A 241,868-nucleotide genomic window follows, 5' to 3' on the forward strand; every position below is an offset into this window, starting at 1 on the left:
CACTTGCGACTTTGTTGTGATTTTAAAGGATCTTTGATTGTCAGTTTGAGTACAGTCAGCTCATATAAAGAGTTATCTGCCGTGTACATTTTACTTTCACTTAGCATGCATGCTATGTCTGTGGACAGAGGGGTCAAGGACCGAGCAACTCTCATAAAAGAGAAAGAGAAAGGAAATCTATTAGAAACGCTCCCTCCCTCCAAACCTGTTCCCTCTCTTCTGTCTCTTTTCTCTCTCTGACTTTAAGGCATGTTTACATTTCGCACAGGAGAAAACAGACAGAGAGACAATAAAGCTCAGTTTATTAGGAAATAGTTCTTGTGTGCCTAACCCCCTCCGTCGTTGCTATGGAAACATGCCATAAGAGGCAATGCTTAAAGCTCTCTGAGTGGAATGAGTCACTAAGAAAACCTGTGGATTCAGGCCAATCAGAGGCTGCCAGGGGGACCGAAGGCCAATTCAGAGAGCCAATCGTGTGGCAAGAACAGGAAGACAGAGATTAACACGTCGCAACTTTTGCTTTCCATTTGACTAATGATTTGTAGGAATGTGTAGCCAGTTTCACTTTTCTCAATTTTCTCAATCATTGTTTTTCTTGAGTTTCTCAAGCCATTCCGGCTCAGCGTCGGCATGACTCGAAACGGTCCTGGCAGCAGGTTATTACAGCTCAGAGGTCACTGCCACCTCTAACTCCCTGCAATGAGGAAGTGATACAAAAATAAATAGCACTCAGTCACACATTGCCTGGGACACATGAAATGTCACACCAGTAAGACAAGTGTTTACACATTAACCATTTTTACATGTTTGACTTTTAGCTGAAATTCTAAAAGTCAGTACACGTAATTCATCCTGAGCTAAACTCTGAGATGCCGTGGTGTTGAATGATACAGGCCTGAATTCAGTCCTTTTCTTCATGTTTGAGCCTGTTAACAACAAATCATTATTGCAGACCATTTTCCAAAGCATACCAAGTTTTTCGATTAGATTAGTAATGCAGTTACTGTCCAAGCAAACTCTCTGTGTCAACAAGTCACCCGAAGGGCCATTCCAAAAACTACTCATGGTTAAAGTTTGCTTAAGTTTAGGCAACTAACATTATTTAATTAGTAATTAGTAAGAAAACAAGTAAAGAAGAACTATGAAGTCAGTTAAGTGACTCAGTAATGTCAGTTACACAGCAACATCTACTTCCTAAGTTTGCTGACATTAGCCACTATGAGCTACTGGTCATGCCAGACCAAGTAAGGCTGTAGCTGCAGTGTATTGACTTGAGCACGGGTGTGTCTTAGTGCTTATGAATTAAAGTTTTTATTTGTAAGAGGAAGAATATCATTTCTACTGCCCTGCGCTTCACTGAAACCTGGCTTGGTGAGCACATCCCGGACGCTTCACTGCATCTGCTGGGATTCCAACTCCTCCGAGCGGGTCCGCGTACAGGAGCTATCGGGGGAAACGACGGGAATCTGCTTTTATATAAACGAAGGTTGGTGTACAGATGTCACAGTTTTAAGCAAATCATGCAGTCCTCATTTAGAGACTATTTTCATAAACCGTGTCATTCACCACACTCCTTGTTTATTCTGGTCGATGTTTATCCCACCTCAGGCGTTAGTGAGGCATTACAGCACCTGGCTGAGCAGATAACTAACGTGGAGAAACGTGACTCCCTGCTCATGGTTCTTGAGGATTTTAACAGGGCAAACCTCAGCCACGAACTGCCAAAATACAGACAGCACATTAAGTGTCCCACCACGGATGCAAACTGTCTGGTTCATCTTCTCCCAACATACAGGAAGAAACTAAAATCTGCTAAGCCTGTGTGGACCAACGAGGCAAAGCTGGAATTACAGGTTTGCTTTGACTGCACCGACTGAAGTGTTTTTGAGGCTGCAGCCACAGACCTGGGTGAACTCTCTGACACTGTGACATCTTACATCAGTTTTTATGAGGACATTTGTGGGTGCCGACTAAAGCTTTCGGCACATACAACAATAAACCCTGGCTTACAGCAAAGCTCAGGCAGCTTCGTCAGGCCGAGGAGGAGGCCTACAGAAGCGGGGACGGAATCCTGTGCAACCAGGCCAGAAACGCGCTGACGAGGGAGATCGGGGTAGCAATGAGGAGCTACACTGAGAGGGTGGAAAACATGTTTTCAGTGTGGAGAGGCCTGAAGGAAATAACCAGCTACAGGGAACCGCGCCCCCACACTGTGGAGAATCACCAACTGTTTTACTGTAGGTTTATCATGCCCACATTCACACCCCTCACCCGCTCCAACATCAAACAACCACCTACACCCCCTGCCCCCCCCCCCTCCCCACTGACCCCACATTTGCACTCTCCGAATCTGCGAAGAGGATGTGTGTCGGCTCTTTCAGAAACAAAAGATCAGGAAGGCACCGAGTCCAGACGGTGGGTCACCCTTCACACAAATCTTCAACAGATCGCTGGAGCTGTGTGAAGTTGTCTCTGTTTTTAGCCATATTTCTGTCTATTTCTGTTTATGAACATAGAGAGCAACGAATCAAAATCCTTGTATGTGTACACATTTCTGGCCAATAAAGCTGATTCTGATTCTGATATTATATACCCTGCTCCTCCTGTGGGGCTCTGAGGGCCCTCGCTTACCGCAGGTGCTGCACACACACACACACACACACACACACACAAGCATCATCCACTTATACAAATACACTCCCAGCCTTTCCTGAGTAAACACTGCTGCAGCACAAGCGAAAATCTAATTTCTCATCTTCTTCCTCCTTTTCCCATGAGCAAGCACATGCAAACATACACTTTTTACTCACATATCCAAACACAGACCTAACCATTATACGAATCACATACATTTTAACCGTCTTAAGTGAACACCCCGGAGCAGCAGAGTGTATTGCTTGCATTTCTCCCTCATAAATATGAAATTAGCTCAATTAGGTTCGAGTGCGCTGCGTGGGATCGTTCCTTGACATGGCTCTAATTGAAATAAACAGCAGCTTGGCCTCCCCTGCCGAGGCCTGCCTAATGCCATTAGAGGGGATCTGAAGGCATGGCGCGTGTGTGTGTGTGCGGTTCATTTGACACTCCCACACACATCCACCTCACTATTTAATCATACACTAATCCCCATTCATACCTCCAACAACAGCAAGGACACTTATTGAATGAAACAGCACACATACAGAGGCTGCACATACACTCATCCTGTGTAGGAGAGGAGGAAGAGGAAGAAAAGAGCGGGCTGCGTGCCATCAGCACCTAGGACAACACCCTATCAGTCATCCATCACTCATCTAACACATCATATGACGGACTAAAGTCATAATGAGCACACGTTTTGTTGCTTGCATACTGTTCCCATCTAGTGGAACTAACACAGACTGCAGCAAGGTAAATTGAGAGCACACACACATGCACACAATATGTATTCATGTAATTGTATGTAATAATACAATTAACACTAAAAGTAATGCACTCACATGTGAGTAAGACCTGAAAGCTGCATGTTTGACTTCCCAAGCTCAGGGGCAGCCACAGAGACACACACATACACATGCACACACATGCTGCGAGTGCTGCTGTTATGTAACCAATAGCCACGTGTTGCCGTGGGAACGGGGAAGGGGGTGGGGAGACAGACATCAGACAGAAAGAGAGAGACAGAAAGAGAGATAGAGAAATAGAGAGAGAGAGAGAGAGAGAGAGAGAGGCTAAGAGGAGAAGTATCAAATCAATAAGATGACACTGAGATTTTGGTGAGTCCGCCCATTCTTCCCAGCACCTTCTAAACACACACACACACACACACACACACACACACAGGCATGTGCACACACACAAAAACACACCTCATGACTTGGTTGAGGTGGTACAGTCAAGGCTAGAGGGGCATGATAACGACAGCAAGGCTAGTAATTTCCTTCTGCCGCATAGAAACAAACATAAGAAACATTGGCTGACTAATACCGGATAAGCCAAGATTTTGTAACGTAAACAAACACTTATGAGAAGATCCTTAAAAGCTGCATTAATCTATAGTTTTACATCCACAAGGTATTAAATGTGTAATGAGAAAGTTATCGCTTGTAGTAACAAACCCACAGAGAATTATCACTCAGCTCTATGGTGCATAGTGTCTTTCAGCCCACAACTTTAATGCTGGGGTTCACTCTCACAGCTCTCGTCAACTTTCTTTCCAGCAGCAGCAGGCAGCTGTTTTCAGTGAAAAAGCTCTGATAAACCGACTGCACACTGCCTGTCCAGCACCAAACGGCAGACTGACAAAGTTAGCAACCTGATGGTGAAGCTAGTGGAGCATTTAGCAGCTAAAGAGCCAGATATGTTTCCCATGGGTTGGAGGAGACCAAAACAGAGCTAAAAGAAGAGTGAATATTGGACTGAAAATGTATCAGGTGGCCAAAATCAGGACTTCAAATGAATATTAATGTCTGCTAGATGGATAAATATGCAGCTGTTTGCTAAAACATTAGCTATAACAATTTCATAAGATGATAATATGTCAGTGTTGTGCTTGCAGATTTTTGCCCTGCCCCCATTGGGCCAAAAAAAAAAAAAAATCAATGAATGCAGGTCTAAAGGATTAGATAAGAACCTAGATATGTTCTGAGCTCTATATTTTTCATATTTAGGATACAGACATGACATTTCATAGAGGAGATGAGCGGATATAACGTGGATCTGTCTGTTTACTGTTAACAGAGACTCCAGTCTGCAGTGTAGTTCATACACTTCACTAAAGAGTAGCGTTAGGCTTCACGATCAAAGAAAGTTTTTATATCACGTCGACACTTCTGTCCATATTTGCACTCTCTCTCTCTCTCTCTCTCTCTCATCACACTTTTTTATCAGTTGATGGTTTTCATAATGCCTGGTCCCGCGTCCGTGTACTGCAGTTTCTTGTTACTAATTGGCTGACATATACACATATACCAATTCATCTGCGATAAGCTAAGCTTTGCCCGCTGTATGCACGCACAAGGGCATACTTTTTTACTTTTAAGTCTTATGTTTGAACTTGTGTTTTGATATTTGTTTTTTTTTCACACTATTTTTGTGTGGTTCATTCTGTGTTGCTGCTGTGACATGTGAACTTCCCCCTGGGGATTAATAAAGTATCTATCTAAAACTGGCTGATAATATCGGCCGTGTCGATGTATCAATCTAATAAAAACCGCTTATCATTTAGTTAGCATGTTTACGTGTGTGTGCTGCATAATTTAGTGAGTGTGTGCGTTTACTGTGAACAACAGTATGGGAGTTTGTGCAAAGTTGGTCACTGTTCCTGTGTGTCTGCTTCTTTGGCAGAAGGGTGCTTGAGTTGGTGTTACAGAGGCAAGGACAGTCTGTAGAGATGAAAGTGAAAAAAGAAAGTGCATCATTGCAAAAATGCTTTGTTGTTCCAGAATGGTCCACAGATGGCAGTATTCTCAAAGTCATTTTACATCAGGACAAAACGCAAAAAACAACACAACAATAATACCCAGCATGATGGAAAAGAACTGCTCTGGGCAGTAAAAGAAGCAGCCCTGTCTCCTTTCTGTTGTTCTGCATTTAGGAAAGGGCAGCAGAACTTTTTCTGGGAAAATCGTGCTCTGCCGTTACATCAGGGAGAGGCAGAGGAAAGGCTATAAACGGCAAGTGTTCCAGGTCCATTTTCAACAATCTAGGCCAGTCACTGACGTAAAAGCCAGCGAGGAAGAGGGGAGCTGTTGCATCGCTCAACAATGTGTAGAAGTGGATGTGGTTGACAAGGGATGAACAAGTGTGTGTGTGTGTGTGCGTGTTTGTGTGTAAAAAAAAACACCACAATGTCAGCAGCATCACCAAACCCGTATCATGAGGCTTTCTGAGAAGTCAAAACCTTCTGTGTGCTGTTTTTATAAATTCACAGGAACCCGAGATCTTGTACTAGCCCCATGTAACCCTGGCACTTCCTCCTGCAGAGTGAACTGGTATGGCCGGTCTATTCGGTTCCAGTCGCTGGGGAAACTGGTGCCATGGAGAGAGCCTGCCCCTCCTGATTGTGCTGGACAAAGACAGATGACAGGCCAAAGAAACTCTCCCAGAATCACTGTACAAACAGACAGGAATAAATCCACAAGCAAATACAGCAGTGTCGGTAGCAGGGCTAGCATCGATTGGTTTGTCTGTTTTTTTAGTTCTCTGTCGTCTTTCCTATTCATCGCTCTGACCTCATAACTGTTTCTCTAACCCTCCCCGCCTCTTTGCATTTTTTCCCCCCCATCCCTCTCACTCCCTTCAGGGACAGTGTCGCCATCCCTTCTGTTGCCTTGGGGATGTATCTCACTTTAGTGGGCTTGCAGGATGATGGGTGTGAGAGAGTGTCAATAGAACAGGAGGAGGAGGTGGTGATAGCATGCCAGGTGGTAAACAGACGACGAGAGACTGGTCAGAGTTTTGTTGCCATGGGGCGCCGCGACACTGAGGACCAGGTTGAACTTCCTGTGGCCCTCGTGACCTCAGATAAGAGCTGGACGCCGGCCCTCAGCACAGAGAAAGTCCCAGACTTTGCTGACCTTCAGCGCTGGTTAAAGTGGTCAAGGAAAAGGTCAGTGTGGTCTCCGGGCCGGTGGAAATGAGTACTTCCCCTTTTCAGCAGCGTGGTTTTGGGTGTCATGCACAGACGTCAAGCAGCATGGGATAAATGACGCACGCTAAGAGCTCTGTCTCTCGCTCCCTCGCTCTGTCTCTCCTCCCATCTGTGGCTGAACAAGACACTGGAGAATGGCTAACATAGCAGCGTTGGTTCATGTAACACTCCCCTGTGCCTTTGGCCTACTTAGCGGAGCTGTAGCAGGCTGCACTTCCCCTAAAACTATCTCCTGTTTAACCAACTCCTCTCCAACTACCTTCCTGACAAAAATCTCTCCAATTATCTTTCCTCTTAATTTTTAATATCCACTGGCTCCTCATTGAAATTTCTCTTTAACCTCTGAAGTACCCAACTTTGGCTCCATCTTTGTCATGTCTTGAGTGACCCAGCATTCTTCAAACCCACAGAATTATCTAATTCATTTTTCATTCAATTCCCAAGATTGTCTTGAGTCAGCTGCTTTAAAGACATCATCATTAGGCGAGCTCACTGAGTGGAATGGAACAACAAGCAGGACACAACAAACATGTCTCTGGTGTTTATTTCCTGAGCTTAGTGATCTCATAAAAATCCCACTGCTGATCTGCTCCTATGAGCTCTCCTATACTGGCAGAGGGTGTCTGGGGGGCAGTACCAGGATCAGTCCAGGAGTTGACAGAGTAATGAGCTGCTGTCGTAGTAAATCAGGTGCTGAACACACACACGGATCGTGGCTGCGAACCATTGCTGTTTCTTAGTAAATCTGGAGTGTTAAAAATGGTTAAACTAACGCCTCTCCAATTATCTCTCTGTCAGATATCTCCTCTCCAACTAACATGCCTCTGTTTACAGTTCTGCTGAACTATATTTTCCTGAAAAGTATCACTCCTCCACCTTTCTGTACTTAAACTCACTACCCATCAAAATATGTCCCCTTAAACTAACTCCCCTCCACTTCATCTTTTCTCCAACTACTTACCGTCCATCTTTACATTTACTGTAAACAATCCCTAAACATCTATCATCTTTGAAGTGATCTTCACCAAATTACTACTGCCTAACTACACTAACTCCAAGGAGCTCCTCTCAGACTTTCCAAAGCATCTTTCCTCCAATTATCTCCAACATCTTTTCCCCTCCCCCTTCTTCTTCTGGAAACTTTCTTCCATCTGACTCTCTTCTCCAACTATCTCCTCTCAAACTGTGTCTTCAAAACTATGGAGAAAATCAGGGATACTGTTACCTCCCCTACTACCCCCTCCTCAAAATAACTCTTATCCAATTATATCAGCTCCATCAGTAGGCCATCTTTTCAAACTAACTCCTCTCAAACGTTTGTCTTCTTCAAATCCCCTCAAACTATCACTTCAGTGAGTACTGTATCTACTTTTTAACTGTGCCTTCTCTAACTCCCTGTTCAGATACTTTCATGACGACTGACCCTCCTTTCAAGCTGTCACCTACTATAGTATGTCCTTTTAACTATCTCTTATACGAATGTATCTCCTCAAACAAACACCTGCAGCTACATCCTCTAAATCATCTAGATGTAAACCCCCCACACCCACCCCAACCGGTAACAATCTCCTTTTCAGCTCTCTCCATTCTGCTCCTGTGAATACTTCCTGGTGGCAGAGCTCTCTCGCTCATGCTCTGCAATGCGAACGCCTCGTTCTGAACGCGAATCAAAGCAAACAACGACAGCATGTGTGGTTGTGATTTATGTGTGCGTCAAGTGGGGAGGGGGGAGGGCGATGAGGGAGAAAATACACAACTATCAAGAGCTTGTGGTCTCTTCACGCTAAACCACATCTACGACAGTTTACCAACCATCACTTTCTCTTCGCTCCCTCTCTACATTTCTGTGTTTATATCTTGCCCCCGCAGCCCATTTTTACTCCCCATCTTATGGTTTAATTGCCGTGACCAGCAGACATATGGACAGTGGGCTGTTGCCAGAAAATGTTACATCTTTGTTAAAGCCAGACTTGATAGTACAGCAGCTCTGCCAAATTAGAGGAAATAGAGGAAAATAATAACCATACAAGAAAGTAAGTACAGAGCAACAGAACAAATACTGAAATGCTAACTTATTTTCTCCTAAATCTCATTATATCGACGCCCTCTGTCTCTCTGTTGCTCTGTCATTCCTCCCTCATCTCCTCTTTAATAAAGACGTGGGACGTTTTCTCCTCCATTACCCGTGACCTGCTGAGGTTTCATTTCACGTCCTCCCCAGGCCGTTTGTATGCCAAGCAGCTCAGTGCCAGGCCAGACTCTCCCTGCCAACTCACCCTCCATCCTGCAGGCTGCTTAACAATGCAATCTGCTGCTCACCTCTGACCAGACCAGCTCCATTCACAGTCTTATCACAATGCCTCAAAGAAGGCATGCAATGCAGTTAAATACTTTAGAAGTGTATATTCCAAAGGAAGTAAAATACGGTAATGTAGTGGTTAATAAAAAGGTGATAGTCCATGATCTACAGTCATTACACAGTATGTTAGCGGCGGGATCTATGGATGGAACTTTCAGACAGTCAGTACATCCGTTCATCGCTTTAGTCGAGGGCAGGAAACAACTGGCCAAACTGACGTGAAATTTGGTATCAATATTCATAATCCCCAGAAGATGACTCTTTATCGTTTTAGTGATCCCCTAAAGTTTTGTCTATCGCCACAGACAGGTCAAAGATTCCCCCTGACCCCTCGACCAGCATTTTGTTCTTCTAGCACCACCATCAGGCCAGAACTGTCTAATTAAATTCAAACATTTACTGGGCATTTACCATAACATTTAATTGGCACATTCTTGCTCCCCAGAAGATAACCCCTTACCATTTCGGACAGTCAGTGAGCTTTACCATAGTATTACGGGCCAAAATATCAACTTTGGACACAAGATATCTCACTTACTTACTAAACGCATTCATGCTCCCCAGTTTTGAGCACTTAATGAGCTGAGCTCTCTAGCTACCTTCAGCTAAAATGTCAACTTTGTACACAAGATATCTAATAATCTAACGGGGAAATTACCATGAATTTTACTAAGCATATTCACGCTCACGCTTTAAGCAGTGGTGGCCTAGAGGTAAGAGATATAGGCTTGTGTGACCGTAATAAATCTGCATGGGGTTGACATAGCAGTGCTTGCCCCTCTCTCATTACCACCACTGAGGTGCCCTTGTACAAGGCACTTAACCCCCAACTGTGATCAATTCAATTTCAGTATCTCATAATCTAAGAGGCTGACTGTTATTGCTATCAAATTTACTTGGGACATTCATGCTTCCCAGGGGATGAACCCCTTTGCCTTTTGGGCACTAAGTAAGTTGTTTTCTCTTGCCAACCTCAGGCAGTTCCTCAACAGTTCAACTTAGGACACAAAATAGCTCATCTAACAAGTGGACTGCCATATAATTTACTGAGCACATTCATGCTCCCCAGAGGATGAACACTTTCCATTTAAGACTCTTAATGAGTCTTTACGCTTAACTGAAGTGCCACAGGCCGAAATGTCAACTTTAGACACCATATATCGCATACTCTGACAGGGCAGATTTCCATGAAATTTACTGAGCACATTCATGCTCCAAAGAGGATAAACCCTTTTGATTTTGATAACCCTGTAGCCTTTGTTTTAGCTACACCCTTGAGACAAAGGTTGACATTTTTGCCTCAATACTGGTAAGGCTCTAAGAATGGCCAAATAGTAATTATGTTGTTCGTTTGGCTCTTTCGGGTGTAATGGACATTGCAGTCTCTTGGAAAACTAGCAGGGCTTTACAGTATGATGCTAAGAAGCCATAGAAGAGTCCTCTTTTAATAATATTAATGTCAGCCAGAGAAGGTGAGTACACTCTAAACCTAATCGTTAAGTAAACTGATTTCGGCAGATTTTTCCCTTCACCACTTCCCTGAATAATACATTCTGTCAGACGGCTCATTGGGCCTTTCATGAGCTGCTTTGAGAACCATCTTCCCATGTCCATTTTCCATCCCTTAGGAAGCCCAGCATTTGCTGAGGAAATATTTGAGGAGTGTCCATTACCGAAGCTGTTATGAAAGTTAGAGTCCGCTCTAGTCTGAGAGGGCAGCTGGCCAGAGAGATGACTGTGGATAGCAACCAGGGAGGTTGGCTCAGAGCTGGAACAGGCAAAGCTCTGGACAAACAAAACCCTGTGTCACTACTTTTATAGTGAACGGAGGGTAAACACATTTCATAATCAAATGCGCACTTGCCCAACCTATGCGGACACTGACTAATTTTTATTGCATGTTTGCATTTGTTTGGCTCCGGCAGCAGAGGCAAGGCGACGATTTTGCAGTCGACAGCAGTAACGAAGAAAGCGAATGCTCATTAGTTTCTTTGTTCCTGTCCCACTCTTTTATCTGTCTGTGGTTTTCCTGCCCCGTCCCCTCTTCTCTCTCTCTCTCTCTCTCTCTCTCTCTCTCTGCAGCGGTGTAATGTCTACAGCCCTCGCCCCTCCGCTGCCTCCTGCGTCACTTCCCTTTCTGGTCGGCTGTCATGTAAACACAAGCACATTCGTGCTCACAGGCAAGCTCAAACACACTCACACGAACACACACACATACACCCAGTCACATGGGAGCTGCTAATTATGACAGCGGAAATACAACTTTCACAGCTGGCTGTTTGAGCTACGCTCACATAGAGGCACATAATTCACAGACACAAAAAAAAAAAAAACACACCGTTTACTTCAATTATTCAGCAAACGCACACCAGAGGAAAAAAAAAGTAATGGGCTCATTCCTCAGATTAGCCTCTGATGCTGGGGCTACAAATAGCAAAGATTTTTCTGTAGCAGTGCTGGTGAGGAGAAAGGACTGAGAGCCATAGACAGCGATTTAGTGAGTAGGATGGAGGGAGGAAGGTTTAGCTGCATACATTGCGAAGAAGAAGGGAAAAATTGGTTTCAGCGCTGGCCATTTAAACGAGGTAGCGGAGAAAATGATGAAAACAACACATGCTCATTTATATTCGAATGAATCAGATCTATTTGTTGAGACAAGGCGAGCATAAACATCTGACAGACGTCATGCATAGACTGTGACGCAGATGGGAAGGTCTGTCTTCAGTAAGCACATGCATACACCCACAAAAACAGACTCAGATCAACAGGAACACACACAAACAGGCAGCCCATGTTATCACCGCTAGAGTCCTCTGACACACTCCAGCCATTTCAAGCATGTCACTAATCTGAGGTTCAGGCTCATTGGTGGAATTCTGTCCATATGGGTTTGCCAAGGAATGCTCTCAAGGACGGAAATAACAGCTTAGAGCTCTAAAAGTTCACATCAAAAGGCTGATGGATTTGCTCTTGGCTAATAAGGCCAAACACAGCAAGATTAATGCTGGTTAATGGTTAATGCTGCAGGATTATTGCAAATTTCATTATCATGCAAGTGCTGGAGGACAGCAAATCTCCTGTTCTACCCTGCTTGTTCTTGTCAGGGCCCAGCTGTTGATTTGTTTACCAGGGAATGCATATTTCCTCTATTCAGAGAAAACACATTTGGTTGTTTGGTTAAAAACAAAAACAAGGATGCAGGGGCAGAAGTGTGAATTCACAGGTGAAACCTGCGAGTTTCTACTGACGACGGAACATGAACCATTCACGTACTGACACAGTGTTATTAGTTCCCTGAACTTCAACTCATTCTTGGTAAATGGCTACATTTATATAGCGCTTTTATCCAAAGCCACTCATGGTATAATTCATACTGAGAAATACTGGTGTCAGAGGTTTGTTATTGGTTCATAATGCATTACAGAGTCCCTCTTCGGCTGTTACATAATGTCTGTCCTGGATTCTAAAGTTCACATATTTCACAGTACAGAAATGCATTAAATGCATACATTTCCCTCAATCCTATGCAAGCAATAGCAGTGAGTGGGGAAACTGCTGACCAATCACGAGGGGCCCACAGCTTTACAATCACTGGTTTTATATGATAACAGCAAGTAATTCAATATAGAATATATATTGACAAATGTGAGCCTTGACAGAAACAACTGTGTGTTCATTGTGTTTCTGTTAGGGCTACATCAAATCATCACTTCATTATCTATTCATCTTTTGATTATTTTACAATAAATTAAAGCTGCTCTAATGAATCTTTTTATATTAACAATGGATGAAATAACTACATGTAATGTGAAATGCTCGTAGTGACAAACCCAGAGTATCACCCGACTCTGGAGTTCCCCTATGCTGCACGGAGCATTTTAGCTTCTTTGAGCTCATTGTTTTGGTTGGTTTTTGTTTTGAGTCACCGCTCTCATCAACCTGGTTTCCAGCCGCAGCAGGCAGCTGTTTTCAGCATAAAAGGCTCTATAAAACCCGCTGTGCACAGCCTGCTCAGCAGCAAGTTAGCAACCAGCTTGTGAACAGAGCTTTTAGCAGCTAAAGAAGCAAATATTCCCCTCAGTTTGGAGGGACCAAAACAGAGCTAACAGGAAAGTGAATACTGGAATTACACATCAGGTCGCCAGAAACACGACTACAAATGTTACTCTGTGTCTGCTGGATAAAGTATGTAAATAGGCAACTTTTTTTCCTAACACATAGCTATTGGCTATAAGACAGAGCAAAGAAACAAATGCTGCCATTTTAGACACAAAAACTAGACAATGTTTGGTATTTTTGTGTGAATAAATGAATAATTATCAAAATTGCTGTCAGTTAATTTTCTGTCAGTTGATTAATTGGCTAACCTAAGTGTTTCAGCCCTACTTCAGTGATTCAATATGAAATGGTGAGTGTTTTTGTGTGGCTGGTAGGTTAAAATACTGCTAAAAGCTTCACTACTGCATCAGCTGAGGAAGGACGAAGAAGAGCAGCTGGATTCTTACAGGACGGTGTATCAGGGACTGAAGACGATTCAGCGGGGCACCGAAAGCAAAACATGACTGATTTGAAGTTGAATGTTGATATAACCGTGAATGACAGGCTGTGTAAAAGCAAAAGAGTTTTCTTGTATAATCAGATTACTTTTAATACCATATGCTGTAAATGTCATAAAGAAACTCTTTTCTAAAGAGCTGAATGGGTGTCCTCTGCCTTTTACATCAACTGGTGCTTCCTCCAGTCGGCCCAGTCTGACAGTCAGCCTCTGCTGCTGCTGCTGTGAGTCTCCGGAAGAGCCACTTGCATTAACACAGACAATTATTTCCCTTCATTGCTTGAGACTGAAACTGCAGCCAAAATGAGGCTGTTTGAACTCTCTGTGTCATGTACACACAGCCTGCCCTGTTATGAATCAGCAAAATGTTGACCGGTGTGTGTGTGAGACAGAGAGTTTGTGTGTGTGTGTGTGTGTGTGTGTGTGTGTGTGTGTGTGCGTGTGTTTGCGCAGGCAGGTGGTTTTCTTGTTTTCCTCACTGGCGACTATTGAAATATTGAAGCCCTGACTGCACCTCACAGGCTCGTTTTCAAACATCCCGCACGAAACCTGGACAGCCGGGAAACTGCCATACTGGCGTTTAACACGCAGTCATAGTTTATCAACATTTAATCGGCATCACTGCCCAATAAAGTAGGGAACATTAAAATCCCAGGCTACTTTATTATTAAACTTGTTTTAGAGACAGTGATTTTTCTCGTGAACTTGCTGTAAAAGTCATTCAAAAGCATCAACCCCTTCTCTTGTTGTCGGCTTGTGGACGCAGAGCGTCAGGGCCGGGCTTGTTAAAGAGGGGCGGGATGCGTCCAGTCGAGCCTGGAGCGCCGCGCTGCGCCCCGAAACGCTCAAAAACGCTCCAGAGCCAGGCCTTATCCATACTTGTTTACTTCAACTTCAGTTTCTATGTGCGCAACAACACCTGGAATGCGGACACTGGCGGACACGGAGTTCGAGAAAACGCACATGGCACATGATCAAGGATCTGTCCTGCAGGAATGTTGCGCTTTCTCCAACAAACACACACTTCTTGTGCGGGGCGGGTCCTCACACTAGAATACAGCACACTACACGGGCACAGCACAAGCGCGCATACGCACCTGCGGGCCGGCAGCAGCACAGAGCCGACCCCGCGTCACGGAGCCATTAGAAACAGACTGCACTCACGCTGCAGGGCGCTCCTCCTCTGCTCCGGGACCAACGCGTATTTTCCTCCTCTTTTAAAGTAACGTGTCACAGCTGGCAGGTGCAACTGCGAATAGAGAGGTCCCGTCTGATGAGGCGCCCCCCGTCCAGGATCGGCTCGGCTCGGCTCGGCTCGGCCCCGCCGTCCCTTTCCCCCCGCAGGCTGCTGGCTGTCGGCAGATGACTGCGTACATTTCGGCCTCTTCTCCATCAGCCGAGAGCTCAGCGCACTCTGCCTCTCTGCTCCTGCATTTCATTATATCATGTCCATGTGACACGCTCGGGCCTCTGTCAATGGAAACTTAAAGGGACCTCCCACGTGACGGCGCTTCGTGCGCGCTCACGGCGGGCAGTGCGCGTCCCGGGGAAATAAGATGCTGCGGCCTCAGTAAAAGTAAACCGGCAGGCCGTAAACCACTCAGACTGCTCAAACCGTGTTTTTACCGGAATGATGATGATGACGGTGAGGATGAGGATGGTGGTTGTGATGATGATGAAGATAACTGTTAGTGGTTGGGATGTTTTGTCCCCTCTGCCATAGCAGTGCTGAATTCCATGGCTCGCTAATCACAAGAACACACTATGTTGTTCTGTACTAATGTATTAATGCTCATGTGTGTCATGCTGTGTGGAAATGTGTCTTTGTTCTGGAGGCTCACACAATGCACTCTGGGTACAAATCCCCCCTTTGGGGACAATAAAGTCTATCTACATATGATGATGATGATGATGAAGATAAGTGTTAGTGGTGTGATGATGATGAAGATGATGATAATAAAGATAACGGTCAGTGGTTGTTGTGATGATGAAGATTATGAAGTTAAGATATAAGTAATGGGGTGGTAATGACGGCTATAGTGATGGTGATGAGGATGATGTTAGTGGTGGTACTAGTGTTGATGATAGTGATGAAGATGAGGCTGATGATGCTATTTCCTTCTTTCAAAATGAGGTCATGCTGTGTGTGACATCATCATAGGGTGACTAACACTGTGGGGAAACACAGCTGACTTCATATCAGAGACAGGCCGGCACACAGGCAGGTGGTGCGTGTGCTACATACAGTATGTGCGGCTCTATGCTGCAGGCATGGCTACGTTAACCTGGCGTAAATTAACAAAACACTGCGGCTAAATCTCTTGTGAGTCTATAGGAGTCAGTCTCCTGTGTATCACTACACTTTGTGCATTTGTGCTCTGTATTTAAGAGTTTTAAGAGTAGAGTTTCCCTTGTTGATAACTTCCTCTTGTTGACATTTACGCCTTCTCCCCCAGAGGATGCCCTGTGTGTCCTTGAGGCCTAATAGGTATGCATATTACATTTCCCGCCTCATAAAAATATTGCTTATCACTTTAGAAACTATTTGATACTTTGGAAAACATCCAGGAGTGATACTAAATGAACAAGACTAAAGGTCGCGCTGGAGGCCGTGTGAGCCTAAATAAACATCGCCACACCCCAGGATGTTAAAGCCCCTATAGGTAGCTGCGTGTGTGCTGTCTGCCACCCTGTCCTTTTCCTGTTACCATCAGGAAACACCAAAGTCTGAAATGTTCAGTTCTTTAACCTGCTGATGTTTATCATGTGACATTTAGCATGTTAGCACGCTATGTTTGGCGAAATTTCAAAGTACAGCTGAGGCAGACTGAAATTTGGCCATTAGTTTTAAATGTGTTCTGTCATGAACTTAACAGTTAAACCTAATCAATATTTTTATTTTATTTGAACTGCATTAACAGAAAATGATCACCAGACTCTGCAGTTCCTCTCAGCTCAACATAAATGGTGAAATGGTAAATGGCTCCATTCAGCAGCAGGCAGCACGTTTTGTACACCACCTGCCCTGCACCAAGCAGCAGACAAAGCTAGCGAGTGCTGGACTGAAAGACGGACTGGCCAACCAGACCGGCCCTGCCATCCCACCGAGCTGCTACTAGCATGGGCTGCCCAGCTGTAGGGCTCTATAAAGAGCAGTACAGTGTGACATAACCTAAACTAAAATTGAATCTACACTCAATAAAACCACAGTCAGATTTACATTATAGGATGGAGCCACGCTTGCCAGTGTTACTCAATCAGAAAACCATTCTTTTGTATTCTCAGCGTCTGTGTTTACATCCATACAAATGAAACTTGACCAGTGCCCTTCCATTTGCAGTAAGTGGGAACAAGGCTCTGCCAAGCGTTGGACGTGCACTTAGAAGTAACGCCATTATCATTCCTTTCAAGTCAACAAGCCTGGAAGAGGTCCACTTGCAGATGATTCATCAAAAACTAACACTTTCACCAGAATTTTACAAAAGCATCAAATCCAACGGGCAGCGACAGGCTGTTACTGTGCCTCTTTCCACACTCTGTCTACTGGGTGCCTTCACTGCTAATCTGGATTTTAGTCATTTGATGTATTGCTGTGTCCCCAAACCAGCATTTTCACATTTTTCTTTAATCCTGTTGCTTCCAATACAAATCATTTAGTGTTATTTTCTTCATACTAGTATAGTGACTTGCCCAACTATCTGAAGTGCAATTATCTCAGCCCAGTTTGGATTTTATTTCAAAGAAAAATCCTGTTTGAAAGCTGAATGTTAGACCAAAATTACTTCACGTGTCAAAAATAAGGAAAAAGAGCCCATTTATGATACAAATTATTAATTTAAGCTGTAAGGATAAAAACACATACATACAGAAAATAACGTAGTCAGCGAAACCCATAAACTCTTTGACGAATACTACTTGACTTGATTCTCTTCTCTTCAGGGTGACAGAGGGTCTCGCTGGCAGTCAGGACCGTGTGAACATACCAGAGGTCCAGGAGTCTCGGAGGCTCGACCCCCTGTGGTTTAATTAGAGCGGATTACAACTCTCAACAACAAAAGACACCTCTCCGCTTCCCCCGCCTACTTTTTTGTGCTATCTGCTTGCGTGTGACACTGCCAACTAAAAGCGGCTCCTTTTGTGCTGCCAACCCATTGAAAAGGCATAAAACAGACACCCACTGCATGCTTGTATATTATACAAACAGGCTATTGATTATTATTATTGATTACATCCATTTTCATTATCGGTTCATTTCTTCTAATGAATTCATCTTGTCTACAAAATGTCAGATGTGACAGATGCCCGTCACATGTTGTCAGGTGGTTACCATAGTTATCATAGCCCAAAGTGATGCATACAAGCTGACCAGACCACAACTTCATTTGCAATTGACAAAACAGTCTTACCACAAGGTGCGTTTAGTAGCTGTTTTGAAGCTTTCGATCATATCACACAGTCTTCCTCAACCGATGGAGATCATGTGATACAGTCGAAAGCTCTAGAACGACGACTAAACAGACCTTGTGATGAGATTATTGTGTCAACTGCTGTTTCCAAGGTTTCGTTCTCAACTTAATTTCTGACATTAAGTAAAGGAAAGCAAGCCAGCAAATGTTTTCTGACTGATAATGACTGTTTAATGATGATCATCCTTATCGATAATTTTCTTTTCTTGACTAATCAGTTGTTGGACAGATTAGTAATTGTTGAGTACTAACCACTGTATCTATCAGGGATTGTAACAACCGTCCTACCTTATCTGGCTGTCATTGTTAATAATGATTAATATCATTGTTAATAATAATTAATAATTAAATAATAATTTGTATTGCTGTATTATCTTCCCTTGCTGTCATTTCCCCAACAAAATGCATTCTGCCTCTTGCCAGACCGTCATTATACATAAGAATTTCATTTACTAAGTTAAATAAATAAGCACATGACATTATACAACAAAAATTACAGTGGTTAAAAAAAGAAGATAAAACAAGAAAGATTTTTACTTTGTTACTTTTGCTCTTAAATATAAAAGTAAATATACTCCATCAAGAATTAAGCCGAATCAAATAACAAAATAATTGTTTTTGAATAAATTATTTGGCTTTAAAATATTTTTGATTACATTTTCTATTTTGGCCTTGACCACCTTTTTTAGCCACGCCAGGCGTGGCTCTATGGATGGCAATGTCTGTCTGTCAGTCCACCGCTTTGGGCCAGACTGAAATATCTCAACAATTTCTAGATGAGTTGCCATGAAATTTTGTACAGCTATTCATGGTCCCCAGAGGATGAATCCTAATAACTTTGGTGATCACCTGACTTTTCATGTAGCGCTATCATCAGGTCAAAATTTTTATTTGACCAAATACTAATAATGATGTTCCCTCAGCTGTAGTTTGTATTTGGTGCTAATTAGCAAATGTTAGCATGCTAACATGCTAAGACGGTGAGCATGGCAAACATGATAACTGCTTAGCATCAGGATGTTAGCAGTGTCATTGCGAGCATGTTAGCATGCTGATGTTAGCATTTAACTCAAAGCACTGCTGTGACTTTTGAGCATCCCTTCAAGCAGAGGGTAGGGTGAAGGAGGTGGGGGTTTGAGGGATGGAGGAAGAGGAAGAGTCATGTTTAGCACTACAGTACGTTTCGGTAAGAGAGGTCCAGTCAACTGGAATAAAGCTACATTCACATTACTCACCGGATGATTCATCCACCCTGTAAGCTGCCAATGACTGGACATGGAGTGAAACACTGAGATCACCACCAGGAGAGGTGTTTTTAAAAGAAGGGCCACAGCAGTTGTGCTGTCTTTGTTTCAGAAAGGAACCGTCCAATAATGACTATACAGTACATATGATCTATTAATCAACTTTATGATAGGACAAGAGAAAACACAACAAGACAGGGCTTGATAGGACATGATAGCACACTTGATTTATCCCTGAGGTGTCACAGGGGCATAGCTGTGCACAGACTGAAAGAGCACAGCATACACATCGTTAATAGTACAGTTAGGAGTGAGCAAACAGTAGTACACCCTATGTACCCAGATATTGATGCCTGTGTAAAATGTACAAATGTAAGTATGTACATGCAGTTTGTTTAAAGATACAGAGCACAGACGTGGTATCTACATACACTGACTTAAGGATTGTTGCAGACTCAGTTCACAAAATATAAAAACATATTTCTCACTTTCTGAGATAGCTATCCCTAAAAGTTATTGCTGTGGACACTTTTCAGTATTTTCTCCCTTCAGTAATAAAGAGCTCTCAATAGCTGTCCACCAACCAGGCTGGGCGCACAAGTACTGTGGAGCCCTCAAAACCCCCAGGTTCACTGACTGGCAATTTGTGGTAATGGGAATATGCACCATTAAAGCTAATACCAACTGACATGATCGGGGCCTTAAGGGGGCTCCTGCTTTATTAATTGACCTGTCTTGAAGAGTGGCCCTGTGTCAAAATTTGATTTTAAGACCTTTACCTTTATTTTTTCACCATATTTTTAGCTTTCAAGGGGCCCAGCAGCTCATTTTTGCCCTGGGGCCTCCAAGCAGGTTAACCTGGCCATGGTCCTAAATCTCTGGACATTGTTTCTGGAAAGGGACATTACATTTAGTTGGACATTATGTTTAGTTTTTCAAAAGTAATTTCAATGTTATTTTTCAAAGCTGAAAGCACCACAAAATTCCCAAATTCCCAAAGTATCGTGGTAAATAGTAGCCTAAGTAATAAGGTTTTATTATTTTTATTATTTGGCTGAACTGCAGTTTTGAAATACTAGCAGATTGGTTATAGCTTAATGATATGAAAAAATATGATAATGTGAACACCTGATGGCTTATTATGATGGATGTGGAAAATGTGGCTTTTGGTAATTGTATTACGTTGCATACTTTATGCTTCTTTGTACAAACAAAACAACACAGGCTGTACTGTCTCTTTAAGGGCTGTCACGGCTCACTCCTTGCTAGCCTCCCGCTGCTTGTTATTTTCTGCAACAAGATGGCTGTCGTTCCTGAGAGCAGAGTCCTCACTTTCAGCGTTTTTAAATGGAGCTCTTACTCGTCTACATATTTACCTGAGTGAGTAATGCTCACGTTAGTTTGCACGGCGTATGCATTAGGTTTTGTGGTTACAGGTGGTCTTTATGGCCTCATTGCACCAGTGTTTCCTCTAGCCGGCCTGACTGGCCTAGCTCGTCTGCGATCCGAGCTAGCGTTAGCTTTGTCAGCGGCGATAGGGGCGTTTGATTTTAATACGTAGCTGCCCGATAGGGAAGTTGCTGATGATCCAACGAAGCGTTTTATCGCAAACAGTAGTGTGCGAAACATTGTATGTTCGATAAGACAACAATTTAGATATTTATTTGGAACTTGAAGTTATTCAGCAGTGTTATTTAGATAATTCAATAGATAAGAGTTTGTCTCTTGTGCACTGCCCCTTCGTTTTAGGTGCTTTGTGTACATTACCTTGCATTTTCTTCTCTTGGGAAGAGCTTGTTTTGGTTCAAAAGCCTTCAATACTTCGTATTGACACTAGGTCAGGAAATTCTTTGCAACCACACACTAACGTTAATGAGTTGTTTAAACAGTATTTCAGAATTTGATTCAGCAATGCGTAGTACGGTACCCTTGTACGTAAAGAAGAAAAAAAAAAACGAACGTCCACGTTAGCTTACTGGACTCCAGCGCTCAAGTAGGCAACTATAGTTAGCTGCTGTTAACTGACGTTAACCAAAGCGTTAGCAACAATAGCTAATCACCTTTTTTACCGGCTACTTGAAACTGATGTCATGAAACGAACGGTCACACTTAATGGTTGGCATACACAAATTAACTCTCATAAATGTTATAATTTTATTAGTGAAGTCACGCATAGTTTTAAAGCATTCGCCTGTTGCTGCTTCAGCACTCAAGATGTTCTATGTTACATGATTCCTTAACCGTTACAGCTAGTTTATACACACGAACACACACTTCCTTGTTTATTCTGCTCTGTAGTGAGTTGTGATTCCTGTGTCATAACTTTGATGGAATCATTACAAACAGACAACGCTGTGTCTCCTGTACCTTTTATTTGTGTGTGTTCTTTAGGAATATCTTGGTGGACAAACCTAATGATCAGTCTTCCAGATGGTCTTCTGAGAGCAACTACCCTCCACAGGTAGGTCTGCTGCTGTTTACACAAACTGTGTCTACACTTGACTTTACTGTTCCAGATGGAGCTTGTCACGAGAATTGACAAGCAACAACAAATTGTTCTTAATGCACACACAGTTAAGGGAGGTCTGTGGTTTGTTTGTTAATAATATAGGTGTATAATATACTGTATTATCAACATCCTTTAGTCACTGCCAGTTCCCACATCTTTCTGGCTTCTTTACGAGCTCATTTTGGCTCTTTTTTCCCTCTTGAACTCATTGACTGACTACAGGCTGGCAGAGTTTGAGGATGAATCTAAAAGTTTGTGTTGTGTGGCGAGGGGAAAGTTTTAAAAACCATTATTGATATGAGAGCTGAAATGATTAGTTGATAAATTGACTAGTTGATCTACAGAAAATTAATCAGCAGCTAATAATGCCAAACATTCCCTAATTCCAGTTTCCTTGTCTTCTGTGATAGTTAGCTGACCATTGGCCAAAATAAGCAATTAGAAGATGTCATTTTGGGGTTTAGGAAATTTTTATGAACATTTTTCATATTTTTCTGACATTTTATAGACCAAATGATTAATTAAAAAAACAACCCCCACACACACACACACACACACACACAAATGAATTAATACTTAGTTGCAGCCCTAATCAATCTTGAGTCATTTAGGTAATTTTTTATGCTAATATGTGGCCTTGCCATTTTTTGTGTGTCGCTTAATACCACTGGAGCAGAATAAAAACAGAAAAAACCCCAACACAATTATCTTAGTATACACATCATTGATATGAACTGACATGCTTAAACAAACTATGTATTGCAGCTGATATGGTTGGGAAAGATGTTGCATATTGGTTTTGGCTTCAGAATACCACATCACCTTGAACCAGGCCCAAAGATACTGTAGAATTTACTAAGAGAGGGGACTTGGCTGAAGTTCACTTTAAATCAATGTCCAAAGTGGAAGAGTGCTGAGGTTGGGCATCTAGGAAAGAACTAGTTATAATTGATCTCTGCAAAAAAGTTAATGGAAGTAAATACAGTCATGAACTATGTAAACAGCTCATAGTTCTTGTTGTTCATTGGGAAACTACTAATACAGTAATACGGTCTGTGCTAAACTATAGCATAGTAGCGTATTTCACATTGTCACTGCCTGAGCCATGGCAATTCAAATGGCTGGAGTAGTTTGTTCCTTCTCCATCAATGAATTACAACAAAGTGTGGGCCAAATTTCAGGAAAAGATCTGCAAATTATGAACATATGTGTCATCGCAGGAGCTCGATGGGAGGATCAGGCTAAATTAACAAATGTTGGCTCATGACAAACTGGGGCGAAGAACAAAATCAGTGCCTGACAGGAGAGTCAAAAGTCAGTAGAACTGCCTTTATTTGTTTTTGATTATAAAGGCTGAAAGTGAAATTCATGTGGAAAGACTCATGAATGACATCAGTGTTTATTAAAGTTTCATCCCAGATTAATATTGATATAGGCTGAGGTCCTGGATTGATAGAATATCTGTCTTTTATGAGTGGATGTGAAAACATTAGTCCCTGGGGTTTGTTAAATACCTGCTTTCCAGTGGCACATTTAATCAGTGTTCCGGCCTGTGGTCTCCACTTGATCTGACCTAATGGCCGCTGTTGATTTGTCATTAGATGTCCTGGCTTGTTAGAGCACCAGTGACATGTGGATGCGGCTCATAGATTGTATGTAATGCCACTTACCTGATGCAGTAGATTGACCCTGCTGTAGTCATTTAGATAATTAGCAACTCTTTTCACAGTGGCTGGCCTGCCATAAGCACAGGCAATTTCCTGCAGTCCTCCACACACACTAAAAGCATCATAACTCTGCTCTTTTTCTTCAGTCTATTTCATGTCTCCTCTCTCTTTTTCACTCTTTTTCTTTAGTTTTTAATCTTGAAATTGGAAAGGCCAGCAATTGTTCAGAGCATCACCTTTGGGAAGTATGAGAAGACTCACGTCTGCAACTTGAAGAAGTTTAAAGTGTTTGGTGGGATGAGTGAAGAGAACATGACAGAGCTTTTGTCCAGGTGAGATGTCACGGCTAATGCAAGTCCAAATGTTTATTTTTTTGTGATTACTGCAGTCTGAAAATACAGAATTTTCAGCAGCTGAAACTGCAATGTCATTTGCAGCATATTTTGTTATCTTGTGAGAGAAACTGGGATTTTTTGTAGCTTGTTGGGGGCGATACACAGCCTTGGGAGAAAGTCGGCCTCACACCGTGTCCTAACTGAATGCGACTTGAGCGAATGTCAGCGACAAAATCTGAAATCTACCATGATATAGAGCGAACAACGACACAGTAAGTAATTTAACATGTTAGCTAGGTTGTGGGTTAGCAAACTGTCCCTACAGTTGCTGCTGCGAACATGCAGCCAGCACACCAGCTATAGACAGCAATACTCACAACTCTCCTGCCACTATAGCTAACATCACAACAACAGCATATCTTTGCAAACTAGAAAGTAAGCGGAATATCCGTGGGCAAGTCATTTAACGTTACCTGACACGCAAATCATGGCTGGAATGGCTGGAGTAGTGTTGTGTGGCTCGGTCCGAGCCACTTTGTTTATTTCCCATTTGCAGAGCCAGGGCTGTGTACAAACACCAGATTTTTTTTTTCAGCGCTACAGCTAGCAGACCGTGAGAAGATATTCGCTGAATTTGACAAAAAGACATGTATTGGATTAGAATCGCATACCCCACCTTTAAGGTATCTGTAGGAGCTATTGCATTAGTTTGATTACTTTTGCATTTGTAGACACTAGGGGCACTAAGCACCAGACCAAGATCTTGTTAGGTGAATGGCAGGATTAAGGATAAAGGTAAAGGTGTGCCAATGTCAGGTGAGTTCCCAGGAAGGGACATGGTTTTTTACCAGATCGAGAGAGAGGTGGCATGATGAACAGCAATGTCTCTCTCCAGAAATCATGACCCGGTTACTCAAAATATTCCACAGATTTGTTGTGAGCAGTTTCACATAGGAACTATTTTCTTTCTACTGTTTCTACGTGAAACTGCTCACAACAAGGTCTGTGGAATATCTTGATGAACCGAGTCATGATTTCTGAAAAGAGACATTGCTGTTGATTTTTAAATTATTATTATTTATTTATTATTTGGTTCTTTGAGCACCACAAGCCGAGTAGGGTTGGGTACCCTTCACATTTGAACCGATACCAGTACCTAGAATTCAGTACTGGTATCCAACATCGATTTGTTTCTATAACTAAAATGTAATTTCAGTTGTAAAAAATAAGTCCAAACATTTTGCCTCACTTAGTCGTCCATGGAGGGTAAGTTAACTTCTTCGACACTGGCTGCGGGCGTACTAACATTAGCTGCTTCTTCTGTGGGGGACGTCATTACGCCTGCTTTGCCTTTTTACACTGAACCAAACAACGGCGGCATAATGCTGCCCCAGTGTGATTTAGATAGCTGAAAGTGCCCCCTCAACGTAGGCAGAGTTGATCGTCATAGCGACCCTATTCCAGCAGTTGGGAAACAGCACATGGGAGCTTTACTTTGGTCTTGAGAAGCTGCATCCTTTATTCACTGACAAACTGTAACCTACATGGTACATTTACTGCCAGATTGACAACTTCACTGCTCACCTTTTCCACTGCACCACTCGCATTCACAGTCACTTTCTGCCGCTCTCTAGTTCAACCACATACTCACTATGCACACACGTGTCGCTGTGACTTGAACAAGCAGCAGGGGTAGTCTCTCTCTATCCATCCATCCATCCATCCATCCATCCATCCTGTGCTCTCTCACCCAGATGTGCTCTCAGGTACTGAAATCTAGCACTGATCTATTTAACATGAATCGGAACTCGGTAGTACCGACGTAATTCGGTTGGTACCCTTAAAAAGTTTGGTACCCAACCCTAAAGCCGAGTGACATATAGTTCGATTATATTAAAAAAAAATGCAACTCAAAATGACTAATACCAACTTTGAAAATACTCAACTACAAGTTCTGCAATCTAAACCTTACTAAGGTAAAAGTGTATAAGTATAGCAACATTTACTTACTCATTGTGCAGTAAAATGACCCCTGTCAGTGTTTTACTGTTATATATGATGTTTTTGGATTAATATTACAGCTGAACTGCTGTCGATGTTTATGGTTGTGCTAATTTTAACTACTTTATTTACTGTTTACAGTTTAATCTACAACAGTACATCATATTGTACAAGATCATCATATGTTAGCACTATTTGAGAATGTATTCTCCAATTTGATATGCTTTTTTTCTTGCTTATCAAAACATGTCATCTGTAGAAATATTTCGCTGTTAATGTGAACGGTTGCAAACATTAACTCTTGGTTCGCTGCTGCCAAGTCAAGAGATAAACAGTGCCTCTGCTATAAACGTTCAGGGGAAACGTTCCACGTATCTGGTGGAAAAACAGGCTCCTGTTATTTATTTACTTTCCAGCATCTCACCAACAGGTAACAATGTAGCGTGAAGTCAACACTCAACAGACTCAAACCACCACCCCACTGTTGTTTGCTGAGCTGCAGAATGATAAAGAGATGCTCTGATGCTTACCTTTCAATTTGCTACTGACTGACAAACTATAGCTGGCTAGCTTGAGTGACGTGATGGTTGTCAGGGACAGAGTCATATTGAAAGGGGAAAATGATGGGTTCATTGCTTGACTTTCCAGTAATGTGGTAATAACTAGTTAGAAGCTTACCGTGGACACACTGCTTTGACTCCATTACGTCTGCTCAGCTGTGCACATGGCACTCTACTACATGTGCTGTGCGGTGCTGAGAGTATCGTAGCGATAGTGACGGCCCACATTTCCCAGCATGCACTGCCTAGTGCTGAAAGCAGTTAGTTTAAGTAAGCTGCCTTATGTTCCAAAATGCAAATGTTACTTTTTGTTAGTGAAGAAGGGAAGGAAGCTCCTCCTCCTCTACTTTCCAAGGCTGTTTATTCTGCAAAAAAGGTGGTCAGTCATTGGACAAGTGCTCACAGTTTTTAAAGAGTTGCCTAATGTTTTCAACCAAAACTGAATGCCTGTGACCAAGCTGAATATTCCCAAGCAAGAAGATGTTGATCAATGGCCGTACTATTGAACTCCATGAAATTGACTCTGACATTGACTTTCTTATTGGAGCAAACGCATCAAAGGTGATGGAACCGTGGGAGCTGGTTAATTGCCACGAAGGCGGACCCTATGTGATGAGAACCAAAGTGGGATGGGTTCTTAATAGTCCACTTCGCGAAATGTCAAGAGAAGTCATTAAGTTTATGAATATTGCTGACAGCTCAGCAGTGCTGGAAAATGGCCATTACTCCCTTGACCTACCCTTCAGACATTAAAATTCCATCTTACCAAACATCCGCTGGATGGCAGAACAGCGCCTGATGAGCCTGAAGAAGAACTTTGGAAAGAATGAAAGATTTCAAGAGAAATCTATCTTTTCTCAGTGATGTAATTGATCAAGGCTACACTGAGGTTGTTCCAGCAGATGAAGTGAATCAGAGTGATGGAAAGGTCTGGTATATTCCACACCACGGGGTATACCACCCCAGGAAAGGAAAGTTGAGTGGTGTTTGACTGTGGAGCAGTGTCCAAGGGATCACTAAATTGCCAACTGTTACCAGATCCCTGTCTTACAAATTTTCTCATCTGCGTCCTTATCAGATTCTGACAGGAGCCTGTTGCAGTGATGGCTGATATCCAGGCAATGTTCGATCAGGTCAGAGTCTCAGAAAAGGACATCAACTTTCTCTGCTTTCTGTGGTGGCCTCAGGGCAATTCCAAGCAAGCTCCAGTGGAATATCGCATGACCGTTCACCTGTTTGGAGCTGTGTCGTCACAGAGTTGTGCGAATTATGCACTAAGGAAGACTGCAGATGATAACCAGTTCTCTACAGAAGTGGTCAGTACCATCAACTGCAATTTTTATGTGGATGACTGCTTAAAGTCTTCAGAGGAGGAAGCAGTACAGATGCTGAAAGACCTGACTGACTTCTGATGTAAAGGGGGGTTTAACTTCTCAAAGTGGATAAGCAACAGCCGCACAGTTCTGACATCAATTCCGGAGGAAAGCACTCCAGTGGTGTGTGGATACAGACAAGTTCAAGTTCAGAACTACAGTGCAAGAACGACCACAGACAAGAAGAGGCATTCTGTCAGTGGTCAGTTCCCTATATGATGCAGAAAAGACGTGCTCCAGAGAGAGTTGCAATTTCAAATGCAAAGATCAACTTTTTGGACAGACAGTACAACAGTCCTAAAATACATCAGCAATGAAACTAAGCGTTTTCACACCTGTTGTTTGTTGTTGCAAACAGAACAGCTGTCATAAGAGAAGTAACTGATGTTGAACAATGGAGATATTTTGCTTCTAAGGAGAATCCAGCTGATGAAGCATCCAGAGGAATAAAAGTGGAAGACTTCCTGATAAGCAAAAGGTGAATTCAAGGACCAGAGTTTCTCTCAAAGCCAGAAGAGGTATGGCCTAAATCTGATCTCAATATGAGTTCTGATGACCCGGAGGTCAAGATAGATCTAGCAATCAACTTCATTGCCCCATTGAGTTCTTGATGAAGGCTCTTAGTGTCTTGTTGATCTTGTACATTTCCAAGCATTCCAGTATCCATGTATGTGGCATTGAGTCGTAGGCTTTCTTCTAGTCAATCCAGGCGGTACACAGGTTGGTCTGCCTTGTCTTGCAGTCTCAAGTGACTGCTCTATCGACCAGTAGCTGGTGCTTGGCTCCCCCTGGTATTCCTACTAATTCCCTTCTGGGCCCTGTCCATGTATTGAGCCATGTGCCTACTCATCTTAGCCGCTATGATGCCTGACAGGAGCGTCCATGTTGTGCAGAGGCAGGTTATTGGCTGGTAATTGGATGGAAACATTCCCTTCTGGGGATCCTTCATGATCAGGACTATCCGTCCTTGGGTTAACCATTCTGGGTGGGTCCCATCCATCAGCAGTTGGTTCATTTGTGCTGCCAGGCTTTCATGGAGTGCAGTTAGTTTCTTCAGGTGTGGATCATGTCAGGGCTTGGTGCTGTCCAGCTCTTCATACCTGACACTCTTTCTTGGATTAGATTGCTGTGGTCTGTTCTTAGATCCACTAGCCACTGAGCATCAGTATGTGATGCCTTCTCCCATATGTTCTTCCAGTACTGTTCAGTCTCAGCCCTGGGTGGATCTGTTCTTGTGTTAATACCCTGCCACTGAGAGTACACTTTGGATGGTTCAGTGGAGGACATCCGGTTTATTCTCCTGGCTTCTGCTTCTCCCGTGCATCTCTTCAGGCGGGTAGCCAGAGCTGTGAGTCTTTGTTTGGCAGTCTCCAGTGCCTCAGGTAGACAGCTTGTTGTATTTCTTAGGTAACCCTTTCTTCCTTGCACCTTTCTGTAACTCTGAGAGCTGACTAACTTCTCTCCTCTGCAGCGTAAAAAACCATGCCTACAATCGCCCCTCGCTCTACCCCTCCCTACAGTCTCACATGCTTTGCAGAGAAACACAGAGAGAGAGAGAGAGAGAGAGAGTCTCCTGTGTAATGTAGACCTACTTATGTCATTGTTTTGTAAAAGCTTGTAAGTGCACCTGTTGGTGCCGGTTTCATTCAGTGCTGCGTTGGTTTAGATCGTTTCAATAGGCGACGTCATTAACAACAAGCCTCCTGCACACACGGCACACCTGCTGTTGTGAAAACGGAATCGCAGGGGGAAAAAATCCAAAATGGGAGTTGTCTTTTTTGGGCGACTATGTGCAGACACATAGCCTAGTGTGCGATTATGTTGTTAAAACCAGAGGAGGACTATGGAAGTGGAAGATCCTAGTATCTAGACACTAGGCATGGGCCTGAGAATTTTGATAAAGCTTTTTAAAACATGAAACATTGAAACAGATTTTTTAGAAAATTTGACACATAGGGGGTGGCTGGCTAGAAAGAGCACATATTGTTACAATGGGACTGGCATCCTGGCTCTGGCTAAATCTACACCTGTCCACTGCAGATGCACTATTCACAACCTGGATGAGTAACTAGTATAAATTAGTGTATTAGTATAATATTAATATATGAATTATATGACAGTATATACATTATAATTTCATATGATAGTAAACTATATAGCCTACCACTAGTATAATATTAATTCCAGTTGGACAATACTGCTATTTAGGAAATACACAACCAACATTTGTAATTTTTCTAGGTTTTGTTTCTTCATTAAATCCTTGTGCAAGAAAAATGGTCTCCATTGGAGGTTAGTCTCTAATTTGGTAATGCTTCGTTAACTTTTCAATATTTTTACGGATTACGGTAGGTTGTAATCTTTACTCACACACTGTGCACGTAAATTATTTTTCCCTGTCCCACATATATATGTTTAGGGGCAAATGTGAGTGAAAATCTCGTACTGTAGAGCCCTGCTAGGGGCACTAAGCACTAAACCAAGCACGTGTTAGGAGAATGGCAGGATTAAGGATAAAGGTAGCATGTGTGTCTGGTGAGGCACCAGGAAGGGACATGTTTTTTTACCAGAGCAAGAGAGGTGGTATGATGAACGTGTATGTTTGCTTTTGAACTGGAAAATAAATCAACTCAAAAGGTGAATCCTGCCTAGACAATGGACTTCTTAATTGCCTGAGTACAACCCAACTGAAATGGCGCATCATTGACTTTTTTGACAAATAGCCACAATAACATCGGTATCATTCTTGTGATTAGAAGATCACACATTCCTGGAAGAACTGTATTGTGGAAAAGCAGAAGAAACAATTCCTTATGCTTTTGTATTAGCAAATTTCAATTAATTTGACTAAATCATGTTTTTTTACTCATGCTGCTTTTGTATTTTTCTGCCAGCTCTGGTGATAACTGATAATTGTAAAATGCTGCCATATATAGAATATATTTTGCTCATACACATGTAGATGTAGTAAGTGTTGATACTGGGTTTATTTTTTCTATATGTGCAAATACAATTAGTAATTGTTGGATATCACCATCCAATTAATCCTCCAGTTTCGCTACATTACCAGACTGACTGATTGTTAAAGAAGAGGACAAATCATAGCTGCCAAACTGACAAATGAAGTTTGGTGAACTGCCAGATTTGGACGACTATCCTAAATTTACCAGCATATGGATGCAGTTGGTATCTCAACTCAGTAATGTAATTTGTGAAACAGCTGCATCATCTCCATTCTCTATTTCCTTCATTTTCAGTGGCCTTAAGAATGACTACAACAAGGAAACGTTCACCTTAAAGCACAAGATTGACGAGCAGATGTTTCCCTGCAGATTTGTCAAAATAGGTGAGAACTGATGTGGTTTGTCAAATGTCTGTGGTTTCTGTTGGTCTTAGAAAAAAGATACATGGTGAACATTTTATGTCTTTTTACACTATATTCTTTTTTCTCCATCTTTGCTCTGTGTCTCAGTGCCTCTGATGTCTTGGGGTCCTAGTTTTAATTTCAGCATCTGGTACATTGAGCTGCATGGTATCGAAGATCCTGATGTGGTGCAGCCCTGCCTTAATTGGTACAGCAAGGTAAGCACCCGATGGTAGCCAGCATGTAATTTATTTAATTTATTTTATTGAAATTACAGTTTGACCCCAGTACTTGTTGTGCTACTACACCTTCCAGGCATTAGGTAACTTTAGGTAAGATGATGGCAAACATCCACCTTGTTATGTCCATAAAACTTAACCTTTTGGGTCAGTTTTTTGTAGTGGGAATCGACAGTCCCACACCTAACAGCTTCGTGGCTCTAATGAAAGAGGTTTTAGTAGGGCTGGGTTTTGATTTGTTTTTTTGTTTTTTATACTGATGCAAGTGCAATTCCTTTTTTAGCAACACCAAAAAGATGTTTGTTTTCATACCTTATTTGCTGAGTGTAAAAGTTGTTCTTTTTCATTTTAACAAAATAAGCCAAACTTCTTAAATTCGTCAGTGCTGTCTTAAAGGATAAATCCAGTTTATTACAACTCAGGTCTTATTTTCATGGAACATTATTGGCAATAATTACATTGTACTTACCAAGTTAATAGCTGAGATCTAAGAGCATGGTGACATTGCTAAAAAAGTCTGATGGTGCAAGAAATTCAAGCTGTCCCAACAGTAGTTTATTGTGTTTGTGGACTGATTTGAGCCTATATCTGTTTCCTCTATATCTTGTCCTTGCAGTACAGAGAACAGGAAGCCATCCGCCTTTGCCTCAAGCACTTCCGACAGCATAACTACACAGAGGCCTTCGAGTCACTGCAGAAGAAGACTCGGATTGCACTGGAGCACCCAATGCTCACCCACCTGCATGACCGGCTGGTGCTGCAAGGAGACTTTGACGCCTGTGAGGAGCTCATAGACAAAGCTGTGAGAGGTATCGTACTTGGCCTGATTAATCTAAAGTAAAACACTGCAAGTTACTGTTGAGTTAAAGATTACTTCAGTGTTTTTTTTGTTTTTTTAAAATTTTTAATGATCAAATCCTATATGCCTGGTTTTTGCTTGCGTTAATGGTGATTTTTGCCATATTTGATCCTCTTCTCTCTTTGCTAGACGGCTTGTTTAACCAGTATATCAGCCAGCAGGAGTACAAGCCCAGGTGGAGTCAGATCATCCCGAAATGCAACAAAGGTCCAAGCACCCAAGAAATCAACCGAGACGACATGAACAGTGAGATCTATTCAAGCGGGAAATATTCCCGATCCGTCAAACATTTCAGCACACTGTGAAAGTTTTGTGGCCTAGTAACTAAAGTGATGCCGCCTTCCCTTTTTTGTTTGTTGCCTCCCTCTCGCCCTCTGCTCCTCCCATCGTTCCACCCTGTCTACATTATCCTCTCTCTCAATTTCCTCTGCGTCATCTTCCATCTCCCATGCTCATACACCATCCTTGTCTGCTCCTTCCTCTCCTCTTTGCAGGTGATGGTGACGACAACAGGCCAGGGATGAGGGGAGGACATCAAATGGTCATTGACGTCCAGACTGGTGAGACCCACGCAGCCAGTGTTATGAGTTGGCTGTTTAACTGACGCTATGACTCATATCCTCCTACACAAACTCCAAACACAAAGCTCTATTACTGTTTAATCAAATTAACCCTCCCTTCCCGTCCCCTGCACCTCCAGCCCTTCTCCTCCAAAAGAAAACAGTCCTGAGGGCATTTCTCTTCTAAGAGCACATAAATCCCAACTTTTGTTTTGACAGACACACACCTATTGTTTTTTTTTTTTTTCTGTATCTGGCGACATTGTTGCCGGTGTAATTCCTCAGTGGCCATCTGAAAAAAACAAAGACCTGCATTGTGTGTGTGAGAGTGATGCAGTGTCTGCAACTTGTGTCAGAACTGAGAGAAGGCATTGCATCCCTCTGGTCTGTGTCTCAGGCCACACACACTGACTTCTCTGTTTTGGTAGCAGTAGTTGATAGTAGACGTTGATACAGGAGATCCCAAATGATTTCTTTACCAGTCCTGCCTTGTCCCATTCCCATCCTGATCCTGTTTTGATTCTCACAAATTATTTTCCGTTTTGATTATTATGGAGCCTTTAGCCAAAGAATCTGTGTCTCAACACAAGGCATTGCTTTTAATGTTAAAATGTTTAGGCTTTTGAAAATGTCTTCTTAGTCACCAGACCTGTCCCGATCCTGTCACTTTTCCTTACACTGAGCTAATAATCGTACATCATGATCTCTTGCTGAAATGTTACATCATAGACAGTCGGATAATACATTCCTGTCTACTCCCAAGACATTTCCTGTCCCATCCCAATCCTGACAATACAATAGCACTCCTGGCCCATGCGAGTCATTTTAATCCAGTGGTTAGTTCATACAAGCTAAAGGTTTACCTCTACCTCCCAGGCCCAGTAGCCAGTATCCTTAACATTAGAAAGAGCATGATCCAGGCACCTTTCAAACACTACAGCACACATTCAGAGCCATACAAAAACTTTAATCTTAAACTGATTTAAAAAGTGCAATGAATATTTTTTTTTTTTTACTGATCCTCAGCTCAAAACAAAGCTATTGTTTATCACTACCAGTGACTCATTAAATATTTTTTGGCTTTCACAACTTTCTGGCTTGTACTCTGTTTTGGAATTGCAGCAGTAATGGCACAACTTATTTCCTCCTACACAAGTCTCTGATACAATCACAACTTCCCACAACTCCCATCTGCCTGAGCTACAGTGGCTTATATTTGACCCAAACAATGATGTTTTCACAGCAGAGACTAGCAAGCTTATTAATTAGATACAACACAAATGTGTTGTCAAGAGGTAGTATATCACAATACATCATGTGTTGTGTTCTTGTAACACCATTTCCTCTTTTGCAATCTTGTAACGGACTAGTTCCCAAATATCAGATTATATTCTGAATTTCTTTACTAATTTTAATGTAGGCTTAAGCTAACCTAAGTGTGCACTGTGCAGCTGTATGATGTATAGGGCTGCACAATTAATCAAAATATTATTGAAATCACAATATGGCCAAGTGCAAATCACAGAAGCTGCCATTTTTGATAAAGGTAAAATGTGGGACAAAACAGCTTTATAATGAAGTGCTGTAGCGCTGCAGAGACGCCCTGGACTTCACATCTTGTTCTCCAGATGTAAGAAAACATGTTTGTTTGGTACAGACCTCAACAAATGTCCCATCATCATGATTTTTTTTTTTGTGAAAATGAAAATTGTGATGCAAAAATGACCATTCACACTAATCATATCGCAATCGTCATATCTGTCAAAATAATCGCAATATGATTTTTACACTTACAGTTGTCAGTGTTAGTGATCACTGTCAGCCCTTTGCAGTTGTATTATGGTCACTGGGTGATTGCAGTTTTGTAACATTTTGGACAATAAATATGATAATTAGTGCCTTACTAAAATACCCCAAATCCCCTATTCTCTTTAGAAACACCTCACCTCTGTTTTCATTCAGCTTTTGAAATGTGCATATGTGTCTAAATGGTCAAATGAAAGGGATGCAGCGAACAAATGAAAACGCTGCAGGCTGGATCTTACTATGTCATCTATCTGTGTCTCTGTTTTGATTAACTTATCTACAAAAACTGACTCCATGTCAGTTCTGCTTACCTTCAGGAATTTTAAATGCTTTGTTAAAGCGTAACCTTAATCTGATTATTAACAGTAACTGCTCAAGTGTGTGGCAGAGTTTCTACTGAGTGGATGGATAGTAGAGTGCTTGAGTTTAGCAGGCTGATGGCTGTGCTTTCCAAAACCGAATGCACAAGAAGAGAAGATGTCTAATGTTGTGTAACTGCTATTTGTTGTTGTTGTTGAGCATTTTCTGTTCCTTGCAGAGACAGTGTACTTGTTTGGGGGCTGGGACGGCACACAGGACCTGGCTGACTTCTGGGCCTACAGCGTTCAGGAGAACCAGTGGGCCTGCATCTCCAGAGACACTGAGAAAGAGGTGAGTGGGGGTAGAAAACATTTTGTCAAAACACAGATGGTTGGTGAGAAAAGACACCAATGCATACAAAATATCATACATCTATGTAGGATTGAAAAGTTGCGGGAATGTTTGTTTCTTAAATACCTCAGACTTTCACCATGTTCCAGTGTTTTGAGCATGAAATTGGTTTTATATTTTTATGGTTATATTTTAAGGGTTAGTTTGGATTTTTTTTTTTCCGGAAGTGGGGTTCTATGAGGTACTTAACCATAGTCAGTGTATTACCTACAGTAGATGGCGGGCGGTACGCCCCCAGTTTGGAGAAGCAGTCAGGAGTACCGGCACGGAAGCTAAGCAATGTAAACAGTAAAAACCCCAGTAATTTTACCTCGCAGAACATGGGAGTTGCAGTTCTACCACTACCTCGACTGTTTAGTTTTAACATGTTAGTTCAGATCTAACCTTACCCTTTAAAACACCAAAGTCACACAATAACACATACAAGCTAACCAATGTTAGCGGTAGACCAGCAACTCCTGTGTTCTGCGAGGTAAAACGTTTTTGTCAAAGGAGTCTGGTGGTTTATACATAGATGGAGATACGGCTTCAGTTCTCTGTCGGAAAGGGCTGTCTGATGGCAAGGTAAAGTGGTGAAAATATTGTCAATATAGCATACACTTAAACTGATTGGATATTTTTTTTAGGTGGGCCTTTTTTTAGGTGGCTAAAATACGTTATGTTGCTGCCCCCGTCCACAGTAGTACATTGCTTAGCTTCCGTGCTGGTACTTCTGCCTGCTTCTCCAAACTGGAGTGCCGTGCCAACCGCCATCTACTGTAGGTAATACACTGACTATGGATAAGTACCTCATTCAACCCCACTTCAAAAACTCCGAACTAACCCTTTAAGAAAACCAGATGGCATATTAGGTGTTAATCAGAAAACGTAATTTAGGTTAGCTTTTAATAAAGACAGAATTCAGGAAAACATTTTGTTTTTATTCATGTTTGGAGGTGAAATTTAGTTGTTAGTATGATTTATAGTCTTCATCAGTGCCTGAAGTTGTTTGTTTGAGGAACAATATTTGTGAATAATTCTTTTGGTTTCCTCTATAAACATATTTGCTGTTCTCATCTATAGCAGACACCACTCATCAAGACTAGTTATTGCTTTAAGACACTAATTATATAATATAAAAAATATGTGTGTGTAAAACAGTTAAACAGCTGTGCATGTCTGTCTCCTTTGTATCAATCAGAGTGGTCCGAGTGCACGTTCGTGCCACAAGATGTGTATTGACTCCCAGCGGCGTCAGATCTACACGCTGGGCCGGTACCTGGACTCCAGCGTCAGGAACAGCAAGTCTCTGAAGAGTGACTTCTATCGGTACGACATTGATGCCAACACCTGGACGCTACTCAGTGAGGACACGTCAGCTGACGGAGGGCCAAAGTTGGTGTTTGACCACCAGGTAGCTGTAATCAGTTTCTATTTGTACCTCCCTGAGCTCTCAGTTTCTGTTTGTACCTACCTGAGCTCTCAGTTTCTGTTTGTACCTACCTGAGCTCTCAGTTTCTGTTTTTTTACCTCCCTGAGCTCTCAGTTTCTGTTTGTACCTCTTTGACATCTCATGTTTCATTTACACACCGGCTGGGAAATCAGCTGAATATTTTGCTGTGGAGTCATTGCAGACTGGTCCCATTCAAAGCTTAGATGTGGATTTGGCTAGTGAAATACACTAATTTAGTAAATAAAAACCTAGTTGGGATTTTGTCCAGAGGGCTGGAGGATACTCTCATAAGAGACATGATGTCTGCGAGTTCAGGCAGAGTAACAGCAGAAAAATTGCTCAAAGAATCCCTGAGCGGGTGATCCACATCTAAAAAGGCAGGGTTGGGGGTAATACCAGATCTTATTAACTCCACCTTACCAGCAAAGTGCAAAAGAAACTTTTCATAATCAGCATCACAATCAGCAGGGGCACAAGGAGAGGCTGGGTTAACTAACTGGTCCACAGTCTTATAGGAATCTGGGGTTGTGCTGATGGGCAGAAATAAGTGCAGAGAAATGACATGTTCTTGCATCTTTCACCATACTATTATAAAGGATTAATAACTCTTTCATAGCCACAAAGTGGACCTGGAGATAGCAGTTCAATTCAGCAGCACCACAAACTGCAGCCTCCAAAATGACCATAAAGCTTTCACCATTCTAAAACAGTTTCAACAAAAACTGAACATTATAACTTTCATTTTTAATTGTATACTTGATTAACAGTTAACTGAGTGTATGGCATTGTATAAAAGTATGCACCTTCAGTATTCAAACACTTTGAGTCACAAAATCATTTTTTATTTGAATTTCTTGTCTTGAGATTTACAATATAACATTATCTATTGTTCAAGTAAAACATTTTTTAAATTTAAAAGTGTTTGCAAAAGTATGTGACATCGTAAAATAACCTTTTTATTTAAATTGTTTAGAGCTGAAACAATTAGTCAATAAATGTTTTGACAAAAGAATAACTGGCAAATAATTTTTGTTTATAAACAAAAATCCCCTAAATGTTCTGTTTCCAGCTGTTTTCTTTCAGTAAACAGAAAATATCTGGGTTTTGGACTGTTGGTTGGACAAAAAATTTGAAGTCAAGTTTATTTGTATTGCACATTTCAACAAGACAATTCAAAGTGCTTTACATAAAACATAAAAGCAACATAGGGCAATATAAAAATACTAAATAGAAAGTTAAATAGAAAATGAAAACAAGATAAAACAGGAGAGTAAAAGTTACAGTGCAGTGTAAGAAATTTATCATTATTTGATTTAATAAAAGGCAGCTGCAAACAGAAAAGTCTTCAGCCTTGATTTAAAAGAGCTGAGAGTTGCAGCAGACCTGCAGGTTTCTGGGAGTTTATGTTAAATAACAATGTTGTATATATGTATATGTTAAATAAAAACTGAACGCTGCTTCTACATGTTTAGTTTTGATAGAGAAGGAAGCAGACCTGTTTAGGCGACCTGAGAGGTCTGGATGGTTCGTAACGTAGCAGAAGATCAGAAATGTACTTTGGCCCTAAACCATTCAGTGCTTTATAAACCAGCAGTAGTATTTTGAAATCAATTCTTTGACAGACAGGAAGCCAGTGTAAAGACCCCAGAACTGGAGTGATGTGATCCACTTTCTTGGTCTTATTGAGGACTCGAGCAGCAGCATTCTGAATCAGCTGCAGCTGTCTGATTGATTTTTAGAAACCTGTAAAGACACCGGTACAGCACTCAAGTCGACTGAAGATAAACGCATGGATGAGTTTTTCAAAATTCTACTGAGACATAAGTCCTTTAATATATTCCTCAGTTGGTAGTAGCCTGACTTTGTAATTGTCTTAATGTGGCCATTGAAATTCAGGTCTGAGTCCATGACTACACCAAGATCTCTGGGTTAGTTTGTGGTTTTTAACATTACTGATTGAAGCTGAGCGCTGACTTTTAAATGTTCCTTATTGGCTCCAAAACAGTGACTTCAGTTTTATATTTGTTTAATTGAAGGAAATTCTGGCACATCCAATCATTGATTTGTTCAATGCACTTACTCAGCACATATATGGGATTAAAGTCCCTTGGTGATATGTTTATGTAAATTTGTTTGCCATCTGCATAATTATGGTAACATATTTTGTTGTTTTCCATAATCTGAGCCAGTGGGAGCATGTAGATGTTGAACAGAAGAGGCCCCAGAATGGAGCCTTGGGGAACTCCTCATGTAATTTTTGTCCGCTCAGATATGTAATTACCTATAGACATGTAGTAGTCCCTGTCCTTTAAGTAGGATTCAAACCAGTTTAGTACTGTGGCAGAAAGTCCCACCCAGTTTTCCAGTTGGTCTAGTAATATGTTGTGGTCGACCATGTCGAATGCAGCACTGAGATCCAATAATACCAAGACTGAAATTCTGCCACTCTGTGTTTAAGTGGATGTCAATGTAGACTTTAACAAGAGCAGGCTCAGTGCTGTGGTGTGCTCAAAATCCTGACTCTTGTTTAGTGCCAAGAAGTTGTTCAGCTGTTGAAAAACAGCTTTTTCAGTGATTTTACTTAAAAACAGGATGTTTGATATGGGCCTATAGTTGTTCATTAGTGACATGTCTAGATTGTTCTTTTTTAAGAGTGGCTTGATGACTGCAGTTTTCAGGGCCTGTGGGAAGATACCTGAGAGAAGAGACATGTTGACAGTTTGTAGAAGATCTGAGGCCATGCAGTTAGAAACATTTTGAAAAAGCCTGTTGGCAGAATATCAAGACAGCAGGAGGAGGATTTCAGATGTTGTATAATGTCCTCCAAGTTTCTTTGGTTAATAGGATCAAATTGTGTCATGCTATTTGAATTGATTTTAATTGGACACAGGGACAACACATATCCTTTACCTGATATGGAGGCACTGACTGCCTGTCTAATTTTCTGAATTTTGTCACTGAAAGAAGCAAATTCATTGCAGGCCCTGGTAGATAGAAGTTCAGAGGCTACTGACACAGGAGGGTTTGTTAGCCTGTCGACAGTAGCAAACAAAGCGCGTGCATTATTGTTGTTTTTGGCAATGATGCCAGAGAAGAGGACCGCCTTGCATTTCTCAGTTCTAAATTATAAATGCGAAGTCTCTCTTTATAGATGTCATAATGAAGACGCCACCTCACATCGTTTCTGCACAGGAAGTGTAGAGTGAGCAGCATGTTAGCAGTGCAGCAACAGCAGCTTCAGTGCTCCTTCTGTTTCTCCACAGGATGCGTTCAGGTGCAGTACTGAGTGTAGGATAGTAGTGAGGGTCACTCATGACTGACTTTGGATGCAGGGCTTCAAGCTTTTTCTACTCAGATAGAGACAGGACAGACTTTTGTTTAAAAAAACAAAAACAAAAGTGCACCAGCATTCATGAATTAGGAAACCAAAAATTTTAATATATCTTTGAAAATAAATATGAGGCTGAAATTTGGCCACTGTAATTGAGACTTCTGTCTAATCCTTCCACACAAATAGTGGAAATAAGAAGTCATCCTGCTGTCCTTGGCTTCCTCCTGTAACTCTTACACTTCCTGTTTCCTCCATCTCCCTCGTCCTCTGCTCCCTACTCTTCCTGCAGATGTGCATGGACTCGGAGAAGCACATGATCTACACGTTTGGCGGTCGCATCCTGACATGTAACGGCAGTGTGGAGGACAGTCGGACATCAGAGCCTCAATTCAGCGGCCTGTATGCCTACCACTGCCAGGCCGGAACTTGGAGCCTCTTGCGGGAAGACTCGTGTAACGCTGGGCCAGAGGACGTCCAGTCCCGCATCGGACACTGCATGCTCTTCCACACTGTGAGTCCAGTCTGCCTGCCTGAAAACACATTTTTGATTTAATATATTTTGCTGTGAAGAAAATCCTGCCTGATCAATTTAATACACTGTTAGCTTGAATGTTAATCATTATTTCTATATTTCTCCATTAATTTTTCCATTCTTTGTTTCCTGTACCTCGCGACCACTCTTCTCCTTTTAATAGAGAAACCGCTGTCTGTACGTGTTCGGAGGTCAGAGGTCAAAGACGTACCTCAATGATTTCTTCAGCTATGATGTGGATGGAGACCATGTAGAGATCATATCTGATGGCACCAAGAAGGACTCAGGAATGGGTAAGATTTATCCTCAGTCATACAGTTCTTTCTCTGTGCAGGAGCTAGCAAATTCCAGCACACAATTTGGAAGATGGTTTTTAATATTGGACAAGATAACTTTCCACAAAAAACTTTCCAAATTGATAGGGTCTATTGATATATAAAGCCACACTTGTATAAAGAAACAGGTTGGTCTGTCAATCTGATATTCCTCTTTTATAGAAATGGAAATTCAGTATAAAGTCTGAGATAACACAGTGAACCAGTAATGATCAGCAAGTCAGTGGAAATCCTTTCCCCTGTGTTTGGTTTCCATGTGTGCATTTCCGAGAGTTTAGTAACAAGGAAAACTACAGTTTGGACATCAGCAAGCTGATGGCTAAAATGTAATGTTCAACCATCAGCAACCAATCTGATTACTTCCTTTCTTCCCTGCTGAAGTAATTTTTAGGTTGACGTTCATTTAATACTTAACCAGATTCCAGGCATTCAGATCTTCCCAGTTTCTTTATAAATCAAGTTGTTTTTTTATTTTTATCAATGTGCTAGAGCTCCGGATGTCATTCATTTTAAGTAGAGCCCGACCGATTTATCAGTTGGCCGATATTGGCCTATCGCAGATATGTCTGTATCGCCATATTAGTTATCTGATATGAGCCAATATAAAACGGTTTTCTATTCAGTATATTAGGCAGAAAGAAAGGCCTGTGTTAATATATTGGTGTCACTACAAAGTTTATTCAAGAGTGTACCATGAGAGAGAAGCAGCAGCTCTCAAGAACTTGTCATATAAGTAAAATACAGCTTTTGTCATGAACTGTAATAGCCACCTCACTAATGGTTTAATACTACATGCCAACTACAAACATAAACCACCATGTTCTGAACAGACACATTTCAAACACTAACAAAAAGTAACATTTGCATTTTTGAACGTGAGGCAGCTAATTTGACAAACTGCTTTCAGCACTAGGCAGTGCATGCTGGGAAATATGGGCCATTGCTATTGCTACAATACTCTGTCATGTTCGATGTCACGGACGCGGAAAACAGGAGGCCAGCAGCGTGGAGGCCAGTGACACGTTACGGTGGTTGCTGTGTGTAGCCCGTAGACGCCTCTGTCAGAGGAGATGTGACAGATTCTCTGCTTAAAAAGCTCCAACAGACAGATTGATTGAGATTTCAGCTCCACCTCAAACACAGTATAAATAGACCTCTGTCTGCCGACCGTTAACCTCTATCCTGTCAGAGCCAGACAGAGAAAGAGAATTTAGACGTAGAGAAAATGTGGGAGAGATAAATTTAAAAAATGTAATTAGTGTGAGTGAAACAGCAAGAAAGAACAGAATGTATTTTGGCAGGAAGGAAGCAGCAAGCCCAAACAGTTCTCTCTGTCTCATAATTAGTGTCACATGTTGATGTGTGCTGTGGCTCAGGCCGGGCTCAGCACTGCAGCAGCATCTCATCCTGTTAGTCTTCGAGTGCTGACCTGTAACCCCTGCCTTTGTGTGGGAGAACTGATGTCTGTCGCCCCGCCTGCTGTCTGTCAGTCTTTCTGATCTGATCTCAGCTGGGAGGTTTAGTCAAATTAAGTTGATTTAGATGATATCACTGTAATTAATTAAATATCGTCTGTGTTGCCTGCAGGGGCAGCACAGTGTAACATTTTAAGTTTAGTAAAATACATGAACATTCTGCAAGAACTGGTGAAATAAAGTGAATGTGCTTGGGGGGAAAAAAAGAATACACATGCATATACACACACACACACACACACACACACACACACGCACCTAACAATATCAATATATATTGTGATAGAAAATTGCCTTGATAGAGGATTTTTTCCATACCGTCCAACCTTAATTCAATAACACTGGCTACTTGGCTACCTGTCACAACATATCAAGCCTGTTGCACGAAATCTTGGTGTCCTGTTTGATAGCAATTTATGTTTTGAGCAACATATCACTAAGCTTGTCCAATCATGTTTCTATCACCTCAGAAATATTGCAAAAATCCGATCAATTTTAAATCTTAGTGATGCAGAAACTGTTGTACATGCTTTTATCTCCTCACGCCTCGATTATTGTAACAGCCTGTTCACTCATCTTAATCCAAAAACTCTGACACGACTGCAGACTGTACAGAACTCAGCTGCTAGGCTGTTAACCAGGACCAAGAAGTACGACCACATCACACCTGTTTTAGCCTCTTTTCATTGGCTCTCTGTTTGTTTTAGGATTGATTTTAAGATCTTACTGATTACTTTTAAGGCTCTTCATGGCCTGGCTCCAGATTATATTTTAGACCTTTAATCCCTTATGAACCTTTTTATGTAGTTTTAGGTCTTCTGACTCCTTCTTCTGACGGTCTTTTATTTCTCTCTCTGTGAAGTACTTTGTTTTGATAAGTGCTCCATAAATAAAGATTTATTATTTGATTATAATATAGTGTCAAAAATAACATTAATAATTGATGATAATAATAATAATAATAATAATAATAATAATAATAATAATAATAATTTAATAGTTGATTAATGTAAAAATAAACTTTTTTTTTTATCAGCACATTTAAATTATTCCCCATTTTCCTGAATTTAAAGCAGCAGTTTACCCCAGTAGAGATCCAGCTCTAATGCTGGAAATTCATGGAAACAAATGCAATATGAAGTACTTCACTTTGAGTGCTGAAAATGGAATCTCTAACATGTTAGTGCTGTGAACCATTGGTACAATATTTATTAAAGATGAAAAGGATGAGGCTGGATTGAATTGGGTTTCTAATAAACAGATCTATGGCTGAGCCCAGCTGTCCGGCCTGTGAATGAAATTACACATTACAGACAAAGTATAATTGTATTGAAACATACCAATATATGACTTCACTAAACGGGAGGAAATCAAATAAATAAATAATTCCCGTTTGAGCCCTGTATGCAGCCCTAACATACACTGTTTACATTTTATCTGTACTTTGTTAGAAGCTTTCAGTTCCAGGAATGCTGGATTTGCTCTAATTGTTGACCTGCACAGGGAATTGGACCCCCACCCATGTCATTTTTGGTGCCTTCCTCCACCCACAGCAGGTCTCAGGCCTGCTGTAATCACAGGAAAGCAACACTGTGTCGGCGTTTCTCCATCACACCCAGCTGAATTTGCATGCTGTTCACTCTGTCTCTGCTGGGCCTTGTTGCCATGGCGGCATGTGGCTGAGTAGTTTTCTTTAGCTTTACTTTTTAAAACTTTTTTAACTTTTCATTTTGGGGAGAAGAAAGTTAGATTATTAATGGAGCTTGTCAAACTGGTGCCTGTGTTTACCTTCTGAATTTTTTTCTCCATGCTAACAAAAACTACTGACCTGAATAATTTCTTAACATTGCCATATTCTTATCTCAGCTGAATCAGATCTGCTGGAGGAGTGAATGTTTTTATTTCCGAGTTGACCTCCCTGTTGATTTGTCGTTGTTGTTTTTGCCTCCACAGTGCCGATGACGGGCTTTACCCAGAGAGCAACCATCGACCCCGAGCTCAATGAGATCCACGTCCTGTCGGGCCTCAGCAAAGACAAGGACAAACGTGAGGAGAACGTCCGCAACTCCTTCTGGATCTACGACATTGCCCGCAACAACTGGTAGGAGAGAGAATGAGAAATAAACACACACGCAGGTTTCTGTGATCGTCACCGCAGCAACTAGGAGAGAGTGCACACACACTCGCAGGAAATATTTTCACACACACCAGCTCTTTGTAGTCAGTATCTTCACCACAACAGATAACAGAGAGCATGCATGCAAACAACACATACTCTCAATCATCAACATTTTTATACATATGTCAGCACCGCAGTGTCATATTTCAAAGCATTTCCTGAACTCTCAGCCCTCCACCAGGGAACTGCATGTTCTCTGTGTGTGTGTGTGTGTGTGTGTGTGTGTGTGTGTGTGTGTGCGTGCATGCACATGTCATGTTTGGATTAGTGGTTGTGAAAGAACGGGCTGAGGCTGCAGCCCTCCCCGTTCCAGTACATTGATTTCAGTAGCTGTTCTTGTACTCAGTGTCCAGTGAAATAACTCAGTGAGACACTTGCAGCATGATGTTGACGCATGCTCGTTCCTCTCCACGAGGCCTGTGTGTGTACATGCGTAACAAACTGTTTTTATTTGTCGAACAGCTTTTCTTTCAGTGCTTCAGGAAGGCTTTTTTTTCGTCACTAACGTAAATTTCCTCCCTCCTGCTCTTTATTTCTGTGTGTGTTTGTTCCTGCTCAGGTCATGTGTATATAAAAACGATCAGGCAGTGAAAGAAAACCCGAGCAAAGCTCTGCAGGAGGAGGAGCCGTGTCCACGCTTTGCACACCAGCTGGTCTACGATGAGATGCACAAGGTAACACACACAACTCAGATTCACACACTCACACAGATTTCATGACAATTTTCATAGTAACACTCACAAAACATTTTTGAAGACGACTTACAGCTCAGCTTTCTCAGATTTGTATTCATGCTGCGTCAAGTTAACACGTCTCCTCATGAGCTGTTTATTCACACACCTGGCTCTACTTTTTGATCAGAGCTGTCTTCTGCTACATCGACACTATAAATGAGCATTTTTCCCTGGTTAGCACTGCAAAAACAATGTCAGAAGATGGCACTTTACAGTCAGCCTCCTTACGACTTACCCGTCACCAGCTTTATTAGGAGTATTGTTTTTTCAAAATAATCCAAAAAAGGTTGGATGTAACAGCGCAGTTTTTTAGAAACGTATATTTTGGCTGCAATAATCAGCATAAAACTCTTGAGTATGGAATAGTTTGATTTAACTGTGTGTGGGGGGGGGACACATTATGCAACACTTAAAGTGCACAACCATCCATTTTAACTGAAGACTGTGATAAAAGTTTTGTAAGTTTAGCAATATGCATTTTCTTGGATTTAGTTTTGTTAGTTCAGTATGTATTGTCTTTGGCATTTTTAGGTTTGTGTGTATTAAGAGTGTATTAACAGTGTGTATTTCCTGTTTGTTTCCAGGTGCATTACCTGTTTGGTGGAAATCCCGGAAAGTCTTGTTCTCCCAAGATGCGCCTGGATGACTTCTGGTCCCTCAAACTGTGTCGGCCCTCCAAGGAGTACCTGCTCCGCCACTGCAAATACCTCATCAGGAAATACAGGTCTGTAGCTTTTTTTAATTCCAACAGCCACTGCCACAACATTTCTCCAACCAACACTTATGTGTGCTGTGTCTTTTATTGATTCACCAATCTGATGTACTGTTACCTGCATCAATACTGACTGTTATTAAACAGATTGTGTATTACCGAGGAGTAAAATATGTCATGATATATTTTATTTATTTCATGAAAGACCTTTGACTTAGTAATGGAAAGTCAAAGAGAGGCCATGGAATCTTCCATCCGGGTCATAATGGGAAACCTGACTACTGAGCTGAGAGATTATCTCTGCTTTGCTTCTCTTGCCATCTAGTGTTTTTTTGTTGTAACTGCAGCCTCACTATACGCATGTAATATTTACCATCAGTGTTTTTGATTGGCCAGGTTTGAGGAGAAAGCCCAATCGGAGCCACTAAGTGCACTAAAATACCTACAGAACGACCTTTCACTGACAGTGGACCACACAGACCCTGATGAGACAAAAGAGGTACTGGATTTGTCTTAAGTGCCTACTTTTATTTCAATATTACTACTTTACTTACTTGGTTGTGGGGAGTTTGTTTTGGGTTTTTTTGGGGTATTCTTGAGTAGAAGAAAGAGAGTATGTGAGAGAAGGTAGAGAAGATAACTAAGAAAGAAAGGAGAGATGAAAAGAAGAAAACATAAATGGGGAGAAAATGTGAAGAAGAGGGATAGGTGTGTAAGGAAGATGGGGGTTGAGATGTAAAATGAGTTACAATATAGAAGAGATTAATAGAGACAGGAAAAAATGTGACTTGTGTGAATGTTGAACATTTCTTGGTTTGTGAATTATACCACAGTTCCATTACTTTAGAGCCAGAGCTGTAATTTTTAACCTCCATCTGTCCAGATGGATGTATGATCAGAAGGTGTATTCTGCCCTCATTTGTATGCTGAGGGTTACAGCAGTTAAAGTGACTCAGTCGCTTGTACTGTGCTTCAGTTCCAGCTTCTGCCCTCGGCACTCTTCAAGTCCAGCTCTGACTTCATCCCTCTGGGTAAGAAACTCAATCAATCAAACTTTATTTCTATAGCACCATCCAACAACCGAACTCATCTCTGTTCATGCAAAACAGCACATGTATGTCAAGATAGGAATCCTTTGTTAAATCCTATGCTTATGAAGCTTAACTGTGTCAGTGTTGATTCAACTGAATTTAAACTCTGGCACAGTTTTAATAAAAAGTGAAGCTGCGCCCGGTAGCTCACCTAGGTAGAGCGTGCCCATGTGCCCATCTGGGCTGCATGTCATCCCCCCACTCTCTCTCTCCCCCTATCTATCTTTAGCTGCACTATTACAGGCAGAAAGAGCCCCAAAAAATTAATAAATAAATTATAATAATTAAGTGAATATGAAAAAATACTGCCACCGGACAATGTATCTTACTGACTTTGGTGATGACTTTTCCTCTAGAGCAACCATGAGGTTCACGTGTGTCTTTGAGTGAAATCTCTTGACAACTATTAGATGGATTGCATGAAATTTGCAAAGACCACGTAGAATTTATTTATTTATTTTTTAAATAGTAATTGTAGTGTTAATATTAATAAATTAGTAATAATAGGAATGACAGCTATAGGAAAAATAATGTCAGTATTAGTAACAGAGCCACTAACAACAACTGTAGTAGCAGTTGTCGAGCAGGAACACTGAGGCAGCAGGTGGCCCACAACCACAGATCCAGACTCTGCAGCTCCGGAGGCAGAAATACCTGCTGAAAGAGTCAGAAGGAGAGAGGAGAGAAACGAGATAGCACAAAACTACGGGAGAGAAAAGATGTTGAGTTAGTAACATGCAGTAATGGGATAAAAATACATACAGATGGAGAGGAGGAGAGAGGAAAGAGGGCGCATCTTGGGATCTGATTCCACAGGAGAGGAGCTTGATAACTGAAGGCTCTGGCTCCCATTCTACTTTTGGAGACTCTAGGAACCACAAGTAACCCTGCATTCTGGGAGCGCAGCGTTTTAGTTGGGTAATAAGGTAGTATGAGCTCTTTAAGATATGATGGTGCCTGACCATTAAGAGCTTTGTCGGTGAGTAGAAGGATTTTAAATTCTATTCTGGATTTTACATGGAGCCAGTGCAGAGAAGCTAATATTGGAGAAATATGATCTCTTTTCCTAGTTCTTGTAAGTACATGTGCGCAGCATTCTGGATCAACTTGAGAGTCTTAAGGGTCTTATTCGGGAAGCCGGATAATAAGGAATTGCAGTAGTCCAGCCTAGACGTAACAGATGCATGGACAAATTTTTCAGAATCATTTTAACACAGAATGTGCCTGATTTTTTGCAATGTTGCGTAGGTGAAAAAAGGCAGTCTTTGAAGTGTATTTCATGTGGGAGTTAAAGGATAAGTCCTGATCAAAGATAGCTCAGAGGTTCCTTACGGTGCTGCTGGAGGCCAGGGCAATGCCATCTAGAGTAACTATATCTTTAGATAATGTGTCTCGGAGGTGTTTGGGACCAAGTACAATAACAAATAAATACAATAAACAGTTTTCAGAGTTCAGTTCAGAGTTTAACATAAGAAAGTTGCAGGTCATCCAGGTCTTTATGTCCTTAAGGCATGCTTGAAGTTTAGTTAACTGGTTAGTTTCATCTGGCTTGATTGATAGATATAATTGGGTATCATCTGCATAGCAATGAAAGTTTTTATGGAGTGTTTCCTAATAATATTGCCCTAGAGGAAGCATATATAAGGTGAATAGAATCGGTCCAAGCACAGAACCTTATGGAACTCTGTCACTAACTTTGGCGTGCACAGAAGACTCACCGTTAACATGTATAAACTGAGATCGATCTGATAGAAAGGATTTAAACCAGCTTAGTGCGGCTCTGTTAATGCCAATTACATGTTCCTGTCTCTGTAATAGGATGTGATGGTCAATGGTGTCGAACGCAGCACTAAGATCTAACAAGACAAGTACAGAGACAAGTCCATTGTCTGATGCAATTAAAAGGTCATTTGTAATTTTCACCAGTGCTGTCTCTGTGCTATGATGCACTCTAAACCCTGACTGAAAATCCTCAAATAAACTATTGTTATTCAGAAAGTCACACAACTGATTAGCAACTGCTTTCTCAAGGATCTTAGAAAGAAAGGGAAGGTTAGATATAGGTCTATAGTTGGCTAAAAACCCTGGATCAAGAGTGGGCTTTTTAAGAAGCGGTTTAATTACAGCTACTTTAAAGGATTGTGGTACATAACCTGTTAATAGAGACAGATTGATCATATCCAGTAAAGAAGTGCTAATTAAGGGTAAAATGTCTTTAAGCAGCCTAGTTGGAATGGGGTCTAAGAGACATGTTGATGGCTTAGATGAATTAATCGTCGGCTGAAGAAGGTTGACAGGAGCAAAGCAGCCAAAACACACATCAGGCTCTACAGCTGTTTCCAAGGTTCCTGTGTTTGAAGACAAGTCGGCACTGGTTAAAGGCAGGCCTTGATTAATTTTTTCTCTAATAGTTAAAATTTTATCATTAGTCGTTACTACTGAGAGCTATAGGAATACACGGTTCAATAGAGCTATGATTCTCTGTCAGCCTGGCTACAGTGCTGAAAAGAAACCTGGGGTTGTTTTTATTTTCAATAATGAGTAGTAAGCTGCTTTGGCATTACAGAGGGCCTTCCTACATGTTTTAAGACTATCTTGCCAGACTAAAGTGATTCTTCCAAATTGTTGGAACGCCATTTCCTTTCTACAATACTTTTGTCTATGACCAAATACCTGCAAAACTAAAGACATTCCCATTAGGCTAGGCTATACTTTGTGTTTAGTGCAAAGTAACAAATGTTAGCATGCTAACATGCTAAACTAAGATTATACCTGCTAAACATCAGCAACTTAGCAGAGTCTACAGCCAGCTATCAGTTCTGTGAGGCTGTACTTAGGCACAGCAGTGCTTTGTGGTACATGCTAACATCAGCATGCTAACATACTCACAATTATAAATATAGCATGTTGATGTTTAGCAGGTTTAATGTTTATCATCTTAGTTTAGTGTGTTAGCATGCTAAAAAAAAGCACAAAGTACAGCTGAGGCTGATGGGAATGTCATTAGTTTTGCAGGTATTTAATTAATGGTTGTCTTTCTGTTTCTGTTTTTCTCCCTGCATCTTTCTCTCCCCAACCCACTCACTTTCTTCTCCTCTGCTCCCATCTCTCAGGTTTCTCAGACGTAGACCAGACGTACGCTCAGCGGACGCAGCTCTTCGACACGCTTGTCAACTTCTTCCCGGACAGCATGACCCCACCCAAGGGCAACCTGGTAGACCTCATCACGCTCTAGCCCCTCCCACCTCTGACACACCCACTCCTTCCCCATCACTTCACCCACTGGACTAACTGAACACCTACTCATCCGCGCACCTGACGGGATGGAGGTAACAGAGACCAGTTATTTTTCTATTCCTGAACCCTGCTCGTGGGATTACACTTCATCTGGAACCTCCTGCTGTCACAGCCTGCGTTGCCTGATGGTGAGGGTCCTAAACACACACATAAACACAACACTGTGTTATTTGGATATGAGCGAAACTCCACGACCTGAGGTGTGTGTTTTACTTTTCCCAAGATATCTCTTTGATTTTTTTTTCTTGCTGATGAACATTTCTTGGAGCACGCAAAGCCCCTCTAAATGCCAAATATCGCTTGTGTTTTTCATTTTATTTTATTTTTGTCCCTAGAAAAGTTATGGCCAAAAAGAGGATTTGCAGACATTTGGTTGCAGTCTTTTTTCATAGATTTTTCCCCCCTTTTTTTAAGTGTTTGATTTGTGCTTTGTACCCATGCAAACGCCCACACAGTCGACCACAGGCATCCATCCACATGTTTGGAGCATAACAGATGATGAGATGACGTCTGTTCAGCCAGTTGTTGAGAAAGTTAAGTTTAAATTCACTGGTTGTTAATTTATTTGACAGGATAAGACAGGACGGTGTGATCATGATACAGGAAATCACTTCACTCTCCATAGGTACAGGTTCTTTTGGTAAAATTGTAGTATCTCTCCTGCAAAATCTTATGTAAAATTTAATTTTGATGATTTGGTTAGCTTGCTTTTCTGTAACAAATGCCCCCTATTTATGATTGTGACGGCCACACAGAGGCAAATCGTCAAAAAAAATAGTAGTGTTGTAGGAACAATAGAAGAATGATTCTATGAGATAACATTTAATATATATCTAAATATACCTTTTTTATATTGGTTTTGGTTGTTATCCCTGTAAAACTGGCTGGTAAATGTGGATATAGTACAGGAGACATGGTGAAGTTTTGAATTTTTTTTCCTCAGTAATTAATGGACTTTAAATTCATTCTAAGTGGCTAAATGGTGTACAGAATATGTAAATATAAGTATAGGACTTTTTTGGATTGAACAGATTCTGTGCTGGATCATGTTCTTTCTTGTCCCTCTTCATCAAAAAGTCAGGGTCCACATACAGTAACTTTCTGGCTCTATATTTAATACTCATTATTACTTATTGGAAATAATTTAAAACAATTGGTGTGCATGTGTGAATTAAGTGCTGGAGCCAGTAATCCAGTTTGACAGAGTGGGGAGAGGCATTTTAGATCTTTTTTGTCATAGTGTGTTGACAGGATGTTCTTTCAGTGTGATTAATTTATGGGTGAAATGTTCCTCTTTTTTTCTAAAAATCCCAAATGTGCCCCTAGATTTGTGAAATAGATGGCATGGCTGAGTAGAACCAGCCAAGCCTCAGTGTCATGCATTACAACCATGTGGAGTACAAACTTGTCAGGTATTATACCACAGCCACATGCCAACAAAATGCCATATGTCATCAAATTAAAAACACTAGTTACATTATTTTAAAATATATTTTTAGCCATGCAAGCAGCACGGCTCTAGGAATGGCAATGTTGGTCTGTTGGTCCACCTCTTTAGTCCAGACTGAAATATCTCAACAACTACTGGACGGATTGATTAAATTTGGTTCAGACCTCCCCGTGCTCCCCAGAGGATGAATCCCTGACTTTGATGATCCCTTGACTTTTCATCTAGCGCCATTATGAGGTTGACATTTGTGGTTCAGAGTGAAATATCTTGTCAACTACTGGATGGATTGCTATTGAATTTGCTTCAGATATTCAAAGTCTCTTGAGGATAAATTGTTATTACTTTGGTGATCTTCTGACTTGTACTGTAGTGCCACCAGCAGGTCAACGTTTTCACTTGTTCAGTGAAATATCTCAACATCTACTTGATGGATTGGCACCAAATTTGGAACAGACATTCATGGTTCCCAGAAGATGTATTCTAATGTCTTTGGTGATCCCCTGACTTTTATCTTGCGCCACCATGAGGTTGACATATTTGGTTCTTATTGAATTCATGTCCCCCTCAGGATGATTTGTAATAACTTTGATCTCCTAACCTTTCATTCAGTGCTTTTTTTTTAGTAAATGTTAGCTTGCTAACACACTAGACTAAGATGGTAAACATAATACCTGCTAATCATCATCATGCTAGCATGTTAGCATGCTGGTGTTTAGTATTTAACTCAAAGTACAGCCTCACAGAGCCTCTAGTGTGGCTGTAGACTCTTAGTTTTGTTGATCTTGCTTTTCTGTTTTTAGTACCGTGAAATGTAGTCCCTGTACCCCAGAATTCTGCTTGCATTGCCAGGCAACTCTGTCCTCCTACCACTGTTAGTTGATCCGGACGTCCAGATTCACACAAATATCAAACACGTTTCAATTTCAATTTTGTTTCAATCTTATTTTATTGGTTACGCAAATAAGCCTATCTCCAAGCTCTTTAGCTAAGCCTCACTGTGGCTGTCTTCACCGATAGTTGAAGTCATTGGTGTCCGATTGTACTGCCCAGTTACTAAAAGTTAATCCCCACCTGCCAGCCAAATCTAGATCAGAATCTAGAATTTTCAGTCTCCATGGTAGAATTTAATTTCACAGACAGACCTGGTTGCTGTTATTTGACTCATTCAATAGAAGTCTACCAGACATGAGTTGGTTTTAGTTGACACAGAAGACTTTCACACACAACTGGCTGCCTCTTAAGTCTTTGTTACACATCCTACAAAAACTGAACACTAGTGAAAAGTTATCGCTTTGGTCTTCTTAATCTCCCTTGAGAAACACTATTCAGAAAGAGACAGTGACAGGGATTTTCTGTGGTCATCATTCAAAGGTTATTATGTCTGATAATGGCAACATGGTTCTTACACCCATAGGCAGCGTGTGAAACAGCAGATTTGTAGTTCAACTGTATGTAGTAAATAAAGAAGGGACACCCAAAGGTTCCTACCAACACAGTAACTCTGTCAGACGCTAACGCATTGTTCATTGGTCAGGTGAAAGCAACAAATGATTGTCTCCAAGTCCTACATTTAAAACAACTGTGGTACATCAGAACCCTACGTGACTTGTCATTCTTGGCACATCTGCTACGACTGTTAACCACAATTTGTACATAATTTGTGTGTAATGTACAGGATCAGTACTATCTATGAGCTTGAAGAACATTGAGGAAAAATGACATCATTAGGTCAGTTTAACAAGAGGGCAGAGTTGGGTAAAAAGTTGGTTTGTTCATTGTGTAACTTAATGGCAAATTTAAAAAATCTTTCATGTTTTACACTATTTTGACTTGAGGGTCACATCTCTAATCAGAGTGAAATTTAATGTTGAGTCACAGATGCTAACTGAGACTTTAAGATCAGACATGAACTAGTTAACTTATGAGTCCCTCTTTAGTAGCATTTTATAGAGAATGATTTAAATTATTGCACTTATTTTGAAATTAAAGGACCATACTGATGTTTTGCAGGTTAAAGGCCATATCATTACAAGTCATGTACTGTAAAGTTAAAGTGAGCCTATGTAACATTTGCTCAACTACAGTTGAGTCAAACTAAGTTTCCAATTACAGGATCCATCCTAAATGCTTGCACCAGTTTGTGTCTCTCATGTATTATCATTACATTTTAGTCACAGAGCAAAGAATCAGTTTTTCTGAAAGATAAATCCCTGTTGATCTTTGAAAAACCCAGAAGTTCCTTTAACAACACTTGCAGAAAAATTAAACTTTACTGTGTGTAAAAAAAATTAATTTAAAAAAAGCTGCTATAGTGTTACAAATTAAAGGTCCAGTGTGTAGGATTTAATGGCATCTAGCGGTGAAATTGCAGTTTGCAACCATTTGAATACCGCTCACCTCACCCTCCCCTTGCAAGCGTGTAGGAGAAACTACGGTGCCCACGAAACTCACGAAAAACACGAAAGGCCCTATCTAGAGCCAGTGTTTGGTTTGTCCGTTCTGGGCTACTGTAGAAACATGGCGGTGCAACATGGTGGCCTCTGTGGAAGGGGACCCGCTCCCTCTGTAGATAAAAACTGCTCATTCTAAGGTAACGAAAACACAAAGATTCTTATTTTCAGGTGATTGTACATTAATGAAAACAAACTTTATTATATTCCATTTCTGCCAATAGCTCCTAAATGTTACACACTGAACCTTTAAGCAAGTACATAGGTCATTTCCAGCTAGCATCTTATGTAGATTAGGAAATGGTTTCACAACTTGAGAAGCAGGTTAAAAATCTTTTTTTGTTACAGCAGACAAAATATTTTTTTTTATCCAGGTAGACAGAAGAGTCTTTGAGGATTCTGGAAATACTGTGAAAACAGCAATAAGTATGAGTTTTTTTCAAAGATCACCAGTGATTTATTTTTTAGAAAATCATTTGCTTAGTTCTGTGACTCAGATGTAACTATAATATATGAAAGGCACTAACTGGGGCTAGGTAAATGCTAAAGACTCAGTAAGCCAGTGAACTGACTTAGTAATGTTAGTTACACAGCAAAACCCCTTGTATTAAAGTGAGCAAGAGTGACTTTAATTGCTTGTGAATTAAACTTTTCATTTGTAAGAGGAAGAATATGTTAAAGTGTTTCCTGCATTGCAGACAGCCGTTTCATTTTATTTCACTATGCTGTGAAAATCAGCTTACAGAGACTTGTAACTTAATAATAATAATAATAATAATAATAATAAAACAAAACAAAACAAAACCAGACATGTTCACAATATGTCACAAGTAAAAATAGATTTTTTTGTATGGTGCTGAAGTGAACTGAAACCAGCTGCTAGGTGGAAGGCAGGGGAACAACTACAGTATGCTTTGAAAAAAAGGTTGGCAGTGATGTTAGAGGAATAGTTAGACATTTTTTACTTTCTTTCTGAGACTGTTAGCTGAGAAGATCAATACCGCCCTCATGTCTGTACACTAAATATGAAGCTTAGCACAAAGACTAGACTAGTGACCCCCCTGTTTCCAGTCTTTCCAGTTAAGCTAACCACCTGTTTGCATGTGCTTTATATTTACAGTACAGGCATGAAAGTGGTGTCAGTCTTCTCATCTGACTCAGCAAGAAAGCAACTAAGCACATGTCCCAAAATGTCCAACTATTCCTATAAGGGTACATGATTTGTAGCAAATGAAAGAGTGTTATGGTCCTTTAAGTGTCAGACAGAGCTTCTTATCTCCTACAAACCCTGTGAATGGAATTGTTTGGTGCTTTACATTGAATGCACTTAATGTGGAATCTGTATCTGGTGAAGTCACTTCCTCACTTGCTTTGTCCTGGTTTTAAATGTATAATGTGCGTATTAATACAACAGATTACACTGTTGTATAAAATGTCAGATCCCATCAGGATATTGTTTACTATGATTGGGGGTGCGCTTTAGCATCAGCACACAGACAGCATTTGATTCCATAAATTCATCAGTCTAGGAAAGTACAACCTGTAGCGATTTACCGCAGTTGTTTTTGTGTGTTGGTTTGTTTTGTTTGAGGGGGAAGATGGTACGTGCGTTGTCTGTTCATGTTATGCCATGCTTCTTCTGCCCTGACACCTACTAAATGGAAACAGGTGGGTGATTTTAAAAAGAAGAAACCAGAACAAAAACCGATGCGTATAGCTAAGTGAAAATGCTGTGCGAGGTATTGGTTATATTTTGACAACATTTTGGGCTCATCATGCTTGCCGTAGCATTTATTTTTGTTTTGTGCCAGAAGAAAACTGTGTTTAAAAAGACTAATTGAAAGCACCTTTGAAAAAAAAAAAAAAAAAACACAATGCCAAATACTACTTTTTCTTTCTGTTATTTTAGGATAAATATCCTCCGCACAACAATGTTTGCTGGATGGAATGTTATTTTCTCTTCTTTTCTTTCCATCTCGCCCTCCTCTCGACGCCTGGGTGGGACTCAGGAGTTTTAAGGCTGGTACTCTCAGATCAGTAAGCACTACTCTGTGGATACAGTGAATGTGTAGAAAGCCTTGTAGTATTGCATTGTATGTAATGTATATAATGAATAAAGATTGTATTTTGTTCAGGTTTTCTTAACTCCTGTCCCTGTGGTGTTTCTGTCCCCTAGTGGCCATGTATTGGTATTACTGACAGCTGCACAGAACAGGAAGAGTACAGAACCAAAGTGGAAAAACACTTCCTTTATTTGCAAATCTGAACAGGTAGAACAACGTGACCGCCAAAGCGATCGACAATTTACAGCTTCCAGTGTGTCAGACCCCTGTTGTTTGCCTTCAGCAGCAAACAAACCATAAATACATAAAATACTGGTAACATACTTTGGTGAAAATATCAGAAACTATAATAAAAGTGAAACTGTAGACATACACACAAACACAATTAAAAAAAAACCCAAAGAAGTTGATTGGAGTGCCCAAGGTGAAGGATTCACTTGTATATAAGTAAATATATATTAACTTCTTAATTGGTTCAAAGGGAAGTAAATTATTAAACTTAAAAGAATCCAAAATGAAAAACCATAAATCACAAATGTGCTCAGGTTCTGCTTGGAGGGTTTTAATGTTAAGTCAGGCATCTTAAAATGTCAGATGACTCCTCCCCTCCAGCATCAGCAACCGTGAGAAAAAACTATTTACAGTGTTCTCTTCAGAGGTGCACCAAGTTATTTGCACATCAGTATTGACCAATATCAGTTTTTAAAAAGCAAAATCAGCATCAGTCCAGTATTATTCTCATTACCAATGCGAAGTTACCATTTTTGGGATATTTCTGTTCAAGGAGAATCACTTGATGCAGCTGTCAAAATAGCAACGTATCCGTATCCTAGTCCACATAAACTGGAACATCTCAACTTGTTTTGCAACTTGACTCATAAAAATTCCTTATTGTAACATCCAGTTAGAGTGAGAAATGTTGTGGGCTATGGGTATTGGTTTCAGAAGATATTGTCATTTTGCTGTAGTTAAAGGAGCATTCCACATTATTATAGCCTGGGTGTTATTTTAGTAGTTTTGCCATCAGTCCTGTCAGTAATAATTACACTGTACAGTCCACAGGGCACGAAACGAGCATACAGACAACCAGACAGGTTAGCCAGACTTATTTGGAAGAGAAAACAAAGGCGACCGGTAACATTATCACTGTCTGTTGTAAACATCCATCACAGTTTACAGACCAGCTTGGAACATGCTACAATGGGTCATTACAGGGTAATGAACCATTGTAGCATGTTTCAAGCTGGTCAGATTCCCTTCATTTTCAAAGATTCTCTCGAGTTAGTTGCTTCATTAGATGGCCTGACTGAGAGCGAGTTGAATGTGATCACAAGCAGGATACAACATACATATCTCTTGGTGAGGTGTAAAGTGTTTAGTTCCTGTTTTGTAATAAAACCACTGACATGTTAGTTAGACATCCTATGCATCCAGCAGCAGAACTCCAAAGTAATCAAGGGTATGTTTTATTGCTTGTGAATTCAAGTTTTCATTTGCAAGAGGAATATTGTTATTTCTTCTTCCAAAAGTTACACAGTCTCACTGTGACTTTGATAGGTTTCACTAATCAAATCCAATGCCATTTTCGCAACCCATGCACTGGCATGGGCCCTGTGAATTTATCTGCGATTTCTGAGCTACACTTCGTGAAACATGATGCGGCCATCATTTGCAGTCATTGTGTAAGCAGAGCCCACTTTTTCGAAACAGGTCCCTGGTTCAAATTTGACCCACTGTACTTACCATACTTGTGTGCACACAGTTTTCCTGTGCAATAAGGGAATTCAAGCAACATTTAGGGGGTGGATCATTTTCAGTTTTACCTCCAAATAAGTGGTTGAGATAATCTGGCTAAACCGTTGGCTTGTTTACAACCTGTCTGATCGTCTGACTGCTCGTATGTCTTGCCTCGGCAGACTTTGTTGTAGCAACGTTGCCATGTTCCCACATCTCAGTAATTACTTTGGTGAGTACAATGTTTTTATAGCCGATTAGAAATATTGGGGAAAACTACTAAAATAAGACCTAAAATGTAGTAAACCGGAATGATCCGTTAAGTTTCAAAATGAGGCATTTAAATAATTAATTTTTAATTACAGTATGTAAAACTCACAAAAACATGTGATCAGTTAATTTTTCTTTTAAGAATACTGAGCGATATCCTCCAAGTATGGAAGGCAAGAGGGAACAAAAGACTGGAGCCTTTTCCCTTGATTGCTGTACAATCATTTTGTAATCACATGAAAACAACTTTGAGTCAATATATGGCATTTTGAATTAAAACCCTTCATTTGTCGTATTTCTATAGACCCATCTGCCTTAATCAGTGTCTCTGTGGACATGTTCTTTTTTTCTGAATAAGGTTAGTGCTCAGTTGCACCAGTTACAGCCGCTGGCAGCTCCCTCATAGTCGACACGCACTAGTGGAAAATCACCAGGATGCTTTGAAGTATCCTGAGGTCAACTATCTAAGTTAGTAACTCTAGAACAGCCAAGGCGGCTGACATTGCTGTTACCGCTCTTATCCTCTTCCTCTTAGGCCTCCAGAGCAAAGTGATCATTTTGCAACATCACCTGGCTCTTCCTCACTTGCAGAAAATAACATAAAAATCCTCTACTTACAGGTGCTTGTGTACAAATCAGAAAAGGCACAATCCTCTTGGGGTTTGGCGTACTTTCTGAGTTTTTAGAATGACACATTTTGAATTGTGCTCTGTTGGAAGGGTTTATTTATATAAAACCTACTGTATAGGCACAAGAGTGATTTATTTAGTGGATTATTCAAACATGTTTAAGTTTCCAAGGCCACTACAATGTCATTGGTACTTCATTCTCAAAGATGGATTTTTTTTTTTATCCTCATTTCTTTTTCATACCAAAATACAATAAAAATCAATCCAACAGAGAGACAACATATTAATATAGGGGCTTGGCTGTTCAATAGAATGTATTTCTTTGTGAGAAAGTCTTCCCAGGGTCACGAGTGTAAGGTGAGTGGGCAGGGCTGGCATGGAGCGAGAAATGTGGATTGTTTTGTTTGTTTTGGTGTGGCTGGAATTAGCCCGGTCCTGTTTTTAATCTTCTTTGTCCCTAGTCATCTCTACAGGTGAGTGTCCTCCTCATCAGGTATATCCTCCTTTAGCAGGTTGTCGATGGGGACGAGCCAGCTGTCGTTGTTGAACTCTCCGTTCAGCGCCATCTTTTTCTCCTGCATCTCCGGCTGCACCTCCATCACCTCCAGTGTGGGGTTGTCGTGGTAACCATTCTCCACCGTGTGAAGCTCCTCCGTCAGGTGTTGCTGTAGAGATTAAAGGACATTGTCTCTCAAAATTGTGTATTCACATTTGATCCATTTTCCTTTTTTTTTTTTTTTTTTTTTTTAAGAGAAATGGCTTTCTGTATGGTAAAATCACATGTACCATTCAGAATATTAAAATTAAGATTTGAAAGAAAGATTTGACATTATTCTGAACTGTAAACCAAGGTCATATCCGTTCAGAACAGGAAGGCTATTTGTGATGGCTTTATTTGTTGATTTGAGGTCACCGTTTCACTGGTCACTGTTTTTCAGGAATTTAGACTTTTCCAGAAAATAAGAGCTCTAATTACTCTAATTAGGTAAAATTATTTGTCAATGGGGTCTGTTGGTGATGAGGAGAGCGCTATAACGGCTGTTTGTGGTTAAACAAAAAGGATCTTATTTTTTTAACAATGCTGTCAGACAATCTGAGCCTGTCAGCGGCAAAAACAAGCCCTTTTAGTGGACGGACATTGACGGTGCGCAATTGCCCGGACGGATTACGTTGCAGCCCGTTTTGCTGCAGCACCCTCGCTAAATACTGGACCAATTTCAAAACTTGTTGTCCCCATTAGTGACTTAGAAAGAAAAATATGGGAAAATAGGGTCCAGGTTGAAAAATCCTAAAGTTTCACTTAAAATAAATTATATGACTGTACTGTGAAGAAACACATCAATGCTGGTGTTAGTATTGACATTCTGACCAAATTTATGAAAAAATGCATTTCACGGGTTGGAAATGGTTCAATACGCTATCCACTGTTTTAAATCACACTGAACCTTGCAAGGCCAATGCTGACAAAGAGTCTATGCTGACTAATTTAACGTCATGACATTTATACGCTGTCCTGTAAAAACAGACAGCTAGGGAGGGGCTTGTAGTGGGACTTGTCATAAGATAAAAAGCGAGAAATCGTTTCATTGGAAGCAAAATTAGTATACGCCCCCGAGTGCAGGATGACTCATCAACATTTTTTTTCAGCGTTTTCCAGTCTAAAACTCTAAAATACCATTAAGAATATCCAAGAATTGTTACTAAATGTCAACGTTAGGCCAGATACTGGCATATAGGTGACGTAAAACGCAAGAAGTAATAAAAACACTTAAACATCAATTTTGACTTCATGGGAACTTTAAGGCCCTCTAATCAGATGTAGGCGGCCCACCTCCTCCGGGCCCTGCCAGTGGGAGTCTGTGAAACAGAGCTCATTTTCAAATATTTATAGATCGAGATGCATCATTCACAAGAGTTTTTAAGCTAGTTATTGTTAATCTTCTACTTAGTATTTTTCAATTTTGGCGCAATGGTTCGTGCTTTTGACGGCTGTAGAAGCACCACCGGACTGCAATCTTTCCCTTGATATGATCCCATGATTAACAGCTGGGCTACGGCTACATACTGACGCTCTCCCACAGACACACACTCACCAGAGAGCCTCTCAGCCTCTCTGAGTCGCTAACGTTAGCTCAGCTACAGCACAGGTACCACACAGAAACTTTTACAAAGGGCCATGAATGTGCTTCTGACTGTCAAAGCTCCAGTGTGTTTCCAGCGTGCCGCAGGAGGTAAGGAGACAGCTATGAGCAGCTGCTTTCAGGCTCTCCGTGTTCATGCTGGAAACACACTGGAGCTTTGACAGTCAGAAGCACATTAAAGGTTTCTGTTGTTTCCTTTAGTGTTTTTTGCGAGTTTCACGGCCACCGTTGTTTCTCCTACGTGCTTGGAAGGCGAGCGGTATTCAGTTAGTTGCAATCTGCAACTACAGCCCCTGTGGGACACTTTGGGCCTTTTGTTGCAGAAAACCTTTCCACCTACCTGGTTCTCATTGTATGGCTTGCGGTGGTGCGAGGCACAAACAGCGAGGATGACAATCATGATCAGCAGAGCTCCACAGGAGGCCAGGATGGCTATCAGGGTTTTGTTATCTGTTGGTTTCTTTAAGTGGACAATGCAACAAGAGAATTACTTCTTTTCACATTGTAGTACCTGTTAATGTGGAATTTGAACCACTAACCCTGCAAGTGTTTACATGTACTGATTATACAATCCATATATTAACCCATACCTTGGTGATTTCTTCATAATACTGGTTTGCCAGGCTGGTTTTCACTGAAAGATAAATTAAAATTTGTTTGTTTGCAGATAGTTTATAGAACATTCAGTTTAACTTTTATTTGTGACTTTTCTAAAGGGAGGAAGGTACTTTATGACGTTTAATTAGTCTCAAAATCCACGCACATAAAACCCAGGTTAAAGCAGTAGAACCCTGGCCTACCCCAGCTGTCCCAACCTGTCCCGGCTCTACCCCAGCGCCTCTTTGTCTCTGGGGTCCGCCCAGAGGACAACCAACCCTTGTCCAACATTTCTCTCTCTTCTCCATCTTTCCCAATATATTGCTCACTGTAACCTGGCTAGCGCAATCCCTATGCGATGTGCAAAGAACAAGAGCAATAAGAACCTGTTAAGCTTATCTGTATACATTTTTTGTTGTTGTTGTTGTTGTTTGTAGTTCCTTGTCATGCTTCATATGTCTTCTTGTCAATCAATTGTCTTGCCCTATTAAAAAAAAAAAGAAAACCATAACCCATTCTTGTTTCGTTTCCTGTTGATGTACAAAGGCACTGACGTAGTGAACTTGCTTATTTTAGATGTTTTATAAATCAAGAGAGTCTTAAGGTATTTTCAGCATGGATGATTGCCAACAAAACAACGCTTAACGTTGATGAAAGGCAATTTATTGTAAAGGTACAGACAGAAGGGAAACAACTGGGACAGTGAAGGGACAGTCAATGAGAGAGAGAGAGTGCTGCAAACAGTCTCTACAGTTTCTACTGCCCCCGCCCCCTGCTTCTCTGTTTGGGTAGTGGAACGTAATTCAATTTAATTCAATTTTATGTATATAGCTATGTTAATATATGTTAACGATGAATCCTCCATGCACACCAAAGTTAGTCACAGAGTTCCACAAGGTTCTGTGCTTGGACCAATTCTATTCACCTTTATATATGCTTCCTTTAGGCAGTATTATAATGAAACACTCCATACACTTTCATTGTTATGCAGTTGATACTCAATTGTATATATTGATCAAGCGAGATGAAACCAATCAGTTAGCTAAACTTCAAGCATGCCTTAAGGACATAAAAACCTGGATCACCTGCAATTTTCTGCCAAGTTATTGTACTTGGCCCCAAACACCTCCGAAACATATTATGTAAAGATATAGTTACTCTAGATAGCATTACCCTAGCCTCCAGCACCACCATAAGGAACTTCAGAGTTATCTTTGATCAGGATATCTCCCAAATAAAACAAACTTTAAGGACTGCCTTTTTTCACCTACGTAACATTGCAAAAATCCTGACATCCTGTCTCAAAATGATGCAGAAAAACTAGTCCATACATTTGTTACTTCTAGGCTGGATTATTGCAATTCCTTATTATCAGTCTGCACAAATATGTCCCTTTAAGACTCTCCAGTTGATTCAGAATGCTGCGGCACATGTACTGACAAGAACTTGTACTGACGAGATCATATTTCTCCCATATTAGCTTCTCTGCACTGACTACCTGTAAAATCCAGAATAGAATTTAAAATTCTTCTCACCTACAAAGCTCTTAATGGTCAGGCACCATCATATCATATAAAGAGCTCATATTACGTTATTACCCCACTAAAACACTGCGCTCCCAGAATGCCGGGTTACTTGTGGTATGCATGTTACTAACTCTGCATCTTCTCTCTCCCGTAGTTCTGTGCTTTCTCGTCTCTCTCCTTTCTCCTTCTTTCGCTTTCAGCAGGTATTTCTGCCTCTGGACCTGTAGAGTCTGGATCTATGATTGTGGACCACCTGCTGTCCCCATGTTTCTGCTCGACAACCGTTACTTCAATTATTATTATTATTAGTCTTATTGTTATTATCATTGTTATTACTATTATTTTATTAATATTACCACTACCATTACATCCTTATTATTTTTAAATTCTATGTGGAATTTGCATTGTGCTACTGTATGCTCTCTTTCCTCCTGTTCTCTCTCTCTCTCTCTCTCTCAACCCCAACCGGTAAAGGCAGATGGCCGCCAATCCTGAAATTGAATTGAATTAAGGAATGCTTGAAGTTTAGCTAACTGATTGGTTTCATCTGGCTTTATATAATTGGGTATCATCTGCGTAACCATGAAAGTTTATGGAACGTTTCCTAATAATATTGCCTAAAGGCAGCATATATAAGGTGAATAGAATTGGTCCAAGCACAGAACCTCGTGGAACTCTGTGACTAACGTTGCCGTGCATGGAGGATTCATTGTTAACATGTACAAACTGAGATCGATCTGATAGGACTCGATCCAATAAACCAGCTTAGTGCAGTTCCTTGAATGCCAATCAAATGTTCCAGTCTCCCTTATTAGGATGTGATGGTCAATGGTGTCGAATGCAGCACTAATATCTAACAAGACAAGTACAGAGACAAGCCCATTGTCTGATGCAGTTAAAAGGTCATTTGTAATTTTCACCAATGCTGTTTCTATCTAAATCCTGACTCAAAATCCTCAAATAAAATATTGTTATATAGAAAGTCACACAACTGGTTGGCGAGTGCTTTCTCAAAGATCTTAGAGAAAAAGGGAAGGTTAGATATAGGTCTATAGTTGGCTAAAACCCCTGGATCAAGAGTTTCCAATTATGGGACGATTCTGTATTTTATGGGATGTTTGGCAGCCCTACGTCCAAGCCTTGCAACACTAAATTGGTAGTTTTTTGAATGGTGTTTTTTTTTTTGCCCTTCTGTGAATACATTGGAGGATGGGCTAGCGGTAGATAACTTAGCTGTTTTCTGTCAACCAACATTATGATTGTTTCGGTCACATTAACGGCGGCGCAAACACACGGCATCCGTACACTCTCCGCTATACAGCCATTCATAATGTGGTAATGTGTTTGCAGGACCCCGAGCAGATCTACCAGGCCAAGCAGATCTGGTACCTACACCGGCTAACTTCCGATTTAGCCCTCTGCTAACTTGAATGGGGATAAAATGATTTGACAGTCGAAGACAGGAAGTTGCTAGCACTGACCTTAACTAACTTATGCATTGGGTCTACATTTTTTCATAGCAATTGTAGACTACATGGATTATATATGCCACTGCTGTCGACACAATTAGCCTATGTTTTTGGTTATGCACGATTTAGGCCTACTTGTGTTAAAGGCATTGTAGAGGTGGCTGTTTCTCACTCTCACGCCAAAAAAAGAGGTCAGAAACAGGCTGGAGACTGTGGGTGTTGAAAGTGACCAATCAAAGGAGGGGAGACATCAGTCACTGTCTATTCCATCCCCGCTTCCAAAGTCTCAAAAGTCAACTTGACGAGCGAGCGAGTGTTGAGCAGTGGCGAGCGTGTAGGGAGGGTTGTGCTCGTCACAGCCTCGCGGGACCGCATTTGTGCACGTGGAGCAGAAATGCTCCTTCGTGAGGATGCTTTTCTGCTCGCGGATACTGTTCTGTGTGCTCGTATCACATGCACATGCCTGGTTTTTATGTTTGCGGGTTTTGAGACAAATTAAATGCCATAACTTTACCTTTGCCATTTATCTCCACATAGTCAAACTGTATTTTGCCATTGTTGTGCCGCCATGTCAGGGAGCAGTTTCCATCTTGCAAATTCGCTATCAGCCGCCTGCACACCTCCACCAGATCTTTCTCTTCTTCTTTCTGAAGGTAAAATGACACATCTGTAAACATCTATGTAAATAATAAATGAATCAATGCCACATCACATATTTTACTTTCCATAAATAATTCATGAGCTGATAAACCATTGCCAAGCGTCTTCTATACTGTCAGAGTTTGGACAGGAAGGTCAGAGGTGACAGTTGAGGTCATATCTTCCTGTGCTGTGATGTGTGAATTATTTCTGGTATATTATGGAATGGCACAGCTGTGTAGGCCGTCAGAGAGGGTGAGTATATGAAAGAGGTGTGGGAACGTAGGAAACTAGTGAAAGGCAGGAAGGGTTCCCACAAAGACACTTTTTCCACCCAGCGACTGGAATCTTTTTTTTTTATAGTGAGCTTCACTGCTTCCTGTCCTGTTGCTGGAAACAAAGAGTCTGGAAGACACTGTAGTTTTTATCTCGTTTGGTGTTCTAGTAAGTATTTCTGGGAGCAGGACAGTGTGTGTGGGATTGAGTCAGAATAAACTACAGTGTGTGTGTTCATGTCACCCAGTGCAACAGTGTGGCTCACTGACGTGTTTTTAATAGGTTTTGGACAACAATGGAGCTCTGTGGCTCAGAGGAATAAGATATATCAGGCTTTGGATACACACACTTGTTAGGATACATTCACTGTTGGTTTTCGTCTTTTCATGGGATTTGTTGACAAGAAAAATGTAGAACAGGCTTTTCCTTTAAGAAACTTGTGGGTCTACCTTTGATACTTAAACACATCTCTAGATTTACTTAGTACCAGAGTAAAACCTTACTTACTTCCATCATTGGTCTTCCAATTATGCTTTTGATTAGTGCTTATCTAAATGATTAGTTCTTACATCTACATTACAATTTAAACTGGTTACTTCTAATAGTATTTAGTTACTTAACCTCACTACTCAAAAAGTAACTTCATTACACAGTTCAAAACATGCTAGTACTATTTAGTATTACTCTTGAAATGAACAAAACTAAGAGTCTACAGCAATGCTAGCAGCTCCTTGAGGCTGTACTTAGTCACTTAGTGCAGCATTCAGTGCTATATGCATTTAGTGCTTTGATAACTCTTTTGGGAGTAAATGTCTACTTTTGGGAGTAAAGGTCAGTGAAGAATGGAGTGGAAGGGTGTGGGCCTGCCTCCCATGGACAGGACAGTAGCAGAGGCTGGATGACAGTCAGAGCAGGAACTGTTTATTATCATGTATTGTTTATGAACGTGAATAGAAACAGTCTGATGCCTGTAACAGATTTAAAGATACAAAACTCAAAGTAAAGCAAAATCTTACCGTGTCCCCGTTGTTTAGAGAATACTGCAGAAAAAGGTCAGAAAATAAGTATGTCAGTCAAAAGAATCAATGACTGTGGATTCTCTAAAAGCATGAGAGCCATTTCAGTAATACGTTAATGTAAAGTAAAGGCAAGCAGACACACTAGCTCTTTCTGCTCCGCTTTGTTTCAGCATGTCTTACCAAAAATGTCTTTGGCTGAGCAGCTGCTGTGGTAGTGGTGGTGGTTTGCAGAGACATGGTTCCAGCTTTGCTCGCAGTGGTCTCTACTACAGGAGATCCTGCCGTGGTCAGGGAGGAGGGGGTGCTGGTGGTCCCGGTGGTCCCTGTGTTCCCAACTAGCTCTGGGGCCCACGATGCTGTCTGCTTGTGGCTTGTAACTGTCACAGGGTTTTCCTTGGTACCTTCAACCAGAAATAATACGACAACAGTAAACATATCGTCCCCAGATAGTGATGCAGACCCCTCTAAGCCACTCAGTGACAACTATGCTACTTTTTAAGCTGTTTAGCATACTTCTGTCAGTTAAGTGTAATTTAAAAATTCTAGATTCATGGCATTTATTACAACATCCATAGACACTTTTTAAACCACTCTACTTCTCTCCCATTGATCTGTATGCTCAACACAAAAGTAGTGTATTTCGATTTAGTATTTGGAACATTCTGAGCATACAGGAGACCAAGTGGATTATACAGCAGGAGTGGTCTGATAAGTTTTTGTTTTGGGGTTACCATCAAAATTCATCAGAAATGCTATGAACACATTTTTTTTAAAAAGAAAAGAAAGAATGACTCGCACACTAGAGCATAATGCTGGTAATTCCAAGCTTTCAACAAATGCTCCCTTAATTAGCTTAGAATTGACTAAATACAGCAGTACAGGGGAATGCACTGTAACTTAGTGTGTTTTGCTAAGCTTATGGCAGTGTGCAGGTCTATTGCTCTTATCAGTTGAATCCAAGGCTTCCCAGATGTTGCTCTGGTGCACAAACTGCTTGATGTTCAGTGTAACTATGACTAACTATTGCAAGCAGCATTGAAACTGTTCTGGAGACTCATAGTGGAGCAACACCTTGTTTTATGTTGGTTGTTCCTTTCATTTCTCACCTATAGGCACATGCTCCTTGATTCTTTGGAGCCGTGGTTTAACATGACAGTAGCTGTGTTCAGTTCTTACAGAGTTGCACAGATGTTGCACAGATGTCTGAGACTGTGAATAACACATGGACGCACAGACAAATAAACTGACCAACAAATTAATGTCAGTGATTGAGCCAAACAGGTTGCAATCAGTAGTCAGTAGCTTTAAAGCTAATTGAAAAGTTTGCTAACACAACTCTGTAACCACTGACCCTAAATTTTTTGGTTTTGCTTTGTATACAAATATCCTTGTTTTGAATTTGTCTAACACACACTTGTAGCTGACATGGTGTGTATGATGTACTGTTGTGTATAATTCTGCATTGTGTCCTACTCTGTTTGATGCTTTACTGTCAATTGATGTATGTGTTAATTGTGACTTTCCAAGGGACTGCAGATGAAAGTTAGCTTTATGATAACTCTGGTAATACACTGCACATCAAATGGTAGTATTTATGTTTATATTGTACACGGTCCCTTACAAATAAATAAAAGAAAAATAGTCAAATAGAAGAAAAGAAAAGGTAGGTGGACTGCCTCCCTCATCCTCATGAAAAAAATCATTCTGTCACTCACCCTGTCTGTAAATGTTGGGCTGTAAATAACTGACAGGTTCTTCTACAAAGATTAACAAGTCAGGCATGGGAATGATGCAGGCACCTCTGAGCCAATCAGTGACACACGTCATCAGAGCTGGGCTGGTGGTGAGCCAGTTACGGCCTTCGAATGTTTTTGACCTTTAATTTTGGCCAATTGCTGCAGTCTCCTCTCAAATGTCATGACGCTGCGCCACAACGCTTCATTCCTCTAAGTCTAATCAAAAGTGGACAAGTGGTGTTGGACGTGTTGTTGCAAGAAATCGCATTTGAGCTCAGAATTTTGACCCTGATTTATATTAATGACGTGTATTTTAGTTACGTATGTTTTGGGTGAGTTATGGCCTTTCAAAGCCTCCTTTTGAAATGAACCCTCGATCAGTAAGTTCCCATCAGGTGTGTTATTTTCACGTTGGTATACAGGGGATTCACAGGAACTTACTTTCTTTGCTGTTCTCCTGGCTCGTCTTGGAAGCGATAGTGGTGTGAGTCATGGACTGTTGCACTGGCGTAGGGGTATGTGTCGGGACCTTTGTGATCTCGGTTGTCCCCACATTGCCAGGATCTCCTTGCACTGTGACAAGCCCTTCAGTCCCAGTGAATATGCTCGGTACAGGGACTTTAGGCGTCTGTATTGTGGCAGCACTGGGGGATACCACTGAACTGCCACTGCTGTCAGCTAATGGAGCGGTGGACGTGGTCTTGAGTGGGCTGGTGGTAGCAGCAGCAGCAGCAGCAGCAGGAGTGGCATTATTCACCACAATAGCACCGCCGCTAGAGACAGTTGGAGGTGCTGGTGGGTTGTCTGTGACATTGGTTGTTTGTGGTTGGGTGGAGGCTGACTTGTCTGCAGGGCTGGATGTAGCAGTCACTATGATAGCAGTCGTGGGGACTATATCGTTTAGCTTTGCGGGTGTTTGTGCCTGCGTAGGTTCATTTTTCATACTGGTATTACCAGTCGGTGGTGTTTCAGTTGTGCCACCATCAGGTGCATCTGGATTGGAATCACTTTTAGTAGTTGGCTCACTCCCAGATATATTGCCATCAGGCACAACCAATGATGCAGACATGGCAGAAGTAGCATTCGTAGGCGCTGAAGTGGTATTCTGATCGGTAGTATCTGAACAGACGCTGTGACATAGGAAGCCTAAGGAGGAAAAAACAGGATTATTATGTACAGCTCTTTACTAAATGGCTAGTATGTATATAATATGGGTTCATCACTATATTATATTTCATCCATTTTCAATATAAAAATATTTATTAGTACAGCTTTAATTGAAAATAATGGCCTTTTTTATAGTCAAAGTCGAGGCTGACCGAGCACTCTGAAGTCTGAGCTATGTCGGCCTCTGCTCCTGGATTTCCTGCGGTTCGGACAGCTGTAAATTTCAGCCACAGTGCTCCATCTTTCTCTGTTTCTATATTTATAGTGACCAAGACAGGATGCTGCACACAATGAACTTGGAAGCACTACACCCACGACCACGGCCCATTTGAAGTGCCCCATGAACAATCCTCGCATGACTCCATGGCCAGAAAACAATGGCCTTAACTACACATCCCCCCATGCTTTCTGACCTCCACCCAACTACAGCACACAGTCACTGGATTTTCAGCAATGCGGGGTGACACATTAACTTACACGTAGCCATTCTAAATGACATGTACATTATGGAATATTTCCTCAGAGGTATGATGATGTTTTAACATGTTGGAACTTATTTATTACAAATCACATATACTTTAACTTATTGCCAATAATTTTCTGAGTTATTTTAGTCCCCCCCCCAACTTCTAGGCAGCCAATGATAATGAAAATCATCTTGTGGAGGCTTAAAACTCACTTGAAGTAAAGAATTCATCACAGTGAAAATCACGTCTACTATTTTAATTAATTTGAAATCTGTATGACTGTACCACACGATTTAACTTGACTGACAATTTTAACTTTGATTGTGATCTTTGGGATACAAAGGTTCAACGAACACCAGTATGATGTTCTAAAGTTGTACAATGTTCATTTAGTGTCGCCTCTGAGCGCTCAAACAACAATGCATGTACAATCCATGTCCTGTGTGACCTACATACATGACTGTTCACCATCACAAAGAAATAAACAGTTCATGGACCAAGTCAATCACTTCTCATATTACAACGTCTTTTAACATCTACAGTTCCATTGGCCATTGAGCAAACTAAATCTGCTGATGAGGACATACAGTTGAAAGCTCCAGAGCAGCTACTAAATGGACCTTGAGGTGAGACTGTTTCCATGGTCAAGAATAAACTTTGACACTCAGAATACTTCATATTTGTAGTGCGCCCAGCTATTAGTGGAAACACACACAGCTGGATCCATACAAATCCTCGCTTCGCTTCATCGTGGCCATCAGTATGGCATGTTTAGGTTAGGTTGGATGGAGGATAGCAATGGGCCACACTCCTATTCCCATATGATGTAAATGGGTATTAGATTTTAAAGGATAAAGCTATTATATATTTTTCTTATTGTCAACATATCCCATGAAAAGACCAAAATCAACAATGTGTTAGTAATATTTTCTGACTTCCCTACCCTGTCTGTGGCTCCCAGCTCCAAGCCCATTGGTCCCTACTGAAGATGTAAATCTTTAAAAACAACTCCCAAATATATACTTAATTTTTTTTTCGTGTGAAACTAAAATAGTGCTACAGTGTGGCTCATTGATGTGTTTAAAATATGTTTTGGACAACAATGGAGCTCTATGGCACAGAAGAATAACATCTATGGTACAGGGTTTTGGTCTTTTCATGGAGTTTGTTGATATTAAGAAAAATATAGAATATCACTAGACTTAAACCTGCCATTTTCTAGTCACCAATTTATGGATACCTACAACAACCTACACTTAAGGCAGCAAATTCTTCACTCAGCAAGGGTAGGAAGCATATTTTCTAAATTCCATGTACAAAAATCCCTAAAAAGCTTAAGGAACCAGAAGTTCATACACTGGGTACGGCTGAATCAGCATGTAAGTCTTTGTTGCTTTGTATGGATAACAGAAACAAAAGTTTCCCGCAAACCAAAAGTCAAACCATACAGGTTATTCTTACTGAAGCCATAATTCCCACAGCATGTGAATGCAGCATTAGGAGGTGTCAGGAGTTTTCAGATAAGAGTCTGTTCTGGTCAAGTGGAGGCTGGTAGAGCCAAGCCTGTCCTGTCTCTGTGAAGCACAGACACATCACTTATCAGGCTGAACGCTGTTACTAAGAGAGGAAGAATGTCAAAGTTCTCCGCTCAGAGGAGCCCTTTGATTGAGATGAGTGTTCTGATCTACCGCACACGTGCTGCTCGCTGTTCTGAGGCTTTTTGACAGCACCCAAGATCTGCCAGATCAGCTTGCCAGAATAACTTAGAGACCCTGAACCTGTTGTGCTCAACCTGAAATACAAATAGGAATTGGGGACAAGGTGTATTGCAGGGGGGGCGTTTTCTGCAACTATCAGTATTAGAAATGGACCCCGAAATGCAACAAACATAAGCAAAAGCCTTGTTTGTAAACTATGTAGATATGGGTGGATTTTCCCCTCATCTATGGAACTGGAAAGATTTTCAACATGACATGGTAAGAGGAATTGAACTGACAGAGTTCACAGGTGGGAGTTCAGTGTATTTAACACCTAACACACTCTTTGTTTGTGAGAGGTCTTCAGAATCAGTTTGTCATATTCTCCTTCCACCCTGCTGCCTGTCTTGCTCTCCCTCCCCCAGGTATGGCGTCTCGTTTGGTGTGACCCGAGCTGACCCGAGCTGTCACTGACTCATCTGTTTCTTAGTGGGCGACAGCACCCGCTGATCCCACTGCTATCAGTACCAAGGCTGTTTTTACCTCACCCACACATTCCTCACCACACAGCCTCCAGCAAAACACCCCACACACACACACACACAAATCACCACTTGTAGTCTGTCAAGCCCACCTGGACTGCCTCCCTCTCACTTCAGCACAACATCCTCCCTTTCCTGGTTTGTTTACTTCTACAGAGGCGTACTCTACTAATTACAGTAACTTTGAGAATACTAGCAGTCTTATTATTTTTAGCATAGTAACATATCAGAAGTAAGTCTTTTTGAGTTACTCACTCAAAGCACATATTTTTAAATAAACAATCGCTGAAATGAGTACGTGTAATGTGAAAGGTGTCACTCGTAGGGCCAAACCCACAGAGAATTATCACCACTCAGCTCCGTGGAACGTTTTCATGTCTTTTAGCTCATTGTTTGAGCTTTAAGGTTTTGGTTTACTCTCACTGCTCTAATCAACCTGCAGCAGAACAGCTCTGATAAAGCCACTGCACCAAACAGCAGGCTAACTTCGCAACTAGCCAGTGGACACAGTGGAGCACGTAGCAGCTAAAGAGCCGGATATTTTGCTCAGGAGTTGGTGGAGACAGAACCAGAACTAAGAGGAGAGTGGACTGAATATTGGACAGCATTCTAATTAACTCACAGAACTAAACTAAGAAAAGTAGATAATCAAGAAGTTCACAAGTTACTTCTAAATAAGTAAGCACAGTATTTCCAACACTGCATATTGCTCCTAGATGTATATACAGTTTCCAAAAACAGTGCCTTTCTCTGTGAGCTGTTTCACAAAGCAAGGTTAGTGAGTTTGTTTTTTATCTGGTGAACTTTCCAACCCTGCTTTATGAAAACCCTCTCCTGATCTATTCTACAACTTTCTAACCTGTCTAACCTCAGTCTGCTCACTGCCTCCATCCGTCTGAGTGTGTGGAGCTCATTCCTGCCGGCTGACTGTACTTTACAGCGTGTAGACAGTGTAATACTGCCCTGTTGTTATGCCGTTTGTCTCCGGGTGTGACCTGCTCCAGTGGACTGTGTGAGGGTCAGACTGCAGAGGGTGTGAGAACCGGCCTGCCGTACGTTCCCTGGCTCTTCTTCTACTTCTTGGCTCACTTCAGTGACAGGAAACAGCTCTGTTGATTTGGGCCTGTGTGTGATTCTAATTTTGTAATATGTGTTAATTAAATGAATTTAAGTTGGTATTGTGCCACATATCACCTGTCAATCAAACATGGGTGGGACTGCAGCATCCTTTTCTTTCGATTTTATATTGATGAAAGTTGAGTTTCTATAGGTGGTGCTTTTTTCTTTGTCTGCTAGCTGAGTGGGTATAAAGAGTATTTGTGGTGAAAACTCCCATCTGACATGAACTCAGCATTTATTATCAGTTCTTCCTCTGTTTATTCCAAAGTAATCAGAAACCTAAAACACATTACTTCCTGTGCAAGACAGAAAACCAGCTACCAGACAGCAAGAGTTTACGACAACAAATGTAAAATCTTTCACAGATTGTCTTTAGGTTCAATCGGTGCTGTGTTGTGTAAATCAGAGATGGAGAGAAGCAAAAGTGACATCTGTTTATCAAGAAAAATGGCAGATAATTGCAGTATTTTAAGCTGAGGGAACATGCATGGCCCTATCACGCTCATCTTTGGCCAAAAAGTACGTGTGAACTACGTGGGGCAATTTGTGCCACCTCCAACACCACTGTGCTGTACGAATAAACATACGCTAACGCTTTATTTGAAGGTCGGTGCATAAGACTGACATGACACCATCATAACTTTGACATGACACCTGTCATGAAGATGAAGGAGTCTTTATGAATGTTTATGACTGTTGTCATTAAGTGTCAGTCGGTCAGTTATGTCATTTTTAATGCAAAGTTGACATTGTTTGAGATGTCTTTGTTATGGCAGCTTTTGAGATTGAACCAAAACTTTTCTGTTTTAGTTCAATCTCACCTCTCTCACCAGCTGATGAACTGAAACATTCACTGAGCACGAGCAGCAGACGGCAGAGAGCAGCTGGTGAACACAGTGGAGCACCGAGCAGCTAAAGAGCCACATATTTCCCTTGTTGGACTTCATCAGGTAGACACTAACGTGATTTTAAATCAATGTTGCTAATGCTAATGTTGCTCTCTGTCTGCTGGATGTGTAAATAAGCAACTGTTGGCTAACATGTTGACCACAGCAGCTTCATAAAGGTGATAATATGTGAGTGTTGTGTTCACAGCTTGTTGCTCCGAAGTGCCCCAAAAAAATCATACTGCCTTTTTAACAATGAATGAATGCTTTTTTATCTTAAATGATAAATGGACTGCATTGTTACAGCACCTTGCTAGTCTTCCGACCGCTCAAAGCACTTTACACTACATGTCAACATTCACCCATTCATACAGTGATGGCACAGAGGCTGCCACGCAAGGTGCCAACTGCTCATTAGAAGGAATAACTAATGCTCATTCACACACACACACACACACACACACACACACACACACACAAACACACAAACACACACTCACACACAGATGGCACAGCCTTCAGGAGCAATTTGGGGTTCAGTATCTTGCCAAAGAACACTTCGACATGCGGGCTGGGGGGAGCCGGGGATCGACCCGCCGATCTTCCAGTTAGTGGATGACCCGCTCTACCTCTAAGGCACAGCTGCCTCAACTTATGCATAAAGCTTGATTTTATGATTGTGGGCTGAAAATAGTATCATTAAAGTTAAAATAAAGTAATACAAAAATACCAGCCTGATGAAACAATGAATAAAAATAATATAATTAGAAATAAGTCGTAATCTTAGTACAGTCATAATGAAATAACTGATTTTTCAAGGAAAAGACCATTTGCGGCAAAAGTAGAACATGTCCTAACATTTGTCTGTCCTTGGTGTCGATCTACCTTTGAAGCTGGTCCTATAGTGAACCTGTGGAGCGTGACAGTGTTTAGCCTGTATTCACTGAGACTAAGTGAAGGTCCAGAGCAGGTCAGAGGGTGATCTCTGTCTCCCTGCCCTCCCTATAGGGGGTCCCACTGTTTGGTTCCAGCGGGCGTCAACCTCATCCTGTTCAGTGTGAGAACCACCATCTGTACACATTAAAGGAGAATCACAGTGTGGTCAGAGGGTGGAGACTGGTCGAATTGTCTTCCCTTCCTGACTGCCATGTTGTGAATAAATGCCCTCATGTACAAGGCCCCACACAAACTGAAACATGGAGAGGAGAAGAACGAAGGGAAAGAGGGACAAAAGGGACCGTTTTATTGCTCTCTGCCTGAGCAACTACTATTCATATCAGTGGTTGGTATAATTTGCTCCCATTCAGACATAAGGGCTTTAGTGAGGTCCAACACTGATGCTGGGTGATAAGGACTGGTTCACAGTCGGTGATCCAGTTCATCCCAAAGGGGTTGGATGGGGTAAAGGTAGGGCTCTGTGTATGCCAGTCAGATTCTACCACATCAAAGTGGTAAACCCATTTATCTACGGAGCTGGCAGTGCACAGGGGCATTGTCATGGTGAAACAGGAAAGGGACAAACCCGCAAGAAAGCGAATAAGCGTGTTTTCCAAAACGTTGAACCTTCTTAATTGCAACTAAGAAGGCTAGCACATAAGCAAACCAAAGCATGTGTCCACACACTTTTGGCCACATAGATACTGTACAACCACAAATCAGCGAAAATATCTACATGCCACATTATAAAAACTACAGGGGGTGGACAAAATAACAGGAACACCGGGCAATTAATGCAATCCAGTACAGAAGCCCAAACGATATTTGTTGAGGCTTTGTCAGAAATTGAACATAAGCAACACAATGGCAGTATTTACTGAGAGATTGTTGTACTAGGCTTGCATTATGTTGTCAAATGGTTGTGTTAGTTACTAAGTTTCATGGCACAATTTGTGTGTATGTGTGTGTGTGTGTGCATGTGTGTTATCCGTCCAGCTCGCCAGGCTCTCTGACTGCAACCGCGGATGGATGTGCGTCTGAGCGTGAACATGCACCATGCGCGCCAAATGGAAGAGAGTAAATAAATAAATGTAGCTGTCGCTCCAAAGCCCTGGCGGAACAAAGCTGCCCCGTTAGCTTGGTGACAGCCCACACAAAGGCCCCTCTGGCCCCACGTGCAGCCATGCAAGCATGGGCTACTCCCTCACTGCAGACCCCTGCTGCAACCAGGGCCTTTTAGGGGTTCAGCTGCCCCCATCCTTGTCCCATTGAGAGAGATAATTCAGCTCTCTGTGGAACTGAGGGGGGTTGCTGGGAGCGGAGGGTGAGGATGGGGAGGGAGGGGAGGGAGGGGTCTTTGCTTTACATTGTGCGCTCCAGTGAAAGGAGGTGAGGAGCTGTGAATGTAAAAACTCTCGGCGGGAATAAAAGAGAGACAAGTGAAAGGGTAGAGGGGTGGGGGTGGGGTGGGGTGGGTGAAGAGGGGTTTGAGATGCCGTAAATCTAACGGCCACATGGAAATGACTGACCACACACACACACACACACACACAGAATAACACTCGCATCCTTGCACACTCCCTGTCCTTGGAAACCAGACCGGTATGTGTGTTTATACGAGCTGTGGGGTGTGCTAATGGTAAAAGTTCAATGTTAGAGCTCAGTCATCGCCTCATTACACACACACACACACACACACACACACCCCTCCGCTGGTAAGTAGAGATAAATTGATAAACAAGGCAGCAGGAATTTAAGCAATTTACCTGCAGTCAGATGTAGAAGGACATTAATCACCCTTAGATGTATGGATCATTGGAACCTACACTTAATTATTAAAGATTTGTAATATTTATTTGTCGTATACAACACATTAATAAAGAGTACGAAACATTTGCATTTTAGACAAACTACCTTCTTTCTGGCTGTGATCATTGCACACTGGTATACTGCATTTTTACAAAAGTTTCTCTCCCCTGTGGCTGGGCTTTGGCTTTTGCTATCCAACACCTTTACATAACTTAAATGAACAGGGTTTACTGTCAATTCCATATGGTCTGACATACTTCTGAGTGCGATCATTTTGTGATTGTCTGGGTAGTCTTCATCTGAGATGTCAGATTCTAAGTCTGATTCCTCATCCAGTGTCTCTGAAGCCAGTACAGCTGTGTATTTAGCAGCCATGTCAACCCTACATGTAAAAAATACAAAATCAAGATCATTTTTTAAATAGCACATTAATATACATATACATACAGTATAAACAATTGTAAAATTATGCCAGTATACCATCTATCCATAAATAAATAGGATTATTAATCTGGAGTCTGTCTATTCATCGATGAATAACTGAGAATGTTTTATTTATAGTAACATAACTTTATTTGTACGTCATGTAGAGACAAGCTGAGAAAAATAGTTAAAGGGGGGCTTTCACATAACATCTCATTTAAGTCTGTTGACTATAACTTATAGTAAATATTTAAAACCTTTACTAATTATTAAATTATGAATATTTTCCCTGATTAAGTGACACAAAAATGAGTTGGGATACAATCACTTTACATGTAAATATACTCTATTATAGTTTTGTTTCTTTCTGTTGTATTAATTGTTATTTATGGTGTATAAAAAGTGAGGCAATATTTTTTTTTACCTGGAGCTGTTCTATAATAATATTTGGAGTGATTATCACTAATGATTTGTACATTTTTATAGGTGCCAGTGTAATTTTTTCTGTATTTGGGGTTTCTGTCAGCTTTCTACTCAATTGACAAAAATGTAAGTCAGACTTATAGCTGAGTTTGTGTTGAAAAAATTATACCATGCATGTGAGGTAAGGACAGTTTAAAGTTGGCAAAAATGAACCAAAATGAACCTTGCTACTCCAGAGGGTTAGAGGTATACCAATCATCAAATTGTTAAACTAGCAAATATCATAGTTTTATAGTTATATCTCTAAGATATGCTATAGCTAAAGTAGCTAAGTACAGATCTCTGAACTAAGCTACTGAGCTAAGCTAATATTAAGCTAAGCTACAAAGCTACTTAGTTACATCATAACATCCACAACAACTAGTTACTGCTCAGTAATGTTAGTAAGCTATAAAGTAGGCCAATATGACTGTTGCAGATATTCTTTTAACATAATTCTAATGTGAAAAAAATTTAGGAATAGTAATTTTCTGAAATCAAAATATAGAAAATACTGTATGCATCAAATGTAAAATTGTCTTGCTGTGTAAAATAATAAAATAATGTAAATAAAAGGTTGATAGACATTTGAGGTGTGGTTCACAGGGGGTGAGAGCCGGAGGAGCGTGTGACATTTTGGGCGAAAATGAGATATATATATTTCAAATGAAAGCTCTGGATGAGCTCTTTCTACTGCCAGCAGGGCACATGGAAATTCTAAACCAATTCAGAGTTATTAATCAAAAACCAAAAGACCTAAAACTGAACACATTATTTCTGGCCAAAGGGTCAAAGGGCGATAGAATTATTTTTTTTTCAATAAATGTCAAAATATTGTTCATTAAGTATATTGTCATCCACATGTGTATGAAGTTTTTATATTAAAGATTGAATTGAATAAACAAAGTCAGGACAAAGTATTAGTGGTTTTGGCTCCCCTGTAAAGTTGGTCAAATGTAACTTACAGAAAGCTGATAAGGATGAAAGGTTCCCAGTGTTTCCGCTGGAAATTCTTTGCCACCACAGTAAAAAAAAAAAAATCATAAAAGAAAAGTAAACATTCCGAGAACAATCAATACAGGGTTGTTGTTGCTGCGCAACATGTTTGTTACTTTACCCGCAAAGCCTGGTTTCCACCCTCCCGATGCATGCATTACAAAATCCAGTCAGTTCATCTTACAAGTTAAGAGGACAATTTTGGATGAAAATGAGCTTACTCAGAAATAATGGCTGGGGCCTTTATTTACCTCAACTGCAGAGGATACCAGCCCTTTATCTGAAGCAGGCTTATATTAGAGACAGGCCTTTATTTCAAATTCACTCTGTTTGATAAGTCTATTTGGTCATATTTTAGTATGAAGCTTTTTGTTATTGCATTATGCTGGTTATACAAATTCAATATTTCCTGTATCCATTTCAAATTAAAAGCCCTGTCGTGTTTCAGTGGACAGAATCCCTTCATTTCCTAACAAGGCTTTGTTGTGGAAAATTCAGTGACTTCCACAGTTCTCATACAGTACGTCAAATGTAGCTATTGCCATTTTGTGACACTTGTATGTTACTACAAAATACAGTTTGGCTGGGATGTTAACACGCATACACCCACAGTGACAGAAATAGGACAATAACTCTTTAGATGAGTAATCCAGAACAACAAAGTGTTGAAAATAACATTGCTGAATTTATTAAATTAAAGCGAAATGTACATTATGCTTACTTGGCATGCACATTTTATGACAGGCCCCAGGAATTTACCACCCTTGTTTTTTTTTTTGCCAGGGCTGTATTTGGGGCCGATTTTTATTTGTTCGTGGCGACTACCATTATTTGAGACCCGACTTTTATTTCACTACTGGCCTTTATTTGAGAAAAGACAGTAATTCATATAAGCTTCCAAAAAAACTCCAAACACACAAAGTTTGGATGGGACCCTAATTTTCTTATGCCCCCAATGGATATCAATTTTTGAGAAACACCTGGAATATAACATGCAGAAATATTTTTATCATGAAAACATAGGAATAAACTATAAATTATCTGCATGGCTAAATACCACAAAAGGTAAACACAAAACTATGTTTTGTTTGTTCTTTGGGTGAACCAATCCTTCAAGAGAATTAGGAGAGGCTCAGTGTGTAAGCATGTTTCATTTCACACACACACACACACACACACACACACTTTGCTCACAGCTAATGGAGCAGCAGCCATTTTCTGTTTTCCTAAAACCTGAGAAATGAGGGGAGTTCACGCAAAGTGTTGAGGCAGATGAAAAGAGTGCTGAGAAAGTAAGGAAGAAAAGATGAAGGGAGGAGAGGAATGAGGAGGCTCTTGACGAGCGAAAGGAGGAGGAGGAGGAGGAGGAGGTGGGTGAAAGTCCACGACAGTACCAGTCGCAGGCCTGATTAATGGACACCTGGATGTGCAGTGTGGCATGCTGGGTAGTGGGAGGGAGTGTGAGGTTACAGTAGAGGTGAAGGCGAGCGCCTCGTTATCTGGAGCATCAGACAGTGATGAAACGTTCAGCTTTACATAGAGCAGAGGTTCCTCCCTGAAGGAAACCTGCGTCCATATTCCAGCCATGCCTGGCCTTTAAAAACAAGATCCACTGCATCTGGACAGTATACACGCTCCTTAAAAAGGGTGCCTTGGATCTTCAGGGGTCCTTGAGGGAGGTCACGAGAAGCATTTCAAGGTTTTTAACAGTAAGAAAACAGAATAATGAATGACTGGGAATTACTTTGCAGTTAGTCTTTTCAAAGTGTTCTTCCACTATGGCATCAATTCTGCTCTAAATCAGAGAGCCATGCCAAATACAAATCATACTTATTGCCAAACATTTTCCAAAATAAACCAGGTTTTAAAGTAATGATTGATCTGTTTGTAAAGACTTAAAACTTTCATTGAGATAGATTATCCATTACAATAAACAATACATTTGAACAAGTTGTGTTTGCATGCAGGGACTGATTTAAAAACTCTCCATGATGGGGCATTCAAGGATTCATGGACATCAAATATTTGATTATTATCTGCAGACACACATTAAGCACTGACAATGACAAAAAAGATTTTTAACTAAAAGGTAACTTCTTGAAGTTGACGAAACCTATTATTTCACATTGTCACAACTGTGAATTTTCACTCCTGTTAATTTACTCCACGCTCAAATGACTAAAATCTCTACATTATAGCTACTTGGAAAGTCCATTTTTTAATCTCTAAAAGTTTGTCAACTCTGTTACTTTGTGAGCTCCAGTTGTAATCTGTAGCTGTAGTTGACAATTAATTAATAGCAATCACAATCAGTTCCAGATCAGTGCTCCTTAATTTGCATCCTGTATCACGTGCTTAACATGACAGACATGGTGCAGAAATTAATCTTAATCATGGTTTGCATTGTTTTAATCATAGAAAACACCATGTGACTCATCTGAGACACATGTATAGAAATACAATTAAGAAGCTCCCATCATGTAACTTTCAAGAAAGTCTTCTAGAGGTTTTTCAACCCAAACACAATGTATACTGGGAGGTATATGCTAATACGCTAACCAGTGTTGTGCAAGTTCACACTTCACAAGAGCTAGCTCAAAGTTCAGTTCACACAGTACCAAAATGAACTAGTTCACGTTCATAGTTCACAATTTTGAATTTTGTACTAAGTTCACAGTACCAAAAAATTACTTAACAAATTGCTGTGAGTTTGACTTGGGTGGAGGATACAGGACTTTGCGGCTGTTGGCTCATCTTACTCTTTGCTAATGATTTCTTGTAATCATCATTCACTTGCAGATATTTGCCAAGACTGGCCGGATGCCGGGTGCTGTAAAACACAGTGCGTGAACGTCGTTCACTCCCACTCTCACGTTCAAGTTCATTATTTGCAAACGGACACGTTCAGTTCACCGTTCAACAAAAACATGACCACATTCGATGAACGGTGCTCTTTCTTTTAACAATGTTTCTAAACTACTTAATTTGATAAGTTAAGTGAACAATCCATTGGACATTTAGTCAACTCATCATTTCATTACAAGACTGAACTCATGGTTATAGGTTCTAACAGTGACAACTTAAGTTGACCTGCCTTGAACATTGGTTTTCCTGTATTCAAAAACAAGAACACAAGTTAACAGAACGCTCTCACGTTGAAATGAATCACAGCTAAAGTTAGCAGAACTCATTTTGTTTTATTGAAATCTATTTTTACTTTTAACTGCAGATCATTTATATTTCTAGGTCATAATAACTTGTAATCCTTGAATATGCCGAATGGCGTATCACAGTGAAGTCTCTGCAAGTTGATTTTCATGTCATGAACTGAAAATGCTGCCTGGAAATTAAAAATAAACTGATGGTGTTTGTAATTAAATTGCTAAAATATGCAAAATTATCACTATAGTCCTGAAGCCAGAATAATATCTTCAGAATGCGGTCACAATATTAGTAAACAGGGGTCTGTGGCTTAAAACAAATCTATTTTTCACTTTGCTCTGGAATATTGTATTTCCCCACATCTTTTCTGCCTGCTTCTCCACCATCCAGCTGATTGAAAAGCCTCCCTGTGGCTGAATGGGAGAGGGTGGCTCAAGGCCGTCTCCTGCCGCCACGGCCTCTTTGGGAACTGGGATGTTGATAAAGTTTTTTCCTATCTATTGTTCTCTGTTCTCTCTCATGTACGCCAGACACCAGACGAGTATGCCAAGCTGGCAGTGTCTCCCCGGGCCGCTGGTGTCCGGACAGTTCAGGAACCCTGAGTGCCTGTTATCTTGTAGGAAATGAACAAGTCATGAACCCACACACGCACAAGACAGATGGTCTGCATAGGGGTTAGGATGTCCTGGAGAGGACTGATAACTGATGATGCCGCCTTCTTCCTATAGTCCAGGATCCAAATGATTTATTTAAACACTGACATCGCCTTTAAGCATTTGATGATTCATTTCAGCTGCACATTTTGAATCTTCCTCTCATTTGCGAGTGACACAAATCGCTGTCACCTCACCTCACCTGTCATCTTTCAGATGCTAGTAGCTGCAGTTAGCATTGTCAGATGTAGAAGCTTGAGCTGACAAAGTTAAATGGCATGTTCAAAACTAGCCAATGCAAAGAGAGGTTGACGGAAAACTGTATGTTTATGAGTAATTGGCTTAATTTGTAATAAAACAATGGTAATTGCGAAGAGTGGTGGAAAGCTACTACGATACCAGACATGCCTATTTTCAATGCCATCAAGCTCCTCTCCTGTGGAATCAGATCCCAGTTTGGGTTTGGGAGGCAGACACCATCTCCACATTTAAGAGTAGGCTTGATAAAGCTTATAGTTAGGGCTGGCTTGGGTGAGCCCTGAACCATCCCTTAGTTATGCTGCTATAGGCCTAGACTGCCAGGAGACTTCACTGAGCTCCTCTCTCCTCCTCTCCCTCTCCATCTGTATACATTTTTATTCCATTACTGCATGTTACTAACTCGACCTCTTCTCTCTCCTGTAGTTTTGTGCTTTCTCGTTTCTCTCCTCTCTCCTTCTGTCGCTTTTGTTAGGGATACTCCAGGCTCCACTACCCACTAATGATCCACTCCTGCTCCCAATCACACTCCTGCTCTACATTAGCTCCCGATCACAGTCAGCATAAAAGCCCTGCCTCAGTATGTGTCCGACCTCGTTCATGACTAGGACTTGCCACACTACTTGGCATTACGCCCGATCTCCCTTCTCCAGCGATCTCCCTCCTACAGACTTCCCTCTCTCCATACCCACTGTCTCTCTGGCTGTTATCGAATAAAGACCATTCTTTGTCCATCTTGGTGTCCCCTGCCTGTCTGTTCCGTAACAGCTTTCAGCAGGTATTTCTGCCTCCAGAGCTGCAGAGTCTGGATCTGTGATTGTGGGCCACCTGCTGCCCCGTGTTCCCGCTCAACAACTGCTACTATAGTTGTTGTTATTGGCTGTGTTACTAATACCAACATTATTTTTCCTATAGCTGTCATTCCTATTATTATTATTAAGTTATTAATATTAACACTACAATTACAATTCTACTATTTAAAAAAAATTCTAGGTGGTATTTTCATTGTTTTTCCATTTCCAGTCTTTGTGCTAAGCTAAGCTAACTGGCTGCTGGCTCTAGCTTAATATTTAGCAAAAGTGTCAATCTTCGCATCTAACTCTCAGCAAGAAAGCGAATATGCGTATTTCCCAAAATGTCAAACTATCCCTTTAAATAATATTCAAGGAGATGTAAGTTTAACAAAACAAAAGGACTAATGCTACATCTGCAGTTTAATGGTGCCCATCTTTTTCTGTCAGAAAGGTTTCTCACAAACCATCTTATGATGAAGAAGAGGTGTAAAAAAAACTGAAATTTAGCAGCAACAGCAAACTGCAGATTGATGTCAAGTTCTGGCTTTCCAAAAGTTATGATAATTGAAGTGAAATCAGAATCTCTCATTTTAGAAAGAGCTCAAAAAGTACAAAAAGTCTGCTCAATTACAGTCACAAAGTTATTTTACACCTGAAAATTGCAAAATACACTGTACATGTCTAGGTGTTCAACCCTACTTGTGATAACAGGGCATTAAACATACCAACACAGATGCACATTCTCATGCACAAAAATGTGTCAGGCTTTTATTTTTTGTTTTGGAAACTGCTGATAGCCTTCAGATTGAGTTTGGGGCTGCGTCACATGTTTTTTTCACACACTCAAAAAATAAAAGCCTCCCATCTGAGTCCACCTACCGCAATGGTGAGAGAGCGGCAGGTGCATAATTAAAGACAAACACTTTCCTCGCTTCTCAGCCAGGGAGGAAGGTGAGAGGGGCACTTCTTTATTCAGCCTCCTTCTGTCCAGCTATTGAAGGACTCTGTGTGTGTGTGTGTGTGTGTGTGTGTGTCTGTGTGTGTATTCAGAGGGAGGGGGTTATTGGGAAGCCCTCAACTGTGGGATGGTGGGATGGTGGGGGGGCAGATGAGTCCTACTCTTTCATTACGCATGATTATTGTCCACTTTCATACAGATTTCATACATTCCACACAGCAACAGTGGGAATGTATGCTTCTCAAACAGGTCAACAGTAACACAGAAAATACTAGGGGTTGTTCAATGCAGAGGATTTTACTCCTCAATCTGTGCACAAATCAAGTCCGTGAGAAACAGGGAGAAGACAAAAAGGCTTGGACAGGCAGCAACCCTGTTGCAACGCATCTCAAGTTTGACACTTTTCCTCAGGCCGCATCCACTGATGCTTTTGTGTGTTCTTTTTGCTTCTTAGAGCCTGCATTTGTCCACAAATTGAGTAAAAACTTTTCTGAATTAAACATATTCATTATATGCAGTATTACTAATACTAAACATTAACTGTAGTAACTAAAATACAAACATTTTTGACATGCACCTACATGCCATACAAAATACAGTTTATGGGGTATCAAACTATCATATAGGCCTATGTAACATAATGAAACACGCACTCTATGTTCCTATACTCAAACTGTAGCCTACATTGTACAGTAAAGGATAGAAATCAGGGATGTGGAGATAATTAAAAACAATTATTTGGATAGTAACTGTAAAATGAGGAACACTATAAAGACTTTGCATTGCTTCCGAAGTCACAAAGCGTTCCATTAGTTTGAATCTAGCCTATTTAAATATGATATGCTTTTACATCACAAGGGAAAAGGTGGGAAACTATTCTGCTACTAACAGTGTGAATTAGCTATAGTTAGTAGATACTTTGCTGATTAGGATTGTACATACAAAGCATATTGTGATCTCATAAAATAAAGCAAAGTAATATTATAGCGTAAACCAGTGGTTCCCAACCTGGGGGTATCACCAGATGATTAAAAAGAAGACAGAAAAAAAGAAATAAAAGATATTTCCATGACACAAAATTATGTTTAGTTTTCCCAATTTATTTTACCTTTTTTCTTTTGAAATACTGCATACTTTCTCCTCCCCAGGGCTCTAAAAACCCTTCCGATGATATATTCTCAGTATTAAAAACTCACTCTCAGGTCAAACTGCCTGCAGCTCTTGTCACGAGGGGCAGACAGCCCACAACCCCAAAAGATGGGAACCTGTGACCACTGGATCAAACAGCTCCACCTCCACCAACATGAAAATGCTGCCAACAATATTATAAAATAACAGTTCTGTCCGAGGTTTCTGCCTCTTAAAAGCAGTTTTTCCTTGCCACTGTCACCAAGTGCTTGCTCATGGTGGGATTTGTTGGGTCTCTGTAAATAATATTATAAAGAGAGCTGCTCTATAGGAAAAGTGCAATGAGATAACTTCTGTTATGAATTGGTGCTATATAAATAAATGAAATTGAATAGAAAAACTTAATTGCATAATGACAGTGGTGGAAAGTAACTAAGTACATTTACTCAAGTTCTGAACCTAAGCACATACATGAGTACTATTTAAACTTTACTACTCCACTCCATTTAGAGGAAAATCTTTTTACCCCACTACATTTATTTAACAGCTGTAGTTACTTTTCAGATTAAGCTTTTACATTAAAAATATATATGACAGGCATTTAAAATACAATGCATTGCTGTAGTATTTCAAATTAGTATTTCACTTCATTGGCCATTTTTCTGCAGAACGAGCATTTTTACTTTCATACTTAAAGAAATGTAGAAGGACTTTAACGTGTAGTGGAGAAGTTTCTACATTGTTGTATTAGTACTTTAACTTAAGCAGCTAAAGGATACTTCCACCACACCGGCATAATGAATACTCTGAATGTTGGTAGTTTAAGTAGCTACATTATACTGCTATAATACTTTAGAATTTTAAATATAGACCCTTTACTTGTAATGGAGTATTTTTACATTAAGATACTGCTACTTTTACCTAGTCCAAGATCTGAAAGCGTCTTCCACCACTGACTACGTCTGTGACAAAAAGAAGTCTGATTATTCTAACAGTCTTCTGCGCGCACCTGTTGCTGCCTGCAGCTGTACAGTGATGCTGCCGCACAGACACTTTCACTGCTTTCACGCCGCAAAACAACCATGGACATGCTGCAACAGATTTTAGAGGCGTACTGTACAGATATCATAGAAAACAGCAAAACACACACAGAATCGCAGTCATCCCAACCATGCGGACACACACCAAGTCTCGAACCAGAATGAAATTCTACTCACTGAGTAAAAGCAGCAGCCACGTGATCCTCAGAGTCGCTCCCATCCTGTTCCTGCTCCCAGATGTACTTATCCTTCATGCAACGCTGCGCTACAATCCGTTACTTTGTGTTTGGAGCTGTTTTATGACGATAAGCCCGAGTCTGGCCGCAGACTGACGCCGAGCTGTCACGCCGCTCTCCTTGAATTTGTTTCTCAAGTAAATGATCTCGCCCCACGTATTGTTATTTCCCCCCCTTTTTCTTTTAAATTGAAAGCAAAGAATGCTTTTGTTTGTCTCTGCTGCTTCTTTCTGTCCTCTCTGCAGAGTTGGGGATCTGGCTGAAGAGTGTTTCAGCGGAGTCTCTCTCTCTCTCTCTCTCTCTCTCTCCCACAGTGGCTGGGTGCTGTATTGTACTCAGTCAGTCCTCACTCTCCTGCAAAGTGTTCAGCTGTTAGAAACCAGTGTAGCAGACCAGGAGCGTTGCCCATTCCCTAAGACTGGCCCTGCCTCCCTTATCATGAGGAACCAGGGGCAGACCCAGTCCGGTCCAATCCCAGAGCCCTGGACTCACTGCTGCCGGCACATTTTGTACAACAAAGGAAGCTGTGAGACAATGTGTTCCCCTGGTTTTGATTCTTTCCTAAAATGGTCCCTGACTCAAGGATGTGGGGTGAGGTCACGTCGGCCCTGATGCCGTTTGATCACGGGAAAGGCCTGTTTAGATTCACAGAATCAGCATGTCTTCATGTTAACCTGTCTACCTCCTCAACTGTTTACACAAACACAGGTTACAGGGAAACCCGGGGCTGTGGGGAGCCTGCAGAGCTTTAGACCCAAAATCTGTAAACTTCAGTCAGGACTTATTTAACTTGGCTGCTGGGAGATTTCCCCCCGGGTCTTGCTCAGCCTGCTGTTGCCTGGTGAGCAGGTAGGATCTGAAATCAAATCACGATTTTATGCTCATTCAGTTGTCTGACAACTGAAACAGAAAATGTGTAAATTAGACCAACTAAATCACGAGTCTGTCCGTATTAAAACACAGTGTAGGTTGTGATGTAGAACAGCAGGGGACTGAACAGACTCAGGGCGGTAGCCAGATGCTGGCTGTGGTGCTGGTTTGCTGTTCGCAGACTGGAAAAGAAGAGATTTAGCTGATTTTCAGTTTGTCAGATTCTTTAGTGTGGATGGAGACCTGAAACCTGAACACACACTAGTGTGGATACATATTGACGTGAGTTGAGACAGTTTGACGCACTCAAGACGTGACCTGGACTTGCCCCAAAAGACCTCTATTAAGAACTATTAACAAAACATAAATCACGTCAGCACTTGTTAATGATAAAGAGGAGACGGGCCTTTTAAATAATTTATTTGTGTTTTTTTATTTGTAAAGAACTGAATGAACGTGAACAGTGAATAATAATATAAAGAGTTCGGTCTAGACCTGCTCTATAGGATGAGCATTGAGATAACTTCTGTTGTGAATTGGGGCTATATAAATAAAATTGAATTGAATAGGTTTAAAGTAATTATTTAATTCATTCGCTTTCTTTCTTGCTCTGAGACATTTTCACATCAGTTAGCATAAACATTCAACACAAACAAAAAGGCTTGTTTCTGTTGTGTTTTGTTGTGCTTTTGCAATATGATGAAGATTGATCACAAGACATTACAAAAGTCAAATGATTTAAATCCTTTATTTTAAAAGCATCATTCATGCATATGTAACAGAAACTTTAATAAACTCATTGTAGTTGTATCTTTTCTTGTGCCGGGAGTTTTAAATGATGAATATCCATTTGTTCCTTTTCCATTAGCCTGCAATGGCAGTTTAATTTACTCTAGAAATGGGCACATTGGTCCAGCTGGCTTTGTGTTTGACTTTGGGATTAAAGTCAGGCAGTTTGGCCAGAATGTTGCCCTGCAGGAACCACCAAGTTGACGCAGTTGCTTGTAGCCATGACGACTCATACTCACAAACGTCCCAGGAATTGCTTTCAGGGCACTTTTACTATGCTTCCATTCACTGAGCTCCAAATCTCTCTTGACTGACGGGTCACAACTGGATTTAATCCAGATCCTTCTGTGAATGCAAAATGCAACAGCAACAAACATGTCTAGTTTTTAAAAAGAGTTTGTAATCATCTAACTGCTATTGTGCTTTTGGGGGCGTGATGCGAGCTCCACTGGCTGTTGATGGGAAGTCTCGGAAAAAAATAGGAGCGATAACATCAAGGGTGTGGAGGTTTTGGTGGGTGTTTCCTTCCACTGGAACAGTTAGGACTCATTAATAAACAGCTTTAGAGACTGGGCTTCAAAGACATGACCACAACTTAACATGGCTATGATCAGTATTTATCTGTTAACAATGGCTCAGATGACTATGTGCACATGAAAGCAGTTGCTTGTAGTGACAAACCCGCACAGAATTATCCCCCAACTCTATGTCTGCGATGCTGGTGTTTTTGCGTCTTTCAGCTCACTGTTTTGGTTTTATCCCCCGCTAAAAAAAAAACCTCTCACCAGCGTCGTTTCCAGCAGCAGGCAGCTGTTGTCGGCGTAAAGGCTCTGATAAACCCACTGTTCACTACCTGCCCAGCACAAAACTGCAGACAGACAGAGGTAGCGACTCGCTGGAAAACACAGCGGAGCACTAGCCGAGAGCCAGATATTTCTCTCAGGAGTTTGTGCAGAACAAACCACCGCTACAGCAGAGCGAATACTGGACTTACACCCAGCAGGTGGACACAAACACAACTCTTAATTAATGCTAATGTTGCTGTGTACCTGCTAGATGTGTAAATAGCAACTGTTTGCTAACATGTTTGCTAATGTGGCCAAAATGTACGTATACGACAAGCCTGTAGGCACGAATGCAGACGTCTGGTTCAGTTTAACAGCAGGATCTGTCAGCCTGATCAAACTCAGGATTTCAAAGGATGTTCTGGTCATATTGTGGACAAGTTTGTAAAGCTTTTAGACTATATCTTTAAATATAATGCTTTATTATTGTTGTCGTTATGATTCATGTTGCTTATCCTCTATTTACTTTTCATCAGTCTGTAAAAAAATGCTGCCTGAATTCGTTCTGAATCCGTTTTGCAGTCGATTGCAACATCTTATCATCTTGAAATTTAAGCAGCCATGTTTTCCTCAACGTGAGTGCACAGTGCTGGTGCTGACTGTTTTATGTTTGCCACTCAGGGGGAGTGAGCATGGCCACTTACACGAATGGTTATATGTACAGCTATACATTTAACCTTTTTGCACAGTGTATGCTGTCTTAATTTGATATTACGTTACATCAGATTTACATTATAGCCAGGGCCAGGGTGCACTCCATCAGAACTAGGTCGCACAGCGTGTTGTCTGACCTCGTCGAGGGGAAGAATGTGTTCATAGTTGTTCCAAACAACCTTACCTGAAGGCTGAGTGACAAGCCGGCTGTCAGAGGGTTATTGTAACGCTACATCGTTAACAATTTGGAATACTGCCTCACATTTTCAGACGGTGTTTCCAGGAAAACATTCATAGTGTTGCACTTGGTTGTATACATGAAAAGTGACAGACCTAGTAAACAAATGAAACAAGAGAGCTGGAGAGAGAAGTTCAAACCCTGGCTCCTTTCTAACCTCCACGCAGCTGGCAAATCATAGCGTGAAATGGGTGTGAATGTCGCATCGTTGGTTTCGTAAAGTTACAGAAATGGTTGGACGCAGACCCACATTCCAGTGTCGGAAAGGTGTGGCGGAAGTTGGTTTCCAAAGCTATTGGACCGTCCACGTACTGTCCCTTAAGTAATCCCAAGGAGATCTGCTGGCGTGATGTTAATATTGTGTGCTGCCTTGGTAATTGGGCCACTGAAGAGTTATTGACCTACTCATTAGTTTCCCAATCGTCACTGAATCTTTAAATACTCTAACCCATAAATGATTCAGTGGCTCGTGGATCAACCGGTAAATCGAGGGCTTCGTGTTCAGGCTCACCTCCCTCTTCACCACAACAGGCGGCTGGTGCGGCACCAATCGGCCTGTCGATCTTGCTTTCCATCTTACCTAACAAGATACTTGAACTTCAATCCATTTCCCAGAGTACCATGGCCACAGACTTGGAGGTGCTGACTCTCATCCTTCGCACTCAGCTGCAAACCACCCCAGTGTGCACCGGAGCTCGCAACCTGATGATGATGAAGGCAGCAGAACCAGATCACATGCAAAAGCACAGTTGGAATCCTGAGACACCTCAGACACCCTCCCCAGCCTGGCTGTGCCTTGAGAGTCTGTCCGTGAAAATCTCAAACAGATTTGGTGAGAAGGAACAACCCTGGCAGAGACCGATGCTCACGGGGAACATGCTTGACTTTCTACCAAGAATTTGGACAGCTAAAACTAGGCTACACTAAGGCCGAATGGCTTGTAGAGGTTCATTGCAAAAGTGGAGTGGGTAAAAGCTAACTGGAGTGTCTGGGTGCCCTGTCAATCACTTACCTCAGACCTTGTGGATTCTCTTTGTGGCAAATTTATTTTTAATAAGTACAGTAGCTGTCCAGCTGGTCAGGATGCTTTCTATGCACTGCCGGGCGAGGTGAGGGTGTTGTGTCAGTTATGTTTGCACTCACACAGTCAGATTAGCGCTGATGAATGTCTGAGCGTGCCTGCCTGCATGCATGACCGCCAGCAGCCGTCCTAATTCCTGCAGCTGGTCAGAGGAATGTCATGTTAGCTTTAGTGCTTAAAGAGCGGTTTGATCCTAGAGCTCCTCATAGATGGCACCCCCATTACCTCTATGTGGCCTGGATGATGCACCTCATCAGCCCAGCTGGATCCAGAACAGACGGGGTATACACGCATCAGCGGTTTAGTGAACTGAGATCACTAAGAAAATGACAGATGGGGGGAGAGAGGGAAGGAAGGATGTGTCACAGAGCTTCCTCAATGTGACTAAGTTGGTTTCTCTTGCCGTTGGTCTACTTGGCAGCTGTGACACAAGTAGGAAGGATGAGGACTTTGATCTAAACATTTGCCACTCAGAGACTGCTGATCACAACTATTTTCGGTCCGAGACGGTTCATTGGCTTTTGCCTCTGCAGGCTGTACGAATGAATGACTAGTATTTGAATAACAACACCAATGCTGATATTTTGCGCTGATATTCAGTAAAAGTCAAAATACAAAATACAGTTGCGACTGTTTTTCCTGTGTGGAAAAAGACTGCCTGGAGAAACAAAAACAGAACAAGTTTGCTATGGATACTGGTTTATTTAACGCCAATACATTTCTCCAGCTGCACTTGTGCACATGTTTGTTGTCATGTGAAAACCAGCCTCTCCTTGACTGTGAAAGGAAAAAAGCATCTCTCTGTTTGTACTGAGGCGTTTCTCCTTTCCCAAACTTTGAAATCACTGTGCTCTGCCAGTAAGATGCCAGGCAGGGGGTTTTTTTGTTCACCATATCAACTTAAGGTGCTGAAAAAAAGTTATTGCAGGTTTTAGTGCAACCAGCTGTGCCTTGTACTCCCGCGGGTGGCATTCCTAAAATCCAGTGTCAGTCTCACCCATTGCATGCCCTGTTGTCCTATCAGTAAACCATTGTTTCTCTCTTCGCTAAAGCAAAATGGAGCAAACTAGCTAGCCGTGCCAAACGGATAATTATGACACCAAACCATCTGAGACGTAATGTCGAAACATTTTGGATTCAACACTACAGTGGGGGAAAATTGGGGTAAAGGTGTTGCTGTTTTTGTTAAGCTTAGTTTCGAACTGTTCCAGCCCTGTTCTAGAATTGACCAAGTGTTTCTCTAGATGACAACATTTCATTTCCACAACGCTTCAAAGGAACGCAGAATATGGGGGGGGTAGCCATCATGCGCACACAAACGCGTTGTTCAAAGTATATCAGTGGTCGAAGATGGCTTACGGTTTTTTTAGAAATGAATTTGAATTTGTTGTAGAAGCAGCAGCAGGAACCATAAGATCTAGGTGTATTCAGAACAGCAGTTTACAGTTTAATCGCATCGTCTCCTTCTTGATACGTCAATGTCTACCTAAGCCAAGCATTATTGTTTCTTTCTTTTTGGCAACATTTGAGCTCTTTTTCAAATTCCTGGCAGGTTTATTATACGCAAATTGAAAACACCTTGTGGGAACAAACTCAGTTCTTCAGTTTTCCAGATCCTCAGGTGACACTAGACTTTTCCTTTGATCCCCAAACTAATGAAAAGGGCCACATTACTGCTGTTAAATGAAAAAATAAAAGAAGATAGAAACCGTGATGACAAGATACATTCTCAGGTTTTAGTTTTTCTGTTCAGGGAGGAATCTCCATCCTGTCAGTGATGGAAGTCAGAACTGGCTGGTGTCTGACTTCTCACTGCGCTCTCATGTCCGGCATTTGGAATTCCTCAGCCATGAGCTCAGCCGGGCCGTGCCGGCCGGCGCTCCGGTGGTTTTGTCCTCTCTCTGGGCCCGAGGCAGAGGGTGCTCCCTCCCTCGCCTCATTAGCCTGCTACAATGAGGCGGGCATGCCAGGAATGTGAGAGTGCATTCTTCCCCGTACCCCCCGACTCCTCACCAGTAACCTCCTCAGCACCTTCTGGGTCTCCTTTAAACACTCACTGCTCACACACACACTCCTCCACATCTCACATAGCATCTCCCTTCCATATCTCCTCTCCCCCCCCGTGGCTTCCCTCCTCACCAGGCTCAAGCCTCCCACCTCCTCCTCGCCGCTTGCTTCCCAGACTGAGTTAGCTTTCCGAAATTCTCCTGAGACGGGGTACCAATCGCAGGGAGATAACATTCTAATCCTGCCCATAATTTAGGGAATTTTTGTATCAGCTTTGAGCAGATTTATTGCGGCTAACATCTGTGCGTAAGAGGGAACGTTTTCTCTTCTTGAATAGATTGGACTGATGTTCTCTGAGTAATAGCAGCATGGACATGTCACTCATTCTTTCAGTGCATAAACAGGGTGAGGAAAGTGTAAATTAGCATTGGAAACTGCAGCCTATAAATCATTCAGGAAATTAAAAGCAACAGCATCGCAGTAGAAAACAATTGAAAATGTGAAGCTACAGCTCATGTCCACCACTCTTACAGTACAAGTCCATTTGGCATCAAAAGTCACAGTAACATTTTATCCTAACTATACAAATGCCAAAAGGCTACTTAGGTGCAGGGAACAGGCTGTAAAGTTGTATTTACACACAGGTAGTGTACAGTGTTTGTTTTTTGGCTAAAAACAACTGCCTACAAAGTTGACGAGCGGGGAAAGTGAATCGAGCAGTAAAGTCGCAGGCTGTAAAACCAAAACATGCTAAACGAGTTGCTAAAAGACGCTAAAGTGCTCTGTAGCGCTGAGGGGAGCTGGAGTCTGGATGATTCTCTGTGGGTTTGTTCCTTCAAGCAAGTCATTCCACATTACACAGTTCTCTGATTTATTGTTAATAAGTAAGTACAGCTTTAATTTAATTATTTTAAAATTATTTAAAATCTTTTTCTCCACATTTTCAATTCATAACTACAACCGTTCAAATTCACCACTTGATCTGAATGACATCAGTTTTTTCCTCTGGTCCTCAGTCTTTGTGTCTTATCCCACTGAAACCTGTTCTTGTTCGGTTTTCACTCCCTTTAAATACAGACTTGTGGCATCGTCACTACCTGCCTTAGTTAGGCTGTCATTTTCTAATATCTAACTAATCTAACTCATTTTCATGTTTTTTTATTTTCCTTAATGGAAGAATATGTTTGGAGATTTTGCCATCATGCTTTCGGGTGAACAGGATGAGATGCTGCCATGGTGTCAGTGTGTGTGATTTTTGCGTTGGTCTGATTTAAAGTCCAACTGAAATCACATTTAGTCATCCGTCTTTGTTGGCAAACATAATGTCAACATGTTTTTTAAAATGTATTGTTAATAGTTTTGTATTATTAAAAGGAAGAATAAAGGTCGTTGGGGAAATATCAGAAATGCTCCTTCTCATCAGCCAGCTGTAGGTGTGTGTCTGTGTCTGTGTCTGAGTGACAGCAGCTGGCAGGTGGCCAGAGTGCTGGTGTTGGGGGGGGGGGCATCACAAAACCAAAAAATATCAAATTTACAGAGCAGATATGTGTACTGTAGCTGACACAAAAATGATCCATTTTATTTTCCTTCAAGGATGGAAGAATCACGCTATTCCACACTTTGTGAACATATACAGTATATTCGGTGTCAGCTTGTTCCAGCTCGTCGTTAAAGCTGGAGGACGTTTACACCAAGTGAAATGTAACATTTTTTTATGACTGCACCATTCCATCAAATGGAAATCATTCCGGAGTTTGAAATAAAGTTGGAGTGGGTTTGAGCTGCGCACCATGAGTTTGTACTGACTGATCCACTGAAGGGTACCGTGGTGCTGAGGGGTAAACAGCTTTTGAAAACTTTCAGTTATTTATATATACTGAATTCCTAAAATTCCACCTCCATCAGCTTTGTGGTGCATTCTAGTGCACTCAAAAATGTACCTCCAGCTCCAGCTTTGTTGTGTGAACACAGACCCTGCCCTGTGCCCATGTTGCATATTTGCATGATGTTTAGCAGCAGGGACGAGCAATATTTAATAGGATAATGTCTGAAGTGAGAATTTCACATCTTTTGTTAGGTCTTCGATGTTTGCTACTCTGCTCTGCACAGCATATCTCGTGTGGGAGGAGGCCTGACACGAGAGTAATGATAGGACGCAGAACACTCCACACCTTGTAATCAGAAACCTGGTACCAAGTGGAGCTCGTGTGTTTCTGAAAGAGAAAGATGTTTTGGAAAAGGCTCAGTATCAGGAGGTTCTGATCTCAGCAAATGCCTCTTTCCTCTGCTTTGACTGTGAAAAGCTTTGTTGTTAACCCTCCTCCCTTCACTTCACACCGCCACGCAATCATCTTACCCTTTCAGAATGGATGGGGAGGACAAGGGGTCAAAGGTCAAAGGGAGGAAGGAGGTGACGTAGGATAACCTAAGAAAGGAGTGGAAGGATGGTGTGTGTGCGTGTGTGTGTGTGTGTGTGTGCCCTGGAGGAAAATTCTCCAGACGCGATGCCTGAGAGGAAGCTATCAGGCCGAGGAGCCTCAGAGGAGTCAGTGACAGCAGGGGTCGAGCCGACACATACCTCTGCCTGCCTGATAGGACACACAGAGCACAGACTTATCTGGGGGGGGGTTCTATATCGCTACATCTCAAACTGTCGGCCAGATCCGCAGCAGACTCCCTGATGAATAAGGCTCTGTTTTTGGGAAGAGAAATCTCCCCAGGCAATTCCCAACTCACCTTTTCTCTGGCAAACATCAGCAACAATGTGATACTTCATTTTGAAAAGGTGCATTGATGTCAAAGCTCTTCGCTTTCCATCCTTTTGTGCAAGGAACATTTGTCCTTCACTGTGTCCTGTCGGTGCCACATCTCTTCAGAAGAGGTTGCATATCAGTGTGCAAATTTCAGTCAGTTGTAGCAGAGCCCAAAATTACTTTTGCTAAATAAACATGATAACATTTACTTCCTCATGAAGCACAAAACAAAAACTGATTCCTGTCTTTTCTCACCAAGTCATATATCTGACAAAACAGTTTACGCTTAAGTCCCCTTACTCGATTGTTCTCGAGCTTTCGACTAAATCTCGCAGTCTTCATCAGCAGATAAAGCTTGCTCCAGGGCCGGCTAAAGGCGCACGCCATATAGGCGGTCGCCTAGAGTGCCACCGTCTGGTGGGCGCTGGTCACCGTCAAAGGAAAAATAAAAATAATAATAAATAAAACATTTCGTCAGTGGGTGCCCTTCCTCATTTTCTGCCTTGACGTAACAGATGAACAAAGAAAGAAATACACTTTGCACCCCTGTTCCTCACTAGCTTTCATCTCCCCTGGCCTGCACTTGTACTGAGGGATGGGTTACCGTTTGATGCGCATCACAGACAGTTTAACTTTCTGTTTCCCAGTCCACGCTCTTTGCCATAGAAGAATGTCATTTTAAGTATGCTGTTTTGTATGTATACATTATATTTGTAGTAGCTATGTAGCAACAAAGCTAATGCTAGATAATGATGTCACAATAGCTGGCTATGTGGATAACTGCTCCTTCCTAGAACGTAGGGCATTGTGCTGAAATTTGGCTGACTAATATCAGTGGCTATTGATAATGGCTAACACTATATCCATGAAAACACATTCTGCACTGAGTTGCACCAGCTATGTGTAAGTTCTCTCCTAAGTTAGAGCGTAAAGTCGACACTAGAGTCTGAGTAACTACTAGTTAGCTTGTAACTAAATCAGCTACTAAAATCCGTTGCACTACGATTAGGCTACTTGGGGCATAACCTAACTAGTTTGGATGTAAAGTCATAACTAAGGCAACTGGCCAATCAACGATCAAAGATAGAGTGCCATCATTATGGTTACCGTGCACATTAGCCGTCTGGCTGGCATGTATGGAATTCCATTTTAGTCAATATTAAATAAATACATCAATATGCCAATGAAATGATTAAATATGGCTATGAAATAAATGAGTCGATATAGTTCAATGAATAAATAAATAGGTTGTTATTTAAAAAAGGATGTTTTTCAAAGGACTAATTTTATTTATTTCATGGGACTTGCATTTCATGATGCCACATTTATTTCCATCTGTTCTATTCAAATGAAGGGGGTGTGGTTCTCTCACAGAGCAGCAAGACCGGACAGCCTCAGAGCAGAGACGGAGGCTTGCAGTTTCCAGTTCGACAACAAGACAGGGAGCCGTACCGTAAGCACCGGGTGGTTTTCTTGCCAGGTTTGGCTCCTGGTACCCTGCTCTGCTTTAACTCTCTGTGATTTATGTGAGCGAGTTTCCTGATGGACAAGCTATCTGTGCATCAGGAAACTCCAGAAATCACCAAGAGTTGAGCCAGAGCAGGATGCCAGAAGCCAAACCCAGGAAGGAACAATTATATGACAACTGAGCAAACTTTGTCTGCTGATGAAGACTGTGTGACATGGATAAAATCTCCAGAACGAGAAAGAAAGTGGGCCTTGAGTGGAAATTGTTTCCAAGGTCAAGAATGAATTGCTAGCTCAAGCTAGGTATATTTTAAAATTTCCTCCATTCAAGTAAAAGAGTCCAGTTTGCCTGGTTAGACCTTTCACCTTAGATTTCCAAGTTCATCAGTCTGCTGTTTGGTCATTCCCTCCAAGAAGTCCTCATACTCTTACAAAAACAATTCTTATCTGCCACCTCTATGGTTCCAGTTTGGTGGTGGTGGATGAAAGTGTAGAGTGTCTGACTTTTATGCAGGAGACACGGGTTCGCGTCCCATTACAGACATTATTTTCATACTCATGAAACCGCACAGTGAGCCCTCATAACAATTTACACATAGAACGGCCGGATTTCCATTACATTTGCTGTGGATTGTCATGTCACTACAAGTTGAATCTCCTAGCAACTCCATCAGGACAAAATGTCAACTGCACACAAGATCTCACAGAGAAACTGCATTTAAGTTTGTTGAGCACGATCATGCTCCCCAGGGGAAAACCCTTTTTAAATTGAATTACCCTATGGTCTTTCCTCTAGTGTCACCCTCAGGACAAACTTCACACTTTAAGCCCCACAGATGGTAAGAACAGCAAATTCATCAGTATCTTGTCCTGAGACTTTAAACTTTTAGTTTTTCCCAAAATGTGTAGTATTTAGGAATAAAGCCACAGTAAAACTTGAACTTGGACTTTAAGTCCAGAGTGTCTTAAATATAACAATGGGATGGGGAGGTTGAACAGACAAATGGGTAAAACTGTAAAAAAGGAGGAAAAGGAAAGGGTGGAGGTGGGTTGTGTGTATGTGTCTCTGTTGGGAGTAGCTCCTCAGACAGAAGATCGATCTGCAGCCTCTTTATTGTAAGAATGTCTATTTTTCTGTCTGTCAAGGGATGTACCAGCCCTTGGGCAGACACCGAAGCGTGGTGTTTATTCAGTGGGGGCAGCTCAGGAAACAGCCAACAGGGCCTTCCCGGGGAAAAAAGGCGAGGGGCGATCCCCGCGGTTCTATAGGAGGAAATGAGTCATGTGGACGTGGGCCTGATGGAGACCACTTCTAGCCCAGGGGCCCTGAGGTGGGGCCACCCGCAGGAAATATGACATTTTACATTTACATTACATGTACATTGAGGTAATTAGCTTATCATCAATGACTCAGTACGATAAAGTCTAATGTCAGAGATTGACCAAGATTACAATCAACGAAAGGCAACGAGTGAGTGATTCACAGCCTAAACACTTTTCCTGTGACCCCAAAATGGTATTTAAATTAAATTATAAAAGACTGTCAAGAATAGACAGAAGTTACATTTTACACCAAGCATATTACAGCATGTCAGGGAGGAGAAATCTGGAAAGGAAGTTTTGTTTCAGGTGGCAAAGATGTGAGGGACTCTGAGGGACTCTCGAGGGACCGCTACGACCTGCAAGGCGAGGGTCACGTGACCAACAAAACCATCTGAAGGCGTCAGTAGGCTACTCATTGGTTGCCTTGCTAGCTTGTCTACTTGTACTGTTATCAGGGTAATCAGAAAAAGCCCATAATATCTTAGTTTTCTAACCCCTACATTGAGAAAACGCTTACTAGACTTCACTAGAGTCATGTTTTTTTTGCAGAAATAAGAAGATAAGAAGAATCAGCTTTCCAATAAGTGCTAGCCTAAACATTGCAGTATGTACAATTTCAGTACATTTAATCTATCTTAGTATCCAAGCCCACAGCGTAGTGGTTCAAAAGCATGTAGGCCTAAACGCAAAATAATTAAAACTTTAGAAAGCTGAAAAAAATGTAACTAGTAAGGTATGCTTAGGATAATATGATCAGTCTTGCAGTGATTGAAAAAATGTTAGTCTCACTTCAAACTTTGATGCATCTCAGGGTACTTATGCTGACATACATGGCATTAAGTGGGCAATATGTAAGAACTGAGATTACTCTCCACCAATTCATACTCCAAAAAATTAGGGGGCAGCATATCACAAAACAGGTCATAACTGCTGCTAACTGCCATTAGCTAGAAAGCTCAGTTAGCCGTGCAGCTAACTAACCAGAGCCGGGTTAGCGGGCAGTGGAACCGGGATCAGCAGCCTCCCAGTGAACACCAGACCGGGACCGACGGAGGCCAGTTTGACGACAGGGAATAAAGTACCGAGGTGATTTACAGCGGCTCGACCAGGACTCTGACTCCGGGGCCGACGGAGACATGGCGGGTTCAGGAGAGGCATCAAGCAGGAAAGGAGTGAGAGGGAGGTCGGGCATTAGAGAGGCAGCGACAGCATGTAGAGCCAGAATATTTTTCACATCTCACTCGGTTCATTAACTATTTATTTCGACAAAACCAGAGTTGGTGATTGTTGGAACAGTGGAAAGACTAACCAAGACGGGTTTGGTAAGTTTTATTTTGTTTCCGTCGAGTTTAAATGAAGTGTGTTTTAAGATAAGTTAACAAGGCAATTAAGCTAGTCTTCGGTAAAAGAGAGAAACGTGAATTCAGAAGGTGTACGGTTGTATTTTTCTGTTTGATAAGGAAAATGGGTTTAAGAATATTTCCTTTCTTGACATTTTGTGAGTTTATTTTGTTTATTTATTAGACTAAAAAAGCTAAGAGAGTTTGTGTAACGTAGCAAACTCGCTGCTGGCACACATCTCCCAGCTGAAACTACCTGAGCTATACTATCGAACTAGTTATCGCTATAACTAGTGGTATAATAAGTGGTATTACAACACAGGACGGGCCAGGCATAGCAGGTTAGCATGCTAATTTCAGTAGATATCTCTGCAACACAATACATTAACGTCATTGAAATAATGTCAGAACTGTTACTTCTTCAGAATCTGTTAATAAGGTTAGTTAATTTTTTGAATGTTTTAAAATAAAAGTCTGGCCAAATCTTGCATATTGCCCCTTTAACATTACTACTTTGACATTAAGGCTGTTGCGGGCCATTTTTAAGCAAAGGTCAACCCCTAACAGGCTCAGGTGGCCACCCTGCAACCCTACAACCCAAAGCACTACAAGTGAATTAGGATCAACTTTGCACACACCATGGGAAAACCACTGGACACCGTATCAAAAGCACAGCGACCACTACACTGCACACTAATGGAACAAACTATCACAAGGCACGTCAATCAATAAGGACCACTCCAACTGTAGGCAGGCCAGAACCATTTCTACTAATAGGTGGAAGCAGAGGGCCGCCTCAGCCACCAGGGTTGCCTCTTAATGAGCCCTTGCAGAGTGTCAAATTACTAAAATCTATTTTAAAGATACATCATATATAGAACAAGACAGAAAAAGTAGTAACAAGACAATACATTAAACATGAAAGTGTTCTAGACTCTTATTTTGATTTCAAAATAATAAATTATTTTGAAATCAATGTGTAATCCTCCTGATTTAAGAACAAGAGTAATATGTTCTCAAGAGTAAAGTTCTCCTGGTCCTAGTTAGAACTACAGCAGCGTTCTGAATGTGATGAAGTCGTTTGATCTTTTTGGAAGATCAGACAAGAAACCATTGCAGTTGTCCATTCAGTTGAAGTAAATCTGGGTGTCATCTGCGTAGCTACAATAAGCAATGTTATTGTCATGTATGTATGATTTGACCCACGGGGATATATATATATATATATATATATATATATATATATATATATATATACCCTTATGCATATGTGTTTATAACACATTTAAATAAAATAAGCAGATATACTTTTATATTTTCAGGTGTTTATGTATGTATTCGTCAGCAATTATAACTGTCACGAATCCCTTCTGATCATTCAATCATTCTGCCAGGTTTCCCTCTCACTAACCAGCCACTCCATCCTATAACCCCTTTTCCTGCCAGTTTCTCCACCTGACCTGCTCCACCCACTTACTCACCTGCTCCCCATTCCCTCTGATTACCTAAGCAGCCTCTGATTCCACTTCCACTAGTCCTCTGCCAGATTGTCTTTTGCATTGAGCTAAGCATTCCAGCGCTCTTGTTTCCTTTTTACCTGATCCTGCCTGCCTGATTTCCCGGACTGCCCCTTACCTGGTTAAGTTTGCCTGCCTGGTTTTGACTTCTGTCTGTTTCCGGATTAAAGATATTGGACTATGCTCTTTAACTAACTGTCTTGAGTTGTGCTTGTGGCTTTCTGTCTGTTCTGTGCCCACCCCCTTTACATTAACTTCTCCTACAAAGCATCCGTAACTGATGTATAAACAGTTAATGAATGATTGATAACTGAGCTGTAATATTTAGTGATATATGATTACACACGAGCAAACCCTTCCAGTGTGTTACAAAGCATTTATTAACTGTCTATAGCGTTGTACAAATCTGTCTTTAAAACTTCCTTAAAACTGTGTTAAAAACACGTTGAGCTTCGAGGTTCATTCTGACCATGAAAATAGTAGTTTGACAAAAAAACCTTTAAATCAAGGACTACTTCTGGGGCTTTCAGCTGCATCTCATGGCCATCATCAGCGGATAGAGTTTGCTCAGTTGTAATAGAGAGTGAAGAAGGCATATTTAAGAATGAATACATACTTAATTCACAATAAGTGCTTTATTAACAAATATATCAAACAAATAATAAATATGATTAATAAACATGGCACATTCATATCAAATATAAGGACATGTTTCATTTGATTACAACAGTGATATATTGTCAATCATAAATTATCTGTTTACTTTAAAATACCCTTGAACAAGCCTACAACCACATTATTGTGTGTTACTGTATGTATGTATTATATAGTGAGTTTTGTTAATTGTTTATGACGAATGCTAAATATGGTGTGTGTGTGTGTGTGTGTGTGTGTGTGTGTGTGTGTGTGTGTGTGTGTGTCTTCCAGCGTCCTGTTTGTCCTGGGTACCAGAAAAGGGAAGGATACTGTGGGAGTTCCCCCCACTCAGCGACACACCCGAAGAGAAACCAGCTCTGATTATTGGCAGCTCCATCCTGAGAAAGGTGAAGTTAGCGACACCCGCGACCGCAGTCAGATGTATTCCTGGGGCCAGAGCGGGGGACGTTGAATCCTATTTTAAACTGCTGGCTAAGGGTAAGCGTAAATTCAAATCTCAATACACTTGCAAATCTGAATACAGATTTTTAAAGTCATTGCTCTGAACAAATTCAGTGTTTCCACCACCATTAACAAAAGTCATGGAATGAGTGTGGAGGCAGATTACTTTTATTTGGCTGTGTCTCTGCTTGCTGCAGGTTCATGGAGTGGTGAATAACACAATCACTTTTGTCCAGAAGGTGATTTCCACTGGACAGTGGATTTAGGTTGTATCCAGGATGAAAAGTTTTAAATGATTTTAGAGCTGCAAGGATTGGTCGATTAATCGATTAGTTGATTGTCAGAAAATTAATTGGCAACTATTTTAATAATAATTATCTTATCTTTTATCTATCTTTTTAATAATTTTTCAAGCAAAAATTCTAAACATTTGTTGGTTAAAGCTTCTCAAATGTGATGATTTGCTGCTTTTCTTTATCATATCTGATTGTAAACGGAATATTTTATGGTTTTCGACTGTTGGTTGAATAAAACAAGCAATTTGAATACATCATCTTGAATTTGGAGAAATATGGCGAGCACCTTCACTATTTTCTGAAATTTTATAGACAAAACGTTTAATAAATGAATTGGGAAAATAAATGGCAGATTAACGGATAAAAAAAAATAAACATTAGTTGCAGCAATATGGGATTTTTAAAGTCAGTTTAATTTCATCTGTATAGGTTGCAGGAACATTGACTTCATGGAGTCTTGTTGTTACAGTGAGGTTGCCAGGCAACTCCATAATTCTATAATGATGTGGCATGTTCATTAGTGAGCTTTAAGCCCAGTTCAGACCAAAGATTCGCGATGAGATGAGTTGAAACTTGCAACAATGCGCCGGTCTGCAATGTTCTGAAACCTGCGAAAGTAACATATAGACTGCACAAGTTTACACCAGGGTTGTCTAATTTTTCTACAAACGAAAGCTTATGCCATCAGAATCATTTAAAGGGTCCTTTGAGCACACAAAAATACCACACATGGGGGCTTTAAATTTGCAGCATTTAATGACTTGATTTTTACTTTGTAAACTTAGATGACAGTCAGAAGTTAAAACCCCTTTACGAGTACTGTAAAGTATTGATTTACAGGAGTAGAATATTTATATATTTTACCTTTAGTCTATGAAGGATAAAATGTACTTGTTTTCTTCCTTAAAGCCTCTTATTCCTGACACATTTTCCCCCTAGAGCATGTGATATAAATATTTTACCAAAAGGTGGCAGTGTTTTACAAACTACAAAAAACTGACTGGCGCTTGATGAACCCTTTATTTATCTCCAGCTGGTATTTGCAGAACCTGGGGAGACAATATCTGGTGGGAGTATCCAGCCAAGGTGAAGTCTCACTGAACTAACTAATAACATCTCTGCTTGATATATTGTCCTTTATCCTCTTCTATCTCTCCGTCTCCTCCTGGTGTGTGTGGGTGATGGTGTTTGGGTTGGCACACTGTATGTGGAGAGGAGAAGGCATACGTAAGAGTGAGCAGCTAAATGCTCGTAAATTGTGTCTTTGTCTGGCAATGTTTATACCCTGCTGGCAGCTTTGGCAGGGCACCAAGTGTAGTAAATGACACAGTGGAAAAGGCTGGTTAAAACTTCTGGGCATCAGATAAGTACCAGCCCCTCCCACCTCTTCCACTGTGGCGTGTCATGCTTTAGTAAATGTTTTGGACTGAACATTGGATATTGGACATATGACTTTGCTGTTTCGGGCCCTGGACTACCTGGCCATTGGTGTGCTACTGTCATTTTGATTTTAGCCGATTTCAATGTTTTGATAAACTGTACCGATTATAGGGCATTTTATTGTAAATTCATTCAACCATTTTATAGTTAATTAGATGAAATTCAAATTAAATTTAAAAAAATTGTGCATGCATGAACTACGGAAAAAGGCCTCATATCAGCTGCAATGAATATGCCGATGTCTCTCGTTATTGCCATGGCTCTCGGACTTGACTGTGGAAATTGAGGTGCTGTGGTGTCCCAAGATGTTAAACTCTGACAAAACTGAAGTTATTGTACTTGGCCAAGACACATTATCTACAGATATAGTTGCTCTAGATGGCATTGCCCTGGCCTCCAGCACCACCGTAAGGAACCTTGGAGTTATCTTCGATCAGGATTTATCCTTTAACTCCCACATGAAACAAACGTCAAGGACTGCCTTCTTTCACCTACGCAACATTGCAAAAGTCAGGATTATTGCAATTCCTTATTATCAGGCTGCCCCAATAAGTCCCTTAAGACTCTCCAGTTGATCCAGAATGCTGCGGCACGTGTACTGACAAGAACTAGGAAAAGAGATCAGATTTCTCCAATATTAGCTTCTCTGCACTGGCTCCCTGTAAAATCCAGAATAGAATTTAAAATCCTTCTCCTCACCTACAAAACTCTTAATGGTCAGGCACACATCATATTTTAAAGAGCTTGTAATACCTTATTACCCCACTAGAACACTGCACTCCCAGGATGCAGAGTTACTTGTGGTTCCTAGAGTCTCCAAAAGTAGAATGGGAGCCAGAGCCTTCAGTTATCAAGCTCCTCTCCTGTGGAATCAGATCCCAGTTTGGGTTCGGGAGGCAGATACCGTCTCCACATTTAAGAGTAGGCTTAAGACTTTCCTTATAGCTTATACTTAGGGCTGGCTTGGGTGAGTCCTGAACCATCCCTTAGTTATGCTGCTATAGGCCTAGACTGCTGGGAGACTTCCCATGATGCTCCTCTCCTCCTCTCGCTCTGTATACATTTTTATCCCATTACTGCATGTTACTAACTCAACATCTTCTCTCTCCCGTAGTTTTGTGCTTTCTCGTTTCTCTCCTCTCTCCTTCTGTCACTTTCAGCAGGTATTTCTGCCTCCAGAGCTGCAGAGTCTGGATCTGTGGTTGTGGGCCACCTGCTGCCCCCGTGTTCCTGCTCGACAACTGCTACTACAGTTATTAGTCTTATTACTATTATTATTATTCCTATCACTATCATTCCTCTTATTATTACTTTAATATTACCACTACCATTACATTATTATTTTAAAATTCTAGGTGGAATTTGCATTGTGCTTACCCAAATATACCTGAGCTAGATTGGATTTTGTTTGTGGTGCACATGGTGTAGTTACTTTAAACTCAACAGTAATGTCAACGGTTAATCAGGATAGACTACAGGCTTTGTTGAGAACTGCTTAATTTTTAACTAATTTCTGACACAGTGCCCTCCTACTGTCCATCAGTTGCAAAAAATTGCAAGATATTGTTTGAACTGCTGTTTCAGAGTTGTTGTCATCCATCATCTGTTTAAAATCCAGCGTCAGTGCAAAGTCTTTTTACTGCCATCTATGTTGCTGCATTCTCAGCATGTTACCCATAAACTGTATCAGGAATTCCAAAAACAAGTTAATATTTTCATTTCTGTATGTATTTTGTACATTTGTCAATTTATATTAATCAACTTTACTGTACATAATGAAGTGATGCACTTGATCAAATAAGTACATCTAGAAATTGTGCCATCCATGTAATCCATTAGTTTTATTTATTTTATAGTCTGTTGTTTGTACCTGTATTTATTGTGTACACTTTAACACCGAAGAAATACAATTTTGTTCACCTGTATACTGAATACTGTATATAGAGAGAATTACATTTTTTCTGCTCCCGGCTCTAAATGAACAGCTAACACTGTCAAATTTCTGAGGGGAGGGGTTGCATTGGTGTGGGTGTGCTGCTAGAGTTTCACATGTGAAAACAATATGAACCAGAAAGTCCATTCTGGGTGACACCATATAATCCACAAGTTTGAGCTTGTGTTTTGTTTTGATGCTCATCAGGCATCAAAACACTGTGCAGTGTTTGTGACTTAAACAGTAGAATTAGCATAATGCTATATGGTAGAAATGTTCAAAGTGTTACAGAATTATGTCACATTGAGTTGTGGCAATGTTTTTAAACTTTTTTTTGCCAAAGGACACTGTGAATACGGCCATGAGTTGGAGAGCAGTTAAAGTAGATATTTCCTTCCTAGAAGCTAAGAGGAAGGAAACTTCCCAGTTCCCTCTTGTCAGAAATACAGTACGAAGACATAATTTTGTATGGCCAGAGTACTGTGAGGATGTCCTTACTAATCCTTGTTTCTACAGTCCTTGGGACAGAGACCACATCTTGAGTCCTGACTTAGAAGCTGCTCACAGACAGAAAAAAGTCAAGTCTGCCCCAAAACTAACATACCTAACCTATTTTACTGGAGTGGTGTATTATGCTGACTTGTGTGTCGTTTTCTGCTTTCAAGTCTGGAGGACAGTTCCACCATACATGGATGAATACAGGAAGAAGCTGCAAACATGAATGTGTACAGATGCTACAGACACCGGGGAGGGAAAGTTAAAGCTTAAGCTTTTCTGAATATGAAATTATGTAAACTGGCATTGTTTTATGTGATACATAAAAATAGTGAAATTTTAAACATCACTTTCGAATTTTTATTCAAAGGATTTACATAACATTAAAGCACATGGTAAATTGTGTGAACTTACAAAAGAGATGCATGATCTGATGTGACAGTATCAACTTGGCTTCTCTCAGTTCAAACAGAGAAGACGTTCAAAAATAAGCATCCAATCCAACACTTCCCCCTTCTCACCCACCCCAACCCCCGGCCCAAAAGAAGAAAATGCATAAAAGCAAACACATTAATACACACGCACAAAAAGAATTCGACCACTAAATAATGTAATAAGACTAGCCTTTAAAATAAAGCCTCGATTTCCCAGCTGGTTTGGATGCACTCCAAAACATCTGGTACCTCACAACTAGAAACTACACTTTCTACTGAACAGGTAGTGATTTCTCTGTACATGAGGGTTTTTGCAGACACACCCCCCCCCCTCCCCCTCCCTGTCCGTCTGATGACCTTTACCCTGTGGCAGGGTCAGAGGTCATCCGGAGCGTGGGCGTGGTGTTCAGGCTCTGGGTAAGGCCTCGTCATGAAAACTGGATCTGTTGTACAGTGGGAATCTGCAACACAGCCACAGAGTTTAGTTGGAGATGGTGTGTATTACTGTCTAACTTATTCATCTCAAGACCTACATGTTTTCAATGGCCTTTGGATGCTCATAGTGGTTTAGGTATTTTTTAATACTTCAGTTTTTATAAATTGATATTGCAAGTTTTATTCTGTTTCACATTTGTGCATTTGTGCACATATTTTGATATTGCCTTGTATTCTATCATTATTGTGCCTAAGTGCTTGTGTGCCCTTTTGCTACTCATGTCATTCTACTCGCTATTGTTGTGTTGTACCATTGACTTTAATTTGTAATTTGTACTTTTGTACTAGCACTTTGGTCAACTCTTTTTTTTTTTTATAAACATGCTATATAAATAAATTTGATTTGATTTTTTTATTTTCCCATCCAAATCAGTATAGGAACTTTGAAAGCAGTGATGAAAGCAACAAATCCAACCTGTGGACTGCTGCTGCCTAAGTGTGTAATTTACCTGTTGATATGAGGTGGTGTACACCATGACGTTCTGCTGCTGACCATCTGCTGTGATAATCCCAGCTGGCAGTGGATTTGCTGATGAGGGAAGGAAAGTGTATTTTAATGAGACTGAACTTCAAATGTAAAGAGCAGACTGAGAACACAGACATAGAAATGCATGTCAAAAGAGGATGAATAAAAACAAACATGAGGACAAATTAAAAAAATCTTCACCATTTCTACTTACTGAAGCTATCGTCTGTGAGATCCTCTCCCAGGCTTTCTCCCACTGCCACCCCTGGGATCCCCTTCTCCCCCTTCATGGCCTGGAAAATCCCCAGAGAAGCAGAAAACATTACACATGTGAGCACAGCAACATCTGGAACTAAACAAGAACGCGGTGTAAACTGGAAATTAACTATTTTCAGGCCTTTGCAGTCACATGTAGAAACCTTGAAATCTGATGATGAAGAGGAAAAAAAACACTGCTAACACAGACTGAAATCCAGTATTGGTCAGTTTATAATAAAAAACAGCTTCAGTATAACAAGGAACAAACAGCATTTCTGATTATTTTAACCTGAGTAATGGTATAATCTGATTTAGGGTAATCAAATTGCTACCTAATTGATTGTATTTAAGCATTTTAGACAGTTCAACACAAGTTGTGACTCTACTGGTGTTCTCGCTGAAGTTCCCGACACATCTGGCAACCCAGCTGCTTCATGTTGTGTCTGTTGCCAGTTTTTCTGCCCAGCTGGGCTGCTTTTAATCACAATGTGCAGGGGGAAAAATGTAGTGGGCAGACAGACTAATTGGGCTGGTTAAGATTTCTTGGATTATTATTTCTTTTGTAAAACTTTGCACTGAGTTATGCAATCATACAGCTTTTTACATCTAAAACTTTGGACCAGCTTTTATCAACACTGGGTGACTTTTGAGCAATTATCAGACTGGAATCAATCTGGCAACACTACATCTGAACCTACTCTGACAAATGAGTGTTTTTGCCAGACATGCAAATAGATAACCTGAGCACTAAACCATAATACAAACACGACAAGAAGATTAAATAATTAAATAAAACAGGCACTGCTCCATAGAATGGAAATTGAAATATGATTAAAACAGCTTCATCTAATTTTTGTTACATTTTAAGTAACAATTGGAACTGGTGTTATACTATTGCAGTCCATGATTATGTGGTTACTTGGACCTTAGTTTGTGTCTCACCTCTCTGAACTTCTGCAGGTAAAGCTTCAGCGGCTCCACGTACATGTCGAAGCCAAGCGTGGACATGGCGAACAAGATGTCCTCCCCGTTGATAGTCTTCCGCTTCTCCTGGTGGCAGCGCTCACTCGCCTCGGATGTGATGAAGCTGATGAACTCGCTCACACACTCCTGCACACACTCCTTGGCGTCTTTCGCAATCTGTGGAAAACAGAAAGGAAGGAAGAAAGTTGTCTCAAGATAACTAGCCTTATGCAATAAATGTGTGTTTGTGTTAACACCAAAAACTGAAAATATGCGGTTCCATTTTGGCTGACGCAACCTTTTAAATGTGAACGAGCACCATATGGCCTAAACAAAAGTTCACGTAGAACTCCCCTGCAGTTTCTGGTGTTTGTGCTACGTGCTTCCATTTTGCCTGACCAAACACAACCTTTGAATGTAAACGTGCACTACACTCTGGCCACGGTCGATACATTTTCAGATCATCCAATCGTCGTCTTTAAATCCCAGATACCTGATATGTTTGGGTCTCAGCACCGTACCACAGCCCAGAGACACACACAGCTGTGTGATGCTATGCATGTTTATACGAGCACACGAATGGAGACGATGAAGCAAAAACTCTGATTCAATAAATCCAACATCTACTTTTTTTAAGTGTGGTAAAGCCATGTACATACAAGCAAGATGTTGTGACATCACAACTAGTTTGGGAGTGTGATGTGGAAACTTGGAGCCTCCAGTGCATATACACTGATAATGGACATTTCAGTGAAGTAGGAGACATCTTGTGTCCAGCAGTTGAATTTTTGAAATTAAGAATATTTGCGTATTCATAGATTCTGAATTTTTCAATGAGGGAGAAGGACAGACAAATTATAATTCAAAGCAGATTATTTTTACATTTCTTAAACCATGACTGGAGGGGATCTTTAAACTTTCTTAAAAGAGGGTCATCTTCTGTCACTCGGATACAGACAAACAAACAAGTTTACTTTAGGGGCGAACCTACACCACAAATTATTTACTTTGTGAATTTAAAAATTGCGTCGGAGTGACTATCTGCTGCTATTTTGAGAAACGCTGTTGTTACAAAATGAAAATACAGGTTAAGGTTCACAAGTGAAATGAAACAATTTCCTCTCCTGACACAATCATAATTACAATTTTTAGCATAATAACCAAGACGATCAGTCTTGCTGTGATGTACCAATTACCCGTCATACTAAAATTATTGCAAAAAAGCAAACAATTAAATATTCATAATGAAACTTTGATTATTCCTGCTCCTTCCCTTCTCTCTCTCTCTTACCTTTCCAGTCTGGGGAACAGCGTTCTTCATGATGCGAGCCACATTGGCAATAGGTAGATATATGTCCTGCTCCCTGAAGTTCTCTTTGACACCGCCGTCGTCATGGTCATTCAGATTCTCTTCTGCATCATCTACAGAAAACAAACCCAGAGACAGTATCAGCTCTGCGACCTGAGCCAAAACACAACACTGACGGTTGTTTTCTGACAATCCACACACCATCTTGAGACTGGAGAACGTAGTGGCCGGATGCCATGTACTCTCCAGTGATGCCCAGCTGGGAGGCGTCGGTGGTCGAGCTGTCTCCGTCCATCTGCAACACAAACGCACAACGTCTCATTTAAACATCTGAAGCTATAGCAATAGCAACCATGGGCCGGTGCAAAGCCTGAACGTACCGAACCTCTCAAATTCACTCCATGGAATCACAAGTTTGACTTCCTCCACACACACTCATCAAGCAACAGACACTCTCCTTTGGAATTCAATGAAATGCTGCTTTAATAAACTCAGAACCATAAACTGAAATAAATCCCTGCTTGGAGTTTTTCTCTTTAGCTACGCTGTGGATTCAACACTCTGAAAAGCCTGACCAGCATCATTTAAAGCAGGGAGAACTAAAAGTACTGAAAGTATCATTTGTCCCATGATTTCTTGAACTCCTCAGCTGATCCAGTGCTGCATCTTGCTGTTTAAGCAGTATACTATATTTATAAGCAAACGTTTGGCCTATAGATTAGATGGAAACTTGCTTTGGCTACAATAATAATTTAAGAGATGCTTTGGCACACTATTGGACTGCTCTTGTGGTCTGGGTATGTCTGTGTGTCCTGTGCACCTGGATCACTTAGCAAGAATATCAAAATAAAACCAGACCCAATGATTATATATATATATTTGTTGACACCAGTCATCCATGGATTCAATTCACTTATTTTTGCTTTGAGCAATGATTAAGCTATTATGGTTCTGACGATCCCAATAATTCTATTTTACTGATTTACTGGGTGAAATTATAGAATGTGTGTGGCATTGGAGCTTGAAAGTCATAAGGGACTCTAATCTTTGCTGTTGAAGCTGTATTCCCTTATTGCCAGCTGGAAAAACTCCTGGACAAAATCAGTCAGAGGAATCCAATTTTCAGCTTCTCAAATGTGGGAATTTGTCATATATATGAAAGCAAACTGAGTATCTAGACGAAACGATATGAACGTGTCACTATAGGCTCTGGGAAATTAGAATGAGTTTTTCCACTATTTTCTGACATTTCATGGAAAAAATGATTAAGCAATTAAATGATGACTCAATAATGAATATAATCATTAACTGCATCCCTACATTATGTAACTACAGGCCTACAGAATTTGTGAGTATGTTTGTCCAGTCATTACTGCAGGTTAGGATAGTTTGGTGCTCTCCTAAATCCTAAAGTACAACAGATGAATTTCCTCTTTTTTTTTTTTTTTAATAACAGGGTCATAACCCGCTTCCACACCTGTGTTTTAAAGTACAACCCTATATACACCCGCTAGTTGTGTCGCCTCTTTTAAATGACGGACAACGAAGTGTGAGTCTGACCCACCCCTCCCTTCATATCACACGCGGGGGAGAAATTCTGACGGGAAACTCAGAATTTGAGCCGACACTAGGACTGCGCGCTAGCTAGTTGTGTCAGTGCAGTTAGCATTGTAACTTAAATGGGAAAACATGCTAGTTAGACAGCTATGAACTATATGACTGTATAAAAAAAAACCCGCGGTGAAGTCAGTTTACGTTAGCTACACGCTAAATACATTGATATGTGTTTAGCTAACTTCTCGTATGCTAACTAGCAGATGTCAGACGCGGTGTGAGATATTTAGCTAACGTTAGCTAATGTTAACCCAGGAGTGGAGTTAGCTAGCCAGTTCGCTGGTCTTAATAAAACCAATGAGTTTAGCATAATGAAAAAAGGCTGTCCAGCGGGCTATTACCTTCTGTAGTTAACCTATTCAGGTACATAGTGTCCCTTGAATATATTTTCATTGCGAATCCACTGCAACTGGCGCCTGCAGAAACCGTGTTGGCCTGTTCTTTGTCGTACATAGCAGAGCAAGACGTGGTCGGGGCCGAAATGTTAAATAGTAATTTTAAAGTTTCGCCCGCTGGATACTTCCTGATGAGCAGACCTCATTCACTCAGACAACAAATAAAAAATCAGACAGAGACGGACATTTCCATTCGAGCTAACGAGAAATCGGTTAGCAATCATTGGCCGGAGCCAGGCACAAACCTGCAATGAAGCCCTGGTTGGTTACCTTCCTGAGACGGCTGTTTGGTTGGACAGAAAATGGCTGCGAAAGGACCAGTCCCAGCGCGGAGCCGCGGCTGCACTACCGCCTCTGGCCGACTGAGGGCCGTGCTGCGTTCAGGAACTCCTCGCAAGCTCCTAACTCACAGATTTAAAGTAAATTCAGCAGTGGAAACATTACTAGTAGCCTAACTGTGAAATTGTAAAAATGGCTCGTGCGGTCAGTTGAATGTGGTAGACGTTTTTAAGGTCAAAATGTTTTAGCTGTTTTAGTTTAATAATGAAAACCAAGCACTGAGTCACTGCATTCTGAAACGACAGAATGAGGAGAAAATACACATCAGGCATGCACTTTAAGAGTAACGTCGTTCGGTCGTAATCGCGTTGCATTTTCATAATTGCTACGTTTATGGCAGCAATGGAACGCATCTCTTCTAGGCTACACGTTTCCTGCAAATGTTTCACCCTCCCTCTGCTTTTGTTTCAAGAAAACTTATCAACAAATGTGTCTGTGGAAACATGAACACTTGAGGCGCCTTAAGTGCACCGAAGGACCAGATACCCACAGAAAGCCTATTTAGGTCTATTAAGAGTCTATAAAGGTCAATGAGACAAGTTACTGTTCAGAAAAGTGGTAATATTTTACATCAGTCATTTTTGACTGTAGGCTGTTATCCTGAACAGCTTTTCTGCCAGCGAAAGTCACCGTTTATTGGCAGTTGTATCTATAGGTTTGAAATAGTTTATTAAGTTTATTTTGTGTGCTTTAAGCGGTAGAGTGTGTTTCTGTCTGAAACCTGTTTACCAATACAGGGTTAGGGTATGTCAGTCGTTTGATTGGATCCCACACCATAACACTGTGTTTATGCTATTATTTTTACAATCCGTGTCTCAAAGTCTAAATGATGTTGAATAAGAAGTCTTTTCCATCCTGGCAGGAAACACAAAAACAAAACTGTGCAATTTGTTGGTGAAAAAACACATTTTGAATTTAGTATTTTTTTACGGGTCTCATCCAAAAACGGAAGTCAGTTGACGTCATCCGGTGCGGTCTACATCTGCCCTGCAGTCAGAAAGAGCTCAGGGGCCAAGGTCCCTCTTCACTGAGGGTGTTTGTGGCTCAGACTCTCAGTGTCTGGACTTGTAGCAGTAAAACAAGGACATACCAACCGGGCCATCTCTGGGGCCATCTGACTGGGACCGGCTGGTTATAGGTGGGGGGTCAGGAGGCCTGGCTGTTCTTACTCAGCTCTGCAGTCAGTCACAGAGTATTTACTGTACATGGATTTGTTCAGAGGTCTAGCAAAAGTAGAATCTGTACTGTTCTTTGCTCCCACAATGATTTTTTCACTCACTGTTGTGCAACATTTTGATCAATCAGATCTTGATCAAGCACAAAGCAATACCAACAAACATCGCCTTATATATACATACCTGTATCTCCGAACAACAGCAGTGCAAAGGTGGACAAACTGAAAAGTCATTGGCTGCCGCCCAAGCTCACTCTGTATGCGCAGTAAGTAGCGCTGAAACGATTTGGCAATTAATTGATTAATTGACTGACAGATAATTAATCGACAACTATTTTGAGAATCGATTCATCGTTATAGTCACTTTTCAAGACCGAAATACTAAAAATGTGCTTATTCCAGCCTCTCAAATATAACATCCGTTGGTTTTAAACTATTAGTCAGACAAAACTTTGGCATATGAAGACGTCATCTTGAGTTTTAGGAAACTGTGATTGGCAGATTTCTTTATTGTCTGACATTTTATAGACAAAACAATGAATCGATTATTATTATTTTTGATTATGAACCAAAAATAATTCCCAGATTAATCAGTGATAAAAAAAATAATCATTAGCTGCAGCCCTAGTATTCAGAAAACGATTAAGGAATAATCAGTCACAGGTGACAACAGTTGGAATGTAGAACAATATGATAAACAGTCAGTCAAAGACCAAAGAAAGAAAAGTAACGAAATAATCAAAAATGAATTGAAAAAATAATGAAATGAACAAAGAATATATTAAAGGTGAAATAGGAAGAAAAATAAATGAATAAATAGAAAATAATAATTTACATAAAAGGTTTAAAAATTGAGATCTTTTAGGGATAATGTGTCAAAAGTGTAGCTGCAACAAGCCTCTCTCCTCATTATTAAATGTACAGTGTAACAATGTGGCCGGGGTCATAGAGATGAACCTATACAGAAATCTCAGCTGAGTCTGCAGCTCCCCTCGTCTTTACGCAGCTTTATAGTGAGTTTCAGCTCGTTGTTTAGCTGTCCAGCTGCTGTTTTTACTGTTCAGTCTCACCTCTCTCAGCGTCGTTTTCGTACAGGCAGCTGTTTTCAGTGAAACAGCTGTAAAAAGCACAAGCTGCTCAGCAGACAGACAGACGCGGTCAGAGAGCAGCTGGTGAACACGGTGAATCATTTAGCAGCTAAAGAGCCAGATATTTCCCTCAGGAGCTGGTGGAGACCAAAACAGAGCTGAGACAGAGTGCATGCTGGACTTACATTCATCAGGTGCTCAGAAACACGGCTCCAAATGAACGCGAATGTTGCCCTGTGACTGCTGGAGGTGTAGGGATGCAGGTTTAAGGTCATCAGTAAGAACAGTGCTCCTATGTCCTGCTAATGCTAGATCGAATTTGTTGTTTTGCAGGCGATTATTAATTTAATCTCCAGCTGATTTCCAGGATGTGTTGACTGAATAAGTGGCATTTGGAGGTGAAATGACACCGTGCACTGGGAACATGTGCAGTTGCCATGGGGGAGAGATGACAGGAAATGGACAGGTCGTTTCCATGGAGATTTGGCTCTCACAAGCTCACGGATGCTGGGAGGGCATTTGTGCACAAAACATAAACTCATATAAAGATTTGGATCTTCCTGATTATTAGCTGCACAATCCAAAGCTTAAAAGTCTGATAGATATCTGATTTTAAAACTCTCCATTTATTTGCATTTGTACTTTCCGTAACTTTAAGTTCCCCTGCGTGCATCCAGCCGGAACTCCTGCTTCACTCCCAGTGGTTAAAGGACACTCCACCAACTCAGCCTCATAATTGCTGCTAATCTGGTTAATGAACGCACACTTTGCCAAAGCACAGCTCAGGTCATTTTCATATTAATAGGCGTTATGGTAATGGGATGATCTGTGAGTAGCTCTAGAGGAAAGTGGAAATGAGATGAAGGGGCAGGAACTGGGACTGTCGAGAAGGACAAATGAACCCGTTTCAATATTTCATTTCTCTCTCTTGCTGTGGCTCTCATTTTTCAGTTTTCCTCTCCTGTCACTCCGTCAGGAAGCTGCAGGGTGGAGGGAAAAGGTGATGATCCTTGACCTTGTGGCTCCCTCTCTAGAGGCACCGAGAGGGCTGTTTAATGCTCACAGTCTGAAGAGTCGTGGTGATTATGAATCATTTCTCCCCCGTCTTGACTTTTGTAGATATGTTAGGTCTCATACACTGTGTACCTACTGAGTTGTATTGTTGCTTGAAATGTGACAATGAAATTGTTTTTTTTTTAAATTCTCACTTCTCATTTTGTCTTTGTTGTCATGTTTTCCTGTTCTTTTTTCCTTTAGTGTCTTTCCTTTTGTCTACTTTTTTCTTTCCTTTCTTTTTTCTAATTTCTCCTCTTCTCTGCTTTCTTTCAGGGCTGTGGCTTTGGTGTGTGAGTGTGTGTGAATGATTAATTAGTTTCTTTGTACTGATGAACAGTTAGCATCTGCCATCAGTGTGTGAATGGGGTGAATGCGATATGTAGTGTGTGAAGGCTTTGAGTGGTCGGAAGACTAGGAAGGCGCTATACAAGAAAATTTACCATTACAATGAATCCCTAATTTGTATATGCAGTTTACAGTAAAAGCGCACACTTATAGTTTTAATTATTCTCAAAAACAAAGCTGCTTCAGAAGATACGGTACATGATTTTGAATCCTGCAGTTTGACTATATCACTTGCCCTATGCTAAGTTGTTCTGAGCCAGAAAATCCAAATTTGGGCAAAACAGTAGAGACTGGGAGGAGTTAAGGAGGGACAACCAGAATCTAACCTGAAATAAGTGACCGTGACAGGCTTAACTGAACAATAATTTTCAAAATGTTCTCATGAAACACACGTTAAAAGAAGTCACACCAGCCATTGAGACCTAAATCTTGATTGACCTTGTATACTTTGTATAGAAGTTGAGAGTTTTTCCCAGTCATGTCATTACACAAGACTCACAGTTGATTTATTGTTAAGGGGTTACGCCGTAGCTACGAAGCCTTCACATGTAGCTGCCATAGCTTAGCCACAGGCTACTCTGCATGTCTGGGCTGCGGCGGCTACAGAGGGACCACGGGAGGAACACGAGAACTGGGACTGGTCAGCTCAGGCTGCTTGTGTTTTCTCCTCCTCCTCACCGTGATCACCGCTCTCTGTCACAGTGAATGAAAGAATGAGAACACATTTTGCTGAGGGGAACATAATTAAAGCACAACATGGCCTGATCATGTGTGATACATCTGTCTAGTGCTGCAGTATTGATATCAAAAATCTGACGCTTATGTTATTGAATCAAAACCTATGCCGTTGGTATCTATGGGGGGACTTAACCCCTCGCTATTGGAGCCAGCATCCAGTGGCCATTCAGCATGGTGGTTTCCTCAAGCTGTAGAGGCCGAAATAATCTCATTGGTCGAGCTAAACGTCAGTGGTCAAAATGGTGATAGAAATACCAACGGTAGGAAGCACCTACAACCTCTCTCCAAACATCCCACGCTTGACAGCAGAGACCTTGGTCATCGCTACAGGAGTCAGACCTCAATTTCTGGGCATACCTAAAGACAGAGAGTACTGCCTAACCAGGTCAACAAGCACTGAGACATTAGATTCTGTTTCCACATGTGCCTCAATTAAAAGAACTGTCTGAATATAAATAGGCCGCATCACAGAACTCCTGCAGTCCACTGAACGTCACCTCTGAAGTCCCTTCCCTCTCTCACCTCTAAGTGAAGAGCTCCTCTCCCTGCCTCACCCCCTAGGTCGGACCCTGGTGGTAGGCGGGTCTGCAGAGGCGTTGGAATACACTTCCTGGCTTCCTGTTTGGCCTCGAACTGAATGCTGCAGCCTACCCTGCTCCCGGGGTTTGATCAGATAATGGCACAGAAGAGGGAAAAAACACGAGTTCGTTATTGGAGTGCACTTCCTTTATCACTGTTCACTCACCAAGGTACTGAGTAAGATAAACACATGGTCTGTATCACTAACATTAGAAAAGTGAGAATTTCGTTTTCTAATGTAGTCTTGCTTGCGTCTGTGTTAGGTGGAGCAGACTGAAGCTTGGAGTAAGGACGCCGTTTTTCCTCCAAACCTAAGCAAAATTCTGACCCGAAAACCTTCCACATTTAACCTCTGCCCCCCACAGACACTGATGGAAAGTATTGTACTTAAGTTCAGTTTTGAGGTAATTGTACTTTACTTAAGTAATTCTATTTTGTGCTACTTTATACTCCATATGCAGCTCAGGGGGAAATATTGTACGTTTTACTCCACTACAACTGCTGATACTAGTTACTTTGCATATTAAGGTAGCCATAAAAATGGTATTTAAAAACTGAACTCAAATGTAATTTAAATGTAATGTAGCTTCAGTAGAGTTGGAACAATCATGTAAATGTGATGCTGTCAAATGTTTAAAGCTACTTACATTTTTTTATTCTGATTTTATTCAGGTGATTCTGCAACAACACCACAGTAGGTTTCTAGGGGAAGACTTCGAGTGAACATCGTAAGCCAGACTAAACTTGTGTGTGCTTGTATGTGTGTGCAGCACTGGCAGGGATCAAACCAGTGTAGATCTCTCAGTGCATGCTGGGACACTACTGGCCCATCGACAGCATCTTGGTACACAGTTTGGAAATAGTTACCATCATGTATCATTTTTACATGACTATTGATATATCAGTCTTACAGGGTATCCAGGGGTCCTTTAGAAGTCAGACAAATGTAATTACCAAGTCTATGTTGTGTTTTTATTGCATTTGTTTGAAAGCATTTTGAGGTTTTCTTTTGTGGCATTTATGATTCTGTGCTTGTTTTAAAGCTTGTGCGTGAGCCAAATGCTGCATATGAGACTATTTCATTAGAATTGATTTGAGCTAATATCATTTTTCATTCACAGTGTGATTGCACCAATGTGCCCTCTGTTGTGCTCGCTCCACTGGATTATGCTGCTTGTGGTCTGTCTGAGGAGACAGCCAATCTAACATTTGGAGAAGCCAGTTTAGAGGTACACACACACACACACACGCACACAAGCATGCATACTAAAGCAAACAGGCATTCTCATCTAGTAGAATGATCTAAAACCAAAGTGTCTGTCCTTTTGCAGGTGTGTAGTGATGAACCCACAGAGAATGATCACCACTTCTGCAGATCCCTTCATTCCCTACAGAGCGTTTTAGCATCTTTTAGCTCATGTTTTGGTTTCATAGCCCGTAACTTAACTGTTTTGATTTACTCTCACCACTCTCATCATGTTTTCAGACGCAGCAGGCAGCTGTTTTCAATGAAAAAGCTCTAAAAAACCACTGTGTCTAATCATATCCAATACTAAGCATTCAATGAGGTGACTGTAGCTATAAACATGTCCAACCAGACTGAAGGACCCACACTCGCTCATAAGTGTGATATATACCTCGGTGTTTCAGCTATAAAATAAAGTGATTTACATTTGTTTTGCTTGTCCCCTGGCGATATCTAGTCATAATGCCAGGGGCAAGTTGTGCAATAGCTCACACCTCATTAATCCACCTACCCTTTGTTATATTTTTAGCTCATTCCACAATTGACTTGGCACCACTCAAGATAACTGCATTTCAGAATGCATCTCTGACAAGCTGGTGATGACATTTAGATGTTTTAATATCAATGTTCTCTGCTTATTTACACTGATTATCGTTGTGTGAATTGTACTGCGATCCCTCAGACATTTTAATTGCACTTTATTCCTTGTTTGCAGATAGTAATCATGAGTAATCATTGAAATACACTGCAGCCATCATAACCAATAAACTAGCTTTTAATATGAATTTGTTTTATGGTTTTAAATTTGTTCTAGTGTGGATAACTTGAGCTCAGTCTGGAGACTGGACTTCTGACATGACAACAGTAATTCTGACTTGCAGTTTAAGCATGGTCTTACAGACTTGGAACCAGGCTCTTATTTAAGACTTGGGACTCAATTTAGACATGTTTTTTCTAAGTCTGAATCACACTGAATAACTCCGACTCCATTCCAATATGGTGGTGATGAGTGACGACTCTGACTCTTGCACTGAGGAATTGAGACTCGGACATGACCTTAGTGACTTGGTGACTGAAGAACATGTATGTGACATTGACAAGACTGTGGGGATTCAGTCTGACTTGGGAACTGGACTCGTACAGGATCTTAAGGACTTGGAACTGGGCTTAAACTTGAGAACTGAAGACTTGGGACTTGATTCACACATGATCTTTCTAACTCTGACTCACACTAAGTAACTGGGACACCACTCCAACACGATGGCAGTGACTATGACTCACAAAATGAGAAATTGAGACTTGGACATGGCCGTGGTGACTCAAATTCACATTCAGGCTTGAGAGCTCACTAGACATGACCGCTATGGTGACTAGGACTTACACATGTTTAAGACATCACCTTACTGTCTCAGACTTACAAGACTGAACATGTATGTGTCATGGACAAGACCATAGTGACTTTGACTCTCACAATGAGAAACTTGTACTAGATTCAGACATCATGAGAGTGACTGACATGGGGACCAGACTCGAAGGGGATATTAGGGACTTAAAGGGAGAATAATAGGATTTTCTTAAAAAAACAATGTATAGACTCATACTAAAATAATCCCTCTCAATCATCACTCATGACCCACTAGAATACTAAATTCCCACTAGAGAGCACCCCATCAGCAATCACAACACCATTAAAAACAGCCAGTTCATCAGTACAAGAAATTTCCAACCAAACGCTTAGTACAAATGGCCACATTCAGTCTTTTAGCTCAATGACTACAGACCTGATTGTCCTTCAACCATGTTCAACCAACAAAATTTAAAATGTTTAAAAGTACTGCACTCTCTGATACTCAGTAGTAAAGAATTCCACATCCTGCCTGCCTTAACTGAGAAGCAGTTTTGCCGAAATGTTGTAGACTGAAATTTAACCTAACAGTCCCCTCTAGAGGAAGCTCTTGCTAACCTTGAGCCAGCTCTACATGTTTTTACAAACTGTTTAAGAGGTTGTGGTGCTAGATTGTGAATGATCTTATAAATAAACCAACATTGGCCATGAACAGAACATTTTCAAATGTCAAAACTATATTGCAATAATGATGAGAGTTTTTATCCAGTGCTTGCTTATACAATCTATGAAGTGGTTGCATTAATGTACTATTTGTCTGAGACCAGGTTGTAATACAGTATGAAAAATGTGACAATATCATTGCATGCATGTACAGTTTTGCTGCATCTGTACTCATTTGATTTCTTATAAATCTAAAATGAGCAAGGTTATGCTTTATTGTTTTCGAAATTTTTGTAATTTGTTTTTTGAAGGTTAGACTGCTAACAACAATCACACCTAAATATTTAACATTCTGAATATCTCTGTCAGCAGGCAGCAGTGCTGTTTTATAGTGCAGGTGGCCGATAGCTGACAGGTGAGTGTAATCAGTAGTCTGGTGATTGGGATCTGATGACTGTGGTGGGTGGAGACGATGGTGTCTGTGTAGGCTCCCTGACAATCTCGTACCCTCTGTCCTTTTGCAATAATTTCAGGAGGAGGGGAATTGCTTCCTCTAATAGAAAAAAACATACTGTTTTGGACAAATTAAATGTCAAGCATGAATAAGTGATGCAATGTGCTATTCTCTCCATAACCCCTGTAAGTAAAGATGTAGCTTGCTGTTTAGAATTAGCATGTACATAAATGGCCGTGTTGTCTGCATACATTTGAATATTAACTTCCAAACAGATGGATGGTAGATCATTAATATAGATACTAAATAAGAGAAGGCCTAAACTTGAACTTTGGGGTACACCGATAGAACATTCTAAAAATCCTTGTACAGTGTTGTTTATTGTTCAAATATGATGCCACCTATTCAACAGTATTTTCTGATTCATTATGAGTTGATAATTTAGATAACAGTACGCTGTGATTGACTATCAAATGCCTTTTTCAGATCTATAAATATGGCTAATACCACCCCTCCTTTATCCAACATGCCTTTCAACTGTTCAACAAATTAGCAAAGAGCTGTTGTGATCTGAAACCAAACTGCATTGGATTCAGAGAATGGTGATAGTTCAAATGGTCTATTAGCTGCTTAGCCACCACTTTTTCAGTCACCTTAGATATTATTGGAAGGATGCTAACTGGTCTATAGTTGGCCAACTCATACTGATCTCCTCCCTTAAAAATTGGAGTTATAGCTGCAGCTTTTAAACTATCAGGGATATTTATCAACTGTTTAATTGGGGAAGACAGGGTTGTGGCATTCCTCTTTATCAAGCAGGAGTCCATTTAAAATGTTCATTACTTCTTGATCAGAAACCTCAGTTAAAGATATAACAAGGTGGGCAATATCTGGTGGTATGATATCAGTTTCTCTACTCCCAAATACTGTCGCTAAGTCTTGTGCTGAATCTTTATTAAACATATTAAAAGACATTGCAATTTCATTTTCATCCTGTGTTAATATGTTATTAATCTTAATTACATAACACTTGTAAGCTCCTTTCAAGAGAGGTTATTAATGTGCTTCCACAGTAACTGATTATTTTCTTTTAGCCTTTTTAATAAGATCAATGAAAAAGTTTGCTTTAGCCTTCCTAAGTTCAAGAGACACATATCGGTATCAAGGCCAGTGATTTCTTGTAGTTTTTTTCTGTTTTTCCTATCTGCCCAATTCACATTAAAATCCCCTAAGACAATCACTTCCTTCCCATAACTGTTAAAAGAGTTCTAAAAGTAACATCTGAAGACGGCGGTCGATAAATGCCAAACAATAGAAATGACGTTTGAAGTGATAGTTATAGTGAGTGCCAAACATTCTATTTCTGTCTCCAGCTTAACGTATAAGTCTATCTGTTTACATTTGTGGTCTTTTACATAGATAAGTAACCCTCCTCCTTTTCCTCTGTTTTTGTCTTTCCTAAATATGCTGTAACCTGGTAATACAAAAGCCGCCTGTGAAGCTGTTTGTGTTAACCAGGTTTCAGACAAGCAAAGAAAATCTAGGTTTGAGTCTGTGAGGAATTTCTCCACTTGATCCGTCTTTGATGCAATGCTTCTTATATTTAAATGTCCCCCTAGTAAGCCTTTAGGTTTTGATCGAGTGTTCCATATTACTTTAGCATGGTTAAGCATTTGGAGAAGTGAAATGTCATACATCGATGTATTTTTGTTTGTAGTTTTACCCCACATAACTGCAGCTCGTTGATCTTCAGGTATATGAGACTCCAAGTGGACAGAACCTAGACTACCCAAACTCGGGTCTTCGAGATTAAAATGACATTGATACCTCTGACTTAAACATCAAGAACTTAGAGCTCAGCCTTTGGTGAACCTACTGAGCTATCCTCCCAAGGCTTCGTTGCAGCAATGAAATGTGGTGTTACTAAACGACAGCTGGAAGCTCAGTGGTCATCCACAGGTCAGCCTAGGTCAGCATCCCTTTTTCCACTATTTCATGAAAACAGCTGTGTTTCGAGGGCTATTAAGACACAAAATGGCTACTGCTGCTTTTGACATCTATTGTTTTTGTCACCGGCAATGGTATTAATTCACTGTCACCTCCTTGGTGTGCTGTCACACACTGTTTTAAAGTGCTGTGCTTAGAGGTCAGTTTTGAGATATTTGTTCAGTCCTTGAAAAAGCTCTGCTGTCTGTGGTCAATGCCAGAGCAGCAGATTCAATTGAGTTTCCTGCTCTGAATGCTACCTGTCTGAATTATTCATGGGCAATAGCTCACAGTCCATCTCTGTGGAGACCGACACCACAATACATGAGTGGGTTAATACATGACATTTTCAAAACTAAATTAATAAGGCCACTATGTGTAATTGTGTGATTATAGGATCTTGCAGATCACTTAAAGCTGCACCAATATTTTATTATATTAATCCTAAATCAAATGACTGTGTATAATGTGTCACTTGTAAGGAGTAGTCCACTGCAGTTCCCCTCAGCTCTACAGAGCGTTTTAGTGCCTTTCAGCTCATTGTTTTGGTTTTCTGGCCCACAGCTCCACTCTTATCAACCTAGGTTCTCACAGCTGTGTTCAGTTAAAAAGCTCTGATAAACCCACTGTATGTTACCTTCCCACCATCAAACAGCAGACAGACAAAGTTGGCAACTAGCTGTTGAAGTAGAGCATTAGTAGATAGTAATAGTAGAGCATTTGCTGGTAAAGATATTGTTCTCAGTAGTTGGTGGACTAAAACAGAGCTAAAAGGAATGTTGGATTCATCAGGTGGACAAAAATATGACTCCAAATGAATGATAATGTAGATAATATTGCTCTGTCTCTGCTGGCTGTGTGAATAAGCATAATATACTAACACGTTAGCCATAAGAACTTTAGAATGTGATAATATATCAGTGTATACAGTTGCCCCCAAATGGCCAAAAAACAACTAATAACTTAGTTATTGTTAGTAGAAAAATGTGACAATTTTGGTGAAACTTGGAGCAGTCTTTGGGTTGGGTCCATGGGGGCTGGGAGCGTAGGGACATGCATTGCTGTCCGGCTCTTTTTTGATACTGCCACTGGGAGGCCCCAAAGAAAGAAATCTTCAAATCCTACACATAGGGGCTTTAAGTCATCAATTTTCTGGAGAGTTATTATTATTTTTTCCCCGATATAAATGGATTAATTGCAAATGGGCAAATGAAAGTGCTGCAGTCACCATCTTCCACCAACAGAACTTTGCTTTATAGGTCTAAAGTCTTGACTTGGGCTTGGATTTCCAACTAATAAATTGTACTAAATGATCAAATCTGTTTATACTTTATATGTAGCAGAGGACAAAGTAAGAAGTAATTTTTCTCACCTACTCAACTTTTGCAGGGCAGTATAGTCTCCTGTCCTGTTGACATACACTGATAAGGTATTGGTCTCTCTCTGATGCTAGGTGCTCAGCTCATTGACCCAAACCCAGCGTAAGTCTGAGGTCTTGATGATGAGGGGAAACTGCTGAGGTTAGCCCCCTGCTATTAATCACAGTTGCCTATGGCAACAGTATAAGAGAGCAAGGAAGTGCTTGCAATCACCCCGAAGAGTGACGTTGATAGGATGGCCAACTGACCATCCAACGACATCTTCACCTGAAGCCTGACAGACAGTCGGGTGAGGACAGATGCTCTGCTGCTGACCAAGCAGCAACCTCCGGGGCTGGAAAATCAGGCCAACAGGAAGTGCCAAAAACTGCAGTTCCTCGAATGGCCGCTTGACCAAAAGCGAGTCAATCCCCATAAACCCCCCATGTTAAAATGCCCAACTTTACAGCAGAAATAGTAGAAATGTTTACAGCCTGGTACAAAAAACGGGTTTGGTCTCTATAGCTGATTTCCCCGTTCATGAAAACTGTGAGGGGGGTGAATTTTGATACAACTCACCCATTTAAATTATAGTAAGGCTTAAAGTTATGCATAATTAAGGGCGTGACTGCTTTGAGTGGGTGAGTGGTGGGTGCCGTCGCAGGTGGCTAGCGGCTAGCTAGCTCCACCCACGCTCCACCTCTTTGCCCATTTTCGGATTAGCCGGGAGTTAGGCGGAGTCAGGCATGAAGTGGCAACGGCCGGAGCCAACACACTGAGCTTCACTATTTGGCTCTTCAGAAACCTGTGGGGGACGTCCATGTTTTCTACAGTCTATGCTGCTGACACACTTCTTGTTTTGTGTGTAGTAAACTGCAGTTGTGTCCGTGCTGCTTTTTAGGTTTGTTTGCATTTTTTATGAACTGTTTGCTTCAAGTATAACTTTGAAATATACAGTACTGTTGATGTATTTTCATGGCTCTCCACTTTAAAGAATATAAGATGCTCCCTAAGGTTCTGCCTCTGAAAGCCTCTGTAAGCTTTAATATAGCTGAGTTTTTAAAGGTTGCAGGAGTGTGATAAGACTCTGGGATTTGATGCATTTACATGGAGTAAATGCTCAGGCTTATACTCTGTGTTTTTATTACTATGGCACAGGCCTCAGGGGTTTTACAGCCTTAATTTCATGTAATGAACTAGACAGGGATTATGGAATTACCCAAATTAATAGTGCTTATCGGCGAATGCTCTCGCTTTAATTGATGCATATGGTGTCTTTATTGAGACATTAGGCCAAAGTTCCCTGCGCTCCCTTGTTTGCTTTTCCTCTTGCTTTTCCTCTTTTATATTCTCTCTCTGAGAATAGCGACTATCTTAAAACAACTGTTGAATATTCATGCACATCATTAAGTGAAGTGTCTCATACAAAGGAATGCAGGGTCCGGAGTGCAGATATTTCTTAAAAGCATGCCGCTGACCCTCTTTTCCCCGCAACCTTAGCTCTACACTCTGCATTTAAATTAAAAGATGTACATCTGTGAGCGTACAACATGGGTGTGCCCCCGTGCAAGGGCGTCATTTTAATTCTCTTGGTGTCTTGCAGCTTGTCACAAGTACAGAGGTTCCCATCCCTTCCATGTTAATGGCCTGTACTGCTGCGCATTGTGCTGTTGCTCGCTGAACATTGCAGCAATTAGATGCACATTTTACGAGGCTATCCTCCAGACCACCTTTTGATTCTCTCCCTGACGGACCAGCTTGTTTATTGAAGACAGACAGCCTAATTAGAAAAAGTGCACAGGAGTGTATATTTTGGCATGTGCCTGAAAATGCCATTAGAGCATAATCTGATCAAAGCCAAGCAGCTTCTATGACTTTGTGCAGGTCTCACAGCAAGGTTAAGATGCTGCATAAAGGTCTGCTGTGTCTATCACTGCCTGCTTGTCTTGGACAGTGTTCAGAAGCTTCAGCTGACCCCTGTGCAGTGCATGCTCTTATACCACTAGATGGCACTGTAGCTGTTTGTGGAATAGGTACATGAAGCAATACTAACTGTGTTGTGTCATGGAGGGAAAGAAAAATAAAACGGATACAAAGATGTGTGGGTTGAAAAACCTTAGTGCAGTAATACTGATTCTGCTACTAATGTCTGCAACTACTATTACTGATAATACTGCTACTATTAGTTCTACTGCTTTTACTGTTGTACTGCGAGCTGCACCAATAAAATGTCTTCTACTACTTTAACTACAACTACTACAGATAGGTCTACCACTAATGCAACCACTGGTATTAGTGCAATTACTATAACTGGTACTATCATATTACTGTTGGGGATTTTAATCTATAATGATGCATCATGTTTTATAAGCTCATCATATGTTTTGTATGTAAAATCTTAATTTGTAGAAGTATAAAGAAGCATTTCATGTGCATACTCAAAAGTGGTGGAATCTGTTTGCTTTTACTACAGTTTTGAGGTACTTGTACTCAGTGGTACAGGTGAAAGCCCTGAGTTCACAATTTTACTTCAGTAGAAATATTAGCATCAAAATATATAGAAGTGCCAACAGTAAAAGTACTCATGATGCAGGCCCATTTCAGAATAATATATATTATTTTATTGGATTATACCATTATTGGTGCAAATATGTGTACATCACTTTAATGTTGCAGCTGGTAAAGGTGGAGCTCATTTGGATTACTTTATATACAGCTGGATAACTTGTAAATTTCCCCCAGGTTAGGGTTAGGCCTATTTTATCGTAATCTATAATAACACAACATCACCTATTTGTGGATGATATTTTCTATTATTAATCTGAATCTGCAAAGTAACTAGTAACTAAAGTTAGCAAACAAACGTAGTGGAGTAAAAAGTATAATGGTTGCCTCTGAACTGTAGTGGAGTCAAAGCATTAAGTAGCAGAAAATGAAAATACTCAATTAAACACACGTACCCCCGAACTGTGTTTAAGCACAGTACTTGAGGAAATGTTGCTTTCCACCAACACTTTGAAGTCACTTTATACTTCAGAGGCCAGTATTGAACTTCCACTACATTTATCTGACAACAAAATATATGAATACATATGTTATAGTTATACATTGCTATAGATTTAACTATCCAACTGTAGCTTATGCAGAGTAGTTCAAACTGGCTGTAGAATGTTACTTACACATGGCTGCATCAGTAATAATGATCCAATGCATTCTGCATAATAAGCACTTTTTCTTTTGCTTGTGTACTTTTACTTAAGTCAGTTTCTCAGTGCAGCTTCTGAAGGCATGTTTGTGATCTGGTAGTTTACACTGTTAGATTGCCAAAGGATGTGAATGATCTACCACTGTTCTCCAGTACAGTAAAGTAGGAGAAGGCAACCTCGAAGCTGCACCACTGCCAAGACTGCTCCTGCAACTGCTGAGACACGCTCTGCAATATTCTCACAAAAGCGTCTAACAGCCTCTGCCTCTGGTGTACTGGGTGACAAATAGGAGGGTGGACATAATGAAAGAAAGACCTTAAATTATACTGTAGGTGACCAGGAGAGTAGAAACTCTTGAACAATACAACAGCTCATCCCATTCCACCGACTGAAAACATGGCAGCTGTTTTAGCTTTTTTATTTGTGATATGTGTGTCTTCCAGAAACACTACTGTGGTCCTGTGGCTGCCACCTAATGCAAGAGGCTCCACAGCAGGTTTTAATGTGAGGCTCTTGAACAGAAGCTACAGCTGGACGCGCTCATTTCCTCCGAGCGGGGGTGCCACCACGCTGTCCCTGCCCTCCCCCACCCCTGCAGCAGCCCAGCAGTGGTACGCTCCGTCTTGGATGGGTTCAGCTCATTGACCGGCAGACAATCCTCATCAGTACCACCAGAGCCCCGGAGATTCCAACAAACCGGCCCTTCATTCCCCCCACAGCGCGAGCAGCACCCCCAGCCTCTCCGCCCGTCATGAAACAGACTCTGAGCGAGCTGATGAGGATGAGCAGGATATGCCGGATGGTATTTGCCACCTGTTTGGGATCCTTTATTCTGGTCATCTTTTATTTCCAAAGTATGTTCCAACCAGGTAGGATCTCCCTCCTCTCTCCTCTCTCGGATGTGTGTGTACGGCTGTGTGTGTGTGTGTGTGTGTGTGTGTATTCTGATGTATGGCATCTTGTCTGGCAGCCTCCTGGCATGTTGACACATCGATTTGTCCAGGCTGTACAGTAACGCAGCAGATCAATAATTGATACTTGTGCCGCGCGAACGCGTAAATCATCCGGCAGGAGCTCACTGTCTGAAATCAATCTTTTATGTGTCACAGTTCCAAGACTCCGGATTGATGGTCTTGTTGTGCGGTTGTCCGGCTTTGTTGAGCGGTTCTTTCTCGGGGGGAAGTGTGGGTTTGTGCGTTTGGGTGTGATTGGATGTGAGCTGTTCGCCCCCTAGCTGACAAGTGGCACGGAGCTGGCATGGGAGGCTTTTTGTCTACAGAAACATGACGATGGGAATCGGTGCACGCGCGGTAGTGGGGTTTGGCAACGTGGGCACTTGCAGTCTGAAGCGAATCCCAATTTGATCCAGATACATGGTCTTACCAGCTTGATCGAGAGCAAAGACCATGCTCTAATGGAACACTCTATCTGGAGTCCATATCTAAAAATAAAGCATCTTTAGCAGGGAGCATTTCAAACCGACGTCCAGAGACCCGTTTCATAATTTCTCACACAATAAAGTCAATCCTCTCAGACTGGGAGATCTGATCTGTTGCTTTACCAAACCTCCGTTTTAACGAATCAACGCCCCTGATGGACGTGGTATTCGTGCAGCAGCCTCTGCGTGCGCCAGAAACCAGTGAACCCTGCGCTCAGACGCGCAGAGGAGGAGCGCACCGAGCCTTCAGCACAACAGGTTTACTGTCCGCTGCTGAAGACCACTATCTTTCTGGGCATTTGCTTTCCATGAACAGAAACTGAATCATTCCCAAGCACAAATGATAATCCCATAATGTTACTGTTGGAGGCAGTGTGTCTGCGAGGCCCAGCGGCTGATGTTAGATTGTCTGTATCATGCTTTATGGCATTTCTACATCTTTAATACTCCTTTGATACTTGAGGTTGCAGTATCCATCTAAAATCGAGAGCTCTTGGAGGATCAATGCTCTGGCGTCCATTGGTCAGGTAACGGGTCTGGAGACTACACAGGCCTGTCAGTCTGTGGGTAATGATGTGGAAGCAGAGGGAAGGGAGACCTTACAGAGGAATCCCTGCTGTGTCTGAGTGATGGGGCTGCCGGGATAAAGGAGGGGTGAGACGTGGGCTACACCAGAGAGCAGGAGCGTCCAGGAGCAGCGTCCACACAGAAGCCACAGCAGACGGCTGTCACAGCTCTCCTCAGGAGCCATTTGTCTGGAGATCCAGCGGCTCTGTGTGAGTCACCGGTGCTGCTGCTGGCAGCGATGGACAATTGATATTTCTAATCCCCACAAAGAAAATCACCATTATACATCACCTCAGGGGGCCTATAATGATTTAAATGGCCGCGGTATGACTGCACTGTAATATTAACTTTTTTCACTCTTTTCACTATCCAAGAATATAATTGAATTACTGAATCAATGTTTGGAAACGGAGAGATCAGAGGTTACCAAAACTTTTGCATGTCAGCAACTGCTAAACAGCTCAATACCTGGACCACATGCACCCCTTTTGTATAGTTGACATTGGCTTTACTGCAGACCCCACTGCTGTATGTGTAAAAATGATAAAAATAATTGCAAAATCAACCATTTCCCCCTTTGGTTCTATTTTTTCTTTTCTTCTGACCTTTATAAAGCCCAGTATGTAGAAAGGTGGTGACCCTTGCCTTTGCCACAAACTGGGCTTGCACGTTTGATGAAGGCGACGAATGCAGAAATGAGCACAAAGCATTGCTATTACACCGAATCAGGAAATATTTCATGCTTTATGTTACATGGGCTATATATGAAAAAAATTTTCTTTTGTCCTTCACAGACAAAGCATTGTACAGTATGTTTTCCCAGACAGAGGCATTACTTCTATTCGGGGTCAGTTAAACAGGCCCCCGAACACAACGTTAGGGTTAAAGGATCAGTTCACTCAAATTACAAATTTAGTAGCAAGTTTTATCTGCTGAGGTTTGGAGATAAAGCATCTGTCTCTGAGATTTCTGATTGCAACCCAATTAAATCAAGGTGAATGGAATTTCATGGAGCTCACAGCATTCAAACGATGACATTTGAATTCTCCGGTTTTCTTTGGATCTACTCTCTAACAAATCGTACGCCCCATGAATACTGTTGAGCGCATGTTCTGCAGTATGAATTATCCAGAGGAAGGCGGACACTGTTCCTGGAAAGAGATGTTGAATTTTCAGTGCTGCAAGCACCTCAGAACAATTGCATTGACCTCCACTGCACTGGGGTGGAGGCCGAACTCTCACTGCATGCCCAGATACCCCAAGATGTGAGTAAGGAATTTTATTTTTACATTTTAGGTGAACTGACCCTTTCAGCATTTAATAAGATCCTGTCCTAAGAAGCCCCCACCTGAGAGGTGCCTGTAGTCGGATATCATTTAGTTAAGAATTATACAACTGTGTCCTGTAGCAGGAACACTGTACAGAGTGAGACCTCTCCTCTACTGTACATCATTAAATGAGGAATTGATTGTAAAAACTGAACCAAGACTCCATTAAACCCCTGTCAGGGACCCCTGGATCCTGCTCTCACAGTTGTGCCAATCTCTGCAGCCACTGCACCAGTTTCTGCCCGACACACACACACACACACACACACACACAAAGTGGATGTTTTATTTTGTTTTGGTGATGACAGGGTGCTGCATCAAGGGTGCTCTGATTGAAGATTGCTTACAAAAACGTGTTTTCTTCATTTTTTCTAAATGTCCTTGAAGCAGTTCAGCGTGTTTGACAGAGTTGATGTACTTGCTTGATTCTTGTATCGTGTATCCACATGGCTGACGCATGTATTGTAAGTTGCTTTGGATAAAAGCGTCAGCTAAATAAATGTAATGTAATGAAGAGATGTCTAAAGCAGGGCGTTTGTGCAGGAGCTATAAGTTTAAAGGTTGCGGTATGTATTTATGCGTGATTACACAGTTGAGACGGATACTAGTGAGTAGTGTGTGTGTGTGTGCGTGTGTGTGTTAGTGTGGTTGACTTCCTTTACAACCTGTATTCCTATCTCTATCTCTATCTGTTTACCTTCTTTCTGAAATTACTTAATCACTCTTTTGTAATCCCCTATCTTGATTTTTTGCCCCCATGTTCACTCTCCCTAGTCTTCCCTGTTTCTTTCTCACACACACACACACACACACACACACACACACACACACACACACACACACACACACCAGACACACGGCAGCACCATTGTTGTCCATCAGATAAAGCTCCAGGCACCATCTCCCTGCTTCAGGTATGTTTAGCAGGCCTGGGAATCCTGTCGGGCCTCCCAGTGTAAACTCTCACCTCTCTTCCAGGAATCGTGGGGTCGTGACCTCTTGTAAAAGAGAAAGAGGAGGGGGGAGACACAGTGGTATCCCACTGTGGCATTAGCTAACACACACACCAAGCGAGGCTTAAAGACTCGCAGTGTATTCCAAATACTAATGGATTTGACGTGTTCATACCACAAAAAGTCAGCTTTATGACCAAAAAGAAACACCACATTTGGCTTGATTGAGAGTGTGAAAATAAAATTTAAACTCCACAGCGACTTGATTTTTACTTCTCGTCTTCCCTGCTCCCACCGCGACTCACAAGCTCCTCCACCTGGCGTGGACACCAGGGAACGAACAGACCTGGAGAGACTGTGAGTCCACTGGCAGCAGCCTGCAGCGCTGTATTTGACAGCAGTTTGAGGGGACGCCAAATAACATTTTGTTTGGAGTGTAGATTACTGCCAGTCTTAGTCAAAGCACACAGAAAGCAGTGAAAACATGATAAAGCCAGTGTTCATGTCCTGTGTGTTAAAGGAATATGCCAACTTTTTAGTTGGTGTGGTGGCATCTAGAAATGTCCTGACACAAGATATGATCATCAAATTAAGTTTTATTTATTGGTTCTAATTCATTTGAGTCATTTAGTTAAAGGGACAGCTCACCCAAATTCCAAAAACAAAACACAACAAGCTGTGGACAGGAACACCATAAACAAAACTGCAGTTAGCAATTCGGTTAGCCTCTAACTTAGGAGGAGAAATATGAGTTCTGTTAACCAAAAAGTAGTCTTATTTTGTTATTTTGTCCTCTTAGCTGGCTTGCTAATGTTAGCTACTGCTAAGGCCACATTCAGGAATCCCCTGGGTTTCGTACAGTTTAGGTTTGTGATGCAGGACTCCTGGAGCGCTGTGCGCAGTCACCGCTAATCACTGACGTTAAGCTAGCTGCTGATGGCCAGTTAATCCCTCCAAAACGTAGGCTGGTTACTGCTAGCTATTGTAAACCATCATTTCTCGTTTTCTGTTTCTACACGTGTTAAACACAGAAGATGTGATGTGCGGCCACGGAGGCTTTGGAGTTGTTTAACGGCACTTTTGATGGAGCTGAGCCGAGTAACAAAAGTAATGAATTACTTTATCAATGAGTAATATGTAATCTGCAGCTATTTTAATAACTGATTCATTGTTTAAGTCATTTTTTAAGCAAACATGCCAAACATTCTCAAATGTGAGGATTTGCTGCTTTCCTTTGTCGTATATGATAGTAAACTGAATATCTTTGCTGTTGGTTGGACAAAACGAGACATCGCCATGGCTTGAGAAACTTGTGATGGGCATTTAACACAATTTTCTGACATTTCATAGACCAAACACTTAACTGTTGATCATTCCATTCAATTCAATTTTATTTATATAGCGCCAATTCACAACAGAACACATTATTCACATAATGAAACAGAATTTTTAGTTGCAGCCCTAAATTAATTACTGTTTTTGAGTAACTTGCTCAACACCGTTTTTATCGGGGTGGGGGCAGAAATCTCAGAGTCAGATATGAACCTGGACAAATAAAAGCAAAGCATGGACAGATAATACTAGAGCTAAGTGATTTGAGTAAACTGATACTTTAATATGCTGTATACTAATGTATCAGCATAGAGTCATCCACCAGAGACTGGTGAGTTTGGGCCAAACCTAGTTCTAAATTGAAATGAAATATCCAGCGTTTGGAAACAAGATGACTGCTGGCATCATAAAAAAAGCTTGCTTTAGAATATCACTCAACTTATTTAAGGTGCTTACTGACAGCAGTCCTGTCTGCCCGTCTGAAATATTGAGTCATAAATTTCAGGCAGCAAAAGCTTTTTCCAAAACGAACGCGTAAAAGCAAATCCCACCGTACAATAGATTCCCAGTACAATACACAAATACAAACAGCCTAGCGTGGAACATAATTTGTGCCAAACGGAGGTTGTCACGGCTGTGGTTATATTTCAGCCAGAAGGGCCGGCTCGTTTAGTTTAGCCTCCGCTCGCCGACAGCCGTGAGCAAGGACCTGTGCCCTTCCACCTCCATCTTGTCTCTCTGAATTCACTTTGAGCCTGAGGTTACTTTGGGCCTGTGACAGATCTAGAGTCTCTGCTGCTCCTTTAAAGGCATTGTAGCTGCCGAGATCAGCGTGGCTAATAAGGCAGTTTGCTCTGTGGGCTGCTTGTTTGGTTTCTTTGTGCAGTGCCTCTAGGATATTTTGGAGTCTGTGTGTGTTTGCGTGTGCTGAGACTGCAGCTCTGTTCACCCACTGTCCTGTGTCTTTTTTCAGCCTGTGAGTGGTAACCTGCTTGTGCACCCAGGCCTCAAAGTCGCACGCTGACATTTCACATCTCCCACAAATCCCTTGAGCGGTCAACTGCGCCCGGAGGCAGACCTGAGTGACCTCCTTTGAAATCCCAACATTATCTTTTTTTTTTTTACCCTACGTGTGCGTGTGACGGAGAGATTTCCATAACAACGGACATGGAACAAAGCTACACTGGTTTGAAGCAAGGAATGGGAAATCTTGGGAAAGAATGAAATATTCCTTGCTGGAATTTGTACGGGAAACTAGAAATTCCTCACCTTCACTGGTGTGTGGTGGCAGTGTCAGCTGTAACTGATACTGTAGTGCAGAGAGAGACTGCTGAGTCGCTGGGGTCCTTTACCTCAAACATGGGACCCTGTAATCGGAGAAAGGGGCTCCTGTCCTCAAACCTTCCTTTATTCAGTCCAGTTTCAGTCACAGAAAAGTCATTACATTTTAGTCAACTTCTAGTCAAAGTGTTTTCTCTCTTTAAACTAAACTAATTCAGTACCATTAACATCACACTAGTGCTGAAACAATGAGTCGATTAATATGCCTACCTGGCCTTAGAGCTGAGAAATCATACACCAATATCTTTGAAACAACAGTTTGACTAGATAGTATTTGCAATGCATGTTGAGGGCTGCCATTAAGCCTTTTCCTGGTAAGGACTGGAGTAAGGACAAGTAAGCGAAAACGGATCGAGCATAATTACAAGTTGCTTGCACTGACACGTCGGGAAACGGGTCTGAAAAGCCAGCACGGTTGTTCTCCCAATGTTTCACCTGAACGATAAAACAATATATGATAAAGCATTTCAAAGTTTACTTGTCCCGGACAACTTATAGCATTAATTGTCAAGTCCTGCATGTTTCACTCACAAGCTTTGAAGCTAGCGAACTGATGTTAGCTAACACGTGAACCCAGCCGATGTTAGCCTGGATACCAGGCTCATTTATTAGCAAACTGAAAACTTCTTTTTGTGAGGAAAAACTAGCTTCCAGCCAGGCTAAGCCAGTGTGGCTTGCTAGCAAATTTGCCACAAGTTGACATAGCCGACTGCCCAGTAACACTGACTTAAGATTAGCAAATTTATATGCTTAGTTAACATCAGGACTTACAGTTAGCAACTTCAAGTGTCTCTTCAGGTTGGTTGTATTCTTCCCACCTGATTAGTAGCCACAGGGCGTCTCTCCGTCCCCACTTACTACAGTGCAATCTGTTTTCCTTTCTGTGAATAAAGTGTTGTTCCGATGTCGTTACCATGAACTCTTTTATTATCAAAGATCTGTTTTTAGCTTGTCCACGTCTCATCTTCGTCATGGAAAAAAGGTCGTTGACGAACATTTTTCATCATAGTTTGCCTTAACAAAATTAACACTGCTTCACCAAATGTTATCATATTCTCATTCACAGCAAATGTTTCTTCACTGCCTTCCTCAGTGACCACGCATAAGTGATTTTTTCTCTTTATGTAGATGACTTAATTGCCACAGGTGAGAAAATAAACAGCGGTGCTCTCATCATCATCACAAAATCACCAAAGTTGAACTCTGTTCAACATAGATTTACTTAACTTCTGTGCGCAAATCCACCGATCGGAGTGGCAATTTCACTGAAAGCAATCGATTTCATTTTGAAATACTGCTGTTAGAAATGCTGGTGTGGGCGAACCCTAAGAGTCTCATTATTACAGTAAGCATAGACGACCCCCGCTCACAATGTATTTGTTCAATACAATGTATTTTCCTGGTTCTCTATCAAGGAATTTTGGCTTTTTGAGCCCGTTTCCTGCTCCACAGGCTTACTGCATATTAAAGGGCCTCCCTTCTGTTGTAGCGTTCCACACGTTGAGCCTGTCTGATGTTATCACACACAAGGCCACTGAGAGAGGAGATGACCCAAAGAGATGAAGTGTGTTTGTGTTCCCCCCGTCTCCCAGCCCCAGTCATTATCCTCTGACTCAGCGCGCTCCTCTACCCCTGTGTGTATTGTGAGAGTGTATCCCGGACGTCCTGTTTGTGTGATCTTAGTGCTACTGCTGTTTTCCTGCCCAGCTCTGATAGGCTACTAAATCCTGGATCAACCATCCCAACATCAGGAGGGAGGGGTGGATCCCCTGCTGTGTCCCACTATGGCCTCCACATCCAGCACCAGTACACACAGTTTAGCTGCCACACATGCAGTAACCTATTCTGTTTCTCAGGAAAGCATTGGATGGATTGAGCTGGCGTCAGAGATATTTCAAACATTATGCAAGTAACACCTACATATTGGATTTTACTATATTTATATCTTAAAGTCTAATCATCTGCGAAAAGACGCACATTTAAAGCAGATTTGTATAAATTTAGCATCTTTCAAATGATTCTAATGGCATACATTTTTAGTTTGTACAAATGAGACACCCTGAGGCAAAACTGGTGCAGAGTGAGATGAGAGGATCGATACAAAGCTCACGTCTGGAGGCGATTCATTTAGCCTAGCATAGAAACTGGAAGCAGGGGGGAAACAGCTAGCCTGGTTCAAAAATAAACCTACCAACACCTCTAAAGCTCACTAGTTAGCATGTTAAAGAACAACAGTTTACCCATGTGAACAGCACGTCTGCGCTCCTTCTGTGCTTCTGTACTTTTCTGTTTGTGTACAGATTAAACGTGTTAGCGAGCTTTGGAGCTGCTGGTAGGAATATTTTTGTACTTTGGACAGAGCCAGGCTAGCTGTTTCCCCCTGCTTCCAGCTAGCAAGGCTAACGCACAGACACGAGAGGTGGTATCGATCTTCTTATCGATTTCCTGAACTTCCCAAAATGTCAAACTATTACTGTAACACCTGACTTTTGGAAATCAGACATTTCTGAATTCCTGAAATCAAATTTCTGTCATTAACCACCTCAAACTCCCAGATCACAGTCTGATTTGTCCAGCTTCCACTTCTACATATCAAACATGTTTGATACAGTCATGACAGCTTCAACTGATCTGCTGCTCAATCATTAGGTGAGAAAAGTCGTGAAGAATTCAAGGAATTTATTATCATATACATTAAAATGCCACAAGTGCATTTCCATACAATGAAAAACTTGTCTCCTGGCTAATCTTGTAGTCAACATATACACAGTATGCACAGTAAACCCTTTTTTACTAGATGACATGTGCCCACCATCCTTTGTGACCTGAACTCCTTTGCGCAGACTGCTGTAGTCTCTCTAAAATCTCAAAAACCAGTCAAACAAGGCAGAATCTGGTTCCAATCTGGCTTCACTCTCACTCTGATGAACACTTACGTCAGTCATACAGTGTCAGTAACCCTGTAACACCAAAACATCCATTTTAAACATCAGTTTAAAATGCACCATTTTTAACATCAGTTTAAAATGCACCATTTTTAAGATGTACATGTATCATCATTCACTGTCACTGTCAATATAATCCTGCACGCTGTATATAGACATGTATACATGCATACTGTACATAATCATCCACTCATGTATATCCATTCAGTATATATTTCTTTGCACTATGTATTGCTAACAACTCACAAAACACTTGACTTGTATATAGACGTTTATTTATGTTGTTGCTTTTTCTATATATTAATATATATTTATATACACACCTATTTTTTTGACATACTTGTGTGCATAATAGTCCTGTCTGTTCTTTACCTTTATTTGTCCAGCTTTGTTGTCCTTGTTCTTAGCTGTTATATCTATTCCTGTGTAAGTACATTGAGAGCAGTGAAAAAAGAATCTAATTCCTTGTATGTGTACACATACTACTTGGCCAATAAAGCTGATTCTGATTCTGATTCTAATCTGATTCTTTAGATCATGTAGAGTCTTCCCCGTTTGTCTTCCTGAATCTTTCTCTGAGTAATTCAGAGCAGACTGACTGGGCCGCTCCGCCGTCTGGACTGTGGGCCAGGCAGCAGCCGGAGGCCAACACTGAGGACTCCTCATTTACTAGACTGAGCTGCTGACCATCTGCAGGCGCGTCTGGATTTCATTAGAGAGGCAAAGAAAGGGCTGCCACATAGGAAGACACCTGAACACACACACACACACTCTTTTTGGGATCTCAATTGAGATCTGAAATATCCCGTGAGAGAAGTTAGCCTAGACCGGAAAGATTTCCTCATTTTTCTAGTCTTGTGAGGACACTTTTGTCCTTGTAAGTGTAGAAATAGAACACAAACAAACCCTAACACACATATAGCTTTTACGACCATTACGTCATTAACAGAAACAGTGAGACATTCCAATAGCTTAGAACAACCAACAGGCTTATTCTGAGGGGAAACAATAGACAGACACTGTCTGCCTTTAAGAGTGAACGTGTGTGTGTGTGTGTGTGTGTGTGTGTGTGTGTGTGTGTGTGTGTGTGTGTGTGTGTGTGTGTGTGGCCCCTGCAGACCTATCTGCCTGCAGTTTTTCCATACCTGATAACTTCATCTGCGTGTCATCAGCAAGGCCTCCTGCTTCATTTCATTTACACACGTGAAACACACACACACACACACACACACACACACACACACATTCACCCAATCTCTCACAGCAGAGCACATGGGAAAACTGTCATCACCACACCTTCTTTCCCCTCTGAAAAACCACTGTCTGTCTGGAGATCAGGAGTCTTCTGTGTCTGTGATCCTCCTGATCCGAGGCCAAGCTATACGAGTCTGCGAATGGGACCAAACTATGTCTAATAGTGTCATGAAACTGTCCTCATGAAGTGTGGGTGTTGAAACACAAATGGGTGAAAGGTGCAGCGGGTTGTGGCTCAGACGTCTGTATTCAATAGATGACAATCTCCCAGATGTTTTGGGGGTTTCTCTCATTCCCTGAGGATCGTTTACTTCGTCTTCCCATGAATCAGAAGCAGGGATGTTAATGATGGGAAAAGTCAGTGTCAGCAATGTTGTGTACACCCAACATCTGCCTGCCACGCAAGGAGTGAATACTGCCAAAAAATCCTAATCTGGTTCATATATAATCAAGTAATGGCAGTTACATATTTACCGCATCATATACTGGGATTGGGCTGGTTTTAAAGGTGTGTGAGTGTGTGAGTGTGTATGTTAAAACCTTGTCCAGCAGTAAACTGAAACATGGCTACCATCTGTCAGACTTCCATGTTCCACACTGACATCTGGCCTGTCTGTGGTTGTCTTTGCGTGCGTGCGTGCGTGCGTGCGTGCGTGCGTGCGTGCGTGCGTGCATGCGTGCGTGCTGGGGAATGGAATCTCCAAACAAAAGGGGATGCAGGGATTTTTTAAAGCTGGCAGCTTCACAGGCAGCGACAAACTTTTAAGGATTTCGGTAACCAGAAGTCACAAAGTCACGGAATGTGAGTCAGTAAATTGCACACTTCTGAGACAGGAGTGTGGGAGCTGAAGACCCTTTGCTGAGCCTAACTTTCTGTGAACAGGGTGCTTACTGGCTGCTGCTGAGGAAACATTCCACTGATTGGTATTGATTTGAAACATCCTGTGAGCAGAGCAGATTTCCCACCAGAGAGCCTATACTCGGGTCAGAAATGGCATTAAAAGTTGAAATGTCATTGAAAGTAAGACTTAAAAGTAAAAAAAAATTGTTAAATATGCTAAATGATTTTGGTATCTAAGCTTTTATTTTGTCAGAAAAGCAGGAGAAGTTGTGAGAAAGGGGATGACATATGACCAATTCATTGGCCTTATCTGATCTCTGAAGAATTTTAAGTTATGAATGGGTGGCAAAATGCAATGTGCATTTTGACTGTGTAGTTCTTTTGAATAGTACTGTATTCTCCAAAACATGTTAAGGCTTGGTCATGCCAGAACTGATAACAGCTAAATTCCAGATGAAAATGAGTCATTTTCAGATGAAAATGAGTCATTTTCGATGGAATCGCTGCAAACACTGGATTCTGGAAGAAACACTGGAAGAAAAAAAACCCTGTAAATTTGAGCAGCGCTTTCTCGCACTAGTCAACTTTGGTCAACTCTGAGACACGAGTCTGTGCCCCTGACCAATTACAAACCAACAATGATAATAAAAATTTAGTTCATGCAAGGACATGCAAATAATCACCTGCAAAACATGTACCTTTCACATCCGAAAATTGTTGTCTTTACCAAGGTGAATGCTAAATGTGCTTCCATTGGTCTTCACTAGCATTCAGCTTACAAGTGGAATATGTGCCACTAGCATCCCTGGAAGTAATACCGTAAGTGAATCATGTATGAAAGATCAATTGTTGAATGGTTTTCATTTATGCAATGCTATTGATACTTTAAGATAAGGCAATCTTTAGGATACAAATAAACTGCACCAAATGCGTATCAATCCACAGCTGAAAATAGTCTCCAACAAATGCACTATTTCCTCCCGTTTGAATAACACACCACAGTGCCCAGCTGTTTTGGAACATTAGCCTTTAAAAAAAATTAAACAATATATTCATAACTTGTTTTTAAAGAGTGGAATGGAATCAGTGCTGTATCTCGTCTGAGGATCTTGAAGTCCCTAGCTGCCCCCCTGTGTGTGTGTATGTGTGTGCGTTGAGTGCTGGCATGTTGATAAGTGTATAGTGGGAGTGGAATGGTTCCCCGTGGTCATTATGCACGGCTGCCCCTGCAGCATCAGCAGCAGCAGGCGGAGATAGGAATATAATCACAGCGCCACTGCCAATAAATATTGATTCGGTTGTTAGGTTTTAGCCCCGAGCAGTAAGTCGAGAGTGCGAGTCTCGCACGTTAGCCACATTTGGGCATTAATAACGGCAGAGCAGGAGGGAGCAGGGGCATTTTTAGGCAGTGACAGAACGGCTTTCAGACCAGATCTCACAGTCAGTGTTTACCTCTGGAGTGCAAGGAGCCAGGGGAGTGTGTGTGTTTGTGTAAGTGCAGGATGTCTGAGTAGACATGCAGTATGCCCAAAATGTGACCGATTTGTCTACAGAGGATAAGGCAACAAGTGTGTGTGTGTTTTGTGTGTGTGTGTGTGTGTGTGTGTGTGTGTGTGTGTGTGTGTGTGTGTGTTTGACTGGAATCATTATCTCTGTGAATGTCAACGCATTGATTTAGGAATTAGGGAAAGTAACTGGCCATGGTGAGGCCCTCAGCTCTTTGAATGTCAACCCAAAAGAGTGTATAGTGTGTGTGTGCTAAAACAAAAAGGGTGGCAGTGTGTGTTGGTGTCCTCGGCTGCCAGATGTACTGAATCATGGCTTTAATTAAGTGGAGGAGGGCTGAGCCGTGTCTCATTAAACTGCTTGTGGAAGAACATTTAAACATGTCTGCTCTACACCGGCTACTGGGACACTTTACTGAACAACTGGGAGGGATTTTCCACTCCTCCACCTCCTCCTCGTCTTCCTCCAGTCTCTGGATTTTCACTCATTCTTTTTGCTAAAGAAAAGGAATAATTCAGCTTTGGATACTCTTTAATCACTGCTATATTTCATCAGTCTTTATTCTGGCCATTCTGGGATGGATTTTGTAATATAGTGCTGCAATTAGCTTTTTCAGTGTACCTACTTTCTTTCTACTTTGTGCCCCATCTTGTTCTACTTCAGTTAGAGATTTCCTTCATTTCTAGAATATAGAAGAGCAATCAATCAAATTTGAGCACTGGCTTTTCCTTAAAGGTGAACCAATTTTACACAAAAAGGTCAGTTTTCTTGAGAAGTATTTCTTAGCTTGTGAAAACAGTTGTTTAATGTCTGAGAGAATGATGATGTCATAGTGGTGTCATCAGGGTTATGTCGGTTTGGGTTTGGAGACTACACATTTATAACAAAAAGCTTGCCTTACTAACTGCGGGACGTGCAGTTTGTGAACACAGGCATTTACCTGGCAGGGAAGCTGTCAACGGAAAAATGCTATTGCCCCACACCAGGGCCTCTACTGCATTCATTTTGATCATTGTTTTTTTAATCGGTCTCTTGTGAGTCCCCCATCGTTATGGAGATGCAATACTAAATTGCGTGTGCACTTTTAAAAAACAAAATGTCTCTTCCCTGCTTGCTCTGTGGTCTAAGTTCTGCTGCTATTGGTGTAGAAAACTACACGATGTCTCTCTCCAGATGGATTTCTCCCAGTATGATTGTTGGAGGTTGGTTGTGGTGCTGGATATAATAGGGATATCTACACTATGCCTCTTTGATTCTGAGAGACTTATATGGAGTTCTACCTTATTAATTCTTCAGCCAAACGCCATTTCACCCATCATTCACAACTCCTCTGCGCTTTACCACATGGCTTCCCTCTTCTTTCTCCTTCCCTTCATGCTTCCCATTATCCCGCCATCTGGGCTCAGTGTCGGGGGAGTTTTTCCAGCCAGGGTTATTCTGCCAGCGTGGCCAGTTTGGCTCGTGGAGCTGGTGGGTGCTGCCACCGGCCTTGCTGCAAACTCCCTGGTGCGGCGCGGTAAGGCATGGCAGCGGAGAGCCTGCTCAGCTGGCCGCTCCGACAGAGACTCAAAGACTCCTCTCATGTCCCTCCAAAGAGGTCAGGGCGGACATGTTGGCAGAGCCAAGCAAACAAAATCTCCTCATCACTGACTTAGCAAGAAGTGGGCAAACACACAAACACATTAGCCTCAACAAACCTTGAAGATGGAGCTGTGGAGTGGTTGGACAAGGCAATCTTGCTGCACAAAAGAGACTATTCTCTCAGAAAGTTAGCTTATCCCTTTGGGAGCATAATTGTGCTCACAGTAATTTGCCTGTGAGATTATGGGATTGTTGACTTTGGCCTGAAAGTGGCGCTAGAGATAAGCTCACAGTGTCTAAAGTGGAAAGGATTAATCCTCTGAGTAAGCATGAATGTGCAATCTTCTCATTAGATTTGGATATTCTGTGTACATAAGTATAAATTTGGGCCTGAGTAAAGGTGCTGTCACCAGGTCACGGGGTCACCAAAGCAGTAAGATTCACCCTCAGGTAACTTTTAATAGCCACAACAAATTTCATAGAAATCTATATTTTGAGCTGCCTTCTCTAAATCATGAGGAATCGTCCTTCTGCACCACCCTGGACACGCCTGATCTCAAATCCCCTCTTATACCAAATTTCAAGGCCGTTTAATGCTCTAGACTAAAGTCTTGGCCAGACAGCCACACCAGCAGGGTAATAGAGTTACCCCAAATTCAGTTTTGATATGTCACTTCCTGTAGGCAGAGGAGATTTTGTGTGACCATACCCTATACTAAAGCTCGAAAGGTCCTAATAGTTTATGAAATGCCTGTGAAATTGAAAAAGAGACTGACAAAAGAAGGGTTAAGGAGTACCCTCTTGCTTTGTTAATGATGTTCTAGGTTCTTTTAGCATTCTTAGGCAATTTTGGATCCTTTTAAACAGAATCACTGTGATCACTGTGACCTATTGCAAACCAGCAGTGACAATGTCCATAAAGGAAGAAGCTCTCATATTAGTTTAGTCATTACCAAGCTTTTAGGACCAAATATATTGTGAGGAGGCTCCAATAAATTTTGCTGTGCTACTCTCAGGAGTGACCGGGCACTTATGCAGTAAGTCAGCCCTATACAATAGCTGCTTCCTCCGTTTAATGCTCTAGACCAAAGAATGGACAAAGAGATGGATGGATGGACAAACCAGCCCAATGGCAGACCAACCAACAATGCTAGCCTTTGGCTGTGTCAGTAGTAGGGTAAAAAAATGTACCCCACCTGAATCAAATAGTTGTCATTGTTTGATCCACAAATAATTGTACACATTTCTGACACATTTTCCCCTTTCCCCCTTTCTCTCTCTCCCTCTCTACACATTGCATTCACAATCCCACCTCCCCTCCAAACCACTGTGAACGTAGCGTCTGTGGTGCAGTGTCTGGCCGGGTCACGCCAGGACACACCGTGTCTGAACATGACCAAGGGGAAAGAGAGCAGGAAAAGAGGGATAAAGGGAAAAAAACAGAAACAGAGGAAGAGGAGGAAGGCACAGGACGTTATGACAGCAGTGGAGAGAATGGAGTTCACGCAAGGGCGTCAAGGATGCAGAGTCCAGAAGACACCATGAGCAGATGGGGACAAAAAACAAACAAACCTGGAACTAATGGATAGTATCAAGTCAGAGCAGACATGCCATTTTTTAAAGTAAAGATTGAATATATTAACAGATCTACAGATTCAGGTTTTTAGTAGTTCTTTTAACCCCTGATGGAGATGATTGGCATCTTCTGTCTCATGCCCCTGGTATTGTTGGTGCGTGTGTTTCTCAAAATCAGGACCACATTTTCCCTAAACCCTGCTGCTTCCCGTCACGAAGAGGATGGTGACATTCGTCTCTCCTCTCTTGCCTTGCCCACTTTGCTTTCTCTTTGGCTTTCCTGAAGGCAGAAAACGTGGTGAAAGTGATTTCTTGCCAGCTTTCACTCCTAATCCATCTGCTAACGGTGATTCACACAGAGACAATGTGTAAAATGAACTAGTTGCTTCAAAGTACAGAGATACTGTTTACCTTTTCCATGACAAGTCTCCTGTGTCTACATTTTTTAGTACCTTCTCATTGATTAGCTACAAATTTGCAGCTGTGGCTAGCAAGTTTTCTTTTAAAGTGCTCCTTTTTCTACTTGACATCTTAAAGGATTAATTTGACCTTTTGCAAAATACACTTATTCGTTCTCTTGTCCGGTTTGATGAAAATATCGATACCACTCTCATTTCTGTCGACCTTTGTGTTGTAAAGTACATTTCCTTTCAAATTTAAACGGGTAGAACTCACTGTATTGACATGTCTTGTTGACATGAAAACACTACAGTACACGTAGCACCTTTTAAAAGACAAGTTGTTTGTGAGTCTGCTTACAGTACTGGATAGTTAGAGCCGGGCTCCAGCCAAACCACATTCAGACAAGCACAGCAGAACGTCATAATACCAGAGGGTTAATGACAGCTGTCTGCTCCTCTGATCTCTACTGTAGTCTGCTTCACTGCTCTTCTCTTCTATTCTGTCCCCTTCTCTCTGTTCAGTGTCTGGAACATTTAGAAATCCCCCATGTATTACTTTTCACCTGTTTGTCATTGATTTGAATGGATCAACATAGGTTATTTGACAGGTTATAGATAGATAGATAGATAGATAGATAGATAGATAGATAGATAGATAGATAGATAGATAGATAGATAGATAGATAGATAGTTAGATAGATAGATAGATAGATAGATTTGCAGCAAATACTATCCCTCTCAACCATAAATGTTGATATGTTCACAGATATTACTGCATGATTATAGTGTGTTTGTTGCTGCATTAACTCTTCAAATGGTGACTGAATAAAGATAAAACATCCTATCATACCAGAGCATTCATACAATTCAACATGTTGGCTCTCCAGATAAAACCAACACTGCAGCGACCACTTTTACTGATGATGAAGCAGAGCTGTCGTAGTCGGTACATTAAAGGAATTGTAGAGGCTCAGCCAACGCTTTAAGCCACTGAGGTCCTGAAACCCAGGAGACCTGATTGACGCGCTGATTACCGTGTCTGATGAATCAAAGTCCGAGACAAGCTTTCCAGTTGAACACTCGGTCCATTTATTTTCCTTGATGAACTTCGTAGTGTCCATCAAACCCGAACGTATTTCCAGCAATAAACAAACAGTAACATCCAGAACCACGAGTAACTACACAGCAACATGCTGCCTCGGTAATTAAAAACTGCCTTACCTTCGGGGCTGGACACCTGACCAGACAAAGATTGGTGCAAATTAACATAATTCAATCTATACCTCTTGTATTAAAAAAAGTTTAGTTACAGGTCTCTCAGTAATGCTGTTTTTGGTCTGTAGCTTGACAGAACGCACCAGGCCCCCTTTGTCAGGAAAAACCTCCAACACTTTGCTGAGAGGCCAGGAACCACGTGGAGCTGAAGAATCCATGAAGATTACAATATCCCCAACAACTAAACTCCTTTTCCTTTGGTTCCACTTCTGTCTCTCCTGCAACAACGGCAGGTACTCCCAGAACCATTGCTTCCAAAGCAGATCAGAGATATATTGAACTTGTCTCCATCGACATTTCACATACATGTCAGAGGGTTAAAAAGTCCAGGTGGCAAAGCTGGTTTCCCTTTAATAGAAGAAGATGAGTTCATATGAGAGGTTCCAAATCACTTGGATTGTCAGACAGCTCGGTGATTGGACAAACATTAAGAATGGCCTTTACTTCGCACATAACTGTGTGGAGTCTGTCGTCAGTTCAAGAATGAATTGAGAACACGCTTTACTATGCGTATCATGCACTCCCAAGTTGAAACTCCATTCAACTGCAGCTGGAATAAGAGCTCCTTGAATCTGCTCATGAGGCAAACGCCTCTCTCACTTCTCTTTTTGCTCCGATGAAGTTGGTTCCATTGTCTGGCCTGATTGTCTGACCCAACTCTTTTTCAGTTATGAAGCAAAAATTACAAAACTGTACTTGTTCCAGCTTCTCAAATGTGAATATGCGCTGCTTTTCTTTGTTTTCCATGTTAATAAACTGAATGTCTTTGGGTTTTAGACTGTCGCTCAGATCAAACAAGGAATTTCAATATGTCAACTTGCACTTTGAAAAACTGTGATGGACATTTTTGACGGATGTGGTATTTTTTGCCATGACTCTGGGTCATCATAATCTATTGTAACTGAATCCAAGCTGACTACAGTTGCCGTCCTCCATGACAGAGCAAGCTAAACCTTTTTAGAGCCACCTACAGTATAAAGCCTACAGGGAGTCGGCATTTGATACAAAAGTGGAATATTCACTTAACAGTGATGTGTTTTGGAAGCACAGATGCAGACCAAGCTCTGAGTGAATGGAGAGGTATTGACCCATGACTAATACAGTAGTCTGGTGTGAATGGTCACACACTGGTATGAATGCGTTCAATACTCTGCATCATACTAGGGGTTTGTGTGCGAAACTGTTATTACTTCCACCTCTCATCTTCTCTCTGCTAACCTCTGGCTTTTCCTGTCCCCTTTTCTCTTCTCCACTTGATCCTGATAGCTTTGCCTCCCTGTTTCATCCTCTCCTCTCCTGTTGTCCCTCCTTTTGTAGCCCAGGTGCTTTCACCAGGCAGCCGAGGAGAACCTCAAAGTCATCTGTCACTCTCCGCCTGCAAAGGCCCATCTGTCTTCTGCTTGTGTGTATGTGGGAGAATTGTATATGCATTCGAATGTTATTTGTCTGTGTGCTTCATGAATCACCAGTGATGGTGATTAGGAGATATTTATGAGGACTGGCTGAGCATCTGTTACCTGCTGATAGAGGCAGAGAAAAGATGGAGGGAGCGTCAGGTAGAAAGAGGAACTAAGAATGATAGAGAGAGATGGCGGAGGAGGAGGTAAAACAAATGCACAAAGCTTTTATACCTTCCTCCTACTACCGGTTTGCTTTCCTGGTGGGATGGGGTTGTCATGGTGATGGGGAAGGAGGGCTGCACTGGGAGCAGAGAGATGTCCCAGTTGGCTCGGGTCCGCCCAACACAATAGCGTAGCAGAAGTGTGACTTCTGACAGTGAGTGCATCTTGAAGAGCTTTCCTGGAGTCTATTTTCACCTCACAGTTTTGGTGTGGGGGGTTTGAACACACACATCTAAAATGTAAGGAGCTGAAGAAACGTCTGTATTTACCATCACTGTCATGTGAAAACCCTCATCTTGTCAACTTTTCGGAGACTGCAACAGCCTTGTTTACTGCATAACCGCGATGCATTTTTGAGTTTATCCAATGGGGTTTGAAAGGGTTTCATTAGCCCAAACATGTATAATTTTCTCAACCCATAGAGAACACTATGATCCTGTAATTGGGGTTCAAATATAAAAATGTCCAAATTTGGAGCCATAAGGTTTCCACGTGGTGTTGGCGATATAACATCTAGAAAAGGAAATGAGGTTTGGATGAAATAATTAAAGATGATACAGAATGCATCATGTATCTGTGCACAGCACTGTGTATGTGCATGCATGTAAATCCTTTGTTTACCTCAACTGCAGAGGGCTTTGAGTGTTATAGTAGAGACAGGCTTTTATTGCAAATTCTTCCTGTTTTTATAAGTATATTTTATGATATTTTAGTGAGACTTTTCCCTGTTTTCTGGTTCACTCCTGTTTTAAATTTGGTGTTGCAGCTGCTTGCTGTTAATGTAAACTCAACACTTCCTCCATGTTTCCCTTTTATCTTATTAAATTCAGAATAATGTACATTTCCACAACACTAATTCAATCAGTACAACAATGGCCATGCCAGAATCATTACTCTGTCACTCTGTTTTTATGGAGAAATATTTTCTCTCATTGAGGTCTGTTTTACTTTGCCGTTTTTTCGATCAGTGTTAAGCTTCTGTCAAAAACTCAACACGGGTGTTTCACATTTGGATTCCCAGCAGCTCAAAGGGCTTAATCCTTCCCTTTACTGGTCTGAATTTAATGTAAAACATCTGCAGGAAGTGTTGAGTTTGAGTGACACTGATTAAAAAAAAATCTGTTTTTTTTTTCAAACTGGGTCTTACTCTATTCTGACTATGTGTCATGCTAACCTTCCACAGCTGCAGAGATTTAGGAAATTTGTCAACATGTACAACATGTAGCCGGCTAACCAAACCAAGTTTGGTTAGCCGGCAAGTTGTCCCAGAAGTAGATCCCTAAGCTAAAATAGCTAGTTCATGGGGCTTCTGTATTTACGTTTGGTCTGACTCAGCTTCAGGAGGCTAGCGCTGCTTGCCCCAATATATGTTGTTTTGAAGGAGTTGCGTTTCCTAAATCTCTACAGCAGAGGTGGCGATTGCAAAGTTAGTATGACCCACAATGAGACTGGCCAAAATTAAGAAATTAAAGGACTGCCGCTCTGATTTAGCATTGCACTCCTATAACTGCAATTGTTGGACTCACGATGAACAGTTTAAAAAAAAAGGATCAAAATCTATGCAGAAGAGATATTGTCTTTTTTATTCCATGCATTCTTTTTCCTTGTTAAAACCTGGCACCTGCTGTACATTACCCACAATGCAACTCAACCACTAACAGTATGGTGGGAGATTCGGGTTCGTTATGTTAGTAGCAGCTAATGTAGCCTCAAACAGAGATGAGGAGCGGCCTGCAGAGGTCTGATAAGCCCTCCCAGATTTCAGCCCCCAAGTGACGCTGACTCAAGTGACAACACTTGAGGACATTTAGCAGACTTCACACAGCTCCCTCTGGAACCACAAAAGGCGTTGCACAACTTGTTCCACATAAGCATTAGTACTCCCCAAAACCTGTAAACAGACTTTGATGTGTAAAATTGGTGCAATTCTCCTTTAAGAACCAGTTTGAGAAATACTGGAATTTTCCTTTTATGAATGGAAACTGTATATATGATTTTTAGTGCTGTGGAAATCTACATTATGCTGAATGTACCCGAGTGAAGACCATCTTTCACCTTTACCAGGGCTTTATTAGGGACCAGCCTTTATTTCTTTGTGCATTATTTGAATACCAGCTTTGATTTGAGAATGCATGCTTACTCTCTGTTTCTCAGCCCTTATATCTGTCTGTATCTCTCCGTGTCCACCACTATATCTTTTCTCTCCGATTCTGAATTGTGATGACTTGGACACATGTTTTCTGTCTCTGTGCCATCCTGAATCGATTTCCTACACATCCTCCTGCCAAGTCATGGCCATGGTCAGCTGTAGATTTGACTGACAGATAACAGACACACCTAAGTTGCCGCTTTGTATCCCTGCTCTGTGTCTTTCAGGGTCCGGCAGCTAATTGAATCATGCTCAGTCACTCACACACACTAACACATGGGCACACAGGGCCATAATTTCCCCTGCTATCTATTTTAAGAGGATTTGCAGTCCTTGAAAAAAACACACACTATAATTTAGTGGTGCAAGAGCAGGCAGCTAAAGGTATCTGAGTGCACTGAGAGAAGGCCAGACAGACAGACAGACAGACAGAATGACATAGCATGACAACACACATCCTTCATTTATCCCTCCCTCAGTCTAATGCTATGTTCTTGCAAATTAGCTCTTTGCATTTCCTGTAAGTTGCTCTATAAAAAATAAAAATAACACCATCCACCAAAATAGCTGTAATGGCTCAGTGCTCACACGGAGACAGACGCATTTGTCGCAGGTTTTGGCCGCCGTGCTGTGTGTGTCCAATGCTCAGGATGATGCACAGCAATAAACAAATGAAGGCTGTAATCGACAGCGTGTCCAGTAATCTGTCTTCCTGTTTCTGTGTGGGTGTCTGCGGGAAACAAAAGATTGAACAAAGTGAAACATGGCCCTGCGTTTACACATCTCCCTCTATGTTTTGTGTTTGTGAAAGTGTGGCGTTGTGGAGGTGGAGGTGATAGAAAAAGAAGTGAGAATAGTAGCGAGCAGCTGCTGTGTTATACGTTGTGAGCTCATTTATGGCATGGAGTGTGATGTGGAAACGCAGAAGACCTCGAAGCGTTTTGTTTTGTCTGAAAACTGACACGCAAGTTACATCCTGTTAAGCACTATGAAGTTATTACGTATTTCAGGCTTGTAAGTAAACATGGTTTTGTTAGATTTTTGATTTTGAAATAAAGTCCTTTTGATCTTGGGAAATACAGCTATTCATTTTCAAGAGTTAGATTAGAAAATTGTCCGTAAGCTGGAGCCAGCAGGCAGTTAGCTTAGCTAACATAAAGACAGAAAGCAGGGGAAACTAGCCTAGCTCTGTGCAAAGGTTAAAAAAAAAATCTGAATTTGACTAATTAAAATGTTAATCTTGTTTATTTATTCTGTATGTAAATGTCAATTTGTGGTTTTACAGACAGGCTAGCTGTTTCTCCATGCTTCCAGTATTTATGTTAAACTAAGCTAACCGCCTGCTGGCTCTAGCATAATATTTAGTGTACAGACAAGAGAGTGGTATCAATCGATCTCACCTAACCTCGGGCAAGAAATTGAATAATTAACACAAAAATACTGTTTTCAATCATATACTGTTTTTATTCTTTCAGTTCAGTTAGCTGGCAAAGGTAGCCTACTGTAGATCCCTATGACGTTAGCTACGATAGTTAATCCAGGCGAGAGAGTGGTATTGATCTTCTCCTCTAACTCTTGACAAGAAAGCGAATAAGCATATTTCCCAAAATGAAAAACTATTCCTTTAAGCAAAGTAACATCCCGGTATGCTTTTCTTTTTAAATTGCTAAATGCAAACTAATTATATGCAGCACTTAAGTCTTTTGTTTGAGTTTTGGATGATGTGAGCAAAGCTGCACACTGATAAAGATCTCTGTAGTTTGGCGACACCTCATGCCTTTCTGTGTCTAGTCTAATGGAAATTCTTTAGAAGAAGTTGAGAAACTCATTTGTACAATTACAACCCTGAACAAAAAATGTGGCTAAGCATCTTTTGTTATATTTGAAAGACATAAAGGCCAAACAGAAATAATATTTTCAAATTTAACCGAGCAGGTCAAAAATACATCTATAAGCTTTTAAACTCATTGGTGCTTCACTTTTATATCCAGCAAGCATTTCCTGTTATGCATAAATTAGCATATTTGCCAGAAATGTGAGACCAAGGAACACTCACTCAGTGTAAATACATTACAAATACAAATGGCTTAGCAGCGCCAGGGAGAGAAAGTATCAAATATGACATTTTTTGATTTGATCAGAATCAGAATCAGAAACTCTTTGTTACAGTAGCTTGCCTTTACGTCAGTGCACACAGGAGAAAGTACTAGAAAATGATATGATACACTATAAACACTATAAACAGGTCAGAAAATAAATTAAGTATCAGGTCGGTATAAGTTATATATACATATATATATATATATATATATATATATATATATATATATATATATATATATATATATATATATATATAACTGGTTGATGATGAAAGTACAGTATAAAATACAGTGTCACCAAATATGTAATAAGTAATAGTAATAAGCGGAGGTGCATGTACTGTCAAGAGTAATAGAGGTATATAACATCAATGCAATAAATAAGAAAAACTAACATGGGAAAACTAATATTGCACGATGATCTCATTCATTTACAGACTTATGATAAACACATTAAAAGTTTGACTTAAAATCACCAGTTAGATTCCAGGAGTTTTAGTTCCAAACAAATTCAAAGTGCAATATGGAAAAGATTATAGAGAAAGAGATTCTTATCACACAAAAAATACACGATTACGTTAAAAATAAGTTAAAAAATACATTACATTTTATAGACTAAAGAGTTAATCAAAAACCTATTGTGAGATTAATTGATTACAAAAATGATTGCTGAAGCTTTACTATTGTGTAATAGCACAACTATGTGTAATAGCATAAGTCTTGAGTATCAGAGGAGGTCATAACGTGCTGCAAGTGTAGCCCCCTGCTTAAACAGCGTTCAATGTCTAAGCATTCAGATTGAAAATAGCACTAATTTTGTTTATACATATTCATCCCGCCAATACAACTGTATTGTAAACTGACTTAAGAACAACCTGTGCGGCTGGGTCTTTTTTACCCAGACGTATCTGCATTTTACCGGCCATTTTTCAGTCGCTGTTTCTCATGAATGTACTGTAGCTAGAAAGCTACAGGAAGATGACATCACCATTCTTAATCTCTCACAGACAGTGAATTGGACTTACATTTACCAGGTGTCTAGAAACACGACTACAAATGAATACTAATGTTTCTCTGTAATCGCTGGGTGTGTACTGTTTGCTAATAAGTTATATCAGCTTAAAAGGTTTTTGTGTTCACAACTTGCTTCCATTGCCCCCAAGTGGCCAAAATTATTTGTTATTGCAGATTTTAGTGCTTTTATTTCTAAGTCGACTTACAAATAACTCGCCATTTTTGGGCCCATTTCTCTGTCGCTATTTCTTATGTACAGTGGTGTGAAAAAGTGTTTGCCCCCTTCGTGATTATTTTTTGTATGTTTGTCACACTTAAATGTTTCAGATCATCAAACAAATTTAAATGTTAGTCAAAGATAACACGAGTAAACATAAAATGCAGTTTTTAAATGAAGGTTGTTGTTGTTTTTTTTAAGGGAAAACAAAATCCAAACCTACAAGGCCCTGTGTGAAAAAGTGATTGCCCCCTAAACCTAATAACTGGTTGGGCCACCCTTAGCAGCAACAACTGCAATCAAGCGTTTGCGATAACTTGCAATGAGTCTTTTACAGCACTGTGGAGGAATTTTGGCCCACTCATCTTTGCAGAATTGTTGTAATTCAGCCACATTGGAGGGTTTTCGAGCATGAACTGCCTTTTTAAGGTCATGCCACAGCATCTCAATAGGATTCAGGTCAGGACTTTGACTAGGCCACTCCAAAGTCTTCATTTTGTTCTTCTTCAGCCATTCAGAGACCCCACAACAACATCCAAAGAACTGCAGGCCTCACTTGCCTCAGTCAAGGTCAGTGTTCATGACTCCACCATAAGAAAGAGACTGGGCAAAAACAGCCCCAGACCATCACACTACCACCACCGTATTTTACTGATGGTATGATGTTCTTTTTCTGAAATGCTGTGTTACTTTTACACCAGATATAATGGGACCCCCAACTTTCCAAAAAGTTCAACTTTTGTCTTGTCAGTCCACAGAGTATTTTCCCAAAAGTCTTGGGGATCATCAAGATGTTTTCTGGCAAAAATGAGACGAGCCTTAATGTTCTTTTTGCTCAGCAGTGGTTTTCGACTTGGAACTCTGCCATGCAGGCCATTTTTGCCCAGTCTCTTTCTTGGAGAGGAAGAGAATCAGGAAGGGGGCAAACACTTTTTCACACCACTTTATGTAGTTAGATAGCTGTAGGAAGATGATGTCACCATATTTTACCTCTCCTACAAAGTCTGGTTTGTTGACTGTTTCTCCAACTGGCTGAAAACGGCACTCAGTGCACAGCACCAGCCCTCTTTGAATCACTGAACAAATCATAGATGTGGACTGTGATTTAGAGGTCTGGAACCAGGCTACAGCTGTCAGAAGGTGTTCTCCACATCGTCCTATTGATGCATCATAACTGAACTCAAGTAGCACTTCAACTTCTGCACTCTTACACACAAACTGCAGATCACTTAATAAAGAAAACACAACATCTCATCAATGGTGAGAGTGTGTGTGAGCGGAGAGGAATTCCAAGTATAATGAAGGGGGGATGGAGAAGAAAGCCAAAAAGGTAATAGGTTCATTTCATTTGCTGGCATAATGAGGAATTGATTTCCCTAAATGTAAGTGGAGATGAAAGCAAAGTGGCACCTTGCTGCTAAGGAAGCGCCGGCCTCGAAAGGAAGTAATGAAGAAGAAAATGACAACATGCATTCCTGCATGCAAGGGGGGACACGGCGCGATAAACAACCTATTAAAAGAATTACGCTCTGGATGTGTCCATACTGCTGACACATATAGACACACACACACACTATTGAGTGTATCAGAACACTTTTTTTTTTACCTGTCTGGAAAACAATTTAAAGGTAATGAGGAAGACTGGAAGTGGAAATAAATAATGGGACTCATCTTGTTATCTTTATAATACAGTGGGCTTGGTGCTATATACACACACATTGAAATGCACGGACACACATACACTCCTAGTGGCCGTGCACACTTAATTATTAATATTTTATACCCATTGCTAGCCGTGCACACACACACACACACACCTAAATCCAGTTTTACACACACACCATATCAAGACATACACACTTACTCTGACGGTTTACACACACTCCAAACCACTTCAGCTGGAGCACACAAACACAATCTCACGATATACACATTCACTTTAAGGCTATTTTCAACCCCACAGACACACACACACACACACACACACAGAGCGACCTTTGCACACACAGGCACATCATCCTCATCCATACTCATTTTCTAACTATTTTCAGCTGTGCAAAGCTATTTAGGTGCACACACACACATACACATTATCCATAGGATAATTTTGTATCCATTTTCAAACATGCACAGACACACACACATTCTTCCAACACACGCACACTCACTTTAAATCTATTTTCAACTACACACACACACAAACATTCATACATCATTCCAAACCGTATGCACTCATTTGAAACCCATTTTCAATGTGCACAGACACACACACATACACATTCGTTTCTGTAAGTATGTGTGTAGCTCTCAGCAGCAGTATCTCAGTTAAAGTGTACCGACACGACCCCTCTGCTCCCAGCTGATTAAGGCTTTAATAATTACAGCCCTCCGATTGCCCAAATTATTGGCACTTCAAAGCCGGCCGGCCATGATTGGAGGAGGGGAGGAACTGCAGCGTTACACCAGAGCCATCCCATCATTTATCTCCAATCAATCTGAACCTGTATATGTGGTCCAATACTCTTTGATAGAAACTCATGAACACAAGTATATACAGTAATCAAGGAATCAAACACACACACACACACACACACGTCAAATAGGTAAACCTAAAGGAACAGTTTGGAATTTTGAGGTTAGTGCTCCAGCTTTTTATCACATAAGTGATATAAATCCAAAATCCTCTTTCAGTGCAGAAAAGCAGTCCCCTCTCATGATGCAACAGCAGTGAGAGACCTTAAAAAAATAAACAGTTGAATAAAATGAAGCTCGGGTCATTGCTCTCTTGGTCCTGCTGTCATCATGCATAAATTCCAGTTATTTTTTCCCCAGATAATGCTAACTTTTTCAAAGACTTGACTGGACTAATTGTTTGGTCTTTAGCTTATGTTTTTGGCTCTTTGCTCTAATTTGACTTATTTTACATTTATACTTTTAACAGAAAATAACATTCAAATGTACTGAAACATTGCAGTACAAACAACTTTAAACCTTTGTTTATTTTTGGTTTGTACCAAATCTGTGCAGATCAAAGTACTTTGTTACACTGATGCAAAATAATCATATAAAATCCAATAAACTGTAATGAGTTGCTTGAACTGATTATTATATTATGACGCTGTCATAAAGTCTGGAAAAATGTTTACTTCTAAGTTTGAAGGTTTGGTTCGGATATTATAATAATAATAATAATAATAATAATAATAATAATAATAATAATAATAAAACTTTATTTATAGAGCACTTATCAAAACAAAGTGCTTCACAACAAGAGAAATAAAATACAACAAATCAAGTGAAAATCTTTGTTCTGCTAGTTTTTTCACAGTGCAATGCAGCATCTGGCAACACACTGCTGTCAAATCAAACACGTGCAAGTGCACATGTCTGGTAGATGACTCCGTAATTCTGCTGCAGTATTTTGTCTCAGCAACAAACCTGCATGTGACAATAGTGTCCACCGAAACACTGTAACTCTGAAAGGTACCCGCTTGATTTGTCTAACTCAGAGAGCAGAGGCTTCATGTCAGCTTCAGTCAAATTTCAGAATGCAGTTTTCCACCACATGAAGACTGGGGAGTTTTGTCTCCCATTTCTTACCTTGTAGTTAATCCACAGAGGTATCATATCACAGCCAGTATGGACGGGAGGAATGATTACAGTGACCAATAAATCTTTCAAAGTACATAAGAAAGTATTGTACAAAGAAGAAAAATAGAAGCCCACCTTTTAAAGTGTTAGGGTACAATCAAGTCTTTGAGATGGAAGGTTGGAGAGCTACATGGATGTTTAAAAGCAACCGGTGGGACATCAGGCCTTAAGAATGTAAATGCTTTCTGTAAGTTTGTTCTATCATTTACAAATCCTATTTCACTCTGTAACGCACATTGTGACAGGCCTGTGTGTTAAAAGCACTTTAAATAAATTTGACTTACTTACATACCAAGACATGGAGTGGTAAATAATGGCATCATAAGGTAAATCAACAAAAAAAATTGTAGTATTATCAGATACGCAGAGATATTTTTCTAAATTTAAGGTCCTATTATTTTATAACTCACTATGTCTGTCCGCAAAGTTGGTTTAGCCAAGGGTCTGTTAATAAAACTTTAGCATAAGGGAGTGAGAATTTTGGTTCATTTGGGTGAACTGACCCTTTAAAGGTTGTAGACCTGAGTTTAGGTGGTGTCAGCCTCCACTGCATTTCTGTAAGTATAGCAGTAAGGGTAACAGCTCCCCAAACACACACACACACATGCATCCATTCATGTTTCTGTTCCGTATGGCAGGACTGATGTGGGGTCAACTTCTGTTAGAAATGTAGCGTGTGTCTGTGCTGCAGGTCAAACTATCTTCTGGTCCACCAGCAGCGTGGCCGGCCGGTCGATCACCATTGATGATTTATGTAGACATTTAGTTGTAAGTCCTCTAAAGTGAGCCTGGCTGCTGAGCCAATGTTAGTGTAAAATCAATCCCATTTCTCTTCCTGTCAGCACCATCACTACATGGACTTTTTTTTCTGCACGTTTGATTGGTGGAACTGGGCTGAAACTAGCTGCTTCCTTCTCCATTTTATGCTTCAGCAGCATCAGTCGCACATGCGACAAAGCACAAATAGAGCTGACACAGAAAGTTAGCCCATAGCTCCTGCTGAGGCTGTACTGTAATCTAAACTGAAGGCCGGTTTCACTCGGTTTGCTACTGGCTTTCTTTGATGTTTTAGGCATGAGAGAATTTCATCAGTAAAGTATGAAAAGCAAGTTTATGCCATCAGACTTAAATGAATAGCTTGATTTATCTTACCTTAGTATGATATGTAGACTGATTTTGTTGAACTTCAAAACATTGGAGTTACAGGGTTTCCACACAACAGCAGATATATGCAGGAAGTGTATTTTTAGTCCGGCCCTCCTTTGACTACCTTGACTACCTCACTGCTGCCCTTGTCCACTGCAGAGTATATACACTGCAACTCACAGTAAGTGTCATTAGTGTAACTGAAACATATTTATCTCTTAGCTTTTCTCACGTCCATGTTCTGACTTGATAGTCAAAATTATAAATCTGACTTGAGACAGACCTATGGAAAACCTACCAAAACAGTCAGAACTGTTCCAAGGATGATTAGGCCAGATCCAAAATGTGGTGGACCTGAACAGACCCAAAGAGAGAGGGAACAGCAATACTGGCAGCAGCATAATGCTCCACCTAGTCTACATTTTCCTGCTCTTCATATTTCACAGGCTTTCTGATTATAATGCACCAGGGGCCTCATGTATAAAAGACTGCGCAGCTTTCATACTGAAAGATGGCGTACTCACAATATTTGAAACGTACGTACGCACAGAAATATCCACATGTATAAAACCGTGTGCACGCCAGGCCCTGCGCACCTTTCCTTCATACGTCCCAATCAACGTGGAATTGAGCGCACAAGCCACTTACCTCGCCTTGGCTCCTCCCATAAATGGCTTTGCAAATGACTATACATACGCCCCTCCTGTCACCTACTGTCCAAACAACAATGGCTAATCCTGCTGCAAAACACACGGAAAAGACAAACTTCACAGGTGCTGATCACTGAGGTGGAGGCAAGACTAAATGTACAGTGGCGAGGACAAGTGTGTGAACCTTTTGGAATTTCATGGTTTTCTGAATAAATTTGTCATAAAATGTGATCTGATCTTCATCTAAGTCAAGGGTACTGACAAACCTAATGTCTAAAAATAATTACACAATAATTCTGATCTTTCATGTCTTTATTGAACACAGTCATTCAACATTCAAAATGGCAGTGGAAAAAGTAAGAGAACCCTTGTTGAACCCATGTTTCCTCCACCATACTTTAGTTGGGAGGATGTTTTCATGATATGCCGTGCCCTTTCTACGCCAGATGTAGCGCTGTGTTTTTTCCAGATAGTTCAATCTTAGTTTCATCAGTCCACAAAAGTGTCACTGTGCTCTTCTGCAAACTTCAGGCGTGCAGCGATGTTCTCTTTAGTAAGCAGTGGCTGCCTCGTGGTGTCCTGCCGTGGATTCCCTGCTTGTTCAGTGTTTTACGTATTGCAGACTCATGAACAGAGATGTTAGCAAGTTCCAGTGATGCCTTCAGATCTTTGGCTGTCATTCAGGGTTGTTTCTTTACCTCACTGAGTCTTCGTCGTCCTCTTGGTGTCATTTCGACTGGGTGCCCACTTCTTGGTGGAGTAGCAACAGTCTCAAAGCATCTCCATTTGTAGATTGTTTGCCTAACTGTAGACTGGTGAATTTCTAAAGTCTCTGAAATAACTTTGTAACCCTTTCCAGCTTTATGTAAAGCAACAATTCCTGATCGTAGCTCCTCTGAAAGCTCTTTTTGGCGAGGCATGGCTCACATATATATCAAAGTAGCTGTAGTCGACACCTCCAAACATATTATCTTAACGAGACTCCAGGTGTGCTAAAACCTGACTCCTATTAGCTTTTTTGAGGTCATTAACTCAAGGGTTCACTTACTTTTTCCACTGCCATTTTGAATGTTGAATGACTGTGTTCAATAAAGACATGAAAGATCAGAATTATGTTGTGTAATTATTTTTAGACACATTATGTTTGTCAGTACCCTTGACTTAGATGAAGATCAGATCACATTTTATGACAAATTTATTCAGAAAGCCATGAAATTCCAAAAGGTTCACATACTTTTCCTTGCCACTGTAGTATTTGCCGTTTTGTCCTCCAGAATCAGTAACAGATGCAAATTGATGGAGCGGCAGAGTTTCTCAATGCAGACGGCTCAGAGAGCCGTACAATGGCCGTAATAAAAAAAGGTCTGACATCAAAGTGGATGTCACTGCGCACCGGCAGAGTGTTGCTGCCACGGGTGGGGGCGATGAAGCCACATGAAGAAAGGCTCGCTACAACTGTCAGAGAAACCCTCCTGTCTGGCATCCTGCCAGCATGTGAGGGCGAGTCAGACGCATGTGTTGTTACTCCTGGTAAGTACATGAACCACGCCATGACTCCGAGCTTGCAGCTGAATTTACAGACCAGTTACAACAAACCATACATCTGTCAGTGTCACAATCCAGTTTACGCACAATAAGCAGGCTGGACACACTGCGTTACACAATGTAATGCCATTCATTGCCACAGATCCTAATGTGGACTACTTCATAGACATAGCACAGTAACTGGAGTGGAAATGTCAGTTTGAAACATTTGCAGTTTGGCGTCGCCAACTGACAGAGCACGACAAGCCTGCACGTTCTCACGTCACGTCCTTTTTATGCATACATCCTGCGTGTGTCAAAACCAGCATACGCAACCTTTTAGTATGTGTGCAACGTTTCTACATGAGGCCCTGGTGATCAGAGTTGATACCTGCTCGAATTCACTTGGGTGTTAGATATACAGACTTGAGACCTGAGCAGCTATACAGCAGGACCCTTCTCCACCCAGTTAGACTGAATAGAATATGTACCCAGCCCGACTCAGGTCCCGGGTCGGGTCTTGGATACTAGGAACCAAGTAGACCCATGAAGACCTCTACCGCGCCTCCCCAATACCTGTCACTCGTCTTCCTCCTCCTCCTTGACTACCTCACTGCTGGCCACACAGTGCAGATGATATACACTGAAGCCTTTTCAGTATTATTTCCAGTGAAGTTCAGTGCTGCACTTACTGTAGCTTAGTCCACTCACCTACGCTTTTGCATATTTTAGCCTATTTACAACAAAGGAACTTGCAGAGACTTGAAAGATACTTGATAATGATAATGTGTGACACCGAGACAGTGTGCCAGTGACATTCATTTTTTTTAATTTATCTATTTAATGAAAATTACATTTTGGTTGTATGGTAATGCAGCTGAAAGTAGCTCAGGTGTGTGCCAAAGACTTGAACAGTTAGCCTCCGAGCAGCATTGCATTTGTAAGCCATGGATGAAATGTCTGAAGCAAATTTCAAGTCTATTTTCAAGTTATTTTACCGATTAAACTGACATTAACTGAAACTGATGGCTAGCCAGGCAATAGGAAGAATACATTTATCGAGCTAAACAACTAGTATGCTTTGGAAAAACATCACCGGCAATATAAGTACAATGCAATTAAATGTGCTCCTGGTGCCACAGAGGCCGTTGCTCCTGCAGCTTCATGCTGAGGTTATAATGTGTGTGTGTGCAGTGGGACTGACCACAGTGTTGCTGCTGCTGTGATCTACTGAGCCTTTTCATCCTCAGGCCAGAGCTCAGATAGATAGCACAGCTGGAGCCATCCCCAGCAGTGCGTCTTAAATTACCTCAATCCGCTGTGGAAGTTAGGATTGTAAAACGTGTTCTATTATGCTCCCATGCTCTGCTCTTCGCACCATCTTTATTATATTTGTTCCTTCTCCCTCTCTGTGCAACAAGCCTTTGGGGTTTTATCTGAATCGATCTTCCTTCCTTGTGTCTTAGTATCTGTTTCACCCTCTGTTTTCTCTCCGGATTGCCAAGGCCTTAGCTCTCTCTCTAAATGTTTATTCCCTGAGGCCAGCTGTGGATCCAGAGGGGGCTGATCTGGCTCGGAGCAGACTCAGCTCTCCCACAAAACCCTTAATCCTACGGGCCACACCCCAGAGAGGAGCTGGATGAATGAGAAAAGACTGTAGGCTGGGTAAAAGGGGTAGAACGCGGACAAGCTGAAAAGTAGCTTTGATAGAACAAGTGTGTTAAGGGGCAAAATAAGTGAGTGGGGAAAAAAAGCAGAAAATGAGCCCATAAAAGCAGCTCATTAGCTTTGAGCAGAAATCTAATTTTCAGCCTCTGAACGGAACAAAGAGAGGAGAGAAAAGAAAGAAACCTGGCACAAAAACACAAATGCTCATTTATATCCTTGTGAGGACTTCCAGAGGCTCCATCCATCTCTGACTTTTTTGTCAAGGTTGAGTTATTCACGAGGCAGTACTCTACAGTGACACTTTAGACAAGTTATTGACATATGTAGGTTTATTTTTAGTTTCATGCATTGACTGCTATATAGTTTAGAAACAAGACTAAGAGTCTGCAGCCATGCTACTGCAGACACAGCAGTGCTTTGAGCTAAATGCTAATCAGCTTTCTAACACACTGATGTTAAGGTATAATGTATACCATGTTCACCATCTTAGTTTAATGTGTAAGCATGCTAACATTTGCTAATTAGCACTAAACACAAAGTTCTGGTGGCTGATGGGAATGTCATTAGTTTTGCAGGTATGGGGAACATGAATGTGTGTAGTGTACCAAATTTCACGACCATCCATCCAATAGCTGTCGAGATATTTCACTCAAAACCACAAATGTCAACCTCATGGGGGCGCTAGAGGAAAGGTCAGGTGATCGATAAAGTCATTGGGATTCATTATCTGGGGACCATGAATGTCTGCACAAAATTTCATGGCAACTTATCTGATAGATAGATATTTCAGTTCGCACCAAAGTGGTGGATGACCATCTGTCAGACATTGCCGTCTCTCGAGCCATGCCACTCGCATGGCTAAGAGAAAAGGTTCTATCTTCACAATCGTTCTCAAATTTGGTTCTATAAGGTTCCAAAGTACTGTACAATGGTACTGTACAGCACATACAGTTAGAAATCCATCAGAGAAGAGGCAGAGACCCACTTTTGTTTCTCTAAACTGGAAAACTCCTTGTCCTTGCGATGCCATCCTCCTCCCACACTCCCTCCACCTACATGTCTTTCCCACAGCTGAACGGATCAGATTTCGGGGCTCAGAAGTGTAGAACTGTGTGCAGATTCAATTCATTTTTATGAGTGCAGTGCACATGCACAAGCCTGCTGACTCCCAGCGTTGTCTGTAAATAGATGCTGACACACCCATTTTTAACCTTGTTTGCACATAAACTGTATTTGTTCTGTCCTAACACTAATCTATAAATGTTATTATATGAAACTCTGTTGAGCGACAGCATCCAAAGCCTGCACTGAGGGATACATACTATCATGGTTTTTCTGTTTTTATACCAGTTTCTGTGTGGAAAGTTGTATGTGCATTCTTTTTTGTGCATACACATCGCTACATCTGGCCTCAGCCCTGTACTCTGTGGGTTGATGAAAGGCATGCTAGGAAGTGTAGGAAACCACTATCTGAAGTGTAAACAGATGGGCCAGGTTTAGGGAATGTGGGTACCCCAAAAAAGCTAATTACAAGATTTCATAACAGAAATAACTTCTGGAAAGCCCTGAACATCGCAGAATGATGATATACAGTACATGCACAACAGCATAAGGTGTTGGGTTTTTAATTTAACCCTCATCGCTGCATGATGAACCCTAAACTGAATAGCCCAGCTGTGTCTTTCATCTGAAGTTAAAGTTAGGCATTTCTTATCAGGAAAAACGGCAGGTCTGAAAGCATAACGAAGATCTGGATCAGATTTTCAAGTGTGTGCAGGCTGATTAACCAGTTTTTCCCCATCTTTATTCACCTACCAGCCACCAGTCACCAGCAACTTATCACCAGTATCACGTGATCGGTTGCATTTTTGCTCCGTTAGTGGCATGGATCTAAAGGCGTGGCTGCACAGGAGATGTTTCAGTCATCAGTCATGCTCGTCTGACGGAACAGATGTTATATCTTGCTGTGTTCAAAGTTCAGTCAATTTCAAATTTTTGTCATTGACCTTTCAGTGCCCTTTCAGATGGCAGCTGACAGTTCCCAATGTATGGTGCACAAAGTTCATAGCGCGGATAATTTTCAGTTTAGAGGGCCTCACACCTTGTCTACAGAGGCGATACAGCAGCTTCAGTCCTCTGTGTACACAGGATGTGTTCAGCCGCGGTGCTGCTGTGCAGGTCGCCCGCGTTTTGGCAGTACTCAGAGCCCAACGCACAATCGCTGTAGTTACGTGCGAAAAATACATTTGAAGCTTAAAAAGACACCTCAGGTTGCGGTTACATGCCTGCATAGCGGCCGTATTGATTGAAATAGAAGTGTATGTGTTCCGTCAGGCTTGCATGGGATCGACGACTGACAACCAAGTCTCAAACGTGTCCTGTGCAGCAGTCTGGAATTGTTCTCCATGAAATGTGCTGTTGATATTCACTGTCGACAAAGGATGAATCCTGATGACTTTGTGACCTGACCTTTCATCCAGTGACATTATATCCAATTTTCCAGTTGTACACAAGAAATATCAAAAATTAGCTTAGCATATTCATGCTTGAAAAGGTAAAAAAAAAGGGATAAAACCCATTTTGATTTTAATAAACTTGTAGCTTTTCCTTCAGTGCCACCCTCATGAAAAACTTTATTCTTTCTTTATTCTTTATTCTATCAAACACTTTCATAATGTGAACAGTGCATGTGTTCTTTAGGTTATCAGTTTGCAATGCACCTCTTGGTTTGAGGAGCTTGCAAATCATGTCTTCTGTACATGTACTCCATCCGTTGTGAATGTCATTAAACAAACTAAATGAACTTTTTTTTTCAAGTTTTAACAGCATATTGAGAACAGGTCAAATGTGATCATATGTGAAGTATATTGCCGGCCTTTCACTAATGCAGACTTACTCCAATTCTAATCTTAACCAAAATCAAGTCTAAGCTTTAATCTTGCTCCTTGAAGAAGTGAAGCTCAGCAAGCTCACTTGGCAAAAACACCCTGTCTCTTAAACCTCAGACACACACGCATACTGACTATGTTTACCTTCCTCATCAGACAGATGGAGCCAGTACTTCCACACAAACATAGAAATGAGATAAATAAAAAATAAATAAAACAAGTGCGACAGTGACAGACTCCTTAAAGAGGCCTTCAGGTGACGTATGGAGAAAGGAGCGCTGCAGCCTGAGAGAATATCAATACGTCAGCACCTTTCAGCCATCCCATTCCCTGAATGGCTAACATTGGAGCGACTTTGGCTTCTGACAGGGAGAAATACTGTCAGCTTCACAGCCTTGTACCACTCTGACACACACGCACACATATACGCACACAGACTTGTGCTTTGTCAGAATGTCATCAGTTATTTTACACCCCGCTTTTTCTGCTGACTTTGCCTTTCCACTCCCTCTTGCTCTCTTTCACTCTGTCCTGTTTAAAGAGTCACTGTAGCACACTGGGTGACGTAGATCAAGGCGTTGTATCAACAGCACGCTAACACCGAGGTGACGTCAACCAAGCAGGCCTTCCACAAAGAACGTTTGGTGAGCTGGAAGCTCTGAAAACACAGAGCTTGTGCCACCGTTTCTGCTTCTGCATGTGTGTCCTGTAGTTCATTACAGCATACTGTAAAGGATCATTTGTTGTGGTAATGTTACCTTGCTACCGGAACTACGTAGGGGGCAGTTAGTTTCTAGTTCCGGTTGGTACACGTTGTTGCTGTGATCGCACGCTGGCTCTGGTGTGGAGTTTAGAGCGTTCTTCAGACTGTATACAAATGTTGCCATCCTCCAAAGTAAAGGAAGATAAACGTTACATTCCTTGGCCCGAGTAATCCTTCCTCCTGCAAGTAGACATTTAAATATCTCTTGTTGGTTGGAGCTAACAATATTTGAATGTATTTTTCCTACCTTCCACACAGCTATTAGTTCCCATTCATTTATGTACAGTGTGAATATCAATTCACAGACTCTTGCATATGTGTAAAGCACAGGTGTCAGTAGTGGTATCTCTAATGTTCATTGAGGACCAAAGTCCATAAATCTGCTTAGAAACATAAAAAGGCCGTCCTTATAACGGATCTTACCCCAGAATCATCCCACTTAGACTTCTTACTCAGCAAAAGTAATACAGAGGATTGATGATGCAAACTGGAACCACTAGCACAGTAGCATGACTTTTCATTATGCAGATTTGCCAAAATGTGAAAAAAAAAAAAGTTTGTTGTTTGTTTTTAACCCAAAGCATGACGGGACTCAAATCCTGTTCAGAACAAATGGAAATATGAAAAAGGAAAAAAAATAATAGGAGGGGCAAAATTTGGAAATTAGCTTTCTGTTTTGGTTTGTTTTACAGTACCTCAGAATGTTCAATCAGCATGGTTCATATGTTCTTTACTTGAAATATTGACACTATACATTCATATACAAATATGTGCTGTGGAGTAGCCTGGCTTATTCTAACAAAAACAATATATGACATGCAAAACAAGCAAAAACAGCCCAATGTACAAATGCTTAAAGGGGTACTGCAGCGATTTAGTTTAACACATTGGGGGACTTGCAGGAAACTGATTTTAAGCAATGGGCAAAACTGCTCTGCATTTCCTCATCACGATAATGAAACTTTTACAATAACTGATGCTGACTTAATGTTCACACAACTCGAGCAAGTTTCCACAATCGGCTGATAGATTTTCAGATCGTTCCGAATTGAATGGAAATTAATGACAGCCTGGAACGGTAGAAACAATGTTCAGCAAAAAGGTTAGCTGTGATGTAAAGTGCTGTACACGTGAGACGCGGGTAACAAAATTCTATTTTAAGTGGGAAATTCATGGACATTTTTTGGGGAGGGGGCATCATTCCAAATTTTAGCACTTCTGGCCTTTCAAAGTTTGAAACCTTAACCTTTAATTGTAACACTCTCCGTCAGTCAAGTGTCATTTTCTTTGAAGCTTAGTCATACCTTCATGTTCCAGCATAATGCTTGAAGGGCAGACTGACTGTGACTCAGACTGATCCTGGACTGATCTCACCATGTCGAGCACAAGGAGAAATTTACCTCTTAAAAAATGACAGCTGGCACCAATATAAGACTTGCTATTAAATATGATTGAAAATGTTTTTTTCAAGCCATTACTCATAATATGATGGGATATTAGATGGTCGCCGCTGAGCATTTTACAGGCTATCATCATATCAGGCCTGATTTGGATTCCGATGGTGCAGATGGGATCAGAGTTTAACATCATTCCAAACAAACACATTTTGATTTCATACAGTTAGAGTTCTAATAGGAGCAGATTTTTCAAAAGTGGCTCCATCTTCTAAATCCATGATCTCTGGGATTTAGTCTCTTGCTCAAGCACACTCCAGCGGGGCAGATACTTGGGGTTTGAACCCAGGCACCTTTCTCACCACACCGTCCTGCTGCCCCAAAATCAATTACGCTGATTCTAGTTCAAGTGCTGCTGGTAACAATGTTGCTGGGGACCTCCCGCGTGGCCGATGGCCCCAGAGCACCAGGGAGAATGCAGTTCTCCGCAGGGTGCAGGTCACAAACACAGCAGCTCTACGCTTTGAGCTGAGGGCGTGTGAGTGTGTTTGTTCAGCCAGGATGGATGAAATGTGGGGAAATAAGCATGACCTCATAAAATGCAAATAAGCTGCTTGGTGCGCAACAGAAATGCATTTCACACAATGAAAGGATTATATGGAGGCGATATGACTGTAGAGAGCAGTCATTCTTACTCAAACCTAGCCCTGCCCATAATTACTAAACCTTAAGCCTTCTACTGATTTTATGTGTACAATTATAATATAATGTCAATTTGGTAAGACTTGCTATGAAGCCCATGTCTATAATGCATTATAAATATATTTATTATACATTATACTGTGCTTAAAGCAATGTATAATTATAGTTATAAACACTCATAAATATTCATAATGCTTTATAATAATAAAAATAACACTTTATAAAGAATTGTATAATGCCTAATAAGGTTTAAGTATCATAACACTTCATAATTGCTGGTCACTCACTGACATTTCTTTGGCAAGGATCATAGTGTATTATAATTCTCATAGTTGTAATACATTATAAAACCCATTGTATAATGCATTATAATGTGATTATAATGCATTATAAAATTATAATGTATTACAACTATGTTTTTTTTTTGGGAAAACATTACATTAGTGAAACGTAAATGTCCATCATTCAGTTGTTCATCATCAAAAAGTTGTGTCAAATTGGAGTACTCAGTTTCTGTTGAGCAGTGGTGGGCGAAGTATTCAGATCGTTTGTGCTAATACCACATGGTAAAAATACTCTGTTACAATTAAAAGTGCTGCATTGAAAATGTTACTTAAGTAAAAGTATGTAAGTATAATCAGTAAAATGTACTTAAAGTATTAAAAGTAAAAGTACTCAATGCAGAAAGAAAAATGTCCCCTGTGACTGTTATATATATTCTATCATCAGATTATTATTCCTCGTGCATTCATGTAAAGCAGGATGCTGCTGCTGCAGCTGGTGGAGCTGGAGCTCATGGTGAACCGGTTTGATGATGCTTTTCATTCTGGATCCATCTGCTGATTCTTTTCTCCATCGATTGATCGATCGATCGGTTTGGAAAACTTGTGAAAACAGTGAGAAACGACGACCCAGAGCCCAAAGCGACGCCTTCACCGTGTCGTTGTGTCCGACCGACAGTCCAAAGCTCGACGTTATTAACAATAAATTGAAGTTATTAGAATAGTTCAAAGGAAGAGCAGCAAATCTTCACATTTGTGAAGCTGGAACCATGAAATGTTTTCACAGGAAAAATGACAAACGACCAAAATAGTTGCCAATTGATTTTCTGTCAATCGACTAATTGCTTACTAATCGACTAATCACTATAGCTCTACTTGTATAAACTGTTGGGTAGTTTAATTTATAACAAGACATCATATTTTATAAACTCTTCATATGTATGGTGTGTAGAAATCTTCCAGAAACAGTCAACCTAGGGGAAACACTGTGCTATTTTTTTCACTTTACTTAAAGCAAACAGCGACCACTCAGAGAAACTTAAAACCATCCTGTAACGTATTATATCTGCCTGTACCTCAGGAATTCCATTACTTTACTTAAAGCCCCCACTGACCACTTAGAGAAACTTGTAAACACTCTATAATGCATTATAACAGTGATGACCTTATAAGTCATTGCTATAAGCACAGTAAAACACATTGTAAGTATGTTTGTAATGCATTATAATGCATTATAGACATGGGCTTCATTGAAAGTGTTACTGTCAGTTTTCTAGTCATGAAGAGTCCCACTCAGCCTGTGAAAACAATTGTATAGTGTCTTCAGTGGCTCTGGGGGAGTTTCGGGAAGGGAAAGACGCTGCTGAGTTGCATTATGGGAAGTGTAGGATCAAGTCTATTTGGAACTAAATTGCTGGAATGACTCTCTAAGCAAAGTTTTAGCTGACTAATCTTAACCTAAGATAGGAATGCTCCAGTTCATTGGATCAGTATCAGTACCTACAAGTACTGCTGATACAACACCATGCGCTTCACAACATGTGTATATTAATGTGAAGGCAGCCTGAACTGTGGAACTGGAAGTGTTGACTGTGACCTTCAGCGTTAGCTAACGTTGCCAAAGATTTACTACATATAGTCTTTGTAAAACTAGGCTCAGACATTTTCTGCACTTTTTGTTGGGAGGTTGTTTTGACACATCACAATGACAAAATGCATTTTATTACATGACTAACAAAGGAGAGCAGCTCAAGAAAGATGTTAAATCTGTTTTAGCAACTGGAGTTAAATCACACTACAGTTCAGTCTGCGTTTGGGTCCAATCCCCATCGCCCTGCATAGCCCACGGTGACAGTGGCCTTGTGAAGCTGCTGTGCAGGAGTCGGACTCTGTCTAGGTATTAACCAGCATGATGTTTTAAATGATCCTGTAATCAATGTGTCTAATGAGCCACATTAAGACAGAATGAAGGTCAAAGGTCACAGCTCAGCTACACTCAAGTACACACTGTAGAGAGGCATGTGATGAAGACGAACTTGAGTGCTTTTGGTTGTAGTATTGCCTTTTCACTGACTTTATTATACTCTGACTTGTATTTTTCAAACCACATCCATGAATACAGATGTCGAGGGCTCTAATATTAGCATCAGAATCTGGCACATTACCGTTGTGTTTGAATGAGTCACAACAATCTTTCATTACTTAATTCACGCACTTTTGTTTTTATTAGTTTGTCTGTCAGCAGGATGCAAAACTGATTAAATGATTTTCATGCATACTGGGGAACAGTTAGGCTGCCGGCCAAGGAACAATTGATTAAATGCTGTGGAGCAGGTGTAGTGTTTCTTTAAATGAAACAAATGACGAAGGCTGAAACAAGTCTTTGCAATCTCATAGCAATTTATAAAACCTACTGTATTTTTACAATAAAGAGAGAGTTTGAGTCTTTCCAGAGGAGTGAAGCTGTTGCTGGTTTTGCAGCAGGACCCTCAGGCACAGCAGGGACGGGCTCACCAGCCAAGCTGTCCATTGTTTGCCACCAGAACAGATAGAGCCAATGGTTTTCTCCCCTTCTTTCTTTCTTTCTTTCTTTCTTTCTTTCTTTCTTTCTTTCTTTCTTTCTTTCTTTCTTTCTTTCTTTCTTTCTCCCTCCAAAGCATGTGTAAAATAAAAACAAACAGAGCAATTGTGATATTAAAATATATACAGATAGGATAGTGATAGTGTAGACTTGCAGTTAAAATACAAAAAGTGAAAACCAAACACTTCAACATTTTATTTTATTATTATTTTCTATGTGCAGGTCACTCACTGTCCCTCAGGTTGAGGCATGTTGACACATATTGGGCAGCAAGATCTGCACTGCTCCTTCTCCTCAGAGTATTTCTAATTCTGAGAGCTCATTTAGCTCTTTGAAATCTGAGATCACAGAGCCGAACTTGTTAAAGTAAATGTTCCTTATTTCATTGAATGATTCACATTGTAGGAGGAAGTGCATCTCTGTCTCACCTCACCTGTCCAACAGTGACCACATGTTTGGTTTTCTTTTGGTTGCCAGGATTTCTCTCTCTCTCTCTCTCTCTCTCTCTCTCTCTCTCTCTCTCTCTCTCTCTCTCTCTCTCTCTCTCTCTCTGTGTGTGTGTGTGTGTGTGCGTGTGTGTGTGTACATCAGTGAGTTTTCAGCTGCCTGTTATAACGCTGTATCTCCAACAGGCCCCATTTCAGCTCAGAGAGAACTTTAATCATCCATCCTCAGTGTGTGCTGGTTTCTCCCATGGATGTCTTCCTATATGCTATTCTTTTATACTGTAAAATCTACAATTAAATTTGGTTTTACTTTCCTTTTATTTACATATTTAATCATGTATACTTGGAAAGTATTTTTTTCATCCAAATACAGTAATGTATCCTAGACAACTGGTTCAGGTATGGACAAAAATGAATTAGATACAGGCAGGCCGTGGGTGAAATAAACAATTCTAACAGTCAGTGAGCAAAACAATTGTCTCGCAGCTCACCAGTGTATAACACAGAGGATCAAATAGCATTAAAGCTACACTAATCAGTATTTTTACATAATCATAAGTATTTTTATATAAACAATAGATCAAATGACAATGTGTTATGTGGAAGGTACCCACAAAGACGAACCCACAGACAAAACTCCCCTCAACTCCCCTCGCATTTTAGCATCTTTCAGCTCATTGTTTTGGTTTTGGTTCACGCTCACCATAAACCTCGTTTTCCAGCAGCAGCAGGCAGCTGTTTTCAGTGAAAAATCTCTGATAAACCCACTGTACACTACCTGCTCAGCACCAAACAGCACACAGACACAGTTAGCAACTAGCTGGTGAACACAGTGGAGCATTTAGCAGCTAAAGAGCCAGATATATCCCTCAGGAGTTATTGTGTGTGGCCAGAAACACGACTTTGAATGAATGTTAATGTTGCTCTGTGTCTGCTGGATGTGTAAAAAGCCAGAGTTTGCTAACATGTTAACCATAATCATCATAATCAACCATAACCTTTACAAGATGATAATATGTATGGAAGATTTAGATAATTAAGAAGGTACCCATGTTGTTCCAGCTGTGTGTAAATTATGCTATACTTTTGACTTCACCATGTGCATGTATCTCTGCTTTGTTTATTATTATTGCCCTTAGCCTATTTGATTATGGGTAAGGGTACGTTCAGGTTGCGGGTCTTATATTAACAGGACGTGTTGAGTCAAGAAGGCAGGTGCAGGTTTGCAAAACTGAACCTGTGCAGATTTCTTTCCCAAATTAAAGAACAGGGTTGGTGTGCCATACTATCTTCAAGAGTAGCAAACACTTAAACTTGTATCCATGATACATTTTAATATACCTTTGACATATCCATCTAGAATGTTATTAAACTCACAAACCGTCACATTTACTATGAATAGTCATACAATGAATAATCCTCTGCATCCTCTGCTGTAGAGAAGTGTTGATTAGGTTGTCATAGCTCTTCAGGTCACACCTGTTCTGGCTTGCAATGCCAATAAATTCTGTTCGGGACAGAGCCAGCACACTGAGGAGTTCCACGCTATATTTGTGTTGTCATGCATCTAAATTAACAGCATAAGCCCCAGCAGTATCACACTTCACTAGCTTGGTGCAATTTTACAAGTGTTGCAGCGACTGATTCAAATAGCAGGCTTCCACACAACAAATCCAACATCTTTGCTTCAGTTCCAGCATCACTTCAATTACCTCTCTCCGCTGGCGAGGACGGCAATGTTGGGAAAGTTATGTATTTCAGCTGTAATGAAGGGTTTTAGTATCCCAAAATCCTTTAAATGCTTTTTCAGAAGCTTTTCCACAAGAGGAAACTACTGGGGCAAACTCTTTAGTCCATTTGTGATTCATGATATGCCAAGAAAATGGTCCAAATTAAAGATATTGAATATTGGCACAAAATATGATTCAAAAACCAAACTGGTGGAACCTGAATGTCCCTGCATGCTGTACATGTAGAGGCACGTGTGTTTATGTGTGTGCATGTATGCACTTGCTTTTGAAAGTCCCTGCTTTGCCTTGGATGTGTTACAGCTCTACAGATTTGAAGTAATCTCTCTTGGACATCCAGCAGCATCTTAAATCAAAACACACACGCACAGAGAGACCGAAGTCGTACTGAATAAAGCTGAACAGGCCGGAAATCACAGCATGAATAGAAGATAGAGAGAAAAAACACGTCACAGTCAGACAACACAGTCTAAAGCCCCACTAGTGGCCCCTAGAGGCTGCAATGTCCATTACACTAAAATGCTTGTCCCGAGGGTGGCGCTACAGGAAAGACCACAAGATTATTAATATAAAAGTTCTTCCCCTGGGAAGCAGGAATGTGCCCTGCACATTTCATTTCAGTCAGCTCAGGCTCGGGGGCTGCGCGAGCCGGCTAACTTCCATTTTAGTCCTCAGCTAACTTGAATGGTTTGATCTTGAAAAATGATTTAATCGTGCGGCTCTTCTAGACTTTCCAAATGTTAGTGGACCAAATGGATCAAATTCTGATAGCGAAATGAGTCATTTCTACGTGGTCGTGACGCTCAAAACAATTTATCCACATTTTACAGCTGCTTCTTTCACAATGTAAGTCTATGGGAACTGTTGTGGGGCCAGTGTGCATCATGTGACGGTCCCAGAAGTTATAATTCCACGGTTTGGCTGCTATGTCAAATTGGCTTCAAAGCCTGGCGCATTTCTTTGGGGCTTGAACACAACAGGAAACACTTCCTGGCTGCACCTGATTGGACAAACGCTTTCCCTCGTGGGCTGTCTGCTCCCGGGTTTCAAACCTGACCAACATGGCGCCTTGTCTGGAAACTTTCTCTTATATTACAAAAATAGTTCACCGAAATATCTTTCTGAAAACATTTTAGTTGAGAAATAAGCCGTGCAGTTGCAGAATCTGTCTTCATTTCAGATCGACAATGGTTAGTTTAAACGTTTTTCGGGAGTTTTCCAAAGGTGGCGAGTCGTGCTGGATGCTCCTGATTTGCATAGAGTAGCCAAGATTCAACTTTATGCAAATGAGTAGTGGCCAACGTGACGGCCAATCTCTCGAAACGCAACGCTACACTACCAGAATGCATTGCAGGGCTTTCTACATAGACAGTGATTGCCCAGTGAGTCCAGTATGGAACACACACACAGCACTCTCTCATGCACACCCCGAATGACAGCCACACAGAGAGGGCCAGTAAAGAGACAGACAGGGCCGGACTGCTAGTAAAAACCTTTTGATTTTTTGACGGTCCACCGGCCCACCAATGCGGCAGCCAGCCGGGATTTGTCCCGGTATGCCAGATGGCCACTACGCCACTGCCACTGCACACTACCTGCCCAGCACCAAACAGCAGACAGACAAAATTAGCGACAAGCTGGTGAACACAGTGGAGCATTTAGCAGCTAAAGAGCTGGATATTTCCCTCAGGAGTCTGTGAAGATCAAAGCAGAGCTAAAAGGAGAGTGAATATTGAACTTAAATTCGTTAGGTGGTCAGAAACATGACTTCAAATCGTTCAGTCTGCTGTGTGCCTGATGGATGTGAGGACTTTCTCAAACCTCCACTAATTGATAATAGCTTCAATAACAGTTCAATATCAAACAAGACTGTTTTATCTTTATCTATTTAGGGTGATTTTAAGTTCATTGTATAATGTAAGGCTCTTTATGGTGTACTTGTAAGCTTGGTGCTCATAAAGCTGTCAATGTTGCCTGAGTCAGGGAATGAAAGAGTGTGTGACCTGAAATAGTGATTATTAGGTCTACCGTGCCGCTGTTCTCGGCCTGGCCACTTTTTGTTTCCCTCCGCTAACTTCGGTGTCGTGATTCTCACATGCCAGATCTTTGTTACTTACTTACTACTTTTAACATCTTTCCCAACTCAGAGGAAACTAAGATAAACTATTAACAACCAAAAGTTGAAAAGTGAGTTTACTGTGTGTGTGTGTGTGTGTGTGTGTGTTTGTGTGTGTATGTGTGCCACCCACTGTTTTTTGCACCTGAAACAATAACCAGTAAGAGTTACCACTGTTGCCATCAGACTGCATGAAGCTTGTTTCTGCAGCAAGCTCCACCCACACCTCTCGTCACTCATCACATCAATAAATAGCGAGATAGACCTCACACAGTCAAGGCCCAACACTCCCCATCCCTCCCTGGATGTTTAAATAATGTGGAGAATGGATTGTGTGCTGTTCAATTCAGTTCAATTTTATTTATATAGCGCCAATCCATAACAGAAGTTATCTCATTGCACTTGTCCTATAGAGCAGGTCTAGACCGAACTCTTTACAATATTATTTACAGAAACAATTTCCACCATGAGCAAGCACTTGGCACACACACACACACACACACTCGTGTTTTAGGAGTTACTGAGGGGTGATGTGTTCCAGAGAGAGTTCAGGTATACCCCCGTGCTAAGCCGTTTTCAGATCAGTGCGCTGTGTAAGGTTTTAAAGGGCTTTAACCAACCAAGTGTTGTCGTCTTTACGCTGATGAGCTGGCTGCTATCAGATGTAGGACTTTAATGAAAGTGGTTCACTCAGTGTGTGTGTGTGTGTGTGTGTGATTTGCTGTTTCATTGTTTATGACAGATCTGCATTATTCTGACCAACAGCAGAGCGGGGGTTCTTGGTCCCCAGCCCAGAATGTTTTCTCAAAAGCCCCGAATCTTTTAGGTTTTCAAAATAACTTCAACTTTGTGTCATTTCTCCTCAGTCTCTTTGACTGGACCGGCAAATCAATGGAGCAAAAGTTCTATTGCTGTGGAAATCTCGTCACCACGTTGTCTTGTCGTGAGCAAGCTTGCTAGCTAGCTAGCTTATGGACTATGGACATCTAAACCTCAGCCGCCATCCACAGAAAGTGGTTCAGTAGCGTCAGCATCAGCCAGAGAAGCACGGACAGATGTTTCAGGTTTGTGAATCAACAGCTGTAACACTAGGCAAGACTAATTGGGATTTCTAATAGCTGTAATGTTAGTTGTGGTTAGTCATTTTTATTTTGTGCATGCAGGCACTCCCTCTCTCTCTCGCTCTCTCCCCGTGTCACTGATGGGAACAGATATTTTTCAAATTTTGTTGTTTGGTGGCATTCAACTGGCTTATGCATACAGTCCGCGTGGTCACAAATTTTTATACTTTTAAATATTAAACTTCTTCAACAGTTTTTTACAATGTACCTCAGTTGAGCAATCTTCAAATCCTCTTCAAACTTACTCCACTTTGAAATGCTACTAGTTCTGTATACTTTCAGCTACAGATATCATTTAAACTTTAAACTGGTCAGAAGACTTTAACTATTAAACTTTTAACTTATATCTTTTACAGTTTTTAAATGATCACAGTTTAAGTTTTATGCTTTTTCCATTCCTGTGCTGAGTTTATAATGGGTGTGTATTGGCAGAATGGTTAGAGCTAGAGTGGATGACGTCATCGCTAGAGTGCAGGGCAGCTGTAAATCTTCTTCTCCTTCTGTTCAACTTGCTCTCATGCCCACAGTTTTCACTCTTCATACATAATGTATAGCTCAATTAGTAGACACACTTGTCCTGGTTCAGATACTGTAACTATTTAAGCCCTAGGACATACAGTTTTTTGAATTATCTGCCTCAAAGCACCAAGAGAACCGTTCAACTGTCTCACCCTTCAGCTGAAGTTTTACAGTGCTCTCTGTCTCTGAGCACTTTCAGGCTACACAGATACAGTTACACACAGGTGTTGTTGATTGGCTGATTACACATCAAAGGAGTTTGTTCCTGTGTTCTGATTGGTGGATAAAGGTTGAGCTAGTATAGACCTTTCTGTCTGTCTCTCTGTCTCTCTCTCTGTCTCTCTCTCTCTCTCTCTCTGTCTGTCTGTCTGTCTGTCTGTCTGTCTGTCTGTCCCTCTCTGTCTGTCTGTCTCTCTCCCTCTCTGTCTGTCTGTCTGTCTGTCTGTCTCTCTCTGTCTGTCTGTCTGTCTGTCTGTCTCTCTCCCTCTCTGTCTGTCTGTCTGTCTGTCTCTCTCTCTGTCTCTCTCTCTCTCTCTCTCTCTCTCTGTCTGTCTGTCTGTCTGTCTGACTCTTATTCCCTGTCTGTCTGTCTCTCTCTCTCTCTCCCTCTCTCCCTCTCTGTCTGTCTGTCTGTCTGTCTCTCTCTCTCCCTCTCTGTCTGTCTGTCTCTCTCTCCCTCTCTGTCTGTCTGTCTGTCTGTCCCTCTCTGTCTGTCATTTCAACTTCCAGCTGTGACAGTATTGCAGTTAAGCTTCCAGCTTTTCTAGCAATGTATGTCAGCTCTTGGCTTCTTTAGCTCATGCAGGTCAGCTTCCAGGTTGTTCAGCATTGCAGTGCAATGCATTTGAGCTTTTGAGATTGTTCAGTTAATTCTTTTCAGATTTCTGCATTTTCAGCAATGCTTTGCAATAATTTCTTCTTCCGGTCGACTACTACTTCTGCATACATTCAGCCGCAGAGGCCATTCAAATGTCAAAATGTTCAGCTCTTTAAAGGACATTCATGCTTCTATTCCACCTTTCATGCTTTTTAAAAATGTCAAGCTTTTTTCAGGAACTTAAGAGAAGTGAATGCAGCTTTGACAGTATTACAGCTGTGTCCAACTTTTAGCAGTGTATTTCAGCTTTAAGCATTACTTGGTTATCTAGGTCAGCTTCCAACTCTGCCAGTTTCACAATTCAACTTCAGGTTTTTCAGCAGTGCAATGCATTTAAACTTTCAGCCTTTTTAGGTAACTCATTTCAATTTCCAGTGATGACAGTATTACAGTTTAGCTGCCAGCTTCAGCTGTTAGCCTCTTTAGGTAATGCAGTTCAGCTTCCAGGTTGGTAAGCAGTGCAATGCAATGCATTTGAGCTTCAAGATTTTTCAGGCATTTCATTTCAGACTTCTTTTCAGCAGTGTTTTGTAAAATCATTTCAGCTTTCCCACACATTTTCAGCAGGAAATGTCATTTTTCTAGTTCTAATAGAACTCCTGCAGTGTGTTGACCAGCACACATTGATCTGTCAGAATGAGTGTGTGAAGGGTGGGTTCTCCAGTGTGTCAGGCCTCTGCGGGAGCTGCGACCTCACACTTCCATGCATAGTTTGGCCCGGAAACATCCCTGAACCTGGCTGTTAGCGTGAACACAGCCCTCCCTCACTTGCAGCATCACTCCACCCGGGCCTCAGTCATCTTCTTCTGAGCGTATTGCTGCAGGCAGAGCTGCAGTCCTCCTCCTTATGTTCAGCTTGCATTAATAACTTCTCTCTTTAAGAATCACTTCACGTCCACTTTTCCTCCATCTCCCCTCTTCCTCTTCTTGTGCCTGATGGATCCGCTGTGTCTGACTCATCTTTCTCCATGTGGCACTTCTGTCTGGCTAAATAAACCAAGGACACTGTAATAATCAGCTCTTTTTCTTACATATCATACCCCTTTGGTTTTGATCCTTGGCCTCGTTACTGTGGGTTGGTGATTTTCAAAATGGAAGTTGTTAAACTCTCCAGACACAGTATAGGCGAGAACCTAGAATGTAATGTAAATGCATGAGCAGCTGTATTTCTAAGATTCCCTCAAGCTTTATGCCTCGAGCTTTACAGCAAACTTCAGGAAAAAGTTTATGAATGCTGGTGGGGGAAAAAAAATCACATCCAGGGGTTTTAGTACTGAATTTATTCATTAACCTTCTCAGTGTGAAGAACAGCTTTCTCAGCTGAAGGTGACCTTCTGTTTGTTTTTGACCTCTGCTTTGGTGAAATGATTGCAGGACTGAGGGCTGCCATCATTAGGGATTATTAAAAGATAATAACTATCATCAACCCTTCAATTCAAAAATTTTAGAGATAAACAGAGAAGACATTTTAGAGATATCATCCTTTGTGGTAATACTATGCAGCATTACCTGACTGTTCCATACTTAACAGCTTAACAGGTGGTTGTATATGGGGGCTGACTTTGGTGATCCCCAGACCTTTCCTCTAGCGCCACCATGAGGTTTACTGTGTGATTTTAAGTGGCATCTCTCAACAACTATTGGTTGGATCACCATGAAATTTGGTAGGCACATTGAAGACCCCCTCAGGATGAATTGGAATAAATGTGGTGATCCCCTGACTTTCATTTACCACCTTCATCAGGTCAAAATTCCAGTTAGTCCAATACTTTGGTTTATGACCAAATACCTGCAAAACTATTGATATTTCTGTCAGCCTCAGCTGTGTTGAATTTAGTGCTAATTAGCAAATGTTAGCATGCTAACCTGCTAAACTAAGATGGTGAACATGATTATACCTGCTAACCATCAGCATGTTAATGGTAAATGGACTGTACTTGTATAGCACCTTTCTAGTCTTCCGACCACTCAAAGCACTTCACACACACACACACACACACACACACACTGATGACAGATGCTAACTGCTCATCAGTCCAAAGAAACTAACTAATCATTCACACACCGAAGGGACAGCCCTCGGGAGCAATTTGGGGTTCAATGTCTTGCCCAAGGACACTTCGACATGTGGGCTGGGGGAAGTCAGGATCGAACCACCAACCTTCTGATTGGAGGATGACCCGCTTTACCACAGCCACTTGAATCATTGTGAGCATATTAGCATGCTGGCATTAGTATTTAGCTTAATACACCGCTTGTGCCTCAATCAGTACAGCTTCAGAGATAGAGACATTGTAAATAAATATAAAATGCTTCCGACCACTTTACAATAAACCACTTATACTTAAAAGGCTTTTTAAGTTATTAGCCTACTAACAACCTCATTAATGTTAAATAACTACTTAATATCAAAAAAGACTGTATTGGTAGAAGATATAGACCAAACAAAAAAAAATATTAATTTACATACAGTAACTCATAACCTGTCAACCCAAGTAATTTTTATTCATGCATCTGTTGCAGGGTTAATCAAGCTCAGGAACCAGAAAAGCAGGCGTTGGACCCAAACCCAGACACAGAGGCAGAGCAGGTGCAGTTTTAATAGGGAACAAAAGGCTTACACTGATTTCAGGCAGTGATCCAAAACCAGGGAAGAAGTCCACAAAGTCATACAAGTCCAAAGGAGCAGGCAAATAACAAAATCCAAATATCAAAGACGAGGTCCAAGGGAAACAGAATAATCCAAAACACCAAGGAATTAATTGCTGGGATGCTTGACCAAATGACAAAGACACAAGGGAAGCACAGAGACTAAATACACTTAGGTAAGGGGAGGTGACGAGACACGGGTGAAACTAATCAGGGCGAAGCAAACAATCAAAACTGGTGGGAAAACAAACAAAGACAGGAAGTAAAACTACCAGAGACATGAGGGAAAAGGAGCATTTCAAATAAAACAGGAAATACTATACATAAACCCTCAACCCATGACAGCATCGACTTATGACTTTTTACTAATCTGTAAAGCGTTAATAAATTATTCCTCAACCACTAATATAGTCAATTGTGACTTCCTCTTAAGATTTTATGAGTATATACAATTATTAAGCAGCACCCATTTTTGATATATACATATATTCTTTACTCAAGTTAATGTGTTAATTGTGTTTTTGAGTTTCACCCCGCAAACAGATTTGAAACACAACTCCAGTCATTTGAACACAGGCAGCCCCCACATGTCATTATCATTACTACTCATATCTCCCCTTCCTTTAAGGGTCTAAAAACCCTCATGAATTACTTCTGACCTCTTGTCAACTCAAAGCGTTTCTCCAACTTTAGATGTTTAAGACCCTGAAGTGGAGGCAGAGAGGACCAGGGAAGACAAAGATAATTTTACTTTGTTGTTTGTTGGGAATTAAGTGGCTTTGTTGCTGCCGTGCATCATCTGATTCTTCTCCCAGCGTGGCTTCTGTGTCTGCCTGAATGCTTACCTTGCCTGCCAGTCTGTGATTGTTTTTGGAGGACTGCTCGACTTGTCAGCTTGCCGTAGAGCTTCGGGGATCAGAAACCTCCGTCTGATCCCAAGACGTTTTTCTTTTTCACTTAGTTCATGTTGGCTTCCATTCACACTCTTCACTGCAGGGTGATGTGGGGAGGTGGAGGGGGCAAGGGATGAAGTGTGTGAGACTCCCACAGGGTGTGTGAGAGGAGGTTCAGTGAGTTCACCCTGATCTATCCACGCATAAGTCTCTCCTCTCCCCATCCTCATGACTTCCCCCCCTGCAGCATTTGTGTCCCGTGGTGTTGTGGTTTTTGCGGCGTCGGCTCTGGTGCCCCGGTTGGCCTTTCTCATGTGACTGGGTCTCTTCCACGTTTGGCCGACTTCCGACTGAATTGGCCCACAGTTGACCGCATTTCACCGCTGGTCCATTTCTACTCAGTCAGATTGTATATATGTGTGTATGAGAGTGTGTGTGAGTGTTTGTCCCTGGGGAGGGGCGGACTGCAACAATCATCACATGTTGACTTCCTGCCATCCATCAAAGCCTTGAGCTCCATTAAGTCCACGTGGCCTCCATCTCCCTCTGCCTACTAAAACTATTGTCGGATTGCAAACTTCTGATGCGATGAAGGTCCTTCATAAAACTTTATTTTGTTACTTGCTTTTCAATAATAGTTTTGGAAAACACCCCCTATTTAAAGGCAGTAATGTGTCATGGAGTTTCTCTACCAGTAAAATGTCCATAAACGCAACAAAATTTCCATTTTTAGGATTATAAGGGAGACTTACTGTCATACGTTGGTCTAAATTCTGGTTCAAAAGCGTTCCCTTGTAAATAATTAAAGTCTGGAGACTGCCTCAAAATGTCTGGCATGAAAATCTTCAAATTTAAAGCTATCATTTTACCTATAGTTTGTACATGTTTCCACTATATGTCCTTCTCATATTTTTCTAACATTTTCTGTGTAGACATGCATGCTGCTTGGCAACCCACCACGTGTGTTGTTGGTGTCATAGTGAAGCCACAAAGAGTTGAATGAACACTGTGGTCTTGGTTCCTAACTTAAGGCTACCGGGTATAAATTCCTTTCCTTTTTAGGTAAGGGAATGTTGAGTCAGGCAGAAAGAGGGCAGCTATGACTCAGGGATGCTGGGACACTAGGAATAAGCAGATGTGGAAGTGGGGAGGTGACGTCATGGACAGGAGCTGGCAGAGGTCAAGGGTCAGATCACCCAAATTACAAAAACGTATTTTCTCTCGTACCTCTAGTGGTATCAAACCATACAGATAGTTTTGGTTTATTTTTCCAGGTTTTGAGATATCAGACTCTGAGATTTTTGTCTCTGCCTCCACCCCAATACAGTGGAGGTGAATGGAATTTAGTTTGTGATGCTCACAACCATGACAAACTGCAGAAAAAAATTCAACATCATGTCTTTCCACAGACCTCACTGTGAAAAGTTTTCATTCAGAGAGTTATTCAGAGTGTAAAAATGTAATGCAATGCTGTATTGAAAAGTTGTATTGGTGTGAGACAGGTGTCTCAAAAAAATGAAATCATGCCTGAGCAGAGGAAAGAGGACTGAAGCAGTGAACTAGATTTATGCCCCAATGGCACAAAGGAATTAATCATGCAATAGCAAAGGGGACTCACTTTTCTAAACTTTTGTCCTCACTTTGTTCAATTTGATATACTTACTAAAATCTTTCTAAACTGTGTCTTCTGACTGTCCAGCTGCCAAATCCAGATTAGAAGCTGGGAGTTGGTAAAAATGTTGATATGCTAATTTAGGTTGCCTTTAATTATTACATATGTTCACAGCAATAAGCTTTAGGAGCAGCAGCAAGTGTTTTACAGACTGTTTTGCCCTGGGTTCTCACTGAGGCTACAAACATGCTGCCCTATACCCTACAATAGGTGACCGTCACGTGCAGCCTGTGGAAGCCCTGCAGACACTATACACAGGTTTTAAAAAGCACTTCCACCTCCTCTGTGTGTAGTTTGGGTTCAAAAAAATAATTTAAATATATATCTATATATATTCATTTACAGTTAATATTCTCATAAAAAGATGCTAGAATTAAAAATCAATCAAAGACAAGCAGGAAAGGACAGCTCTCCTTTTGGAAAGATGCAAACATTATATATCATAAACTATCTGGAACTATCAATGAAACTAAAGCCTCATTTCCACTGCATGGTATGGCTCGGCTTGACTTGACTCGACTTTCTCAACTGGGTTATCCGCTGCAGATAGTACCCCCTCAATTTAGGCAAGATTCGTAGCTGATAATCATAGTGACGCCGCGTGAAACTGCCGCGGCACAACATGACACAAACACAGGATCCTTTCATCGGCAACCAAACAAGAGGAAAGTCTGCAATTCATTAACTGAAAGTCTGCAATTCATTAATTGACCACGCTGCGGTTTTGCGGGCTGCCATTTTAAAAAATCTGGGTCAAGTGAATAAAATAATTGCAGGTGCTACTGATGGTGGCTTGGCTATTTAAAAATGGTGGGTTTCTGCAGGATGTCCAGTGTCGCGCAAGTGAGGATTCTAGTGATGATTCTCTCTGACCAATCAGTGGTCTTAGGACCTTTTAGTGTCAGCTCAGCTTGCTTGGAACCTCGACCAAGGGGATACCAAAAAACGTACCAGGTACCAGATACTATCCACAAGTTTTGCCAATGGAAAACCAAAAAAGAACAGTTCCAAGCGATTCAAGTCGAGTAGAGCCGTGCCGTACCATGCAGTGGATATGAGACTAAATGTAACCTGGTATAAAGAATAACTTAACGCCAAGCTGAGAAGCTGCATTTCACTGTCCTCTCTCACCTCTGAGCACAGCCAGAATCACTGATGGGTGTGGTTAGAAGGGTGCTCCACTGCACCTTTAACCACACCCAACAGTGATGTCACAGTGTGCTGACACACCCTGGAATACACTCATACATCACTGCAGCACAGTAAGAAGTTAAACCACTGGAGATTTTCAGGGTGTTCGGTTACTTTAATTAGGGTTATTGCATTAATAACACAGCACTTTACACAACATTTCAATAATTTTGTTTGACTGTTTGTCTGACCATTATTATGGAAACCATGATGACCAATTTTAATGATAATGTGGTATTTGCTAGACTGATATTCAATTCAATTCAATTTTATTTATATAGCGCCAATTCATAACAGAAGTTATCTCATTGCACTTTTCCTTACACTTTATATTATTATTTACAGAGACCCAACAAATCCCACCATGAGCAAGCACTTGGCGACAGTGGCAAGGAAAAACTTCCTTTAAGAGGCAGAAACCTCGGACAGAACCAGACTCAAGACCGTCTAGACCGTACTCTTTATAATAGTATTTGCAGAGACCCAACAAATTTCCAACAAATGTAACACATTTATTGCACATTAATGCAAGAAAACCACATTCACATTGTCTGTGGTAAAATATTCTAAACTTAATCAGAATCAGGTTTATTGCCAAGTAGGTTTACACATACAAGGGATTTGCTATGTTATATTGGTGCATAACAATAAATATAGTAAGAAAATATAAAGGGAGATAAAACAAGTACTGCAAGTCTATCTATCTGAGTATATCTTAAGGTTTACTTGCTAGCTTTTTCCGAAGTTTTTGTCAATATCCTGCAGCCTTCTTCCATGAGTGCAATCTGCTCAAGAGAGCAAGTTCAATTTACTGATGAAGGCATCGGATACAGTCAAACACTCCAGAAAAAGCTAGTACAGGGGTGTGGAAAAGTGTTTGCCCCCTTTGACTAGAAATGTACTTATTTTATATTTCTGTATTAAAACATCCCTGTGAATCAGTTAACTATAAGTTATAATCAGTTAACTATGGCCAGTTCGAATGACCTCAAATGAGTCAACACAAATTAAGAGAGATGAACAGGGCAAAAAAGAAAAACATGGACACAAACAGAAAGAGAGGGTTTCTTTCCTCCACTGTGGTCCCCATCATCATCTACCAAGTGATTACTGTATTTCCCTTTGCCAAGCATTAATTATTTAACTAATTAATGGAAGAAGCCTTGAGGCTGCAAATGTATTATTTCTCAGAAACAGCATTTATCCCAAAGATTCTAACATAAGAATGACTGTATTTATTAAACATGTTTTTCCATAAATGATCTCATCACCCATATAAAATCATACCACACATTACTCTAGTGGCAGCATTGCATTCTGATCTATTGAGGCTTGAGCCAGTGGAGAAATGATCCTGATCCTACGAATAGTAAAAAAATTAAAAAGAATAAAGATGTATGATAAAACACATAACACAGGAGGATTGGGCTCAGGTTTCACGTGCATTATCTTTGTATACATACTGTAGCATATATCCAGCACATGTTACCACTGTGCATCTGCACAGGAATAATACATCAGAAATAGTATCATATAGTTTATAGTATAATAGTAATAGTAATGAAAGCCCATGGCAGAGCGATGCAGAGGTTGTCTTGAGTGAAACTTTTACTGCCTGCTCAGTGACTGGGTGGGAGCTCCAGCAGTCTTCTTCTTCACCCCGCCTCCTCCCGACCTGCTCCATCTGCCGCTGTGCTTTATGCTCCAGTGTGCTCAGTGATGGCTGTGATGTGTTAAAGGAGTCCCGAAAAGCCCAGCTCACTGTTATTGTATTATGATGTAGACGTTTTAGAAGCTGTCAGGTGCTATCTTTGTCTTGACTGCTTATGCATTCTGTCTGTGCTTCTCCTCTTCTATTATCACACGCACTCTCTGAGTTAGAATCACTTCATTTGCCAGGTACAATGAATATACTGGAATTTGTCTTGGTGACAGTGGTGCAGGAACATATTGACAGCTAACATGGTGAAATGTGGGCGGTGTAGTCCCTCATTCATCCAGGAGTGTTCTATCGTAGAAAAGGTTTCAGTCGTAGTCATCTGGACGCTGTTTTCAGAATCAAGACGTTTCGGCTCCCATCCGGAAGTCATTCTCAATTGAGAATGACTTCCAGATGTCCAGATGACTACGACTGAAACCTTTTCTACGATGGTGAAATGTGGTTTCTGGTACACATGGTACAGGCCCACAGGAGCTCACATTCAGTGCATGGAGGCAGTGCAGCATGTTCAGTAGACAGTTGCATGTTGTCATTCTGTGCATGCAGGCTGTAATGCATGTAGTCACTGCAAAAGTGGCAGTTCAATAAAGTAAAATCTTGTTTTTCTTATTCAAGATAAATAATCTCGTCAAGCACCATTTGCTTTAGATTATTTTCAAGTTTACTGATCATGATTTTTCTTAGTAAGATATTCAGTTTATTTCTCAGCTAGAGCTGACAAGAAACGAGTCTGAAAAGCGGGTGGACTGCATAGTTGTCACAAATATCTCTGATCTGCCAAGAGAAAACTGAGTTTCTATTTTGCTGAATTGGTTAAAGGCAGTCTTCAATCTTTTCTGCAAATGTATCATGTAAGTAAATGGAATTATCTTAAATGTAGATTTAAAATCTAGTTGGACTTAAGGCAAGTCACTACACTACACTTGATGCTAGGAAACTCAAGTAGATTTAATCTCATTTTAAGAGGATGCAACCTGTATGTAATGGAATGTTTCCAAGGATATTGATAAGTGTTGATAAGACTAGTACCGATGCAAAGACGGGCCTGTAGTCATCACATTTGTAAGAGGGTTAGAATTAAGAATTACATTTAAGAATGTTCTAAAGAGCCAATTTAGGAGTAAAAAATATTTGCTGAAAGTGAAGAATAAGACAAATGATTAATCACATGTATGTGAAAACAAGAATAACCAGACAAGGATGTAATGTATATCTGCCCAGTTGTTCTCATGGTTAAAAAAATTACATTTTCTTTACATTTACTTTACATTTTCTCAGTGATATGTTAATATGCAAAAAGCATATATGATTGAATTTTTTTAAAGTAAATTTTTAATCTCCAGTAGCAATTTACTGATAAAATTAACACCAACCTATTATATTAATAATGTATAAATATACAAATAGGTACGAATTGTCTGAAATGAAAAAAACAAAAACAAATTGGAGCAGGGATGAATTTCTACTGGCAGATGAGCTTCATCAGAACGTACAGTATAAAAAAGGAGAATTTAGTACCACAATGACAAGTGCAGACAATAAAGATGCATGGAAAGTGATTGCTAACACAGGTTGATTCTTGTTTGCACCACTGAGGGATGCCAAAAAAATTTAATTATATTATATTTAAAAACGAATGGGCTTTTTGTAGTAGCTGCAAATATCATGCTACCATGTGCTGAATTTATATGACTCATTATGACCAAAGCTATAATGTGTAGTACAGTAATTCCCAAAACATTTCTCAGAGGGTGTGTGCTTGCCTTCAACATCATTTAGTTTCAAAAACCTTTATGTTGTTTGTTTTTTATTTCACTGTTTAAATCTGGTTTACTAGCTTTAAGGCCAGATGGTTTGTAGTGGCCTGATTATTAAGCTAGTTTCAAGAAATGTTATCCAGTCAGTTTTGCTTTTCCCATTGACAGATTTTGTGGTTGTTGTTTGTTTGATATGGTGACATGACGGCCTGCAGGAGATGTTCTATATTTTTTTTAGTGCAACATTTTATGACAAAAATATCTTTTTTTGTTATCAGTGACACAGTTCCCAAAGCTCTTTCAATGTGAAGTTTATCATATTGGCAAACTGTGGTTTATTGATTGACACTTCTTGCCTCCTGCAGCACATTAGCTGTCAGTCAAAGCCTGTCGGATTATAATGATACAGACCAATGATGAAGCTGAGTAGAGTAGAAAATGTGGTTAACAGTGATATCGGATATTGTCTCTCCTCCTGACTCTGTCTCTGAGCCTGAGGTGAGGACTGTCAAAGCCATAATTGCTTGTGTATTATCGTCATGTTAGTAATCATCATTAAGGGGTTTAGACTGAGCGCTGTAACCAGGAAGAGACACACACAGCCAATCATACCTGGAGAGTTGATTGGTTTTACACACACACACACACACACACACACACACACACACACACACACACACAAAATCACTTCCTCAAGTTCTTATAGAGCTTTGTTTAATGAAGTTGTGCCAACATTGCTAATCACCTGTATCTCTACTTCTCTGCTCCACTTGCATTGTTCATTTGAATCTCAATTAGGCTGCAGCACTTCAGCTTTCTGTAGGTTGATAACAACCCTACACACACACTTACACACACACACACACACAGCCATAAAGAAGTGGTGTACTGTCTATCAATGTTTAGACCCAATCAACCCTGTGTGTGTGTTTGTGTTGGCTGGTGTGCGGGCGGCCCAGTATGAAGTGGATCTCAGCCCTCTCCCATTGTGAAGGTAAGATTAGCGACAAATTAATCCTCCTCCAGCGGTCCATAATCTCTTTGCTGATAGATGGCGGCAGATGTTGCGTGTGATTGCAGGCCTGCACTGAGCATGTGCCGGAGCGGGTCTGCTGTTTATAGTGCGCCTTGTGTGTAATCAAATGCTGAGAAAATATAGTGCAATGTAATATTTACTGACTGCAGTGTTAGTTTTGCATTGAATCAAAAACTACAACAAACAGACATCATGAGGTTTACCAAATTGATATTTACTGCACTGTAGGGTGTTTTATTTACTTTGTACGATCCCTGTTTGTCTCACTGCCTGTATTTATCAAACTGCTAAGTGACATTTTGGACTTAAAGGTTCTGTAAATGAGATTCTGAACATTAATATAGCAGCAAACAACTATTTGCTATGTAAAGATATAGTGGAGTAATGGTGTCCTGAGCAGAGGATGGCGTCACACTCCCTCTGCCACCGGCCGTGCATGCATGACACTGTTCTGTGATTGTTGGAACAGTGGAAAGACTAACAGAAACAGTTTTGGTGAGTTTTATTTTGTTTCTGCAGAGTTTGAATGAAGTGTGTTTAACTGGTCTGTGATTTATGTTTTTTTCAATGGAGTCTAGTGGCGAGCCAGACCGGCTTCAGGAGGATCTTACTGTTTATCAAAAAGGTCTAGCTCTGTAGCAATCCTTTCCATAATGTTGTCAGACACTAAAAATAACAATCTGAGCCTGTCAGTGGTAAAAACAAGCACTTTTAGTGGACGTACTTTGGACGTACACAGCAGCCATTGCAGCCCATTTCGCTGCTGCCAGAGGCATAGAGCCAGAATATTTCGGTGAATTAATGCAGGGGACACACCGGAGGCCGAAGCACCATGAAGCACCACGCTAGGTCATTTAACCTGCAAGCAGTAGCCTGGCTGTTCAGACCAGGAGCACGTTTCTCCACGCCAGTCAACAAGCGATTCTGCTCTTTTCGAATCACAATAAAGAGCTGATCTTTATAATAACCTCATGAATTTATGACATAAAGCTTTGTGTTTCTGCGGGGCGTCGCTTCTTCAACAATGAAGTTAAAAGGATCTGCGGGGAGGGGCACACACACACACACACACGAACACACACACAGACAGACGAGCAGACACACACAGGCCTGTGTATGTAAATATGGTTTTGGTGAGTTTTATTTTGTTTCTGTCCAGTATTAATGAAGTGTGTTTCACGATGATCTACAAGGTAAAATTACTGTTTTTCTCAATGGAGTCTGGTGCTCACCGCGCATTTGTTTTGGTCTGAGATGCTGGTGCTCTAGCGTGACATTTAGTAAAGTGCATGTAGCTTACAGCTCCTTTAAAGGTCCAGTATGTAACATTTAGGAGGAGCTATTGGCAGAAATGGAATATAATATTTACAAGTATGTTTTAATTAGTGTATAATCACTGAAAATAAGAATCGTTGTGTTTTCATTACCTTAGAATAAGCCGTTTCTAAAGAGGGAGTGGGTCCCCTTCCACAGAGGCACCACCATGTTTCTACAGTAGCCCAGAATGGACAAACCAATCACTGGCTCTAGATTGGGCGTTTCGCGTTTTTCACAGCCACTGTAGTTTCTCCTACACGCTTGGAACGGGGGGTGAGGCGAGCGGCATTCAAATTATTGCAAACTGCAATTTCACCTCTAGATGCCTCTAAATCCTACATACTGGACCTTTTAAGTGAAAGATAAAACCAAAACATCTTAATTTTAACTCCTACTCACAAACTTAAACTTGCATTCATTGATTTTTTTTTTTGGCCACTTGGAGGCAGCAGAACTGGCTGCAAACACAACATTGACACGCTATAACCTTACAAACCTACAAAGTTGATACGGCTAATGTGTTAGCTAACAGTTGCACAGAGCAACATTAGTATTCATTTGGAGTTGTGTTTGTGTCTGCCTGATGAATCTAAGTCCAATATTCACTCTCCACCCAAGTTGAAATGAACCAAAATTATCCTTTTGTTAGTTCTTCACATTTATGAGAACTTTTTCACTCCTTTTCCACTCCTAATATTGGCTCTTTAGAGAATTGTCAAGTGTAATTTTCAGAACTTAATAAATGCCAGGTATAAACTGTGATGAATGCAGGCCCTAGTCAATAAACAGGATGAGTTACAACCTTCTTCATAGAAAAGAAAGGACACAAAAACACAAGCTAATGAAAAGGAGAGATGGATGTATAACACAAGGTTTATTCTGAGCTCCCTGATGTTTGTTACTTCTCATGATTTCTGTCAGTTTCTTAGAATTGTGTTACTTGGCAGAGACAGCTTTGTGTGGTGTTCTCATTGGGATGTCACTGTTTTGTCCTTTTTCCTTTCAAAGCCAACAAAGACATTTTGTTGGATGTTTCAGGTGAATTGTTAAAATCTGTCTGTTTCTGACCTTCTCGGGTACAATGCAGCTTAATAGAGGAGCTGTGCTTCAGGAAGCAGCGTGGGAGCATTAGGTTTTACTAGGAAGCACTTTAAGTGTTCTTAGTGGATGACAGAGAGGTCTACTTGTTGTATTGAGCTGGAAGCTTCCCAGCTTCTCTCCACCTGCTTTTAAAAGGACTAATAAACTTGAAATCAAAGGCTTTCAGAGTATTTTCAGCAGCAGGACAATGGTGACAGGGAGGAGGAGGGAAGGCGGAGGGCTGTCAGTGTGACAGTATCCCTGCTAAGTCTGATGAAAGTAGAGTATGAAAGCTGAATAGCATGTGTGCTGTGTTTCTGTGTTGTGTGTGGATGTTTTTGCAGCACACAGAGCATCTCTTGCCGTCAGGGTACATACTGGATACTGACTGGTGTTTAGGCTAGATAGATAATAAGACAGATTGATCATATCCAGTAAAGAAGTGCTAACTAAAGGTAAAACTTCTTTAAGCAGACTTGTAGGGATGGGGTCCAAAAGACAGGTTGATGGCTTAGATGAAGAAATTGTTGAAGTTAGTTGGAGAAGGTCGATGGGAGAAAAGTAATCTATCAGGATTACAGCTGTTTCTAAGGTTCCTGTGTTTGAAGATAAATCAGTACTGGTTGAGGACTGAAGGTGATGAATTTTGTCTCTAATAATTAGAATTTTATCATCAAAGAAGCTCATGAATTTGTTACTGCTGAGGGCTATAGGAATACATGGCTCAATAGAGCTGTGACTCAGCCTGGCAATAATGCTGAAATGAAACCTGGGGTTGTTTTGATTCTACTTAATATACCAACAGCAGCATTCGTCTATTAACGTTACTTGGCTTCAGGATGTGTTTCAGGTGTTTTAGTGTTTTAATTTGCCTTCATAAACAACTCAGCCATCCTGGATCTTACTGTGTATTATCAAATATATCAACAAGTTTTTGGCTACTTTGATTGAGATTGATTGAGAGTTACAGTTGAAGTTTAAGAACTTCAGGAGTTGAAGTGATGCTTGAAGTGCTGAATGGGTTTGAAGTGTCAGTTAAAATGTAAGAACTGAAAGCAGTTAATATGTCAGTTGAAGATTAATTGCTGCAATAAGCAGAGGATTCCTTTACAGTGAAAGTTCTGTAAACCGTTTAACTGTTTGGTGTAATCACAGAACCCAGTTGAACGCTCAATTACGAGATGAAAGCAGTTGGACTGTCAGTTGAATAGTAAGAGATCAAATCAGTTAAACTGTCATTTGAAGAGTAAGAGATAAAACCAGTTAAAATGAAGCTTAGCAGAAGTTAAATCAGCTTGTACCTGTCAGCACTGAAGAAATGAAAAGGTTCTGCTTTCCCATGACCTTACCTGATTCCAAACCTGAGGAATCCAGCCAGCAGGTGAGAGGATGGTGAAGGGTAGCAGTTTCCATGGTTACGGCTCAGTTCCCACCAACCAATGAGGCAGGTGTTGGCGCGGCACTATGGGTGACCTTATATTCCCGTTGACTGGGTGGGTGTACACTGGTTATCTGGATTTCAGCTCTGTTGTACAGGCCCTAATACCTTCAGTGTGTGTGTTTGTGTGTGTGTGTTTGTGTGTGTGGATGAACAGTCAGTCAAAAGGCAGCAGACAGACCACAGACAGGATTACTGACAGATTAGTCAGTTTAGCCCGTGTCTGCTTGCTGTCTGTGAGTATGTTGTGTGTGTTTGTACGCGGAGGCATCAGAGCAAACCAGAGCACAGCGCACAGGCTTGTGTGGATGGATTTAAATTACTTGTATGTCAGTGTGTGTGTGTGGGAAGTTATGCACAATGCGAGGACAAAGGGATTTAGAGAGATGAGCTTTTCTTTTTCTCCAAGGGTGGTCACATCAGCATATAGGCTACCTACAATGAAATTGGTTTTACTATGAAATTGGACAAAACACCAAGAAGGAAGAAAAAAACAGTCGCTTCCAATTGAAATAGTTACATTTGTTGAACTCTGACCTTCAGAGGCAGGCAATTTAAACAGTTGTTTTGGATCATTAAACATGTTTTGAAACATATTTTTGAAATTAATATTCAATTCAATTCAATTTTATTTATATAGCGCCAATTCATAACAGAAGTTAGCTCATTGAACTTTTCCTTACACTTTATAATATTATTTACAGAGACCCACCAAATCCCACCATGAGCAAGCACTTGGCGACAGTGGCAAGGAAAAACTTCCTTTAAGAGGCAGAAACCTTGGACAGAACCAGACTCAATGGTGGGCGGCCATCCGCCGCTGCCATGTTTTAGAGAGAGAGAGAGAGAGAGAGAGAGGTTTAGAGAGAGAGAGAGAGAGAGAGAGGTTTTGGGAAAGGGAGGGTGGGGGTGGGACAGAATGAGGCACAGTGCAAATACCACCTAGAATTTTTTAAATAGTAGAAATGTTAATTGTAGTGTTAATATTAATAAATTAATAATAATAGGAATGACAGCTATAGGAATAATAATGTCAGTATTAGTAACAGAGCCAGTAACAACAACTGTAGTAGCAGTTGTCGAGCAGGAACACAGGGGAAGCAGGTGGCCCACAACCACAGATCCAGACTCTGCAGCTCTGGAGGCAGAAATACCTGCTGAAAGCGACAGAAGGAGAGAGGAGAAAGCACAAAACTACTGGAGAGAGAAGATGTTGAGTTAGTAACATGCAGTAATGGGATAAAAATACATACAGATGGAGAGGGAGAGGAGAGAGGAAAGAGGGCGCATCATGGCTCCCATCAGTCTAGGCCTATAGCAGCATAACTAAGGGATGGTTCAGGACTCACCCAAGCCAGCCCTAACTATAAGCTTTATCACAGAGGAAAGTCTTAAGCCTACTCTTAAATGTGGAGATGGTGTCTGCCTCCCGAACCCAAACTGGGACCTGATTCCACAGGAGAGGAGCTTGATAACTGAAGGTTCTGGCTCCCATTCTACTTTTGGAGACTCTAGGAACCACAAGTAACCCTGCGTCCTGGGAGCGCAGTGTTCTAGTCGGGTATTAAGGTATTATGAGCTCTTTAAGATATGATGGTGCCTGACCATTAAGAGCTTTGTAGGTGAGGAGAAGGATTTTAAATTCTATTCTGGATTTTACAGGGAGCCAGTGCAGAGTAGCTAATATTGAAGAAATATGATCTCTTTTCCTAGTTTTTGTCAGTACACGTGCGCAGCATTCTGGATCAACAGTAAATACAATCAGCAAGTACTGCAAAACATCTGAAAAACACCTGTTATATTTTGCCAGAGCTGTAAAGTTTTCAAATTCATCCTTTGACAAAAAAAAGCTAACATATAAAATTAAAATAAAATTAAAATAAACATATTATTAAGCAATAATATTATTAATATTATTAAGCAATGAATTAGGCTAAATTGTATGCTTCCAGGGCTCCTTCACAATAAAAGGAGGCAAGGAAGGAGGCATCACTAAAGGGCATTTACTGTGAAGCATCTACAGCCATGTGACGTTTATGGACATGTGTACAGTGCAGAAATGCTTCATAACTTGTTGCTTTTGTGTCACCGTTTATAAATTGATGTTACTGTTATCTGGTTTTAAAGCTGAAAATAAGTTGACATATATTTGATTTCAAATCCATTGTAGTATTCAGCATATTGATTTCAGTTTCCATGTTGTGCAGCCAGGTTGATGCATTGACAACATGAGACAACATGAAGAAATATATTATTGGTGTATTGTTGGTATAGCATTGTCAAATGACTGCACTTCATTACCTCAAATTAGAGAAAATGCATGGTTTCCAATGTGTAGCAGCATAACCAGAGATGGAATTTACATGATTTCTGTGTTACTTTTATAAAGGGATAATAGGTTTTAACTAATACTTCGTTAATAGTTAATAAATCAATTATTATTTTTTTGTAGATCAGTTATAAGTCATAAATGAGAACAAGTTATGGTGTTCATCCTCCTCCAGAATGACACTTGCTTTGTCTTTTTTAGCTAGCACCATAGTTCATTTGGAAGACCTTTCTGATGGACCATTTGACAGCTTACCTTACGTAAAAGGGAAGCAAAACCACCTAATTTCCTGTCATCTCACTACTATCAAAATCTAATCTAATAAAGGCATAAAAATGCCCCAACATATACTTAAAAAATAAAGCCATTTGTTACAATTTATACAGTTTTTTGTGATTTCTTACACACTTATTGAGGAATTTGGCTCATTGTGTCAAAACTCTACACACAAACCAAATAATACACAACACTTGGAGATAAACATCTCACTTCAATGTCAAATGCAGTCAAAACCTAACAAACCATTGTCAAAATGACATTTTTGCAACAAAATTATACACACATGCACCATTTTAATTACTCTAACTACGTAGGATACTATTTAAATGATATGTTGCTAACATGCTAATCATGTACAATAGACTAATGACAGCCGCCACCATTATTACCACAGTGGGAAAAAAACATTAACGTACCTCTTTTGTTTGACCAGTGGATGTGAAAGTGCTGTGGAATAATTAAGCCCCAGCATAATTTACTAGCTTGTGACTGTAAATCAACAAACTTGTAATCCATGATTCTTTGCATTGTAATCAAATGAAATAATAAAATTCTGAAACATATGAAATTGTAAAAGTGGTTTTAGATGGAACGTGATGATTTGATGAGGACGACTTAAGATGGAGCAAAGGCTTGTGGACTTTGCTTTCCATGTTTTTCCAGAATTGGAAAGTTTATTGGTGGAGCGGCTGATAACAGCACAGAACAAAAAGTGTGGTTTTGGTGATTTGCAGATGTCTGTCTATTAAATCAGTGATTTGAGATTATAATCTTTATTTTTAGCAGATAAATATCACCACAGCTCTATGACCCAGCAGTGCCACGCGGTGCAATCACACACACATTCACACCAGGACTGAATCCTCATTACCTTGAGTTCCACCTTAAGTCTGTGTCCACAGCAATCAGTAATCAGCACTGCTCTGCTGATTCAGCCTGCTGGGAGCGGAAGTGTGTGTGCGCATGTTTGTGCTTTTCTGTGTGAGCGAGCCTAAAAAGCAAATATTCCATGATTGCATTATTGTACCGAATGCTCTCGTCCTCTAAGAAAGCAGTAATTGCCTGTTTACATCATCCACAGTATAGGATGGAGTGTTGAACTGCATTATTAAAGATCAGCTTTAGCAAGAAGGTTATTAATCATGCTCTGTGTGTGTGTGTGATTAATTGTGCATGTACAGGAGTGTGTGTGGTTGTGTGTGTTGAAGCTGTAACGGCATCCCTCGCCTCTCTCTATCCTCCCCTCTGTGTCTGAAGGTCATGGCTGTCTGTTGGGGCTTGTTACACTAACAAGCGCTCAGCTCGCTCACCAGGGCTCCATCAGTGGATCTGGTTTGGGCCAACAGAGGGATTAAGGTCCACATACAGGGACACTGGGTATATCTGTCGTCAGCGCCAACCCAAGCACACTCCATTCTTCAATTTCTAACCAGGATTTTTTTTAAAACAGCTTGCTGAGAAATGTGAATCCTCTTCTTTGCTTGGATGTTCCGCTAACCTGTGAGATGAGAGTAAGAGCAGACAAACCCTTATTTATGTTTGAAGAGAAATTTGGCCACTGCGGCACCAAAAATATAGGATATAAAAGAGGATCTGGAGGACACTGACAGTCATAGACAACATGCTCATTATGCTGATACTGAGTGTGTACTGGCTAGAAAGCAGAGACAGATTTACATGTTAGTAGATGTGTAAATTTACAGTTCAGCGCATAAGCAGGTGTGTAGATGACCAAATGTGGATTCTGACATTAGCTTTACACAGCAGATGTGCAGATTTGCCTCCTGTACTACTCCCACTGCACATTGTATAGAGAGGCAAACATATATACAGAATTAGTGCAAATGTGTATAATTAGCTACTGACCCTGTATCATGGACGGATTATGAGACAATGGCTCCCTGGGCACAGTCATATGACGGCCCTGGCACACCAAACTGACGTCAAAGAACTAGCGGCAACAAAAGCCGACTGTAGCGTCGCCTCCAGTCGCCTGTGTCTTGGCCAGATAGTGACACTAGGACACACCGAACGGCCAACTAGCACGTACTTTCTACACCTGCGTGAGAGGTAATAATTCTCCATACCAGCAGGTGGCGATAGTCTGCATTCGTCATTCAAAAAAGAACACCAGATGTTGTACAGAGCTGGCCTCTCCTGAATCATGCTGATTAGCTGGTCATGACAGATGGCCGTGTCGTTGTTAATATATCCGTGTATTTGAATGATCAGATGAGACGAAAAATGAGATGATCCTTTCGTGCATGCTCACTTCCGTTTCTAAGCACTGATTATCACTCACACGTTTGGAAATATGTACAAAACTGTACTTATAGTTGCAAGTGCATACTTAGTAGTTACATTTCTATATAATTAGATTTTTTTTAATGTAAATAACGTACAGGAAGTAGGGCTGCAACCAGGACCATAGCCAGGTTTTAGTTTTAGGCCAAGTGGGGCCATTGCAGTTGATGGTCAGCACCTTAACGCTTAGGTCACCAGGGTGCCCATACTTTTTTTGATTATTTGGATTTTTCATACCTAACTGTTCAATAGTTATTTCTACAAGTTTTTTTTTTAATAAAGCAGTTCTAATCTACTGTATAATATGTCGATGTCTGATTTGTCTCTGTTTTCTCTATGGAGAGCCAAAGTGAAACAGGAACTTAATAACACAAATCAGAAAAAGTCCTTCCATAAACCAGCCATGGTACATAACCTTACTCAACAGTATGTCTTGTTATGTCTAGTTTTTTTTTTTGTATCCAAACAAATTAATCGTCATTTAACTTCCCCTTCAACTTCTGATAGAAAGCGTTATATAGTAAACATAGAATGTACACTCCAATAACTAAATAAGTAAATAGTCCAACCCCCCCAAAAAAACCAAGAACATGACATCAGAGTCCTAAAGGGTAGCTATGGCCCTGGCTGCAAATAACAATTATTTTCATTATTCTTCATCTGTTGAATATTTTTTATTTTATAAAATGCCAGAAAAAAGTGAAAATTATCCATCAAAATTTTCCAGATTCTGAGGTGACATCTTTTTTGTCCAACCAACAGTCCAGAACCTAAAGATACTCAACTTACAATGAAGAAAAGTAGCACATCCTCACATCTGACAAGCTGGAACTAGCAGAAATGTTTTCCTTCATAAGTGACAATGAATCAGTTATTATCATAACTGCCGTCAATTAATTATTTTCTGTTCATCTGTTAATTGAGTAATCGGTTCTCAACTGCTCAAAAGGGTAAGATTACTAATTGAAATAGGCGAATTCCTAAGCATAAATGCTGTTCACATAATGTGAATGGTAAACATGCATTGTAACTGGTAAGTTGTATTGATGAAGATGTACTGTATAGAAATGTATCCAGAGGTGTGTGCATCATTCATTAATCTCATCATCAGCTTTCCTGATGGCAGTAACATGTGTTCATTCATGAACATGAGGCAGATGACGTGTGGAATAAACTGCCATTAAATCCTTGGCTTTCTCTATAGCGGTTAATTTTCTTTCCTGTCGATTCTGTGCCGTCCTTCAGCGCTTTTCCATCCAGAGTAATTGGAGAGAGTGTGTTGGCGGGGGCGGAGTGTTGCGCTGGCGGCTCCCGCTGAGCTACTGCCAGCAGCTACTGCTCTGTATCGAGTTGTATAAAGAGCTGAGATCCAGCCAAACAAACGCTGAACTGTGGCTTCGCCCTTGGCATATAGTCACTGCTCTCATTATTTTTCCCTGTAGCTTTCTGCCTCCTTCTCACAGCAGTTGGTCGTTTAAAGCGATGGCTCTCAAAGTGGTATCCTTGTGGAGAGGTCCAGGGGTTCCACAGCAAAACAAAGAGTAGTTAGATTTCACTCTTGCATCAATCACAGGAATACAGCCCAGTGAAGGAGAGACTCTTCTGATCATCGGCTTTCTCTCTCCAGTATTAGAGAAAGATTAGATAAAAAGAGTTCGTCAGGGGAACGGTGCAGCTATATGAGGGTTCTTCTTTAGGTTAAAGATATTGAAATCTACTAAGAAGAAAGGGGAAATAGGCGAAAGCCAAATGAAAACCATTGTCCACTATGGTAAAAGCAAAAATGTATATAGCGTTAACTGTAAGAAGTGTTTATGCAATGTGGTAACATTAATAGACTAGAATTAGCTCCCATGTTGGAACACAGATATTAGGCTAAATAGGAGATTAGTTCCGCAACAACAGGCTACATTCCAGTAGAAGAAGACTGCATATTTAGGTTCTTCTGAAGACTCAACAGGGCAAGAGTGACTGGGTTGGTTGGGTTGAAAGGTCCTCATTTGTTAACGGTGTCTCCTCTATGTTTTGCAGTCCTGCGGAGGAACCCCTTCGTGGTGGACGGCTGCTGTAGGAAAGGGTCCCGCAACGCCCTGCAGGAGCTCTACAACCCCACACAGGTAGGAGGCCAACATGCTTGCTGTTCTCTCTTTATGTATCTCTCTGTCTATCTCTCTTGACCCTCCCTTGTTCCTATTTGTTCTCCTCTCCTCACCCAGCTGTCAGAGCTCTGACCCAACAAGGCCCTCTGAGGCGCTGACCCCAGCTGGCTTTAGTTTATTAGTTTAGCATTTTTTTGTGTCTGCCTGCCTGTGTGCAAGCCTGTTTTAAAGCTTCCCTATACCTAAACGTGGATTGTTGCTCAGTCTCTACAGACTGTGACATGTGTGTCAGTGCCTGAATGTCAACCTGGAAGTGACATTCAGTAATCTGAAGCCCCATTCACACTTGGCAAAAAAACAACTAACACCCACTAACATCTGGCTTTTGTCTAGAGTGGGAAAGGGTACAATCAGCATTCATTCAAATGAATCTGCAGTAGTCACGGGGTATTTATGAAACATGACAGCTGAGTGAACACGCTAATTTTCACCCCTTTTCCGGCACGACTCTTTCATGTGTTTCTATTTGCGGATCTCTGTAAACATGTCATCCATATATTTATGTAGTATTGTACATATTATGTAGCAGCTGTGTGACTTTATATCCGCGCTCTCTTTCAAAGCACACAGACTCTGTAAACACACCTGTCACCTGCCCAGCACGGTGCTGTTAAACCTGAAACACCGCGGCTACACCTTATTTTTATACAGCACACAGCAACCACCGTAACGTGTCACTGGCCTCCATGCTGCTTACTGTGACGTAGAACGTCAGAAAAAAACAGAACGGCAAACTCGTCTACTGGCAGTGGGAAAGGAGTCAGTCGCCTGTTTTTAGTGGGTTTACCCGTGTTTAAAAAAACCTGCCTATACACACTAATTTTGGTGTAAAAATGGTATGAATGTCCCCTGTCCACATTGACTGCCCCATGAAAACTCCAGGGGACAGCATTAGCATAATGGCCATCCATCTTCCGTCTGGTAGTCAGGACCTTTCCAGGCACAAAGCGATAAAGCCATCTTCAGTCTTTAAGGAATGAGAGCGGACAACAAGAGCCAAAAAAGGACAGAGGTTTTGCTGAAGTCTAACAACTTAACTCTCAAGGACAGAGAGGAAAGAACAAACTACTAAAATAAAGTGTTTAGCATCAGCAGGTAGTATTCCTCACTTGTTCCCTGAATAGAATGACTATTATTGCGAAGCCAGTGAAGCCTCACTTCATTTAGCATTTCACAATTTAGATATAAAGAGCTTCACGAGATGGCAGCCATCTGAGAACATGACACCTGCTATAACTACATGATTGCCGGCATGAAATTAAAGCATTTTATGGGTAGCAGTTTTAATGGCTTTTCTGCTTTATTGGGCAGTTTACAATGAGGAGAGACAGAGGTAGGATGGCAGAATGGGATGAAGACGGTGACACAGGTCTTAACCTGCTGAGCTAGCAGGACACCCAGTGTTAATGGTTACTATTAAAGCTGCACAAGGTAAAATATTTATGTAAAAAGACATATTGAAAGCTTAACTAGTCAAATGCGTGAGTGGTATAGACAATCAGCCTGGTTGTAAGCAAGCCAACAGTTTTGCCAGATTACTGTAGCTGCCACTTACTCTGCCGATAAAACCAACAGTAAGCACACTTACATATTGCATAATGTCTGTAATAATTCCCTCATTTAATAGGAAGTCTGTCTGTGCGCAACTACGGCAAGTTTGGTAGGTCAAAGTTGAACCAGGAAGTCACTCTGTAAGCTGTTTACAATGGACAGTATAATTTTACCATTCTCCTCCACTTTCCCCTTCCAAATAAATCTGACTATGTGGGGGTATGTTTTACCCCGTCTGACCACTCGTGCTATTGGACCTATTTTTAGCGATGTTGCTGCATCTTAGCACTTACTTTGGTGAGTACAATACTATTACAACCAACAGAACTACAAAAAGCTCAAACTATGAGCTTTCAAGCTTTCAAGCTATGGAAATAAAACCGAAGTTGTAATAAACTGTAGTTTTCCTTAAAAAAATGATGATGTTTGGCATAGAACTCCAAGTGTCCTTGAACACACCAAAACAGTCCCTGCTTACAATGATAATGTAATTCTGACAAAAAGCAAGGCGACTTAATATTCAATGTGAAGGATTACCAATCTCAAGCAAGTGAACTGAAACCAATGGGTGCACTGAAGGTAGGAAATCAATCCAACAACTTAATGCTCTGAAAAGGGTTGGCATGGACGAAAAGTATACACGGTTTATGGGCTACGTCATGCAAAACCACTTATTCACAAAATGGCCATTTTGGAACAGTGTGGAGGGCAGCCTGTATATTTTGCGGAAGCTGAAAAACAATACTTGATGTATGTGTGTTGTGTTTGGGCACAGTCTATCAGTAGTGTGGTGCAGGAGCTGAAGGGAAGAGCGAGACAGGAGGACACTGCTGGAGGTGATGCTATCACTATAACGGATTGGATAGTTTCTGCTCCTCTTCTGTTCTCTCATCACTGCTCTCTACACTATCTATCTGCCTGCCTCTTCTGCAGCTAACGCTGGCCTGTCTCTTTCCTCACACCTCCAACTGTCCTTTATTCCCTCGGCCCTGCCTCTTCTGTCCTTTGCTGTCTCAAGCTCACTCTCCCCCTTTCTCACATTCTCTCTATTGGTCCCTTTTTCTCTATTGGCCATTTATCACTGTGCACCTTATAAATGTACACGGGGGGGCTGTAAGTGGTTTTCTGGACATCTGAGATTAGACCAGGTGCATGCAGACTCGCCGTGGGTTAATTTTCCGTGGAATATTTTCGTTCTCACTCATGTGAAGTCCCATTGATATATTTCTGTGTGCATAGGGACTGCAGCTAGAGTAAACTTTAGCAGGGTGCTTGGGGTCAGTGGTCAAGAGAGAGCTGTTTCTCTGTGTGTGTGTGTGTGTGTGTGTTCTTGTAGCTCTGTCCCTGTTTGAATCGTAGCCCTTCAGAGTGAGGACATTTTTGCCATATTTTGGCAAGGACATTTTAACTTCTTCACTGGTTCACTTTAGGTTTCTGACTTGGGTTTAGGGTTGAACCGAAGATAATTAGGTGTGCAGTGTACGAGTGAAAAGAATACACTAAATATTTGAGAAAATGGCCTGTTGGTCGACGCACTTGCAAAATGACAAAAACATAAAGTAGATACGCGAAACCTTAAAACAACAATATGTGGTTTTAGGGGAGAACTATTTTTTTGTCAAACCTGAGCCAGCTGCAGTGACTGTGTGCAGTGAGGTTGCCTATTTTGGTACCATCGTGTCTGTACCATAGACTGTATAAAACAGGTCTGTATAGAGACCAAAACCAAAACCTGTGCTCGCTGACCATATCTGGCAACCTGCACAGCTGAAGACCGGATGGATAAACTGATGTTCGTCAAGAAATAGTTCTATTCCACAGAGACCTGTAATTCACTCTTAAATTGTCGTTTTTACATTTCTGTTCATGCACGGATTAAACAAAAAGATGCACTGCGTTAGCTACTGAGCTTTAGATGTATTGATATGTGGGTTTTTTTTTTCACTTTGGACAGAGCCAGGCTAGCTGTTTCCTCCTGCTTCCAGTCTAAACTAGGATAACCATGTCCTGACTCCAGCTCAGTACTGAATTTCACCAGGCGATCAATAAAGTGTTATCTTTATCCATAATAATACATCCTAATTTATTAGTTGATTATTTTATTGATCTGAATCTGCAATATTTCCCTCTGAACTGTAGTGGGGCAGAAGTATAAAGCAGCAGATAATGGAAATAAAACTCAAGTAAAGTACAAGTACCTCAACACTGTACTGTAATGTACTTAGTTACATTCCACCACTGCAAAAAAAAGCCTATTCAAAATGTTAAACTATTTAACATACATGTTGAGTGATAGATTGCAATGTAGAGAAAACAGACCTTGAAGGAGCTCTGAAAATGTTGAAAGGCTCAAATCTAAGAAAGGGCTCCCACTGTCCCTCAGCATTGCTCTGTCCCCACTCCCACCCTGACTGTGTCCGCCAAATCAGAGGACCACAAACAATTTAACTACATAAGGAATAAAAAACTGCTCAGAACATATCTATCCATACATCCATGATCTATACTCACTTATTCAGATAGATAGATAGATAGGTCACCTAATTATGCATATATATACATATATATATATATATATATATATATATATATATATATATATATATATATATACATTAACCACTAACACTAACTAACACCCACTAACATCTGGCTTTTGTCTACGGTGGGAAAGGGTACAATCGGCATTCATTCCTGGGTCAAATGACTCTGCAGTGCTCACGGGTATTTAACTCTTTCATCTGTTTCTCTCTGTCTCTAAACATATGGTCTCATCCACATGTTTATGTAATATTAGAATGCACAGTCCGTCAGCTGTGAGTTTATATCCGCGCTGTGACGTCTTTCAGAGCACACAAACACCGTAAACACACCTGCCCAGCGCGGTGCTGTTAAACCTGAAACACCGCGGCTACACCTTATTTTTATACAGTCTGTGGGCTACATACAGCACCGTAACCTATCACTGGCCTCCATGCTGCTTTCTACTGTTTACTAACCCTGTTTTTCAGCACGTTTGTGACGTTGAACGTGACACATCAGAAAAGACCAGGCAAACTCGTCTACTGGCAGTGGGAAAGGAGTCAGTCTCCTATTTTTAGTGGGTTTACCCGTGTTTAAAAAAACCTGCTTACGCGCTAATTTTGGTGTAAAAAGGGTATACGTTTTTTTTCTCTCTGTTTAGAATGTTTTACATTCAATTAATACATGTTCTGTGGTTTCCTTACAAATACAAACCTCACGTTGAATAAATCTGGAGAGAAAAAAAACATTTTGGACTCAATCTTCAATTCAAGGCTTAACTTCCCACTTGCCAAGGCCCGACGGTACAGTAGGCAGGGAGCAACAGGGTGTCTTTGAGGCTTCCAAAAGCTCACAGAGATCCTCTTCTTTGCTATTTTTACCCTTTGGTGTGTTTGCACTACATTACAGTAAAACTGAACTCTGTGTCCTTGGGGCTGACTGGTTTCATTAATCAGAATTTAAATCAGAATGAGTTGATTTGCCGAATGCAATAAACCTCCAGAGGGAATGATTTGATGTGGCCACACACATGGTTAGATATCATCTAAATACAGGGAAGAAAACTAGTTTCCTTAGACAGTAATAATGTTTCCTCCTCATGGAAACGTTTTTCCTTCTTACCAGTAATCACAGAGGCATGTAGACACCATTATTACCAAGCCAGAGCCTGGCTCACAGTTAAATACTGATTCAGAGATCAGAACTGAGGCTGGCGAAAAGGATATGCACATTTGTGCACAGGGTTTGAAACAGGGTGACTCAATGCTAACATGAGCACTAATGGAGTGTCACTGTAATGGAAGTATGTGTTCATAGTCTGTTTGTGCGTGTGTGTGTGTGTGTGTCTCTTGTAATGTATCTGTGTTTTAGAGGAAAGAAAGTAAAAACCTTTGATGATCTGTATTTTGGGTTTGGGTTTAAGGTCTCAGTAAGGGTTTGATTAAACGTTACATTTTGAATAAAGACTTAGTGGTAAAATTTGATTTGTTTGTTTTGTTTCTGAACTGGCTACATTTTACTCATTTTAATGTACTGTATGTTTTCATATTTTTGCATCTCTGTATCTCTGGTTTTATATATGAAATGTATGCAGTATCGGTTGGGTTGATTTGGGTGTATCAGCGTAGTGGGCAGGGCAAAAACACAATCACAAATGATTGCCCTAAGACACATCATCAGTGAAAAATCTCGGAATCTGAATTCGATCAACTTCAAATGTCACACTGAGCTGGGTCAGATGTAGAGCAGGAGAGTTAATCTGTGGGTTATAGCCAAAGGTTTTAACTAGTGGTGTTTTACATTCATTATTTGGAGCTTTTACGTGTCTTTTGCATTGTAACTGAGGTTTAAGACCTCTGTTTCTAAGCTAAATTAGCCTGGCTAGGTATTGCTACATACGTAGCCACAAGGCCACACCTCATACAGACGTTTATCCCAAGCGGCAACCTCCAGGGCTGAAAAATGAAGCCAACGTGTAAGTGCCAAAAACTCCAGTTCCTTGAATGGCTCCTAAAGATAAAAGGCCCAACTTTACAGCAGAAATAATCACGTTTACAGCCTGGTACAAAAAACGATTTTGGCCTCTATAGCACTCGTTTAAATTATATTAAGGCCTAAAGTTATGCATAATTAAGGACGTGGCTGCTTTGAGTGACAGGTGGGTGCCCTCTCAGGTGGCTAGCCGCTAGGTGGTTCAGCAACCCGGCTTCATTCGGCCCTCCTCAGCGCCACCTGTTTGCCCATTTTTGGATTAACCTGTCAGGCACTGACAAGATGGCGACGGCCGGAGACAGTGTCGTCCTGCTGAAAGGGTCTCCAGGTCAGAAAACCTTATTTTGGTAATAGAAAATTACCTGTTTTGTCATTTATGTTGGAGGATTTGTTGAGCAAGAAAGGTCCTCAGTCAGAATGTCATCCTCTTTCCACTGCTTATCTGGATTTGGGTTGCCTTGGCAGCAGGCTAAGCAAAGTAGGCCACACATCCTTCTCCCCAGCAGCCTCCTCCAACCCTTCCTAAGGGATTCCAAGGCAGATGGAATCCCTCCAACGTGTTCTCGTTCTGTCCCGGGGTCTCCTCCCATTCAGACATGCCCATGCTGAAGCACCTTTGCTGGGTCATTTCAATGTGAAGAATCCACAGCTCTACTTGGAGCTCCTTCAGAATGTTCATGTGAATAAAACACATTTTGGCCACGTATATCCATGGTCTCATTCTTTCAGTCATTACCCAGAACTCATGATCATGAGGACAGGAGGGTAGAGACTCTGACTTTTGGCTGCCAGTTGAAGACTTAATGCAACTTGGTTGAAATTTCTACAAATGGAAATTTGAAGGCGATGAACAAGTTATCAGTCCTGGCTGGACAACCAACAGTTGTCAACAATCAGAGGAAGTGCTCTGAATATTAATCATGTTGTGGAGAATTGTAATTTTGGTCTTTCAAAATGAATGTATTCAGTGAAGGGAGGAAAGTGTCTGTATGTGTCTGTGCCACTAGATAATACCTGTCTGGATTGTTTAACCAGCTGCAGATATCCTGCTAGCTCCACAATCCCTTCATTTCCGTTAAGTGTGTGTGAGTGTGTGTGTGTTTTATCACGCTTCCCCTCCCGCCCTCCCTGGAATCAGCACCATGGGCCAGATTATGCAGGAACACAGCGGCAGACACTGGCACAGACTTGAAAGAAACGTCGCACCTTTCACCCACAGCAAAGAAGCCAAAGCAGCTGTCTGAGTGTTGCTCTGCTGTAAAACCATCAGACTAGAGCTATACACTGTGGGTATGGGTTTAGGATGTGTGTGTATGTGTGTGTGTGGGAAGCTGGATAAGTCATTCTGGGTTTAAAGACAAAGGGATTTAGAGGAAGAGGCTTTACTCTTTTTGTCTCTGTCCATCTCTGGAGGCTGCATATGAACAGGGCTGAAGAAAGGAGGTGAGAGGAGAGAGACAAATGGTAGTATGGGAGATGAGTGCTCCATTTTGCTCTCTGAGAAAATAAACTGTGTAGAAAGAAAAGCCAGTACAGAAGGCCACAGAGAAAATGGATAAATATACGATTTTTAGTTTCATCATGATCAAAGGGAAAATGTTTCATGATGTTGACATTTCAAGCTTGTTTCCTTGAGATCATCAAATAAATTACATTGTGGGACACAACAAAATATACACAACTGAAATCCAGCTGGGGCCCTTGCTGCATATCATCCCCATCTCTCTCTCGAGAAGGCATTAGGCTCTTGGTTTTGATTTTCCAGTCGATTCATGCGCACACCGAAATGTGTCGTTTTTACTGCTGCAACAGGAACTGTTCACTGCAGCTCACAACAAACACAGTTCTCTTGTGATGTTGACAGCTGAGAAAAATTTGAAAATATGAATGAGCTGTTGATTAAGCACCAGCATCCCCCAAAGTCATTACAAACTACAAGGAAACTAAAATGAAAATTAAACCTGGAGAGCCATAACTATCCAATCAAGGCAAAAACTGTCATAACAAAATAAAGTTACATTGCGATTGCAGCAAATGTTTGGTAACCTCTTTCCTGTTTATGAAATGTTTTTTTCTAAACATTTTCAACAGCATGTTATTTTAAGATAATAACATTACCTGTGATGGACAAAATAATACAAGGATATCACATGCAAGGTGCAAGGAAAAGAGACAAAGACTGCATTAACGAAAAGAGTAACGCCTGCACACATCCCACTGTGGGACCAAAACATCTATTTAAATACATCTGTGGTGTGGAGTTAGACTGCAGGAATTACTCTTCATCATGACAAAATGACACATGCAAAGAAATTGTACTTGTGTGAGGAACTTTATCTTCTGGCGTTTTAATCTTGTTTTATTTTGACACTTTTTTATCCTTTTGTTGATGAAGTTTTAGTTTCTGTAAGTGGCATGCAGCATGCTCATGCCAACTACCCACTGCTAGGACAGTAGCATAGCCAGAAATATTGCAAGGGGTTGGGCCTCACACATAATTATTTGGCCAGTCACACTGAGCCTGATTTGAGCATGCACACAACAGGAGACTGTAAAATTCTCACAAAATTTATATTTAGTCTGTCAGAGAATTTTCATTTTGTAAGTTAACAAGTCAGAAAATAGATATATGCATAATACAGCACAGTGTAGCGGGCAACCGTGTACAGTACCGACCAAAAGGGAAATGCCAAGCCTCAGGCAGCTACGTTAACTCATGTAGAGTACCTTATTAAACAAATGGCCAGTCAGTGGCTTACCTGCTGTTCGGTAAGGGCTTTGATTGGGAAATATCTTGCTTTATCAATCACTGATTGCGTAGTAGGGAATGATTTTAGTTTGGGCTGACAGACTGGCTCATGTGCCGCAGAGAAGTCACTTATCGGGCTTTGGGAAGCAGGTGAGCCGGGCTGGGGAGAGGCTTCTTCCACTGCGTAGCCTGGCTTGTCAGTTTGGAGGCTGGGCACACCTCCAAGACCTAATTTTCTTCGAGTCGCGGTTTCTGACCTCTGTTTCGCCATGGGGAGTTAGTTGACTATTTTGCCTTTACACAAGTTAGCTAGCTTAACCACCATCAATTTTCTTCTATAAGTTTGACTTGATGAGACCTGTTGTGCACCCTCTGAGCTAATACTTTAATTTATTCATACATTTTATTAATTCATCCTGTTGCCAGTTTATTAGGTGCACCTAGCTAAAACTAATAAAGTTCTGCAAAAGACCCTCCCTTCATGAAGGCTACAATGTTCAGTTTTTGTTGAAACTGCTTTACAGAGGTGATGATTCAACTGTATGATCATTTTGCAGGCTGTAGTTGGTGGTGCTGTTGAATTGTGTTGTGTTTCTATTATTTAAATAAGTGAGGGTAGGCAAAATAACAGAAACATCTCCCCGTACGATGCATGTAATTATAGTTGCGGTGGTGCTATCGACAGGTACAATCTGATGCTGAACAATAAATCAAAACCTACACCATAGTTATCTATGACAAGACCCATTGCGTCAAGTATAAATCCAACTTAAGTTGTGTTTTGTGCTGAGCAACAGAAAAGCAACGCATCAGCAGCCTGGTGTTTCAGCTTTGAAATGACCTGACATCACAGTACATGAGTTCTGGGTTAAACGAAGCCTTCAAAATGCAAGAAATTCTTTCTTGCTGCCATTTGAGGGCACCGATCTGTGAACATTCCGGATTCAAGTTTAAAAACTAAGCGTACAGTTGCCGTGTGATAAGTGAAACCCTCCATTTTACTTTTTGTCCCTTCACCTCCTTCTACTTCTTTCTCTCCTCTGGTTTTTGCTCCCTGAGGGGTAAAGCGTGCCATGCCGAGAGAAAAAGGGTAAAGTGCTCACGAGAGGAGAGAGAAACTTTGATGGCTCTGAGTCAGAGCAGTTTGTCATTATCTTGTCTGTGGTGCTATAATTATACCCCCACTTTTCTCTTTGAGATACACTGACACACACACACACACACATACAGTACGCACACTCAGAGACACACCGGTCTCTACACGAGTAGTAGTACATGCACACATGCATACCAGTGCACATAATATGTGGTCTTCAGATGTACAGCAGCACAAGTACACACATGTTACACATATAGAAATGAGATATGTATACAGTGATTACAAATGGTAAACACATATCACTGCCTAATGTGCAGTGTACAGCTGCAACATTAGTGACGCAGTTTCTTCTTCTACTGTCCCGTTTGTCACAGCAGCATTTGAATGAATGGGTCAGAAGTAAAGAAAAAGCAGTGTTATAGTTTAACGCAGGTTTTGTGGTGCAGTCACGGGCGAGCTAAATTTCCCCCGGGAAGCAGACCTGTCTCTGAGCTCAGGTTACAGGCTTCATGTTACCGTGGGACAGGGAGAGTCAGGCTGACCCAGGTGTCAGATAGCCCGGAGATTTACTCCACCACGGTGGAGTTCAGTGACCTCGGTTTATTCCGTGTTTACATGGTATTTACATGGCATCAGCAGTCAGCTGCAGGGCCCATGTTCAAACCATTCATTGCAATTTTTATCAAAGACTGCATTGTTACAGCACCTTTCTAGTCTTCCGACCGCTCAAAGCACTTTACACTACATGTCAACATTCACCCATTCATACAGTGATGGCACAGAGGCTGCCACGCAAGGTGCCAACTGCTCATTAGAAAGAATAACTAATGCTCATTCACACACACACACACACACACACACACTCAGATGGCACAGCCTTCAGGAGCAATTTGGGGTTCAGTATTTTGCCCAAGGACACTTCAACATGCGGGCTGGGGGGAGCCGGGGATCGAAAGGTGATATCTGCAAATAGATTGTCAAAGTGTACTAAAATGAAATGGAACAGTTTGTAGTTAATGGGCTAAATTATGCAAAACTACTGTACCAGTATGGTCCTTAAGTGTCCGTGAGCAAGATGTTGAACCAGCCCTATCATCAAAAAAGAATGTTGATATTGAATGATTCTGCAAAACCACAGATTCATTCAGTGACTGGGAGACTGGGGATGGTTGTAGCACTTTTTGTCTCAGCACCTATAACTCGCTGAGTTGTTGTTAGAACTCAAATTTTGACACAAAGTAGGCCTACCGTTATTTGTCTACTACAAATAGCAATGTTTCCAAGTTCTCCAACTATATCACAGAATTCATTAATTAATGTGAAAAACAAGGAAATCCATTGTTCCAACCTGCTCCACTGCTGGGCTAAGTTGTAACAATAAGGGTAAAGAATTATAAATTGAGACCACACCACAAAATATGCATCTGAAGAAATGGATTGTGCATGTGTCAACACTTCAACATCCTCCTGTGGTTCACCAAGAACAAAAAGAACTCACCACTGACTTTTAAATCACTTTAAGAATGACTGTAATCCACAATAATGAGCTGTTGCTGATACTTTGCTTCATTTATGTTTGGATAAAAGTAGCCTACTGTTGTTGACACAAATCTAAAAACTCTCCATTAAAACCTCTGCTGGTCAAATTCTTCCGATCGGCTGTTAACAGCTCCTTTAGGCGAGATGAGGCCTCACGGAAGCTTTTACAGACGACCATCCCTGAATTACCTAGAGTAAAATAATATCCACATTCCCATCATATTTATGAAGTTAACTAGCTAACTTAGGTTCGGGAGCAGGGCCACGCCTCAACCACACCTCTGATCACCTGTCAAGCCTTATACCTGGTCAACCATCCTGCTTCGTTTGTCTCAGATTTCAGATTTTCAGTACGTCGTCCCAGACCAGCGCAACAGACGACATCCTTCTTCCACCTTCACCCCTCCCCTTTACATCCATTCATCTGTCCTCAACATCCAATACCTCCTGAAATGGTACTGAGAATCTATAAAGAATTGAACTGAAACCCTGCAACAAATAGCATCATATTGTGTATATGTCTGTGTGTTTGGGTGTTTGTGTGGCCTTGTCGACCCTGGCAGGACGCCAAGTGCTTTTAGACCCTGGCATGCACACTGGGTCCATTCACAACCACCCTGCAGTGCCCTTACGTAACAGGCATCAGCACAAAAGTCATGAATCAGTAGATTCACTGCTTTAAAGTTTTCTTTTTTTGCCGCTTTTCAAAAAGTTCTAGGGATGTCTACAGATTAGAAAAGCTGGCTTGTGACTACCATGTAGCAACCCTGGGTTAACTATGGTTAAATTCAAACGAAGCTTAGTTTGAATGTAGTGTGGGAGTTATGCTATAACCCGTAAATACGGGTTGCACCACGCAAGTTAGATACAACGTAGAGTTAAGATAAAACTTAAAATTTACACCTCCGAGCAGGTGGAAGTCATTCACGAAACATTGAAGTAGATTATTTAAGAATGATATGAGAAATAATTTGTGTGAACTTTCATCACCACTTGTTGTCACTATCGCTCCATTGTGTAGCCTTGAATGGGCTCTGTCCTCATACACACCATACATTTTAACACATACGTGTTTTGTTAAGCAGTAAGCTACTTAGCAAGAAAACCTGAAGGCTCTCACCCACCTGTCAGGCACCCACCTGTCACTCAAAGTACACGTCCTTAATTATGCATAACTTTAAGCCTCAATATAATTTAAATGGGTGAGTTATAAAAAAATTCACTCCCCTCACAGTTTTCATGAATGGGGAAATTATCTGGCCATGGGGACTGGCCATTCGAGGAACTGCAGTGTTTGGCACTTAGGTGTTGCCTTCCTATTTTAGCCCCGGAGGCTGCAGCTTGGTATGAATGTGTGTAAATGGGGTGAGTGTGACATGTAGTGTAAAGCGCATTGAGTGGTCAGAAGACTAGAAAGCAGTGTTAATTATGCGAGCTATTTTAGATTTAGTCTTATTGCTTATTAGTTTTAGACACATTTTAGTCATTTTTATCTTTCATAGTTTTAATCTAGGTTTAGTCGACAATAACTCAAAACGTTTTAGTCGATGAAAAGTCGTTACATTTTAGTCAACTTTTAGTCAAAGTGTTTTTTCTCTTTAAACTAATTCATTACATCTTAAAATCACACCAGTGCTGAAACAATTACAATTAACAAATTTGCCACAAGTTGACATAGCCGACTGCCCAGTAACACTGACTTTTTCCAGAAGAAGAGCATGTGTTCTCAGTCGTTTCCCTAGATAAATAAAGGTAAAGAAACATTTCCTCGGCTCTTTTCCGTGTCGCAGTGGGTGCAGGTGGTCAGCTGCCGGCGTGTCACAGCGATGGCCCGGTCGGACCCCTCTCCCGGTCTGACTTCTCATAAACGACATTATGGAAAGTTACTGTGCTTCATTGAAAAGGAGGAATCCATCTCATAAACTGTCAGCTTTGTCAAGGTTTTATAGAAAGCCCTTTCCTTGCTGCTTTTCACAGAGGACCAGGTGAAGCACTTGAAAATCAGGTGTGTGTGTGTGTGTGTGTGTGTGTGTGTGTGTGAGTGTTTGGGACAGTTGTGGTACACTAGCAGCTTTATCCCTGCCTGCTCTATGAATGCCAGTCTGTAAGCAGAGAGGGTCAGAGAGACAGACTACCTTTAGTGCTCGGTGTGTATGTGTGTGTGAGAGAGTGTGTGTGTGTGAGAAAGAGAGGTGCTTTGATGGATCCTATTGATCTTTGTTTAGATGGCTTCACAGCTAGCAAGAAGAGAGCGGAGCCGGTGCACAAACAGAAGACAAGGCGTGCAGACGGATCAGGTTTTAGGAGACAAAATGGAAGAGTAGCTTAGCAGGGGAAAAAAGCACTCCCCCAACATTAACAAGATCAGACTAAAGTGAGGAGAATTTCTGCTGCAGCATTTTGCTTTCACCTTATTCACATTGGACGTCAGGGGCAAAAATTCACCAATTCTCCTAGCTAGTGATTTTTTTCTGCCTGTCTTCATACATTTTCAAGTCTTCCAGAGACAGAAGAGTGTAAATACTCGAGAAACAGCACTAGAATAGCCTCACAGAAAATAAACAGGGCTACACAATTAATTGAGGAAATATCTGAATAGCAGTATTGACTGCTGCAGTATTTAAATTGCAATAGGAAGCAGTTTTTTCATTTCTTAGAGGAAAAGATGTTTCGGGTATCTGCAGAAACCCTGCAAATGGCCATGTATTAGCATGTCATTTTCTCCCCAACAGTATTTAAAAGAAATTTCTCAAGTACTGAGGAATAAATTATAAACAGAAAGCTGTTTCCATATGTATGGTAATTCGAAGTGTGAATGTAACATTCTAAAGATATATCTCAGTATGACTTTCGTCTCTATCTTGGAGCCATAATTCTTAGTCTGAATCATTTCAACAGATTCTATATTGTGATTTCACCATGGCTAGATTAACCAGTTAGAGGGCCCGGGGCAAATATTTGCTGTTGGCCCCCCAATTTTCTCCCAGTTTTGATGGGAAGTTTGAAGTTTGCCAGAGAGAATGGATGCAGTTGCTAACAGAGAGTGTAAAATCTCATACACACACACACCCTCACATATAAATTAATATAGAGTATCTGTATTCTGTAGTGCTAAGTAATTCATCACATAGCGTGGCTGCACAGGGAAACTGCTGAGATGGAGGTTTGAGGTCCTTCTGGGGTCTTGACTATTCGGAAGAGATCAAACTAAATTGACCATATCATGTGAGGCTGCTAACTACTTTTCTAGCTGTGGTTTTATGACTTTTGCTAGCTCTTTTCCGATGCTAACCCACTAATTCATGTCCACAGGGGATTAGTAATCAATTATGTGCAAGCAAATAAGCAAGTAATGGTATCTGCTCTCCCATGGGAAGGGCTTGACATGGCCAGAGGTCAGTGATTTCCATCACGGCTTCCTTTTCAGACTGTATAAACTTATCACCTTTCTCATCTCCTCCACCTCTCTCTCAACCTCACCCTTTCATCGAAACTGCACAAGAGACTTGACTGAGCTGCTTGAAGAGGAGATAAAATGGCAGAAAGTAATCCTGTGGAAAGAGGAGAGATAAGGAGAGGAACACTGAGGCAGAGCAGGAGATGACAAGATTCCCTCCCTTGTCTCTTTTTCCCATGTTAATTACAGCGTTTGTCCTCCTCTGGGATGGAGGGCCGCAACATTTGTGTGAATCATAGCTTGATGTCGCTGAGCGGATAAAAAAGGAAAGATTTTCATCAACGAAGACCTGCTATTCGCTGTTACGCCTTAGTGGGCTTTGATGTGTCGGCTTAAGCATGAATAAGGAGGTGGAGAGCACACAAAGAGAGAAGTGGGAGGGGTGCAAAATGAGGCCTTCTTCTTGAGCAGAGACGTTCATAATCCATCATGCCTTGTCAATTTAGACTTCCATCAAAATGCTTTAAAGGCCCGTTTGATATGAAAGCGAACATTTGGAAAAAGCAACATAGAAAGAGTGTAACAGGGTAAAGCAGAGGTAACAACATGGAGATGGGAAGTCAGTATTTGCATACATTTCTTACCAAGAAATGCAGAAAGAAACTGATAAAGTTCTAAAGTTCTAAAGATCAATATATTGTGTGCACAGGTGATTATCTTGTGGAATAAAGATTTATATGTTATGTGAAGGTGATATTTTTTGCACGCAAAATCCATATGTTGTGCGTAAAGTTATCTAGTGGGAATAAGTTATTTAAAAGTTACATTGTTTGTACAAGAGTAAAAAATACCATCATTTGGGATTTCCATAGTTGACTGGCTTTTAGAGCACTTGCATCTCACAGATGAAGATGAAACTTGTGATTGAATCAACAAAAGAGACAATGTGTGGCAAAAGTTCTTAGTTATTTGAAGTAAGGCTCCAAAACTGTGGAGTAAAACCAATCCAGCCTGCTGGATACATTCAGCAATATGAATTATTTCACTTGTGTATTTTGGATCAATTTTGGACCAGTTCACCAAATATGCAGTGCATAGTTCCTGAATGTAGCAATGAATATATGATACCATGGCTCTGGCTGGAATCCTTTCCATAGCAATGCCCAAACTCACTATAAATACAGAAAAAAACGTGCTTTTTCAAAAACTAAAGGAATCATTTTAAACTGACATTACTCTAATATCTTTAAATTATTGAGTTTTTCTGTGTTGAATATTGTTAAAATGTGAATTTACAGTGGGAAAAACCCTTACCCCCACCCTATTGATTTTTCAAGGAAATAAAGACAGAGCATCGACCTATGACCTATATCCCCATATGATAATTGTAGATAATTGGCAGACTTTTTGGGGAAGACCCAGTCTTAGTAGGAGAGAAGGCATTCATCCAACTTTGGATGGAGCAGCTCTCATAGCCAGAAATCTGACTGAGTTTATTAGTGGACCAAAACCATGACAACTCAGAGTTGAGACCGGGAGGCAGAGTTGCAGTCCTACATGCTTCTCTGCACTTCCAGAGCAGTTACCCACCCAAAACTCCTTAGTGACGGTGTCTGCCTCCTGACCACTTAAATTAATAAAACGATAAGTTAACAGAAGAGGAGCTGTACATAAAAACCTAAACAAAAACGCTGAAATAGCATAACAAAATAGGAGAATTAAATGTGGACTCTTAAACATCAGATCTCTGTCATTTGAAGCTGTACTAGTGAATGATTTAATATCATATTGACTTTTTTTTTCTTACTGAAACCTGGCTGAGTCATGAAGAATATGTTAGCCTAAATGAATCCACTCCATCCAATCATATTAATACTCACATTCCTCGAGGTACCCGCCGAGGAGGTGGAGTTACAGCCATCTTTGACTCAAGCCTATTAAGCAACCCTAAACCTAAACTAAATTATCACTCATTCGAAAGCCTTGTTCTTAGTCTTTCACACCCGACCTGGAAAACACGACAGCCAATTCTATTTGTTATAGTGTACCGCACTCCTGGTCCTTATTCTGAATTTTTATCTGAATTCTCAGAGTTTTTATCAAGTTTAGTTCTTAAAACAGATAAAGTAATTATTGTAGGTGATTTCAATATAACGGTGAGTCCTCCATGCACGCCAAAGTTAGTCACAGAGTTCCACAAGGTTCTGTGCTTGGACCGATTCTATTCACCTTATATATGCTTCATCTAGGCACTATTATTAGGAAACACTCCATAAACTTTCATTGCTATGCAGATGATACCCAATTATATCTATCGATCAAGCCAGATGAAGCTAACCAGTTAACTAAACTTCATTCATGCCTTAAGGACATAAAGACCTGGATGACCTGCAAATTTCTGATGTTAAACTCAAACAAAACTGAAGTTATTGTACTTGGCCCCAAACACCTCAGAGACACATTATCTAAAGATATAGTTACTCTAAATGGCATTGACCTGGCCTCCAGCAGCACCGTAAGGAACCTCAGAGTTATTTTGATCAGGATTTATCCTTTAACTCCCACATGAAACAAACTTCAAGAACTGCCTTTTTTCACCTACGTAACATTGCAAAAATCAGGCACATCCTGTCTCAAAATTATGCTAAAAAATTAGTGCATGCATTTGTTACTTCTAGGTGGGACTACTGCAATTCCTTATTATCTGGCTGCCTGAATAAGTCCCTTAAGACTTACCAGTTGATCCAGAATGCTGCGGCATGTGGACTGACAAGAACTAGGAAAAGAGATCAGATTTCTCCAATATTAGCTTCTCTGCAATGGCTCCCTGTAAAATCCAGAATAGAATTTAAAATCCTTCTCCTCACCTACAAAGCTCTTAATGGTCAGACACCATCGTATCTTAAAGATCTCATAATACCTTATTATCTGACTAGAACACTGCGCTCCCAGAATGCAGGCTCCATTCCAGGAATGTGGCTCCTAGAGTTTTCAAAAGTAGAATGGGAGCCAGAGCCTTCAGTTATCAAGCTCCACTTCTGTGGAATCACATCCCAGTTTGGGTTTGGGAGGCAGACACCTTCTCCACATTTAAGAGTAGGCTTAAGACTTTCATCTTTGATAAAGCTTATAGTTAGGGCTGGCTTGGGTGAGTCCTGAACCATCCCTTAGTTATGCTGCTATAGGCCTAGACTGCCGGGAGACTTTCCATGACGCGCCTCTTTCCTCTCTCCTTCTCTCCCTCTCCATCTGTATGCATTTTTATCCCATTACCGCATGTTACTAACTCGACATCTTCTCTCTCCTGTAGTTCTGTGCTTTCTCGTTTCTCTCCTCTCTCCTTCTGATGCTTTCAGCAGGTATTTCTGCCTCCAGAGCTGCAGAGTCTGGATCTGTGGTTGTGGGCCACCTGCTGCCCCCGTGTTCCTGCTCGACAACTGCTACTACAGTTGTTGTTATTGGCTCTGTTACTAATACTGTCATTATTATTCCTATAGCTGTCATTCCTATTATTATTAATGTATTAATATTAATACTACAATTACAATTCTACTATTTAAAAAAAAAACATTTTAGGTGGTATTTGCATTGTGCCTCCCACTGGATATGACTATCCAGTGGAGATTATAGAGAAAGTAACAAACTATGAAATATTACTTTTACAAACATCATTCAGAAATATCTCTGATTTTAAGGTTATGTGTTTGACTGTTTCCCTCAACACTACTTTTGTATGTTGTCATCAGATAAAAAGGTAAAAAATTGGGTTTCCTCCCATGTTCTTGTAGCAAGCTGTGCACATGATGAATTGTCCACTAGGAGACATGGTTGAAGAGTGACTTCAAAGAGAAATAAGTATAAACCTTGTTAGACTGTCTTCATGTATAGTGCTTGGTGGGGGTCCCTGAGTTATTTCAGCACTTCATGTCAGCAGCTCTCCCGCCCTCTCAGCCCTGGCCAGTGTAGCACTAAAAGGCCACACTTGTTGTGAGTGGGATGGAGCGGTAAAGATGCAGGCCACAGTACAATTAATTTAGATTCCGTGAGGAAACTGGGGCACCGCCCTGGAGGGGAATTCAGACCCAGAGGAAAAATAATCAAGAGGCACAAGAAAACATTTCTGCCCTTCAGATGCAAGCCCTCAGGCTTCTCTCTGCCTCAGACTCTTTTAATTCATCCCCAGCCTCCTCCTTTCCCTCCTGTCATGGTCCACTTCATCACAAGCGTCATGGTGAATATGAAATATGCCTCAGATGAATGATTGCTGACTGGATCTGCGCATATTGAACACTCAATATCTGTAATATCCTCCAATATCATTATTTTCCTCCATACCAATGGACTAATCTCTATCATAGTCTGTGGAGCGACTCAGATAGGGGGAAAAGAGTCAATAAAGAGATGAGTATGATAATAAAGGCTGAGATTAATAACACACTCTTTCACTATCTGTCTGCCTGTCTTCCCGTCTATCTCTTTCATCTCTCTCCCTCTTTCTGCTTTGGTTCAGTTTCATTCATTTTAGAGTGCTTTATTGGCACGGTAGGATTTTCCTTTCACTGCCAAGGAAATTATACAGTAAGAACATATGGGAAAAGGTGTAAAGACAACAAGAGACTAGAGAGACAGGAAGTAATTTTGTCACAAATCTCTGATCTGTAAAAAATAATTTGTTAATAAACAACAACCAGGCTAGAAAAACAGACAGTAACCTCCATATAGTTACCTCCTGAAAGCCCTTTGTCAAGCCCTTTGTCTCTCTCCCACTCCCTCCTCTGTCTTTTCCTGACCAGCCGGAGTTGTCTGGAGCAGCTGTCCTCCACCAAGCCAGGAGGGATCAGGTAGTGGATGCCTGTCGAGTCTACAGTGCATCCAGCCATAAGCGCAGAGTCCTGACACCCGGAGACCTCAAACACCTTGTGGTGGACGAGGACCACGAGCTCATCTACTGCTATGTCCCCAAGGTGGCCTGTACCAACTGGAAACGCGTCATGATGGTGCTCACAGGCCGGGGGAAATACAGGTGAGTCTAGTGCCTGGCAGACTGTTATGGGCTTAGAGAGTTACTTAGTTAGTACATTAATTTCCCTATTAAATGTATTGCTCTTTGATAGACAAATAGGACAAATGCACAGGAGATGTGTTGTATGATGTAGTTACATCCCTGCATGCTGCCCTCATTACACTGTAAGTTTGTGATATAATTCAAGGACAGGAATGCATATTGTTTGTTTTGCCGTTGTTCCTTAATGTCTTTGTGACTCTCTTCCATAGTGACCCAATGGAAATCCCTTCCAATGAAGCCCACATTCCCTCCAACCTGAAGACTCTGAACCAGTACAGTATTGCTGAGATCAATCACCGCCTCAAGAACTACCTCAAGTTCCTCTTTGTTCGCGAGCCCTTCGAGAGGCTGGTCTCCGCATACCGCAACAAGTTCACCCTCAAGTACAACTCGTCCTTCCACAAGCGCTTCGGCACCCGCATCATCCGGCGCTACCGCAAGAACGCCACACAGGACGCCCTGCTCAATGGTGCTGATGTTAAATTCAAAGAATTCACTGAGTATCTGGTGGATCCGGCCACGCAGCGCGATGGCCCACTCAACGAGCACTGGCAGACCGTGTACCAGCTTTGTCACCCATGTCACATCCACTACGACCTGGTGGGCAAGTATGAGACACTGGAAGATGATGCAAACTACGTTTTGCGGCTGGTGGGTGTTGGAGACTCCTTGCACTTCCCGAGCTATGCCAAGTCCACTCGCACTACAGATGCAATGACAGCCCAGTTCTTCAGCAATATCAGCACTCAGCAGCAGATCCGACTCTACCAGCTTTACAAGTTGGACTTCCTCATGTTTAACTACTCCACACCCAGCTACCTCCGGCTGGACTAATGAGGAGGACAGAGCTGGGACTCTGAGAATGGCTGCCTTGTTTAAGGAGAGGCAACAAAATGAGTGAAGGGCAGAATTTTTTGGAAGCAAACTTGATTTAAAAAACTGTCGTACCTTGCAGGCGTGGGGTCTGAATTAGACATATAAACAGGTGCTGAAAGAAAGAAAGGTAATGCTTGCTTGTCTGGGCTTAAGGGGGAGGATGTCCAATCAACTCTGGGTGATACAGAGAGCACTGATTGGATGAGAATGTGGGCTAAATGAATGAAACGCATACAAAGACTAAATGTGCAGGTGAAGCAGGTCTTCAAAGTGTTTTAAAAGGGGAACTTATCCTCAGAGGACGGACTTGAAGAGGGATTCTCCTGATGATGTTCCCTACATGTTTAAACAAACTGCTGATAAATTAGGCTGCTTCAGATTCTACAAAGCAAACAGCGGCCTCGCACGTGCCCTGACCCCAATGCATCGTGGGAGCTAAGCTTATCTCTCCCTCCCCTGGATCAATAGAGAAACTCCGTCAAATTGTAAAACACAATTCATGTCCTTCTCTGCGCTGTCAGTGCGGTGTGTTAGCGCACCCTTGCCCTCATTAGATTCATACATTTCAGAGGGAAACTGGCTCATCACCGCCTCAAGGACGCCCTGTAATAGATTGCTACTGACTTCACTGTCAAGACCTCTACAACTGTAACTGTGGAGACATGGCCTTCAGCCAACAATTTTAACGAAACGAGTTGTCACTGGTCTCTGTCATTATGATGTTGGCAGAAGGGACCTCCTGTGTTACAACCTGATGACACCATGAAAACGGAGACTTCTGTTGCAGCAGTATAGTGTGGAAGCGCTCAATAAATCATTGCCTGTAACACCAAGCATCCTTAACACTTTGAGCTACAGGATGTGGTTAGAAAGGTACAGGATGCTCTCACATGAGTGGGCTGCGCAGAAAGTCTGAGCTGAAAGAAGAGAGAGAGCCTGTGAAACATAACCCCGCTCTGCTGTGCCCCCTGTGCCCTGCCCCACGGGCTCAGTGGACAGACCCAAGGCCACACCCACAAAGTCCCTACTCCGACAACCAAACATGTCTTTCAGTAAATTAAGACTATCCTTTTGTCTTTATGCATATTTTTGTTTTATTGTCTTATGAAGCATTGCTGCGAGCAGCAATAACAAAATATTATTTAATTTGCTTTGTTGATTAAAGAGAGAAAGATTTTTTTAAAAATTCCTGGGCTGATGAACTTTTTAGGAAATTGAAAGTTGAACTGTTGTTAAGCGTTTTGCTTTGTCATGTTTCTTCACAACTTGCCTCTGATACATTATTAGTGCATCACAGCATTTTAATTTCTGAAGAGTGTACAGTACATTTCAGCCCATGGCCTTGTCCTTCTGTGTCTGAAATCATCAGAGATTTATGGGCAATTTTCGATAACCTGTTGTCAAACATTTGGTGCCAAAATGGCTCAGAGAGCCTCAGAGATCCACACTCAGTGTTCAGTGCTCATCATTGCCGTTAAGAAAATTCATGGGAAGATTCCAATCTACTTCTCACATCACAGAATCAGAGACTGTACCTCATACTGTAATGTGATTAATGTTAGCAATGCAAAGCAAAGTCAAGGTTAATAACTGCACTCTCCATCATGCTGTGAATTGGATTACAGGCTGTTTTGTGAGCATTATACAGGAGGGAGAAAAGGAGTGAGAGAGAGAGTCATTTTCTTACACCTCTTTGTCAATTCTAAACCACTCCAGCTTCAAAGTGAAAGAGACATTTTTGGAAAAGCTGCATCTCTTTGTTGCACTTGACTGAACCAGAAATCATATTTTCCCCTTGCATTTGTGCAAACTGTACTGCTCTCAATTAGCAGGTGTAGCTAATGGATGGATGGATGGATGGATGGATGATAAGGGCCTTAATGTGGGTCCTGGTTTATTACCTGATCTTGAGGCCCTGTCAAGTCACTTCAAATTTATTTATAAGGCCCAATATCACAGATTTGTCTCAGAGGGCTTTACAATCTGTATAACATGCAGTATCTCTAGATCCTCAATTCGGATTAGGATAAACTCCACCAAAAAGGAGCCAAACAAACAAAAAACCATTACCGTGTAAAAAGGTAAAATCATTTTTTCATGTTCCAGGACAGACAGACATGAACCAGAATTACAATAAATTAAGTACATTAGTAAATATTAGGGCTGCCCCTGACTGAAGATTTTCCTAGTTGACTAGTAGTCATTAGTTCAAGCCATTAATCGACTAGTCGTTTTACGTTAAATTAATTATTTAAATGCATATTTTTGGGGCATCAGAAAACAGTATAACATCACACAAGTCTTGTTGTTCAAATCAAGGGAATAAATAACTTCCAACTTCACAAAAACAGCGACTATCCAACTAATGAAACCTTGGTCGACTAAGACATCGACTAACAGTTTAGTTGACTATTATGGGGCAGCCCTAGTAAATATTAAGTGTAATAAGTTAAAGAGTCTTGAGGAGGGGCCCTGTATCAAAATCTAGTTTTAAGACCTTCATATTTTTAACTGATACTATGCTTACATGGTACATATTCTTTAAACAAATTGTGTTTTATCAAATGACCACACCGCAAACCTGGGGCCATGTAATATTACAGCATTGGGATACTGTACACAATGCACATAGAGTGGGAAAGGTTACGGGGGTAGTATTAGGGGCCCAGCAACTCATTTGTGGCCCGGGCCGCTTAGCAGGTTAATCCAGCCCTGCTGCTAGACACTATGACTATGAAAGGTTATTACTATTACATTAAAACTATTAACTGTCTGTTACAACAAACTGGGTGTTTACCAGGCAGAAAGGGCATAACTAAAGATGATTTTAGGTTGCACTATGGGAAATTGAGGATTCAGTGTTTACGGGGTTTGATTTTATACTTGAGACCAAAAGTCAGGATATCACTGGCTCTGCTACTTCGATTTTGACCATTCTTGTGAGTCCCCCAACCTTTTGGAAGTACAATACTTAATAAGTGGAGTACCACCTTTAAAGTAATTTTGCAAACATACAGGTTTGGAATGCATGAGATGTTTTTAATGGACAGTTTACCTTGATTTTTTACTTCCAAATTGATAGTTAGGTAAACTGTACTTGTACTACCTGATAGCTCTGCAATTTCAGGTCCACTTCACTATAAAGTTGTGTCTAGTGGTAACCCCATGTCTTTAAAATGAAACTGGTGGGTGAAATGTCAGCATAACTGATTGGTGTGATGACCAAATCTTATATTATAAATAAACATTTATTTCCTTCAGGACACATTCTGGTGAATCTTTTAACTGCAAACCTCCTCTTGTAGCCTTTGAAGTATTATTACTGTACATGTGTGCACATGCCTGTGTGTGTGGGTTATAATGAGAGAACAGCCTTGTTTTTCTTCTTTCTTTTTTTTTACCCCCACACAGACATCTGGCTCTAATAAAGGAGAAAAGCTACTGGCCTGGCCTGTAGCCCCTGCCGTCGTTCTCCTGCAAAAACAATGGCTGTATTCTCAGCACAGCCTCCTTCTGGCTCAGGCACACAAAATACACACACTCAGCTTACACATTAGCACTCTTGCTGATGTTGATGCCACGCAACATCTTACTCAGCAGAGGCACGCGCAGACAGCACCTCTCCACTTTAACACACTGACTGAGCCTCAGCTTAAACTGCTCATTTAACCCCCAGAATGGAAGACGAACGATACACAAAGGACCTCTTAGCCTGCAAACAAGCCATTACAGAGGCCTCTCTTCTCCTCACTCTATTTTCTCCTCTCCCATCTCACTCCAAAAGTGGCCTCCTGTATAAAAAAACAATAGAGTCAGTGTCGATGATCCCTACCGTCCCTACAGGAAAAGGGCAGCCTGCTTAAGCAAACAGAGCTGGTAAAAAATCCCCACGTGGGAACCAAGCGAGCACCGAGAGGCCCCGGCTTACTTTCTGCCTCGGATATAAACAAACAACCGCATTTTGTGCACTTTTGTCCCTATTCTTAGCTCCTCAGTCTGCATAAATCCAGGCCTGTTCACTGCTCAGTTGTCTCATACTGTAGGAGTGTTTATATTCAAGTCAAGCCAACAGGTATATTTATGTTGTTTTTGAACGATGTCTATTATTAGACTGAATTACATATTTGCTTCTTTGCTGAAAGGAACACAGGAAGGCTTCTCAACATATCTGAGAAAGTTTTTATCTCAAGGAGGAGTGGATGATGGGATTTGTGCTTGTATCTTTATTTTGTTATTTTTGCACAGATTAACACATTTTTATATATAGTAAAGCATAGTGTCATAGGTAAATATCATTACCAATTAAAGGAGTTGTTAGGTAATTTGGGAGATACACTTATTTGCTACCTGCCAAATTTGATGAGAAGATCAATACCACTCTCACTGTGGAGCCACAGCCAGTAGCCTAGCTTACCTTAGCTTAGCATAAAGACTGGAAAGGGGGGAAACTGCTAGCTTGGCTCTGTCCACACGTAAAACAAGACTGAGAGTCTATAGCCATGCTAGCGGCTCTGTGACGTACCTACGGCCGGGCCACGCTGCCTACCTGAGCAGCTCGTGTGTGTGTCGCGGAGCTTTTCATTTCGGCGCCCATGTTAACAGGTTGGAGCAGCCACACAGCCCGTGTGAGCAGCATATTTCACACGCGTATCACACGCAGGTGTAACAACGCTTCATCTAGAGAGTCGGCGTCTTGCCTATTTTTCCGTGTGACGTGCGTGGTTCTCAGCTAAAAACAGAAAATTATCTTTTCATAGTCATGTCGACATCATACCAGCAACACACCTTTCACTACAGTTTCAATGTCTATATCTGTAGAGTATGTCACAGACATGATTAAAAAAAATTAAAAAATTTACTCAACACTTCCTGTATCCATTTCAAATTAAAAGCACTCTAGCATTTCTGTGGACAGAATCATTTGTCAACAAGGCTTTTATTGTGAAATATTTGCAGGACTGTGTTGTAGAAAATTCAGTCACTTGCATTAGTAGAGTCCCAACATTTAACTGAGTACATGCCGCCCACCACTGAGTCTGGTTCTGCTCAAGGTTTCTGCCTCTCAAAGGAAGTTTTTCCTTGCCACTGTCGCCAAGTGCTTGCTCATGGTGGGATTTGTTGGGTCTCTGTAAATGATATTATAAAGAGTACAGTCTAGACCTGCTCTATAGGAAAAGTGCAATGAGATAACTTCTGTTATGAATTGGCGCTATATAAATAAAATTGAATTGAATTGAATTTCAGGAAATACTAGAGTCATAGCAGAAACCCCACATAGGCTATAATAATATTATGTTAAGTTAAAAGAACAGTGACTGCTTTCTGCTTACAACGCTTCACTTTTCAAACCGCCTCTGTCTAAACTAAATATAAATTACATTCATAATGAAGTGAAATAAAAATGTATATTATTGATGGCTATTATCAAAGGAAAGCTCTATGTAGAAAGACAGAGCTGGCAGTAGCAGCCCTATTTTGCGAGGCAACATGTGCGAGCCGCAGCAGTTCAGCGAGGTAGCCGTCGCACAGGTAGAGGTGGGCAGTCTGGCCCAAGCTTTAGGCACAGTAGAGCTTCAAGTTAAATGCTAGCATCAGCATACTAATATTCTCACAATGACAATGCTAAGATTGTGTAGCAGGTAAAATGTTGACCATGTTCACCATCTTAGCTTGTTAGCATGCTAACATTTGTTATCTAGCATTAAACAGAAAGTACAGCTGAGACTGATGGGAATATTTATCAAACCAAAATAATGGGAAAAATTAGATGGTGAGCTGATGATGGCGCTAAAAAGTTAAGGGATCACCAGCATTTTTAAAGAAATTTTATCTGTACAACATTTCATGGCAATCGATCAGATATTTCAGTCTGGATCAAAGTGGTGGGTCAACCGACTGATTATTGTCATCCACAGACAAATAAGTGTATTCCCCAAAATGTCAAACCACTCCTTCAAAGGGCAGAAGTTATCTTGAAGAATAAATGAAAAAAGGTTTCTATAGTTTTTTTGTTGTTGTTGTTGTTCCTTTTTGGCACCAAAAACACAATATTTGAAATAAAAACGCAATATTTGAAAATATATTTCAGTAACATTATTATCATATCATCAGCACAGAGGAACAAAGCCAGGAACTTTTTTTATCATCTTCTTCTCTGCATTTCTGACATATCTACAGTCCCAATGCAGGATGTTTTTGTACAGTGTAGACATGATGTCATTAATTCTGCTGTTGTTTTTGAGCTGTCATCTTTGGATGTTGGATTGATTCATTGCTCTGGTTGCCTCACACACTTACACACACACACACACACACACACACACACACACACACACACACTACATTTGTGTGGCACACTGTGCCTTTCATTCACAGCAACACAGAGCCGCTGAAAGGATTCAGAGCGCCTTCTGTTTGTGGTCACCTGGGCCTTCCTCCATACTCACAGACACACACATATACACACACAAACACAGTGACTCAACCCACAACTCCAGTGTCTGCCAAAAGGTTCTCACTATGCTATTTCACACTCTCTGCTGTTATAAGTTATCAATATAATTATAAAACGATTGGGACCATGGGTGAAAAGATTGTCTGCCTACATGGGTTCAGATTTTGGATTTGCTCGATTACTTTAGGGCGCAAAAGAGGAAGTGATGTTTTTTCCAGCTGCACTGGACTTCACGAAAATTAATATTTCTGATATCCAGAGCTGTTTTTGGCTATTAACCTTCCTCTTGCCCTTCTAAACAACCATTCAACAACAGAGAGGGGAGGAAGAGACAAGTATCAACGCCCACATTGCCACAGGAAGCATCCAAATTCAGTTTTAATTTTAGAAACACAAAATGCAACACATACAGTAACACAAGCATGTGTTTTTTATTCCATTCACACTCCTAAAATTCACTTCTCACACGACAAACCCCCCACTACATGATTTACACATACACACACACTGTTACATGCACTCACTGCGATATCACACATTTAAGCACCTGCAGAGGCCCATGTGACTGCACCAAGACAATCAGAGAGCAGAGAAAAGCTCCTGAGGCTCTCAGGTCGCGTTCACACCAATAAATGGAGAAATGGGTTCTCACACACGAATAAAAACATGTATAAAAACAGATAAAAACAGACTCAATTGTAATTGTCATGTGATCCATTTTTGAGAATCTTGACTTGCTGGCACTGACACACACCTTCTTTACACTTGCTCTGTGAGCAACACATATTTTTTGGTAGAAATCACTTAAAGAAGCTTGCTTAAAAGATTCAGTTTACTTATTTCCCAAATTTGGCCATCATTCCTATTAGTCATGATAACACTGTACCCACCAAAGCACCTAGCTACACTCATGGAAAATGATGACAGAAAAAATGTTGACAAGCGTACATGACAGTGAGCCAGCTGTACAGGTTGTTGTAAGTTGACTAACAGAATTAACAGCTATTAAATTGTCATATTTCTTCGATATTCGTGAAAAATATTAACTGTTCCTAGCATCTACCACAGCTTCCCAACAAGAACTCGGCTAGTATGAACGCAATGTCCGGCTCAGTGAATTAATAATCAAATATTATCAGACTAGATCTGTAAACGTCTGGGTTTTACCTTTGACCTGCTGTATTACATGTCCGCCTTTTCCCTGTGAATTGAGGGTTTGGATCATCTTGATAATCTGTTGGTTTGTTTAGAGCTGTCTGCTATAGTCTGATAGTCTGGCTGCTCATGTTTGTTGCCCCATCAGATTTAGTTGTAGCCATGTCGTCGTGTTCCCAGCAATTACTTTGGTGAGTACAAAGTTATCATAACCAATCAAAATGATGGATCATATTTTATCCAAGTTGAAATAAAGTGAAGTGATCCTCTTGCTTTACGTGGCTCTCTGCTGTCTTTGAAAAAAATCTTTGATTGTTAACAGAGCAAGTTCTTTGATAAATTAGTGTGGGTGCAAGGCTGTCAAATCTGTCCACATTCGTGTGGCCGTGGCCTTAGTGGGCCTGCCGGGTTTCATGTGTCTCTGTGTTGCCCTGACATCCTCCTTCAGTGAGCAGAGGTCACACACCCTCTGATCTCCAGTGTTTCTAGCAGCTTCATGTTCTTCCAGACGGTGTGGATGTTGCGCTGTAACCTGTACAGTAACGTGTGTGTGACCTTTTGAGGAATGAGTCCTAAATCAGCTGTGTCGGTTACTGAATTCATACCATGTCGTCAGCATTTTTCACTGTCGTGTACATCACTTGTAGTGCCACATGTGCTGTATCTACAAGTGGAGCGACTGGATAATGTGTGTGTGTGTGTGTGTGTGTGTCACTCTGTGCTGCACAGACTCTGAGGATATCTCAGTGGAAGGCGGGACACTCATTCAAACAGGCGGCCCTTATTTATTTATTTCCTGTACTCCTTTCTTGCTATCACCATGGCAACACACCTAAACTCTCCGTATCTCTCATTTACTCTTTTACATTTTCATGCGCACTCACCAAATTCATGAATAACTGACTGTGTTCTGTACACTGAGTGTGGGAGAGTGGTGTCGATTTTACTGCAGCATGACCTGCGGTTCATCCTGTCTGATGTTTTCACAATAAAATAACACTGGAACTCCCAGTGCCTCCCGCTGCTTATTTTATGTGTGGATGTCAAATATGTAACAGAACATACCAGCTGTACGTGACCTCTGACACAGCACTTAAACACACCATACAGAATTCCCTTCAGTTTTATTGATAGAGTTTTGCCCCTATAAACTGATGTAATTGACAGGGTTTCTTGATCTATTAAATTGAAGCATCTGCAGACTTGTGGTGTTTTTTTCTGATTGAAAATAACTTGTTTTGTGAAAACAGTGTCCAAAATCACTCCCTCATTCATTCATTCACTCACTCCTCCCTAAATAACAGATACTCAATAGTTTACTCTCAAATGAGCAGTAAATGGAGACTTTGAACAGTAATTTTTGCATCTATAAAATGCGACGCATTGAGCATCTGGGATTGTGAGCAGAAAGTCGTGTGTATGCCTGTGGAGGTGGGCTTGGTTAGCGGTCAGCTGCAAAGAGGGAGAGGTGGGGGAGCGGCTCAGGTGAGCAGTGCCGGGGAGAGCTGATTGTCCCAGCTGAGACCAACTGAGTCAATTAATTATGCTCTCCCCTTTATATAGCGTGCTGGAGCTGAGGATGGATGGATTTAGTCAGACAAGTTGGGAAACGGTGTGGTCGTTTGCATGGGCTGCTGTCAGAAGAAGAGACACAACAAGCCGGGCAAACCAGAGGTGCAGTTTGAGTGTTCTTGTGTATATTGTGGAATACTGTGTGTGAGCTGTCGTGACAATAAAATACGTTACCTCTAAACTGTGTCGCGGCGCCTGTCTTGAAGCCAAGGAACTCACGGTAGCAAAATTGTGCTACAGTGCCATGGACACAAGTTTTTACCTTTCATAAAATTTTTGAGGGCACTGTAAAGTGCATAAACTTCAGAATTTTACCCTATAATATAGGGTAAATATAGTGCATTATATAGGAAATAGGTTGTGATATTTGGATACAGCCATACAGGTATTTGCAATGTCCAAAATGCATCATTAGTTAACTATTATTTTAAAGCTGCATTGATTTACTTACATATTGGCCACATCAAAACACAACATTGACATATTATCTTATATATATATATATATATATATATATATATATATATAACTGGTAGCTGCTCTGATGCACCTGCTAGTTGTAAGCCACAGCTCATTAAAGCTGCAGCAGCTGTGTTTGTATCTCAGCCTACATCTCTGTCCGTCTCTCTCATTACGCCAACACTGTGCTCTGCTGCATTCAGTGGTTCCTTTAAATAAAAGGCCCCCGAGCCCAACTGCCACATGAAAAATACACCAAAAAAAAAAAGAGAGAAAGGCAGAGTAAGATTGCTCTCATCTGCGAACACAGAGTGTTGTTAGTAAAATATACAACCCACTGACTGACCTTCTCTCACCTCCACACACAAACTCTGTCATAGTGTAGGGACTGCAGGCCAAATTTAACCCTAACCCTTAACAGTCTTTACAATTAATTGGAGGATTATCCACATAACCGTATTTTATAGACTTTTTCATGGCATTTCAGGTTAACTGGACAGTTTACAGTGTAGAGAGACAAGAGGCATGGGAGACGAGAGGAGTGAAATGTGTCCAAGTCCCTGGGCCAGATGTGATCTGATTGTTAGATACTGTATGTCTCTGGGCCAAACTGCTATACTGAGGAGTGATTTTAAGCTAAAACATATTCACATATTAATGTAATATTTATTGAAGAGTTAGATTAATTTATTAATTTGACTATACTGTTTATCTGTCTAAGTGAAGTGACTTACATATTTGAAATTGTAGATAGTGTTACGTTAGCCAGTTATTGGCTGCACACAGTGACTCCAAATAAACACCTGGTTTTAAATAGTAAGATTGGTAAAAAAAAAAAACTACTAATTAACACCTCATCACCTCAAACTGTCATAGTTTGGGGTTTTGTCCTGTTTCCTGTTTTATTTTGTAGTGTTCTCTCCTTGTATGTCTTGTGGTTTTACTTCCCGCCTGTGTTTGCTTTCCCTCCAGTTTAGATTGTTTGCACCTTTGCCTCATTGTCTCCCTTACCTCAGTGTATTTAGTCTGGGGTTTTGCTTTGTTCGTTGTTGGGTTGTTGCCCTTGTCATGTGCATTTGTGTCATGCTCCCGTCCCTTCTTGGGTGAAAGCAGCCAAAGTTCGCTCTCATATCAGGTAGTTTGTTTTTTGCCTTAAATGTTACTTAAATCACAATTTGGAACATGAAGCCAGAGATTTCTCATCAAACTGTAAAGTGTTAAGGTAAAGTTGAGATGTGTATGTAATCCACCAACTAAATCGTATTTCTAAGAAAAGCCATGATTAAATGTTATGTTTTGCTCAGCGGCTGCCTAACTGTACACCAAACTTCCACTGTGATTTTGAAGTTTATTTCTGCCGTGCTTTATTAACAAAATTACGCCACGTAAAATTTGGGAATGTATAGAAAAACCTGGTTAACGTTAAGAATTAGGTTTGAAGTCAATTTTACAGCTATTCATTAACACCGCCATTAGCTAGCTAACGTTAAATTGCTGCAGTTGCACTGTCGGGTTTGGGAACAGGCGAGTGAAGCTGTTTTACTCACGTTTCAGCAAACCAGGGGAAAAGCCAGCTTTTATCATTTGTTACTATTTGTCACTTTTCATGTGTACAACTGAGTGCAACACTATGTCTTCCAGGAAAGACTGTGTGTGTGTGTGTGTGTGTGTGTGTGTGTGTGTATAATAAAAAAAAACAAAAACAAATCGCATCTCCCCCCTCTCTATGATGGTTGCCTTCGTTCCTTTTTCTAACTAGTTATTTTCTGCTGTTTTTAGTCTTTATCGTACGCAAAGCTAACCGAGATACGACATATCAATCTCCTCATCGAACTCTAGGCACCAAACCAAATAAGCTTTTTCCCAAAATGTCAAACTACAGTATTCCTTTAAGGCCTCTGCACCCAAGAGTTCAACAGGATCAACAGTTACCAAAACAATTCAGAACTTTTCTACCCTAGCAACAATAATATTCAGTGTGAATGATCAAAGATAGAGATAATGACTAATGGCAGTTTTAGTCCAAAAACGTGTTACTGCTACCACCAGACATTTCTCATGGTCGGCTGCAGCTGCGGCTCAGAAGCGGGCTGTTCATTAATCACGGGGGTTGGTGGTTCAGTTCTTGGCTCGGTCTACCTGTCCAAGTGTCCTTGAGAAAGACACCTATAAAAAAGCATTACATCAATAAGGATGGAGAACGTTAATTTGTATTGATATTGATACCATTTTCGAGACTGCTTAACGATCTAAGTCTTTATCGATACCACTATCAATACTTTTCTGTCAATTTGATGGAAAGATGAGGTGACAGTAAATTCTTAACAGAACTGGTTTTGCTTTCATTGTTTAGCTATGAGTCTGACTGTTTGATTTCTGAACAGACTGAAATTGACCTAGCCTTCAATAAACACTGCTGATGCTGGGCATTTATTTGAAAAGGAATACACAGGGCCCCTTCAACGTAATGTATAACTATGAGAAAAGTAAATAATAAATCAGCAGCAATAAATGTCCAACAAATTTTTTTCCAACAATAAAGATGGGGTGGGCTTGAGCTGACCATCTAAATGAATGAAGTCAGCGAATGTTAAACATATTTTGGCCTATCATTAAACACGACTCATTACTAGGCCCCCCCAAATGTTCTTCTATCAGACAGAAGGCAAGTGACACATTTTTTATTCAGTAAAATGTGCTAAATATTGAAGAAACTGTTTTGTTTATGTTTCAATAAGTATTTCGTTTTCACACTAAAGTGTTGGTTAATGTCTGTACTGTCACTTTAAGAGATTACATATTTTTGGATTATTATAAATTGGATTATTTTTATTGTCAACGAACGGGACTTGCTAGTTGGGGATACTTGGGGTGCGCACATCCTGTACACCTTGGGTGGAGGAGGATGATTGTCCTGCAACGCCAGCCGGAGTCGGTGGTGTTCCGGATAAACAGTCGAAGGTACTACATTTTTAACTGATGCGCAACGTTGAGGTGCTTTAGCACTGACATTGTGTGCCCCCCTTACAAGAAATTAACTTAGAACATACATGGCATTTCGCTCCTCATTATAACTCTGATGCTCTTATATTTAAATAGTGAATGTATCCTGCTGTAAACAAGACACATTGAAATGACTGGGGGTGGTGGTGTTGTTTTCGATGGACAGTTCAGTGCAACCACCTGCCTAACCCCCACCCCTTCACCAACCACACATTTAGACACACATACACACAATTGGCAGCGTTCCTCCTCCTGGCTGACCTTGTGGTCCCATCTCTAAAATACACATTGCCCTTCCTACCCTCTCCAACTACACACCCTGTCATTAGAGGGAGGCCAACAGCAACTGGTGTGTGTGTGTGTGTGTGTGTGTGTGTGTGTTTCAGTGGAGGTTGAAAAACAGAAAAGCAGCTTTATATTCCAAGCGAGAAAGTGAAAGAGAGGGAGGCAGGTTCTCTACAATCTGTGCGCCACTGATCTCTTCTGAAATGCATTTTTCATGTTTTGATGACAAATGCGTTTCTTTTTTTAAAACAGATTGACCCAGGCAAGCATGACACAGTGATAAACTGCCTTATATCTATTTCATGTCAATTGAAGGTTTGTTTTTGTCCATGAATATACCAAAATCCAGATTCTATGCGATTCTGATCTACTCAATCTTTATGATCTTCCATCATGTTTTATAACTGGGGATGTTACAAAAACATCTTAGCTAATTCCTATCCAATGTTAGGAACTGTTCATGCTATTACTGCTTATTGAATGTGGATGCATCACAACTGTAGTTAAATCTCAGGCTACTAGGAAGTTTTAAGGACACTTTCCATGACACGCATTCCAGGACAAGGATTAAAGGATAGTTTTCAAGTCTGTCTGAAAACAATTATCAGGTGCCCATATGTGCTTTGAAACAGGTTTTGCTTGCTGTAATCAGTCCTCCTGTTCATACAGGCATCTAAGAGATCCCTTCCTAATGCCCTTTTAATGTAAGCGATGGGGGACAAAATACACAGCCCTTGTTCTGTGCATAAATGTATTTCAAAGTTTATCTGAAATTAATGAGGGTTTAGCAGTCTGAGTTAGTCAAATCAAATGGATATCTTCCAAAGAAACAGGCTTTTTAGTATAATTGCCTCTTTGTGTTTCACCAGACAGTGTTTCCATGTTGAGCTGCAGTGGAGATATAGCAACAAAAAGAAGGAAATTTGTATTTAAAAAGACTAACTTTGGACGATATCCACTTGATTTGACTAACTCTGACTGCTGAAGCCTCAAATTAACTTAAAATAAACTTTGGAATACATTCATGCACAAAACAAAGACTGGATTTGGGAATCCTCCTAAATGGGACTAAACGTTCTTAGCTAAATGTTTCGTCTTCATACTTATTCACAAAGCACACAAATAAATTGAATTACATTATTTTATGTTTATTTGTTTAATTCAGTTGGTGTTGTTGTACACTTTATATACTGTCAAACAAATTGGGGTCAGAAGAGCGGGCTTTGGTTTGGTTAATAATGCAGACAGACGGCTGAAATATTCATCAGTGCTGCACACTGATATTTTCCAGAGTCACAGTTGTGCAGAGTTGTGCAAACCATCATCTCTGCTGTTATTCATTTGTTTTGACTTGTCAGTGAGCTGACTGGATCTCTATTAACTCACCGCCATCAAGATATGTTTTTAATAGTCATTAGTCATTGTATTATTTCAAAACATTTGCATGACAAGGCACATTACATACAGCAGCTGACTGATTGTGATCAGGTCTCAGTGACTCAGGAGTCCTATGGACTTTGAACTTCTCTCAGACTTGGGACCTACTTTTAGAGCTAAAATGCTTAGTGAATTACTTTTAGACCAAAAATTCCTAAAGTTAGGACTGGCATGCCCTTTAATTTTAGGAGTTTCTCCTTACTCAGCCAGTTAAGAGCTACTTTTAGCCTTATGATGTTTTGTGAATACAGCCCCTGGTTTCCTATAAAACAATCAGAGGACTGTAAGTCTTAGATCAAACCTCTAAAGGCAAGTTTAAATTCAGATGAATGCTGTCAGTGGAGTCACATGGATTACTTGGTCTAGAACTTGTCAGATTTCAATATTGATTTAGTATAAACTCTGGTTTAGTCTTTGAAGTAACTGTTCTGTAAAACCTGCATTAATTAATTTTTGGCCACAGCACAACAAGCTGTAAACAACATTATATCACTTTAAAGTTGTTAGTGCTAAGGTGTTAGCAAACACTAGCTTGTTAAAACACACAGAGCAGATAAAGACCAAGAGTAGCATTCATTTGGAGTTAATACTTTCTGAAATTGCCACCAAGATACATAGCTGTGTAAATAGCTGAGACATTAGAGCTGCATTGATTGATTTCTTTTTTTTTTTTGGCCACTAGGGGGCAGAAAAACACAGCAACAAGCTGAAAGATTACCTTACAAAGTTGATCTGGTGAACATGTTACCAAACAATTACCTATTTACACACCCAGCAGTCACAGAACAACATAAGCATTCATGTGGAATTGTGCTTCTGGCCACCTGATGAATGTAAGTCCATTATTCACTCTCTTCTCTTTTAGCTCTGCATTGGTCTCCACCAACTCCTCAGAAAAATATCTGGTTCTTTAGCTGCTAAATGCTCTGCTGTGTTCACCAGCTAGTAGCTAACTTTGTGTGTCTGCTGTTTGCTGCTGGGTATGTAGAATACAATGAGTTTATCAGAGCTTTTTTTTTTTTTTTTGCTGAAAACAGCTGCTTGCTGCTGCTAGCAACAATGATGGAGTGTTTAAGTTAACCAAAAGAGTAAACTTGTAGGCCCTAAAACCAATTTTCTGATGTTAAACTGACAGAACTGAAGTTATTGTACTTGGCCCCAAACACCTCTGAGACACATTATCTAAAGACATGGCTGCTCTAAATAGCATTGCCCTGGCCTCCAGCACCACCGTAAGGAATCTCTGATTTATCTATGCTCAGATTATGTCCTTTAACTCCCACATAAAATAGACTTTATGGACTGCCTTTTTCACCTATGTAACACTGCAAAAATCAGGCACATCCTGTCTCAAAATGATGCTGAAAAACTAGTCCATGCATTTGTTATTTCTAGGCTGGATTATTGCAATTCCTTATTATCAGACTGACCGAAGACTCCCCAGTTGATCCAGAATGCTGCGGCACGTGTACTGACAGGAACTAGGAAAATAGATCACTTTTCTCCCATATTAACTTCTCTGCCCTGGCTCCATGTAAAATCCAGAATAGAATTTAAAATCCTTCTCCTCATCTACAAAGCCTTTGAAGTGTGAAGTTTAATGAGGAGTTAAGGCTTTAGATGGATGGTCCAGCAGGCTGAGATCAAAACCAGGAAAGTCAGTTCAAACTCAGGCAAACAAATCTGTTAGGGAGCAGGCAGAAAATCCAAAGTCTATCAAACAAGTAAGGTCCAAACAGTCCAAAACACAAGGATCAAACACATGGCTGGAACATAGGCACACAAACACAAGACTAACTGACAAGGAGGGAATGAAACCACACAGACTAAATACTCATATAGGTGAGGGGAGCTAACAAGACACAGGTGGGAGACTTGGGGCGGACAGCCCGGGAGCTGGACAGGTGCGGAGCTGGGGACCTCGGGCGGACGGCCCGGGGGCTGGACAGGTGCGGAGCTGGGGACCTCGGGCGGACGGTCCGGGGGCTGGACAGGTGCGGAGCTGGGGACCTCAGAGCTGATCTCCGGAGGCCGGCGACGAACACGGAGCCCTTCTGGAGGCCGGCGACGAACACGGAGCCCTTCTGGAGGCCGGCGACGAACACGGAGAGTCACTGGAGGCCGGCGACGAAGGCGGAGCCCTTCTGGAGGCCGGCGACGAACACGGAGAGTCACTGGAGGCCGGCGACAAACACGGAGAGTCACTGGAGGCCGGCGGCTGACGTTGACCCTTCCGGGAGGCCGGCGGCGAAGACCGAGAGTCTCTGGAGGCGGGCGGCTGACACTGACCCTTTCTGGAGGCCTGACCATCCACTCAGGGACCAATGGCGGTACAGCGGGCCGGGACTGGCAATGAGGCGTCACGACGGGAGCCGGTGGCGGCGGGACATCAAGACAGGGTGGTGGCGTGGCTGGATCTGGAGCCGGCGACTGGGCCTCGGGACAGGAGCCGGCGGCTGGATGGCTGGACATGGAGCCGGCTCTGGACCAAGAAGCTGCTGCGATCCAGCAGGGACTGGACCAAGAAGCTGCTGCGACCCAGCAGGGACTGGAGCAAGGGGCTGCTGCGACCCAGCAGGGACTGGAACCGGCGTGGCAGCAGGACATGGCACTGGCGACTGGACCTCCGGACATGGTGCTGTCTTCGGAACCTCAGGCCTGAGAGTAAGGAGCTGCTGCGATCCAGCCGGGAAACGAGTCGGCTGCGATCCAGCAGAGAGTTCAGGGAACCGCTGCGATCCAGCCGGGAAACGAGTCGGCTGCGATCCAGCAGAGAGTTCAGGGAACTGCTGCGATCCAGCCGGGAAAGAAGTCGACTGCGGTTCAGCAGGGGGTCCAGGGGGCTGCTGAGGCCCGGCGGAGAGTCCAGGGTGCGGCTGCGATCCAGCGGCGGAGGCGAGGACAGGGTGCGGCTGCGATCCAGCCGGGAAAGAAGTCGACTGCGGTCCAGCAGGGGGTCCAGGGGCTGCTGAGGTCCGGCAGAGAGTCCAGGGTGCGGCTGATATCCAGCGGCAGCGACGACAGGGTGCGGCTGCGATCCAGCGGCGGGGGCGAGGACAGGGTGCGGCTGCGATGCGGGGGCGAGGACAGGGTGTGGCTGCGATCCAGCGGCGGAGGCGAGGACAGGGTGCGGCTGCGATCCAGCGGCGGAGGCGAGGACAGGGTGCGGCTGCGATCCAGCGGCGGCGTCAGGGAGTGATGGCTGCTGCCATCCAGTACAGAACAAAGAAAAGACCCAGACTAAATACCCAAGGGGAGGTGAGACAACGAGACACAGGGAGGACCAACAATCAAAACTGGAGGGAAAACACAGACAGGAAGTAAAAACACAAGACACACAAGGGAAGGAGACTACTACAAAATAAAACAGGAAGTGTCAACACCAAAACTACCACAGTATCATTTTTGACGTCCACATGAATATTGAAATCACCTACAATAATGATTCTGTTTTAAGGACTAAACTTGATAAAAGCTCTGAGAATTCAGATAAAAACTCAAAATACGGACCAGGAGCGCGGTACACTATAACAAATAGTATTGGCTGTCGTGTTTTCCAGGTCGGGTGTGAAAGACTAAGAACAAGGCTTTTGAATGAGTTATAATTTAGATTAAGGTTGATTTAATAGGCTTGAGTCAAAGATGGCTGCAACTCCACCTCCTCGGCTGGTGCCTCGAGGAATTTAAGTATTAATATGACTGGGGGAGTGGATTCATTTAGGCTAACATATTCTTCATGACCCAGCCAGGTTTCAGTACGACAAAATAAGTCAATATGATACTCTGATATTAAATCGTTCACTAGTACAGCTTTAGATGACCGAGATCTGATGTTTAAGAGTCAACATTTAATTCTCCTATTTTGTTATGCTATTTCAGCATTTTTGTTTAGGTTTTTATGTAAAGCTCCTCTTCTGTTAACTTTTGGTTTTATTCATTTAAGTGGTCGGAGGGCAGACGCCATCACTAAGGAGTTTTGGGTGGGTAACTGCTCTGGAAATGTGTAGGACTGCAACTCTGCCTCCTGGTCTCAACTCTGGGTTGTCATGGTTTAGGTCCACTCTCCTTCTGTCGCTTTCAGCAGATATTTCTGCCTCCAGAGTAGTAGCATCTGGATCTATGATTGTGGGTCTTCTACTGCCCCCATGTTCCTGCTTGACAACTGCTATTATTATTATTATTACTACTACTACTACTACTACTACTACTATTATTATTATTGTTATTATTACTGTTTTATTAATATTATTGCCACTACCATTACTATTATTTGAAATCTCGATGTGGAATGTTTTTGAATTACTGTGTTGTTCTACTGTATGTTCTGTTTCCTCCTGCTCTCACTCCGCTTAATCTCCATCCACAGTCTCTTTGCAGCTTTGTTGCCACTACTTGTAATTCATCCATTCCATTCATGTTTGGTCAGATGGAAAAATTTATCCTTAATATGGTAAACTGTTTAGATGAAGTCTAACTAAAGACATAATTTATCCTGTGTCCTCATTTTCTCCTACCATAAAACTTACTGTACAGGGATGAGAATAAATCCTCTCGATCATGCACAGGAATCTGGAACCGGAACTGACACACTGCAGTAAATAAACGTGATACGATGGTTTTCATGCCTCGTTATCACAGATGAAATCAGATTTACTGAGGTTTCTGATTTAAGTTTCCCATGACTGGGATAAGCACGCTTGTGATCAGAATGTAACAGGTTCACACAAGCAACTTTTGATTCTCAATCCCACTTTCCTAACCTACCACCATCTAAGGTGAGTGCTGTACTCTCTAGAAAAGCGAGTAAGTCCTTGAGCAAGGCACTTTCTGCCCAGCTGCTGCACACTGGTGAACGAAGTGTTAGGGAGGGTTTTGCTGTATAACATTATGCATGATTAGTCATTTTTTCATCCATAAGATGAAAAGTGTTGGCAACAGTTCCAAACTGAATGGTTTATCTGATGTGGTGATAACTCACCTGCTGATTTATGCAAATAATGACATTTAGAGTTGAGGGCTAAATGAACAGAACAGAGGCGGATCGCTCCACTCACATCTCAGGCAATTTGCGTCCTGAGGGTTAATGTTGCCATACAAATGTCATCTTTCATCAGGAGGGAGAATTTATAGTATAAGGTGTCCTAGGGGTCAGAGGGACTAGGCTTTTAACTGGAGGAAACCATTGAGCCATTCGTATCCATGGGCAAGACACCCCACCAAACAGGAGCCCCTACAGCTAAATGTTAAAGCTGAGGTAGTGCCTTAGGGCTTGGTCACACCAGCATTTATAACAGCAAAATATCATAACAAAAACAAGTACTTTCAATGGAATCACTGACTCAGAGGTAAAGTAACAGATTTTTGCCATTGATCAGAAGTAAACTATGATGACAGTGCTGACCTTTGAGGGAATAGAGAGAGCTCAAGAGTCCAAAATGGAAGAAACTATCCTATTAACTGACTTGTACCATCCAGTGCAATATTATGCTCTGCTTGAGTAACTGTTCCACAAATGAGAAATGGATGGTACAGGAGTGGATGAAATAAAAATGTTCCTTTTGAATTAACTGTGTTTTGTTTTCATCTGGTTAGCATCCGAGAGTGCAAGTAGTCACTACAGTACGTCAGCAACCTTGCTGAATCACTTATTTCAAATCAAAATCAAGTTTATTGTCACATACACAATCATACGCAGTACAACGTACAGTGAAATTCATTCTCTGCATTTGACCCATCCTAAGTATTAGGAGCAGTGGGCAGCCACTGTGCAGTGGCCAGGGATCAACTCCAGAGCCAAGCCAAGGCCTTGTTCAAGGGCACTGACTGGAGAATTAACCTACATGTTTTTGATGGTGGGGAACCATCAAAAAAAACCACCAGCCAAGCATATTTTTTACCGGCCAAAATAATAAATTGCCTTTTTGTGTCACATACATTTGTTTCAGTACATTTAATTGAGATAAAAAGGTATTATCTTGAATACAAACTTAAAGAGGCCAGAGCAAAATTTTAAGCAAAATTATGAAGTACTTGGTATTAAATGTACTTAAGGATCAAACATAAAAGTAATGGGTCAAACACAGGACTTTCACACAGCAGACCAGGGTTCGTTTCCGTGTGAAACCAACAGTAAATGTTGATTGTTTTAATGAAGTAGTTATTTTTACCCAAACCGTGATCCTTTCCTAAACCTAACCAAGTAGTTTTGAGTCCTAACCCTAACCAAATTGCTACCGTCACCTGAAATGTTTCTCAGCAAGCTTTATTTTGAAAGTCTATTCAGACGTTGCATATTTATTATTATTAACTTGACCACGGAATGAGAACGTGTTGATAACGTGACACTGCCACGGTGGACCGATGTGTGTATTACACGCTTTGGCGTGATACCGGGTTACAGCAGCAGACCGGCGGCAAGTTGTATTTCAGCGGATTGTCTGATGGCCCGTACGGTAAACAGTGCCACCAAACTAGGACCACTTGAGACGGTCAGTTTCACGGCACTGTTTAGACGCACATAAAAATACATATGGTAGTGTGTGTGTCAATCTCTGACACAGACAGCAAAGGCACCAAAACGCGGTAGAGACTCTCAGCATAGTTTTTTATTGCATCACTATTTTGG

The 241,868-nt window shown here is 41.2% G+C and overlaps 4 protein-coding genes and 1 long non-coding RNA gene across 16 annotated transcripts; 3 read left to right on the forward strand and 2 right to left on the reverse strand.

The window, feature by feature from the left end:
• Positions 1-20,480: 20,480 nt before the first annotated feature.
• Positions 20,481-56,402, forward strand: mkln1 (muskelin 1, intracellular mediator containing kelch motifs). 6 transcript variants are annotated; one of them, XM_044187028.1, is made up of 18 exons: positions 20,481-20,635; positions 21,647-21,716; positions 23,621-23,763; positions 30,958-31,046; positions 31,173-31,282; positions 31,920-32,112; positions 32,292-32,408; positions 32,657-32,722; positions 35,067-35,179; positions 36,420-36,632; positions 40,292-40,513; positions 40,698-40,827; positions 44,298-44,445; positions 45,083-45,197; positions 45,842-45,981; positions 46,366-46,468; positions 46,946-47,000; positions 50,174-56,402. In XM_044187028.1, exons 1-18 carry the CDS (start codon positions 20,556-20,558, stop codon positions 50,293-50,295), a joined length of 2,229 nt encoding a protein of 742 aa, XP_044042963.1. In that variant the 5' UTR covers positions 20,481-20,555; the 3' UTR covers positions 50,296-56,402. The 6 variants fall into 6 exon arrangements, with proteins under 6 accessions (XP_044042963.1, XP_044042965.1, XP_044042964.1 ...); XM_044187032.1 differs by lacking the exon at positions 20,481-20,635 and adding an exon at positions 21,352-21,370; XM_044187030.1 differs by lacking the exon at positions 46,946-47,000.
• Positions 56,403-56,486: 84 nt separating this feature from the next.
• On the reverse strand, positions 56,487-87,583 carry podxl (podocalyxin-like). The gene is made up of 8 exons (XM_044187038.1): positions 87,032-87,583; positions 68,798-69,502; positions 66,801-67,021; positions 66,618-66,641; positions 65,201-65,333; positions 61,685-61,728; positions 61,435-61,554; positions 56,487-59,618 (listed from the first exon to the last, which is right to left on the reverse strand). The coding sequence occupies exons 1-8, from the start codon at positions 87,072-87,074 to the stop codon at positions 59,421-59,423; spliced, it is 1,488 nt and encodes a 495-aa protein (XP_044042973.1). The 5' UTR covers positions 87,075-87,583; the 3' UTR covers positions 56,487-59,420.
• Positions 87,584-107,582: 19,999 nt separating this feature from the next.
• On the reverse strand, positions 107,583-113,555 carry nfyba (nuclear transcription factor Y, beta a). 2 transcript variants are annotated; one of them, XM_044186592.1, is made up of 7 exons: positions 113,416-113,555; positions 111,363-111,456; positions 111,144-111,274; positions 109,832-110,029; positions 108,846-108,924; positions 108,615-108,694; positions 107,583-108,131 (listed from the first exon to the last, which is right to left on the reverse strand). In XM_044186592.1, the coding sequence occupies exons 2-7, from the start codon at positions 111,454-111,456 to the stop codon at positions 108,099-108,101; spliced, it is 615 nt and encodes a 204-aa protein (XP_044042527.1). In that variant the 5' UTR covers positions 113,416-113,555; the 3' UTR covers positions 107,583-108,098. The 2 variants fall into 2 exon arrangements, with proteins under 2 accessions (XP_044042527.1, XP_044042528.1); XM_044186593.1 differs by having other exon boundaries at positions 113,117-113,422.
• Positions 111,463-120,520, forward strand: LOC122871455. Of its 5 annotated transcripts, none has more exons than XR_006376870.1 (6): positions 111,463-112,710; positions 118,472-118,659; positions 118,753-118,893; positions 119,162-119,217; positions 119,611-119,718; positions 119,821-120,520. It is a non-coding gene; the product is annotated as an uncharacterized LOC122871455 (long non-coding RNA). The 5 variants fall into 5 exon arrangements; XR_006376871.1 differs by lacking the exon at positions 111,463-112,710 and adding an exon at positions 113,468-113,589; XR_006376867.1 differs by lacking the exon at positions 111,463-112,710 and adding an exon at positions 113,708-116,850 and having other exon boundaries at positions 117,101-118,659.
• An 8,712-nt stretch (positions 120,521-129,232) lies between these two features.
• chst11 (carbohydrate (chondroitin 4) sulfotransferase 11) lies at positions 129,233-229,689 on the forward strand. 2 transcript variants are annotated; one of them, XM_044186545.1, is made up of 4 exons: positions 129,233-129,601; positions 199,960-200,045; positions 219,731-219,960; positions 220,212-229,689. In XM_044186545.1, the coding sequence occupies exons 1-4, from the start codon at positions 129,499-129,501 to the stop codon at positions 220,834-220,836; spliced, it is 1,044 nt and encodes a 347-aa protein (XP_044042480.1). In that variant the 5' UTR covers positions 129,233-129,498; the 3' UTR covers positions 220,837-229,689. The 2 variants fall into 2 exon arrangements, with proteins under 2 accessions (XP_044042480.1, XP_044042479.1); XM_044186544.1 differs by having other exon boundaries at positions 129,235-129,616.
• Positions 229,690-241,868: the final 12,179 nt, after the last annotated feature.

This window comes from Siniperca chuatsi, linkage group LG23 (genome assembly GCF_020085105.1).
Source record: "Siniperca chuatsi isolate FFG_IHB_CAS linkage group LG23, ASM2008510v1, whole genome shotgun sequence".
Classification (NCBI taxonomy): Eukaryota; Metazoa; Chordata; class Actinopteri; order Centrarchiformes; family Sinipercidae; genus Siniperca; species Siniperca chuatsi.

What these genes read in the sequence shown, in the direction of transcription:
- chst11 (XM_044186544.1), top strand. Translation starts at nt 129,499, where the DNA reads ATGAAACAGACTCTGAGCGAGCTGATGAGGATGAGCAGGATATGCCGG. An exon ending in CCAAAGTATGTTCCAACCAG is followed by an intron (nt 129,617 to 199,959) that starts GTAGGATCTCCC and finishes TATGTTTTGCAG; the next exon opens with TCCTGCGGAGGAACCCCTTC. An exon ending in ACAGGCCGGGGGAAATACAG is followed by an intron (nt 219,961 to 220,211) that starts GTGAGTCTAGTG and finishes TCTCTTCCATAG; the next exon opens with TGACCCAATGGAAATCCCTT.
- nfyba (XM_044186592.1), bottom strand. Translation starts at nt 111,456, where the DNA reads ATGGACGGAGACAGCTCGACCACCGACGCCTCCCAGCTGGGCATCACT. An exon ending in CGTTCTCCAGTCTCAAGATG is followed by an intron (nt 111,275 to 111,362) that starts GTGTGTGGATTG and finishes TGTTTTCTGTAG; the next exon opens with ATGATGCAGAAGAGAATCTG. An exon ending in ACACCACCTCATATCAACAG is followed by an intron (nt 108,132 to 108,614) that starts GTAAATTACACA and finishes GCTGTGTTGCAG; the next exon opens with ATTCCCACTGTACAACAGAT.
- podxl (XM_044187038.1), bottom strand. Translation starts at nt 87,074, where the DNA reads ATGGGAGCGACTCTGAGGATCACGTGGCTGCTGCTTTTACTCA. An exon ending in CCAGGAGAACAGCAAAGAAA is followed by an intron (nt 67,022 to 68,797) that starts GTAAGTTCCTGT and finishes TTCTGGTTGAAG; the next exon opens with GTACCAAGGAAAACCCTGTG. An exon ending in ATTATGAAGAAATCACCAAG is followed by an intron (nt 61,555 to 61,684) that starts GTATGGGTTAAT and finishes GTCCACTTAAAG; the next exon opens with AAACCAACAGATAACAAAAC.
- mkln1 (XM_044187028.1), top strand. Translation starts at nt 20,556, where the DNA reads ATGGCTGTCGTTCCTGAGAGCAGAGTCCTCACTTTCAGCGTTTTTAAA. An exon ending in ACTGCATGCTCTTCCACACT is followed by an intron (nt 40,514 to 40,697) that starts GTGAGTCCAGTC and finishes TCCTTTTAATAG; the next exon opens with AGAAACCGCTGTCTGTACGT. An exon ending in CAAGAAGGACTCAGGAATGG is followed by an intron (nt 40,828 to 44,297) that starts GTAAGATTTATC and finishes TTGCCTCCACAG; the next exon opens with TGCCGATGACGGGCTTTACC.